This window comes from Chlamydotis macqueenii, chromosome 2 (assembly GCF_036417535.1).
Source record: "Chlamydotis macqueenii isolate bChlMac1 chromosome 2, bChlMac1.mat, whole genome shotgun sequence".
In the NCBI taxonomy this organism is placed as follows: domain Eukaryota; kingdom Metazoa; phylum Chordata; class Aves; order Otidiformes; family Otididae; genus Chlamydotis; species Chlamydotis macqueenii.
The window spans coordinates 135,432,604-135,720,961 of record NC_141557.1 but is presented as its reverse complement, the minus strand read 5'-3'; the positions used below and the strand labels follow the sequence as shown (position 1 = coordinate 135,720,961).

The following is a 288,358-nucleotide window of genomic DNA, read 5'->3' as shown; positions in this document are numbered from 1 at the left end:
CCTTCTAATGAGAAAACTGAACATACATTCACTGATTGTGCAACAAGTAAGCTACTAGATGATGTGATGTGAAACCTAGAGATAAAGAAAAAGTGGTTAGAGTTCACCTCACTTCATTTTGAAAGGTGAGCAGTTTTAAGATTTCATCATCTAACCCATTTGGGGCATTTGCTTTAGGATTAGATTAATTGCTTCAACTCAGCCAAACGTTCCACTCTTTACACTCTTACTATAAAAGTAGCCTGGAGGGACTAGGCCACGTGCAGATGTGAGCAGTAAACATTTAACATTAAGTACAATAAATTAGTCCAAATATGAAATATGAATATAATGGAAAACCTATAAGTAAAAAAGGGGACATACATTCAGTAGATCTTGACTTATGTTTATTATAAGTTAATATAGCAGAGAAGAACACAGAAAAGTCCATGTTGGGAAAATAAAACAGGATAAAGCTCTACAGGATAAGACAACTGTATGACATGTCTCATGGAAATATTATGCTATTTCATCAGTCTTAGAAATCTCATCCCAAGAAAATTATTTCAGTACTCTGATTTTAAGTTAATGAAATAAGATTAGATTTTATAGTTAGACAACAGAATTTGTATAACAGGGTACTCTGAAAGTCTAACTTTTTGTATCATGAGTATTAAGAGCAGAAGAGTCATAACAGAAAAAAAGTGAAAAGAGCAGTGCGCTGAAAGATAAGTTTATAAATGTTAAACATTTTAAAAAGCAGGAAAAACTATCAAGTAACGAAAAGCTCAAACCATAACACAGCCTTATGCTGTCATTTAAATATGGAACTAAGCTGAAAATACATATTTCAAGCCAAAATTTTCAATCTGGATGCTTTACATATTGAAAATTATGATTTCAAACTCATATTTGGAGAATCAAATAAAAATAAATGCCTCAAAATTATGCAAGTGAGATATGAATATTGTGGACTATGTTTTTCATTTCTCAAGAAGCTTCTTAGTACTGAATATGCGTTACATACTATTAATGGACTACAAGCACAAAAATAAAATTACAAAGCAGATCTTTGCTCTCTTCAACCTCCAAAGATGCCATATAAAGCTTATCAGCCGCTTTGACTTACACTAATTTCAACTGAATGTAGATATGAGAACTGTGACACTCTCTCTTTTCTTCCTTCACTAAAAAAACATACATAGTCATAGTGGAGATTTTGTCTTAAAATTATTAGTCACTCAGTTATAACTGCAGTTCTACCAAAGCCAAGCGAATACTAAACAAAACAAAAAAAAAACCAAACTCGGAAGAGCAAGCTTAGACTCTAGAAATATAGTTAGAATTATAGTTAGAATAACATCAAACTTTTAGAATATGAAATTCACAATTTGAAATTAAGTAATTCCATTTACTCAAAACTGAAGAAGAAATACCATGGACAAAAGTAAAGTGGAGAATTGGTAGTAAAATAATAGAGCTATAGAGAAAAACTGAGGTTTATAATCCAACATTGGGATTTTAAAACAGAAAAAAGTAAACTGGAAAGATTCTATTGTGGAGGTTACAAGAATAGATACAGTTTTAGAAAAATGACCTCTAAGGAAGTTGAAGGACTTTGTTTAGTCTAGAAAAGAGAAGACTGAGGAAGGAAGGACGTGGATAACAATCTTCTGATAACTAAGTGGCTGTCATTAAGAGAAGGACAATCAATTGTTTCCAAGTGTCTGGAAGTAGAATGAAAACGAACCAGCACAATTTGTAGAAAAAAAGTATTTATTTTAGATAGCATGGACATTTTTTCCCTCCCTACCAATAGGTATTCCAGAGGCACTGTGAAATCTCTTTTAAGGTTTTTATGAAAAGGTTATACACACTGTGGTATGATCTAAGTATAATCTAATCCTAATCTAATCCTGCCATCCACAATGAACTACATGACCTCTTAAGGTCTTTCCCTGGCTTACTTTTCTATCATTCTTTAATAGTCTAACACAGAAAACAAACAGAATCTACATGCTCATCCTCCCTTTTCAAGTGCTTAGGGACAAGAATAGATAAGTACCACAACAACCAACCATTGATTTTGTTTATGAGTAACAACATCGAATTACCTGCTAATGGTGAATACACTGTCCATGGGAACTACCAGCAGGTCTCAGTGTCTCATTTGTCAGTCAAAGGAAGACAGACATGGGATTTAAGACATGTATAGTAGGCCTTCTGTCTCTTTCCTATGCTAAAATTAATTTCTTCCAGTCTGTAAAATGATACTTTCTTATCCAGAAAGCATACTAAAAACAAACAAAGAAAACCCAACAAAAAAAAAAGCAAATAAAAACTAGAAAAATTAACATTAAATAAATAACTATTTGCTGAAAGTAACTTTTATGCTTATAATCTTCCCAGAAGTTTTTACTGGGAAGTGATTAGCACACAATTCCCGAGAATTTCATAATGGTTATGCTTTTGCAATAAATTATTTTGAGAGTGACTGTAAATACGCAACAAAGCATATTGACTCCTTGTGGTTTAAATTTTTTGTGCAGTAATTACTTTGATTGAGTTTAAGAATAGAGCTAGCTAGCTTGGAGCAGAAAGCCAAACAACTAAAGAATAAAATTAAACAGATTTGCTTTGATTTTTTTGGGGAGTATCAGACATCAAGTAACACTAACAAAACATGTGCGCTAATTAAGATAGTAGCTAAGTATTCCAACTCACTGTGTGATTAAAATTGCTTGTTATTGATGACTGTAACAAATGATGGTTAAAATGTTAATGTGATTCTTGAACTAAAATTTGACTAACAAAATTTACTTTTTGATTGAGATATTTGCATAAATAGTTACAGGAGTTTTTAATGAAAGAATTTGTGAATGTATCAAAGTGAAATACAATATTGTGACATATGATAATCAATTACAACATTCCCTTAAATGAAATAAATTAACATAAAACTGTTCAGTTGATTTTAGTCACAAAATTACTATTATCAGCTTATTTTAAAATGCATATAGAATTACAGAATTATAGAATAGTTTGGGTTGGAAGGGACCTTTAAAGGTTATTTAGTCCAACCTCCTTGCAAGAAGCAGGGACATCTTCAACAAGATCAGGTTGCTCAGAGCCCCATCCAACCTGGTCTTGAATGTTTCCAGGGATGGGAAATCCACCACCTTTCTGGCCAACCTGTTCCAGTGTTCTACCACCCTCACTGTGATTTTCACATCATGGTTTTCAAAAGTCTGCTTTAGTGCAGACTTCTTAATGAAGAATTAACGCTTCTTTTTCTGCATCATGAAATTGCTTTTTAATTGAAGTAGAACTAGAGAAGTGAGGAAAGCAACTCTATACACCTAAATAACTGTGTTGTTAAAAACCAAGGACTAACTATGTCACCTGAGTAATAAGAATATATTCTCCACAGACTAAAGAAGACTAAAATAGTTTCTTTGCAGATAGTGAAATTTTAAATTCTGAAGCACACTGAAAGACGATACTCATATCAGTACAAAAAAAAAATAAAGACAGTAAAATTCTTCTTTCAACTTCATAGGAGTTGCAGGAGATTAAATATCAAATGAAATGCATTTAGGAAGGTTTCCAACACATATCTGAGAAACAAATCTAGTGCACATTGCTTAGACATGCTTTTAAAATAAAGGCCACCATGTCCCCAATACACATACTCAAATCTAACATCTCACTAAACAGGGGGAAAACAGCGCACACACAGACAACAAAAAAAAATCTCAAGTAAATAAGGAGTGTAATTCAATAACACTTGTTTTGGGGTTTTTTTGTAGGCTGGGAATTTCCTATAGAAGTCATTGCTGTAATAAAAATATAGGGAGCAAAGATTGAAGTAAATCTCTGCCATACAGAGGCCACTCATTTAATAAAGGTCATGATGACTGAAAATGTTATACTGTATTAGATAGAGGAAAAAAAAAAAAAAGAAAAAAATTGAAAATTAAAGAAACCGGAAAATGGATTCACACACAGGAAGAATTACTATACTTGATGGAGCTGAACTTGAGGTGTGTTGCTTCTGCTTCCTGCCACTCAGCTGCAGGATAAAAGTGATCAGCAGGAGCTCGTGCTTGAATGGACTGTGCACTGGGGACCGTTTTTCTCCCATCACAACAGTTCCTAAAAAGCATCAGGCTTCGTTCTTTATTGAGAATTTTTGATGTAGTTGTTAAGATGATGTTAGGCAATTTTCCTTCAACTTCAGGTCTTTTTCTCAGAGAATCACATGCCTACAGCTACTTCTGTCACTCCTGGTTGCAAGCAGGACTGGAGGGCTAAGCAGGTGGTGCTAGCTGAATAAAAGCACAATCAAAAAGTGAGAACAGGGGAGCACCTGCCATGCATCCAACTGGTTTATTATCCACTACAGAAATAGAAACCAAAACATCTAGAGCTTTTCCTTTTTTTTACAGAATGCTTTTTCTTTTTTTTTTTTTTGTAAGTCTTCTCTAAAAAATTGCGAAGTGTTTGTATTGTATTCATATATCAAGTTTCCTACCTCTATGATCACTTTTGTGGCTTTGTCTAGGTACTCTGTAACCAGTCTCCTTTTCCTCAATCACAGCACTCAGAAATGAAGCCAGTATCTCAGCTCTGAAGAGTCACTTCACTTACAAGCCATTTTCCTTCTTACGCTCTCTGTTCTCCGGGATCATTCAAAATCACAAGATTGCTGACTCTTGTTCACTTTGTAGTCCTCCTTGAGGACTTTTGCCGCTTCCTGAGAAGTTGTTAGTCATACCTGTCTCATTCTATAATTCCACAGTAGTTTTAGAAGAGCAATCGTTTGTGTCATCTCCCAGTCAAGCAATTAGATACCAGATAAAATACCTATAGGCCAGAAGATGACACTGCAATGGTTACAGATATAAATTTAACCCCAGAGATCTGGACATTCTAGCCACAACTTATCAGGCAGACATATACTGCAGTTTTATATGTGGTAGGAGAGTGACAGAAGGAACATGTGGAAATTATAGATGTCTAAAATGGTAGGATAAGCTTCTAGAGCGTGACAGGTATTTCATGGGTAAAAAAAACAACAATAAAAAAAAGAGCTTTGCGTGTAATTAATGAGTCAACTAAAGAGGAAAGGAGCACTATTTATACTTGTCTCTTGTTTCCTCGGAGGGAGAAAACCAGCAAAGTGTTGCAAATTGATTCATCTGTGTCTTTTACTGCTATTGACACTGCAAACCAGGAGTCATACAAACTGACTCAAAGAACAGAGCAAAAGTTTCTGAGAATCATGAATCCTCAAACCTCTTTTAAGCTAGCTTTTATTTTCAAACAAGAATTCTGAAACAAAAACTATCCACTCAAACTTTTACCAGCTTCAGCTAGCTAGAAAATGAAAGGACACAGCTTCCCTTCACTTGACCTTCGCAGATCCCCTGACCTTTGATGTCTCATTTATTGCTCGTTTATAGGAGGCAGGAAGCCTTCTATCTGGCTTCCTGCAGGATATACCTCTATTATGATTCTTGAGCGACTAGACTGGAAGTTTTATGGGGCCCCAGGGACTACAAAAGACTCACTGGGTTGTGCACACATACTTGCAGGCCCAGAGTTCTGCAGAAAAAAAAAAAAACATTTAGGAACGTTGGCTTTGGAATCAGCCTCCATGGGTTGCTAGAATTAACCTATGCTGATTGTCAACAATCAAAACAAGAAAAAAACCCCACACAAATACTTCATCCTAGACTTTTGAAAACACAGAGAAGAAAAAGCAGTGCCTGAAATGATTGCAAATACTTTAAAAATTAAAAGAGATAAAGAAACCAGTCGACATTGGTGGGGTGAAAATAGATGAACTATTGAGAAACATTTTATTTAAAAAAAAATAAAAAGACTACTTTCTGGAGTTTTCTTAGGGTTGTTTTTTCGCTGAACAACAAAACCACATGAGGCAAGGGGCATGTAATCACTAAGCAGAGACAGTTTAGGCACAACAGTGCCATCATATGTCCAAAGTTCATGCATTTCAAAATATTAGTTGAGAATCAAAGACAGAGAGTAACAGATAATAAAATAAAGTGCTGGTTTTTAAGCAGATAAACAGTGTAGCATAAAGAGCTTTCATGCAATTAGATGTTGCATGTTTGATGATGGAAACAGTTCTGAGTCAGTAATAAAAAACCATTGCTATTTAGTTCAAATAGGTAATAAGAGACTCAAAGTTGGAGTTCTGTGTGCATAGAAACCTGATGAGCACAGTCACTGGAGAGAAATCTGCTACATAAGCAGCCTAGAAATAACAGAAACCAACTGAACAACAAACAACCCCTCCACGCATATATTGTATCCTCATATTTGCAAGCGTTCTCTCAAAGCTATTATTAAGGCTGAGAAATTTGGTAAGTTCTCTGCTTCCTAAAATTCCCGAAGTCAACTACCCCACGTTGGGTTCTGTTGTTGCATTTCCTTAAAAGAATGACTTATAGTCAAGTCTGTGGCCACTGAAGTGAAGCATCCTCAGTGCCATTGAGGCTTCTCAATTCTAACAACTCTGAAAAAACTTCACAGCAATCTCACATCTGTTAAGGAAATGAGGATTCTCCTTAAATGAGTTTGAGAAGATTTCATATGTTCTTTGCTAACATGACATCATTTATAGAGCAGTGTTGTTAATGAAAACCTGTAACTAGAACAGTAATGAAGTAACCCAAAAATTGAAAGACCAAATGAATAATCAAACCTGCAGTCAGCCCTTAAGCTTTTATTCAATTGGTTTTAGATTGTCTCTGGCATTTTCAACTAAAGATTTGCTCTACTATTTTTATAATGATAATATTTGCTGTTTCATAAAAGCTGCCAGGGGAAACTGAAGATTTTCACAGTAGGATATTGGGTAGCTGGAATTTCTGGCACCTGCAAAAAGAAGGAAAGCAGCTTGCAACTGAAAGATAAGCATGCTGGTTGGACTCTTCTGCTCAAACATGTGGAACAGAAACTGTAAGCAAAGCTGACATTTTTCTTGCCATTATGAAGTTTTGGAACAACAGCACAATACAGAAATGGACACCACTCACACACTTACTGTTTCAGGGGTTTTTTTTTGCAAATTCAATGTCATTACTACTCTAGTAACAGTGGTTCATATTTTCATTTTCTCTGCTTCATATTTTCAACGGAGTACTTGTAATTCAAAATGATTATTCTTGAGCAGTCTGTCTGTAACAGAGGCATGTAAAACAAAGGCATTCCATTGCACATCCTACGGAATACCTAAAGCTTTAGATTTGTTACAAGCCTAACGTATCCAGACCCAAAGTCAGTTATATACTTAGATCTGAATGTTTCACTTCAGTTCCCTATACTAAGTGATGTTTAAATTGAAGGTGAAAAACAAGCAACTGTAAAAAAATACACTGTGATATAAGGAATGTCAAGTTGCAAAGTGACATAGATTTCCCCAGAACTCAGATGAAAACAGAATGGAAACTCATTCACAAAAAAAAGACAGAAAAATTCATATTGCATTCCACAGAGTATATAGACAAGATCCAGAATATTTCTAGTAATGTGTTATAAATTTTACTTTTAATCCTTACAACATTTTTTTTTCTTATCAACTATGAATCCAGGAGACAATAGTACAGGACTGTTAAGATAAAAGGGTAAGTCTTCAGCTTGACTTTAGTTCCATTCAATTAGATGGACTTACTTTGACTTACATTAGATAAAAAAGTAACAAACAGCATACCTCATTTGTGTATAAATTCTGATAATGAATAAATTTAACAACTACTGCATGCAATTTGCTCAGCTGATAATAAATTATGAGAAAGTCCAACAACAGATTTTATACATGTTTCACTAGCATGACATTATTTATAGACCAGTGTTGTTAATAAAAACTTGTAAGTAGTACAGTAATGAAGTAACTTGAAAATTGAAAGACCAATATTAACCTTCAAAAGAAAGTGATATAAAGCATAGGTCAGTGTAAATTTTCTAAATTGAAAATATCATCCAAGAGTCAGTTGCTACTCTCATTTGTCCCACTGCAGATATGGAATATTCCACTAATTATTTACCTAACCAATTAAATTAAAAAAAAATCAAATAGGAATAGTTATTACAATGGAATGATGGACTGCAAAATTTCAGTATTATGAGGGGAAGAATACCTCAAATTGTTAAACTCCATAAGCGTGTTTCTTCCTCCTCACCACAAACTTAACCATCTCAGTTGCACAAGGCTACTCTAGTAAAGAAAGCCTGAATTACATTAAAAGGACAGATATATAAGTCAATATATTGCTATCATATTTTCATTCAATTTTCTGTTTAAATCTGTTTTTAGGACCAGTCTGTATGGCAACAATTTAACAGGCAAGCTCATCCATCATCTTGAAGCTGCAGCTCCAGTCACATTACTCATAATGACAGTATCAAGCCTCTAATATAATTTCAAACAGTGGGATTAGGTAGATTTACATGATTCATGGTTGTTAATATTTGTTATTCTTACGAATGTAAAATACAAGCTTTTACTTAAGCTAATAGAAAACAGTTTTAAGAATTAAGGGTTCACGGCAAACTTAACTTGTGTTATAAGAAAAGAACTTTAAATAAGAAATATCCAATTAATAGGGGCCAGAAGCAGACTTTGCATGAAAGAGATCTAAGCAGTCCAAGTAGATTACAAAAGTAGACAGATGAGTACCTTTCATCTCCTTTCAGAAATTAGCATGTCATAGTCACTCATGTCATATTTGTTAGGAAGTCTGATTTGGGTAAGGAACAGCTTTTTAAAATTCTACAGCATGTAAGCTGTGATCTGCAAGTTCTATATCAAAAAAGGGGAGAGGGGGTGTGAGGGGGAGGGCAGCTATTTACAGAACTTTTTTCTCAGAAAATCCAAATGCCTTCATCTTTGTCCTAGTTACCCTTCAGTTCTTTTGGTGCCAGCACATGCTCATCAGAACTCCATCAACCAATGTTCTGGATCCTCATCTATATACTACAAATCTTTGTGTGTTCAGTTTAGATTTAGCTCTATTTCGATAGAAGAAAGGCACAGGAAGATGTTCCCCTTTCAAACATTTCTATTTTTCACTCTGCTTTTGGTTTTGTGCATTAAGGTTTTACGCACTTTTCCTGAAGACATAAATGAAAGCCTTATACATGTAAATGCACCCTCAGTTTTGTAAGATTTTTCACAGTGATGGTGTCAGATAACTGGAGTTTGATCTAAAGACTTTGCTGATATGGAAAGGTTTTGCTAATACACAGCTGGGAACAACTGACTACTGCCTGGGGTGTGGGAATGGCTGCAATTTTTGGATGGTGCTCTTCAGAACAACTCTGTACTGAACAGTCTGGTGTCTCAAGCTATTAAACTTATCCAGAATAACAATTAAAAAATGTGTAAAATCTTCTTTTTCTCTGCTCATAAACATGCTATGCTACCTCCTTCCATTTTTCAGTTTTGGTAGGGGTTTTTTGTTTGTTTTTGTTTTGTGCTTTTTTGGCATTTCAGAAAAAAAAAATAGCAAAGTTTTCCAACATTTAAATAAAATAGATGCTAATGACTCAGGAACTATATAAACAGATTCACAGGTGTAAAAGCTTGGAAATGTAATCTAATGGGCAGAAAAATTTTGGTCAAAAATCAAAATTACATCCATTTCAGGAAAAAAAGAAATTAAAAAAGAAATGGGAGGAAAAATAATATACCAGAGTTGATCTACTGAAGAGTCATTCTCTATGTTGGGAGGTATGAGACAGGATTTTTACAGGGAGTGAAGAACCTTACAGTGGCCTGTAAAAGGGTTTAGAGAAAAAATATCGTAGAGTAACTCTGAGTAAGATAGAAGAATGGAGGGGATGGTAGCCACTGGAAAGATTTTCATGATTCTATTACTTCGTTTTCCTTACATTATTTGGAAGTTTATTGAATTTACTAGGCCACTAGCAAGTTTAAAGATTGCATTGTTTTTTTTTTTCTAGCCACGTTAAAGACTCCAGTATTAAAAAAAACTTTCACTTCAGCATCACCAACAGTGGTAACTATTATAAATTCCTAATAACATTATTTATGTTTAACCATAAGCAAACATTTAATCTTAGAATCAAAGGTTAAAGAGCCCACTTGGTAATTTTTTATCACAATTGGAAAGGTGAATTTAGCAGAATAAATTATTGAAAGAACATTTTCATAAGATGATCCAGAAAATGTTTTGAAATAGGCAATCTTCCAAAAGACTTCAGAAAAATTAATTCTCTTATGCATTCTGCAAAAGTCTGTACCTATTTCCTAAATGAATGTTGTTAAAAGAGAATGTTAAGAAAAATAACATTATTTAGTTGAGCTGTGGAGATAAAGTAAATGAGACTCATAATAGTTATCACGTAACACTGATAAACTGATCCCATTTTAAAACAGAAATAGGGTTTTATCTTTGTCTGACACACATGACCTTACAGTAATCTGGAATACATTCATTCTGATATCAGCATAATATTTATTCAGAAAAAGATTTTTAAAAACATTACTGCTTATGGAGTTTAACATTTAATGAGATAGAATTTGTTAGACAGAAAGACATTAGACATAAAAAAAAACTATGACAATTTTTTCTTAGCAAACTCTTACATATACATAGTTTTAATAACTATAAAAATATCCTAGAATTAGCAGGATATCAACTCAAGACTTACTTTTTACTTTACATTACATAGCCACAACTGATATATCAAAAAGAAACACTTGGTTACAGACTAAGAGTCTGATCCTGACTGCACAAGTGTGCTCTGATTTGGAGACAGGCTTTAAGGGAAGCAAAAATAATCTCAAGATTTGTATTACACTAGGTGAGGAAATACCTTTTCATAGCAGCAACAAAATGGTCATATTAGCTATGAAAAACAGGATGACCTCAACATCTGGAGAACTGGGTTAATAGGAACCTCATGAAGTTCAACAAGGAGAAGTCCAAAGTCCTGTTCCTGGGGAAAAACAACCTCATCCACCACGATATGTTGAGGGTCATCCATCTGGAAAGCAGCTGGACAGAAAAGGAGCTGGGGATCCTGGTGGACACCAAGTTGAACATGAGCCAACAATGTGCCCTTGAGGCAAAGAAGATGAGTGATGTCCTGGGCTATATTACACAAAGTGTAGGCAGCAGGTGGAGAGTGGTGAACCTGCCCCTCTGCTCATCACTGGTGAGGCCAGACCTGGAGTTCTGGGTCCAGTTCTGTGCTCCTCACTATGAGAGAGACATGGACATATTGGATAGAGTTCAATAAAGGGCCACAAAGACAATTAGGTCACTGGAGCATATCACATACAAGAAAGGCTGAAGAAGATGAGACTGTTTTGCCTGGAGAGGAGAAGGTTCTGGGCAGATCTCATCAATGTGTAGAAATATCTGAAAGGAGGGCGTACACAAGATGGAGCTATACTCTTTTCAGTGGTACTTTCAGTCATTCTGGGAATTTTAAAAGTTTGTTCTTACAATTTAAAAAAAAACAAAAAACAAAAAAAAACCCAAAAAACTGAAAGAAAGGAATTATTTCTGTTGTTATGGAAGTGCCCAAGAGATAATATTTAAAAGTTACTTTTTTTTTCTTTTCAGAAAATAATGAAGAATATGCTTGAATATTCTGTAATATAATCCTCTAGTAGTATTAGCTAATTTACAAAGAGATCTAGCCTCTGTTTTTGTTTTGAGGTCATCTCAAAGTTCGGGATTTTTTTGAGGCTTTTATATGGTCCTAATTATCTGTTGTGTAATTAATAGATCTGCAGCTGAGGAACTTGCAACTATGGAAAGAAAGAGCCTTTTCAGAGAGATAAAGGAAAAGTTTTTTGACAGTGTGTTTTCACTGAAATTTTTACTTGGGAGGTCAGAAACCAAGACAGTCTAGAAGTGTGGGAGTTCAGAAAAGTCTTAATGTAGGGGACATCCACAAACATAAAAACAATTATCTGTTTCAAGGGGATTGGTTTTTGGAAGAGAGAATGGTTTTTTGTAATTCCCTTTCTACTAGCTCCACTGAAGCAATTTTTAAAAGCTGCACGTAGATTAATTTACCGAAGGAATCTAACAGAAAAAAGGATAAATATCACTGCAAAGTAATACTGTAAGATCAAAGAAAAAAGTACACCGGGTTAAATCCTGAAGTTATTATTCATCTTTCTGTTCAGGGGAGTAAAAAAACCCCACATATATTCAGTAGAATTTGCAGATGAGGAAATTTTTTAAAAAATAATAAGTGCAATTTTCTGAAAACATTATTGTCTCAAGCTATCTACTTGATTCTTCTGAAAGGAAGGATTTCCAGAAACACTTAGCAGAATTTCACTTTGCTTCAGCTGAAATTAGTAAAGGAGCAGAGGCAGGTCAACAATGAACAACTGTGAAAAACTCCTTACCATTAATTTCAATAGATCTATTCACATGCTAGAGTTGTGAATGTGATACCAAAGCTGTCTAAGCATAGGTCCAAGAGCCCGCAGTAAAATTAGTATGCGATTCATTTTTATAACTAGAACAGCACCAAAAAGACACGGGAAATTTTTCACCTTCTGAAAATCTGTGTGTTTCAGACTATAATAGAAGAGAACAAAACACAAAGACTAGAGTTCTCAGTGAGACAATTGTATGAACTTGTAAGATTGATCAACATAATTCATTCTTAGTTACATATTATACTGATTGTGAATCAATTCATCAAATCATGGAACAAAGTTTTTGTTTTGGTATTTTAAACATTGCACATCCAAAACCTATTTTCACCACTCCATGAAGAGAAACCTGAGGCAAGATCACTTGGGAAAGAAACTAGGAGAGAAGTTTCCCAGCTACATTCCCACAAATCCCTACACAAACATTTCTTCATGGAACAAGGAAGAAACAGAGTGGAGACCAAGCTGCTTTTCTACAGTGACATGTCTGTGCCTTATGAATTACTCAAAGAGTGGTATAGAGTATTGAAGAAAAAACTGAATTTTGCTGAAAAAAATATGGAGCTTCAGAAGTCCCAAATTTGGGATTTTATTTAGGTAACAGTTTCAGTGGAGGGAGAAAATTAAATACAGATATAATATTTTTGCCATCAAAATGTTTTGAGTGACTGCAAATTTCAAATAAAAACATTTTCTTGCATATTTTGCTTCAAAGTTACGTTTTTGTTTAAAATACAAAAGAAATTTAAAATAAAGGTTAAAATATGATCTCATAACCACAAAACATGTCCACATATGTCAAGGAAGCATTTCAAGCACCATTTTTTAAATCCTACTTTTAATTTTTTCTCTATTTCTCGCTCAAAAAAAAAACCCAACAAAACAAACAAACAAACAAAACCCCAAACTATCTAATCCCAGGTCTGAAACAATTGCACAGGTCTATGAGTCAGTGTGCAGCTGCACCAGTGCGGGATATGTCAAGGTACATGTGCTGGGAAAAACTGATCCATGTCAGGGTCCCCTCGCATCATTAAAACAGCCTTGTATTGGAGTTGCAGACATAAACGGAATTTTCTTAAATAGTGAGCTCTTTCCTACCCCTAATTTGCCTTTGAACCTGAATCCAGTCTGCAATGCCAGCTCAGCCTTCAAACTGCAAGATGCGTATGGTCCATCCTCACCGAACTCTGTTGCATATTTCTCCCTTCTGTAGAAACAGGACAGGAAAACCTCAAGATAAGCATTAAGAGAGAAAAGGAAAGGCAATAGAATACATCAGCCCACAGACAGCAAAACAGTAATCTGCTGGCTAAGGGGAAGCCTCCTTCAGTCCTCCGGAACTGTTAGCAGCATCCACCAGCCACAGTTACAAATGCCATCAAAAGCACCACAGTATCATCCTCCTTGGCCACCAAGAAGTTCTGAACCAGAACTTGAGTCATCCTTCTTGCCATAGCCACCAGGCCCAGAATCTGAACTCCTGACTCTTGATACTCCTGGGACTCATTCTTTGGAGGCTTTTCCTTGAAAAAAGCCTTCTATCATCATGTTACAGAAAGATAATGACCTTCAGATCCATCATCCTTATACAAAAACTCTTTAATTGGTACAAGTAAAGGGGATTTTTTTTCTTCCTATTTTCTCTCAGAGGGTCTGAAACTTTCTGGCAGATTGAAAAGGCAAGAGAATTTACAACTGCATGGTATGCTGAAAGCTCAAATTGAGTATTTTCACAGCCGATTTATGAGTTCATCTCCCTTCCAAAATGAGTTACACAGATTTACCCATAAATAATTCAAACAATTAAGAAAAACAAAGCTTCCTTTTTGTAATAGACAGATAGCTTTTCACAGCTGCAATTATAGAATCATTCTTTTGATTTTCTTCTTTACCAGGAAACCCGTTTCTGTTTTCTATCTCTGGCTGCATAAAGAAATCATACCAAGAAAAAAAATTATTTCTTCCACTGATGTAGATTCTGATAACTGAATTCTTCCCGTGTGTTAGACTTGGAAATAGCAGAGGGATGATTAACATTGTTCCAGCTTTATTATCACCCATTAGCAAGACAGGGCGAAAATTCTAAGTGTCTATAAGAGAGAAACACCAAAAGGGAAAGAGCTAGCCAAGTCTTTCTTTCTCTCCGCAATGGAACTACTAATGTCATATGGCTGTTTGTGCTTTGGACCTCAGGGAAGCACCAGATTAGTGGTTTTCTTGCTTGCATCAACCCACAGTAGATACATTTAAGGGTGAGATTCACTATCTGCCTGAACAGGTCTAAAGTCAGGACTATAACAACTGGAGTTTCTTCCGTTTCTGTTCTGTCTTCTGTTTCTTCTGCTTCCGTTGTTATTCACCTAATAAAGCAATAAGGTGATTTTGAGAAATCACATGGTCAAAACCCAGTAATTTTTAAAATTGATTTAGTTTTGACTACATTACTTCTCTGAACGTGGTTGTCATCATCACATTGCAAGAATACCGGCCCAGGTGTAAAGGAGGGAACTGGAAGATGCAGCTTGAGTGCAGAAGATATGTTTTAGATTATATTAAAATGCCTTAGAGCTACACTCTAAATCCAGAGCTTTGCAAACACTTTCAGCAAGTACCCCTGTTGTGAAAAGCAGTATCAATTTAGTCCTGGACACTAAACCTTGCTCTGAACTATCCATTTCCTTATGGCAATATATGAGTTTGCATCACTATTTGGTAAACTTGTACTAGTACTACCACAGGTCAGTTCTTCAGCTCTGTGTCACCGCCACACAAATACGCTGACAGGAGGGAAGGGAAGGGAAGTGGGCTGGAGAGTGAGATTGCTTCTTCCAGAGCATGACGGCATGTTTGGACAAACCATGAGCTGTCACTGACTGGGGTGGTCTCTTCCCTAGTCTCAGCTGCTGTTTCACTCCCTTGCATCAGACGTAACTAATCCACAGCTGCAGGATGAGTCACTTCAGCAACCCAAACTAATGGAAAACTAATTCTTGTTTGTTTTGGGTTTATTCTTTCAGTGGCAGGTTAGATTTCTGTCATTAGATCTGACTCAAGGGAAGGACTGGACACCTACAGCCAAAGGCTGGAGTGGAAGAAGGGAAGGAGTTTCTTTTAACACAGCTCACATTTACACCACATTAGGGATAATATAGTATCTGATACTAAGAGGCAGAAATTGTCTGTTGACTACTCCATACCATTGACTTCAGTGGATTTCACGCTCACTGAACTTAATGGCAGTTTGCTACTGAACTTGTATAAATATGAAATTCTGGTCATATTGAACACTGACATAATCTCCAAGAATTTTCATTTTCTCTTCTTTAGAACCTAACAGTCTGGTTACATCAAGGATTTACATTAGAGACATCTCAGCAGCAGGTCTGGTTTAAATCATTATCACCTCTCACCCACTGTCAGCTGTTTGTTTACACACTTCTCTGCTGCCAGTTACATTGACACGACTGTTAACCCTTCCCTAAGCCAGATCTGAGAAATGATCTAGCTTAAGGAAAATAAAAACTGTTTAAAACAAACAAAAAAAAAAACCCCAAATAAATACTTGTTGCTTTCTATACCGATCATTTCACATACTCATTTGAATAAGCAATGCAAGATGTAGTTATGTCAGCAGAAGTGTGGTGACAGAAACCTCCAGCAGAGTTACAGCAGTGGTAGGAGGAAGCAGGCAAAGGGCAGCTTTGACCCCATTTGCTTTTAATTCCAACAGAGTCATTAATGTGTCCTAAATGTAACTTGTATTACCAAAGCTGTGCAAACAAAAAAGGCCATTTTAAATATTTCTAAAATGAATGAGAGGTTGTACCACTTCTTTTTTAGTGAAAAAGTTAGGAAGTTCAACTTCTGAGGTTAAACAACCCTACATGCTTGAACCCACCAGACTCTGACAGCAATGTTGAAGCTACAACAAAGCAAACACCACTGCTTCTCTTGTAGCTCACTCTTCTCATCACCTGCTGAGTCAAATCTACAAGTATTAAATCAGTCAACATTATAAATTACCTGTTCCATTCACAATGCACACACAGTCACTAACACACCTGTTAAAGCCTACTGCCATATTGTTGCTGCTAACTGGGTTAGGAACACAGGTTCTCAGCTAAGTCCCCTCTACAGCCCTTGCAAAGGCCATCGCAAGACTGGTCAAAGCTAATCGATACATGAATAGATAGACAATAGTTGATAAATTAACTTCTACAAGTGTGTTTGCAGTGTTCATGAATCGGAAATCAATCAATTGATCCATGCTTGAGTAAGTGTATTTTGAGCTTTACAGACCACAGGCCTTCAAAGAGAAAGATCATAAGACGTGATGACCTGAGGATAAAGTCTTTGAAGCAGAGCAGGAGCAAGACAGAAGAAGAAGTTGTGCCGAGGATGTGTGTTCTGTGGACGTTAAGACTGATGAGCTGTAAGAACTCAAACGGCCAGGTGGAAAGTTCTGTGAATGTTTAAACCTTAGGTAATCATGTAGAAATAGTATACAAGAAGATCATGTATGTAGCAGATTTTGTAACTCGCTGCGGTGGTGGCCCAATTCTGAGCTGTTGTTATTAAAGAGCATACCTAGCGTTAGCCTGCGTGTGAAATTTCCTTTTACACACCTTTCCCCCCTATTCCCACCTCCTCACAAAAGCACATTTGCACACAGCTCAGTACAGACACAGACTGGCAAACAAAAGTGGTAGCAGCACTGTGACATTTCTGGAGGATAGATTAATTAAAACATCTTGAAATTAAACAGTACAACACGGCTAGGAACATGAAAACAAGAAGAATTTGGCTATTTAAAGCAAAAATATTTTGAAAGAAATAATAGCTACTTAAAGTGACAGAATTGTTAGTTAAATCAGCTACATGGCTCATACTGTATATACTGCAGTAGGATAGTAGATGCCTTATGTTTGCACAGCCTAGAAAAAAATTGGGTCAACTGCAATTGGGAAAGTAAATAGACGAATAAAAGAACAGACTCACTCTAAGTTTCCAGTACAAGAACAATATACTCAAGGTACTTAACTTAATTTGGGTCAGTAGAATTACTGTTACAAGAAATAGATGATGCACTAGCAGTAATGATTAATGGATCAGTTCCTCAGCACAGAGAAATACAATAATGGTAATTCTTAAAAAAAAAAAAAAAAAAAACAAAACACGGTCCTAAACTTACCATTTCTCTAGTAACATAAGGGTATTTTCTGAAAGTAGTAATCACTTAGGATAATAAAAAAAAAGTACTTGCAGTGCAATTCAAGTATCACATTTTCCTTCATTTAATTTTTTTTTAAATACAGTGACAGAAAGAATGTAGGTACTTTATTGATAGGTGCAAACCCAAGATTTCTCTTTCTAAAGAATTTGCAGCCTAAAGACAGAACAGGAGCAAGAGGAAGAACTGTCAAAAAGGAAAGCGTTGTGGGTCACTGAAGATTACAGTTCGTATTCCACATTTTACATTTTTATTTTTCTTTCATTTGTCATTTCACCTTAAATTCATGTAAAAATCTTTTTCTCCCTTCAGTATCAATGGCAAAAGTTAATTGGGATCATAACAATTACAGTTTCTGGAGTATTCTTATTAAGATGTCCACATGGCCCTTTTCTTAAGAGATTCAAATTCAGTTTTTTAACACCTCTGATATTAAAGTAAGTACCTATATCATATTTTTCATCTACTAACTGACCATATAGTTTTGGTGACCTAAAACATTAGAGACAGTTTCATAAGCATATATCTCATGCACCTAAAATCCAGCTGCACACACTCGAAGCCACTGAAGGTCCTCTGTAACTATTAAAATTTTATAAGCAATTGTAATAATATAAAAAAAATGAAAACATCATTAGTGAAAGCAAGAGCTGTATATCTAAAAAGGAATGCCTTCATTTTTGCAATAATTCTATTTTCTTTAACTAGCAATTTGAAATACAAGCAAAAATTGTCTCATCAGTGGCAACAGCAGTGGAACAAGACCATCCAACTTTTTCCTAAAGCTACTTTCACTTTTTTTATATTCCAGAAGCAGCTTACAGGCAGGCTTTGTCCCTTACAATGCCAACAGGCGCATGTATGGGCTTAAAAATTATGTTGAACAATTTGAATTTAAAGTGTTAATAACGTTTTTACTAGCTAAGTTGCATAGGCAAATTAAATCAACTACCTTATAAAAAGGTTTTTATTAGTGATTCTTATTCAGAGGTTGCCTCATTAGTATTCTCCTTGGATCACTGGAACAAAACGATACATCTGTTTTAGTTTTTATACGACTACAATGATTTTCATTGTTTGTTTTTTTTTTTTTTCCTATTGCCACTGTGTGGTAAAAGAACAGATTTGGCTTTAAGCTGTATTTGGATCATATGGCTTACTTTACGGTGGACCTCGCAGATCCTTGGCTATTCAGGGCTCCATCAGCTCTAATTTCAAGATATTCCTTCAGGCATTCTACATAAAAGACACCAATCATTTCCACTACCAGAACAGCCCACCACTCAGGCAGCTTGAAAACAGTTCTTGGTGGAGAACAATATATCCATTTTATACATTTTTAGGCACCAAAATATTTCTTCGGTGAAGTGTGTACTTAGCTCACTTTTGGTAACTTTTTTTTTTCCTTCTTCTATGTGCTCTTTAGAGATGTGTCTTGGAGAGCTTTTAAAAAACTGTAGTCACATTTTGTGTGCTGGGGAGAAACTAACACAGCTTCTTAAATAAACTTTGTGCTCACAATTCAGGTGAGTGTCACGGCCTAAGGATTCACTAAAGCAAAACCAGCTAGTAAAAGTGACCAGTTCTGAATGTTCTTAAGATTCATGATGGCATGGGCTTATTGGACTCTGTGAACCTTGTGACATATGCACTACAGATAACACTAACCGTAAAATCCGGATTTGAATCTAAGTTTCCCTAACACTTCTAGCCATGTGGATACACACTTCTAATTTAGCCTATTACAGGAAGCAGAGAAAAGTTGTAAGTTTGCACAGTAAACGCCAACTTTCATTAATCTTCAGATTTAGACTCTACTCACTGAGGTACAAGGGTCTGATTCTACACCACCCTAGATACTATGCTGAACAAACCTAGTGTAATATGTCCCCAAGGCAACATATTGCATCCAGTTTGCACCGTGTAATTGATGGTAGAAGCCTCTAGGAGAAAAAGAGCCAACTTTGGCACCCACCCACGTACATTTACATAAACTGACTTTGAATTAAGTCCTTTCTTTATGGCAGCCCATAATGTGTGCATGCTCTTAGAAGCTATGCTAAGGTTCATGGAGGACAGGGAGGTGATTTGAGACACTTCAGCTGGACTGTCAGCCATGTCACCTTCTTAGAGGAATACCCCTTAATTCCTTTGAGGTATTTCACTGATGCTTCCCTGTTGGCTTCTATCACCCGTAAGACTTCAAATGTACTGCAGTGTACCCAGCACATCTCAGAGCAACAGGCTGACAGCCCTTGCTAGCACCCCTCCCTCTAACATTGGCATGTCACGCCATAACATGTAATGGGCAAGCCTGATATTATCCCCCTCTCACTTTAAGCCTAGTTTAAAGCTCAGCCAATGAGCCCCACTAGCTCATGAGCAAAGGCTCCCTTCCCCCTTTGAGAAAGGTGAATCCCATCTGACACCAGCAAGTCTAGTGCCATGTAGGCCATCCCATTATTGAAAAACCCAAAATTGTGGTGGTGACACCAGGCCTTCTGCTTCTTCCAATGTCACTTCCCACAACTGGAAAGAGAGATGAAAAAATTATCTGTACTGCAGATTCACTTACTAACAGTCCAAAGGCCCTGAAGTCTCTCTGGATCATGTTGCACTTCATCACCACCCACATGGAAGAGGAGTAATGCATAATAGTCTGAGGGCTATAACAGGCTAGAAAGTTTCCTAGCGATGTCCTTAACCTGAGGCCCAGGGAGACAGCAGACCTCCCTGAGAGGAGGGTCTGTACAGCCTTTTGTTCCCCTCAGAAGGGAGCTGCCTACAACCATAATCCATCTTGTCTTGCTTGTGGAGGTGATCATGATACAGGGAGAAGGCTTTTCTGACCCTGGCAACACCTCTGGTGTAAATGGACCATCATCCATATCATTCATTGACTGGCCTTCCACATCCAGAGCCTCATACCTGTTGTTCAGAGCCACCTGGGAAGGTGAAGTGGGCAAGGAGAGGGTTTGCCTGCCACCGTGAGTGTGGACGTGCCTCCACTCATTCCTTTTGTTTAAGCTACTGCCTTCAGCCTGGGGACAGGAGGTTACAGAATCCTCGATTACTTTTTTTCTGGTGGCTGTTCCTGTTTCTGTCTCAGGGAGGGCAGAGCATGGTTCCACCAGTCTACCTTTTTCTTAGAACTCTGAAGAGAATGATACACAGGCGTGCTGTACTGGTTTTGTGTGGGATAGTTAGTTTTCTTCATAGTAGCTAGTATAGGACTACGTTTCAGGTTTGCAACAAAAACGATGTTGATAAGAGACCGGTAATTTAGTTATTGCTGAGCAGTGCTTGTGCAACGTCAAAACCTTTTTGGCTTCTCACACCATCCCATCAGCAAGCAGGTTGAGGGTGCACAAGAAGCTGGGAGGGGACTCAGCCGGGACAGCCAATCCCAGCTGACCAAAGGGATATCTCACACCATATGACATCATGCTCAGTAATCAAAAGCTACAAGGAAGAAGGAAGGGGGAGGGATGTTTGGAATTACAGTGTTTGTCTTCCCAAGTAAAAGCTACATGTGATGTAGCCCTGTTTTCCTAGAAATGGTTAAACACCTGCCTGCCAATAGGAAGTAGTGAATGAATTCCTTATTTTGCTTTGCTTGTGCGCACAGCTTTTACTTTACCTATTAAACTGTCCTTTTCTCAACCTACGAGTTTTCACACTTTCACCCTTCTAATTCACACCCCCATGCTCCTGTGGGGGTGTGAGCAAGCAGCTGGGTGAGGTTTGACTCCCTACTGGGGTTATCCCACAACAAGTGCATTTTCTGTTGTGAATTTGATTATTTTCAAGTATCATCAGCAAATTTTACTATTCTCCTGCATATGAAATATGTAATTCCTAAATGTTTGCCTTTTATTTAAAACAACCTTTCACTTCCTTGAAAGTAAAGCATTATCTTACGAGCTAATAAAACACCATCATTTATTGTTTTACAGTATTAACAATATGTGCTTCATTAAATCTTAATTTAAAAAAGAAGGAAATTAAAACCATGGTTTTTTTCAATTGCCCATAGGAAACAGCAAATTAGAGCAACAGACAGAATGAAGTTGTTAAAAAATATAGACTCCTGATTAAATTTAAAAAATGAAAAGAAAATAATCTAAAATTATCAAATAGAAGTTTACAGACAAGCTCCTTTCTGTAATAGTTTAGAATAGATAAAAAATCTTAAAGTTCTGCCTCTCAGAATGCCAAACAAGCAAGACCCTACAACCCCAAAGTGCTGGATTCTCACTCAAACCTTGAAGTGAATATGTGGCAAGTTTATCTGTTGTTCTCCTCTTACCATTTCCTACAGGCTGCCTAACACAGTATCCCATTCTAAAGCAGATTTAAGATTTCTCTTTGGTCAATTCAGCCTCCATGGATTTTGTTAAGATTTCATTCCTTTCTGCTTTTTTTCTACTGGCTTGGTGTAACTGTCACTTCTGCATCCTATGTTAACCTGAAGATGAATATAAAAAGAGCCACTGACTAGCCAGAAGTAAAGAAGTATAATTAAGTATTTATATATTCAGCCTGGCTTTTCTATTGTTCCTCCTCTCCCTTGTTTTTATTTCGTCCTTGACCATTACCTTGCTTGTAGGTTTTAAAGATGACAGACAAAACTAACTCCTCCCTTAAGGACAGGTAGTCTGTTTTCTCTCACTTGGGAAATAAATCTGCTCCCACAATATTTATCTCCTATATTACTGCTCTTCATCTTCTTTAAAAGAGAAAAAAGAAAATTAATTAAGCCCAGTGGTGCCAAGACAATTTGTGTTTCACTTGATATAGATACACCAGAGGAAGCTTTTTGCACATACATGAAAAATGAAATAACTACAGAGGGAAAAAAGATTGCAGCAGGCTGAACAGAAGTTACAGAAGCCCCAAGAAGAGGCATGCCTATTTTTAAGCTATCTGTTAAATTAGATCCTGCACAAAGTCATTAATGATATAGAAATTATCATCTATTGACACCGTAACCATGTCAGAATATAATTTAGCCTTCAATATAGTCTCCTCATCAGACATTTGGAATTCTTAATAAGAAAATATCTGCCAACAGTACTGATATAAATATAGTGGTATAGCTTCCATGTCAACATTTACTTTGGTTGTACAGTACCCTATTCTTTCTTAGCCCTTAATTTTGAAATTCCTCCTAAATTACTAAGTAATAAGAAAATACTGTTTAAAGTATAGCAGAAAACAGTGTTCTTAGGTTTATAATTATCTGTCCATGACACTTGGAGCAAACTGCTGGGAGAAGAAAGGAGGTTCAGTATGCCCTTGTATGCTCAGGAGTCACCAACACAGTGCTTTGACAGACACAATAACCATATCCTGAGGAATGTTGCATGGCTACTAGAAGATGGAAAAAAAAAAACAGAGCAGAAAGAATAACAAGGAGGGAGACGGAGAATCAGCAGTAAACATCTATACGGTAACCATACTTGCCATTCACAAAATAAACACATAAAACAAACTGCCTGGCAATGATCTTACTTCTGTATTGCAACAGTTTCATGTCCTTTTCACTAGAAACTTAAATATTTTATATGTGAAAGATAAGAAAGGTGGGAGAGTGGGTAAACAGGGAAAAGTCAGTGAATGCAAGTGTCAGCTTTTGGAAGCCGTCACTAATACACAAACAAAAAAAAAAAGCTGCTAGCAGCAGTGAGAGTCTGAGTGTCATAAATGTTTGTTTCTCACTCTTGTGAAGGACTCTTTCTGTGAAATTTAATTACACAATTAAAGTCATAAGTGATTTCTGCATATGTAAAATCCACAATCTGCTGAGTCGAGCAGTTCTGGTTTTTAGCTTTATACTCTATAAAATTCTGGCCTAGAAATTGTCTCAAGCTAAGCCAAATGGACTACTTATATTTAACTGGGGCCCATAATGGGCAGTAAATAAAGAGCCTCCTTTACATATACCACAGCACAAATCATGTGTACTGGGAAATATGAGCACTCCCTGATGCACTTCCGTATCACTGTGGAAACAGGGAGCGAATGTATTAGGTTTGCACAACATCACATTAACACCTCTGCTAAGACAAGATCACTTGGGAGAAGAGCAAGCTGTGACACTTGTGCGTGAGATGAGGATAGTTCTCCAAATGATGTCAGAAAGAATAAGCCTTTAATTTATGGGCCTCTATTTAACTGTATGTCCTTCCGGTACCAGGAGTTTTCCTCCATGATTGCAGCAAGTGTGACACTGTGTACTTGCAGAATAGAGCAGTATCAATATCAGTAGAGATTTGCAATTCAGTTATAGATCTAAAGATTTTGCTGCGTATCATGTAATGTCATCATAGCTTATCCACAAGTACAAGCGTCAGCTACACCTAAATAAAAAAAAAAACCAACAAAGTAATGACAAGGATCACAGTAGGAAAATTGCACTTCTGTCCAAATCCACTGAAACCAACCCAAAATAACCATCCAGTCTTCCACTCTGTAGTAACCATTATTTTTAAACAAATCTCAAGACAAAGCTTCTACCAGCACAGACTTTATACTATGGAAAGCATACATTTTTCTGAAAGTTTAACTTAACTTTCCAATGTTTGGGAAGCACCATTATAGACAAGGAGATCTTTTGACTGCCTTAATTTAATTTTAACTAAAGAGTTAGCTGTTTAGGTTCTCATTTAAAGGAAGAAATTTCTACAACTCTGCACAGACTCACACACTGCCAAACCACGATTTTCCAGCTAACAGTGAAAACTTTAATGCAAGTTTTAAAATCAAAGCAAAAACCTTTAGCTGAATAAAACTTAATTTTGCTGAAGTATCTCTCAACTAGTGCCCATAAGTTACAGTGATGAATATTAACCAGCTGTTAGTGTCCTGCTCTAGGGAATGCTACTTTCTAAAGATACACTGCTCTTGAGATTGTTTTACGGGTACCTTTGACACTGCTTTATGGGTAAATGGGTCAAAAGTTTCAAAAACTGCCAAAAAACAAAAGAAGCAACTTAAGAAAAAGTCACAAGGCCAGTTTCCAAAATCCATTCATTCTGGGCTTTCAGATTCGCTATGTGCTTAATTCTTAGCAAATTCTGGTGGTTTGAACTTAATTGCCATGTCCCTTGGGGGGGAATTTTATTTTTTTAAATGCAGAGGTGGGAAAAACTCAATAACCAAGCTCTTTTTTTTTTTCACTGAAAGATTGTTTAAACTTTTTCTGTGTAATGTGGAAGCTCTTCTTCAGCCTTTGCAAAGTACATGACAGGTTGTCTCCATTCTTACCTCCATGTCCAATAAGCTACTCTCCCTTCCCCAGTCTGAGAAATTCTATTAAAGTGTTGTCTTTATGCTGGCTTTATTCTCTGGAATGTAAAAATTTGAATTCAGTTTGATTAAGTGGGCTGTGATTTTTATGTTTGAGCATTTTCTTTAGGATCGTTTATATTCCTCAGAGAAAATTAGAAGAAAAAGAAACCATTGACTACTTTTTCCCCACCTTTAACTAACAGGATTGTTCAACAAGCAATAAACAAGTCATTATTATGTATGTACATCTTTGGTCCTGTTCTGGTTTTGTTAGTGAGGGGGGGGCCTAAGGTGGTAGCTTCTGTAGGAAACTGCTAGAAGTCGCTCCACTTTCTTTAGTGGACTCGGCCGGGCCTAGGGCAGACCCACTGCTGGCCAAGGCCGAGCTAATTAGTAGCGGAATGTCCCGTGATAACGCCTCTGCAATAATGTATTTAAGAAGGGGAAAACAGAAAAAAAAAGAGAAGGAGAGGAGAAGATGTGAAGCAGCTGAGCGGGAGGCAGAGAGGGGGAGGCGCGAGCCTTGTGGGCCTTGCAGGCCTCACCCTCTGGCCTCCCGCCAGGCAGCCGACTGGGCCCAACTCGGCCCGGCCTGGCTGCAAGAAGTGGAGAGGAGATGAGAAGTGAATAAGATGTAAAAAGGATCCTGAGAGGTGCCTGCCAACCTGTTGTGAGGAACAGCTGCAGAGGCCAAGGTCAGTTCAGAAGGAGGGGGAGGAGTAACAAGGCTCCTTGCCAAGATTCCCCTGCAGCCCATGGTGAAGACCATGGTGGAGCAGCTTGTTCCCCTGAAGCCCATGGAGGTTCACAGAGGGGCAAAGATCCACCTGCAGCCCGTGGAGGACCCCACACCGGAGCAGGTGGAGGCCTGAAGGAGGCTGTAGCCCATGGAGGGCCCACTGGGGCAGCTGTTCTGGAGGGACTGCACCCCGTGGAAAAGATGACCCACGCTGGAGCAGTTCCACGAAGGACTGCAGCCCGTGGGAGGGACCCCACGCTGGAGCAGAGGAGGAATGTGAGGAGTTCTTCCCACGACGATGACACAGCAGCGTAAAACAACGCGTGATGAACTCACCACGACCCCCATTCCCTTTTTCCCTCCCTGTGCAGCTCGGGAGGGGAAGGTAGTAGAGATAATGTTAAGCCCGGGAAGAGGGAGGGGTGGGGGGAGGTTATCTTGTTCCCTGTCTCATTCTCCTGCTAGTTCTAGAAATAAATGAATAGTTTTCCCCGAGCCGAGTCTGTTTTGCCCGTAACGGTAACTTTAAGGATTTCTCCCTGTCCTTATCTCAAACCTTGAACCGTTTTTCTTATATCATCTCTCCTTATTCTCTCAGAGGGTGGGAGGAGTGAGAGAGAGACTGCATAGTCTGGTCCCGATTGGGGCTGAACCGATACCCTGTACCTAATATATGTGTATAAACTTAATAGCTTATTCATCTTTAATTCAATTGTAAGCTAAACTACACAGGATATACAATGATGACTTAATGTGTCATTCAGAATACATTGCAAAATATTTTCGGTGCATCAGCAAGAATGAAAGCTTCTGCTTCAAAATACATCTATATATATTTCTTCTGTCTGCATCTTGGACAAAATCATCACTGCTGATCTATATTTTCTCTTGTAAGAAAACAAGTAACAGTCTCTTGAGCGCTGTAATTCATTGAATGGCTTCCTGAAAGAAAAGAGATTTACTGTCTACGACTGCTACAAAGTCTTGTCACTGTAAGCATTAGAATAGTTGTGTTTTAAATAATAAATTTCCATAAAGGAATTCACTCTGTCCTATAGCCATCTCCCTCCAAGACATTTTTGTCAGTTCAAGGATATCAACCTGGGTGACTACTGCTAAATATATAATACATCCTGATTGCTCTTCAGGTTTAAAAATTGGAAACAGTTATGCCACTGTGTTCTCTGTATCCGCTAGTAGATTTTAGCACATTAAAATTGCAAAAGTAACAGCAGATTTAGAAATTTTACTTGCAGGAGGCAGAACATGCAAGTTTGAAGCAAATTCTCTGCACTTACATTCTACTTTAGAGTCCTTGTAGTGCAATGGTTGGCTCCACACAATTGTGAAAAACTTCCAGAAAAATCATAGTGGTAAGCTTAGGTTTTACTAGTTTAAGCTACAAGACGTGAGCTTGACTGGGACCTCAGATACAACATATAAATGAAGATGTTCATAGAATCGTAGAATCATAGAATGGCTTGGGTTAGAAGGACCTTTCAAGGTCATCTAGTCCAACCCCACTGCAAGGACCAGGGACATCTCCAACTAGATCAGGTTGCTCAGAGCACCAACCACCCCAGCCTTGAATGTTTCCAAGAATGGGGCATCTACCACCTCTCTGGGCAACCTGTTCCAGTGCCTCATCACCCTCATTGTATTTTTTTTTTCCTTATATCAAGTCTGAATCTACTTCCCTCTATTTTGAAACCATTACCCCCATCCTATCACAACCCGCCCTACTGAAGAGTTTCTCCTGGTGCCCTTTAGGTACCAGAAGACCACTATAAGGTCTCCCATGAGCTTTCTCTTCTCCAGGCTGAACAACCCCAACTCTCTCAGCCTGTCCTCATAGGAGAGGTGCTCTAGCCCTCTGATCATGCTTGTGGCCCTCCTCTGGACCTGCTCCAACTGGTCCTTCTTATGTTAAGGGCTCCAGAGCTGGATGCAGTACTCCTGATGGGTGTCACAAGAGTGAAATAGAGGGGCAGAATCACCTCCCTTGACCTGGTGCCACGTTTCTCTTGATGCAGCCCGGGATGTTGTTGGCTTTCTGGGCTGCAAGTGTACATTACCAGGTCATGTTAAACTTCTCATCCACCAGCATTCCCAAGTCTTTCTCCTCTGGGCTGATCTCAACCTATTCTCCACTCAGCCTGTATTTGTGCCCCAACTCATGTGCAGGACCTTGCACTTGGCCTTGTTGAAATTCATGAGGTTCTCACAGGCCCACCTCTCAACTCTGTCAAGGTCCCTCTGGATGGCATCCCTTCCCTCCAGAGTATCGGCTGCACCAGACACCTTGCTGTCGTCGGTGAACTTGCTGAGGGTGCACTCTATCCCACTGTCCCTATTGCCCACAAAGATGTTAAGCAGGACCGGTTGCAATACGAAACCCTAAGGAATACCACCCATTACAGATCTCCACTTGGACATCAAGCTGTTGACAGTAATTCTTTGAGTGCAGCCATCCAGCCAATTCTTTATCCACCAAGTGGTCCGTCTGTCAAATCCACATCTCTCCAGTTTAGAGTCAAGGATTCTTCTCTTCTACTTTTGGACTACTTAAATATCCTCAGATGCACACTTTTGTGATAGAACTTAAAGATACCCTGATGTAACGGGGAATATTATTGAAGGTGGCAGAACTCTAAAAGACCTGGGCAAAGATTAATCTTCACACTTTTTTTTTTTTTTTTTAAAGTGAGAGTCAGCCAAAATTACCACAGGCCTAATGCCCGCTCCTCAACATTCAAAGATTCTTTCTTGCTTCAGACAGGAGAGTAAGCCATTGAGTCATTCCCCCAGGACACATTGCTGGTTGTGTCTTCCACTTAGTGGAAGTTGCAATAATTGAAAGTTCCAGTTCTATCTTCATTACATGCTTCAGTGCTATTTAAGAAGCCCCAGGCTAACAAAGCTTTTGCTACAACCAAAGACACATGGTTTGTGAGAGAACCTGTATCACTCAACTCAAAGAAACAAGGCTAATTATTGTTAATAGAGAGAACACTAAGAGTTCAGGAAAATGTGTTGTACAGTCCAGTGTGCGCTCCACCCTGCAAACATGGAGAGCCATAAGAAGTTAGCAGTGAAGCCATAGCTCCGTACCGAATGGTGCCTACCGCCAGCCCATTCCCTACCCTACAGGCAAATGGCTGGAGTCCCCCTTCCAAGTCTTCATTCAGTAGACTCAAAAAACACTTATCAACTGTGCTGATGTTGCACCATCAGTGAGACACCAAAGACATTAATCTAGGATTTGCTAGAAAGGCCAGATAAAAGGAGGGGATGAGGGAGAGAAAACTCACAAGCATGAGAACAACTCTCAAGACTTGGACTCCCATTACTGGCTCAAGGTCTTCTGAACAGAAGTGAGTTAAAAAGAACTTCATTTTTCTCTGGCCAAAAGTTTAAAATGCTGTGAAACAGAAGCTCCAATGAGACACGATCAAGAGTACTTAATCCCAAAATAGAATATAAACTACAAAATGGGAGACAGATAGAAAAAATATTTCAGATCTCCCTCTTCCCAGATGGATGCCATAACCACAAGAATGCTGCATAGAAGAGATGACATCCTCTTTTCTCATCTTTGGTAGTCTCTTGAATGAAAGGATTGATGAATGTGTGTTTAAGACAAGTCTTAAGATTCACAACCCCGAAGCCTTTCTTGGAATTAGATGTCTAAATACCTGCTACAACAAAAGCCTCCTAACTCTTAAGAAGTGTAAAATGATAGCACTTTCATCTCTTCAGGACTTCTGGTGAGCTATTTGCTTGACATATTAAGAGTGGCTTTTCATTCTAACATTTAATTTGGGTTTCTGAATTCCTGCTGGCAGTATTTCCTGGCTCCATCTAAGCACCCTGGTGCTTTTTTTGTTCCCTTTCCTCAGGGTGCTGTAGCCTGTTACAACATCCCCTACCAGGTTAGCTGGGTGATCTAGTTGACTAGTTTTCCATTAATCTCGTCCTGTCCTGTAACAGAGTTTTTCTCAACATGAGAGCCAAACCAGAGCTCTAACAAGGCTGTTGCAGTGAACTAACTGCATTACGTATGAAAAAACACCCATATCATATAAGCCACAGACATTTAAACTGTCGTGCTTTCTTCCTATCTCTCTAACCTTTTGAGATGCTTTTTGGTATATTTAGAGTGCAACTTTCAGAAAATGCTTCTCTTAGGATTCCAGGCTTGAGCTGCATCAGTGCAAGCCAATAGCTCTCTCTTGTATCATCCAATGATTTATTAAGTGAGATACTGTATTGGTCGCCCCTTTATTGCAGTGATTCTACATCCTGAACACATACACATTTTAGGAATCAAAGTCAGAATAGATTAGTACTTTCATAAGGTGTTCATATGATCAGATAGGAGTCTTAAAGAGGGAGGAAATGTTTGGGGCGGGAAATCTACTAGAAGACGTGCTTCCATAAAACAAAGAGAACGGCCCAAAATAAGCAGTAGTAAATTATCCTAAGCTGGGTGGAGCTTGCACATAATTAAGATCTTGCATTCTAACTTCAGCAGTCCCAGAAGAAAACAATTGCAGATCGCCTCAAAGCCTGAATTCTGTAGCAGGAAAATCTAAATATGCAACGCTCTAGACTGCTTTGTTCAGTGCTGTTGCTGCAGGGCTCTTGTCTATAATCTAGTAATTACAATATTTGCCTAGTGCTATGAACAATTCCCTATATAGCACTCTGCAGCTAAGCCTGATGCAAACAAGCTCAAGTCACTAGGCCAAATTTTGTCTTCAGATACACATGCAATAATCCCACAGATACCCATAAAATAAATTCTTTCCAAAGGTAATAAGGAGAGCTGTTTCCACAAGTTTGGATCCCAGTCCCTGTCAGCATTAACAAGCATAAGGTAGAGACAGAAAAAAAAGAAGCCATACTACTAACCCTCTATTTAAAAATAATAAAACAAAAAAAAAGGAGAAGGCTAATACAGTGAGGGGGATAATTACATTACTTAGTTCAAATCTTTTAACACAGTTTTTACACATCTAGAAGTTTTCTAAGAGAATCGCATGTAAAAGCAAGATTTGTAGCTCTCCTTGGAAGGCAGTGAGTCTTTAAATCAATGAATAATTTGATTAATGGCCTGAAAAAGTAGAGGTTTTCTTTTTTTTCCACCTAAGCTGTAGCCATATAATACTGATAGCCTTCATTTCACTTCTGTTTTATAGAGCATTGCTTATGGGAGAGAACATGAGAGGATGTAAATTACTAAAAAAATGCAAGGAGAGGTTGCAGTAATCCATCATTATTTCAAGCTACCAAAAGCAAATACTTCTACTAAACGTTTTGGTTTTTTATTTTTTTAAATTCAGAATTAACTTTTAAGACAGAATAATCAGCACCTGTGGACACGGATTCACTAAAGCACCTTTTTATACAGCAGTCTTAGGAGTAATTCAAATACAAAATTCAAAGGAATTCACATGATGTTATATCCCATATTTCCTAAACAAAAGCAAAAATTGCCATTTCTAAAGATATCTTACAGAAGGTAATTAGATATTTATCTGTGTTTTAGTTACTCAAAAACATACTTTCTTTTCCAGTCGCAATTACTAAAAATATTTATTAATAAATAAGAAATAATTTTAAATGGTTAATGAATAGTTTCAGAATTCACAAGAGGTAAATTTGTATATTAAGCGCTAAGCATACCACATTCCTGAGGCATCTTGACTTCACTGGTATTTTAATACAAATTCAAAAATCTCTCCTAGTCCTTAAGCACAAGATCTTGGACTGTAAGTCATCCCTAGAGCATTGTATGTCGAAAAGTGTAGGAAGTCTGTTCTTTTCCAATAACATTAATGGATTTCATGTATTCCTGGAAGATCATTAGTTTCAGGAGTATTCTGTTTAAAACAATTATAATCATCATTAGGATTAGCAAATATACAGTACCAGACTCACTACAGAATTTCACAAATAAGACTTTCTCCAAGTATCCATATTCTTTTTTTCTGCATATGAATAATACTAGCAGTCTCACTTTTATGGCTTGGTTAAAAAAAAAATAATAATCAAAATGTTCTTGTTTGAAAAATCTGACTTTAATCTAAAGGAAAAATATTAATCATTCTTGAATATAAGCCACAAAAAGCAGTGTACTGCGTAAGAGAGAAGAAAAAAAAATCAAACCGAATCTATAAGCTATTGTCTCTTAGTAGACCACATGCAAATGAATGCTCATCAAGGACATTCGTTTCAGTAAGCTATAGATTTTGGCAGTAAAAAGCATTCACTCTGCATACAACCACAGTAGCCAAAACAAGATACAGCTGTACTTCAAGCAGCTACTGGCACTCTCAAGACTAAACACAGCCGAGTCTAATCGTTAATCTAACACTGTTAAGTCCACTGCTGAACCATGTTCGTAAGTGACAGATCTACATGTCTTTTAAATACCTCCAGGGATGGTGACTCCACCACTTGCCTGTTCCAGTGGTTGATAACCCTTTCAGTGAAGAAATTTTTCCTAATATCCAATCCAAATCACCCCTGGCACAACTTGAGGTCCTTTCCTTTTGTCCTATCACTTGTTACTTAGGAAAAAAGATCGAGACTCATCTCACTACAGCCTCCTTTTGGATAGATGTAGAGAGTGGTAATGTCTCCCCTAAGCCTCCTTTTCTCCAGGCTAAACAATCCCAGTTCCCTCAGATGCTTCTCATAAGACTAGTTCTCTAGACCCTTCAAGCGGCTTTGTTGGTGCTTTTTGGATACACTCTAGCACCTCAATGTCTTTCTTCTAGTGAGGGGCTCAAAACTGAACACAGTATTCAAGGTGCGGCCTCACCAGTGCGGAGCTCAGGGGGACAATCACTTCCCTGGTCCTGCTGGCCACACTGTTTCTGATGTATACCAGGGTGCCATTGGCCTTCTTGGCCACCTGAACACACTGCTGGCTCATACTCAGCTAGCTTTCAACCAACATCCTCAGGTCCTTTTCCACCAGGCAGTTTTCCAGCCGCTATTCCGCAAGCCTGTAGCATTGCATGGGGTTGTTTTGACCCATGTGCAGGACCCGGCACTTAGCCTTGTTAAAACTCATACAGTTGGCCTTGGCTTATGCATCCAGCCTGTCCAGATCCCTCTGTAGATCTTCCTACCTTCACGCAGATCAACATGCCCACCCAGCTTGGTGCTGTCTACAAACTTACTGAGGGTGTCCTCAATCTCCTCATCCAGATCATTGATAAAGATATTAAATAGAACTGGCCCCAATACTGAGACTTTGGGAACACCACGTACGACCAGCTGACAACTGGATTTAACTGCATTGACCATAACTCTTTGGGCCTGGCCAGCCAGCCAGTTTTTAACCCAGCAAAGAGTATGTCCGTCAAAGCCGTGAGCAGCCAGTTTCTCCAGGAGAATACTGTGGGAAATGGTGTCAAAGGCTTTCCTAAAGTCCAGGTAAACAACATCCACAGCCTTTCCCTCATCCACTAAGAGGGTCACCTTTAGAAGGAGAAGGGTCGTAGAAGGAGATCAAGTTAGTGAAGCAGGACTTGCCTTTCATAAACCCATGCTGACTGAGCCTGATCACCTGATTATGCTTTACATACCACGTAATGGCACTCAAGATTATCTTCTCTATAACCTTTCTTGGCACTGAGGTCACAATGACAGCCCGGTAGGTCCCCAGATCCTCCTTCTGGCTCCTTTTGTAGATGAGTGTTGCATTTGCTAACCTCCAGTCAACTGAAATCTCCCCGGTTAGCCAGGACTGCTCATAAATTATGGAAAGTGGCTTAGTAAGCACTTCTGCCAGCTCTCTCAGTACCCTTGGGTGGATCCCATCCAGCTCCATAGATCTGTGTGTGTCTAAGTGGTGTAGCAGGTCCCTAACAATTTCCCCTTGTATTACAGGGGCTTCATTCTGTTCCCCACCCCTGTCTTCCAGCTCAGGGGAATGGGTATCTGGAAAACAACTGGTCTTACTGTAAAAGACTGAGGCAAAGAAGGCATTAAGTACCTCAGCCGTTTCCTCATCTTTCATCATGATATTTCCCCCAACATCCAATAAAGGAAGGAGATTCTCCTTAGGCCTCCTTTTGTTGCTGATGTATTTATAGAAACACTTTATATTGTCTCTTACGGCACTAGACAGATTAAGTTCTAGTTGGGCTTTGGTCCTTCTCATTTTTTCCCTGCATAAGCTTATGATATCTTAACTTTTTCCTCCTCAGTTACAGCCAAAGCTCTCTATTCAGCCAGGCTAGTCTTTGTCCCCACCAGCTTGTCTTTCAGCACATGGGGAGAGCCTGCTCCTCTGCTTTTAAGATTTCCTTCCTGAAAAACATTCAGTCTTTCTGGACCTCTTTGCCCTTGATGATTGCCTCCCAATGAACTCTGTCAACCAGGCCCCTCCTGTCTGCCTTCTGGAGGTCTAATACAGGAGTTCTGCTAACCTCGCTCCTTACTTCTCTGAGAATTGAAAAATCTGTCATTTCATTATAACTGTGCTCAAGATGGCCTCCAACCATCACATCACCCAGAAGTCCTTCTCTGCTGGCAAACAGGCCCATCAGGGTGCCTTCACTAGTTGGCTTACTCACCAACCATGTCAGGAAAACTTTGCTGCTGCACACAACTCTTACTTTACTGCCTATCTTGACCCATGAGTTTTTTCATCTTATTTTCTCCCCCTGTCCCACTGAGGATGAGGAGTGACAGACCAGCTTCATGGGCACCTGACAACCAGTCAAGGTTCACCCACCACAGAGAGTAACTGTGATCTCATCAAACAGGCTTATAGTCAAGAGCTTACAACGTAGGTGCAGAGTAAGATGTAATTATACTGACATACATGTGCACTTATACGTACTTTCTCATCAGTGTACTTTCTATACAGCTCATATTTCCACAAACAGAATGCAATAAATAAAAAAGTCACACTTTTAATCTTTCCCCTCCAACACACAAACTCAGATTCATGCTGAGAAGTGGATATGTAGAACTAAATTTTTTTTAAATGTTGGAAAAATGAACTTCTCAGCACTGAACAGATGTTTCTGCTCATGCAGAAAATGAATTTACCACTAGCTACTAATCTTTGTCTCCTCCAGCTGCTCCATTGTGCGCAGTGGTAAAGCTTGACCTGATAATATCTTATGCCCTTCTTCCTTAATCTCTCTCAAGAACAGCAAGAAAAGAAACTTCATTCCACTTAAAAAAAAAAATAAAATAAAAAATATTTTTATTGCCTTTTGAGATGTGCTTCAGGAATTCTTGGCAATACACTCTTTTCCTGGTAGAACAGTTTAGGATAAAGTTCAATAAACTTTTAATGAGATCCTTGCAGGAACTGTTTTTTCAAAAAGACACCACAATGGAAATATAAAATGTGTATCACAGAAAGGAGCTAAAATACAATGTAACTAAAAAGGTCGTTTGGTTTCTACAGAGAAACTAGAACTGCTATCTAAAGAGTAGAGTTCTCATAATGATTTCAAATAGTTGACTAAAGTCTTTCAAAAACAGCCTTAACAGGGCACTGAAGAACTCAAGATTAGCAGTATTCATCTCTCATTCATGTAGCTACATAAAAGTACTGGTCTTGTTTGTGAGCGTCTATAAACCACGCAAAAATTCCTGTCTCCAGCTAGACTACATACGTACAGAAGATTGTCAGGTGTTAGCAGTGCAATTCTACTGCTGTGGTGTACAGTTATGGCAGGTGAGTAATGGAAATGACCTTAAGAAAGTATTAAAAAAAAATTAAAACACAGTGATGGGTGTTACAAGGGAATTACTATACAGTAGGTCAAATCCAAAAAAGGAAGGGAAGGTTCTGCTAAATTAGTTGATTGTGAAATAAATTCTTGAGTTTCCCAAAAACTTGTTCAATTTTTCTTCATTTAACCAGGCAGCCTAATGAAAGATACTATGATATTGCTTCTACCATGTTTCACAGATATCTCCTTTGTAATTCTCTCTCAGAAGAGATATTACTTTATTATAAACAGACAAGCAAACCCTCTCTTTACATTATTAACATACTAAGTAAATATAATCAACCACACACAATAAATAAAAGTTACGCTCATAATAAAAAGTAAAATAAACGAGTAAATAACAATCTCTGTCAAAGTCAATGAAGACTTACCTATTAGCTTTTAAGAGAAGAAAATACCTCAGATCCATCTGGCATAGTTATAAATATGTGCAAGTTAGAACATTTATTTTTCTTTCTAAGATCATCCTTCAAATTTATTAGACATAGAAATAGTCATCTAAAGCACAATTTTTTTTTGTTGAAAGAGTCAAGGGAAATGAAAAATTTGTATCTTCCATGTCATTAAAAAAAAGGGGGAAAAAAAGTAGTTTTGATATGCTTTTAACCAATTTAAAAAACATCTCAATATACTCATAGCTGAATTATTTCAACTGGGTGCTATCTTGAAGAAACTTTTACTGGGATTATCCAGAAAAACACTCCAGAGATGACCCAAGTGAAAAAGCTATTGTCATCAATAAATTATTCAGACACAGTTTAAAATTTATACTGTTTCCAAAGTATTTACATTTGGATACATGTGTTACATTTACTCAGTTTGCAATTGATGAGGAGAGCCATGTGTATCTGTACTGTTCCTCACTGCCGAGTGACCGCCTCCCTTTTCACTTTGTAAGGGGACAATGCTGCCAGTCAGAGTAGTTGCACACGTTCATGTGTCAATTCAGTCCTCAATGCAGTTACATTGGTAGAAATACACAAGGAAACAGCCTTAAGGTTTCAGGCACAGATGTGGATTTTAGTTTTCTTTGTTCTACAAATATTTGAAGTTGAAAACCACATTGTGTGATAAACTTTTCATCATAAATGCAAAAACAAATTATATTTTTCTTCTCTTCTGAGTACACTTATAAAGAAAATTTAAAATTCTGTAGTCAAGGCTGTTGTGATAGGACAATGGGTAATGGTTTTAAACTAAAAGAGGGTAGATTTAGATTAGATATAAAGGAGAAATTTCTTACACTGAGGGTGGTGGAACACTCAAACAGGTTGCCCAGAAAGGTGGTAGATGCCCCATCCCTGGAAATATTCAAGTTTGTTTGTTTGTTTAAGAAAAAACACAACTCACACTAATATTAAAAGAGAAAGAAAACTGCTGAGGAGACATGTTTGTTGTGTATCTATTTCTGGTTTCTTTTACCTCTTTCCTCCCAACTCATTAAATGAAAGACCATGAGCTTGCTCTAAGTGAAGTGAAGTGTTTGGAGAGCAGTTGGCATGTCTTTAAATATGGTATAGGTGGTGGATTTTTTTACTTGCTCAGATGAACCAAAAAAAGTATTTAGAATTCCAAAAGTTTTTGCAAGCATAAGACTAAATTGCAAAATTGCTTTCATGCTGTCTTTTGTGTCACATGCCCGGTGGTAACTGGAACCTTAGGTCCACTAGGCAGACTACAATTTATCTCTTCTAAAATTAAAAACAATTAACAGCAACTCATTTGTAACATTGTCATGTTACAAATTTTCTGACAATATCGTTCTTATAATTTTTTTTGTATGGAGATCTGTCATGTGGGACTTCACAGGAAAAAAAAAAAAATCAAACAGGAATGCCACTTCAGCAAAGAGTATATTTGCTTTTCTGCTGGAGGACATACTTATATTATATATTGTAGTTGTGTACAAACATTTCAAACACTGGTGAGCCCACTTTCTAGCAAAGCCATCTTTCCCCATTTCCAGACTTTTGTTTCCCAGATGGTTTGATGCCAGGATCAATCTGTGACATTATGGCAAAAATAGTAATTCCCAAGTACTATATCGTCAGCGTGAGAGTTCAGGGTAAACTCTACACTAGCTGGTAGCAATAATAGCTGAAGCATGACCCATAGAAGAGGTATGTACATCGTGCTGGAGCTGTGACACATGGTTGAGTTTCCTTGGAGTCTGATATAACTGATAATGTACGGAAAAGATCAATATTTTTCTGGATACCTGAAAAAAAGAAACCATCAAGGCCAAAGAAATACAAAGGTAGAAAAGGAGAAGGTAGGACCAAATACTGTAAAAGAAGTAATAGGAGCATAGCCCTAAAAAGCAGCTGAGCAAGTGCTTTAGGGTTAAGCAGTGGTGAGGGAAGTTGGGACCACCTCTTCAACCATTTCATGCTCAGGGACAGACGAGAAGCCATAGAGAAGAGACTCTTCCACTGTTTAAGTCAACAAACACGAAAGTCCATGTGAATGCAAATGTAGCCAAGGGATATACTTCCCTAGGCTAAAATTAGTCATTAAATATCTTCATGCTAATAATTTCTCTCACTAGTGCAAACACCCTAGAAGCTTTAAAACTTACAAAAAAAAAAAAACTTAATAGGAACAGCAAATGAGTTGAAACCTCTGATGTATGTGCTTCTTAACATCATACTCTTCCTTTATCCTTTTCTAAAAATGAGGATAAAGAAGTCTTGAGACTTCGGAACAATAAAGAAGTGCATGAGGCTTTCTTTTGTTTGTTTCAATACTCAGAAGATGAAACCTATTTAAAGTGAATCCTTGAAGAAATGTATTGCATTATATAAGCCATTCTTCCAAGCAAACTACTCAGACTTTCTCCTTTATTAAGGATTCTAACAAATGGTCAGCTGTAGGATTGATACTAGCAATCACCTTAGCCTGAGTATGCCTGTGCATTAACAACTGTTCTAACGGGTTTTTGATCTACTTACACATAGGAAAATTCTCTAAACTATGATAATAAAAATTAGTCTCATTTACAAAGAAGTTCCGGAGTGTGAATAAGATGAATGCACATGTTTAGCTAATTCCCTTGCTGCTGCTGTTTTAATCTGTATTTTGCTACTCAGCAGAGTTTGGGAAGAACAGCATTTAATTCCTGAAACTCAGAAACTGACAATCCCTATTTGGCTTCCTGAAGGAAAAAAGTACTGTCAGAGCACAAACGAGTGAGCTTCCCTTATGGAAGAAAGACATTACATTAGTTCTACTGAATATTATGCATTTAAATTTATCTTAAAAATATATATGCCTGCAATCCTACTTGCTCATTCTTACGCATATACACACAAAATATTCACAGAATCATAGAATGATTTTGCTACAAAGGGACCTTTAAAGATCATCTAATCAGTCACAGCAGCATGCAGTTCACTTCATTTTTTTTTCAAAATGCCTAATATGTCTTAAATTTTATTTTTCAGAAAATAAAAAAAAATATTTTATTTAATTTATTTTGATGGCTGCATATCTACAGAAAAAAAAAAGTTATTTGCTCGAGATTTATCTTGTACAAAAATCAGAGAAGGAACTCATTGCACATGCAAACAAGTGAGCTTTAGCATAATAAATGAAATCACTGCATTAATTAAGTAAGTACTGTGTCTGAGATTCTGTATGCTCAGAAATGTTGACAGCCTAAGACTTACGTTTTCTTTCTAAGACAGACTTCTCTGTACTTGTGTTATTCAGGGGATCGTATCACATTAAAACATTTCATACAAAACACATCTGTACCAATGCAGAACTTAACATACATGATGTCTTAACACTATTAATGCAGCTAGCTATATTTTTGTCAAATGCTGGCTTTATTAGTAGTAGAGATTCATCATGAGAATTTTTCATTTTTTTCCATATGTTACTGTCAAGTAATCAAATTTGTAAAAATACTTCTTGGAGTGACTACCCCCTGCCTTGCATACTCTGCTTTTAAATGGTTGCCATTTGCATCAGCGTCAAGCCTACTTGCAATGTCGGAAGAGATTATCTTCTAAACAGCACTGAAGGCTTTTAGTAGTATTTGAAAAGTGGAGAAATATATTTCCAAGCTATAGTACACATCAGTTTTGCAAAACTGTCCTAATGCTGCAGTGTTTCTCAGTATGAGTTGCAATACTCCCAGTCCAAAGAAAGAAAACAGTGCTGAACATAAGCAGGGAGCAAATTACAGGAGATATATTTTCCCCATAGACTTCTCAGGCCAAAACCATACTTCAAGAGCCTTCATAACTACTTTCTGCCTTCAGTGTTACTCTAACAAATATACTGGCATCAGCTTACAGTACCTGTTCTGGAGCCCACTAGTGTTACACAATTCATCCAAGTGATCATAATTTACCTTTTAGGAAGTACTTTTCTTGTCCAAAAGAATAAGTAAGAAAATACAAATCACATTCCCAGAAAAACTGAAAGCTCTCAAAAATATTCAGAAAGGAGTAATATTACTTTTGGACAGGGTTTTAAATGTCAGTCACAATCAAATTAATGACAATGATACCTGGGGAAAAATAAAGGCCAAGTCTGAATGGCCAGGAATAGCTTGACAGAGAACCATAAGTCTAACACATATCCCACTGTAATTGCCTCTTAGGTTTTATCGCCCAGGCTTTTCTGGTCATAGAATCATAGAATGGTTAGGGTTGGAAGGGACCTTCAAAGGTCATCTAGTCCAACACCCTGCAAGGAGCAGGGACATCTCCAACTAGATCAGGTTGCTCAGAGCCTCATCCAGCCTGGCCTTGAATGTTTCCAGGGATGGGGCTTCCACCACCTCTCTGGGCAACCCGTGCCAGTGTTCTACAACTCACATTGTAAAACATTTTTTCCTAATATCCAATCTAAATCTACCTCCCTCTATTTTAAAACCATTACCCCTTGTTCTATCACAACAGGCCCTTACTGAACAGCCTCTCCCCATCTTTCTTGTAGGCCCCCTGGAGGTACTGGAAGACCGCTATAAGGTCTCCCCGGAGCCTCCTTTTCTGCAGGCTGAACAGCCCCAACTCTCTCAGCCTGTCCTCATAGGAAAGGTGCTCCAGCCCTCTGATCATCTTTGTGGCCCTCCTCTGGACCTTCTCCTTCTTGTGTTGGGGGCTCCAGAACTGGACACAGTACTCCAGGTGGGGTCTCACCAGGGCAGAGTAGAGGGGGAGAATCACCTGCCTTGACCTGCTGGCCACACTCCTCTTGATGCAGCCCAGGACACGGTTGGCCTTCTGGGCTGCAAGGGCACATTGCCGGCTCATGTTGAGCTTCTCATCCACCAGCACTCCCAAGTCACTCTCCTCAGGGCTGCTCTCGATCCATTCTCCGCCCAGCCTGTATTTGTGCCTGGGATTGCCGTGACCCAGGTGCAGGACCTTGCACTTGGCCTGGTTGAACTTCATGAGGCTGGCACGGGCCCACCTCTCCAGCCTGTCAAGGTCCCTCTGGATGGCATCCCTCCCCTCCAGCGTGTCGACGGCACCACACAACTTGGTGTCGTTGGCGAACTTGCTGGGTGTGCACTCTATCCCACTGTCCGTGTTGCCGACAAAGATGTTGAACAGGGCCAGGCTCAACACGGACCCCTGAGGGACGCTACTTGTGACCGGTCTCCACATGAACATCGAACTGTTGACCACCACTCTCTCAGTGCGGCCACCCAGCCAACTCCTTACCCACCGAGTGATCCATTCATCAAACCCATGTCTCTCTAGCTTAGAGAGAAGGATGCCGTGCGGGACAGTGTCAAAAGCTTTGCACAAGTCCAGGTAGATGATGTCAGTTGCTTGTCTCTTGTCCACCGATGCTGTCACCCCATCATAGAAGGCCACCAAATTGGTCAGGCACGATCTGCCCTTGGTGAAGCCATGTTGGCCGTCACCACCCACGTCCTTGCTCTCCATGGGCCTTAGCATGGTTTCCAGGAGAATCTGCTCCATGACCTTGCCAGGCACAGAGGTGAGGCTGACCGGCCTGTAGTTGCCCGGGTCCTCCTTGTTCTCCTTTTTAAAAATGGGGGTTATGTTCCCTCTCTTCCAGTCATCGGGGACCTCACCAGGCCGCCACGACTTCTCAAATACAATGGCCAGTGGCTTGGCAACTTCATCTGCCAGTTCCCTCAGGATCTGTGGATGGATCTCATCAGGTCCCATGGACTTGTGCACCTTCAAGTTCCTCAGATGATCCCGAACCTGCTCTTCCAGTACAGTGGGTGGTTCTTCATCCTCTCAGTCACTGCTTGTGCTTTTCACAGCTTGGGTGGTGAGACAAGAGCCCTTATCGGTGAAGACTGAGGCAAAAAAGTCATTGAGTACCTTGTCTACGTCCTGGGTAAACAGGACACCAGTTTCCTTCCAGACGGGGCCTACATTCTCCTTGGACTTTCTTTTGTCCCCTACATACCTACAGAAGCTTTTCTTGTTTTTTTTTATATCCCTGGCCAGATTCAATTCTGTCAGGGCTTTAGCCTTCCTCGCCCGATCCCTGGCCACTCGCACAGCCTCTTTGTAAGTCCTCCCAGGCTACATGAATGTTTCAAGTATAAACGGTTGTGCATATCTTTTTCAGAAAAACAAGCATTTCTCTTACAAGAAGAAATAGAACCAGAACTTAAACTTTATTTGTCTAACATGTAAAATGGATTGAACTAATGAGGTAAAAGAGAAGTGAGTTAATACATTAATGTTTTTTCCATCAAAAGAAAACCAAGAAGAAATCCAAGTCCTCAGTATAGCTTTAACATTTAGAAGTCTTTTATAATTGCATAGAATCTTTTTCACAGGACTTTTTTCAGGGTCAGTAACACAGGATATTATAAAACTGCAAGATCTACACATGTGAAGATATTAATATATGTAAATATGTAACTAAGGATGCAAAGAATATGGTGAAGCTAGATGGGTAAGCAAATGTTGCCTAATGTAACTCTTTATAAGACCAGTTTTATTTATTTACAGTTTTGCTAAACAAATCAGGCTAAAGTCTTCTACACTATCTAGAATCTCAGATCTCAGACTGAAATAAGATTGCTTCTAATAATGTCTAGATCAAAATAAGCCAGAAAGGAGTTCACTGACTCATAGTATCACACTTGCTTTCATTGGCTTTCCAATGGTTTAGCCAGACTCATAGTTAAACCATCTAGTTTTATTCCTTCTGCAGTCTTTGGTTTCCAAAGAGAATGTTCTGAAATAAAACTGTTTTTACTAACTTGTTAAAGTGCAGCTTGAGATTCAAATATTAGTTAGTTAACTTCTCCTGCAGGAAGAAAAATATTAACTTGCAACTCATAAATAGGAATCCTAGATATTACCATTTTCTCTACCAAAACAAACAACCAACAACAATCATTCTTATTTGCCCCAGGTTGAAACTTACTGAAATCCAAAGAGTAGGGATACAATGAATTTCAAAAAGCCTTACAGTTTTATTATGGAGCCAGGAAGCCAAAAAAAAAAAAAAAAAGCAGCTCCTGGACAGGACCAGGGACATATAAATTTAAACAGGAATTTATGCTACAGATACAAAAGATCTTTTTTTTCTGGGTATGATTGTAGTGCATGCCTGCAAAAGAAACAGGACAACAACTAGAAGCTGAGAGAGAAGACACCAAAGCAGCACAGGGTACGACCACCTTCTTCCCAATGCATTGACGCAAACAAGCAAGGAAGAGGCACAACGCTTTTGGTTAAGTGTTGCCTTAGATAACCTTGGGGATAAGTGATAAAGACATTCTCTCTTTTTCTACCCCACTGACATTCAAGAGAGCCTTACTTCACATGTGAAACTTGAAACCACCTTTACTTTTCACCCCTCACAAATCTATAAGGAACAGAATCCCATCCTGCCACCTCTCCCAAGAAACTTGTGTTATTTTCACTCCAAACGAAACAGCAGTAGAACACATTTTTTTCTCACTACCAGATCAATTTGTAAAGCTCGTAATGTACCTGCTCTGCCACACTGTATCTAGCACATGCGAGTTACATCACAAAAGATTCAAAAGAGAAAACATAAGTCCTTTCCTAATAGCAGATTATATCGAACACTCAGCCTCTACTGTATACATCAACATGAGTTGCTTTAACATTATCACTACAATCTTTTTTATCTCACCTCTCCAATATAGGCTTTTCCTGTCCTTTTTATTTCTTCCAGCTAGCAAGCCAGAATCACGCTTGTACAATGCAAACAGGTGCTTTAAGTTAATGTTAAAATTGACTCATTAACCTCTTCTTTCCCTGATACTGTTTAGTTTTTTTTCACCTCATCTCACAAAACAATTTATCAATGTGTCAGAAATCAAGAATCCAAAACTTATTATATCACACTTAATTTTTTATTAACTTTAGACATCTTCAGAGCTACCTGTAAACTTGTACTATTTGAAACCCTAAAGCTTACACAGATAAAGAAAATTAAGAAAAAAAATAAAGAGAGAGAGAGTTTATTTCTATGGGACTTGAACAGGCTATATACAAATTTGAAGAACAACCCATACAATTCTCACCTTAAAATAATTGTACAAACATAATCCACTACCCTAACTGGTCTGGGAAAAGGCTGCTCTCAGTCCCTATGAAACGTTCTCCTGGTCGCATGTTATAATCAGCTACAGCTATGGTGGTACTCTTAGTTGAAAGCACTGAAAGCTATCATCATTCTTTTTCTTATGTCAGGAATATTTGGCATTTGGCTCCTGATTTCCTAGTGTGAAAATCCCAATTTTTAGAAATTTTTTTTTTCAGTACATGGAACAAGATTGTCAGTAAGTGAAAAATTTTCCACAGGAACACAAGTGGATTAAGAAACTGATAGCAAAATTAGTCCAAACAAGTTCTCTACAATTAAGCAAATATCCTAGAATCTGTGGTGAGGGTAAATGTCCAGTCCTGAAATGGCACATGCAAGGTATGTCTTGGTTTGATGGCTTTGCCTACCTGATTTCCCTGTGATTAGTACGCAGCAGACTAGGTTAGGGCCATACAGTCACAACATGCTAATCTTGGCAGAGAAACAGATCAAAAATTTCCCATCTTTCTTGATCTAATCCCCATTTCTGCCCATATGTTTCTGTCTGTGCCTTGTATTCAGAAGGTTATCTTTTAGTTTAGATCAGTCTAGTCATTCAGTTTTTACTGAAGATTTTCAAAAATTACCAGCACAGCCAAGGAGAATGTGAAATCTGGCAGAGAGATGAGAACAAGCACTAGAAGAAGCCACTTCATAAACTACCTTTGCTGCTAAATCCAGCAAATCCTGAAGTACAGCCCAAGTGAAATCCACAAGAGAAGCAACACAGTAGATAGGCAGACCTACTCCAGGTCATCAATCAGCTGTATTCATTTTTCTGTGGGTAAAATATATCACATGCGGTTGCAAAAATTAAGCAAGTACAACATTCTGGCATCCCCGCAGCTGAGTGAACAGAGCAGGAACATTATAGCTTTCATTTATTTACGGTAGAAAGCTTTTCAAGACTAGCCAAAATAGTAAATACAGGCAAAAAAAAAAAAAAAAAAAAAAGATCCTAGTACAACTGAGGCCAAAATCCAGCTTCTACATACCACAGCAGGAGCACCAGAGGTATTTAAATCTTTTGCAATTTAGAAGAGATTGTTGTTCTTCAGAGCCTGATCTCATAAAGCTCTTCCCTTCCTACCATTAGAACAGATTTTCATGGACTGCTGATCCCAAAATATGTAAGCTTACAGCAAAAGGTTTTAAGAAAAAAAAACAGCTGTTATTTTCTAAGCCCAAAAAGAATTGTTCGGGCTCTTTCCAACCAGTGCTGCTCACAGAGAACGGTACAGATCCTGCTGGGATATTCTCAATTCCAAAATTATAAAGTGAAAAAGCTAATATCCCCAAACTACTATCACTTTTTATTTCATATTTTTAGCTAATGAAAATTTTGCCTCGATACACAGTAAATCTTAATGGGAAGATAGAGCCGTCTACAAATTAATCAGCAATGACAGATGCCACAATCTAATTATAGCATCAAAATGTGCAAAGAACTATAATGAAAACTGATTACTATCCACATAATTTCTACAATTTTAATTATAATAAATACTTTAAATGACTGATTACACAAGTATGTCACATTTGCCTACTCCATTCCTCATTATAAAAATCCTACAGCAATACAGTTGCTATGCTGTATATTTTTGTTCCATTGGTTTACTTATTCCATATAAACTATTTTAAATTGCTTTTTCTGAATCAGAAAATTTAATTTACATGTTACTTCTGTATGAAGATGCTTAAAGAAGTAACCTAAAAATCTCTTCAGTATTTAAGCTGCAAATAATACAGAAAAAGAAACATGTCAATCTTACCCCTTTGAAGATAAAAACAATGGACAAACAACCAAAGACAAACACCCTGCACAAACTTCTCTCTTTTCAGAAGCCTAAGAAAACCTAATAAGCCCTAATATATGTCCAGAAAGTCACCATTGAAGGGCTGATTTCAGGCTATGTGACAGAAAATAGAGGGAACATCAGAACTCAGGATGTCTTCAGAGAAAGTGGTAAGTCATCTGAGTAAGCAGTGCCTCCTTCAGCTAAAATATTTAAAGATGATGATAGATGACTGGAGTGGGGCTGTAGAGGTCCGAAGAGCTCAGAAAAGAGAAAGATGCATACAGAACAGAAGGAAAGTTTCCTCCTCAAAAAATATTATTATGGATTCCCCTGTGAAAGTTGAGGTGGAAGAACCATACTTGCCTGGGCCTTGGAGATCCTTTTTGAGTTCAAAGCTCCCATTAACACCCTAAAGTAGGGCACTCAAGCAAACAAACCAATTTTTGGTGAAGAGAGTAATATACAAAAACTTTCTTGTGCATTTTAGGGACCGGGTATGCGAAGTCCTAAGAGTTAGAGGTTTATGGTAATCATGGAGAAAATGGCTAGATAGAACCTCAAAAAGGCACTGCGTCCTTCATTGGATATCAAATCAGTTTCAACAATACTAAATCCAAATATCAGCAGTACTCCTAATATACAAAGTCAATGCACAGTGCATGAGAGCAATACATAGGTGAGCACGCGTAAACACACACACAGAGCTAATTTTTATCAAATGGGAACACCTCCCCTGCATGCTCTTGGACAGGTGGTGTAGGAATAACAATTTCCTTCTGCATCCCTCCTCTAAGTGCTGCTGCACCCTAGCTCTGCACATGCATACCCTCACATGCAAGGAATTTGTGTGCACATGCTTAATTCAAGTCTATACAAAAATGGCAGTATAGTGGTGTTGCCTCTAACTTTCAGAGGTTGGCCCATAAAGCTTTATCACTAGATAAAATATTTACTTTACCAAAATAGGCTTTGCACATGGATGAACGTGTGTCTCCTTTTAAAGAAACACTGCATATCTATCAGTGTCCATCACTTTGTAAAAGTCCATTCAAATTGGCCTATATTCTGAATATACTGACACCTATTCTGCACTCTGGTACTGAAAGACAAAAGTGTGTTCTGATGAGACTGGGAAAAGGCTCGGGAGAGATGCAAAATATTTAAAGAAAAAGTTTTTAAAACATAAAAGTCTAAACTGGGCCAGATGCTTAACTGCTTTGAGTGTCCCTGGGCATACAGCTTGTGCCTAATGAAGCAGTATCAGTATAGCCTTTGGATGTACGCAACACATTCAGTCGTCCCTGATTCATGACTGAAAATAATTGGGCCACACTGAAGGATATTGGATGAGTGCCAGAGATATGTGTCATTCAAGGTATAAATGTCATAATTATTTCAACTAGGAGAAGAAATGCCCAAAAGAAAACCCTTGTAAAGGCTGGCAACATAAATTGTATTCTCATTTTGAAGACAAATGCACTTAAAAATAAAACTGTTTATTTGCTTCTCAGAATGGCAGACCTTGTTTTTCCTCTGTAATTTACTGTCATTCAGTACTTAATTCATTTAAATTCTGGTAAATTAGTTTTATTTTCTAATCTTTCTTAACAAGTTGATGTGACAGATGGAAAACTATCAGTACGAGAGCTCATATTCTTCACTGTTCAGGGAATTTCATGGGGTTTCCAAACAAAAATTGATGGAATAATTGTCCTGCTTGTACAAAATGATGTTTGACCCAGAAAGGAGCGCTAGCCTTTTTGACAGTATTAAAAAAAAAAAATGCTGTAGGGTAAAATCTCAGCTCTTCCATTGCTGTTGAACTGGATGCAAGTTTTGTCACTAGACACACGGAAGACTTAACTTGATTATTTCAAAGTGCCATGATGCTTGAGCTTGTAAGAACAAAATCTGCTTCTTCAATATTCTTCTCTGCAGCCAGGGTAACCTTGCCTGCTGCTGAGTCTTAAGGACAGCAAGGAGCTTACTACAGCCTTGAAACAAGCAGGTGCAACAGGTTAGCTGAAGCACTAGTGGTTGATTATTTTAGATTAAAATCTAACTATTTTTCACAGTTCACATATCATCCTCCCAGTCAGTGACATCCCTGTGCAAGCATTGTGCTTCACCATAGTGCATGGAAGGAGGATGAGAGACAATGGGCATAAATTGAACCAAGGAAATTCAGACTGGAGATAAGGAGGATCTTTTTCCCCATGACACCACTTTGAATAGGAGGCTGGATAGGCTAAAGAATTCCCAAGGCCCCTTCCAACCTAAATCATCATCCTGCATATGCAGAAGGAATAGGAATATGGTTATTACTAGGGGTGGCCTTGTGCATTTGAATGAGTCAATGAAGTTGCTGCTACTCCATCTGAAACCAGAGCGACTACATCCTATTTTGATACAGTTTCTGATAAAATCTGACTTTGTAGCACATGTGGGTTTTTTAAAGCTTTATATAAAACATTAGTCTTTATGGAAAGAAACACTCATCTTACAGTGCTGTGGTTTAAATAACATAAACATAACAAGTAAAACATACGTACCACTTGTACAAACTTGAATTGCACATTCATTTACTATTTCTTCAATCATCATAAAAGTCTCTCAGATTATTTGAAGAAACGAGAAATCAGGGGAATCTGGCCTTGATATATCCTTGGTTTCAAATGAAACAAATAAATAAGAGACAAGAGTCATTTTAGGTACTATATATTGTTTGAGTCTTAAACCAAGACATCTTTAAAGCGGGTTTTTTTTAGTTGGTTTGATTTGTTTTTTTTTTTTCCTAATATAGAAGATCCTCTCTCTCTCTCTCTCTCTTCCCCACTTGTGTTTTAATGATCTGAACAAATATTGAGGAAAACTGTTCATGGAGAACCTATCAATGTGCCACAAAAGCATAATGAATTCAGAAGAGGCAAAAGATAACTATTTCCTTGGTCCCTTGATTATAAAAAACCATGCTGTTACTTGCAACATAAACAGGAATGTGATTTTAAAGTTGACAAATCACCTAAATTGTTTAATAGCATCCTAGTTATTTTTCAAGCACTCTAAAGAATTTTATAAGAGATAAATTATTTTCTCAAAAGGAACTACTGAATCAGATGCCTAGAAGTATTTCTTTTGGCACAAGTGTGTACCTTCAATCCTCTGTAACATCTAGACCTCCATTTGGCTAGGATACTAAATCCCCACTTCCAGCACTTAGATTTTTAGCTTGTGTTAGAAAAGCATCAATCTGTTTGTTCATGCTACAGCCCTCAGTGCTGGCCTGAGGCGTAAGAAGCCATAGTGTCAGTGTTGGGGCAAGAGCCCTTTATCTCACACGTGCTGCTTAATATGACAGCAGTGGATGGGCAGTGAGGACTTCCAACAGGTAGAAGATCCAGGCCCTGATCACAGGCTGAGATATCAGAACACACAGTATTGCAGAAACCATGTAGCACAGAGCACAATTAGAGCTTAGGGGAAGTGGAGGGCAAGGAGGGGTGGTGAAACATAACTGCATTTGGAAATCCTGGGTTTCATACAGTAAATCTCTTTTGACATTTCTTTTCTTAGCCTAGAGGACACTAACTGTTTTGTTACATAGTGGGACACTTCCAAAGAATAACCTGTGCTCAGGGCATTCTTCAGTTAAGGACATATATCTGTGGAAATATCATGAACCGAAGTTGGCCTTCAAATTGGGTCTGCTACATATATATCGAATTTTAGCATCCCCCTGTGTCCTGATGGCACTCTCCTAAATTGCTGGAACTGAACCATAGATAGTGTTGTCATAAGGGTCTAAGGTAGGCTAAAACACTTCTCCAAATAAGAAAGTCAAAAGACTCAAAATAAAGATATGAGAGACAAAGAGGAACAGTAGTACTAGGACAAATGAATTTTAAAAGGATCCTTTGTTGAAAAAAAACCTGACATTTTGCCATTATATGAGATTTAAAATCTTCACCTGATGAAGAGTTCATGAGTAAACCATTCCCTGTCTAAATGTTCAAAAGGATCAAAGACCTCTTTGTGTTTTGCTTCATGCTCCTGGAATTTGTTTCAGATTTTAGCAATGTCTGTATAGTACTGAAAAAGGACGATCGTTGTCAACAGAAATTAAGTCGCTGATTTTTTTATTTCAATTCCATACTAGTGATCAAAACACTTCTATTCTTGACAGAGATTCCTCAAGACATAAAACTGAAGCACTTATACATTCCAGCTCCAGCAGAAGAAGACAATCAAAGCGAAGGCCAAGCACTCAGTAGAGTACCCTGAGGAAAGAGATGATGGAGAGCACACGCTTCCAATTACAAATGCAGAAACAAGTAAATAAAATCCCAGAAGTTTCATTAACTGATGTTATTCTAAAGCATTTTCTTTTGACAGATTGAACATCTCACAGTTACAAACTGGTAGCTAATGAGAATCAGTGTCTTGACATGTAGTTTCTGCCTTAGTACTACAATAGGCAGGGCCCCATGAGGTTCCCCCTAAAACTACAGGACTGGAGGGTGGGGGATTGTTATTCAGAGCAACCTATTCCCAGTTTCACCATCTGCTGTGTCATGTTTAATATTTACATAAAGCTTACAGACAAAAATAATAATTATGCATCCAGTAAGAAAACTGTGCATAAATACTTCTCATAACAATATTTTACCAGTTTCTTCTCAGAAGCCAGTAACAGAAGAAAGAAGCCTGAAGCCAGGAATGTGCTAATTAAGGTGCACAGATATTAGTCAAGAGACTTAAGAAGAAGACAGAAAGAAAAGGACTTAGTTCCCTGCATTGGGAGATGATATCCTGGTGCTAATTCACAGGAAATGACAACCAGGCAAAAAAAAAAAAAAACAAAACCAAAACCAAAAACAAACAAACAAAAAAACAAACAAAAAAAACAGGAAAGAGAAATGCAGATAATTTAATCTGAGACTGAAGAATAAAAGTCTTGCCCCAAACCCTAACCTGAATGACTTCAGTAAACACCTTCCAAAACACAAGCAGAACTGCAGCTTCAAGAGCTCCCAAAGATGCACCAATCCCTAAATTACTTTTTTGGCCAGTTAGCCAGGTTTGAAGGCTAGCTTAGATGCTGAAACTGCTAGGGAGAATCTTCATTGTTAAATATATTTTCATAATTTATTTTCTGATTTTTTTTAATAAATTTGATCCATTTTTCTAAACCTATGGTCCTAAATCTATTTCATTTTAAATCCACTTACATGTAACACAACTTAATAAACAAGGATTCCTCCATATAGACTTGCAATTTTGTCAAATATCCTGCATCATCTCCTTCTGTTTCCCCGGGTACCAAGTTTCCTGTCTCTGAGTGCACAGCCAGGCTCTGTACAGATGCAACCATCCCCAGGGATGAAGGACCAGTAAGGAAAGCTACTGCTTGTAACACGGCATGGTGGGGGAGATGCAGATTTCCTAAATCTCAGTGTACAACAATTCAATGTAAAAAGTGGTATCTCAGGGAAAAACTGAAGGGGAAAAGTGGCTCTTCACAACCCCGTAAAAGCACCTAACACATAACTACTCAAAAAATAAGACAAAAGTTAATAAATAAAATACTGTAGAGATGATGGCCTTTGCTACAGACAGCTGTGGGAGCAGGGCAGGAACCACAGCGCACACGACCTGGGGAGCACTGACGTCCTCCAGTTTAAACAGCAAAAATTCCTAAACTTCCTAATCTTTCAGGTACTACTCAGCTAATAAAACGTTTGTCTGTTCTTGTAATCTTTACACGTCACTAATCCCTACTCACTCAAGAGTCTTAGCTCTGATGTCTCTTGTCTCTGAACAAAGAGTAGTTCTGTCAAAGTAAACAATTACAGCAGAGAAGCTGAGATCATAATTGGGCCAATTAATGTGAAGTTCCCATAACTTCCATCAAAGTCCCAATCATGCGTTGCTAATGACTAGAGCCTCATTCTCCCATTTGTATCTTTTTCTCCCTTTTTTCACCCTTTAGTCTTTGTTATATACAATCCACTAAACGTCATCCAAAATTCTTAATCATAACACAACTCTTAATTAGACTTCTTCCTAAAAAATTATATTCTTCTGTGACAGTCCTGAACACACCACTAAAATGTTTCTAATGAAGTCAAATGCTTTGCTCATATCACTGCAGAGTCAATACAAGCTCTGTCTTCTCCCTGTTATGTTTCATTTCAAAGAACTTAGTTTCTCAGTGTTACCATGGAGCATCTCCTCACAATCTACACCCCAGCATCCTTCACTGGGCATCTTCTAGGATGTCAGAAGCAGAAAACGCTTTTATTTTAATACCTAAAGGAAATGGTTCTCCTTTTTGGACACAAACTTAATGATAACATACTTACACATACACTTAGAGCTGTTGGGTTTTTTTTTTTTCATAGTATTTACCAAATAACTGGTGTAAATGGCTAAAGGAATTTTGAAGAATGGACTTTGTGTTTACACAAAAAAGAAAAAAAAATTCATTTCTCCGTAGGAGGATGGCACTTTTGTTAAGTTTTTTCATTTTAACAGTCTTTTATTTTCTTTATTTTATTATGGAATAGAAAACTCATATTCCTCATCCCATAACCAAATGGATACGGTAAACTCACAGGAGACTTTAGTTTGAATCTTCTGACCCAGAGGAACTGAAGTTCAATCTTCTTTGTCCTGAATGTGTGCTCTATACTCTGATCTCCTGTATATAAGGAGTGCTATCCCTAGTGACATACCTCAAAAGAAAGCAGCTGCCATATTTAAATACTGTCCAAATTGATGCGTTTGGCACACACTGATAACACTTACTAGATCGCTGTCAGGGGAGACAGATAGAGACATACCTAAGCTCTGGACCTTAATCAGACATGAAACCAAACTGGGGTGTTTAGTTTTATTAAAAATAAAGTATTTCTGTGCATTTCCAGACAATACTTCATCAAAAAATGGTGCACCTAGGAAGCATAAGTATCACAATCCAAATAAAAATCAGTGAGAAATTTTCAGTCTCAACAGTTTGAACTGAGATTCAAGCTACAGGAAGGCTGGGATGTCGGTTGAGGAATGGCATGGTTAAAATCTAATGTATTATTTCACAAAGGAGGCTGCTACGAATGAACAAGAAAGAATCCTTGATGTCAGAGACAATAAAATACAGATTATTTTAGAAAATTTAAGGGGTTTCTTTAGCTATTTTGAATTATAAAATATCCTATACACAAAAGATAACCATTAATTTGTAGAAAATAGTTTTGGTGGAGGGTGAAGAAACACAATGCAATTATAGAGCTGAAGAGATTTAATTTCTCTTTAACCATTGCTCTAGAATGTATGCATTATAGAATTGTGTGAATTGTTTTTTAATAGAAGCCCAAAGCTATTACTATCAGAGGGGAACTTAGTCTTTTCCAAAGCAGCTTATTATAAGTGAAATTAGAAGAGTAGAAGAACCCTGATAACTTTTCTCTGGGAGGGGCAGGAATTTTTTGTAGCTTTGGAGGAGAACGTCGTATGAAATTTAGGATAGTTAAATTGATCTAGCAAAAGGTGAAGTTTGCTGGACAGACTGGTTCATTAGGAGTGTTTCCTCTAGATATTTTCATTCCATGTTTGTTCATAAGTCTGACGTGTGCAGACATTATAATAGCCTCAAATCAGAAATGGTCCTTTTTTATTTTCTGTAGGATCTCATGGCCAGGAAGATAGAGCTCCTGCAGGGGTCCACCTTTGTAACTTTGGATTAATCAAGCAAATGCAAGTGCAACCACAAATCCAAATCCTTTATGGCTTAAAGATTGTTCCACAGAGTTATACTGAGAAGTTTCATCATTTAAAAAAAAATCAATTAAGCAAACAAAGATTAAGGAATCTTTTGAGAATACAAAATCCGAAACACAGCTAGGATATATTCCTGGAAAACACACATAACCTTCTAGCTGACTTTAGTGATCCACAGTCAGTAGTAGTAGTTTGTCTTTAAAATATACTTACATGAATGCATTTTTTTTTGCAAGTTTTGAACATACGTGTTAATGTTAGTGTTTTCAGCATTTCCTAACATAACCCAGATTTCTGACTGATGAAGAATTAAGGGAAATAACATCAACAAATTCATGACTTCTCAGGATGGCATCTGTCCTGAAAATACAAGCTGTGTTTTATATTTTGTCAAAGAAGTCTAAACAATGGAGTAAACAATTAAAGTTTTCACAGGTTTAAATCATATTGGCCTCAAATCTCACAAGGCTATACATCAGTATTAGAGTGGCATATAGAATACTATCAGCACCTGGAAATTTTCACACAGAAAAAAAAAATAGTCGAAAAGTATCCTTTGTATAATATAAAGATGTCCCAATCTTTTACAGTAAGACCAGTTGTTCTCTTATATCCACTGTCAAAATTAGTGTGTTTATCTTGTATTGTCCATATCCAAATAAATAAATTTAGGGAAGTAGCAAAAACTAAGTAATATCATCAACTTTCCAATTAGCAGATAGTTCTGAGGTTACTCTTCTGGTCAATTAATTGTTGTGTTAATTAAACTGCTGATAGAGTTCAGAGAGCCAGAGACTACACAGCCTGAAAAGTCCTAGGAGGAACATGTGAACCAAGGAGAACAGTGAAATTTTTTTTTTAACCAATCTGCCTTAATGAACAGAAGCATATTAATTTTCCATATCTTTACCAAATGGCAAGCTGCCACTTTTTTTCCCCACTGACCTTTTTACACATACTCTACCAAATTCAACAGAACCCAACAGTTGCCTAGAAGAGTCTGAAAGTCCAAGCAGCATGGCTGAAGTCCTAGATTCTGATCTGGGCATGACAGACAACATAAGTGTCATCAGGTCTGTAAGCAGAATTAAACTTAAACAAAGAGCGACACCAGCAAGGTAGTGATCGCCAAGGTCAATCTTTTGCATACTGGCTTCTTGTTAATACGCTTGCTCAATGTCTTAAAATTCAAAGCTACTTCTTATCTGTATCTTTCATGACACAAAAAAAAAATACCTTAGAGGCAATATTGGGATAGAAGTCATTTTATACCTCCTTGCTGAAGCTGGATGACTATCCTACAAGAGATTTACATAGTCAGATACAATTAGTAAGAGGTTGCTAGACTCTACATCTCTAGAAAGCTATTTTAGACTCTTGTTCATATTTGCATTTTGCTCTTTAACAGAAAAAAATATAAAAATCATCACATAATGTCTTGTAACACATTTATCTCAATCAGACACTTCAAAGTATAACCTTGGTTCTTTACGGGAACAAAATATATTGTGAAACCACAAATTTGTATGTAACAGTTTCAGAGTAATGGCAGGAACTGACAGAGGAAGTTCACTGCAAGAGATAAATATACACATTTTGGACATCCTGATGATATAAAATTCTCAAACCTCTATGCAGTTATGAAAAAACAGATTAATTATTTATCCTCTCTCCTGGCTATACACACTGAAATTTCTTAATTAAAAACAAACAAACACAATTAATATATACCAATCTTCACTTTAATTGACTGTGGACATAAAATTATTACGAGGAAAATAAATTGCAATTTCGCTTGTATAGATATTTTTTAAATATTTAATTCCTTAGTATTTCTAGCTCCAGGTTTTTATTGGGCTAATTAGATCCAGTTTGACAGAGCTCCTTTCTTGTCATGATACTCTGAGCCAGCAATTAAAGAAAACAGCAGAATTTGTTCATGACAAGATAAAAAAGTCAACAAACACTTTTTGCTACAAAAAAAAAATTGGAATCCACCTTTTCAAATTTGTTGCCACTGTGCTGTGTATGGCAGTAGAGATCAAGAAGGCACTTACAAATGATAGAGAACCGAATGCCAGTAGGCACTGAATTTTTACAGATGTGCTTGACTAGAAAGAAAGCTGGCTCTATAACTAAGGATTCTTTTCCTGGGTTTGCTCAGCAAAGACAGGTGCCAGATATAATACACAGGAATAGTTGTCAGTAGAGAGGGGAAGCTGTCTAAGTGTTATTTTAAGAACAAAATCAAAGTGTTTAATGGTAAAAGACTTAACATATTTTATGTTCACTTAGAAGCTTTTCCAAAATTTTAACAACAATGCATAAAGGAAATTTTTCTATCAGAAAAAGTATTGAGGCATAAAATCTCACTCATGAGACTTCTGAAGATGCTTCATTTTAAGTCTGATTGTTTAGCCTAAATAATAGAGAAGCTATTTAAAAAAAAAAAAAAAAAAAAAACCTGAAAAAAAATTGAAGAGGTACATTCCAATCTTAACACAATGTGACAGAGTGAACTAACTTTCAAAAATCCTCACATAGATAAGGATATGTTGAAAGACAAATTCCTTCTTGGAAAAGTTCTCTAATGTAATGAATATTGAGTTGTTATGTATATGGTAATCTTGTAGTTTAAACATAATGAAAAACCCCTGGGACACAACATTTTATGAGACCAATAAAGTCTCATTTTACATCTTAAAATTTTAGTTATTTTAATTTATAAATTATTCATTGTGTCTACTTTACAACTTTGTTAAGCTGTTGGAATTCGGGAAGAGGATTTTTTTATTTATGAAACTTCTTATGACAAGCAAATACTGAACGCTACCTTAAATAAATACATGGTATAATCTATTATTTGTCATGGTATCGCCAGACCTTGCCTAAGTATCTCCACACTTATAACGAAACTATTCTTCCTTGCCACAACGCTATAGTAGTTTTTTTAAAATCAGACTACAGAGAAATAATGTGGAAGAAATAATAGAAACATGAGGGGAAATAAAAGGTAGAAAAATTACATTCTCTAGCAGATGTAGTGAATGGCCATAAGAAATTATACATATAATTCATTGCACTGCATGTCTATGAAATGTTGTTAACCAATCGTGGGACTCTTACAGACAGTCTTAGAAACTTACATGAGAGCTGAGCCTGTATAAGTTAGACTTACATAAACCAGGGTCAGATAGCAATTAAGGGGTGATGTTATTCCATACTACTAACCTGATGAACAACTCTGGCAGTGGCACTTTCATGTATGCATACATACATACATACCTACACACATACACACCCCCCTCCTTGCTTTTCTCAGCTTTATAATATCTCCTTTATGGACTGCAGTGGGTCTTGATGATAAAAATATCTGTGTAAGAGGCTTGCACTGAGCAGGGAAGCATTTGTTTTGAAATGCAAAGAAACAGATCTTTGTTAGATTCTCTGCACTCAGATCATAGATCCAATGGGCAGTTCATTCCGGTATTTCCAAGATGGAATTTGAAAGCTAGTTCTGAAGCAGATGTAATTTCCTCCAGGAGCATAACAAAATTAAAACAGGAGAAAATTCCTGGGTACCAAAGATCACTGGCTTTGGCTACTCCTAACCTCACACATAGACAAATTTCCTTGAAAATCTGGGATGCACAAAGAGTATTCAAAGTCCCAACAAAAAGCACAAGGAATAGATTGTCTGCTCTTACTGGCTAATGTTCTCCACTGCCTTCTATTAGGTCCCTGCTATGTAAAACTCAGTCTGTGTCGTCAGCAGACAAAAAAACAAATATAATGTAGGGCCTGTGCCATTGCCTTGATTCAACGTGTTTGTATGCTTAGAAGTTTTTATGTTCTCAGAGAATTCCTGTTCACCTATTAGTTTTCATCAGGAAGAATGAAATAACAATGAGGATGTTAGGTTTTTTCTTTTGTGTAGAAATGCAACAAATACATTTCCATAAATAAATAGTTCAAAAGCGCCATTCACAATTGGCTTTCAGCATGAAATAGCAGAACACACAAAACATTTTGGAACATTAGTCTTGTTTCACACAGTGCTTTTCTAATGCTGTGATAAGAGGTCTTTTCAAAATGGAAGACTGTATGATGAAAGTGTATTGACTGAAGGCAAGGTCTGCCTTTTTTGTTATTCCATATGTTGTTACAAGCTTTTGACATTAGAACAAGTTTTATATAATGATGTACTCTGCAAGAACTACCCTTATGCTAAGAAAAATATCAGAAGCCAGTCAAGATAGACTGCAAAAAGCCGTCTAATTTAAAATCTGTCAGAAATACAGAGCCCTCCTGGTGAGAGTCTCTATAACAAAGTCTTAGACATGAGATCACATCCAAAGCCCAAGTTCTATATAGAAGTTACAGCTTCAACTCAATTGCTTTTACAGCCCCTCACTTATGCCAGGATTGAATTATATCTACTACAGAGCAAACTTTATTTCTGTCTGTGGCTGAAGAAGCAAGTGCTGCTGAGTCGTACAGAGACTTAACCAAGACAGTAACGAGGGCAGTTCACTTACAAAGCTTTCACCTGTCAAAACCAGCAGAATACTGTAATCAAATTAAATAGGATTACACCAGCAATTAGGCCAAGAGGTTTAGATTCTCTGCTGTGCAATACTCTGTAGATTTGTAAATCTACAAAATACCTACATGGGAGATTTTAAACAAGATCAGAATGGTAGCATTTGGTAGCAATGGTAGCATTGTGGTATAATGGCATAAAAACCACATTACTGCAGAGACTGTACTCCCTTTTGTATAGCCATTCTGGATTTTAAATCTAGGTCTCTGATTGAACCTCTTGCATCACGGAGTCCAGTCCCCTGTCGACACAGCCACCTATCACTCCATCATTAGTGTATTTACTATCATCTGCAAAGCAGCTCACCTCTTTGCCCCAGTGCTGTGACCAGAGGCAATTCCAGACCCTGCCTGTCATTGCAAACCCAAGTTTGTTTGTGGCCAGTCTACACCTAACATCAGGTAAGGTAACACAAACACACAGATACCTTAAAGATCTGTCTTATATTTCATGGATATTTATTATACATAAAATGCTTTCTTAAAATTAATACATAGAAATCCAGCATGTTGTGGTTTGGTGGCAGGGGGGGTTACAGGAGTGGCTTCTGCGAGAAGCTGCTAGAAGTTTCCGCTTTGTCCAGTGGAGCCAGTGCTGGCTGGCTCCAGGGTGGATCCACCACTAGACGGCGCCGAGCTCTTCACTGATGGTGGTAGCACCTCTGGGATAACATATTTAAGAAAGGGAAAACAAAGCATCAGTGAGTGGAGAGAGAGGGGAAGCTCAGGCATCACCCCACGTCTTCCACCAGGTGGCTGTCTGCATTGGGCCTGACCCGGCCTGCTGGTGGGGAGAGAGGAGTGAGAATATGTGAGAGGAACAGCTCTGCAGGCACAAAGGTCAGTGAAGAAGGAGGGGGAGGAGGTGCTCCAGGCACCAGAGTAGAAATTCCCCTGCAGCCCATGGTGCAGGCAGTGGTGAGGCCAGCTTTCCCCCTGCAGCCCACGGAGGAGTCCTGTGGAGGACCCCATGCTGGGACAGGCACCTGCCCTAAGGAGGTTGTGGCCGGTGGAAAGAGAAAACCATGCTGGAGCAGGCTCTTGGCAGGATCTGTAGCCCTGTACAGAGAGGAGCCCATGCTGTAGCAGGTTTGCTGGCAGGACCTGTGGGCCCATGAAGGACTCATGTTGGAGCAGTCTCTTCCTGAAGGACTGCACCCTGTGAGAAGGACACACACTGAAGCAGATTGTGAAGAACTCTAGCCCGTGTTCATGGAGGACTGTCTCCCATGGGAGGGAACCCATGCTGGAGCAGGGGAAGGGTGTGAGGAGTCCTCTCCTGGAGGAGGAAGGAGCAACAGAGACAAGGTGTGATGAACTGCAACTCCCATTCCTCATCCACCTGTGCCACTGAGGGGGAGGAGGTAGAGAAATCAGGAGTAAAGTTGAGCTCAGGAAGAGGGGAGGGGTAGGGGGAAGGTATTTTTTGAGATTTGATTTTGTTTCTCATTATCCTACTCTCGTTTTATTGTTAATAAACTAAGTTGATTTTCCCCAAGTCAAGTCTGTTTTGCCTGTGAAGGTCATGGCTGAATGGTCTCTCCCTATCCTTATCTCAACTCACAAGCTTTTCGTTATATTTTCCCTCCCCCAACACCTGAGAGAGGGAACAAGCAGTTGGGTGGTATTTAGTTTCTGGCTAGGGCTAAACCACGACATGCATCTCCAGTGCATTTGAGGTTCATTAATAGCTATTATGAGCCCTGCTACACTTTCCCATTGGAAAGGATACCAACAGGTATCTTATCACGTGGGTACCAGAGCCCAGAAGCTTCTTCTTCTGTTCTGTGGTACAGCACAAGTATTTTTCCTTTATAATGGAGAAAGGTAATAGTTTCATTGATACACTAGACACCACATGCTGAATCAGCAGCAGAGAAAATACGAGCTTTCCAGCATTCACAGCTACTCCTGTTTGGCCAAAAGCTCTGGAGAGCCCCACCACAGTGTAAGTCCCTCATAAACACTAACTTCATTGTACCATCTCCCATGAGGATTACTAGGATGCTGGAGAAGGACACCTTGTTCTTTCAAGATCCTCAGAAGTATGTTGAAAAGTGAAAGGGTACCTTTAATCATAAGAACTGCCCTTCCTCAGATTTCTCATGCATCTTCAGATTTTTCATCTCATTTCCCTCTGAACTCAGAGGTGGCATGCAAAGCATTTGTGTAGGTGGCCAGTTAAGAATCGTTGCCTGAGACCTTAGAACTATCCTTAGACAAAGAACAATCCCTCAAAGTATAACTTCCTGTCCTTTAAAACAGAACAAGGTTTCAAAGTACAGGACAATCAACAGTTTTCAACTTGTGAAGAAATTATGGGTACAAAAGAAAAGGCTTAATGTCTTTCCATGATGATTTACTTTTGAGGGAGATAAAGGTTCGCATATTAAATGAAACTGAGGATGAGATTCACATCAGCTAACTTTATACACTTAGACTGGTACACATTTAAAGTAAGTTATCTGATCTGTTTCAGGAGATGAACTGGCCTGTAAAGACCCTTGTTTCTTTATTTCTATTTCCAACCAAAGGAGTATGATACAGTAATCTAAGATTTAGATGCCTAGGCTTTCATTTTCTAAGCTGTAAGAGATGACTCTCACAGGCAAAGTACTGTCACTCAGAAGTGCCTCCAATCGTAGAATCCAGCATATCCAATTTTGCCTTCTCCCCAGTACCACTTAAGGCTATCAGTAACATTGCCTCAAATGCCGCATATTTGAAGATGGACTGTCAAAAGATCTGTCTTTTCTATCATGAATCTGCCCTTAAACTGGATAGCACAGGTACTGTCAGTCACTAATTTTAAAACACAAAATAAACCATAAACCAGGATCCTGGCACTGATAAGAGAAGTGAAAAGCAATCTCAAATGTGAACTAAGATCTCCCTCTTTCTTGTTCTGTATTTTCCCTACAATAATCATTGATTTTTCCAGTAGAGCAAAAGAAAACAAGAAGGAGAATTGAGAACAAGTCTAACCCGACTGTACTCAGACAACACTTTTTTACTTTATTTTTAGGTCAATCCAGATCCCAGCATTAAAGAAATTACATAGATGTCGAGAAGATCAAGCGATCTGCATAGCCATGTAATATTCACACTTTGAATTAATTATAAACCCAGCAGGAATTCATAAGGCATTTCACAGTACAGCAGTAATAATTATTTTTACCTGTAGGCCCAGCTGGCTCCCAGTCTTAAACCAGCAAGAGTTTTGTTAATAAACATAGCAATAGCAGAAAAAGAAATACCTTTATTCAACATAGTTATTATTTACTTGCATCCACCCCACTGATGTAATTTGACTTGGACTCTATTCTGCCTGCTCTCCGCACGTCTCCCAACCAGAGTATCCAGGACACATGACACTAAAGGATATTTTGAATAACTGCACTGTTCCCACACTGCAGAAGATCCACAGAGTGGAGCTGGGAGCAGTGAATTAAGAAGAGACTCATGAAAATCTATTCAGGTCTCTCCTATTTAATTTAACTCATACATTGAATATAAACTTGAGTGTCAAAATAAGGAATATAACCAGCAATGATAGCACTGAGGACTATGATTTGTGTCAGGAAGGAAGACCTCAGAGTAGGTATCTAGAATTTAATTTTTTATAAAATGAACAAAAAAAAATACAGTTTGCCAGTCACAACAGGAAAGTTTTCAAGGAAGGGGGAAAAAAAAAAAAGACTGAAATCTGAGTGCAATTGAGTCTGAATGTGAAATTTGAATATCTCCAGGCTGTTAATTCAGGAGAGGGTGTAGATGGCAATTGCTAGAAATTAAATGGAAAGTAAGTTGTGACATTCTGTCAAACTTCACCTGCAAGTGCAGAATATTTATAAAAACAAACTGAGCTCAACCCTTCTGTTTCCACAAAGCATGAAAAATAGAAGAGTGAGGTTATTTTCTCAGTGTAATAAAAATGCTTTTTTTTTTTTTAATAGATCCAAACTGAAAAACATGTTTTGCAATTCTAACTAGTGTATCTAGTACACTTACTGTATTCAGGAACATAGAGTAACATTTTCAAAAGTGTCCAAGATTTTTCACTGGCCAGACTTCGAGTTCTCTTTAAAAGTTTGGTTTTAGTTTAAATGAAGTATATAGAACAGCAGTTCCTAGCCATCACTGGTCCTTGAGTAACAATTCTGTGAAATCAGTGTTTTGAAAGCAGCCCTGTATTGTGTCCCTCCCACTGTGCTCATTTTAACCTTTCAGTTCCCTCTGACCACAAGCAACATCACAGGATTGTACACAGCATTCCCCACAAGGCATGAACCTTCAGCTGCTCTGAAAGAGCTTCCAGAGAAATATTAGAAATCTTAGTTTTACTAAAGATATCTTAGACTATTAAAGCTTTATTCTTCTCTATGTATACTAATTGTTCAAAACTCAGTCTTCCAAACTGATACATGCATAGAGATTCTAGTTCTTCTATGAAACTCCACTGATTTCTGTGAAGCTTTTTTCAAGCATTTAGTCATATGGCTAACACAGATTTACAGTTCTTTGCACCTCATTCTTTCCAAAGCAAAAACAGATAGGCGAGTACCATTTGTCTTTTATTGGCTGTCATGTAGCAACATTACTGTCCAGATTCATTGTACTATCTTATGTTTGTTTACATGCAAAAAATATATGTACTACTACAATGGACTTCCTGAAGATAATCATCAACATGCATGCTTCTCTTCATATAACACTTCTTAAACTCACTCTTGATCCTCCTTTGTGCTTTTTTCTTTAAAGTTTTGCAACAACACATTTTAACTTCTTGGGTATAATTGTTTGGCAGAATACCATCCCAGTGACTTCTGCAATCTGTGCAAGATCTTTGCAAAGTATTATTAGTTTTGGAAAACAGAACTTTTTGTGACCTAGAGGAGTGAAGATCTCTTGTTTGTTTAAAAGTAAAACATTTTTGTGGAAAAAAAAATATTGCACTCTGTTTCCCACTCAGACCAGGGGGAAGGGTGCATGCAGAAAGGATGTTTCAGAAGTTTCCCTCAGACGGTATGCACTTTGCAGCCATTTCTGGTGAGATGTCAGTACACAAATCAATTCTTCTCAGACAAGCTTTGAATGCCCCCCGCCTTAGGATTTTACAGATACAGTCTGTCAGTTACAAGTATAATGCTTTACTGAACAGAATATGTCATTCCATATATTCTACATACAATTATATCCCTATAATAGGGGAAGAGGAATTGAGATGAGAGAGTGGATTGGTTTACTTACTGCACCAGTCTTAAATCAGTATAAATTTCCAGTGTAGGCAACAGCTCACCCAGCTTCAGCAATCATACTGTAGTGTGTAGGAACTTCTCACACTGTGGTAGGAGCCAGACTGCTCTCAACTCTTGCAAGCTCTGAGAAGGCTTTGAAAAAACTGTGAGTGAGACTGAGAAAGCACAGCAATGAGCAACACCTGAACTTTATGAGCAACCAGCAAAACCCTTATTGTAAAAGACCAGTCAATGGGAGTACACTACACAGATAAAATGCCTAGAAGGAATTTGGTTTTGTGTGTAAGAAGAGTATAACCTACTTTCATACTCTGAAAAAAAAAAACAAAAAACAAACCAAAAAAAAAAAGCACTAAAGAGGCTTGTATCCAAAAATAAAGACTTGCTTTTCATTTACAACACAAGATCAATGCTGCAACTTATCTATATTCCTAAAGGATGATTAGATCAAATGCCAAGATCAAGTAATCTAAATCTTTGTGGATGATGCAGAAAGCCAGAATTGCACTACTGAACAGGGAACATATCCTGATCATGCTAAATTCTCCCGAAGTTAGGCAGGCAAACAGCCGCTGCTATTCCATTTCTTGCAAATAGTCTATTGAACTCTTTGTACATAGCACCCCACCTCCCTTCAGAACAAAAATTAAGAATAAAAAGTGTATTAAAATACTTTAAAATAAGAAATTCATAGACTTAAGATTGCCCATAGATCTTGATAGGCTTCTCTGTGTATGGTGGTAAGATCCCTCGGTCCTTGGGACATCCATTTCATTCATTCCAAAAAGGACAGTATTAATTAAATGAGAATATATACCATGTCTTGTTTTGCCATAGCTGTAAATTTTTTCTAGTAATTTTTAATTCACTAACCTTAAGAGTCTGCTCTGAAGGGGATGATTAAATTCTTCTAGCAGTCCCATGATGCTCTTCCTAACAGGTGTTTGACGAGTGATATGTCTTTTTCTTAAACTGTCCCTGACTGAAGACAAATTAGGATAACCCCAACTTTACAAATAGAGAAGGCAATGAGATATCCCAGACAAATCTACCCAAATCTGCATGCCTGGTTTGAGGTACTATATACTTCACTCACTTCTTAGCAACTTCATTGGGCACCTGTCCACTCAGTCTGCAGCCATCAGAGGGTTACAGACTCCTGCAAACCAGAACCCAAGGCCTTCAGTCAGGTCCTGACAAGTCAAAGCACAAGACATTTGGGGATCAAAATGATAAGACTGGTTTTAGGGGCTTTCCTACTACCCAAAGGAATTATGTGGACAAGGCAAAATCAGCAGTCACTTCTCCAGGGTGGAATTCATATCATCTGGAAGGAGCATCTGCTTGCAATACCATCTGATTCAATACTTTCTTTATAATTGAAGTAGGAAAGGCAGAGACTATAGTCTCCTTCACAGATGTTATAAACCTGAATCATGCCAAAATTAGGCACACCCCTATGCTACACACTGAATTATTAAAAAGCAGTCTTAATCCTGCCATATTCTGATTTACAACTGTGTAGCATTATAGTCTCCAAATGTAAGCATTCAAGCATGAATGCCTAGGTTAAAGACAAAAAAAAAAAAGATCTCCAGACAAATCTCACTGTGTGCCACCACACACAGCCTTTTGGCAGTATTTTGGAGAAACATTAGAGACATTGTCTCTTTCCAACCAGCCTAATATATCAATCTGTATCCCTCAATGTATAGCAATAGCTTTTCTAAAAGACGTGTAGAAATGCTGTATATAGTTTTTTATTTGATATAGGATTGCACAGTTGAGGAAATGTGAGTATCATTAGCTGCTCCAAGCAGGTCTGGATTTAAGACTTTAAGGATAAAGTCCAAAGAAACATGTCTCCCAAACTTTTCTGGTCATTGTTTAGATCTAATTTGAGTTAAATCACAGAGAGAATCACTTGAAATGGTCTCACCACAGCCTCAAGTTACTCTCCTGAAACATGCCTGAAGCATTTTCTCCAAGGCTCGCTTCTAACCGTTTGACCACAAAAATCCCCTTGAAACTCCATAGCAGGAACTTTGGAGTCTCTTGCTTGTGTTACTCAGAACTCCAGTAATTAGAAGAGCAGAACTTGAAAGCATCTCTGTAAAGTTTCCGACAGCTGCTTCATTTTCTCCCAATGCAGCTTTATTACGCTTGTTTGTTGCTCATAGATTCTATATGTTCTATTCTGATTTTAGGACTAGATTAAGGATTTCTTGGGACCACTAGTTATTTCAGATAGTCCACAGAGATGCAGGCATACTTTCTTTCAAGTGGTATAGCAGATGCCATCATAAACATGTTTCCCAGATACCCTGCACAATACTGAACAACAGCTAAGTTGCACCCACACAGTCCTCTGGCTAAAGATGCTAACACAGTAGAGATGGCTAAATTTCTTTCTAGGGTGCTTTCCATCAACCTATTGAAGTGGGTGACAAGATCTCCTACAGGCAGTGGTAAAAGGCTATATAGACATGTAAAAGTGCAGATATCATGCCCAGGAGTCAAATTAATCTATTACACTGACTCAAAAGTAACTTATTTTTCACTACTCTGTACTAACAATTGAAATTTAATTTCTTTATGTCTTGGCACACAGTGTTGGTGTGGTGCCATCCAGCATCCTGTATATCATATTGTTTACAGATTACCAGAGCAAAACAGTATTTCTGTTCTTTTCATGATAGTATCCATTGGTAAAAAACATGTCCTACTCTAGACTAACAATTATTTTAAGAAGTGACAAAGCAAAGTGAATTGATAAAACACTATTTCTAATTCTTTTTGAGGAATCAAATCTGTCTCAAATCATGCTAATGTAAATTACTGTGGCAAATGCATCTCTTCTGAGAGTATGTTAATGTAATTTACTGTAGTGAATATCACATCTCCATCTGCTAAAGCAATCTGTTAAAATTCACTAAGATTATTATCTTCAAGAAGCAGAGGTTTTTAATCTTTCAGGTTGTTGTTTTTTAAGTTCCTTCTGATGGAAATAGTATCCAACATGTGATGCTAACTGATAACATTTGATTAAATTAAAAATGGAGTATGTAAATTCCTAGCTTTTACCAGCTCACTGTAAAATAGCAGCTGGTAGGAAAGTAAGGCCAGAAATTCAGTAGCTCAAAACATTCAGTTTCAGCCAGGATTTCATCATGAGTGGCAGACAGAAATATGATAAATTTTATATTTATCTAAATTACATCAGCTTTTAACAAGTCTTTGCTTACTATTAGAGATCAAAAAAAAAAAACCTGCTCCAAAGTAAATTATGCTACCTTAAGAAGCTATGTAAAAGTAAAAAAGTCAGTGAAAGAACGCAATGGTTACAACTCTTTCATTATTGTGGTTGTGCAGTATATAAAACAGTAGGATACATCCTGTAAGAACTACCTCTTTGGAAACCAGGAAAAAAAAAGCTGAAATATGTCATATCACATATCTTTCCTAAGAGCTACCCAGTCTGTACTCATAATTCTTAATCTACAATAATACGGAAAGATGGATATTTTTACTATTGTCGTAGTGCTTACAATGGTGGAAGCAACCACTGGGTGGCTAGAGACATATCCTGTAGCCACCACCGCCCCCCCTCCACCCCCTCAAATAAAACCAGAACAACTATTAATTGAAAAAGTTCCAAAGCCTAATCTAGGGAGGATGTGTCTTGTAACCACACAAAACATTACAAGACTCTATTTCACAAAAGTCTAAAATGGCTCCAAAAAGGGATTGCATACACATGATCATATAAATTGTTGAAATTTGTGTTGAAAACAAATTTAAGATTTTTTCACTTTAGCAGCTAATAGGTATGATGATCTCAAATAGAAAAATATCCATTAATTTGTATTAGAGTAGCACATTTAGAAGAAAAATAGATAGGGTTCAATAGCACTTCAATAGCTTTTATTAAAGTCCATTGCACTGATCAGAACAGCCAAATGTCCCCCTCTCAGACACTTTTGTACTGTTTGGATGGATTTGGCCAGACTGGCTAGGGAGCACAGAGACTTGAAGGCTGAAGTCAGAGACCACAGAGCTTTGGAGTTGTGGGGATGGGGAATAAAAATACTATTACTAGGACGAGTAGGGAACAAAACTGAGGTACTTCCTTTCTGGATGGAAAGGTTGCTCAATTTCTCAATTTCCCTTTTCTGCAGAAGGTGGCTTCCTTCCTGGAAGGAAGAAGAACTTCACAAAGTAAGCTTTCAAAGTGAGACATCCAAAACACATATATTCCTTGTTCCAGCCTCACTCTCTAACTGTATCTGGCTGCTGGGCTGCCTCTTCACTTGGGGTATTGACACCTGCTGGCCAGTATAAAAATAGCAAACTGTTTTTTCTCGGGAACACGGTCCCCGTGCTGGATGCATATGGTTTCATATTCTTTCTCTGCCATATGGTAGAAACTTTCTGATTCAAACTAGTTGCAAGTAAAAATCATAATTTTAAAACTATTACATCTTTTAAAAATATCTGGTTTGGAATCTGTTGTACTCCTAATACCAAGACACCCTGAACAATGGAAGTGTTACCAAGTCTTTCCAAATACTCCAGTATGCTAAAGACAACAAATGTGTTCCTTGTTTTCTAATTTTCATGGGTTTCAATAAAACCAAAGAACTTTATACTCCAGATTTTACTTGAAAATAATTTGAAATGAAAGAGACAAAAAAGGGTCCATATATTGAATCTGTATATTTCTTCTTTTCTTATGTATATGGAAATCTTTAGCTCAATCTCTTCAATTGTTTGTTATGTGTTTAGATGTAGAATCTAAACGAAGGACATAGAATCTAAATGAAGGACAGCATCTTGGCAGTGCTAGGTTAATGGTTGGACTTGATGATCTTAAATGTCTTTTCCAACCTAAGCGATTTGATGATTCTACAATTCTCTTAAACATTTACACAAGTTAAATATTTTCAGTGGAAGACTGGACAGATTCATGAAAGAAAAACCACTGAGGGTCAGCAATTGCACAGGAATGACATTTGGCTTGATCTAAAAAAGTCTGGAGTCTTGAGAGATCATCAGGGGAAATGCAGTATACTTGTTACTTCTGCTTTCACTCTTTATACAACTTTTCCTAGGCATCCCCTTTTGATTATTCTCAATGACAGGATATTGGGTTAAACTGCCTTCTGGTATGGTCCCATATGAAGATTATTAAATACTGGAAAATGTCTATTAATTAATACATGCTAGCACAGATAAATGCTATGACCAGTGTCCTACTCCTTACAAGTTGGGGATTAGGGACATTTGTATTCCTTTATGATCCCACTGAAGTCTCACAAGAATTTTCTACTTAACTCTACATGAAATAATATCTCAGTAAGTGTTTCCCCTAATTATAAAAAGAAAGCTTTACATTAGATATTCCACTATTAGTACTCACTCACTTATATTTTACAGACTGTATGTTCAATATTCAAAACAGTAAGGCAAACACATTAAGAGTGTAAATTCAGTTCTCATCCTTAGTGTACATAAAATCCCTGTACAAATTCATTCACTGAAGAAATTGAAGAGTAAAATGGTTTTAATTAACTACAGAATAATCCTTGTAACATTGGCACTGACTTCATGACCTCCACCATTTTTCTTCAATATTTCTGAATGTTCCTGCGTAAACAAACCCTAAGAAGGGTTAACTTTCTTTCTCTTGATCTTTATTTTGGATAAACTGTTGTATTTAGAGAGTATAAAAATTAATTAGCTATACCAATGAGGAGGACTGGAATCTGATTGTCATCATATTTTCACTGCAGGCAAGATGGAATCACTCATTTTCACCATTTCAGCTCCCTTCATCTCATCTAAAGAGTCTGAGATACTGTAAACTGAAATGGCATGACGCATGATTGAAGGGACATTGCTATGCAGTACATTTTTAATGCCAGCTATTTTACATTTCAATTTATACAAAATCTTCTCCACCTTCTCTAGCATTAGTAGACATTTCCTACTTTATCTCATGAGAAGAAAGAGGAGGAATTACAGTCATTGCTAGACAATGAAAGGTAGGTATTGAAACATTAATCAGAACGAGAGAAAAGAGGGGAGGGAAGGAAAAGAAATCTTTCTAATCTTCATAAGTGATAGTAAAACATTTAAATAAGCAAATAATGTAAATCTGCACTGTGAACAAATAGAAGTGTCATGTTTCTCATTGTGCAAAACTTATAGTCTAAGAGAGGACAAGATTAAAAAAATCAATAATATGTATGGGATATTAATGAGATGAGGGGAAAAAAAATGCTAAGAAGGAATAGTGGTCAAGAGTGGGTGAGCTGACAGTCAGCAACCTGAACAATGAAAAACACTGTGTTTTGACAGAATTTTTTAGACAGAAGAAACATCCTTTCAACACTCCACAGGGACTGAATAAGTTTCCTCATAATCACTGGGAAGATCTACCCAGAAATTAACTGATTCTTTGTAATATCTCCTCATGTGAAGGAAGCACTGATTAGTAGCTTAGCAAAAATACAAACAAACATTAAAAAAAAAGGGGTGGTTGACTTTGTAAAATAAGTGCAAATCCAGAATACTGCATGTGAAAAAAATTACTGCAAACTGCTGTGCCTGGAAATATAGGTTGTAACTTAAATGAATCACTTTGTTGCTCATTATGTTCTTCTCCCTTGTCTTACTTTACTTTGCAATTCTTTTACTTACATGGTCAGAGTATAACACTGTTTCACCCACATAGCTGGTGCCAGTTTCCAGGTGTTGTGATTTTGGGGGGGGGGGGCGGGGGGGCTAAGGTGGTAGCTTTTGTAGGAAACTGCTAGAAGTTGCTCCCCTTTGTTCAGTGGACTTGGCCGGGCCTAGGGCAGACCTGCTGCTGGCCGATTGGTAGCAGAATGTTCCATGATAACGCCTCTGTGATAACGTATTTAAGAAGGGGAAAACAGAAAAAAAAAAAAGGAAAGAAGAGAAGATGTGAAGAAGCTGAGTGGGGGCAGAGGCACAGAGGGGGAGGTGCAGGCCTCATGGGCCTTGCAGGCCTCACCCTCTGGCCTCTCGCCAGGCGGCCAACTGGGCCTGATTCGGGCCAGCCCGGCTGCAAGAAGTGGAGAGGAGATGAGATGGATGATGTGAAGAGATTCTGAGAGGCATCTGCCAGCCTGTTGTGAAGAACTTTTCTTGTGAGAGGAACAGCTGCAGACACCAAGGTCACTGAAGAAGGAGGGGGAGGAGTAATGCGGCTCCTGCCCAAGATTCCCCTGACAACCATGGTGGAGCAGGTTGTCCCCCTGCAGCCCATGAAGGTCCACGGAGGAGCAGAGATCCACCTGCAGCGCGTGAAGGACCCCACACTGGGGGAGGTGGATGCCTGAAGGCGGCTGTGGCCCGTAGAGGGCCCACTGAGGGAGCTGTTCTGGAGGGACTGCACCCCGTGGAAGAGATGTCCCACGCCGGAGCAGTTTCAGGAAGGACTGTGGCGTATGGGTGGGACCCCACAACAGAGCAGAGGAGGAATGTGAGGAGTTCTTCCCCTGACCATGAAGCAGCGGCGTAAAACAATGCATGATGAACTGACTGCAACCCCCATTCCCTCTTCCCCTCTGTGCTGCTCGGGGCGGGGGGAGGGGCGTGGGGCGGGAAGGTAGTAGAGATAATGTTAAGCTTGGGAAGAGGGAGGGGTGGGGGGAGGTTATCTTGTTCTCTGTCTCATTATCCTCCTGTTTTTAGTAATAAATGAATAATTTTCCTCAGGTCGAGGCTGTTTTGCCTGTAACGGTAACTTTAAGGATTTCTCCCTGTCCTTATCTCAAACCTCGAGCCTTTTTTCTTATATCATCTCCCCCTATTCTCTCAGAGGGTGGGGGGAGCGGGAGAGAGAGAGACTGCATAGTCTGGTCCTGACCAGGGCGGAACTACAACACCAGGTCTTGTTGAAACCAACCAGAATTATCAGAATGGAGGTAAGAGAAAGTGAATGCAACATCACGACATCTGGGGAGTTAGCTTAATTTCCAGTCTGGTTTTAGAAACTCTCTGAACCAGCAAATGCTCTTGGTTATCTTTCCCTGCTTCTTAGCTCTACCATTCTCACATTAAGAGGGGAGGAATGGCATTTGGTTTTGTGTAATAGCTGGAATGGGCCCAGAAAACATTTAAATATTCTTTCTTTAAAATGGAAGAGTTTGGGGAGCACTGCTGGTTTGCTAATGTTTCTGTCAATCCTTGTTACTCCTACTGAGACAAAGGAACAAGGAGTGAGAAGACACGAATTTAATGCACTTCTCTAAACCAGTGCTGACATACCACCTGAAAACTGGTAGCATTCCACCTCGGTTTCCAGCATTTATTTCCACAATACTCTTTCAGAATAGGATAATAGTATTCCTCACATTATTCTTCACATTCCCCGGGATGAAAGCAAGCACCTACATTTTTTGTAAACTGAAAAAAAAAAAAAAAAAGTATTAAAAATTGGGTGAAAATTAGCTGGTGTGGAAGCATATATGTGAGAAATACAAACTACTAACATCATACCTTGAGAAGCATCTGCATATCTTAAGTTTTGATAATGCTTATGGTCAGAACTCTTGATCAGAACTGTTGGTTTCCTGTCTGTGCTGACAACTGTGTCCCCTGTTTCACATGCAGGCCTGTTTGGGCTTCACAAGCTGCGTAGAAATGCTAAGAACACACACTAGCGCAGAAGTTCATATAAAGCATAGCGGTTTGAGCTGTTCCCATTAAACACGTGGCTTGAAGAGAAAGGAGTACTGCCAGCCTTATACTCTAGCCCAGAACTTTCCTCTAGGGAGCAGGACATCTGGGCTTTCCAGATATTAAAGAGAAATGAAGTTCATATTTTCCATAAGAGTATCCTAACCAACAGACAAGTAATGCTAGGGCACTCCTCCAAAAAAAAAGAAGAACATGGTTACCAAACTCTGTTCTCATGAGTATATGGGGCCTTTATTCAGTAACTGCTTGATTTGAAATGCATAAAATGCCCTTAGGAGCAAGGACTGGGGACTGGCACCAGCCCTTTCCCCACTATGTACCCAAACATTAATGCAAAGGCATGCTCCCTTATGCTTGTCATCTTTTACCGTCCCTTGAATCTTGTATTCCCAACTGCATAATGGTTCAGACTTAGCAAAAAGAGTGAAAAACACCACCACTGCCCTCTACCCTCTCTGTGCTGATGCTCTCCTGTAACACAGATGTGTCTAGAACACACACAACCTAGGAGTGTATAGACCTTGAACTGCCTGCTTTGTTTGGTAACCATGAATCTGTTACACGTCCTGAATATTATCATATGGTTTGCATTAAAGGAGATAGGGATGATCCAGCCAGTCCTGCACAAATGTACATCCTCAGTACCTGAACTCAGGTGAGGCAGAATTTCAGCAAGCTCCTACTGCATGGCACAATCTGTTGGCCTGTTTAGGCACCTGGCTCTTGACACATGCTTGTGAATCTCAGGTTAGGTCCAGACTTAACTCAGTTGAGATTTTCACTGTTGGATCCAGCCTCCAAGCTGAGGTTTTGCAGATATGTGCATCATGGTACTTAAGTTTCCTTTTGTTTCTAGAACTTCGGAAAGATTTACCAACATCTACTTAGCTGTATCATCAAGCTGATTTAAAAATCAGAGATACTAATTTTAGCTGCTTGATCCCACAATAAGTTCTGAATTATCCTTCTGTTTCAGTAGTTCAGGATTTTAAAACTTGATTTTAATTACTCTTAGATTATAACTTTCATATCTTCTCTAACATTAACAATTTAAGAGACATGAGACTGCCAGAGGGGAGAGAAGAAACGAATAGATTTACAAATGCAGTAATAGCCAATTTATGAAACAAGAAGCATCCTTTGTTTAATTTGTATTCTGTATTTGATTACATACCTCTCTGCATCCACGTTCTGCTTTTTACCTTTCTGGATTTCCAGGAGAAATTTGTTTATATGCACATTGACTTTTTGCAAACAACACAGGGAGAAAGAGGAAAATATTTAATCAGTTTAATATTAATTTCAATCACAGCTAAGGTTTCATACAGCACACAAAATGTATATTAAAATGAAGGTTGCGAGTCTACATTGATGATGTGTAATACAATAGCTATCTATAAGCTTCATTTATACAATGTGGTCCTATAAGCACTAAATCTCTTTTCTCTGATAAAGAATACCACTTGAATGAAACAGGACCTTTTCATATTAATTTGGAGCTCTTGCTTTCTGAAGCACCTTACATGTGGTCAGGGAGAGGAGAGGAAAGTGAAGACAGAGGAAGCTGAAGTTTATCCCTGAAGTTTCCATAGGTTGAGACAGCTAAGTTGTCTTTCAAAACAGTATGAAGAGATGCCTGATGGCCTGCACCATGTGGGTCTTGGCTTTGGGAGAGTCATAGGAGGCAAAGGTCAGGATTCACAGCAGGGCTTCATTTACCTCTAGCTATAAGCCACTGAAATATTGCACAGAATCTGTATATGGAGATTTATGTTAATATTCTGTATTACCAGGAAGTTTCACTTAGAGTGGAACATTAACTTTTTCATTTTCTGACATCACACAAAACTCTACACTTCTGATTATGGCATTTTAGTGGTTGTGAACTAAGGTTAAATTAAGTGGTTTAACCACTACATGCGATCTTCCTCTGCAAATGAAGGAGTAGGGCAGAATTACGACTATGTGAGTGTCTTGTATTTCCAAACTCTTACGCAGCTGTATCTAAATTCGTTCTTCTCTTTGAATTCCCTGGATAAATAACATTTGGCTTCCTAGCAACCTCGTTTGTCCTAGGTCATTCAGACACATTATTACAGCTCAATTCTAAAACTGTTTGGTTTGAAATTGTAAAAAAATAGCTGTGCTGCAGATGAACAGTTTCTTTTGCTGTGCAACTCTTGCACTAAGCAGCAGAAACAAGCTGGAAAAGATGCTTTGAGTACCATACTCTGTTTTTTTTTCTCCTGCCCCTTACAAACAGTGAATGGATGTTGCAGGTATAAACCAGAAAAACCAAAACCATCCCTTGCACTTTACATATAACAGAAACTTAAGGAGGGATACAGAGACGTCACACTGAAGTGAGTCCAGCAGAGGTCACCCAAATGGACAGTAAGTTCAAGCTCATGGCACGCAGAGTGAAATTGAGAGCCAGATTTGTTCGGTTTTCAGGAGAAGGGTAATGATGACCTAGCCAGAAATGCTGCCTAATGAGGCAGGGAGATGATGGATTCAGAATGTTCTTGGTGGTGTACAGCAATAGGATGATGAGTGATAGATGCAGATATTAGGAAAAAAAAAGATGACAGTGAAGGTGATCAGCCACAGGAACAGCTTACCCATCTAAGTAATTTTCATCCTCAAAGGTATTCAAAACTTGACTGGACAAGGTCCTGAGCAAATGCCCTAAGCCATCCCTGATTTGAGCAGGAGTTGGATGAGATGACCTCAACAAGTTCCTTCATTTTTCTGCAGTGCCAGACTTTGTACATGCTACTGTTGCTGAAGCAGCTGTGTTTCGACTACACAGATGTGCTGAGGGTGCCTGCTATACAGAGCAGGTCCCAGACTCACATTAGTAAAATCAAGTTTGGGTTCTGCAAGTGATTTAGGCCCTAGGCTTCAGTTACAGCTACTTGCATTTATTCATCTGTGCAAGTTTATGAGTTCTGATCCCCTAAAGAAATGATTGAAGTTGCTTCCTAAGAGTTCTGCTTTATTTAAAGAATATAGAAGAGTAAAGTAACACAAATTCAGGTGACTTGAAACTACCATTAATCTATCCCCACAATGAAATATTTTGTTTCATCTCAAAAACTAGTTTAATAGCTTTGCTTTTCCATATTACATTTGCGTTCATCTCTGTACTTATTTTTTTCCCATGTTTTTTTCTCTGACACTTCAAAGAAGAATAATAGAGCATGCAGTATAAATAAGACTAAATTTTTCTTGGGTACCTACTCTTCATTTAAAAAAAAAAAAAAACAAGCACAGAATTTTATCGTTTTGGTGGCTGCAACCCCAAATGATCTCTTAAAGCTGCTCCAAGAAATAGCCAGACACAGGAGTCTGTGTACCTCTAAGTCTGGATTTATGACATTTGATATTGCAATTCTTGGATTATTTGTTGCCATTGTTTTATGCAAATATGCCTCAAACCTTAATCAGAGTTTGCATTAACTTTTTCAAGCCACACAGCCCTTAGGATCTCAATTTTTTACGTAACGTCTTTGCATCTTTTTGAAGGGTCTTCCCTTCACTAAGCTATACAAAAGAACAGATGATAAATTAGACTGTATTGACACAAAAATATCTTAAATTTCTCCCTGTAAATGCACACAAGACAGAGGAGAAAAACAAAAACATGTGCATGACCTGCACAGAAGCATTCCCTGGGCGTGGGGCTTGGTCATCAGAAACAGTATCAGTTTAGAGAGAGTAAGTTGTTGTTCCAGCACCTACAAGTCACAGGACGTATCACCAGTTACTTCAGGCAGAGAAAAATGTGGCGTAGCTACACTGATGGTATTGCACTCCCTTTTAAGGAACATCTCATTGATTGCAAATCGTTGGGTTTCCATAGATTTCTAAAGTAGTGTGTACATTGTGGTCCCCAAGTTTCATATTCATCCCTCTCCAGGGTACACTGCCACTCTGAAAGAAAGAAAACCTGCTTTCTCTTTGGTTTTCAGTGTAAAAGATGAACACATTACATCTGTTAGAATTTATACAATCAGATCAGGCAATATTTCCTGCATGCATTTGGACAGTGTAATTCAAAGTTGGCTTTGTTTAAGCCCAGTACAATTTCTTATCTGAAAATGTTAGTAAATAAGGTGTTTCTGCATGTTCAATGTGTTATTTACATCAGTTAATGACATTTTTAAGTGGCAGCTAATTTGTTTCTGGTTTGTTAAAGAATTTTTAATTTCAATTTTGCAGTTTCAATTTTCCCTACACTTTAAGAATATCTGTGTACACATTTTCTCACTACAGCTAAACATCATAATTTCTGGGAAATTGTATGCAAACATCACAGGTGTAACTGTGGGTATGGTTCTGACTAAGCAACTAACATGCTACTGCCAAGGACAACGATGTAGTGGAAGCCAGATGAGATGTAGCTTTGCAACACCAGGTGGACCAGCATGCCGTATGGATGCACATCCAGAGGCACATTTGAGGTAGAAGTTTCTAGCTATTTATGTGTCTATCCTCCCCACAGTCCAATTTCCTCTGCTGAAAATTCAAAATCTGCTGAATTTTATTGCTTCTGGTAACATCCAGTCTACTTCCTCCACAGATATTTTGAGTATTTCTACATTGCACAGGTCCTCAACATACTGGTGTGTCTGCAGCTGGACCACATGCCACTGGGGTAGGAACTAGCACCATACAGTTTTAAGGATGAAAGTTTTATTAGTTTCTACTTGCCCAAGTCTATTCTTGCACTGAGTGGAGCTGAGGTAGAAAAGAGAACCTGGGCCAAATTGTAATGACATCAAATACTACTCTAGAGACAACTGATTTTTTAATCGTGACAAATTGGAAATATACAGATCTTTTTCATATGAGGAAGAAGAACAATTACACTACTCACACAGTGCAAGGAAAATTGAGAAATACATCTGAAACCCTTGATGCTAAGGTACATTATTTAACTGCAAGGCTACAGCTTTTCCCACATTAAAAAAATGGTAATGACTATTTCAAACACAGAGTTACTGGAGAGACCAAGGGGAAGCCGTCTCCAATCTGAGTAGGACTAAATTTTCCCTGATCTTACATTCTCTTTTTTCACTAAGATGAGTGAGGAACTTGTATACCTATCTGGCAGCCTTTGGATCTCCGTATGTAGAGCTGCAGATCTCGCTTTTAAGTGTTTTGAACACTAGAAACTCAAACTGCTAATAATTGCCTTAGGTAAGTATAATTTTCAGAATGTGACCAATGTATTTTTTTCTATTGACTGTACTCTCTGAAGTAAAGTGCAGTGAGAGGGATATCCTGCAGAGACTAAAGTAAGTATATGTACTTCCCATGGGTAAAACTGCCATTGTCTTTTCTGTATTGCCACTAACTGGCTTGATTACCCTCACAACAGAGCCAATTTTACACTGGAGCAATTCCATCATCTTCAAAGAAGGTTGCCTTCATTTAAGTTTAATCTGAGGAGGAGTATCAGACTCCAAACATGTATGGGATGATTTTCTTTTAATCCACAGAAAACAGTAAGAAACTTAAAGTAGGTTAGTTTGAGTCTTAAGCTATTTGATTTTATCTCTTTTAAAAGAACAAAAAAAAAAATTAGCGCTTGTTCTGGTTTTGTTTAGTGAGGGGGGGGGCTAAGGTGGTAGCTTCTGTAGGAAGCTGCTAGAAGTTACTGCCCTTTGTTCAGTGGACTCGGCCAGGCCTAGGGTGGACCTGCTGCTGGCCAAGGCCGAGGCAATTGGTAGCAGAATGTCCCATGATAACGCCTCTGCAATAACGTATTTAAGAAGGGGAAAACAGGAAAAAAAAAAAAGAGAAGAGAAGATGTGAAGACGCTGAGCAGGGACAGAGAGGGGAGGCACCAGCCTTGTGGGCCTTGCAGGCCTCACCCTCTGGGCTCCCACCAGGCAGCCGACTGGGCCCAACTTGGCGCGGCCTGGCTGCAAGAAGTGGAGAGGAGATGAGAAGTGAATGAGATGTAAAAAGGATCCTGAGAGGCAACTGCCAGCCTGTTGTGAGGAATGGCTGCAGACGCCAAGGTCAGTGAAGAAGGAGAGGGAGGAGTAATGTGGCTCCTGGCCAAGATTCTCCTGCAGCCTGTGGTGATGACCATGGTGGAGCAAGTTGTCCCCCTGCAGCCCATGGAGGTCCACGGAGGGGCAGAGATCCACCTGCAGCCCGTGGAGGACCCCATGCCAGAGCAGGTGGAGGCCTGAAGGAGGCTGTGGCCCATGGAGGGCCCGCTGGGGCAGCTGTTCTGGAGGGACTGCACCCCGTGGAAGAGATGACCCACACCGGAGCAGTTTCACGAAGGACTGTGGCCCATGGGGGGGACCCAACAATGGAGCAGAGGAGGAATGCAAGGAGTTCTTCCCCCAACGATGACACAGCGGCGTAAAACAACGTGTGATGAACTGACCGTGACCCCATTCCCTCTTTCCCCCTGTGCCGCTCGGGAGGGGAAGGTAGTAGAGATAACGTTAAGCTCAGGAAGAGGGAGGGGTGGGGGGAGGTTATTTAGTTCCCTTTCTCATTCTCCTGCTAGTTTTAGAAATAAATGAATAGTTTTCCCCAAGTCAAGTCTGTTTTGCCCGTAACGGTAACTTTAAGGAGTTTCTCCCCATCCTTATCTCAAATCTTGAGCTGTTTTTCCTTATATCATCTCCCCCTATTCTCTCGGAGGGTGGGGGGAGCAGGAGAGAGACTGTGTAGTCTGGTCCCGACCGGGCCTGAAGTACAACAGCACTGCAGAAGCAGTCAAGAGATTTACCTGTACTAATCATTTAATCTATGTAGACTATTTTGTATGCCCTTTGCACTAATGTTACTGATTTATTCCGGTTTCATGCTTTTTAACTCTACTTCAAAGGAAAAAAAATTAGCACTCAACAAAATTTGTATTTTTCAGGTTGGAGGTTTCAAACACATAACATTTTTGAATACTCAGTAGGAAGTCTCCAGGGCTATAGTAGGTATTACAGTAGTTTATCAAGGCAGAACTGCAAAACAACTAGAGAGGACTATTCAAAATAAATTAAACCGAAACTTGAACTGTAGTATCAGGATGTACCTTATATTAGAAACTTATTAGACTTCTAGGGAATTTTTGACTCTTTTCAAAATGTTGATGTGATTTTGTAACTGAAAACAGTATAATTTTGTAGTTTGAAGACACAGCACTTGCTCCAAAGGCCAAATCATTACAAAAAGACAGTAGGCAAAAAAATATTTCTAAATAGATTATAGAATCATAGAATGGTTTGGATTGGAAGGGACCTTAAAGATTGTCTAATTCCAACCCCCTCACCATGGGCAGGGACACTTTCCACCAAAACAGGTTACTCAAAGCCCCATCCAGCCTGGCCTTGAACGCTTCCAAGAATAGGGCATCCACAGCTTCTCTGGCTGGTCCGGTGCGTCCACCCTCACAGTAAAGAATTTCTTCCTTATGTCTAATCTAAATCTATCCTCTTCCAGTTTAAAGCCATTACCCCTTGTCCTGTCACTACATGGCCCTGTCAAAAGTCCCTCTCCAGCTTTCTTGTAGTCCCCTTTTAGGTACTGGAAGGCTGCTATAAGGAGGTCTCCCTGGAGCCTTTTCTTCCCCAGGCTGAACAGTCCCAACTCTCTCAGCCTGTCCTCATAGGAGAGGTGTTCCAGCCCTCTGATCATCTTTGTGACCCTCCTCTGGACTCTCTCCAACAGGTCGATGTCCTTCTTAAGTTGGGGGCTCCAGAGCTGGACACAGTACTCCAGGTGAGGTCTTATGAGAGTGGAGTAGAGAGGGAGAATCGCCTCTCTCAATCTGTAGGCCACGCTTCTTTTTATGCAGCCCAGGATACTGCTGGCTTTCTGAGCTGCAAGTGCACATTGCTGGCTCATGTTGAGCTTCAATCAACACCCCGAAGTCCTTCTCCTCGGGGCTGCTCTCAATCCATTCTCCTCCCAGTTTGTGTTTGTGCTTGGGATTGCCCCGACTCATGTGCAGGACCTTGCACTTGGCCTGGTTGACAAATTTCATGAGGTTCACCCAGGCCCACTTCTCCCAGCTGTCAAGGTCCCTCCAGATGGCATCCCTTCCCTCCTGCGTGTCAACCACACCACACTACACAGCTTGGTGTCATCGGCAAGCTTGCTGAGGGTCCACTCAATCCCACTGTCCATGTCACTGACAAAGATGTTAAACAACACCAGTCCCAATATAGACCCTGAGGAACACCACTCATCACTCGTCTCCACTTGGACATCAACATGTTGACCACAGCTCTGAGTGTGATCAGACAATTCTTTATCCTGCACATGGTCCAGCAATCAAATCTATCTCTCTCCAGTTTAGAGACAAGGATGTTGTGCAAGACAGTGTCAAATTCTTTGCACAAGTCCAGGTAGATTACATCGGTTGACCATCCTTTATCCATCAAAGCTGTAACCCAGTTATAGAAGGCCACCAAATTTGTCAGGCACAATTTGCCCTTACGAAAGCCATGTTTGCTGTCACCAGTCACCTCCTTATTTGCCATGTGCCTTGGTATAGTTTCCAGAAGGATCTGCTCCATGATCTTGCCAGGCACAGAGGTGAGACTGACTGGCCTATACTTCCCAGGGTCTTTCTTTTTTCCTTTTTTAAAAATAGGGGGTTTGTTTCCCTTTTTTCCAGTCAGCGGGAACTTCATTGGCCTACCAAGACTTTTCAAATACGGTAGATAGTGGCTTGACAACTTCCTCTGCCAGTTCCCTTAGGACCTGCGGATGCTTCTCATCAGGTCCCATGGGGGGCTGGACTAGATGACCTTTGAAGGTCCCTTCCAACTGTAACCATTCTATGATTCTATGACTTGTGCACCTTCAGGTTCCTTACATGATCTTGAACCTGCTCTTCTCCTACAGTGGGCAGTTCTTCATTCTCTCAGTCCCTGCCTTTACGTTCTACAACTTGGGCAGTGTGGCTAGAGGACTTGTCAGTGAAGACTGAGGCAAAAAGAGTCATTGAGTACCTCAGCCTTCTCCATGTCCTGGGTAACCAGGTCTCCTCTTTCCTTCCATAGAGGGCCCACATTTTCCCTAGTCTTCCTTTTATCTCTGATGTACCTATAGAAGTTGTTCTTGTTGCCCTTGATGGCCTTGGCCAGATTTAATACTGTCAGGGCTTTGGCTTTCCTAACTTGATCCCTGGCTGCTTGAACTATTTCTCTGTATTACTCCCAGTCTACCTGTCCTTGCTTCCAGCCTCTGTAGACTTCCTCTTTGTGCTTGAGTTTGTCCAGAAGCTCCTTGATCATCCATGAAGGCCTCCTGATGTTTTTGCCTGACTTCCTCTTTGTTGAGATACATTGCTCCTGAACTTGGAGGAGGTGATCCTTGAATATTAACCAGCTTTCTTGGGCTCTGCTTCCCTCCAGGACTTCATCTTTTATAGATATATTCCTACATTTAATTGTTTTCCTTAAAATAAAAAAAATGTGGCCATCAGTTGCCTTCCAAGTTATTTCCTAAGCAGAAATAGCAAAACTCGGTGATCACTGATTGTGTGTCCCACAGTACCTCTCCCAAGGGCAGCATATTATATTTCCCTTTCCTCCTTGAGATCCCAGACTTGTCCTTCATCCTGCCCCGTCACTTTGACTAAGCACAAGCAACCATGCAGTTGGTTGATTCAGAGCTATGAACAGACTGATAAGTATTCATAGACTTACTGACTGGCTGATTTCTCTTTGATCAGCTCACGGCTAACACCAACCTGCAGTATCAGCAGTAAAACAAATTTAGATCTCTATCTAATTTTGTGAGAATTTTATACCTTTAAGTTTTTCTCAGATTTGACTAAACTGGACATAAAAAAATTATTGGGGTAAACTAAAGACGGATAACATGACTGTATAAGCCTGATTTTATCAAAAAATCACGCTGAAAGCATTAACACTTTGCTGTTGCAAGTGACGCTGTTCTGTTACACTTTGAGTCACTTTTGTTTTGAGTAGCTTAAAGAATTGCAAAAGCATAGAAATCCTGAAGAAGTATATCCTGTAAATCCCAACAAAAGATCGTTTATCCTCCCTTGGAAGTACTTTCATCTTCTGGTTCTGTGAAAACTTTGCATTCTGTTCTAAAAGCCTAATACAACGCTCTGTGTAACTTTGGCCTTAAATTAAAGCAGAACAATGAAAATTCTATGTTTACAGTATTATTTACTCAACCTGATAATGCTTAGGGATTTACTGTAAATGTGAATGCTGCAGAACTCTGCAAGAAGCTTTTACCAATTCACTAATTTACTGTGTTTGGATATATCCTGAAAGGTAGAGATACTCTTTTTTTTTTTTTTCCCCCTCAGACTTGGACTCTTTTATGCTGACATTGGCAAACAGAAAAGCATTTATAAGCAGAATAAAGAACAACTTTCCAAGAAATTATCGAGGCTCACAGATGAAAGGGCTAGAGCAGTTACCTGTAAAGGATTACAGGTAGGACTGTTATTACTTAATTTCACAGTGAGTGATGCCTTTAAAAAAAAAAATATTATTGTTCAGCATTAGAAAATAGAAGAGTACACATGAAGGATTTTTAAACCTGTGGAGAAAGGAGTGCTGAAGAACAGCTACCCTTATATGAAGTAATACCCACCTTGTCCACGAATATGTGTCATGGTCAATTGCACACATTTCCCACAGGAACTGCTACCATCACTCTCTTAATCAATTCAGTTCTATGATTGAGGGTACTTTTCTTAAAATTTTGTAACATAGCTCCAGGAGATTAGCCCAGTTGAAAAAATACTGAATTATTGCTGACATAGACTCTTTGTCATCCAGTTCTGATACTTATATTAAGTAGTTTAACTGTATTATGACAGTTTTAAATATATTTTTTTATTGTGACATAAAATCCTGCTTTTAGAAAAATGTGAAAAATCTTCATCTGCCTTACCAGTACCTGAGTGGTTAAGATGAAAGAGGTGTGCGTGGGTGTAAAGATTCAAGTTTCTGCATAACATAGTTTGGAGTTGCCCCCAAATCTCACTGACAGAAAAATGAGACAAGTGATTGTCCATAGAATGATTCTGCTCTCAACTATCTGTCTTCCTTGTGTAGCTCTTACTAATTTTATACAGATTATAAATCAAGATACAAATTTAATCCACATAACCACAAGCAACCTTTAAAATTTAAAAAAAAAGTAAAAATTTGTCCCTCTTCTGCTCTTTTCTGGATTAAAAAATTCTTCCCTCACCTAAGGAGTGTTTCCTGTCAGATTCTGTAAGTGCTTTTCCAGGAAAAGTTCAGGTTTTTTGAAGCAACAGGTTCTGATGGAAAAAAAAAAAAAAAAAAGCCTTTCCACTGGAAAATTCTCCACTAGCTCTAATTCAATTCCCTTCCTTAAGGTCATAAAGAGAATTATAATATTCATTCCTGCTATGCTTTCACCATAACTTCAAACTGGACATGCTGCTGTTCTGGAAGGATTATCCTGGGTCCCTTCAATTGCTGCCCCAGAGGTATTTTGCCCATCTAAAAGCCAGTTAAAGCTGAAGTTTTAATACTCTCCCTGTGTTAAAATGCCTGCTCTTGAAGCTGATGTGAGCAGCAGTCGCAGAAACGTGGCAGAAGTTGTAAAGCACTCACAAACCTCAGATGTGCTGTGTGTCCTTCAGCGCCATATCCTGCCACACAACCCGTTTATGACCGCGCAGAACTGCACAGGACCTCAGAGTAACTGGCCCACTCTCTCCCCAGCCCTGAGAACGCAGAGCTGTAGCAATGGGGCTGATGAGACAAGGCACAGCCTGTTGCCGGTCTGTCCCTAGCTGTGGTGCCTCTTCCATCTAACACAGCCATCCCATGGATTTGGGGGAAGTCACAGCAGTGAAGGATTCCCATGCAACTCCTACTTGCAAGGTAGTTTTTCTTAGCGCAGAAGCTGCTGCAAGGCAAGACACTGAAAAGACAAATTTATTTTCTTCAGAGGCTGCTTTTCCTCGTACACTGCTTCATTACAGCTTAATTCTGACTTTGTGTCGTTACAAGCTCTTACAGGTTTGTGCTGCCCATATACACTAGGAAGTCTACATGCCCCGAGAGGTAAGCTACAGACAGAAAACTGCTAAGCTTTGTCTCTCCGAATCTGTGGCATAGCTATAAGAGGGAGTTCTACAAGAAACTTGTTCCAAATTAATAATTTTTCATTTTTTCCCATGCAAAAAAAAATGTCTGATGTGAAACTGAACAGAGACATATCACCATCCAAGTCCAATCAAAAAGATAAGAAATGCAGCATGCAATCAGCAGCATTTTATCACTTTGTATCGCTGGGAGATGTAAACCACTGCAAATACAGTACTCAATATGTATGGTAAATGTAATACAACATCATGTAAAAGCTTATTTATGTGACAGTGGCCTTAATAAATAAAATGGACTTGACAAGGACAGACTTAATGATGTGGTATGCTCATTTGAACTCCTATTCTGTCTCAGGACAGTGGGCAAGAATTCATCCATTCTTAAATGCATGGTTCTAGTAAGAACTCCCATTAACCTCTTGTGAACCTCTTATAAACTGAGGAGCATTGAAAATGTTCTAAAGCAGTAAATGGTGAAAATATGAAATAAATGTTGCAGAAACACAACTGGGATTTATTCTTTGAAATCTTTCACCTTGCACTGATTTGAAGAAAAGGACTTTCTTTCCTTCATAGTAGGTATAATTTGAGTGATTGATTGCTTGGTTGAAAATTGAATTTGGTATTTTTGAAATATGCTTTGTTTAAGAACCCAATATATTTGCGCCTCCTTTTGTTTGTGGCTCAGTAACTGCTCTAGTAGGATTTTTTTCCCTCTGCTTATTGTCGTTTTCTCTAGAAAACTATGTATCTTGTTCAATGACTTTATTCTCAAAATCTCTTTTAAGTAATTTGAAACTTTTTATTTCGAATAAACAAACCTATATGAAGAAATCCTATTAAAATTCTTATCCCAAGAGACTGCAAGACTTATGTTGCTATCCAAACACAAATTCTCACCACAGACTCAGACAGTCCATGATTCACAAATCCTGTGGGATTATTACAAAGTATTAAAAACGTACACACACAAGCATAATTTTCATCAGTAAAAACAGTGTCAGAGGAAGCTACCAAGAACAGAGATCACTCTATACAAGGACGCAACTCCAAAGTTTATGCTTTCATATAACGAAGCAGAATCCATAGAGAAATAAAGCAGTGTTTTATTTCCTTAATTTGTTTTTATTCCCAGGAAGACACTTACTGAACAATCAAACAAACCCCAAAACAGTGTGAGAAACCACTCACTATGGCTCTAAATCACAACCGAAATGGAAGGACAGTCTGTAAACTTTAGACTTATTCCAGTATTAAGGTGCCTCTATAAGCAGGTGTTAAGGTGGAGTTTATTCCCCTTTTTCTCACCAGTAGAGTTTGGGACATCTGAATTCATCATGCCTGTGACATCAATTCACATTTACCTGTTTGTCCTAATGTGCTACCATGTATAATCATCATGTGCTCTATAGAAAATTCTCCCTTCTCAATATGCAAATATCTCAATATTTTTACCTTCAACATTCTGTGAAAATTGCTCTTTCATCTTGGATTTTTCCCACTAAACATCCAAATAGCCTCTTGGCTCTTCCAGTCTTAGTTTCGTTTTCAATATCTTATTTAATTGCCACTTCTGTTCCCCTTTTAATCATTCACGCCATGTTCAGCCCATGCATGCAGCACAACCTGTTCTCTTCAACTGAGTCTCTGTTAAAATCTCAATTAAGTCTCAGTTAAAACTGAGAATACTTCATTAATTTTTCCACATATGCACATATTTCTTAAATTTATGAAAATATCCTGCCTTCTTTGTGCCTATCTTTTATACCATTAACTCTTATTAGCAGAGGCTGTTTAATTTGTCTGTTCAGAGTTGTGGAGTGAATTTCTGAAGTTGTATAAATATTTGTACCTCCTGCAAAAGCATAACATCCTTTATATATGTCGGATCATAAACAAAATTCTGTATTTTAGCATCACATGGCTTTCATGTGTTTTTCAGTTACATATATGTATTTGGCACATTAGTGTTAGGAAATACAGGTTTGTTAACAGATATGGTCCTTTTTGAATCGCCAGACAAATCTTTTCCCAGATGAGAGTAGAGGAAAAACAACAAAAAATCTCAAAGCCACCACCCCTCCGTATTATTTTGGAATTACCTTTGCAAAGGGTAAGCAAACAAAATATTGAACAGTACCCATGGTCTTCACCTATATAGAAAGGAAAAGATGGTGCAGGAGAACTCTAAACTACAAATTATGCCAAGAGCAGGACTTGGTGACTCAGTCCAGAACATAGAAAAGCTGTGCATCTTCTGAGATGGGAAGGAAATGTAGAAGGATGCTCTCATCCCTGGGTACTACTGCAGTATCATGCCTTCTGTGCTATGACTTATTATAGAGTTAACATGCACCACTGAACAAAATTTGCCCATCTGTCAGAGAAGAGCTCTTGATATTTACATTCTTGTGGCTTCGCTACAAGAACTCTAAGAGAGCACATCAAGTAACTTCATCTACAGGCACTCATCTGAATAGTCCAACTCAAGAACTTAATTGTTCTGATTCCTTTCATAATGTTGTGATAACAAAGGCACAAATGACCCTAATGTCTCAACCTTGTCATCGAGGACTTCCAGGTGGACTATGGACTTGATCTGGCCTAAAAGTTAGGTTCACAACTTGACATGAGTTGCTGTGAGCAGCCTGCCTGAGATGCAGTTGTTTTTTTTTTCCCAGGAAGAGAACAGAACTGTTATGAACAAGGCCGACTCTGGCCTAACAACAAAATATACAACATCCTTGAAACGGTGGGCAGAGTGACGCAGAGGTGCCATGGCTCATCCCTGTTGTCAAAACTGGCAGATAACTGTGCAGCTGCTATCGAGGAGGATGAATCACAACTGCTGTCTCAAAAACAACGGTGAGAAAGTGCCCTTTAATGGAAATTTATATAAAAAAACCCACACTTCTATTCTAAGGGCCGAGAACAGGCGAAGATCCCCGAAGTAAGGAGGAGCAAGGTTTGCTACTTGGCATAAAAGGTTGACCCCTAACGAGACTCCCAAAGAGCTCTCCCCACCAAGGATCAACATCGATCGTGAGGACTGGAGGGACACTGCCTGGATCTGGGACCATAGGGACGCCTTGGACCCGCGGTGGTAGCTATTATTCTTTTTTTTTCCTATCTTTACTTTTGCTTTTCCCTCCCTTTGACCTATCGCATGCTGCTTTACGGGCAAAATAATAAAGTTTGTGCTGTTTGATTGAAACCAACCCCTTTGGCGTGTTCACCGTAATTTTGCACTTCGAGATCGCACTAAAAGAACCATCACAAGTCCCGAATGGGCCGTGCCATACTGCTTAAGACATAGCAGAGAAATTAGAATAAATATGTGAAAAGATGGACATGTACTCAGATACTGTCATAATAGGGTCTCGAAAATGCTGAGGAGAAACAAACACAGGGATAAAAATAAGCATAAGTTTATGGAGAATGCTGTAAAAACCTTTCCCTTGCAATATATTTTCATTATATGAAATAATAGAAAGTTTTGCCTTCTCTTCCTTTAGCTTCATAACTAAAAGAAAAAAAAAAAAAGACAAAAACCTCTGTATACCAGTGGTTCTTTCTTTGTAAGGGAACATCTGTTAAAGGCATTGTGATTTTCTACTGAGAAAACTAGCACGTAGAAAAAAATGGAGTAGGAGGATTTACAAAGAAAATATATACATACATATAGACTTCTTATATGACTTAAGAACTCTTGTTCCTAGGCTGTTTCCATTCTATGACAGCAGGCTTTAACTACCATTCAAAACTTACTTCTCATTATGCGCTGTCCACAGACAAACAATGTATGTAGTACAACAGAGAAGAATAAAATATCTAAAAATGCAAAAAATTATATTAACATGGAGACCTGAAGGATAATATCTCCTCTTAAAGAAAATGTAGCAGTCAAAAAAGCGTGATTTGAATTCTTGAAGCCTGCGTTTCAAAAATAAATATATCTCAAGGCAAAAACATGTCCCTAGGATACTTCTGTCACTGTATACTTGCAAAACAATGTCCTTATTTAAAGATATTTTTTTTTCTGGCTACCAAAACAGGTTGGAAGAAACTTTGTTGGGCTCCAGAGGTCAAATAAACCATATCAAGTCACAGATTTTAAACACAGTGCTTATTGTCAAAGGAATCCTTTTCTAAATTGTCATTTTCAAATTCATTGGACAAGTGTGTGACAAAGAATAAATCAACATAAAAAGGAGAGCAAATAACATACACAGCAGGATTAAGAAGCAATTAATACAACACAAAGAGCTGGCAAGAAAGTGACTAATGATTTGGAGCCTGCTATTTATCAAAGTCTAAAGCATAGTAGGTGGCTGAGGTTATTGTATTTTTCTATCAGTGACATCTGGTTTCTTGGCAGATTCTATAGGCGGTAAGCACCTCAAAGCCATTTTTAGCTTTGCATGTGGTTAGGCTACTGAATCCAATGGGAATGCATAAACTGTGTAGCTCATCCAATAGGACATATTTATCTCATGTTATTTTGCTATAGAGCAGGACAGCAAAATCTGCTTGCTCCTACCCAAAAAATAAATACGAAGAAACGTTTATATTTAAATGTTTGTGTATACTGTATGAACTCCTTATTTCATTTAGAAATAGCAAGATATAATTTTCAGTCTATATTAAAAGAAACTGTAAAGATATTACATTATCTTACCACACAGGCTGCTCCTCCTGTGAGTCCACAATCATAGCCTGCACACTTAGAAAATATTTGTTACTGGTTTTACCTCTTTTCGTCCTTCAAAACCAATACAGCTGACAGTGTATGAAAAAGATTACACTTTTGTCCAGCTGACAGTGGTGCAATTATCTGACAATTTCTCCATCACTTGTGCCTGAGGGCAGCACTAAAGAAGGAGTAGTGCTAAAAGCAGAGCTTGGTTATTGTGAGAAATGGCAGGACAAATCAGTAATTTAACTACAGGCTATGCACGTTTTCAGAACAACCTTGGGATGGCAAAGTGGTAGCCAAAAGTTTGACTAATGTCTGAGATGAAGTGTGGTTAATTTCCAGAAGACTGTAATACATATCTGCCTGCTGTAATAGGGAAGCAAGACTTGATGACAAGAGGCTCCTTTTCGTACAATGTTATCTACTAGAATAAATTAATACGTGAACAGTTTTAAGTACTATCCAGCAGGAGAGTAGAGACTGCAGCAAGAGGCTCTAAATCCATAGTATTTTGTTGTAAATTCACCAGACCTGTTCCCTAAGCATTCAGGATTACATTCACAAAAGGGATTTATGTGTGCCTTAAATTGCAGTAGTCATTTAGTATTTATTGACTTTATAGGAAAGTAAGCAATGAAACGTCTTTTTAGATCTAGCACTTAGCTCTTACCAAAGAGTAGAGTACTTTTAATTTACTGGTATGAAAAGGACGGATGAAGCTACAAAACCCAATCTTTTATTTGGGCTTTAGAATTACCTTCAAAATTGCTCAATGTGTGTACTGGTAAATAGCAGGACTTTTTAACTCATGAGCCCCCCAACATAAGAAGGAAGTGGACCTGCTGGAGCGAGTATAGAGGAGGGCCACAAAAATAATCAGAGGGCTGGAGCACCTGTCCTATCAGGACAGGCTGAGAGAGCTGGGGCTGTTCAGCCTGGAGAAGAGAAGGCTCCGAGGAGATCTTATTGCGGCCTTTCAGTACTTAAAGGGGGCTTATAAGAAAGATGGGGCAAACTTTTTTTAGCAGAGTTTGTAGTGACAGGACAAGGGGTAATGGTTTTAAACTAAAGGAGTGTAGACTTAGATTAGACATAAGGAAAAAAATATTTACCATGAGGATTGTGAAACTCTGGAACAGATTGCCTGGAGAGGTGGTAGATGTCCCATCCCTGGAGGCATTCAAGGTCAGGCTGGAGGGGGTTCTGAGCAACCTGATCTAGTTGAAGATGTCCCTGCTCTGGGTTGGACCAGATGACCTTTAAAGGTCCCTTCCAACTCAAGCCATTCTATGATTCTATGGGTCTATGGTAAATTACAGTCAGGAAGCAGATGAAGGAGACCTGCTATAACACATAGCATGATTTTAAGCATGACACAGCACTGGATCACTGACTGAAAAGCAAAAGAAGTCTAGTGGTCTCACAACAAAGTGATATAGGATCTCAGGATTCTCTGATGCTGGCATGGCAGAAATCAAGATAAGCACCTAAGAGATAATATAATGTTTAGTGATTGTGAAGGAGCTGAAGAGGGAAATCAGAAGGTTTAATAGACATTTTGCTAAATGGGAAGGAGGAAGAAAGGAATTTTGGATGATTATACAAGTAAAAATTAATAACTATATTACTGACAACAAGATTCATGGATTTTCTTAGTTGACATTAGGATTGGGGGTGAAAATGGGGGAAAGTTCTGCTAAGCTATGGAAGGAACATTTTTCTCATGATACACAGGGGCTGAGGATGCAAAAAATCAGAGTAACTGGAGGTATGAGTAGGTGCCATCCTCCATACTCAGACACATGCACATAGAAGGAAGCAGAAGAATGGTGTTATCCAGAAGCTCACAGTGTTTTGCTTCTAGCCCACCTCCATCAGTCAGATGCCCTTAAAAACAGAGGGTCTTTGCTAAAGAACAAACAGTCATGTATGAATAAATGGGAAAGTTGTAATTAAGAACTTTTCCAGGATTTCATCTGAAGAAAAACTAACTACTGGTCTACTGCTTTATAACTCTGGAAAAACTATAATTTTAAAGAAAGACGTAAATCTCTTGCTTTCCCTGATAAAATTTACTGCTCTTCATAAACTGCTTAATCATGAACTTACTAGTGTTTTAGATTAATGGCTGGGGAGAGAAAAAAAAAAAAGTCATATTTTATCTGAATACGAAATGGCAGTTTTGTAGCAGTGAGAGCCGTAACCAAGCTAACTCTATAACAGAAGGGAAATGGATTCTTTCCAGCTTTTACAGAACTGATTGAGCTTTTAAACAGTAAATAAATCTCTTTTCCTGCACTGCTAAAACTTTCATTGTTCCAAGAACAAGCTTAAACCTGAAATGATACCAAATACATTAGTAAAGTCGAATACAGAAGGGGGGAAAAGCACCCTATTTTAACCACTCTCTTAAATTCTTCAGGTGTTCTGTGAGGTTTTTTTCTTCCTTAAATAGAAGTAGACTTCCAGCACTAGTGACCTGAAAAAGCAAACATTCAGCTTACCACCAAACATAGTATATCACATTTGGAATCTTTTTGTCTAGGTTTTTCTCCAGCACACAGTACTTCAGAGTCTAAGAACATTCAAGTATAACTCCTAATACTTAAGACAAAATATTCCAAAGACTTATGGACATGGTGAGCTTTAAGCAGAGAAATAATTCCATCAAATTATTATTTCCCCTCACATCTTCAGAGAAGGAACTTTGTTTTTTTTAAATTTACCATATGCACATATCTCAGCAGACCCAGAATCGAAGAGCGTGATAGCTGATGGCAAGTAGAAGAATCACTAGTGTAAGTAACTGTCTCACATAGCTGTTGTATGTACAGAAGAATCACTCCAGAGTTATGCGGGGACAGGGTACAGACTGGTATTTCAAATGGCTGTAAACTAATTTCAGTACTTTGAGTCAGAGAAGGTTAAGTTACCCTTCTCCTTAAGTTATGTGACAGCTGTGTAGAGGTTACCTTAAAAGTAAAGAAAGATGCTGTTGTGGAGAGGTTGGAATATTGAAGTTAAAGAGGCAATCAACTAAAAGGAAAGGAAATCAGTTAAGTTTTAAAATATTTTTGTAGGAATTTCCTAGCCGCACGGTAGAAGAGTCAGAATTAGAAGAATTATTTTTAATTAGGAGAACATGTGCTAATAGCAATCTAGCAATTTCAGATTTGCAGATGGAAAAATAGCTGTTTGTTCACATCACCCTGAAAAATCTAAGTAAAAAAAGAAAATGAATTATTCACAGCATTACTTGAACATAAATAAAGCCCTTCTTGTAATGATAAAGTGAAAATAGTAGGTCATCCAAATCAATATAGGACTTTCTGGCCATGAAACAGTCTCACTGTTTAGTAGGAGTGACTCTTAATGGTGAAATACTAGCCCCTACGGCTTCTCTTAGAGCTGGTCACATGTTACCAGAAGTATAATCAATGTTATTTTTGGAAATAAAATGTCCAGGAGAAGCAAGAAGTGGAGCCTGACTTGCTCATAGAGTCATTAGTCTTCTACCTTTTGTTACTGAATCAAATGAGTGCCTAAATCAAATCCAATCATTAACACCAGACCCTTGTGAAGTGGAGGCCAAACAGGTCATGAGTACCATACAGGCCAGGCCTATTCAAAGTATTTTCCTTTTGATTTTCACTCCTACAAGTTTCACATATTTTATCCAGTAAGTTGAAATGAAATTGTTTGTATAAAATTCCCTGTCTTTACGGTAGAAGCTATCATCCTGTTCTGCCCTTCCTAAATGATAGAAGTGCAGGGCTAACACTTGCTCTCTCCCTCTTTTTTTGTGTGTGTTTTGTTTAATCTTTGAGCTATAATTGATACAGCTATACTGATTCAACAGGAGATGTTGAGAATAGTTCCTTCATCTTAATGAAAGGTAAACCTAGTACTGCAGAAGAGTGAGAGCTGTGAATATGAATCCTTTTTCATCAGAGGTCAGAAACAAAGCTAGGTCCTGTATTTGACCTTAGGATGCAACCCACTAGGTAGTTATATCAAAATATTCTCACTGCTGTCTTTTAAAAGATGAGAAAAGAAAGCAGAAGCCAATACTCTGAAGAAGTTATTCATGTTAGGCACTACTTTTTTTGAACCAAGCTACTTGCACAAAAAGTGAATATTTGCTTAACATCTGGTTTTTGTAACACGCTATCTCATCAGAGTGAACTGGGCTGTTAATTTACCTTAGAAGTACCATTAGAAATGGATTTAAAATAACTAGAATTCCTATCCCTTCCAGCAGAGGTTTCCCCAGTCAAACAATCAATTTGGCATTCATCACTACTGCAAAAGCACAAAAAAAATGCTAGAACCAAAAACAAATAGAATGGTTTCAACTCATGTGTGGCAGAGAAAGACTCCTCAGACAGTAATTACACCTCTACCTTTAAGCAGAGATAAATGCGCAAAGCAAAACTGTAAAAGTCTGATGGACTGGTTGAAACTGGGACAACTCCCAATTCAGTACTTTATCAAATATGTTAAATTAACTCCATATTTAAAAAGGTTTTCTCAAGAGGTTTGTTTTTTTTTTTTTTCTCTACTAAGCCACTGTTTGTGCAATGCTCAGTTCTCAGTTTGTTGCTCTGTTGTTGACTAGATTAGATAGCTTGTGTTGGTGGCATGCTTTAAATATTTATGTTAGCAAAAACATAAGGCTTAGCATCACCACAGTGGGAAGAGGCTGCTGTAAGGGTATGGAGAAAATATGATGGGTTTAGAGGAATACATTACACACTTCTGAGAGCTTTCACTCTTTTGATAACACAGTGAATTTTAGCTTTCCAGAAGAGATGCAATTTACAACCAAATCCTTATATCCATTTCCCTCAGGTCGAAGTGTTAACATCATATAAGTGTTAATATTACTGGCATGAAACACCCTAAATGCATCACCCTCTCTTCCTTCCCTCCCTACAATGATCATTTGCTTACAAGAGAGTATAGGAAAGCTGTGGCCACAGATGTTTGTTCACTACAAATACAGGTTCCAGCCCAGGAGTCAGCCATTTAGGTAAGAAAGGTTGTCTGCCCTCTCTATCTTCTTCCTGAGGTTTCCTACTGAGGACATTCAGCAGGGGAGCCCTTTCCAACTTCCCTAGTGTAAACAGTTGCCGTAGGTATTCATAAAAAGTGTAACAGTAGAGAACAATGTTTGTGCTCATCTCACATATTTTGAGAAACTCTAGCACTTGAATTTCATATTTTGAACAACTGCAGTCTCCCTAGAAGTGGCTCACACACAGAGGAAATATCTAGCAGCCCCTGGGAAATATCCAGCAGACCACATACAATCAATTTCCCATCTAAAAGGTGTGGCAGAGAATCTATTCCCTTCTGTTCGTCTCCGTGAAGCCACATGAAAAATGGGAAGAAAAAGGGGACTGTGACCTCAGTAGTATAATATGACTAAATGACTACATGTGGCCTGAGAGCACTGTTTTGTAGGTTGTTTGCTTCTGACACAAGAATGATATCTTACACATTTCAAATTGGTACTGCTTACAAACTAAGGTAGTGAAGAGACCCCAATTATGAGGTGTTCCAGGAGGCCTAATTCTTCCAGTGACATAGCCCATTGCTGAAACTCCTCCAGGTAGGTCTCATGACCACCTTTCTGGAGGGGCTGTTCCTTTTTCCCCTAGGTCCAGAGATTCACTTTGGATTTAATTTAAGTGAGAGACTTTTGAGCACTACCCTAGTTGATAAAGCTTTCTCATGGGATGAGTCACATTTTAGGCAGTAAAGACACTGTTACTAAAGAAATTCTGCCCATAAGGACACATAAGAAATACAGGCATAAAGATGGAGTGGTGGTGCTTTTTTTTTGTTCTGAGGGGAAAAAAAGAAGCAAAAAGACAGGGAGGAAAAAAAAAGATGCCAGACATGCTAAAGGAAGTGTAGTTTGGACTAGAAGACAAGAACCTTTCCTTACCTTTTATTAGGCCTGCAGACAAATGGGATAATTAAACATAAGCGGGCTTACATTTTTCTTCTGTCTTTTGTATGCCCCATTCCTTAGATTGATGTTACTTTCATCAAAAGAGGTCACTAGCAAGAGGTGGCATCAGCTTTCATAATTTTGGCAGGCTGACAGTGAGTTTTGTCACCCCCTCCAACCCACCCATCACATTATGGCATGATGATAGTATCACACTCAGAGCTAGACAGGATCTGGTGAAGGCTCCAGAAAATGAGTCTTTAGGATCTGACTCCTACCTTAACTAAGTAATTTTATATAGAGGAATGTGAAGAGGAATGGGAAATATCAGCACCTTGTCTTTTCCAGCCTATTGCCACAGAAGTGTTCCCATCTGTTTTTTTGTGTAATCTGAACAAATCCTGTTAATTGGATTTGACATATAAAACTGAATTTGAAAGGAAAAAAAACAGAGTCTGCATTCCCTGAAGGCCAAAACAATCAAGATTATTGTGCATTTCCAGATTCCTCCAGACCATAAGACTTGTTACCACCTCAAACTTAGGATGCAGAGGATGATTCTGGTAAATTTGTACCAGTGTATAAACTGCGACATAAGAAAAGCCCTATGAATCTGTGCAAAATTAGTTCTATTGAAACAGTGAATAATCTTCTTTTAAGAAACCTTCACTATTTCTAAAGATACCTCACTGAATGGTAGAGTTATAATGTATACATCTGGCCATAACTGTGATAATGAGCTTAAGGAGACATATTTCCATTTAAAGCATTGTTAGTTAGATGATAGTATCATGAGTTTAAAAAAAAGAAAACAGTACATATGAGCTCCAGAACCGTTGTTTTCTGAGGAGAGAAAAAAAAAAGAAGACTTTTAACAAAGTCCTCAAAATTAAGGAAGACAGATAAATCAGTGCTATGATTTTTGTTAATCAATAAGAACAGGCAAAACTGTCAAATCTTAGACTGTGCAGAGGAAAAAATATGATAAATGCTAGATTCGGCTTGTGTCTGACTACTATTATGGAGCTCTAAAGAAAAATATACTACTTTTAGCTGTCAAGATCCTTGAATCACAGAGAGAAACCTAAGAAATATACCTATGAAAAACACTTGCACTTTACATTTTGCATTATATGAAGATCTGAACAGAAGTGAAACTCAAGCTTTGATCTTGTTAACATGCTGCATCTGATTGAATATAAAAATTAAAACTTCAGCTTGTATCTATTGATCTGTACATTCCAACAAATGGAGCAATTGACACTGCCTGTTGAGGAATGCAAAGCAGTCATTGGAATTCACTCAATGTCTATTAAATGCACTCATAGTGAAACCTAGGCAAAAAAAAAAAAAGAAAAAAAGAAAAAAAAAACCACCCCAAACCAAACACCTCCAAAACACCAAGAATAGTCCTGAAGAAAGGAATCTTTTCCCATTAGCAAGCTGTCCTAATTATTTAGAAAAAGAAATCTTCCTTCATTTTGTATATTCTTATGACTTAAGAAGTACTGTACTCTTTACTACAGCTTGAAATGGGGTGGTGGAAAAGAGTCCTGTCAATTGTTTTAGCAGTGAGTACCTCAGTTTCAAGTAGAATATTCTCCTGCACAAGTTTAGAATATAAGATCCAGTCTGTGAGTGCCTTGTTTCAAATTTACTTTTGAATTTTTAAAAAAAATCCCTCAAAGAAAAATGTTATCAAAAGTTTAGGAAGCCAATGCATATGCCAATTTTTTAAATGGAGGAGAAACATTTCCTTGAAGGAAAAAAATGTGACAGGAGTACATCATTAATAAATACAGGATATACTCCACCTGTATCTATAGAATGTATGAGACAGGCTTGAAATCTCCATACCATGTAGGGTTTACCATAAATACAATACATAGTAAGTACTGGTCAAAGCCAACGTGGCTAAGAGGCTAACTGGATACAGGCTATCTGCTTTGCTGCTGCACTCTTAATCTTCTTACTTAACGGTGCATTATGATATTCAATTAACTGAAGTGCTTTTAGCATGTTCAGAGCCTGACAAAAATAACTAAATAACCATAGTACATAGAAGAGAAATTAAATATTGAAGCAGATTAATCATCTTACTAGGGTCAGGGAGTGAACTTGAACCTCCATTGGTATCAAAATGTTAGGTTTGTTGTGGTCTGCTTAATATTAACAAGATCACATCATATGAAGGGGTTTCAAACTTTATTTAATTAGTCACAGATTAAAGCAATATAACATTTATTAACTGCACATGCCAATAGTTATTAACAGGTTCTCAAAGGCATTTTCCTTTTAATGTCTGCTACATTCCTTTTGCATATCTTTCAATTATAAATTAAAAACAGCACAAACACTGTAATAAAAAAAAAGAATTAAAATATATTGTTGCTTGGCATTTTTTAAAAGATGACTGTGCATAACTGCAGAAATTCTTAAGAGATACATATATTTTCCTTAAATAGATGCTATATATTTTCATTGTATTGTGCTTTATACACAACTTTACCATTTTTAATAAACAAGGAACAAAATTACCTATTCTAAAAATTTTAATAATGAAGAATTTTTTTTTTTTGTAATGAGAAAACCAGTTGTTCTCCAAAAGGCCCAGTCTGCAGGTAGAGTTTGCATGTGTCAATTTATTAAAGTTTCCTGCATTAGCCAATTTAATCCACTAAATTTCCATATAGTAAAAGAAAAACAACTTGTTTTATAGGACTTCTGAGATTCTTCTGTAATGAGCCCGTTTAGAAAGAGTATGGAGGTAGAATTTCACATTCAAAAGAAAAGAAGCTACCTATTGTCTAGACATGCATAAATAAGTGAAAATACTTCAGATATTAATTCATAATTTAGTTATTCAAACAGTAAGCTTAAGTACAGACTGAAGCATTTGCAAGAACTGTATTGCTTTTAAAGTAAACCAGAACATAGGCCTTCTTAAAAAGGAAGGTTCCAAACTCTTGCTGCATCTAACAACTGTGTAATCATGCATGTGGGGGTGTTCCCAGTTACAGGACTGAAGTTCAACCAGCCATTACAAAGTCCATCTCATAAGTGTCAACATAGGAAAAAGGCTTGCAAACTAACTGGTGAAAATTGTTGTTTCATTCTTACAGTTACTACTATCGTAGGATGAGGGTTAGAAACCATTTTTTTGCCAGACAGTAGAAGTCCTGAAGAGGCAGCCATTGGGACATATTCAATACTTCAATATAATTGCTAACTATGTAATTCTGGAAATAACTCAAAGGACTAGGTTTCTGCATTTCTTGATGCCTTGATGACCAGCATAAGTCGATTACAAGCTGTTAGCTCAGATTCAGAGCTTAAATTGAAGGCATAAACTTGTAATAAAGAAACTGGAATTAAGGACAATAAGAAACATTTCGGTTGAAAAGATCCTTGTTAACATAGATTAAATCAATGTGGCACTAGAGGTATTTGAAATTCGGTTTTACCTATAAAATAAACCACACTTGATTTTATAGAGGTCTATATAGGATGACCCAAAGCCTATAGAATCTCAAAATTATGTCCTCATTATAAGCTCTATAAAACTTTATATTTTACTAATTTGTAGGACATTCACCTAATACTTAATCTCGTCAAAATCGTAGCTAAGACTCTGCATAAAATAGTATTGTTTGTAAATACACTGGAAAATGAAACATTAAATTATTTCCATGGTTTAAAATAAGAAGAGTGGAATAAAACCAGCTACAAACTTGCTAAAACAAACCTCAACAGCAGACCTTTTAGTGTCATTAACTCAAAAATTAAAAAAAAAAAACCAAAAAACAAACCACACTTAAAAGTTCAGGACTGCAAAGAAATTAAACCTCTTGAGATTTCATGTGATCTACTGGGTGGCTGGTGATTATAGGTCAGTTAATTTTTTTTAATTTCCTGGTTAAACCACAGGCACCTTTAAGACTTAAAAATTCATTTCTAAATACAACCCAAATGCTTAATATCCATTACATAAAAGATCAGACACTGACTTACTCTAATTAGAAAGTATTAACTCTCCTCTGAATTTGTGCAGAAAAGTTTAGTTTGGATCCAGTATAATTGTCAAGATAGAAATATCTTAGTCTACAACATAAAACGAAAGTACTAATGGTGAGAAAAAATCATCACTGAAACAGACTGTGCAAGGAATTTCTTTAAGGCATTAATCACACCTAAACCTGATTAAGTGTCTAATTGGCTTGATTACTGATGGCAAGAAAACATGTGCTATATGTGTTCATGGTAAAAGAGTTACAGTGGCTTCAGGAGAGTTGAATAGGCAAGATGTTTAAAAAACTAAAAGCAGTATTTTCTAGAGCAAAATTAGCACCTGAGGAAGCAGATTGCAAGAATGAAGGTGTCCCTCTACCACCCAAGGCATCTACAGACCAGGTACAATTTTTATTGTTTAGTATATACTTAATAATCACCACCTTTTGTTTAGAAAGTATTTATGTAAGTAAATGTCAAATGTTAGATTTTCAAACATACTTATTGAGCACAGTATCAATCTTTATTTAGCAAAATCAAATAACTACCTTTCTTCCCATACTGCCTTTTTTAAATGAAAATAAAATAGATTTCCTCCTTTTGCAAGTTGTTTTCCAAATAGGACTAACCTGAAACAGTACAAGCTTTTGAGAGGTCTTGATCAACATTGCAAATTGAGAATTAGAAATACTGATACGGCTGCTTTTGATGTGCTGATGTATTCCTTTTCATCTTGTTCCCTGTTGGCAGAAAATATCAGTATATCCTTTCTGAATATTTGAATGGCATAGAGGTAGATATCAGCCTGCTTCCCAACAAATGTTGGAAAGGCAGAGTAATTTAGTAGCTTTTTAAAGTGTTTTATTTGACTTGGTTTTACTAGTATAACTCCTATTTGAAAAATACAGTAAGCCATATAGGTCCACAGTCTATATTTTTTATTTAGTAGCTCTTTACTGTAGATGCCCCATCCCTGGAAACACTCAAGGCCAGGCTGGATGGGGCTCTGAGCAACCTGAGCTAGTTGAACAATATCCCTGGTTGGACTCGATAACCTTTGAAGGTCCCTTCCAACCCTAACTATTCTATGATGCTATGATTCTTATCATTTTAATTAATAGAATATTATAAAATGGGGCAGAAAGATAGATACTCCTTCACTTGTTACCTTTGAATTTTTATCTTTACCCAATTAAGTCCTAGCGAGTCTTTTGGTTTTTTCAGCTTGACATAAGCAAAATTTCAGAAGGCAAAACTTTACCAAAAAATATAGGGTTTCACCAAATAGTTAGGAAAGTGAAACAAGTTCTTTAGTATAAGCCTGAGCTATTAATCTGAATTCATGCTTAATGAAGCAATTGAAACTCCACCATTACAAAGTTAATTTTAACTAAGCAGTGTCTTTTAACATGTTCACAACAGTCAAGCGTATACTATAAAGACTCTGACTTAACTTCTGGGAGCCTTGATTTACATGAACAAGAGTTCCATAAAATTTACAATTTTAAGTAAAACTGATAGAAACATATGTTTGTAAGACTGAATCATTTCCTACAACTGATGTTTTCTGGAGCTCGTATGTTTGTACAACCTCAAGAAGAGGTGCAGTTTAATCCAGCCCAACTATAACTCAAATTTGACTTGTCATTATTATAAATGTGTGAAACAAAATTGTTTAATGATCAGGCATATCCATATTGCCATGCACACAAAATAGCAAAAATGTCTATGTTCAACAAACTTCATATACTGTAGATCTGCAGGCAAAGTATTTGTTCACGCTTCTCTTAAAGTTCTGCACATCAGTTTTCTTGGGTCAATAAAACATTGTCTTGAAAGAAGAAAAATCCTGAATCTCAACAACTGACTTCTGTGCAACCTCACCGTTCTAAATATAAATATATATATAGATATATATCTAATATTTAGATTTCCCTAGAGACATGGATTACTCTTTTCATCAGAATTCCATACATCAGTGCAACACTCAAATCACATCACCATCAGCCTCCACTATTATAGATTTTGTTAAGATGGAGGCACATGAATGGGTCAAGGATTAAGACATTTTCTGCCTGCTTCTAAAAAGCAAAGAAGAAACGTACATAGCATCTGGTAACTGTAGAGTACTATTCTCACAATAATGTTCTTACGCTATTAGGAGAAAGCCTGAAACAAAGAAAACAACCTTCACAACAAAGCATTATGCAAGTGCCTCTAGTATGCACAGAGGTTGATTGAGTCTTTAATTTTCATTTATATATATGTATATATATTACCTAATTTAATTATTTTTATATATGTATATTCAAACTTTAGTGAGAGATTCTCTGAATAAAAATAGACATTAAAAAAAACACTTTCTCATAGTAAAATACAAACCCCAAATTAATCTCAGAAACTCAAACAAAGAGAAGGTCATTGAGTTTAGACAGGGAGAGGGGAAAAAAGCACATGAAGACCTGAAATATCCTAAAGTCAAATAATTTTTCAAATGCTTATATTATCTAATATCTTTATTAATTAGCATGATAAACACCAGGCAAATTCATTCTATCTAGGATAACAAATGTTCATGGGCTTAATTAGCACTATGCTATTACACAGTACTGTGAACACAACTCCCCCATGCACTTCTCACTCCGTCCTCCAAGGGCTGCTCTCTCAAAGCCAAGGTACAGGTGCATGAGGACTTGATTCATAGATCTAAGCCAGGAAGTGTGAGAGGAAGTTATTTTCCCTTTTTTTTTTTTTTCAGTGAAATTTAAAGTCTTTGTATTTTGTAAAGATTGAGATCTGTTGTTGTGGTAAAGTAGCTCAAAACATACCAGGTCTGTTAGCCCAGCAGAAGGTTTAGGCAGAGAATGACTAATTCAGAGATGCAGACCGGCTTGTGAGCGGCAGCACTGAACAAGTCAGCCTTGACAACATGAAGGAAGCGCTGGGAAAATGCAGTAGCAGAACTCCAGGTTAAGTAACTTGGGTTGCGCAGCACATGTGAAGATACCAGCTTTTTATTTCAGCATCCAAGTCCATTTGTGAACCTATCTGGAAAGTCTTGTCCAAGAACACACAGAGAACACTCAGGAACAAAGATCAGTGTGTGTCAACTCAGTTAATCAAATTCCTAGGAGAATTTTACAGACACCAAACCATCCTTGTCATTCTCAACAACAAGCATCTACAGTTTCTAATACTGTTTCTTTTTTTAAGGGTCAACATAAAGAAACAGATGAATCACAGAAAGCAGAGGCCAATAAGAAAGCAGAACCCATTCCAAATCAACAAGGTCAGTAATAAGGTATTTATGAGTATTCAAAGATTATGTGGAGAAAATATCTGTACACTATATAGGGCTGTAAATAAAATTGTTTTCTTCCAAATGCTCTGTCAGGTGCTGATCTTGGGTTTTATTTGTGGAAGAAATTAAGAACTCTGAATTCCCATTGACCCCAAATCAATGATTTGTTACAGAAATACGAGCAGTATCCAACAAGAATAAAAAGCAAAAAGCTTTCAAGAACACAATCCCTTCATGAGTTGGTCCACTTTAATCAGCTAGTCTAATAAAATCTATTTCCTCTTACTGTAAGTTGACTTCTTAGAAAACTTACTTTAAAATAAAGGTTTGTCGTAGTTCAGCCTCAGTTGGGACGAGACTATGCAGTCTTTCTCACTCCCCCCAACCTCCGAGAGAATAGGGGGAGATAATATAAGAAAAAAGGCTTGAGGTTTGAGATAAGGACAGGGAGAAATCCTTAAAGTTACCGTTACAGGCAAAATAGACTCAACTTGGGGAAAACTATTCAGTTATTTTCTAAAATCAAAGCAGGAGAATGAGACAGGGAACAAGATAACCTTCCCCCACCCCTCCCTCTTCCTGGGCTTAACATTATCTCTACTACCTTCCCCCGCCCCAAGCGGCACAGGGTGGGAAAGGGAGTGGGGGTCACGGTCAGTTCGTCACGTGTTGTTTTATGCTGCTGCTTCATCGTCGTGGGAAGAACTCCTCACATTCCTCCTCTGCTCCAGCGTGGGGTCACTCCCATGGGCTGCAGTCCTTCAAGAAACTGCTCTGGCGTGGGTCATCTCTTCCACGGGGTGCAGTGCCTCCAGAACAGCTGCCCCAGTGGGCCCTCCATGGGCCACAGCCTCCTTCAGGCCTCCACCTGCCCTGGCGTGTGGTCCTCCACGGGCTGCAGGTGGATCTCTGCTCCTCCATGGACCTCCATGGGCTGCAAGGGGACAACCTGCTCCACCATGGTTATCATCACGGGCTGCAGGGGAATCTTGGCCAGGAGCTGCATTACTCCTTCTTCTCCTTCTTCACTGACCTTGGCATCTGCAGACATTCCTCTCACAATAAATTCTTCACAACAGGCTGGCAGTTGCCTCTCAGGATCTCTTCACATCTCATCTCCTCTCCACTTCTTGCAGCCAGGCCGGGCCGAGTTGGGCCCAGTCGGCTGCTAGGAGGGAGGCCAGAGGGTGAGGCCTGCAAGGCCCACAAGGCTCGTGCCTCCCTTCCCTGCCCCCAGTCAGTGTCTTCACATCTTCTCCTCTCGTTTCTTTTTTTTTTTTTTTCTGTTTTCCCCTTCTTAAATACGTTATCGCAGAGGCGTTAACATGGAACATTCTGCTACCAATTGTCTTGGCCCTGTCCAGCAATGGGTGCATCCTAGGCCCGGCTGGGTCCACTGAACAAAGGGGAGCAACTTCTAGCAGCTTCTTACAGAAGCTACCACCTTAGGCCCCCCCTCACTAAACAAAACCAGAACAAGGTTTTTAGTAGCTTAAGAAAGAAAACTGCGTATTTTATTATATCTTTTGAATACGCTTCTCATACATATTAAAAAACTACAAAGACGAGACAGACTTTAAACTATCTGATATTCAAATATTTTGTGGAACAGCCATTTAAAACTTTTTCAAAAAAGCAAACAAATAGTTAAAAAAAAAAAGCAATACCATTAAAAATTATTTGCCGTCACCATTCAGAAGACAACCAGGACTAGAACATAGGAACACAGAGCCCAGGGCAGTAATACAAGGTAATTATTTGCCTAAGCAGCTGGTTGCTGAAGACAACGGCAGCTGGCCATGGCTGTTCTGCCCCACACTTCGCAATAGCCAAACATATCTTGCTTACACCAGTGCCAGAATGATTGCTGCAGCAGCTACCAAAATAAGAGCTCAGGATGTGTGAAGCAACAACTGTTGCTGGGCCATGTCACCTCTTCCGTCACAGCATCAGTGGTGCAGCCCTTTCCTTTTCCATCCTCCGGTACTGGAGAAAAAGAACAAGTCCAGTTTTCCTATCACCTCATACTTTTCCTTTGGAAGAACATTTCAGGTTCATTTCACTGGAGCAGCAAAGAAAAAGCTGAGGAGCCTCCAGCTTTCTGTGATAAAGACAATTTAAGGAGAGGGGATCAACTGGAAAAAGATTACAGGGAAACTTGCATAATCCTTATTTGTGCTTTGTGTAATTGTATCAAGTATCACAATTCCTTTCCTCTTATAATGAAACTTTAAACAAAGTCAATTTAATGCAATTGTGTTGCTAAATAATGGCTGTAGCACTAAATGAAGGGAAAACAAAATCTGACATGAATTAGCTTGAGCAATAAGCCAACAAAAAAAAATCTGATGTTTCATGGCCTTTTAGCAACATTAAATCACAGCTGCTATCTCATGACAGAATGAGGTGTCATTATAGATTTGTTTGTTTGTTTGTTTCCATCTAAAATACGGTCTAGTTTTACAGATTAATCATAGAATCATAAAACAGTTTGGGTTGGAAGGGACCTTTAAAGGTCATCCAGTCCAAGCGCCCTACAAGAAGCAGGGACATCTCCAACTAGATCAGGCTGCTTGGAGCCCTATAAAATAATACATTAATTTATTAAATAACATAATTCATAAATCTATATTTTGAGATACTAAATTACTTCTTTTTTCTCCCCTTCTGAAATATGAAATCAAATAAGTGGTGGCATAGAAGCAACTACCTTATCAATTACTTTAGCTAAATACAATAACATAGTTAGGCTCCATGGTTTTTTGAGTTTTTTTAAATCCATAGTTTCCTGGAAGGTGCTTCAAGTCTCATTTTCAAACAGCCACAGGACAATTTCTCCTTTTGCATGTAAGTATTAATGAGTTAGATAGACAACAGCTATACAAGTCAGAGAACTTACACAGGTACCACACCTCAGGAGAAGCTTATGAATTCCAGCAACCTGTACATAAATTCTCACTCTCTGACCTGAATAAGGAACTCCATTATCTGTAGGCAGAAAAGTGAGACTGATCTCAAATAGCTCATAGGATGGTCTAGGTAAAGACTCCTGCAAAATTTAGAAAGAAAATTATAATATCTGTGGGTAAATGAAAGGCAAGAAACCAGAGAAAGTATTTTTTTAGTGTATGTACAAATTTGGAGAGAATTATTAAAAGTACAGCTAGGGCTCAACCAACACTACTTAAGGGACATCAGTTCAATTGCAAAGTTAAAACCAGTTAGAGAAAAACCTTTCCATGATCTCTTATTAGTTTCTCTATTAGTTTCTTCTATAACCATATAGACCAGTAAAGCCTATAATCATAGTCTATTTTTAAAGCTCCATAGTCCTGAAACACAAACCAACAAACTCGCTAGAGCTTATTTTCACTCCCTTCTTCTCACATGGCCAAAGCCAGCCATCACCTTCTCTCTTTCTCCTAGCACTTCACAAAGCATCATGATGTTCCCAGCACAGATGAGAACTCAGCAGGAGGCACAATTGGAGCCCATTTGGTTAAAACTTGGCCACTTATAGCACTCAGCAACACCTGGTACTTTTGGCTTCTTTTTTGGCTACTCGTTGCCTCATCTCCACCTCCTCAGTTGCCCTCTCACTCACCAGCTTGCTTTATGATTAATTCTCTGCATAATTACTTCACTCTCTAATGAATTCTCTGTGTTTAGTCAGTTTGTCCAGAATTGATTCATTTTTTAATTTATTCCCTGGATTTCTTTATATACTTAACAAAGTGTGATTCACCTGATTACAGGCTCTTTGCAATATTGAATCCAATTGCTATAATTTCTTTGCATATTTATCACCTCCCATAACTGACTGGCTATACAAATGCTTCACTTGGTTTACACAGTGTTGTTCAATAGCTCAATTTCTTTCATCCTCCTAGAAGATTCTTCCAGCTCATCCCTTTTCTTCCCCTTTCTCTAAACACTCTCAGTGCTACATTTAAGTACTGCTCTTCAAGTCCTGTCCTCATCTCCTGCTTACTTTTCCCTCACTAGAAAGTGGCCTGTTCCCATAATTCTGGTTTTTGGTCTACTAAATTCTACTAAAATCAACAAGTGTCTCATACATTTTTTCCAGAATCACAGATGTATTTATGCAGCTTTTACTAAAGTCCATATTGACATCACTTTATTCTTGGTAGTGAGTGAGAAAGCTAAACTAAAACTATCACAAGTATTTCTGTACATTCTGTACATTCATTGCACCTCTGGATCATAAAGTAGACAGAATCTCCATGGGAGATTACCATATTAACCTTCAGTGATATTTAGTATCTTCAGAGCCTAGATACTTTGGAATGTACCCAGATGATATATGAAAGGTTATACACCTGCCCACAAATTAAATGCAAGTGCCATTCTATAGTGCAGGAGACTTTGGCAGTTTAGACTGAGTCAGAAAATCTATATCCTAAGTGTGAAGCTCAGACAAAGTAAAAAAAAAAAAAAAAAGGCAAAAAAAAAAAACCCACAAAAAAAACCCCTAAGAATTTTAATCAGCATCCCTGAACATGTAGCACCTCAAAGGAAGGGCTGCTCAAAAGGAACTTCAGTCCACTCCAGACTCTCTCCCAGTGAGTACACTTCTGTTTAGGTACTCGAGAAACATTCACTTTTCCATTAAATGTTTGACTGAAAAAGGAAAAGCAACAGAAGATGCTGAAAGCTGCCACGTTTCATATATTAGCCTAGCTGTTTTAATTCCACTTTTTCATAATATGGGAGTCAAATCCATATCTCTTGGATTCCAGTAGGGTTCCCTAACTACCCACATAAAGTCTAGACCAGAGAGATGTGGGAGGAAATTCTGTGGCCTTTCTAATTGCTGGGCCATCAGGCAGAAAAGAATGCAAAATCCTGTGAGTTCTGAGAAGACAGAGTACAACATGGAGCCTAGAAGTTAATTGAGAAACTAACCTTGTAGGAGGAATGAAGAAACTAGGCTTGTTTTCAGTATGTATTTACATTAAAACATTGTTTTTCATTGTTGAAAAAAAGGACAAAAATATTTCTCACATCAAGTATTTGACCCCATTGCAAATAAACAAGGCCCACAGTCAAGATTTCCTTTCTCAGAGGAAAGCTTTGATCACTAGCTGCTATATAAAAGATGGTCACTCCCTCCTACTGTAGAGAGAAATATTTACCGAGGGTACCAAAATCCTGTTGCTGCGAAATCCTGGCTGATTTCTACTAATTAGGCACCAACAAACTCTACGTGGACTACAACTGAGTTCTAAGCCCCTGAGAAGGAAGATTTGAATTAAATGTGAAATTTCACAGCTAAAATCTGTCTTTGGCCTGTTATGAATCTGACACATAAGCTGCTTTACAAAACCTGCCCCCTAGCATCTCAAAATTCAGTGGTTTAAATAAGTGGTTTGTATTTAAAAAATACAAATCAAGTACAGCATTTTAATATAAGATGTTGCAGCTCAATGAACCAAACCTTTCAATGCAAAGAGATTTAAAATAATAATCTTATTCCTTGTCTTGTTATCCTTTATACTCTTCACTGACACTCAGTTAATAGGCAGATATTATTCCTATAAAATATATTTTTTAAAGATTACCAATAACTTGAATATGTTTGATCAGCTTGCTTACACTCCTACTGATGTGAAATCTGTTAATTCCTTTCAGATCTTCATTTTTCACATGAGCGACAGACAGGGCTAAATGCTAGGAAAACAAGCCCAGCTTCTTCATACAATCTTTCTTTCTTTACATACAAAATAAACTTTTATAATACTTTTGTTAGCCACTGAAGTTGAGGGTTGAGTTAAGATGGAGCTACTTACTGATGGTTTTACTTCAGCCTCACCAAATTCTGAACTACTTTCCCCTGCACAGGGCATTTGTTAAAAAGATTTTGCTTTGAAAGTCAGAAAGATGTGTATTTCATAATGTCAGAGCTGAAGACTCCTCTCTCCTTCATCCGTATGTTTCCTGGGTGTTTATTTTTCTTGACATCTTCATGACCCTATAGCCATCAAAGTTTTGCAAATGGTCCTGTAAAACAATATATTGAGGATTCAAAATGAAGTGAGACTATGTCAGATAATTATCAAATTGTGCTAAAATGTGTTTTTGCAGAGCCAAAAGAAGCAGCTCACAGAACACTTTACTTTTTATATGAGGACCATAAGTAACTGCTGGTCATTAAAAGTTCTACCTCCACATATGCCAAACCAGTCCAGAAAGGGAGGACAAGCATAGATAAGATATTGGGCAGACTTGTTAGTATAAGGCAATGGAGCCGACTGGGAATTCATGGGAAGAAAGTTTTCCTTTTTGAAGTACGACTAAGCAAAATCACTTCTTCTGTTCTGTACTCAGGAATACATCTACCTACTAGTATCTAGCTGCTGATATTTTTTTCATATCTTTATCTTTAAAAACTAATATTTTATTTGACATTTTACTTCTTATCATTTTTTGCGATAATGATGATACATTCATGATGCTAAAGGCCAGTTATTATGGCTATGCAACATGTGCCTGGACAGAACTGGCCCAAGAAATAGAACTTCTAAAGCCAGCCAGACCAGGAGTTTTATATTTTATTACTTTCTGGAAGAATTTCCCTGCAGATTGGCTGACTGGTCCAGAGGCACAGCTCCTGTTGCCGAATAATCAATAAGGCTGGTGGTCTCCACAGCCCGAAGTGCTTTCTTTCTTGTCCCTAAGCCTCCTGCTGCCGTTTGCATGGAGAGAAGCAAGGATCAGATAGCAGAAAAGGGCCTGCTTGCTCAGGGAATCTTTTCCCTTGCTCTGAACATGAGGCTGGCAGCTCAGCACTTCTATCTCCACGTTTTCCTCTGGAGGGAATAAGAGTAAGGAGCTGTTCTAGGCAGGCTGAAGAGGTGGAAATCACCTTTTGCAAATCTAGGGCTTTTTAAGAACACCAGTAACAGCAGGAGTAGGACTGGGAAGTAGAATAAATTATGAATTAGTGTAAAATGACTGACTTAATGTGCCCTTCTGTTTCCTGAGTACTAGCTATGTTAGGAACCAGCGTTCTGCACTCTGCTGGAGGAAGGATCATGATAACATTCATGACCACAAGATAACACTGTTCTCAATGGATTCATCAGGTTTTAGAATCTTTGCTGACATTGCCTAATGCCAGAAGAGAAGTCAGCAATGCCTCCGTGGGGCTAAGCCTATGACAAATTTTTGAATCCACCAATACTTATGTATGCTTAGGACTAAAAGCTTTAGAAGAATCAAAATTATCATGGCAAGAATGATGACTCTGCAGTGATGTGCCCTGGTATTGACAAATGTGCCTATAACAACAGCTTCTTGAAAAAAGAGCCCTGGGTCCTAAAGAATAATGCCTACAGTTTTAGGACAGTACGTACAATGCTAAATTTTAGAAACATATCAATGGAGTTGGTCTTGCAAGAGCAAGTTTAAACTAAAACGAACTTTACCAACTCTTCCAATGTTATACTTAGCCTCGCAATATGCTGCTTTTTGTGAAGCCTGAACTCCTGGTTTCATGTGATTATTATACAGTTTTAATAAAACCCCCAACATTCAGCCTTTTGAGTTGCAGAGGAAAAAAAAAAACCTAAACTGTCAATTAAAAAGGCTTAAAACCACAAGTAAGTACCAAGTATTCTCTTTTTTGCTCTACTGCAAAAATGGGAAATACTCTGCTACAGGCTACTCTGCAAGTGTGTGTGTGTGTCAGTAGGAAATCAGATTAATTTGGAAAGATTGTCAATGATCTCTGTCCAAAATTGTGAAGTGAAAATTGAAGATAAAAACTGCTTTATGAAACATGAACAAGGGATCTGAGCAGCCTCAGAATAAGTTGGATACACTCCTCCGACATGCAGAGATCTTCTGCCTACTCTAGCCTAACCCTGTAATACTCTTCCATTGTTGTGGTATTGGCAGTATGAAAATAGGGAACAAGAATAAAAAATGAAGGTTTAATAATACCAACTAACTTTCAGCTGGGAGCATCATCAACCTAAGATGACACAGGTAAAAGACTGATATCCCAACAATAGCTTTTTTTGATTACCATTTTGACTAGCCTAAGTCTCTCCTGGAAAAACAAAGACCTGTGGAAAATGAGGAAAATTCTGAAAGACTAAGAGAAGGAAACAAATTGATATTATAACCTGCATCTTGTTCCTTGATCCTTGCTATCCTAGGTAGAACATTGGTATGATGAAAGGTGGGCCTCTCAATTTAACCAGTTACCTTTTCGAGGGGTTTCATTAAGCAGTGTTTTGTGCACAAAGTTATATTTCCACAGCTGGCACTTTTCCCTTCCATCTTAAAACAGAACCAGCTACACTTATCCCAACTAAATCTTAAATTATATTATTCTTATGGGGAGGCCAAATGATCTAGAATGCATAGATACCAGTGGGCTGTATTCCTCAACTCCCACTACTGAGACATTGGTGTTTTTACCTACCTGTATTCCAATGTAATGGGAGTAGAAATCATTTAGAAAAACTCAGATCTCTTATTTTGTCAAGTAAGGGTGGGTCTACCTGTTGTGAAAATTGCTTTAGATGTTGGTGCCTTGGCATAATTCTGCCTTCTTTCTCTCACTCAGTATTTCCTTACCATGACCAAAGTTATGTGAAGCCATTAGAAGATTTCTTTATTGTCCTGTAAGCTTTGCCATCTACCTGATGGATCATTATTTATTCTAGAAACCAATTGTTGTACTCTAAGTGTTCCCTAAAATGACTACCACATTGTTCTTAAAGGCATTCCTTTGGGGCTGGTCTCATAAATCAGAGGGGTATGCGCCAAATTTAAGCAGTGAAGAGCAGCTAGGGGTTTTTTTTAACATGACTACACAGACAGCTGTTACAATTTCACACAGAAAGAAAAGACTAAAGCTTCACACACAGCTGGTGGTGGTGCTAGGCCGTGATGTCCTAATCCTAATACAAATAAGCTCTCTGCTGGTCCTGGAGATTTATGAACTCTAAAAACTTTTGGGAGTTTGGCATATTCATGTGATTACAGTGTTTTCCATCAGTCTGAGTCCAGTCAGCATTTAATGGTTGGTGTGGGTTCAGACCTCAAACTGAATACCTTGAGAGTATCTAGCAGGCTGAGAAGCTATTATTGTTCTGCAATGGGATGCTTATGTGCAAGCACCATATTTTTTTACTTTGTGGTCTTCCCTTCCCACACACATGTTGTCATTCCAGAGATGGATTGTCTTATTCAGGAGCCTGTTACTCTAAATAGTGCATCTACACAGGCGTTCTATTTCAAATTAAGAATGTCCTTCTGAAACAAATCTTCTGATTGTTCCCCACTGTGCTCTGTTTTTTCACACAAAAAAAAAAAAAAAAAACAAACCTCTAGGAATTCCTGATTGGATTCCTTTAGAATAAAACTAAACCAGAAGAAGCACTTCATGAGTCAACCTACTTTACTCGAGCTGCTGAGGGTCATTTATTTCAGAGGCTCACAGTAGACCTGGTTTGAAATACAGCTGCCTCAAACAGATACAGCTTGGATGCCAGGTCTTCAGCACCATTTCACTGTTCTGATTGCTCCTATCAGATTGTGTTCTCTGCTAGTGTAGATGTAACTAAGGGCAATTACTATAACAAAGAAAATTCCCAAAGTGACATAATTACAAAAATGTTGAGATTAACCTTGCTGTTACTCTTGAGTACATGGCTTTTTGCCTTGGGCAGGAAGAACTGGGAAACTACAAACCATGAATTTAGAAGGGAGCAGAAACCACAGCAACTGCTGAAATTTTTTTACTTTTGCATCTTCTTTTCTACATCATGTCATGTTGAGCACAAAAACACAAGAGGATTGTGTGCCAAGGAAAGCTCAGAGTCAGTAGCATCATTTGTAGAGATCCCCTGGGGAAAGGGTTAAATAGATTTTTAACAAGTTAAGGTTCAATAACAAGACTCACAAATTAGTCAGTTATAAATAGGTCCAAAACTCTGTGACTGCAACTCATCTGTGATTTTCTTACATAAGAAATGCCTATGAAATTCCTAGGAGAAATAAATTTTCCTTCACTATGAGAATGTATTCACTGTACTAGAAGCCTGAACACATTTTAAAATTCCTCATTCCCGAAAAACCCAATCTTTTTTACTGGAACTCCCAGAAAACCATTTTGAACCCCTGTAATCAAATGGTAAGAAACTCTTTCATCCTTTTTGAACCTTCCTGGGAACAGGAAGAGTCCTCTTTGGAGTCTTCACTTCCCTGAATATATACTGTTCTTTACCTTGAAAATTCCCTGGCAGATCCTTCAGGTAAGACAAAACATTCCCTAGTGTTATATTTTCAACAGACTTTTCCTCAAGATAGTACTGCAGTACTAACTGCTGCAGAAAGGAAACAATAATCTGCATTTCCGTTAAGTGGGCAAAATACTGTTATCAATTTAAGCCATAAATCAAATCAAATGTCAGAGTTCTGAAATTAATTCCTCACAAAAATCTTCCCAGCTTACAGGTGATTAGTAATATCAATCTTGCAGACTGTCTCTTGATACTCAATAGTGCTATATTTCTTCAAAGGACTATTTGAAAATTAACCCATAAACTTGTTAAGTCAAAACACAGTTGATCAGCACATTGAGGAACATGGATTTCTTTGCCTTCTCTTTGGTTCCTTGTCTGACTCTGGCTTGATTATTTCTGGCATCCACAGGTACCTCTGTCTAGGTCTTTTCTTTGATCATGTTTAAGAAATGAATTCCTGTAGGAGAAGCAGGGCTTACACAGGGCATATTCACTTCTTAACTTAAATACTAAGAAAAAAATGCTAGAAATTCACCAGTGGAGCTGTAATCAATTGTCCATCTGGTAAAAGTCTGAAACTCAGCTCAAAAGACTTTGTATCTGTTCTTAATAGATGCCTGGAAGAAAATATTAGCCCAAATCTGAATGAATGGTGGTAAAAGGGTAGTTTGGTTTACCAGGTGCTGTAACAAACTGACCCACTGTCCTCCACTAAGTTTTGTTTCAATGTCATTTCAAGCAACCACATTCCAGATGAGCAGCTTAAACAGTTTACTGTTGTAACTGCTTTTACCCCTCTGAAATGAATAACAACCCTCTAAATATGGAGATTAACTATCAGAAAACTAATCATAGACGATCTATCCAAAATACTCAGGGTCTGATTTTCTTTGAGCTGTCTTCAATTTAAAATACAGCATACACAACAGGCTCCTAATTTATTTGTTATGATGTTTTACTGCCAAGATTTTTCCTCTATAATTATATTACTTAAAGTATTTATGAATGTTGACTTTGTTCTTCCTTTATGCAAAGTGTCAGACTGATGAGAGCTTCCAAATTATTTTTCAGTATGAAAATTTAAAATAAAGATGTAGGACTAATGGTAAAAATTAATCACCTAATGCCACATAAATGGCAAGAAAATATACTATTTCCATGGATTTGAAACAAACTCCACAAACTCCCCACTTAAACTCCTTCAAAAAAGTTCCTTGTAAAAAAATTTAAGAAGTAGACTAGCCAAAGTTCTACATACTCACATACTTAATGATGTATTTCAATCATATTTTACTCAGTAACAGATAGGACTGTCAGGGCAGCTGAAGCAACAAGAGGTTTAATTCAAACTCCAGAGGCAATTCAAACACCGGAGTATAAATAAAGTCATTAGTATTTGCTATGCATAAGCAAATAAGCTATTCTTCATTTTTCTTCCTATATTTCACAAGGCATTTCTGGACAGATCTATCTATCTGTCCTCTACGTTGTTTTTTTTTTTTTTTAAATAAGCACAGACAAAAATTCTAGCATACTCCATGAGCTCTTCTTGCTTACAAATCTAGAAGAGCTCTTTATTGACCGTTGTTGAGCTGGCTACAGATGCAGCTGGTTTAAAAACCACAAATAAGTTACATATTCTAAAAGACACACCATCACAAACATATTCTGTACAGCTGGCACTGAAATAGATTTAAGCAGGAAATCATTCATAGATCAGGTCTCAGAATCAATGTTTTGTAGTCCTTGTTCACTTTAGAAATAATGGCAGCCAAGATTTTATTCCTCTAAAAGTGTTACCATAATTATTTTTAAAATGGTATTAAAAAATTAAAACTTTTTTTTCTAGATACAGTACCAGCAAAAGCACCTGAGCCTTCAAAAACTGAAAAATCAGCTGAACCAGCTCAGACAATTCAACAGCAAGAGCATCAGCAAAGTGATGGGAAAGAAGATGCTAGGTGAGTAAATTCAATTTTAAAATTGAGGCTTCTTTCCTGACATCTTGACTTAACTTTTCTGTGTGGCATATTTCAGTTCTTTAAAAGTCTCTTCTGTCCTGTAAGGATCTGAAGAGCTTTATTTCAATTCTAAGGAAATTATACATATGAGGTACTCATTTAGTATGTGCTTTTGATAATTTGTTATGTCATAAATTGCAGGAATGAGGAAAAGTGTTTGCTCAACTACAATTATATATTTATTCTAACAATGCTGCTGCTCAGTTTTTATTATTCTGTCTTAGGAAAGGAGTAAGTCCCAAGATGCTGCCATGAATAGCTGGAATGTTTGTCACATCATTCTGACTTAAAAGCTTTTTACCTGCACATATTTTTTGCTGAGTTACACCATTAAATCAGCATTCGGCTCCGCTACCAGAAGATTAGGACTGTCTCTTCCTGAGAAGAGGCAAATAAATTAAACAGTATTGTTCCTTCAGGGGAAAATCTAGGGTCATTCAACCTTTGGAAAAAGCTTAGGTGACTGTTTGTTTTGCTAAAATATAAATAAATATGATGTCTAGAAAAAAAAATAATCTCAGAATAATCTACATTCATTACAGAAGCCTAGCTTCATAGAATCATAGAACCATAAAATTGTTTGGGTGGAAGGGACCTTCAAAGGCCATCTAGTCCAATCCCCCTCACCACCCCCCTGCAAGGAGCAGGGACATCTCCAACCGGATCAGGTTGCTCAGAGCCTCATCCAACCTGACCTTGAATGTTTCCAGAGATGAGGCAACCTATTCCAGTGTTTCATCACCCTTATCATAAAAAAAAAAAATTCTTCCTTATATCTAGTGTAAATCTACCCTCCTTTAGCTTAAAATCATTACCCCTTGTCTTATCACAACAGACCTTTCTAAAAAGTTTGTCCCTATCTTTCTTATAAGCCCCTTTTGAGTATGGAAAGGCCACAATAAGGACTCCCTAGAGCCTTCTTTTCTACTGGCTGAACAATTCTCTCAGCCTTTCCTCATAGGAAAGGTGTTCCATCTCTCTGATCATTTTTGTAGCCCTCCTCTGGATCTGCTGTAAACGGTCCATATCTTTCCTGTACTGAGAACTTCCAGAGCTGGACGCAGTACTCCAGGTGGGGTCTCACAGGAGCAGAGTAGAGAGGCAGAACCACCTCCCTTGACCTGCTGGCCACACTTATTTTGATGCAGCCCAGGACGTTGTTGGTCTTCTGGGCTGTGAGTGCACATTGCCAACTCATGTCCTGCTTTTCATCCACCAGCACTCCCAAGTCAGACGGACTGAGTACACCCTCAGCAAGTTTGCTGATGACACTAAGCTCTTGTGGTGTGGTCAATAAGCTGGAGGGAAGGGATGCCATCCAGAGGGACCTTGACAGGCTGGAGAGGTGAGCCAATGCAAACCTCATGAAGTTCAACAAGGCCAAGTACAAGGTCCTGCACTTGAGTCCAGGGAACCCCCAGTATCAATATATGCTAGGGGATGAAAGGATTGAGAGCAGCCCTGCAGAGAAGGACTTAGAATCATAGAATGGTTTGGGTTGGAAGGGACCTTAAAGATCATCTAGTTCCAACCCCCTCACCATGGTCAGGGACACCTTCCACTAGAACAGGTTGCTCAAAGGCTTATCCAACCTGACCTTGAACACTTCCAAGGATAGGGCATCCACAGCTTCTCTGGGCAACCTGTTCCAGTGTTTCACCACCCTCAGTGCTGAGGGTGCACTCGACTTCAATGTCTACATCGTTGATGAAGATGTTAAACAGATTTGTAGAACAGCTCAAGTTGGAAGGCTACTCCATAAGGAATGAAGTCCAAACTCCTGCTAAGAGCAGGACAAATTTAGAGGTTAGACTCAACTTCCAAGTTAGATCAGGTTGCCTAGAACTTTGTTCAGTATAATTATGAAAGTGAAGAGAATTTCCACAGTTTTTCTGGGCAATCTGGTCTACTGTTTGACCATCCTTATCATGAAAATTATTAACTTACATATACTTAAATTTTCCTTTTCTCTAACTTGCTTCTGTTTCCTCTTATTCTTTTGCTGTGCACCTCCAAGAACAGTCTGGACCCATGTTCTCTGTGACTACTCATTGGGTAGCCACTACCATTTTCTCAACATTTCATCTCCAGTCTGAACAAACACAAATTTCTTAGCATCTCCTCATATATCCTGTGCTCTAGTCCCCAGTCGTCTTATTAGCCCTCTGCTAGTATGGTCAGTGCCTTTCATGAACAGAGGGAACTACGACTGGATACAGATGCAACCTCATGAATGTCACACAGAAGGAAATAACCATTCCCCTCAATCAACTGGCTATGTTTTTTCTAAAGCATAGCATGTAGTTAGCCTTCATTTCTGCAAGAACACATTGTGGTTTCATATTCAATTTGTCACCCACCAAGAAGCCCAGATCATTTTATACAAAGCTGTTTTCTAGTCAGTCAGCTCCAAGCCTTTATTCTTGCATGGAGTTATTCCATTCCAGGTATGAAAACTTGCATTGCCTTTGCTAAGCTCCATGAAGTTCCTGACAGTTTATCTTCCCAGCTTGTTGAGATACCTTTGAGTGGAAAATAATGGATACACTCAGTCCAGAACAGAGTAGAAACTCATTCTGCTTGCTTTTGCCTTCTATTATTTTGATTATTCTGATGACACAAAGCAAAAGTATTCCCCTGACACAGAGTTATTTATTTTATAGAGAAGATTATCTATTTCCTCTCCTTCATCAAGACAGACTTTGTACTGCAGTCACAAGGAATAATCAAGCAAAATACTAATGCATACACCTTTGTAAAATAATACATGCAACTCAAAATAAGTCTGATAAGAATGACTGGGAATGTTATAAATAACTTAGCAATTTGAATATGAGTCAATACGTCAACAAGGAAAACCTAGAAAAATTATTGTCTTTTTTTTTGTCATAGTAGGATATGTTATTAGATGCTTACAGTTCCACTGGTATTTCCTGTAACCATGGCTAACATAATTACAATATGCCTATGAAACAAGGGGGTATGTTGCTTATTAGTAGAAGACAAAATCTGTCTGTTAAAAATAAATTTAAAATATTTATGTTAAACCTTCTCTTCTCAGAGCTGTTGTGACTCACTGTCATGTGTGTATCCAGATATATCTAGTCAGTCTAATTTGAGCAAAAGCTTCTAAAAAGACAGTGTATCTTTGGAAAATTCTACTGTCAAAACAGTTACTTGCTAAATTCTGCAGTAAAGCTTGGAAAGCATAGTGCTGGTGCCATTGCAGTGGTATGAAACTAAACTAAACCGTTCTATTATATGACCTTCAGAGCTGGAGGGAGAATTATTTTCAAACTGTGCATTTGAGAGAATTTAATTCATTGCCCCTGAAGATTCATGGGAGTCTATTCAGACACCATTCTTGATCAAGGTCACTACCTTACTGAGTCTAGGTGTTCAAACTTACTCAGTAGAATATTTTTAAGGAAATCAACTGCCTTTATCCCTTGAGAAATCTATGTAAATGTGCATGCATATGGAGAATTTAAGTCAAATAGATATATGCAGTCTACAGAAATAGCAGTAAATGAAACATGCTCAAATCACTCTTTAGCACTGAGGACAACTAGAACACTGCAGAATACCTCCTGAAAAAGTGTCAGCTGTGAATTATCTGTACTCAATGCTAGTTTCTGGGTATTGCCACACCTGGGAATTATTCAGAAAAGTTTGACTAGTTTGACTAGTCAAAACCATATCAAGGACTGTTCCTACAACTCAACAGGATAATCAGCTGAGAGTCCCATTGTGCAAGAGTTTTCCCTGTCACTGTTTAATCTATATTTGGATAATGTCCAAATGGAGATTAGTATCAACTGATGTCCCTCAGGGGTCTGTAATGGGAGCAATACTATTTAACATCTTTAATAATGGCATAGACAGTAGGATTGAGTGAACCCTCAGCAAGTTTGCAAGTGACACCAAGCTGAGTGGTGCAGTTGATTCTCTGGAGGGAAGAGATGCCATCCAGAGACACCTTGATAGGCTTGAGGAGTTGGTCCACATGAACCTCATGAAGTTCAACATAGCCAAGTGCGAGGTCCTGCACATGGATCAGGACAATCACCAGTAACAGTACAGGCTGGGTGATGTATGGATTGGGAACAGCCCCATGGAGAAGGACTTGGAGATATTGGTGGATGAAAAATTTGCTATGAGCTGATAATGTGCTCTTGCAGCCTAGAAAGCCCATTGTACCCTAGGGTGCACAAAAAGTACGGCCAACAGGTCAAGGGAGGTGATTCTCCCATTCTGCTCTGCTCTCATGAGTCTCCACCTGGTATACTGCCTCCAGCTCTGGAGTTCCCAGTACAATAAAGGCATGGACATGTTAGAGCAAGTCCAGAGGAGGGCCACAAAAATGGTCTGAGGGCTGGAGTACTTCTCCTATGGAGAAAGGCTGAGAGTTGGGATTATTCAGACTGGAGAAAAGAAGGCCCTGGGATGATTTTATTGTGGCTTTTCAATATGCCTGTGGCAACAGGGCAAGGAGTAATAGTTTGAAACTAAAAGCGGGTAGATTAATGGGTAGATTTAGATTAGATCATAGAATCATAGAATAGATTGAGTTGGAAAGGACCTTTAAAGATCTAGTCCAACTCCCCTGCAATGACTTCAACTAGACCAGGTTGCTCAGAGCCCCGTCCAACCCGGCCTTGAATCTTTCCAGGGATGGGGCATCTATCACCTCTCTGGGCAACCTGTTCCAGTGTTCCACCACTCACATTGTAAAAATTTTTTTCATTATGTCCAGTCTGAATCTACCTCCCTGCTAAAGAGTTTCTCTCCTTCTTTCCTATAAACCCCCTTTAGGAATTGGAAGGTCGCTACAAGGTTCTCCAGGCTGAACAGTCTCAACTTTCTCAGCCTGTCCTCATAGGAGGGGTGCTCCAACCCTTTTATCATCTTCATGGCCCTCCTCTGGACCCTCTCCAACTGGTCCATGTCCTTTTTATGGTGGGGGCTTCAGAGCTGAACACAATACTCCAGCTGGAGTCTCACGAGAGCAGAGTAGATGGACAGAATCACCTCACTCGACCTGCTGGCCACGCTTCTTTTTAGATGTAAGGAACATATTCTTTTATGATGACAGTAGTGAGACACTGGTTGCCCAGAGAAACTGTGGATGCCCCATCATTGGAAGTGTTCATGGCTGGGTTAAATGGGGCTTTGAGCAACCTAACTAGTGGAAGTGGTTAGGTTCCATGGCAGAGGGGTTGGATGGGATCTTTAAAAGTCCCTTCCAAATAAAATCATTCTATGTTTCCATTATACTGTTACAGAAACAACTATAATTTACTTGTCTGAATGAAATCAAGGTTGGTAAAATGGTTGGTAGAATTTTCTCAACTGGAGTTTCAGATTTTGTACAACTGTATTTCAGGGAGCAGCAAGGGCCAGCTGCTTTCTGAGCTAAGAGGAGATGGAAGTCAAGGGTAACCGCAGCGCAAGCAGTGTTCTTTGTCGGTGACATGGACAGTGGGATAGAGTGCACCCTCAGCAAGTTCGCCGATTACACCAAGCTGTGTGGTGCCGTTGACACACTGGAAGGGAGGGATGCCATCCAGAGGGACCTTGACAGGCTGGAGAGGTGGGCCCGTGCCAACCTCATGAAGTTCAACCAGGCCAAGTGCAAGGTCCTGCACCTGGGTCGTGGCAATCCCAGGCACAAATACAAGCTGAGCAGGGAATGGATTGAGAGCAGCCCTGAGGAGAAGGACTTGGGAGTGCTGGTGGACGAGAAGCTCAACATGAGCAGGCAATGTGCCCTTGCGGCCCAGAAGGCCAAGCGCATCCTGGTGTGCATCAAGAGGAGTGTGGCCAGCAGGTCAAGGCAGGTGATTCTCCCCCTCTACTCTGCCCTGGTGAGACCCCACCTGGAGTACTGTGTCCAGTTCTGGAGCCCCCAGCACAAGAAGGACATGGACCAGTTGGAGAAGGTCCAGAGGAGGGCCACGAAGATGATAAAAGGGCTGAAGCACTTTTCCTATGAGGACAGGCTGAGAGAGTTGGGGCTGTTCAGCCTGGAGAAGAGGAGGCTCCAGGGAGACCTTATAGTGGTCTTCCAGTACCTCCAGGGGGCCTACAAGAAAGATGGGGAGAGGCTGTTCAGTAGGCCTGTTGTGATAGGACGAGGGGTAATGGTTTTAATACAGAGGGAGGTAGATTTAGATTGGATATTAGGAAAAAATTTTTTACACAGAGGGTTGTAGAACACTGTAACAGGTTGCCCAGAGAGGTGGTGGAAGCCCCATCCCTGGAAACGGTCAAGGCCAGGCTGGATGAGGCTCTGAACAACCTGATCTTGTTGGAGATGTCCCTGCTCCTTGCAGGGGGTTTGGACTAGATGACCTTTGAAGGTCCCTTCCAATTCTAACCATTCTATGATTCTATGATTCTTACAAACAAGGTGCAGTCCCACAGAGTCTGAACATAGTAAGCAGAGCAGGATCTAGTAACAGGGTCCATCCATGAGGCAAAGTGATGAAAGAGGTTTAGGGTCCATCCAGGGAGTCCAGTCAAGAGCAAAAAAGAAAGAGTCAGCAACAGGACTGGAGTCAAGGCTACAATATGGCTCCAAAGTTCATCCAGGAGACAGGACCAGAAACAGAACTGGAGGTAGGCACACCCAGGTGTAGCTCAGGCAGTGACTGACGCCGGAGCTTAAGTGGACAGCCCAGGCCCATGCATAGACGGTGTAGGTGGAGGTCCCACTGGAGACTGCTCAGGGCCATTAAGGCCTCTTTGTGTACTCAGGGTCCTGGTATTATGTTTTGACTTGGACTATTTTCCTATACTAATCATCCTCCAAGAGTCAAAGTTCAACAAAAAGCCACTTGATCTGCACAGTGAGAAATCATCAGTATGCCCATGGACTGTGAGTAAGATACATAATAAGGTAAGTTTTGTGGATATGTATCTTTTGACAACCCATATACATCCAGAGCACCTCAACTTTCATGGAAATTATGTTAATAGAAAAGCTTCAACATTATCTTCTGTTACTGTGACTTTTAATTTTTTAAAATGCCTCTGTACAGACTCAGATCCATAGAGTAAGGAAGAGGGAAGAATGCAGCTGTTCTGCTTGAAACAGCACACTTTTAATTTAGATCAGACCTGTGCCTCTCCATGTAGAATTTCAGGGGAAGGTAATGAGCTTCCACATAAGGACTTTAAATTTTAAAATACTTGGTAATATTGCTTTATGAACAACTATACTAATGTACTTAACTTATCTGAAATTATTAAGACTACTTATATATACGACAGTTTGCAAGATTTTGCAGCAGCTATCTCCTTCCTCCAGTTCAGCTGCATTAGAATAGTTTTTTCATAGAATCATAGAATGCTTTGGTTTGGAAGAGACCTTAAAGACCACCTAGTTCCATCCCTCCTGCCATGGGCAGGGATACCTTCCACTAGACTAGGTCGTTCAAAGTCCCATTCAACCTGGCCTTGAACACTTCCAAGGACGGGGCATCTACAGCTTCTCTGGGCAACCTGTTCCAGTGTTCCACCACCGTCACTGTAAAAAATTTCTTCCTTATGTCTAATCTAAATCTATCCTCTTCCAGTTTAAAGCCATTACCCCTTGTCCTGTCACTACATGCCCTTGTCAAAAGTCCCACCTCAGTTTTCTTGTAGGCCTCATGGTGCAACACAATCTGTATTATCTATTAATAGGAAAACAGGTTTTTGAACTTCCTCTGAAACAGCAAATCATTTTATTATCTTGCTAAGTGAACAACAGCTTTGACAAGACTAAACTTCTCCTGAAAATTCTCATAGAAACTGTTTGTCCACAAGAAAAAAAAAAGGTTTCTGGCTTTCTTTCTCAACACTTCCTCAGTTTTAGAACACAGCAATACCTGGTGATGGACATTAATAAAAAATAGAGAGACACAGCACTGGTTTCAGCCACCTGAACACTACATCTGAAAGAGGAGACACAAGAACGGCTGATGTGCCAAGGCACTGTATTACAGCCGACTGACTGAAACTTTTAATGTCTGTTTCCTAATGGTTTAGACAGGGTTGCGCACAAGTCATTCCTATCTGCCAATATATTGTTTCTCCCCTCCATCTTTAATGATAATGTAACAGAATGACAGGTAATTTTCATGAATAGCTATTTGCTGAGCAGTAATAATCTCTGGGAGGGAAGGGTAAGACTATGCTATCTCTTCACAGCAAGAAATGAGGGAACAGAACAACACTCAGGACCTAATTTGCACTCTAACAGAAGACATTGGAGTCTTATTAACAAGAAACTAGCACAAAACATCATTGCAGCCTTTATAATATATCAAGATTGCTTTCTGTTGGGGAGGTTTCATAAAAACATGTATGTGCATACACAATCCTGCACTTTTTTGAAAGGCAATGCAAGCATTTCACATGAGATACTGCACAGCACTTAAGCAAATATGGCACATCACCAGGGAGCCACAAGGACCAGCCCCTGCCTCAGGGACGGGGTGCTGGCAACATGGTGGACAGAGCAGGAGCCTCCCCAGCCAGGGCGCAGGCCCAGCACCGAGAAAGGCGAGCAGGGCAGGCCCAGGGGTAGCAACCAAGGCTAGCCCAGGGCCCAGATCACCAGGCAAGTCCATGGTGACAAGGCAGGTCTGGGACCAAGCCAGGAAGGCAGGCAGTCAGTGCCTGGTATGGGGGTCAGGCACAACCCCGGGATGGCCCAGCAGGGCCGGGCTGAGGCCAGGCAGGACATCAGTCTGCAGGCGTGGGTCAGAATCAGTGAGGCCCATGGCCAAGCCCAGGCACAGTCGCGTCTGCGCTCACCGAGAACTGTAGCTGTCAGCCAAGCCTTACAGCCACCACTGACAGAAAAGGTCTCCAGATCACCTTGCTCTGCAAACAGAGGAATACAGTCATTCATACACAAGAGAAAATGGCAACATGCTTTGTGACATTACTGTTTGGAACCCAAAATCTAATAAAATAATTTAAAAAAATATATATGATTTAGATGACCACAAAGGTGACATAGGGGAGGCAAATGTGAGAGCTTTGTACGACCCTACACTGAGGGCTGGGAGCTAACACAGAGCTTGTGGCATGTGGTAGCAGATAAAGAGGAGGATTGTATAAAGTTTTTTTGGCATGTAAGAATAGAGGGGAAACCGATGCCTAAGGAACAAGTAGCAGTGGACGTCTAGCATCAGGGGATGAGACAAAGAAGTTGCAGGAAGTTTCTACGAACTTCTAGAAACTTCTAGGAAGTATAACATGGAAGAATGATAAACAAAGCATCTGAAAGGATAGATTAGAGAAAATGGAGGGATACAAAGAGCTTCCCTAACGTCTTCTCTCCTCTGTGTCTTTTAAAAGCCTCTAAGCCTGGCTAAAGTTCTAAGAGTGTTTGATCTTTCCAGATTACCAAGGTGATTACAATGTACTATTTATACTAAGACGGTACTCTGAAACCCCAGTCAAGGATCATGAACCCTACTCTGCAAAATGCTGTGTAAAATGACAATCCATATTCGCAGGCCTCATATCCAAGAGTACATAAAGAAAAATACACAGTGGGTAATGGGGACTTCAGATGCTTTTAGATTTCATCTCAAGGTCTTACACATTCTGGGTTATATTTAGAGAGGAACAAAAAATTATATTTGATACATCGCCTTCAGAATCTAGATATTATGAACCAAACATGTTCATATAAAATAAATAGATTTTAACAAAATATAAAAATTATACAAAATATATTTAACATTCACACCTGGTAAACATACTCTTCTGATTCTGCTTGTGCAAGTGCAGGAACCCAGCTCTCAACATTTTCCAAAAAAAAAGAGCTCCAGTGTTGTAAACTGCCATATGAATGCAGGTGGTTCAGAAAGACTGAGTTTTGTGCTAGTAGTTTGCCCTTTTCATAGCCACATCCTATTACCTAGTAGGCTATACCGCTCCTTCTCAGGCCCATAAAGGAGATTTTTTTTCCTCTATAATTTGGCTAATAGCAAAAAAAAACCAAAACAAACCCACCAAAGATTAAGAGGCAATTTGCTATATGGTGCATAGCCAGGTTAATAAAGAGAACTCCTGCTGGTGGCATGTTCCTAGTGAGTAATGCACTTAATTTAGCTCAATTACCTTGACCAAGAAAATTACTGTGCTTATTAGTGCTTGCCATCCACTAGTTGCTACACATCAATTCACCAAGCAGACGCATCTTAGAGAAACTATGTCCTATTAGAAGACCAAAATCTCAGCAACCCGATGAAACATATCCAGTGTCAACCCACTGCAAAGTTTCCAGAAATCCTTGGTTTCTGTAACAGTTTCCAGAAATCCTTGACTTCCGGAACAGTTTCCAGAAATCCTTTATTTCCTTGAACACCATGGACCCAAAAAGATGGCACGAAACTCCAATCAACCTGAGATAAAGTAAAACAAGGCTAATGCTGGGCACTTCTGAAAATTCCCAGTTTAAACTTAGTTACAAGCATATTTTATGAAGAGTCTAATACCTTTCCTTAGTTGTTTCCAGCTAATCACTGCAGTACTTGAAATTGTAAACAGATGGATCACAACCATTTTGTAAGCCTGACTGAAAAGACATTAGAATATTAAAAAATCAAAATAGTCTTCTTAGCACTTTTATATTCCTTCTGCTAAGGTTTTTCACTCAGACCTTGTCACTTTCAGTGCTTGGATTTGAATTTGTGCAATGGCTAAATTGAGAACCTGCAAATTAAATAGAAAAGTGATGCTGTGCTGCCTGTACTGAAATGGATTACACTTGCTGTAATCATTGCTGAGATGTATTTTCCTACAGCCTTTAAATTCTATCTGTTCTGCAGGATGCAGTTACCCATGCTATTTAATGCTGTTCACTCTGCACGACAATCAAGTAGGTAGCCTGAAGTTAAAAAGATAGAGGATTCAGAAGTTTTTCCTTGAAGACTAAATGAAGCAAGTAAAGGGACAGAAATGTCATTATACAGATTGAAATGCTGCTTTTTTTTTCTTTCCTTGCATTATTTTACATATGTTCATAACATTCATATATATTTATTTCTGACAGTATGAATTAGAGAAATTTTTTTTTAGAATATGTAAGAAAGCAAGGGTATAGTTTATCATATTTTGCCAGGGATATATTTCTTTAATTAAAAACATTTTGTGTAAATCTTTCATTGACTTAACTTTTTTAAAAGTAAAAAGACCCTTTTTTGTGAAGGAATAAATAATAATTTATTAAAAATACTATCTCTGCTATTATCTCTTGAGTCAATTGTGGGGAAAAAAAGCAAAGCAATGAGCTTTGTGACAGGTACACTAGTGTGTGTAATATAATTGCACCAAACAATTGGAAATATGTCACTGTCTTCATAAATCTAAGAGATGAATACATTTAAGATATAATACTTATTGTCATTTAGCAACGGAAAGCTGATTATTACTTCACGATTAATGCAAGTATTCATGCCTATAATTAATCTTTATCCAGTCATTTTATTAAAAATTCCTGATAAGAGTCAGATGCCCCAGATAGATTTAATCATTTACAGATAAGAAAGCCCCAATGACACAACAGCACCAGATAAGGAAATAAGTGAGGCAAGACTGCCTCACTTATCATATGGTTCTTTTGTTCTAAAGTGATTAGTGTCAGAAATGATGCTGCCCTTATCTTTTACATCACAGTAAAAATCCAGTGCCATTAAACAACTTTATATCACCAATGACATTAAAGAAAGGTGATTTTTCAAAGTTAATTGATCCTTTCAACGTTCTTCCTACTTTCTTTTGCATAGTTCATACTGCAAAATTGCTGATTAAAATATTCACATTTTAATCTAGTACTTCAGTGAGAGTTCCATGTGTTCAGCATTGAGACAGACTTCTCCTTGGAGAGTACTGTAAAGAAGATAAGAGGATTCACAGCCTGTTGTGACTAAATAACTAGGAAGATTGTCAAAGAAGTTGCTGTGACAAACCTTTGAACTAAACAGTAGTCTCATGCAGCCTAGATGATTAGATTTCAGTCTGCACTGCATCAAGAAGTTGGTTCTGAGTCCAGAGCCAGTAGTTAATGCTGAAAGACAGTGGCTTCCCTGAATATTGTTGCTTCTATATCTGTTTTGCTGCATGAATAAAACATGAGATTGGGGAAATGGATGATCTCTGCATTTTATTTCAGGAACACTTGCTTAGGGCCAAAATGAGCATAATTTCTGTACAAAGAGTCTGAACTAAAGGAAAGTCACAAATTCCAATTTAAAGTTTTATTTACATGGTGTACACATGAAGCTTATTAATGCTTATGGCCTATTCTTGCTTCTATATAAAACCAAAACCAACCCAAATATTGTTATATCACTATGTTTAAATTAATAAAATATGCAAGAAAATAGATAGTAGGACAAAGGTAACATCAGTTTGAATTCAAATTGCATTATTAAGAATAAATCAATCCTAAAATAGAATGAAAATAAATATGTATTTTATTCTTTTTTATTGCAAAAAGAAGTTAATGTACTGCCAGTATCTCAAAATATGTAGCAAATAGAGAAAGAGATAAACTTCTGGCTCACTAAAGATGGGTCTCTGTCAAACTCTTTCCCTCTTAAAAGAGGAGATGATGAGGCAGAGGAAGATACTTGTTTCAAGTCTGCTAATGAAAATTAAAATTTAATTAAGAGCTTTTTGAAATTCCATGAGATCTAACATGTCAACATTTTCTTTAAGACTGTAAGATAATATATTTATCTTACAAACTCACTTTCTTGTCATTGAGCTGTTGAGATTTTTGGTAGTAGCTGACCTGGTGGTACCTATACTAGTAAAGTCATGAATTCACTTTCCAAACTTTTATATATTTCAAGTTTGTTTGCTGAAAAGGATTTCCTGTCATGCTGCATCCATTCTCTTACATTCTCAGGAATCACTGCCTACAATAGTTTTCATGATGTTAGCTAATATAATCTTGAAGTCTGTCACGCTTTTCTCAACTGCTACTCACTCATATTAGAAGGCTGTCTAGAAACTCAGTGTTTAAAGGCTTAGAAACTTTCTTCAGACCTTTAACCCATACTAGCTCATGGTGTTTCTATTCACATTTATTCTTATTGAAATACTGTTCCTCAGCTCAAATATCTCTTTTCCCTACATGGTTCTCCACCAAAACTTGAATTTATAAACAGCGATCCTATTGCCTCTCAATCTGTTTTGCTGTGTTTTTTAAAGCCAGGTTTCCAGTAACCTTGATCATGCTCAGAGGTTTTATACAGTTTCCTACCTGAATTCACCTTTTGAGTATAGCTGGTCAGAATAACTCTCACCATTGACTTATATACCAATATTATTGCTTCTTTCACTAGCAATACGTCAGGTGCATTCTAGGGTTATATTTACACCAGTGTTTTCATAGCCAGATTACAGTATGGCTCATAGGCACCCCGTTGTTGACTAAAACACTTGGATATTTATCCTTTGGTTATCTGTAATTGATGATCCCACCATTTGCAAAATAAATTCTTACAATTTGTTTCTAAATACACGTCTGCATTATGTAGCATTAGATTTGTTCTCATTTCTATTAGTCATATAAATAATTCAATTTTTCCTGTATAGGAATAAGTCCTACTTTTTAATCCTCCAAATCCAATGTCCTATCAAATGTCATTAGCACACTAATACATTTTGTACCAATATAATTAAAGAAAATATGAAAGCTCACTCCTAAAAATCCATAAGCTTCCTGTGCAGGTAAAGGAGAAGGATAGGCTCCTTTCTCAGGCAATTCAGAGCAAAAACTTGTCTTAGTAATTCTGAACCTCTCCTCAGAAAAGCTTCTATTGACCATAAAGGAAGAATAATCAGAATAGCTAAAATTAGCTTTTTGGAATACCCCTGTCCTGTACCAAGCAGATGACTAACATATTCTTCCTGTTACAGAGAAACATTAGGTTTCCTGGTCATTTACAATGTGTGAGCTTAGACTTGGAACAGAGGACAGAGAGAGGGTTCTTGTTTCTATAATGTTATCTACACTGGGATTGTGAGCACAACTTGAGGATGTGTTTTTGAATAAATACCTTTCATGATGCCTAGAACTACATTTTTCTGTCTCACTGAAACCTTTCTCAGCTATACCACCATGTTTTGTGGACATTTGTATAGCTATGCATTGTCATATCCTTCTGAAAATGGGTTATTTGAATTAGACATTCTCCATAATCTGTTTAAGAGAAACTATTTTTTTGAGGACATAGATTGTAAATATGATCATAAATCATACTGTCAGTGCTCAATAGTTGCATTTAAAGTTCTATTGCAAGATCAAGAATTTTATTTCCAGGTAGACAGATAAAGTTTCTTAACTGCTGCAAAAAGAAAGGTTATAACTGAAATCAGCAAAAAGTGGTATGGATTTTTTTCAGGCAGCAGCGTGCATTTATGAAATACATTTTCTCAGGGGTCACCTGGTAGATAAAAGATGGAGTTGAACTCAGGTATTTGGTGTTCATAGCCAAAAGGCAAGAAATAATTAAACTCTAGATTGCAACTTAGAAAGGGGTAAACATGATATATTCTGAAATAACGTATTTCATTTCTTGATTCCTGTTTTGTTTGAACTCTTAACACAGAAAACTTCAAAGCCACAGTACTTAACAGATATTACATACATCAGCACACTCAACACCGATTTCCACAGCCTGTTCTTTCAAGGCCACTTTCTTCCACTGTGCTATAGGTGTCTAAACCTTTTCTCTTTGCATGGGGAAAATAAAGGCACTGCAATTTTATTCACTAAACAAACAAGTTAAAACCTACAAGTTAAAAAGATAAAACCTACAAATTTATAAGAAAATCACCTTCTTATTATATGTCTATTGTTACATATGTTGCTATTGTTAAACAAAATATATTTGAGGTAATAACAAAACTGTATGCATAGTACATGAGTTCTGGTCCTGACTTTTTAATTTCCTAGGCCATGTGAAATTACTACTTCTGCAGGGAGTAAACATTTCTGCTCTGTTAAGGTCTTTATGATGTAGTAACTAATATAGACCTAGGCCTATTGTAACATATGACACAAAGATAAATTTCCTTAAAGAACAACAAACCAGCTTAGAGACAAATCCTAGCACTCGGCTCAGCTCAGCACAGGAAACCAAAGGCAAAGTATCTTTCTGCCAGGCTAAGCAGTGTGTTAGCAAGGGAGCGGATTTTCCTCCAACTGTGCAGATCTGCCCTTGTACGGCACAGACTATTCAGCTATATTTCACAGACAGAAATGAACCAGAAACTGATCAATACCCACAAGCTTGATCACCCCCTGAGATCTTTCATACAGAGAATAAAACTGAAAAGAGCCCAGTATGAAATCAATACAGTCTGTAATTACAACTGTGAGGTGCATGCAGGTGCATATAACTGTGAGGAACATAATTATGGTTTCAAAATCACCAAACAAAAAAAAAAAAGAGGAGAAAAAGAGGAAAGTGCCTGAACTCTACCCATGAAATGATCTCAGGCCAGTTAGGAGGTGCTGCACCAGATCCTAATTTCCATCAAGAGCACTGCATGCAGTGAAGGGCAGCTGCACAGCACTGGTGTCACACATTCAGGGCAAAGCACCACCTAACGTGAGAGATGGAATCAAGTTTATTAAAAGTGATTTAGTCAAGTTGCAATGGGCTTCATTAGCCAAGACAATCTAAAGTGCACCTCCTCATGAAGCAGAGGTACAATACATATCTTCAAATTAACAGTGTTCAACATGAAGCCTCTTCCACCTGTATTAAACTGAGAAAATTTAAAGTAAGCATTTAGTTACTAGGAAATAACAGAGGAGGAGATAATGCAACCAAATAAGAAGTAGGGCAAGGAAAATCAATTTCTCATCAACAAGAAGAAAATCCCATGCATGTTATAGCTTATCCCTTATAGAAGGGGCCTTTGGCACAACACTTGTGATAAGTATATTTTACTATAAGATGACCAATGCCCTCAGCAAATACAGCAAGAGTAAAAAGTAAGAATTATTCGAAATTCTTTGCATAGAAGCTGAAAAACTAATTGTGACATGTTAGCTCAAAACAAGAAAGGATTTCATTACACTGCAGATGGCCTGAGCAAAGGGAATATGTGACACAAAAGGAACTGTGATGAGATTACAAAGTATATCAGAGCTGTTTGATTAATCTTCTGTCTGGGGAGTTTTAAGAAATAGACACTACAGAGGACTTAAATTAGAGGAATGATAAGCACATGCTTCCAGACTTCTGCTTCTTCTGCTTTTAACAACTTATCTCCATTTTATCCAAGGATTTTACTGCTGAAGGATTTTCACATCCTTAAATTATACTATCTTGGACACCATGATATGTGTTGTGTCTCCAGAAAACTGTGCTTCTAAAAAGCTACAGGCATCCCACTCTGACACTCTCCTTTTTTAGTTACAGCTCCTTCTGTCAGGAACTTCAGAGTAGGCTTAAGTCTTCAGAACACATGGTGTTTATTCAAAGATCACTTTACAGTGTTTTTCAGTTCTTTCCTATCCAAGATAGTCATACCACTTTCCCTCTACTCATCTTTGGGAAGGTCTTCTCAAGAATTTTGAAATTTCAGGTATGCTTCACACTTGATCTGCCTCTTCTCTTGCTGTAACATCCGCATCCACATGGTATTTGGGACAGAGATGAGAATCTTTAAAACAAAAGAACCATTATCTCCTGTACACTCTGCATTGGGCATAGCTGGCAGAGTTTCAGTACAAGGGTGGCAGCTGTGACCTGTGTGGGAAGAGGTCTCAAGCTGCCCTGCAGCAGTCATGGCCATTTCCAGCCAGCTCTGGCACCAGTGTGTGACACCAGCTGAAAAACATTGAATCTAGGATACAGAAGAAATCACATATCCTGGTCTCCACATAGAGGAATTCCAAATACCTGCCCCAGCTGCCAACTGACTGGCACTCCAAAACAGCCCCAGTTTGCATAATCAGAAGCTAGCAAGTAATTGAGGATAAAATTTCAAAAGAGTTGATCAAGAAACACCTTCAGCTAGGTTTTCTGATTGACTGCACAGTATGCATAGATTCTATTAAAAGCATTAGTTTCAGTCCAGAATGTGAAAGTGTGTTTGAAAATGAATGATCCTGAGGTTTGAAGAAATGCTGTGAGTGACAGAATATCAGCTTAGTGTTACTATGACCCTGAGTAAACATGCAGTGGGGAACTTCTTAGTGGAAACAGAAGAAGCTCCAACAGGAACACCATTCTTTTGCTTCCACTTGGTAAAACATGCATATATTTTTTACCTCATATTAGCTGATATCCATTACAAAAATGAGATTAGATCAGTTTTCCCAAGATTAGGAAGCATAGTCTCTCCTCTCCTACCTGCACATCACAGTCTTTAGTTCAGTTATGTCCTGTCATCATTAGGAAATTACCATATAATAATGAGGACATTTTCATGCACAGATAGGAAGAGCGTGCCTTGTATCTCAGCAAATACACAGGAAAAGCTTTAGGTCTTACATAGTCACAGCAGAACTTGGTGAAGAGCAGCAGTGGGAAGTCATTAGTGTAGTGGGCTATAGAGAGAACAGGGTATAGGACCTCCTTTGCCTGAAATATCATGTAGGCTGTTGCATGTAGCCAGCAATATCAGTTAACATAAGAAGGAAGCAAGAATTGTTAACTTAGGTGTCCACTGACTGTAAATTAAGTGATGTGAATAAGCCCTGTGACTAATAAAGATCCAGTCTTAACATCTGACTTCGGCTCAGAAGTAGAATCAGCAATGTTTCCTTCCAGTACTTTACAGCACATTGTTTTTCCTTTTGTTTACTTAGCACACAGAATCCAGCATCTTCAGATTTCCAAACAAATGAGTATGCTGATGCTCAGCTTCAAGAGATTGTCAGAAAAATGCGGGAAAGGGCAACAGTCTATAAGGAAAAGCTGAAAGACCCAGTGCTGTCCTCCCCTGAAGGCAGTCCTACATCTTGTAAGTGGTTCTAGAAATAGCTGTGCATTTGTTGCATTTAAAGATGAAAATTATTTTGTGGAAATAGAAAAAACTGTCATAAAATTTTCAAGTAAGTATAGTGTGTTTACCCACTGAAATGGATTGATTTGTGCCCGCTGAAGTCAATTTATCTGTATTAGTATACAGTAAGCCAGGTCCTTAGGTACAAGCTTCCTTTGAACCCCATCACTGAAGAATTTGGGGAAAAAACCTTGGGCAATGTCTAGAATCATCCCTGTCAAGTAGTTTTATATATTTTAAAAGAGTTCCCAGCTATGTTTATTCATGGGGATGAATCTGAAACATAAGAAGAAACATACGTATCTTATGAGTAGGTATTAGTCACTCTGATATTAGATCTGCTGTGTAAAAGTAAATAAAGTTTTAGCCATGGCAGCAGTCTTCCAGACACACTGAGGACTCTAAGTACATGCTTCAAATAGAACAAACTCATCAGAAATTAATTAAACATTGACTTTTGACAAAATATGAAACAAAATGAATATGATATTTTCAAAAAGAATTGAGTGTAGTGCTTTTATATCCTGACATTTTTAGAAGCTCTTTATTGCTTACCTATTTTTAATAAGCTGTAAAAATATTGCCTGAAGTACTATAAACTGTACCAGCTGATAAAGGAATTCCTTTTTTTTTCCTAAAAGTTGTTTATTTGCTCATTTACCTCTTTTGTTCTCTTTGTAGAACTTAAAATAATTTAATTCCTAAGCCATTATAGATCCAGTTTGCCAGTTTACTGCTAAGACTGTGTATCCTACTCAGAGGTAAAGCCACCAGAATTAATGGGACAAATGTGTGGACAAAATTATTCTGCCCAAAGATGGAAGAACTGGGCTCAAAGGAGTGCCACAAGACTTTTGTAAGCCTAGACACATACAAAACTATGGGCTTCCTGTTAGTTTCACCTGCTGCATCTTGCATATCAGGTCTCAAGAGAGGGGAGAGATCAGTCCATGCCATAGATATCTTCTCTTATCTCCTCCCTAACTGCATACATTATTTGCAACAGTCATGTAAAGAGAAATGCCCAGTGGCATTAATGAATGCTGAATTATGAATTACAGTATTTCTTGTCAGTCTTTTATGGAGTTAGTTGTGGGCACTGTCCAAGGAATTACAGTAATCTATATATTGCACTCTGTAATATGGAGTGCCCTGTTCTTGATATCAGATGTACCTGATTGTATCAGTGGTGATTTTATTCTCCACTCTGTTTCTAATACATTCAGTATTATAAGGAATTGTAGTTTCACTCGCTGTCAAGTGTTCCTAGAAGAGTTTTTAACATAATGAGGCTCTTGTTGAAACAGGGTGCAGTAATTGAGCCATTTTAAAAATGTCACCTTTTGTGGCCTTTTATGTGGCTAGCACCATCAAAGAAGAAGCCTCCACCACCACCAAAAGAAGAAAAAAAAGAAGAAAAGAAAGAGGATGCAGAAGCAAAGCCAGAGGAGGGTCATTACTGTGATATGCTGTGCTGTAAATTCAAAAAACCTCCACTGAAAAAATACATGGAATATCTGCGGCTACCAGAGAGCATAGACTCATACACAGGTAAACTACAAGCTATGTAATAGAATGGGGTAAAGGCAGATTGTAGTGACCAAGTACTGCATAGTACCTGTGAGCCACCATAAGATCGACATTCCAGTCTGCAACTCAGGAGGACACACAGATCCTACTCTAAAGAACATTCAGTCCAAACAGGGAAAAGACATGAAAAGTGGTAACAGTTGTAAAGATGGTATGCACAAAGGTGGTATGCAAACCAACAACAATTAAAATCCAATTCTTCTGATTCTTGATGTAGAATTTTTCCCATTCATTAAGGTCAAATTATTATTTTGTCAGTTATAACATACACCAGCAGCATGCAAAATGTATTGAGTTTCTTCAGATGTATTAAATTCTATATGCTCTCATAAACTCATTTTTTCCCTTTTGCAAATTATTTGTGTGACTTCTACTTTCAACCTATGTCATTTTAGTAGCTTGTGCCATTGAAAAAAGGAGAACGGTAGGTTGCTCCTGGCAGAAACATTCCCAGAGACTGTAGTAGAATAAATATGTCTAAAAGAATGAGGAAAGATTTTAAGTTCATGCCTATGAATTCAATGTCTTTTCTTTCAGATCGCCGTTACGTAGCATGGCTCATGCTTGTGACAGTCGCCTATAATTGGAATTGCTGGTTTATTCCCCTTCGCTTTGTCTTTCCATACCAAACCCCAAGTAATACAATATATTGGTTTACCATAGACATCATCTGTGATATCTGCTACCTCTGTGACTTACTGATTTTCCAGCCCCGAGTGCAATTTTTAAAAGGTGGAGATATAATAGTAAGTATTGGAAGTGGGATTTCCACAGGTAGTAGTTGTGTTTTAAAGTACGTTATAGAAATTCCCTCTAATCTGACATATTTTCTCTAGCTATGTCAAATTTATGCAACTTCTTTGTTTATCAGTGGATACATATGTTCTTCTTCACTGACCTTCCATTATCCTGTCTGGAAGAAGGAAACAAATCCAGTGTCTACATTCTTATAAAAAGAAAAAAACAGATTTGAAAGTAACAGATAAGAGCAGTCAGAACAGGCATAAAGCTCTCTTTCACCAGGAGTAAATTGGTGCAGCTTCACTGGAATGAGTGATTATGACTATGTACTCATACATGTATGCATGTTTTTCTGTGTGTGAAACTTTCAGCTTTCTATTCACCTTGTGCAGCAATTGTAGTTGAAGACAGTGCGTATTCTGCTAGGGCTGGATAGGATATGCATGTTTTGTTACAAATTGTGAGACTGTGGGGGTATTTGCCAAAATCAGAGCAAATCCTTGTAATTTCAGGATGCTTTGAAAATAATTTACTTGAGATATTTTATTTTCAGAAAATATGTACCTCCAGTTTTGCTTTTTTTGCTACTATTTTTGTGTAAAATTAAATGTAAAATTAAAACTCTAAGCGAGTATCTGAAAAAAAGGTAAAAGCTTGCCCTTAAGATATCAAAAGGGCATCTAGAACATTAACATTTCTTTAAAATCTTTCCTGTTTTTGTTTCTTTAACTTCTTATAGAAGAAAACCTGATGCAGGAAAAAAAAATGAGTTTAGATAACTTCAGTGTGACACTACTGTGCCTAACAGACAGAAAATTCAAAATTATATATCCTCAAATGTAATTTAGAACCAGCTTTATATCCGTGCTTTTACATAAAGTTTTACACATTGTGCATACAAGACATTACTGATACCTTTACAGAGGAATCTGAGATAAACCTGTGCAAATATAGTTTGGATAGACATTAAATGCAGTGCAGTGTAATGTATTTTTCCATGCCAAGACATTCAGCAACTGGCAATCTTGCCTAAATCCTACAAAACTCAAGTTTTATGAACAAGGTTAAAACTATAATGTAGGAAGCTTAGCTTTTATTTCCCTTAAAGTTGTTTGTACAATTCATAGATTTTAGTGTGTGAAGAGATCATCTGCTGCCTGACCTCCTGCATTAAACTGATAATAGTGAAAAGTTGACAGGGAAAATTCCTTAGGATTTTAAAGCTATTTTTAAAGTGTCCCTGATATAAATACAGAAAGTATAATAATAGATACATTTCTTTATCTACTTGTGATTACCCTTTCTTATTAAGGTATTAGCATCAGTTCCCATGGAGAGCAATTTAAAAATAAATAGATAATCATTACTAATGAATGCAATGTTGATTATTATAATGCTAATACGCTAGCATATTAATGTAAGCTTTCAAAGAGCTAATTTTGAACAGGACCATCAGAAAAGTTATTTGCATTTTTCTTACAACCACTGAAGTCAAATGGAGTTTTTGGCCCTGAAATTGAAGAGGTTTGGGTCAAGGACCAATGAGTACAGATGTCTTGAGAGGGAATATTTGCGGGAAAAATGTAACATATTTTGCCAGACCAACAGACAGACTGTGCAGACAAACCCCAAATCTTATTTTTTCAAATAGGTCTAATAAAATCTGGTTTAATGTCAATTAATCTAATAAATGTACTACTTCTTCCTACAGATATTTCTCCATTCATATTTTTAGACCATCATTAATATTGTCTGTCATCATCCCTATTATCAGAATATAATTTTTATTATTGTTGAGTAGCAAAGCCTCATTCTTGTCATTCTATTCTTGACTATGCCTTTTTCTCCTTTTGTTAATACTGTAGTCAGACAGGGTGGAAATGAAGAAATTCTACCACAGCTCTGTGAAATTTCGGGTAAGAGAACTCTGTATTACTGATGTCAATATGTAAATTCTGGCTGCAGGATTTCACAGAATTTTTTAATTCACTGAAGATCACTATTGGTTTAAGAACATCATCAGAAAGCATTGGCTTGATGGCGTGTCAGCCCTCACCAGCTGAAGACTGCCATCTTCATGAACAGTGTTTAATTGTAAACCAGAATAATTATCAATGCAATTATAAATACTAATTCTGAATAATATTAAATTAATGAAATAGAATTAATAAAATTCTCTGGTTTAATTAATGTGTGTGAGGTCATCCCCATATACACTGAAAGAAAATAGCAGTTTGCCAGAAGTCTAAAAAGACCTTAACTTAGGTGATAACTCTATTCAGTGAACTCTTATGAAGTACCTTGTTATACTGAATAGGTCATCAGTCACACAACTAAACAAAAATTCAAACTAAGATTTTTGATGCTCATTGCACTTTGTAAAAACAAAGATGCATTTGGTTTGGGAAATTGTTCATTTTGTTCATAAATATTGGTTTTGCCAACAGAGGATAAGTAGTCTATTGACTTCCTGATACACATACAGCTCTGTGACACTGAGCCCGTATCTCTGAAATCTGTTATTGCTTCCCCTCTTCCGTAAATACTTTCGCATCTGCGTTGTTTCAGAGTTAAATTTGTCTCAGTGATCGTGGCATCACTACTTAAATACTTGAAGTTAAGCTGTCTGAAAGTGCAGGATATCCCCTACACAGGCAAGTGAGTAGAACAGTCAAACTTACAGCAGGAGAACTAAGTGGATATGTATGGTTTTATTTTAAACTCACACTTGCACTGTGTTTAGTGCTCTTGATTTCTGCAGAAACTAATGAGAGTTGAGTGTTCCCAGATATAATCTGGGAATTTGTCATATGATTAAGTACTAATTAAGAGTTACTGATATTAAAGCAGAAAAAGTCAGAAACTAAATTTTGCCTCCTCTTAAGCATGTATCTGAGGGAGGGAGAGAGGCCATAAAAGGCTGTTTGTCCTCAATCAATTCTTTTGTTTGATTTGCTTTTTTTCACACAGTTCAGGTATTAATTGCATCTTACTTGCATGGAATAAAAGGTCAGTGCTGCAGGCTAGTTGCTGCCAACCCAAATTGTGGCAATTTCTCAGGGCAAAGGCATTCACAATTACAGTGAGAGGAAGCCTACAGTTCCACATTCTTCTTTTGTTCCCAAATGACATCAGCAACAGAGGAAGAGATCATAGCATCTTTTAAAAGGCAAAAAACAAGTTTGCCACAGCTTTCCTTCTCTCCATAGAATTCTTGGAAAGAAAAAAGTAGGCAGATAAGAAGAGTAATCACACAGTTGATATACTGCAGGGAGATGTGGAAAATCTTAGTGATGTGGGAAGGAGAAGCATCCAAATATAACAAAAGATAATATCTATTAAAAAAAAAATAAACCATCCAGGTGTATCATCCTGTGATGAATCTGTTGTTTGGAACACATGCCTTCTGCAGATTACAAGCAAGGAGTGTAATTCATCTTGTTCCCCAAGATTGCTTTAGGCAGCCTGGTTTTAAAAGCCATTGGGCTACTAAGAAGTGCTTGTAGAGTGCTCTCCCCACCTCCCATCACCAGCCACCTGCCTACCATTTTAGTCCTGTCAGAACTATAATTGAAATAATAGAAAGTATTAGTAATCAAATATCTGAGATGCTGTTAATAATCCCCATGAAACAGATGAAAATCTCTCACAGGGGACTTAAAAGCAGGGCAGAGCAAAGCTGTTGGTGTTTTCAAAGAGATAATCTTGCCTGACAGGACTTTGGAAGTTACGGGCTTAGCATGCTGTCTGTTCAAATATTATACTCAATCAAGATTCAATCTAAGTAGTTTTTTGACAGCAAGTAAATGCATTATGATTCTTGTGAAGTTTAAATTCACCTCTCTGCTCTTCAACAGCTTGATGTGATATCCGTATTGCCGTTTGAAGTTTTATACATCTTCTTTGGATTTAACCCAGCATTTAGGGCAAATAGGATGCTAAAGGTAAGATCTGTGTTAGTGATGGATGGCTAACCACACAGAAGTGTTTTTACAACCCAATAGAAAGTTGTTTATAATATTTAGGAACATGAAATGTAGAAGTTGGAAAATATCTTCAGGATAAGCTACAACACCAGTAAACAAATCAACAAAACATAAAAGACAATCTAGCAAAATGAAGCCCTTATTGTCTTATTTTTCTTCTGACTTTATTATTTCCTTCTTTCAAAAGGTGTTTTAGGATTAAGGCTTGTTTGTTTCCATTATTTAAATTAGATTAATCTTAAATTACTTGTTTAGTTTTCAAAGATTAAAAAAAAATAAGATTTCTAATTATTGCCAATGTATATTCCCCTTTTATTGCTAATGTCAGGGGCTTACAAGCAAGGGAGGGAATTTTAAGGGCAACATAAACTATACACAACCTATTTAACAAACTTTTGTTATCAAGTCCAAAGACATCTGGAGTTGTGCAATGAAGGGGCTGAGAAGTGATTAGACAAGAGCCCTCTCCCTGCATTTATGGTACCTAGCAGGCCGCTCTGTGGCTAACTACATTCCCCTTCATATAAGTAATATCTTGACCAATAATTGGCTTTCATTTAAAGTTGGAGGGGTAACAAGAACTCTGAGAATAAAATGAGGGTGCTCTTCACTTCAGTTTTCAACAAAACTTCAAAATTACATAAATCAGAACAAGAACAACATGAAAGAATGAAGTTAAACAGTACCTCATATTAGGCAAACAGATGTGTACTGAGCAAAAACAAAGAAAAAAGCCACATGAGAATATTAAGGGCTATCATTAAAGGCATACTACAAATACTTATGAGGAGGAATTCAATACAGTAGCAAGTGTTTCTACATGGTATCATCTAGAATGTGGTTGTTGATACATATGACAACTTCCTGAGAATTACTGGAATTTCAGAAAGAGTAAAAAGAGATTTTTATGTGTGTTATTCTCTCTGATAAAGTTGCCCAAGCAATTATGTATGTTTGAGAAAGTAGAAGTAATTAATCTGCAGCAGTCTGACCTCAACATCAAGGTTATTTCTATAATCAAATTAATGGGACACTCAAAACACCCGAAACAATGTTTAACTCAATTTTCATCTTTGCTTTGCAGTTCACCTTTTAGTTAAATGTTTAAAGAAAGTCAGACTACTGAAAAATCCATTATTTTCAAAATGTGTATGTGAAATAATGTCTGCAGTATTAGAAAAAGAATTGTAGTGAAGCATAGTGATTATATTACTTTCATTTGTTTTCCATTCAGCATAACACATTCTTTGAGTTTAACGATCGTTTGGAAGCTATCCTGGACAAAGCATATATCTACAGGTATGTGCTTATTATACTCTCGCAGCGTGCAAATCTTGGCACAGAATGCATTTCATTTGATTTCATGACTTGTTAGTGAAGCACTGGATGAAATATGATACATCTTTAACTGTTCAATTTAAGATTTTTTAAAATGTCTGTCTTTATTGCAATCATTAAAATAATAAATGTAAAGGTTCACTCACATGTGAAATCTAGCTCAGTTCAGCTGGCCTAGTTCAGGCAAAATGTTTACCAAACTGAGGCTCCTGTCAAAATTTAACTGATCAGAAGTTTCTTTAGTGAAAGATCTAAAGAATGGTTTCTTTAAGTTGCTAATAGCAGTGCCAAATGCTGGGTAGCTGTTTATTTGTACTTAATAAGAGTCATGAGCTTGAGCCTGTGTCAACATTTTTCTTCAAATATGCCCTCACCATGAACCTGGCATATATAGAAACTTGATCCTCCACTGCATTGACCAAACTTGGAATGAGAATCAGTTCAGCACAGATCTCAAATAGTGGTTGTAACTGTTGTCCACTGCACTGTGTTCTCACCTTCTGCATTGACTAGAATTATATTGGAACCAACTCAAACAGTCCATGGACATGGGTATGGCAAGTTCCATAGGCCCCTCAGCAGTCAGTGATGCTGCTAAGACTCAGTGAACCCATCTACTGTGTCACCATTATTGTCATCTACTGACACAGTCATCATCCTTAGTTTAGCCTGTGCAATTCCTACACCAATGGACCTTTTTTTTTCCTGACCCAGTTTTGGGGCATGTATTGTTCCTGCATGCTGCTGGAGCAGAAATAAGAACTTGTTGTCTACCATCTTATTCTATTTCAGAGATTATTACACTTAAACAGTAGACTTGGTATTCATACATTGTAAATGAGATATTTTATGAGATTTAGAAACTATTTAATTTGAAAAGGAGCTTGAAACATCATCTGTTTCATATTTTCATGTACCTGCAAAATAAAACAAAACTTAAAAGTTTGAAAGTTCTGCTAAAGTATTTTTGAGATGCTTGTGCACAAGACCCAGCATGGTCAATATTGCAATATTACTAGAGCACATCTGCTATCTGCTGTTTGCAATAGCTTGCAAGCTTAAACAGAGCTGTCCTGGAAGCACACCAACATTTAAACAAAGAAGTGACATTCATTTATCAACATCCTAAAGAAGAAGAGCACACAGAGGTAGATTGCTCAATGGCATGGAAAGGCAAAAGAGGACATGCAATGGCACATGAAGAACCAGCAAAGGAATGGATAATACAGAAGCAACCACAGAGATATCTCCCTTTAACTTAGTTTATAGATCTAATTTAGTTAGAACTTAGTAAGTTTTCATAAAACCATGCACTTACTTACTATGCACTGCAAACTGCATTGAATTCTAGCTATAGCGTATAAACTCATTATGTAGCAGCCTCCCTGTGTCCTGTGTCCTGTAAGTCCTGTGTTTTTTCTTGCTTATTTATTCCTTTCTTTTGGTCCCCAGGCACTAAACAGAGGATATACAATGAGATCATTATTGTATTAAACAGAAAGCTGCTTGGTGCCTAAGTAGTTCATCATTGGTGTTCTTCAAAGAACTGACCATAAGCATAAGAACTGGGATTAGGATTGATATCTCCTGCTGTAGCCACTAAATCATACTATTTAGCAGATCTACTGCAGGCTTGCTAGCACAGCTTTTGTAAAGCAGTCCGTTTCTGACGTCAGACATTTCTTGGCTTTGGTTCACAATTTTAGATCCTATCTTGAACAGAGTTTGGCAAACAAATTAATTTGTACCCTCTAGCCTCATTAATACAGCTTCAAATTTCTGTAAATATTCATAGCCAGTTAAAGAAGTGGATTATAAAGTCCTTAGGGAACCATAATTTTAAAATTACCCTGTGCCAAATATTTTAGGAAAGATATTTATTTGACCTTGGACAAACGTGAGAGACAGGTAGCTGCCAGTTGGTTTTTTTAGAGTTGACTACAGGTGGGGAAGTACTTAGTGGATGCTTAATACAAACATTATTGATCCAAAGAAGCAATGACTTCCATATTAGATTGAAGGAAAAATTTAAGATGTTTTACAGGAATCTGTTGACTTTTGTAGGGTCATTCGAACAACTGGATACTTGCTGTTTATCTTGCACATTAATGCATGCCTGTATTATTGGGCTTCAGACTATGAAGGACTCGGCAGCACTAGATGGGTGTACGACGGCAAAGGAAATATGTAAGTCCTCTTCTCATGCAAGAGATTTTTGTTGATTTTGCTCCTTCCTGCATCCCCCTCCTTTTCCTTTGCTTGTAGGGTATGCCCTTACTTTACAAGTGCTTGGATAGCAAACTTTTAGCACCATGACTGCTGATTAGCAGCTGTCATTACTAACACATATTTGGAGGGCAGGTGCAGTGAATTATCAGTTTACCGCTTTCAGCTTTAATAGGTTTATGAGTCAGTGCTAAGCACTAACTTAATTAAACATTTAGAAAGCAACAAGGGTCATAAATTAAACTTACTGATTGCATATGCACATGGGAACTGATAGACGGGTTGCAGAGCAATCTCTCAAAGGAATCAGAGGCACAGATTTTTATTTTTTTTTTTCCTGACACATAGCACCCTGTCATTAAAATGCAATAATTTTGTTCCTCTAAATACCATGGTGATTGGTCTGAAAAAATTCCACCCTTTTTCTCTGATCTTTTGAGAAGGTCCTGCTTAAATATGTGGCAGCATTTCCAGTAGGAAGGAGTGGATGGTAATACACTTTTCCACAAACTCCTTGTTATGGCAATAGGCTGAGTGCCAAGCAAGGGACGTTCATTACGATGATGGAGAGGAAGCAAAAGAAAATAGTAAAGTCATAATATATAAAAACACATGTAGTAGGTTCAGATGTATGAACATTCATTTCTTTTAAAGACCATAATACAGTTAAAGCCACAGAAACTCAATTTGTTCATTAACAACATTATTTGCAAAACCACACATAATGTATTACTGCTGTCATAAATCACACTGTAAACTTTTCATGTTTCTTTTAGAGACATGCTCTTGTTGCTTGCAGTTTTCTCAGACATCATTAGTTTGGTGTGAAGTCACTCTCTTGAAGGGTAACAAAAAAGCCTTTGAGAGTAAAACACACTTAGTGTAAAGTAGCTTTTTAAAAAAAAATTAGCCTTCTCTCTCAAAAAAAATACCGACAAATTTCCACACACCACTAAAATACACAGCTTGAGTACCGCCATCAGACACGTGCAAGCAGACTCATGGAGCTCAGTGGGACCACTTATGTAAGTGAAGTTATAGGCAAGTATTTATTTGCAGGATCAAGGCTTCCAGAAATCTGACAAGAAAAATGCAGAATGAATTTCCATTATAGATATATTTTATAATGTCATTCTTGGGAATACTTGCCTCATAATTAAAAAATAAGGTAAGTGAGTAACCAGAAAGCTCTGAAAGTAGAGTGCTTACTCAGTTTTCAAGATTTTATTGTTTCTTCAGAACAGGCAAGAAAGTGTTCCTGTTTTTCATGGATGAGAATATTTTACTCAAGGAAACAATTGGTAGACATTATTTGCTAGCTTGATCACAGACAATGCAGTTGTGCCTAGAGGCAACAGTCAGTATTTTTAGTATTTTGTGATACCTTTTCCACAAGGAGTCAAAAACACTTTTCAAATGTCATCACACTGAAATCACCTGGGATTTAGGGCAGATTTTTTAATAAGCAATAATAATAACTTGATAATTCAAGGTCTGCATTACACTAAGTTATTGAAATAAAACACATACTATAATATATCCATGTAAATCTCACTAAACCATTAATCTACCTCATCCTGACATTAGTTGGTGAATGCATGACACCATTCTTCTCCCTGTATCTAACTCATACTGTATTACATGGTCCCACGTACACGGAACCCCAAGTTGAGCTGCATTTCATGAAGTATAGCTTGGTATCTCACTAACAGCAAATGCCTTCTGTATAGGATAGCTATTGCCTTAGATTAATCAAACATGACACATTATCTGGTTGTCAAATATTTGGGGAATTTTGGACATTGTGAACATTAGTTATTATTGGAGATGCAATGCGAATTTAAACGTATCAGACAAGATACTTCTAGGTATATTGATTTATTTGGAAAGTAGGAATCAACAACAATCCAGGAAAAATCTGTCAGAAAAGTGACCAGAACTGCAGTATATGTTATAGCACAGCAATGCAGATGTAATTTCCTTTCACATAGCAGTCAGAGCTGCCAATATTTGAAGCATAATATGCCATTGGTCCTACGTACAATGGGAACACATTCAGAAAGAAGATAAGGCAAACATAGCTTCTTAGCTAATTAAAAAAAAAAAATTACACTAAGCAGTTTGACAAATAAATCAAAATTCTAGTGGTCTCAGATTGCACTGACCCAAAGCAAGGGATCTGGCACTAATTTAGTAGCATGAATGTTTTATGTAGAATTCCTGCTGTGTCCATATAATATTGCTAGTTATAGCCAAAACCAGTTCTTGAAAATGTCAGCACTTCTAGAATATTTTTTTCCCCTTTCCAGGCTAAAGAAGTGCTGTACACAGCACTCAAACCACAAGCAAAATTATCAAAAAGTAGCTCTTTTTGCAAATTTCTGCAAGCTGTATTATTTTCCAGCTCATGTCCAGGTTCTAAAGTGCTAGTGCCAGTGCAAGAAGATTTGAGGTCTTGTATGGCAGCCTTCAATCAAAGTTGAGGTGCAAAAGACAATCAAATTTACCCTCCCTGCAATGCACCCAAATTAGCCACACAAGATTTTCCCAGCATTGAAACTGCACTCGCAAGCTTGGTATAATTAGGCAGAAGGACCTCAGTCTCCGAACGCAGAAGGATGGCACCACAGACATAATGCCATAGTATAGAACCTATGTAACCACAGCAGCAGGATATTGAACAGGTCTCTTAATTACAGATAAGTGAGCAATTTGAACTATATATGGTTATTTTCTGTCTAATTTAGCTACCTAAGTAAGAGATCAGTCTCCCTAGTTCCCCAGGAAAACATACATATCCTCTAGAAAGTGATTCAAGGCAGGAACACCATGTCATCGTTCTGAATTGTCTCAACACTGCCTATAAGGGAAACTAAAACTAGGGAGCTGACATTCTCCTGCAAACCCCCCAGTTCAGCGTTACAGTTAGGCAAAACAACTCATTCCACTTTGCTCATGATATATTTCTTCTGCTGTTTGCAAGTCACCCTGAGGCAGACTGCAAAATTTTCTGGCATATTTATTAATCAAAACATCTTTTTGCATCCTGGTGATGTTTCACTATAGCTTGCTGCCTTCCTGCTCTGGGCACAGATTTAGTGGATATCTGGAAGTCCCAGAAAATGGTTACTTCATGTGCCTAGAGCAACTCTACTTCTTTGGAATGCATTGCCCAACACACAGTAAGACTGGCACCCATCCTGGTTGTAATCTGAAAGGAGTCAAACGTGGTAGCCCTGAAATAATGCTTCCCCAGGCTGAAATGAATGTGTGAATACCACCTTAAAATCTGATAGCCACATGCACAAACATCTGATTTACCTGCATTAACCAAAACCATGTAAGTAGTTCAGTGTATTCTGAAATTGACTTTCATGAAAAAGATTTCTATTGGCATAATATTACAAGGTATCTCATGTGCAGTGTTTCTCAACGTTTTCATATCTAATACTTTAGGGAAAAAATCCAGTAGTTTGATTACCTGAAGGATAAGCATACTCTCTATGTTGTGCAGAGGGAAAATCCCTTTCTTGTCTTCTCGTGTTTGCTTCAACAGTAGTTTTATAGCAGGCTAGTAAGCTGCGTGGTGAGCAATGATGGTTTCCAGACACTAGCTAGTAGGAAGCAGAGCTGTTAATACTATTGAAATAGGAGTCTGTTTTTTCTGGCTTTCCTTAAAATAAATTTACAATCTTATTTCTCCCCTTCTTAGGGAAAAAAAAGCTGCTTTGTATTTCAGCTGTGTAACTTTCATTTCAGATTAAAATAAGAACAATAAAATGCGTAAATGGAGAAAATATAAATCCTGTGCGTAAGAGATAGTGGATATTATGTGACTTTGCCAGTAGTTTCTTTTGAAATAAAATTACAGAAGAATATACTGTATTAGCTACATCTTCAGAAAGGGGCAGGCAGATCTGAATAAATCTCCCACATTATGGATATACAACACTGCAAAGAAGAAGGTGACCCCTTAATTCCTTTAAGGAGCTGCTTTCATTTCTTGTAGACATGTCCCAGAAGGAAGATTATTATTGTCTGTCATGGTGGACTTAGCAAGCTTGGCATCCAAGGCCGGTGAGGGTGAGGGAGTTGGTTAATTACTTTTGTTTCTTATAGTAACTAGCACAGAAGTAATGTTAATTTCTTTATTTTTATATTCATAAATGATACATGTTTCAAGCACTACAGCATTCTCAGTTATGGCAAATGAATAAGATATTAATGTGCTTTATATTACAATTCCCCTCACACCAGCTAGAGACATCATTTTACGCTTAAATTTGCAATTCTTCCAAAACAGATCTGAGGCTTTTTTAAACAATTTATTTATGCTACAGAAGACTAAGAGAAAGCTGCCACTTAAGCATACTTTGCTGGAAGCATGCATAGGTGATGATTTTTTTTTTTTTTTAACTCAGTGAACATATTATAGGGGTGTAATCCAGCTATTCATTTTGCACCTCTAACAAGGAAAAGTTATATGATGGGAGAGATGCAATGAATTTTTTAAATAAAGGACTCTGAATGAAAACAGCCAGTTCTGGCTGTTAAAATCTAAAGCTAGAAAACTATAGTGAAAATTATCATTGTTAACTGCATTTCATTAATCTGCAATGAAGATAAAAGCGAGTTTGTAATGAAAAGCAAAAATAGATTGCTTGGTAAAGCTTGACATTTCAGGTGAAAGACTTGGAAACACTTTTGAGTGATTTAAATAAAGCCCTTATTGGAATTGGTTGTTATTCTGAGCTTATTTTCTCATATTTGCACAAAAATTACCCTCCAACTGTATTGTTACATGCACCATGTACAAATAGAAGTGGAGTTCATATCTTATTGAGAAAGACGTTTAGAAGTGGAAGCCACCAAATTAAAATGTACACCTGAAGCCTGCAAGCAGATCAGGTAGCATCAGATGCAGAATAGGCATGCATGCAAGACTGTCTATTTCAAAACAAACATCTCCAAAAGTATTTCTTCTCTGTTGTTTTTTTTTTATTATTTCAAACTCAACAATATTTAACAAATAGAAGGAATCTTTATTGCTTCAAAAGCAGTAGTCATAGATGAAATAATAGAAAATCTCATTGCATAATTAAGGAAAACAAACTTCCACTCCTAATCATTAGTGAAGCTGAAGTCTGATTGTACAGAGATTTAGGAAGTCAAATTGTAATTAATAGGAGACTTTAAAAAACATTCCTAAACCTAAATTCCTGAGCTCCTAAATTACTCAGAAAAGAAAGAAGGGAAATTAGCTCAGAAAAGAAGGAAGGGAAATCACAGCACATTCACAGCAATGATTTGAACTAATTAATCCCCAATGCACAGTATGGGGGATGCTGCATTATTAGTGGTGCCGTGCTCTAGAATCAATTTTAAAATAGATTCTTAGAGATTCCAAGGTACTTTATGTGTGTGTGTATATCTATATATATATAGATATACAGACATGTAATTTGGGGTTTTTTTTAGAGAGTTAGTATGACTATCCTCACAAAATGTAAAAAAAAAAAAATTCTGCCCAGGTCCTTTGTTGTTTTCATACACTTGTGTTATCACACTAACAGCACTTGAATGCAACAGGCTTTGTTATGCACAAGGCTGTACAAAGAGGGCTGTAGAAGCAGAACCAAAAAGTCTTTGAGCAAAGAGCCCACACTTCAGATCCGAGAAGTGACAGACAGCAGACAAATACTGTGAAGGAGTCAGCATAAGCTGTATGTTGAGGCAGAGTCTTTGTGACTGACCATTGCTCACCTCTATATTTGGTTTCTAGATCAAGAGAGCTCTGAGAAAAGTCTTGAAGGGCATTAAGAAGGTGATTTTATAGCCATTGATGGACAGCTTTTCCCAGGCATGAGGGGAAAGTAGTGAAGAAGGCAAGAAAGTGTTTGTTAAGGTGACAGAAGAAATAGTGGAGGCCAGAAACTAGGAGAAGTTAATACAGGAGTCAACCTTTCAGTGCTGAATAAGTGAAGTGGTTTGGAGAAGCTGGATAAACATGCAGCTTGTGGAAACATGTAACTTCTGTTTGACATAATCCAGGAGGCAGAGCCAATGAAGGGTGCTCAGAAGCAGAGTGGGAGGAAGACTAATGTGGTTAAAGGGGCAGGAAAATGAATGGACACAGGAAGAACACTGCATTTGTCATGCCCACCATAAGGCTTCACATTGGTGTCACCAAGTGAGCCCATGGAAAAGACCTTCATATATGTGTGCATCTAGAACGCTACAGATGATAAACTCTGGGAAGTCTCTAACCCTTTTACTCTGCCTTTAACATTGTAGCATCTTTCTGTTAGCATTCTAACACTGTGGTGTCCACCTCAGCAATTTGTTACAGAAGTCTTCTGTAATGCTGCATAGAGTTACTGGAGAACAGTAAGTAACCACTGCATTTCCCATATATTGTTATTTTGCCGTCAGTGAGAACATTCAGCTCAATATGATCTACATAACTGTATCATTTGTAAAATAATAACCCTTTACAAAAAAGTGCTGAAGGTCTTTTGGACTAAAAAGCACCACTGAACAGCCCAACTCAGGCAGGTATATGCTTAACTTCAACCACATAAGTACCTACAGGTAATAACAAAAATGCTATCTGTATCCACAGGTATCTGAGGTGTTACTACTGGGCGGTTCGTACTCTAATCACCATCGGTGGCCTTCCAGAACCACACACTCTCTTTGAGATAGTTTTTCAACTGCTGAATTTTTTCTTGGGTGTCTTTGTCTTCTCCAGCTTAATTGGTCAGGTACAGAAAAAAAAAATCAATAACTAGATATGTTCAAATTACTGTAATGTAGCGATAATATATTCAATTTAATGGAGTTTAGTTCTGGGAAAAAGTTTCACTTCCATCTGAATGTCCCTCTATTTAACTGTCACCTGCATTTATTGTTCTGGCAAATGCATGTGTTTAATCTGTTCCTTGTTTTGGAGCCATTTTGCACACAACCTGATTTAAAGCCAAGACTGCAGGACACAGATGATTCTTGAAACAAAGTATAATTCCTTTTTTCTTCCTCACAGCCAAGGAGACAGTTCCTTAACATTCACATTGTAGTGTTAAACCTGACATAAAAATTACAAGTGTAGGTATGATATCAATGTGTAGAAATTACTGAATAAGTCACACTTGATACCACTGACAATAGAATACAGTTAAAGGAAATCTCATTATTTTTGTCAAACTAGAATTCTGCCCTCCTCCATAAATTACAACATATTTGTTAACCTCAGAATTAACTTTTTTTCTATTTCTCTCGGTTCTCATTTGGCTGGAGGAAAAAAAAAAAAAGAAAAGCCCACAGCACAGCAAATCAGTTATATTTCCAAATGAATGTAACTGAAATATGTCTGGCTTGTAACTATTAAACTTGGCCTTTAGATCCATAGGTTTTAAAATACCTTGCCTACAGAAAAACAAATGTCATGGTTCCTACGTGAGACTATCTTATTGGATTCCTGTAGAAATAATTCCAGACCTTTTATTTGTACATGCTTGTTATTGGAAGAATTATTATGAAAAAAACAAAGATGACAACTGAAATTTAATTTTTATTTTGAATACAGAATTTGAAAAGTTCAATCAAACAGTGAAAAAGTGCAGATGTCTTTTGGTGTTTAGAAGTGCAAGAAGTGTAACTGTAGTGAAACAGACTCTTGCCTATAGGATGTAAAATTCATCCATAAACAAGAATTACCAAAAATAAAACAAAGTAGTTAATATAAAATATTCATTCTGGAAAACTATTCACTTCAAGTATATTGGATTAAGCTTCAGAGTTTGCATATTCATTACTTTTTTTCTTAGTTTGATATAACTGTAAATGAAAGCACCATTTCCCGAAAGATTCTGCAGATTAGTAACCAGACTCAAACCTTAAACTTCAACACACAAACAGCTTCACTGCAGTTTGTCTTAATTCCTGTTTACAAAGAGCTCTTAAAATTACTGAGTTATTCCTGGTTTAGCATACTTGCCTAAAAGCTGTTATTCCTCCTGCAATCAGTTGCATCTCTGTAATAAAAAGCAGAATTCAGCCCACTGGCACGCTAGTCCTTGGCTATTGCAATATGAAGGTATTCTACTAAAAAAAAAATGTCCATATAGTTATGCTTTTGAGGAAGGAATATCTATGAACATTGACTTATCAATTTTCTAAAAACTAAATTACATTTGTGTTGGAACATTAAATGACGTTTCTGCACTAAAATCTTCAAGGTCACCTTTCAGCTCCAAGTGCATTTTTAGGACTGATCTAGATTCTCTTAACTATTTAAACAGTGGCAGGATCTTAGTTCTCGTGGTGCCAGCTGAGTTATTAGAGAAAGTTAGCTTACTTTGCTTCACTTCTGACTTGCATTGCACACCACATGCAGAGTAGCTTTATTATGGATTTTAAGAAAAGCATTATCTATGTTTTTCATCCATATGCAGAAATATGAGACAGAAGAATAAGCTAAACCCCACAAGTGATCCTTTAAAATCATAAATATAGACTTTCCAACACAATTAGATTAAATCTGTAATGCTTCTGAAAAAGCAGATGAAGCACCTATTCAAAACATGCAGCTGAATGTATAATTAATCAGTGATTCTGCAAACAAGTGTTTTATTCTTTTTATATGTTGTTGACAAGATATTCAAATCAAGACTATTTTTGCTGAAATGTGTAGTAACAAAAACCGATGTTTGCAGATGAGAGATGTAATTGGAGCAGCCACAGCAGGACAGAACTACTACCGTTCCTGCATGGACAACACTGTCTCCTATATGAACACTTACTCTATTCCAAAAGTGGTCCAAAATCGTGTTCGAACCTGGTATGAATACACATGGGACTCTCAGGGAATGTTGGGTAAGGCTTTCCAATTTCAGTTACGTAGGAAATCCAAGTAACAGTAGTTGTATACAGATACAGGGTGAAATTCACGTTTCTCCTTTTCTGAATTGCATGCAAGCCGTGAGAGGAGGGTATTCAATTTACTTTAGAAAAGAAAAAACTCCAAAGCAATAGGACACTTACCATTTCACAAATTCTAGTAATGTAAATAATATTCTGGTTATAACTTTAGACAAAATATGTAACTTAAATGACAATAACTTAGTAAAAGCATATTAGCAGCTTTCTCATTTGAACTCATAAATGCTAGAATAGCTCCAGTAAGGTATTTTTCTGTACCAATTTCATTTTATGGACATTCTTTCATTCTTCCTTTACATTTTCTAACTAACAGAGTTTGCTTTTTTTTTTTTTTTTTTTCTTTTACAGATGAATCAGAATTACTGGAGCAGATGCCAACCAAAATGCAACTAGCCATTGCAATTGATGTGAACTTTGCCATTGTCAATAAAGTTGACTTATTCAAAGCAAGTAGTTTTACAGGAGAATGTAGAAATATGTGGTATTCATGAGACAGGAACCTTGTATCGTGCATCTTGAAACACTTTAGAATATGTTTGTTAATATGCAAAGTAGGTCTAAGAAATATTTCTGTCAATGGAGACATGTCAGGACAAAGCCAAGTGCCTGCCTTTGAATTTTTTGTGGCAAAGCAGAAATTTAATAAAAAGCAAATGAGATTAAGACACAGTCCTGTTATATCAACATATTAAAGCTGATGTTATGGTCAGACTGGAAGTGCTTTCAGAGTATAACTAATCTCAGGAGTCAGACATAGAAGAATGTAATTTTTAATACAGTCCACCTTGCTGTATACTGCCTAGCACTGAGTGAGAGATCACTAAAGCTATATGTTCTGGCAACATAATTTTGATGTAGTGAATGCTACTTTTTAGTAACTTTTTGTGCAAAGGAGCTTTCTCTTTGTTATCATGATAGCTTTCCAGAGATATAATTTAGATGTGCTACTTGAGATTGTATTTCTGACAACAAAACCAAGGAGATATTGCATTTTTAGAAGTACTCTCGACACACAGTAACTTTAACATTAATTTGTTCGTTCAGATAATTGCAAAAAAAAAATCACGATATTATATATGTGCACGGTTTCTGCCACATTTGCTGAAAATGTGGAATTCATTGATTCATATCAATATTTGACACAATCTGGGTTTCTTTCCCCTGGATCGGTGAAAAAAAAAAATCACATAAAAAACCCATAAATACAGCACTAACTGAGCTTTCTCAGTAAATTTAGATGTATAGAAGCTTACTTTGTAAAAAATGAAAATATTTTCATGCCAAAGGGAACTTTTTAAGTATCTGAAATGACAATTCTTTCAGTCTTTTCTGTGATCTAAAAGCTGATCTTTATGATGTTTTGAGTTTGCTTTCTACTTATGAACCTCTGCATCATCCATGTGTGGTTGGGTTTTGCTGCCCAGTGTAAACACTAATAATCACTTGTGTTACTGAATTAATAGAGCAATCAATTCTAACAATTTTAACAGGGGTGCGATACCCAGATGATATACGACATGCTGCTAAGGTTGAAATCCATTGTGTATTTACCTGGTGACTTTGTCTGCAAAAAGGTGAGCATTGTTGTCTCTTTCAAATAATAATTATAGTATGTATTTTAGAAAAGAGTTCAGGTAACGGTCAACAGTGTCCTTTAAATAAAATTAATCCTGAATGAATTAGATAGCATAAAAGTAATTAAGGTATTCTGTGTCATAATAACAAAGGTGCTTTCAAGTTTCAACCTGGAACAAGGCAATATGAATTTTATTACTTACACTATCAAACACAAAATTATAGTAATATGGGAAAGTACTTAATGTAAATATGGCTTATCTAATGATGCATCATGAAGTTTTAATATTTAAAATGGAGCAAGCTTAATTTTTTTATACACATATACAAACAAACCTAGCCTACAGTCTCAATCTATGATGCTTTGCATGTGCTTCACTTGTGTATTGAGAAACTCAAGTGGAATTATCCAAGAATGTAGAAAATACACTGCATCCCACACTGCACCTTACAGCAGGATCTAATCTTGCTCTAACTTCACTCACAGCTTTGAGCCATCTCCAGACTTCCAACAGAATGCTGTCACACTGTCCCTTAGCAAAGAAGCCTATCTTCTCCTAGCATTTTGGTTCAAACATGGCCTTATAGTAACACAGGTAGACAGCTCAGCTTCTGGCAAAGTGAGCCCAAGTCTCTTTCCAGAAGGCATGTAAACATACTCATAGGCAGTGTTGGATGTAATTAAAGCATTCAGAGGGAGAACAATTCACGGGCAGTTCATAACACACCCAGAAGTGACCATCAGAACCCCTCAAATTGTCTTTAGCTGTTCTGGTCTAGCATGTTCACTAAGGTCCTGCTCCCTCCAGGAGTTAAGCACATGATCCTCTTCCCGAATGCTGAGTTACTCCCACTGACTCCACAGTGTAGGAAGTTAAACATTTGTGAATGCATTGATCAGGTGTGTCCCTTCAAAGACCAATCTGAGAATTACTGTTGGCTAGGAAGAGTGGAAGAATAGTTTGGTGTGTTTACTTGTACAATGCATAGCATGAAAGGATCTTGGACTATGGCTGGGACTCCACCACAACAGAGATAATAAATGACAGTAACAGATTCAAGGTCCTGATATTCCAGTCAGATGCAAAGAGTTTTCAATAATGACAGATTATGAGAACTGGAAGGATCAATTTACTCCAGCTTGATTCAGAGCTAAAAGGCATCTCACTTGTATAGATCTACTACATGGCCAACAACCACAGTAATCCCATTAATGCTGTAACATGCAGTAGGGCATAAAACCCTGTTGGAACTACCTCCTCCTTGGATGTATGTTGGTATGTTGGCCTCGTATTTTACCAAGGAGCCTCCAACACGCAGGGTTGGAGGCGCAAGTGAAGGGATAGGAAGTGTAAGCCGTGTGTTTTCAGTCCTGGCTTTGGTGCTGTTGCTTTTTCAGTTTTAAAATGAAATTGCTGCTTTGCCTCAATTACTCTAGCTGCATGAGCGAAAAAATATTTATTTGCCTGTGTTACTGAGATGTTGTGAAGACTGTTATGGTCACGCTTGTCAAATCCATCATATTACTCCAGCTTGCCTGCTTTTTATTGTATATACTGATATCATGCTTTGAATCCTAGTAGATTATATGGAGGATAATAATAAACTAATAATCTCTCAAACCATGCAGTGATTTACATTAAAGTAGACAACTTTTTGAAAGATTGTTCATTCTTATTTTCCTTTTAAATTAGGTAAGTGATGATTAGAAATACTAGTGTAAAAATTGAAGCTTTTTAGACATGAAGTGTAGCCTTTTTGCATTTCTTTGTTATTAAATGTGTTGCTGAAGTACTTTAATTTCCACCAGAAGAGTTGATGGAAATTACTGCTACAATCCTGATTATTATCTAGTCTTCTTTTTCCAAGCTGGCCTAGGTAGTCTTACTGCTGTTCAGATATTGTGCCACATCACAATTATTACCTGCCAGAGTCAGTCCTTGCGCTTGTGCTCAGTACTAGGAAAAGTAGCGCAAATATTTATTTCTCCATAATACTGATAAACTTTTGTATAAGAAATGGGAAAGACACTTAAAGAGGAGTTTGTCAGATTATTCAAACAGAAAAAAATACCATGCCTTGCTAAAACATAAGATCTTCGTGTGTTTGTGTTGCCAGGGAGAGATTGGCAGAGAGATGTACATCATCAAACAGGGTGAAGTTCAAGTCCTTGGAGGCCCTGATGGTACGAAAGTTCTGGTTACACTCAGAGCAGGAGCTGTATTTGGAGAGATCAGGTAGGTCCATCACTGTTTTTAACGCTTTCTTTAGAACTGATTAAATAATCAATGGTTGTTTAACTTCTCTGTGGTAAGCATGACAGCTACCATGGGAGGCTAGAAAGCAGGTAGGATCAACCAAGAGGACACTGAGCAAGGAGACGCAGGTCAGTGAATGAAATTCTAAGTAAGTGAAGCATCAGAGACTAATCTGGCAAGATTTGAGACCAGTGGTTTGGGCAATGTACACAGAGATATAGAAATGGATTTCTCCTTTAGCATTTAGAAGATTCAACACATCTTCTTGTTCTGCGGTCTGCAATACAGCAGGAGTAAATGCATTTTATTGCCTTAATACTGAGACTAGGTGCCCTTAGACAGCAGATGGTAAAAACAATAATTAATTTCCAACAAAGGAGATAAAGAAATCTAAATTAGCAAATAAGTGGTTCATTTAGGAGCGGAAGTAGGGATTAAGTTGCCAAAAATCAGGCATCCACATTTGAAAACGTATTTGGTTAAGAGCATACAAAAGAAGAAAAAAGCTGAAAGACCAGATTTTTGAGTGTAAGTTTATCTGGATAAGAAAATTTTTCTCAGGTGGTTAGAAATGTTTTTTATATTCTCCATGTGGTTGCTATGCAAAATCCATTAACTCTTACGTGCCATGTTCCCCAATTAGCCAACCAAGTGCTAGATTTTAGGCACTGCATCCCCTGCTGAGGTTGGCCTGAGGAAAAGTAATAAAATACATGCACTGCTGCATGTGATAAACGGGATTCTTGATTTCTTCCAGCTGCTTTCCTGTTATTGTTAATCCTCTTGCTGGTAGCTTTAATCTGCCTTTTGAAAAGCGTAATCAGCTCTGTGCTGGGTTTACATTTATCTTCTACTTGTGTTTGCCTTTGTGGTAGGGGAAACTGTCCCATTTATCCAGTGACATGCATACAGAACTTGCTCAGACCTCAAGTGGAAAACATCTGATATATCCCATAGATATGGCCCTTTTTCATTGAGTGGGAAAGGGAAATTTTATCAGCTCTTTGAGAGAAGGTTATTTGAAAGGTATTTATCTGTGTGACAATATAATACCTGAGCAAAGCCTCAAAACAACATGCTGTATTGTAAGTTATGTGAAAAGGTTGAGAATGCACTGGTTTTCAGTAAGGGCTGGATATTGAAAAGATAAAATAAAAAGCTGCAGCAGCCCAGATATGCAGCATGCACGTAGTTTTAAATTATTTATTAGGCTCACACTTGGAGAGAGGACTTTATTTTTTAAACTGAGAAATGATAATGATTGGTTTTAAAATAAGGAAAGATTTTCAAACTTTTGATCTAATACAGGTGAGCACTTGTTTCCACATTAGAACTACACAACAGCCTTTAAATATTCACTTTGCAATACGTGTTACTCTTCACATAATTGCCAATATGGCCAGTAAAACTCTCAGCAGTGCTATAACGCTACGCTTCCAGTCCTGTTTTATTCATCATTGACCTCCTGCAGCATCATACCATTTCAGACACATGTAATTTGCATATAAATGACAGGCAGTGGATAAACTCAAGGAGAAAACAGCTGGCAGACATCTCCAAAATCAAAGAAAAGCAGAGAAATTAAGCACTAAGTATATTGGTAGAGATTTATTTTCTTGCTTGTGGAGAAGTCTTAGAATATAATGAGTTTGTTTAGGACCTCTCTTTATAAGTTTTGTCAAGGTCTTCTGAATACCATCTAGCAGAAGAAAATGAAAAAGATATTTAAATGGATGAAATATTGCTTCATTTAGCACATCCAAGTTTTCCCCTCAGTATTCATAGCGTGGTTATCACCTGATATCAGACTAATTTCCTTCTGATTTCTGATTCAAGATTTGTTTAGAGAAATATGTCAGCTTCATTCCAAGCAGTATAACTGCATGATTTATAAGGCATTTGCTATTTAATCTCACTCTGTCCAAAATGCATGTAAATGATGCTTAAAAACTCTCTGAGGGCAAAGGAGTTGAAGAAAACAAAAAATGTTTATTTCAAAAAATTTCCCCGAATTATACGAGACAGCCAATGCAAGACTAATGTTCAAACAAATCCTTTGCCAATTTCATCCTTGAAAATTAATATAGAAACAGATTAAGTAATAGGAGTTGCCTTCCAGTTAACATCGTACCCTCATTACTAATTTCCTGTATAGATAATATCAGTTTGGGAAAGCAAAATAATCTCAGAATCAGAGGCAAACAGATTGCTGTCTTAACGAGAGCCTGTCTGCACAGACAATTGAGAAAGAGAGAAATTCAGCTATAACACAACACTTCATTAGCCCACAGAAACTGACATGTTGAGCCAGATGTCCTCATTCACCCATTTACTGATATTTCACTAGAGCCATTTCCTATCAGAAAATGGTAATTCTGGAAAAATTAAAGCATTTCTCCATTATATGTAAATTTTCAACAGGAAGATCTCTAAATGTTTGGTCTCAGCTTTAGCCTTTCAGTAGTTTTGTAACTTTAACTTTTATTAAAAAAAAAAAAAAATCAAAAGGAGTATGTAGCTTTGTGAAAGATTACAGTTTCCACTTTGGCCCAGGATTTCCCACGAAGTGGCAGCTGTTGCTTTCAATGAGCTCTGCCCTTGGGTGTTTGACATCCTGCTCAGAAGCAAGATCCAGATCTATTTCTCTTTCCTGACTTACTAGTTCTCTCCGTACGCATATAGAAGCCAGGCTGAGCCACCACAACCCTGCACGTTCAGCTGATAGGCACATCATTCCTGGATCAATTCGCTAATTTCAATGAACAGCAGCTTCCTAGAGAGATCAGCCATTAAAAAAAAAAAAGACAAGCTGAGTCATCACTTTGACAACTTTATACCTCTAAATTAAATTTGCTGGCATAAGAATTCAACAGCTATCATCTCATACTAATATTATAGCATTTCAGGCTAAAAAGTGGAGAAAAAAAATGTAAGGCAAAAAAAAAAGCAAATGTCACTATTAATATAAATATTACAGTGTCTAGAACCATTGAAGGCAAATGTAGTCATTTTTTTAAATTTGCAAGGATTTTTTTAAATTCAGCAAGGACTGCCTCACTTGTAAAATTCACCTCACATTATCACCATAATGAAGAAGCAGATCTCTTCAGTCCTCATCTGCCTCAATAAAATAAGCTTCCTCTTACCAAGCCTGAAAAAGATTCTTCAATGACTTGTTGAGAAGCGATTCATCAGAACTCAAAAGCTGTTTGCAGTTTTCTTTAGCTGCTTTTCTTATTGTGCAAACAGCTTTATTCCACCTGAGGAATTGTACAGAAATGCTTAAAAAGAAGACTATAAACTGCATTTTCAGCTTGAGTTCATCTATTGATTGCTATCTTCGGTTGCAGAAAAACACTCTCTGTGTGTGTAAAAATAGCCTTGCACACACAGTTGCAGAGGTCTCATACTATCCTTTATAAATCAAATACAATATATTATCTTTATGGTCTAATATTTATAAGTATGTTCTATAAATATATTTAATATTAAAACCAATATTTATATATCCTTGATTAATATTTTGGATAAGTATTAATACATGTTTTATGGGGTCCAGACTATCCTTTATCAATATTTTTTAAATTTAGAGATTACTAAATATTCTCTAATAATATTAACTCACTGGGAAACATTTAAGGGACAAATTTTTAGGGTGTATCTCCTTGAATACACTGATAAAGCAATTTTAGTACTAAGAGCAAAATGCAACTTCTCTGGCTTATCACCATGGCTGAGAAGTGAAGTCTCTTCATTTCATCTGCTTAATGAAGAATGAACAATTTTATATTTATTTGTATATCATCTAATTTTTATGTGGATATCATTCCTATGGCCAACTGCTGCTTGCTAAAACTGGTCTAATGCCTTACTTTCAAAACAAAATAGCCTTCTTTTTCAGGCAGACACATTTGTAATTGTCAGCTTGAAAGACCTTCCTAATCCATACCGTTCAACTCGCCAACATTCAAACATGAGATGTGGTATGGGAGAAAACTGAAAACAGAGTTCCACAGAAGTTATTCACTCAGAAAAATTAAAATTCTTGGAGAATCATTCTTTCATTGTAAATAACTCTTTCAATAATAATGGAGTTGTGCTGCTCTACTTCTGATGTAAGTAATTTTCAACTATAAAACTGAGGAAATTACAAGTTCACATGAGGATTAAAACAAACACAGTCCTTGCAGGGAGCGTCTCTTGGGAGAAATGTCTCTATCTAGCAAGACCTTTCACAGTCCTTAGCATCTACATACCTCTGCCCAGTAGTGACAATTTGCTTTCCTGAGGCAAGAAGGTATTTCTAATCCCAACTGCAAAGGGGCTTTCCAGAACATCAGATAGAACAGTTGGGTATGTAAGCAAGCTTTATGATGACTTTAATGGAAAACCATCAGCAAAGAGACTCCTCACTAGGACAAGTAACAATGTGACTGATGATGCTTATTTTCATTCCAGCCTATTAGCCGCAGGTGGAGGAAATCGAAGAACTGCCAACGTGGTGGCTCATGGTTTTGCCAACCTTTTCATTCTGGACAAGAAAACACTCAATGAAATCTTGGTGCACTATCCTGACTCAGAAAAACTTCTCATGAAGAAAGCAAAGTACGCCCTAGTAACAGTTTTTAAATCACATTATTTAACTGCAGAATGGACAGATGTGGCTTTTAGACAGATTTGTGTTCCTTTATTGGAAGAGTAACAGAAGTAAACCCGTTTGTATTTAAGGGTCAGATTTGCCTGGTAGTATTTAGTGGAAGCTATGATCTTGACAGGGATTCAAAGGCTTGTGGCAATGTGGTAAGTGAATTAACTCCTGAATGTTATTGCCTTCTCCATTGTATTTATGGTAACAAAACAAATAGGAGACAGAGATGCATATCAGGACTCCTTACATAGCCAAGAAAGAAACTGCAGGAGAGACATCAGTTAAGGAGTAGGTTTTCAAAGATGCAGCCAAACACCTGCAATTAATTCTGCAAAGATATACTTCAACGCACCCACAGACAGGTATGCACTTCCAAAATCTTACACAGTACTTAGGAATGGATTTAAAGCAAAGCCTGACAAGACAGAAGTACACAGATTTGAGAGGTGTGCATTTTGTTCAAAAGGATTCTGAAATTAGATTTCAAACCCAAAGTGCTTTTTGTCTTGCTTTGGCTGTAGCCTGCAGGATCATCATTTCCATAGCTTTGAAAGGGCAAAATATTGACAGATTTTGTCATAAAATTATGACAAAATCAGTACTTTACTACCTTACTAAAGGTCCAAATACATGAAACAGTTTGTCATTATCAGGACACTTCAGCACTCTTACTGTTCTCAGCTGTTGCCTTGCATTGGTATCAAAGGTTGGAAGGTTGATCCCAGACTTGAAATTCCACCAGAGATTAAACATAGCACAGGAGTGACATTTTGTGGAAGTGCTAGCAGATGGTAGCATTCAGCATGTTTCAACAACCCTGGTTGTCAAACAACAGTATCTTGAGAATCATCACGTCCCTGAGAAACAAGGCACTCAGACATAGAATAGGCCAATTGCCCTATTTTCAAAAACAGCATCAACAGGTAGAAAGGTGGAACAAATCCATTGACTGGTGGTTCCCAGCATTTATCCTTCCTGACTTTTCTCCAGCTTCTTTCTGAACAGTTGTATGACCATTACTACTTGTTATGTTTCTGTCTCTCTGTCCCACACTACCTTCTTCTACTTTTTTGCCCACTCGAATCATATCCTGCCAACCCATTAAATTGTGCTTCCTCCATGTAGCCTTGCTCAACTGCAGGAGCTTAATAATAATCCATCCTTCACATCTGCACTCCCATTTGGACTCAAAGCCCTCTCTAAATCTCAGATTAGATACACGATATCCTGTTTAATTTTAAAGATATGCAGTACCTGCCCTGTGCTGGAGGCCATGTATTCTGCTCATCTGTTTAGGCATCCACTAATTCTTCCAAAACTCCCATGTTCTTTGTACTCTAGAAAAACTAAGCACCAAGAGATTTGTGCACTGTTTTGATAAAGATTGCAGTTATGTTCAGTTTTGGAATCAAGTTGTCAGCTGCTCTGCCGTTAGAGTTCTCTGTGGGATTGCACCGGCCATCCCACACCTTTAAAGGGCTCCTTGAAATAAACTCAAAGAAGTTATTCAAGCAAGAAATTTGTTCTACTATCACCTGACTGATAGTCACTGTGTGGTCCTTACATAATAAACCCATGCAAGCTGCTGAAATGTACTTTTAAAATTCATGACAATAAAACATTTAAAAAGTAAAATCTTCACTTCTGAAATTCCCAGAATTACAAAGTACAAGACTCTGGAGAAAATTATAGCATTATGTGATTTACTGTACGTCAGACTGCAAATATAGCCCTTGTTCATAAAAAGCCTTACGTCAGGGCTTTTGCAAGGATAGAAATGTTGCCTTGAAAACTGTACAGTACCCTAATAGAAAGTGAAAGCATGGGAACCCTCTGTTTTTCACTGGTTCTATTTATCTTGGAACTCTCATCTAATCTTTACCCTGCTTGTTCATTCTCACTTCTTGTCCTTATGGTTGCAAATCAGTACAGCTATGGAAGGGTGTGAAAATCTAGTCCGCCACATGATTGGCAGTAATTTTTATATCTCCAGAGTATCACCTTCTCCTGAAGAACACCAAAAAAACGTACCACTCTCTAACCTGACCTATGAGAGACGAGCCATGCTGAGTTAGTTCGGTAAACTATTATTTCCACAGGCATCGGCTGGACTCCAAATTGAGCAGTAAATGCTCTCTGAATTTGCATCTAGGCAGCCAGGTAACAGATTTCCACCTCAGGTATGAAGGATCCATCCCCCTCCACAGTATTTCTCACCTTATAAAACTCTCACCTGCTTTGCAATGCCTTAATTTGAGCTTGCACTTGTTTATTCTACAAGATACAGGTATGCAATTGGCTGCTTATGACTTGGACAGGCATACTCTTCACTGTGTAAAAAATTGCCTGGATGGCTGGGTGCAAAGAGTGGTGGTGAATGGAGTTAAATCCAGTTGGTGGCCGGTCACAAGTTGTGTTCCCAAGGACTCAGTATTGGGGCCAGTTCTGTTTAACATCTTTATCAATTATCTGGATGAGGGGATCGAGTGCACCCTCAGTGAGTTTGCAGATGACACCAAGTTGGGTGGGAGTGCTGATCTGCTTGAAGGTAGAAACTATCTACAGAGGGATCTGGACAGGCTGGATCAATGGGCTGAGGCCAATAGTATGAGATTCAAAAAGGCCAAGTGTCACATCCCCGTGAGGTTGGGTCAGAACAACCTCATGCAATGCTACAGGCTTGGGGAAGAGTGGCTGGAGAGATGCCTAGTGAAAAAGGGCCTGGGAGTGCTGGTTGACAGCCGGCTGAATATGAGCCAGCAGTGTGCCCAGGTGGCCAAGAAGGCAAACAGCATTCTGGCTTGTATCAGAAACAGTGTGGCCAGCAGGCCTAGGGAAGTGATTGTCCCACTGAGCTCCCCACTGGTGAGGCCACACCTTGAACACTGTGTGCAGTTTTGGGCCCCTCACTTCAAGAAAGACATTGAGGTACTGGAGTGTGTCCAGGGAAGGGCAACAAAGCTGTGAAAGGGTCTTGGAGCACAAGTCTTACAAGGAGTGGCTAAGGGAACAGGGATTGTTTAGCCTGGAGAAAAGGAGGCTTGGAGAGACATTACAGCTCCTACAAATACCTGAAAGGAGGTTGTAGCAAGATGGGTGTTTGTCTCTTTTCCCAAGAAACAAGTGATAGGATGAGAGGAAACATCCTTAAGTTGTGCCAGAGGAGGTTTAGACTAGATATTAGGAAAAAAATTATTCACTGAAAGGATTACCAAGCATTGGAACGGGCTGCCCAGGGAAGTGGTTGAGTCACCATCCCAAGACACGTAGACATGGGGCTTAGGGACACACTTCAGTGGTGAATTTGGCAATATTAGCTTTACAGTTAGATTTGATCTTCTTAAAGGTCTTTTCCAACGTAAACAGTTCTACAATTCTGTGATTCTATAATTCTAACTCCAAAATAGAACAGTAGCCTCCAACTTTACCAGAGCCTAAGGAAAAGCCTTATCCTTTCCAGCTTTGCTCTTGCCACTGGACCTGGGATGACAAAAAAAAAAAAAAGTTGGAAAAGTTGCCAGATTTTCATCCATGAATGTGACCATTTCAGCTTCGCAGGGGCTTTGCTTGGTTTCACAGCACTGCTATGTGTTCTCTTTCCTTCCTGTTTCCAGGGTGCTGCTGAAGGAGAAGGGGAAACCTGCTCCCGGACCACCACTGCAACAACCACGGGGCTTGGCCGGTGTGTTTGGGCAGAAAAAGGAAACTCCAAAATTGTTTAAAGCCATGCTTGGAGGTACAGGAAAACAAGGCCTTGCTAGGCTGCTGCAGATGAAAAGAGAACAAGACATTCAGGTAATGCCACAGAAAATAAAGTAGATAATTTCAGGTGCTGAAGAGGGAAACAGCAAAGATACTGCGAGAGCCTGGGCAAACAAAGTAGACGAAAATGTGGCCTTACTGAAAACAGCGGCAAAAACTCCCGGTAGCTGAGAAATAAATACTGTACCTAATCTCTGTAAACACTAATTCTAAAACTTGGCTCAAATCTTCCCAGACCAGGATTCTATGCAGTGCAGAGACAACAGAAGCAAAGATAAAGCAAGGAAAAAAGCAAGCAAACAAAAATCCCAAAGGAAAGTAAGGATAAAACAGACTCTACAAAGACCCTAAGGGCATCTGATCTTCTAATTTTATGTAAACAACAATAAATACAGAAATATCCTAACACAGTAATCTGATCCAGCTGACTCAAGCACACGGTGAACTTCCCAGTTCAAATTCAGATCTCTGGTTGTCACAAATCCTGAAGATAAAATTTAAAGTTCAGCCCACACTGCTAAAATTGATTACATCTGCACTTATGAGGAAACTGTTATTTTAGTTGAGGGAAAAATAATTTCCACGTTATACTCCGTTCTGAGAAATGTTAATGTTAACAAGAATCTGCTCAGTTCTACATATTTACCCAAAGGTGGCATAATTCTTTTCTGTCTTTATAGCTGAACTAGCTGTGTTTGAGTTTTGGGGTTTTAAAGTTAAATAAAGAACTTTGCTTACATAACTGACTACAACACTATGATTGGAACAGAAGCATTGCTCAGTTTAATGTGTATTTGTGAACTCAGTCACAAATAGGCTTGGCCAAGGAACTGAGGCACTAGGCAATATGTCAAGATTTACATAACACTTTTTCTTTCCATACTAGTCTAAGTACACAAGGAAGGCAAGACCTAAGGAAAGGCTGTGTGCCCCAAAACATGCCTTTTTCATCCTGCTGTATTAATAAGAAGCAGATACTATCACTATCCACAAGCCTTTCCTAGGTTTTATTTAGTCAGTCTGATTCCAAAATTGCATGTTTCATTTAGAAACTGGTTTTTGGGCATCTAAATACAAATTTATGTATGTTGCATACCATTAATCAGAGTATCCATGCTGTGCCTTTCCACTGCATATACAGAATAGAACTACTTCCTGAATTTCTTCTGCAGCATTAGAAAATATGTAACTTCTTTTTTCTAGGACACTCAAGCTGAAGCAGAAAATAAGGCTGAACAAGAGAAGAAACCTGTGGAGCCCGTGGCCTCATCTGCCCCTCCTGCACAAAAGGAAGAGCCAAATGCAGGCGCTAAGCCTAAACCACCTGCAGTTATGCACAGAGGAACCAGTAACGAGTCTCTGATCATTACTATGTCTCCATCCCCCAGAGCAGGAGAAGGAGAGATCCTTAAAGTTGAAGCAAAAGAGAAAAAAAAGAAATAGATGGTGCTTTGGCCTGTGGCCCCATCTATTGTCTTGCTGAATTCAGAGGGCTAGCGTGACTTTGCTTTTGGGTACAACAGATTAAAAAGTAGAGACTACTCAAGAGAAAAATCTACCCTAGCTCCTCATGTTCTCTCCCTCCTCTCCTGAGACAACAGCACAAATTACTTATATACTTACCTCTTAACCTTGAGCCTGAAGAGAGAATTTCTGGTATAATAGGAATTAGAGCTCAGACTGTGTTTCAGGAACACTTGTTTCTTGATTGATCCATGCTCTCCCTTATCCCTCATTATGTTCTGTTCCTGCTTCTCCTCTTTCCTCTCCTGTTTATCCTCGCTTTCTTACTGCTATTACTGTTGGTCAGTTTGCTCTTAGTTTTTGTAGGCATTCTTTTCTATTTTATTTTCTGGTTTCCCATACTTACCCTTTTTCTTGTTACTGCCCTACTGTTGGTGAGGTTACTTATGTTTCTCTCGATCCTCCTCTCTCCTCCCCTTCTACTTCTAACCAGTGACCTGTTTTTTTGACCAGGGTGGCTCAGTGCAGAAAGCTGTGATGCTGTGTGTTGGTATGTTTTAGCTTGGGACAGAGGACTAAAAAACAAAACCATCGTCAAAAGATAAAATCACAAAATACATAACGGGGAAGCAAATTGCAGAATTATTGCCAGCCTTTTGAAAGCACGAGCACCTGCTCTTGTTGTCTTTGACTCTGGTGAATAAACATGGCAAAGACTCAGATATTTACCCCCAAAGCCAGAGGTGACCTTAAACTTTGGGCTGCCAATTTACACATTTGGTCTTCTCAAGGCACTGGGCATTAATAATGTTCTTTGAAGAGCAAGCAGTTGGAACTGCCTAACTTTTTGAAGAATCTTGGTATCTAAACTAGCCACTTCAAAAATAAAGGCTATTTTACAAATGCAGGATTTACACTTTCTGGCTCTGTGGTGCAGTTTCAACCAATGCTCTAGTTGTTCACCTCCATTTGACAGTGCAGAGTGAGACCCGTGCCGTACTGGGGCTGAGCTACATCGTACCTGCAAAATAAAGTAAACCCTTCACCAGCACCACAGCCGAGCAGACACAGAGCTCCCACACCGTCAACCTTCTGCATCGACTCATCACGGAAAGGGATGTAGTATTAAACAAAAGGCTAAAGCTTAATTATCAATTACTTTTTTCTCTTCCATGGGTTTGTGTCTCCTCCCTCTCCCTATCCACTTTCAGTCCCCACTGGATGAACAGTTTTGGGAACTAAAACCATTATGCAGAAGCCAAACCAGGAAATTGTAAGGGTAGGCTTCACAGCTCCTCAGCTGACCTCTTTGAGAGAGAGTTGTCAAAATATTACGGAAGGGGGGAAAAGAAACACATAACCCCCCCATATTTTAACATTTTTATATTAATGAGTAAAGATCTCTCTCGCTCCAAAAGATCTGATCCCCTTCTGCTGCCAGGTAATTTCAAACATTTTCAGTGTCAGCATATTTAAATTCATCAATCACACACTGACATATATGACAAAGTACAGGCTGAGACTGCAGCAGCAATCATTACACTGCAGCAACAGAGCACTCCACGAGTAGCTGCTTTGCTACACCTCTTAACAGCTCAGGACTGCAGGAAAGTTTGCCAAGTTGGTCTGCAAAATTACCAAGTTGGTCTGCAAAATTACCAAGTTATGCACAGCTCTCACGTTTCTTAGACCCAAAACGAAAGAGAACGAGTGTCAGTGTTTGCAGAAGATCACGGCCACAGAGAAATAACATTAATTTGTTTTTTTCTGACATCCTACTTTTCTGTTGTTGTAGTAGTTTCCCCTTCCCAGAATTCCTCACAAGAAAGGTGAAGACATAAGATGTATTCAGTCCTCTCAGGGACTAATTCTACCCCATGGATTCTTGACTGGTGGAGAAGTTGAGTGTAATATTCCAGAGGACTTAGAAGATGCAACTTCCAGTATCAAAGCTCACTTGCGTTCTGCATGACACCGCACTTCACCACAACGCTGTGTCTCTAGTATCTCTCAGTTTCCCAATAAAGCATCTCAGGCTTGACTACACTTGAATGTCAAGAAACTGAAGGGTGGAGTAGGACAATGTATTTAAAAACTAAAAATAACCAAATCTTCATGCCTCTCTACTTAAAATGTAGATGCTGTTCTGAAAACAAGTTTTGGAAAACCTGATGATAACTGTATGAAATAGCATGCATGGGAGAACTCTAACAAGCAAAGAGCATGAAACAGTCACTGCTAAATCCACCCAATTTCACAATATCTTCCTGCTAAAAGCCAGTATGAGACACTTTATGAAATACACACTGGACATTCATAACCACTGAGTAAAAAGGCCTTTCTCCTCTCATCTGATAACATCTGTTATAAATCTGAGCTGTTCAGCCTGTGGAATACTCAGAATCAGAACCGTAAAAGCAGCTCTTATCATTACATAGGAAACGCTGAATACAAAAGCACAACGGAAGAACAGTATACTGAAATTATATTTTTAATGCATAGGCATTGTAAATCAGTTAACTTCAGAACTGAAATACATAGGAAAGTAAAAAATTCTGGTTACAGGTTATTTCTCTGCTGTACATATGTATCTATTACGACCGTTAAATGGCAAAAAGCATCTGATTATGAAGGCTGCTATACATAATTTTTATCACAAGGTGGTGCAAGTGACCTACAAGCACATTTGCTTTACAAAACTCTGTCAATATTTTGCTTTGTCACCTTCAAGCTAGTAAGGCATTTTTTCACATGTAAAAATAAACAAACAAAAAAAAGGCAAAACAACAAAATAACTCCCCTCTTCCCCTTGGCTCACAATCTGCTGCATTCCTTGACTCTCAACATTGCTTCAGCCTAACTTGGAAGTTTCCAAATTTTCCAACAGGCTGTTAGCTGTACAACCTGAGAGAAGTTATACAGGGAAAATGGTTCTTGCTGCTGTCAGGTCTGAAACATTTTTATTTTACATAGAATAGGGCACACTGAGAAGTAGATAACCTATATAATACCCTAAGCGCAAGGAACATTGGGGGCACTTTTCCAACAAGAGATAATGAATTCTCTACTGTAGAAACTCAGAATTTATATACAGAATACAGTAAAAATAAAAGAGTTTATGTATTTTATATGCAGCAGATATTTAATATAATAATACGTATTAACATACTTAAATGCATTCAAATGCACTTCCATGGCAACTTAAGACAGAATTGATAACAGAACTCAGTGCAGCATTACATTTTTGGCAGACAGCTCAGAGGAACTTCAGTAGTATCCTGTACTCCTGTCAGTAGCACTCATCCACATCAGTGAATCTAGACAAAGGATTACCTCTGTACATGGAGCATGTAGCTGTAAAACAGTTTACTGTTCCAAAAAACATACAATACCAACCTGCAGCAGTATGATTTAGGTTTATTATAACTACTTCCTTGATCTTAGTATTGTGCATTGCACGTCTGGCATGACACTTCATTGTAATTTATATATAATGTAGTAACATATTTGCACTACACTGATAAAAAGATGACCACAGATTTTTACATAAACAAACACATGAATTAGATTTCAAAAAATAAAAAGCTTGGCTTAATATGAAACAAAATCTTTTCCTTAGTATTCCACTGCTGAAAACATTTAGGACCCTCTTCCACCAAGGAAAATAGAGCGGACAACATCGTACTTGTTCATGATTGATAACCAGTCAACTGACTAGAAAACATTTGGTATGTTTTACACAATGTGTGAGACAATCTCAATACATATATCTTTCATCCATCGATGCTAATGTGAATTCCAATTTCTAACAGGATTATACATGTATGGAAAAAAAAATTAAAAAAACCCAACCAAACAAACAATGAAAAAAAAACCCCCAAAACAACAGAGCAGCTCCAAAAACTAAAAAGTCACATACACTATGACCTGGTGCAATCTCGTAAGCTAAAGTTAGCATTAGTCCAGTCTGTTCTAACACGTTACTTCTAGACCTTCCAAAATCAGATCAGTCTGATGTCTAGCGTTAAATCACTTCAAATGTGAAACTGCAAAATTAATGTTTCGGATAGGCATTTTGGAAGTGATAAATGAGTCCTTCACATCGACTTACATTACACACACTGACAGGATCAGAACAGATCCTCAGAAAGCAGTACGCAACTGGGAGACAAGAAAACTTAATCTGTCCACTAAGCAAATACAACAATGATTTATGCTTGGTGTAAATAGTGAAGAGAAAGCTCAAGCCAAGAAAAAACAGAAATTGTTTGCCCTAGAGAAATGTAATATGATCATAGGATTAGAGCTTAGAGACTCTTATGTCTTTCTACTGGGAAGGAAGAGGCAAAATTGGTTTTTTTGCAGGCACTTTTCATTAGTGAGCTCATGAAAAAGAAGCATGATTCAAAATATGACAAAACCAATATAAATTAGGTAGCGTTTTCAAGAACAGTCTTTGCTTGAAAATATGTAGTTATAAATCAGATAAAACTTTTTAACTGAAAAGTGAATTCTCACTTCACAAAAGAACCCTTTAAAAATGAATAGTCATGACTGTTTTATGGGGGAAAAACAAACCAAAACAAAACCTAACCCCAATAAAAATAAAATCTGGAGTTCCCTTTTTCCAGCACAGTACACACTGAAACACACCTTACAACCTTTACAGTAGTAGGCTCAAAGGTCAATGGTGGTATTCTGAGATGTTAGAGGTTTACCTTGATTCACCCTAGTTATTCCAGTACTACCTTAAGAGACTGCAAACTACAAAAGAGTATACGCTTTAATGACTTGTTTGGCTCATATTTGCAAAGCCCTGCCTCGCAGGCACTGGCCAAAGGCACTGAAGTGGCAAATGTGCAATAGACATGCAAGAAGGGCCTTTATGCTCTGTTCTGGCACTCCCCTAATTATGAAACTCCTGTGACAAAGTTGTGTTATTGCGGCTTAAGACACAGAAGCCTGAAGTATTCCAGATTCGTTAAACCACATGCAAATTTTTATCCGCTTGGTGGGGATATACCCTCTTTTTAATTTCAGACTGGTTTTACGATCATTGAGAAACTGCACTCCTCCGTGTTGATCCCCACAAAGTAACTGACCACTCCCACTGGCCGTACTTATCAAACAGGCAGGAAGGTTCCACCTTCCACCTGTTCTCCCCTTCTTTTTGCATATTCAACCTCTTTTCTTCCACTCTTACTTTTCAAAATAAAATGCACCCACATAGGCCCTATCGCTCAAATCAACACCAAATATTAACACAATTACAATTTTGGCCCTTAAAGGCACACTTGGCAAAGTGATTCGCAGGCGAAAGCTAACAGCCGTTACCATACAGAGGTGTGGGTATACATGTATACAGAAGTATCTCGAGAACCAAAGTCTGTAGATACAGCAAGTAAAGCAAGCACAAAGTCTCAGCTCCCTTGCTCAGCCCATTCATTTTGCAGCAGGATTCTTGGGAGGTTGCAGTTTGTAGGTGCTGAAGTAGTTCACTACTTGCTGAGGAACTTCTGCCAAGACACACTGCGCCAGAGCTTCTTTTGGAGACTTATAAAAAAAGAACACCAAGTTTCAGTTTCCACCAACTGTTAACGGAGATCCTAAGACAAGCAATAAGCACCTCCTCTACAGGCTGATTTAAAGACTGACATTCTACAGAGGACTTTATATAGGGCTTTTGTGGGAGAGATGGAAGCTTCCCTGACACCTTTACCTTCTCACTGTCATCATCAGGAACCAGCTGGCTGTCTTGTTCCACTGAAGTAGTAGGAGCTGGGTGTGCAAAGGGCTACCAAGTCTGAAGATATCTTTTCTCATGTAAAATAAACAGTGGCCTTGAACTTCAGCCATGTAAACACACTTCCACTATCTGCTTAAATGACCCTTCAGGGGCCTGTCTAATTATCTGCAACCTTTTGCACCAAATCTCATCCACAATAACTGTATTGCTACAGAGCAGCTCTTCTAAAGATACTGTTTTTACTGTAAGACTAAGTAACGAGAGGGAAAAAAAAAAAAGGCATCCCTTTTTCTAGAAACTGAAAACATTTGAATACTTGATTTTTTGACCCAAGTCCATTATTCAGCAAGCATATCCCATATTGATTTTACTCTTTCTCCTTTCAGCTTGCCTGAGTTGCTCTGAGATTAAACAAATAATTTGTATCAAAAGTAAAAATAAAAATACAAAGACAAAATAAGAAGGTATAAGGAATATTACTGATAGGGTTAATATTTAGAAACAAAAAATTATAACATATTAGGATGGAAATAAAAATATTGATCTTATCCTCCTCATCTCAAGGAAATTTTTTTGGGTTGTTGGTTTGCTTGTTGTTTGTTTGGTTTTTTTTAAACTAACTTTTTCCAACATTTAAAAGTTAGACTATATTAGCCTGTGTGTATCTTATTGGGTTCTACAGCAAAAAAAAAAAAAAGGATTCTGTTCTTTCACCACCTATTTTTTTGTATATTTGCTTTAACGAAAATGAAAACTATCACCCCTGTTGTGCCTACACACAATTTCTACTGTTTATGACCTCCCTGACTTAGTCTTGAATTTTAACACTGCACTAAAACATAAGAATAATCCACATTTACAAATGGGCATCCACAATAAAAACCACTTCTCCATAAGAACAAAACGACAGTAAGTTCTTCTTCCCAAATGAAAATCACATCCATTTGTTTAAGCAAATCCAAGGAAGATTTACAAAGGCCACTCCCCTGCAGCAATTTATTAGACATGTAGTGCTCAAATGAAAAACAGAGTTTTTTAAAATATTAATCAGTTCACCTAATTGAAATTCTACAGATGCTGAAGTCTTCTGGACTTTTTTTTTTTTTATGCATTTGGTAAAGACTTATCTCAGACTTCAGAGTTCATTTCATTTCAGAGTCACCGCAAAAGCTTAAGACTATATAAAGCACATCCTAGTAAACCTAGCATACCTCCACAATATTTATTAAGCATATCATTAAGATTACTTACATTTTGGAACTTCCTGAATGGCACAAACTGGACAATGTCTCTGACAGCTGGTTCTCCTGATGAGGACCTAAGAACTCCATTGTCACCATCAAGAAACTCCATAGCATCAAAGTCTGCTCCTCCAACACCAACAATTATAATGGACATGGGCAACTTTGATGCATTAACTATTGCAGTTCGAGTTTGATCAAGGTCTGTTATCACACCATCCGTTATGATCAGAAGTATAAAGTATTGCTGTCAAATCAATAAACAGTGTGTTATGACAAAGAAAGAGAAAACGTAGGCATGTACACTTAGAAAAATGCACTTACAGACTACATACTGTTGTCACTTCGAGTATGTTCAATGCACTCACTGAATTTTACAATCAAAAATTCAAGTTGTGGTCAGGCTTCATCCGTACAGTCTGAAGAAATTTATAAGGACTACATAATCAATCATTTAAAACAAGTCATCTTTAAACAGCCACCTCCAAAAACCAAATGGTATCACCCTTCTCCTCTCCAAAATACCCAGACAAACCAACAGTTAACCTATCTTCCAAGTATTTGTCTTGGGACAGAAAGCAGTTTATTGAGGTTTTGGACAGATTACACCTGTGAAACTTGTATTTGTTTCCTTTCTCCAGTCTATCAATATCTTTACGAAATGCTACCCTTTGCTTCCTTCAGCGAAGTACAGATGAATGAAAGAGTGCTACCAAGGGTAAAAGAATAGGCCTTCATTTTCTGAGCGAATCCCTAAGAATTTAAATATAGATTAAAACACATTTTTCATACTGAAAAACCAGCATATTCATTTTAAAATCCCTTTTTTCTAGCTGCTTTATGAAGTTAATTACCAAGGCATCTGAGACCACCTTGCAGTACTTTGGTAATTTATTCAAGTACCAGTTGAGGTGCCAGGGCTTCTAGAAGTTGGCATCTTAGCCTCTGCTCTGGATTCAAGAATCAAGAATAAGCTAGAAGTACAAAGTTCAGAAACTATCAAACACTGTGGGGTCCTCCATGGTCTGGAGGTGGATCCCTGCTCCTCTGTGGATCTCCATGGGCTTCAGGGGCACAGCCTGCCTCACCACGGTCTTCACCATGGGCTGCAGGGGAATCTCAGCCAGGAGCAATATTACTCCTCCCCCTCCTTCTTCACTGACCTTGGCGTCTACAGCTGTTCCTCTCACAAGAAATTCTTCACAATAGGCTCAGGCAGATGCCTCTCAGGTTCTCTTCACATCTCATCTCCTTTCTTCACTTTCTTGCAGCCAGTCAGGCTGACAGTTGCCCAGCAGGAGGCCAGAGGGTGACAGCTGCAAGGCCCCACAAGGCTCGCGCCTCCCCGTCTCTGCCCCCATTTCTGTTTCTTCACTCTTTCTTTTTATTTTCCCCTTCTTAAATACATTATCACAGAGGCACTACCACTGTCATCAACAAGCCTGGCCCTAGCCAGTGGCAGGTCCACCGGAAAAAAGGGGAAACTTCTAGCAGCTTCTCACAGAAACTGCCACTGTAGGCCCCTCCTACTCAACTACACAAAACCAGCACAAGATCTAGTTGATTATTCTTAGCTGAGGTTAAATCACTCTCCTATATGCAAGGGCTTAATTTAGACTTTAACATCTGTATAGCACTGCAAAAGCTTTGAAGAGAAGACACTATCAAGGTGCCATGTATTTTTAAGTTGATATTTCAGCTCTGAAGAGATTTTAGTTAACTTAGGAAAGAATTGTTGAGTACAATCTGCAAAGATTAGTTAGCTTTTATCTTGTTTTAAGGGTATCAAACACCAATTCGCAAGGTAAATGTCCAGCTGTCAAAACAAGTACACTTACAAGCTTAAAAGAAAAATAGTAGTTATAGACTAGAAGGGAAATTTAAAAAGTAAGAAAAATACACACACTACCATAAAGAACTTACAGATGCTGTTTGCTGTTGTGTAGCTGCAGCAGCAAATCTTGCCACATGATTTATAATTGGAGAAAAATTTGTTGGCCCATACAACTTCACTTGAGGAAGACAAGCCCGATATGCATCAACAATGCCTTGGATTCCTAGAGAACAGAAACAGATCATATTAATCTTTTAATATTAGAATTAGGATGTTTTGAGGCACTCTGTCTTCCTAAAACACTACATATAATCAGTTATCTAAAGTGGTGATGCAAAGATTTTAAACTAACCATGGGGAAAAAATAAGTGATTCATAAGCAACGGAGGCCTTCAGCTTGACCAATGCTTAACGCACATGTTTAACGTGCTTGGCTTTATGTCAACTGAAAAGCTAAACACTGCACACTCAAGTATGTGTAACTGAATTACAACAAGTTTTTTTGCCTGGCAGTGGTAGTTACTAGTGTGATCAGAGAGGCCATGTTGAACATGCACTGGCAGCATCAAACTCAAATCAGACAACTCCATACCAGCAGTGAAGTAGAATGAAGTGGCTTGACAAGATGAGAGAACCATTCCCAGCTTATCTGTACTGTACCCTAGCTGTTTAAAACACTTCTTTCCCAAATCATTACAAAGGAGAGATCAAATGTTATTTCTAATAACTAGGAAAATTGTTATAAAATTGTTTCCTGCTGCGCAACTAAATTCATTATTTTATTACAACAACATGGCTCACAGTTCACCTTTCAAGTGTTTTTATCCCCTCACTTCAGACATTTTATTCTCTAGTTCTGATGTTGCTTTCTCAGGCTTACCATTACAGAATGGGTTTGATGGGTTAAAATTTAACGGGAACTCATGTGACACCTGTCAGTACACAAAAGACATAGTCAGGACTGTACATACAATCTCCTCCTGAAGTAAGTGCTTTTATTTGTCTTATATAGTGTATTTACATATTCCATTACCTGAAAGGAAGGAGGAATTTGGGCACCAAATCCAAAGGCTGGAAACATTTTATCTCTAATAAAGTAATTTTAAAGAAAATTAATTGAGTGTCTTCCTTTAACAGCTGTTTTAATTCAGTAACTAGCTAATCAGTGCTGCTTTTGATCATAAAAAATGCTGTTTATTAAGCATTAAAGAGGGAAAATAAAATGGAAGTTCCCCCCTGTAATTTCTTCTAGGACTAAAACCAATCTTTAACACCAAATTGGCAAGAATGCAAGCATTTATTTAAATTAATGCTGCTCTTTACATCACTGATGAAAAGCCTTGCTGTAAATACAAATGTCTGCTTATGATTATGTGATTGTGCAGTGATTATGAAGTAATCTTTAGCTCTACATTTCAGCTCAGAAGTTTCATTCTGATATATCTGCTGGCATCTTCAACACTGGTTTAAGAAACTACCACAAAAATTTATAAATGTCTAAAAAATTATTTAAATAAATATCTAAAACTTACGTATCATAATCCTGAATGACCATTCCTACAGACCAAATGGCTGTTAGGTATTCATTAACTCCATTAGGGCTGAGGTAATGCAGAGAGTCTGGAGAGCGAGGGTCTCCATTGGAGCCTGTAAAATCTATCCCCACCTGTGAAATGCAATATTTATATCAAATTGCTGTTAGATGTAAAAATCAGATTTCTTATCTCTGGCAAAGTCAAAGTGAAAAATCATGAAAGAGTTGTAACCAGGATATCTACAAATCTAACAGGCACAATACTTAGACGCAGGTTTCTTGGAAAATTAGCACTCAAAACAATGCCACTACAAAACCAGCAGAACCTCTGCATCTTTCAGAAAGGCTGAAACTACTTCAACCTGTCAGGTTTTCACTGTGTTTACTTTTAGTTCCCATTCACAGCAGCCCTTCAATAGCTGTTAGATTAATTTCATCCTGTATCTTGCCATACAAATCTTTCCTCTCAGAAGTACAATTAGCCAGACACCACAGAAGCCTACAGATAGTACTTTCTCTAACCTCAACGGGTCTTCTCTGCTTTGGTGATGAGGAATATTACTAGGGCAAAGACATCTCGCTGTTGTTAGTGCTGCATTTCACTCACAAATTACATAACCTAAGGGTCCGAACCCATGTGATGGCTTCTGTATGCTGCTTTCATTAAGCAAAGGGTCTTGAAAACCACCATCAAGGGTAAAAGTGAAATCAGGGGGCGGGGTGGGGAAGAGCCCTTGTGAAAAAGAAATTTGAAGTAAATCTGTACATTTCTCCTTGGTCTCCACCCACACAGCTCAGCTAGTTCCTAACAAAGACAACTACAGGTTCAGAACTCTGTGCCATGAGTAAAGAAAATAATTTTTCCTAAACAGACTAGAGGGACTCTGGCAAAATGGCTTCCCCATCAATGCTACTAAAAAAAAAAAAAAATTATCAGCTGGAGAGCACAGGCTATCAATGGTATACTTAAATTTGTTCCAAAACTCAAAAGCTAATTTATATAAATGATTTAACTTACTGTGAAATTCAGTTGGCACCCACCCATGATGTAATCAAGGAACGTGCATTCTACTATGATCTAAACATAGAAATTAAAGACAAAAAAACTTAATTTCTAAAGAGAAAATCAGTAAGTATTATCGGAGTGACTTTTGAGGTTCTAGATTTGTTATCTTCACCCATCTTTTGGGTGAAGACTACTTTTGCTCTATAGATACCTCACCCATCCACCCACTGCAGTGAGGGTAGTTACAGCGTGTGCCGTCACACACTCAGTGAATCAGAATCATGCCATTTACAAAATTACAGGCAGACAACAAAGCAGGTCCAAAAGCACTATCACTTATAAAACAACATATTATGATAGAGTTAATTTTAATTCACCATAAAACGGTTAGTTGGGAAATCCAGTGGTTCAGGAATGGCCTTACAAAGTGGTAAGCAACCTTTGCCATGTAGATCACGTGTTCAAGAGAAAGTGAGGGGATAGGGGAGGCCAGACACAGGATTCAGCTGTCAATCTGTCTCCTTATACGAATCAGAGCCTTTAAGTATTTACTATCTTGGAAACTTTCTGACATTTTAAAGTTTCTTACAGTTTGAGGGTGAAGGCATTCTAGATGAGAGTTGTTACGCCTGAACACTTAAAAATAAAGAGTCATACCAGAATATACTACTGACCTCACAGTGCTTAATGCTCACAATGCCAGAGTTTTTGTAGCTTTTTTTCTTCTGTCTTTTCTTTTCATTGATGCACTCAAATTCAACCTGCATGAATGCAAACAAAACCAAGAAAAGCACTATAAATGTACTTTAAGCAATAGATTTTAAAATTCTGTATTCTAGGATTCATACTTTGGGCCTGTATTAAAAATGCAGTTTATTTCACTATCAAGCTAAATTTAACCCAGCCTGCCAAAATCAGCAAGAAAAATCCCATTATCAAGACTGAAATCCCCTTTTATCCAAAAGCTTACAGAAATGTTTCTTTAGATAACCGTATTTCAGCGAGACAAAGAATTCTGTATGATTTTCTCTCTGAGGATTCTGCTAACAACTTTCTTTTTGGTAAAGACATGTTGATTCAGGCAAAGCATCGCTATTTCCAGCAGCTGTGTCAGTCATGTACAAAATAAGAAGTGTATGTTCAAGCTTTCCAAAATCAGTTGTTGAGGCTTCATCAACTAAATCAATACCTTAACCGCCAAGTGCAATCAATAGTTAGCCAGGTTAAGTACCTCCTACCATCATATAGTCATGATGACACAATGCAGCATGTCTTCGTGCATAGTCTGAGGAGACACGCCTTCTGGCTGAGGGACAAAAACAGGTTCTGCTGCTTTGGTTTAAGTTAATTAAGTTTTTAAAAATGATCTAACAATTAAACTCAAGTGGAAAAGAATGCACTAAAACAAGGTCAGCACCTGAGAAGTCTACATGCCTCTTCATCTTCTTTTCTTTTTTGCATGTTTCCCCACCAGCATCACTTCTATTTGATGGAAATTTTGTTGGTTTTGTACTATGGCAATTGTAATACTGGACACGGGATACACAGCATGTACAGTCTTTCAACTACATTTTATAACCCGCTAACCAGAGTACAGTAACAGCACACCTCAGGGGAAGATACACCTTAAGGGAAGGGGAGGGGGGAAAATCAGCAATTCTTCAGAGAATGAAAAGCCACCCATTCACTGCAGTCATACAAGATCAGCTTTTTTAGCAACTGAGGATACAGTCACACCCATGCTTGCCTTAAGTAAACTTGAAAGAACTTGTGCCAAATCTCCCACAAGTCCAGCTGATGTCAGAACTGTGGGAATAACTAAAGCTCACACTTGGAATATATAAAGTCAAATTCTAATGTGCACTGGAAATATTTTACAGACATTATGAAATTTATCAGATCATGCAGCATTATAGGTTAGTTCCTTTTAGAAGAAACCGGCAGCATATTATTGGTGTTGTCTCTTCATCTTACTGACACAGCAGTAAGTTACTTAGAACAGGTATAGCCACAGTCCTCGGGAAAACCATTTTCTTAAAGTATTTGCAAAACTAGTATAGGCAGATTATAACGTAAAATACCTTTTCCTTAAATTCAAAAGAGACTGCCCCTATTATGCTACTAGGGGAGCAGTGAAAATATATACTTGTATGCTCAAGGAGCCTTTACATAACACACTTCACACTGCACGGGAACTCACTATGACAGTTCTTACCAAAAAATACGTGCTTCAAAATATGAATGTACAAACGTGCTAGGTTTGTTTAATTTATGATACTACTATGATACTACTCCATAGCTTTTTTTAAAAATTTATTAAGAAAAACATCTTGTTAAAAGATTCATAAAATCTTCATTGAAAAAGCAAGAAAAAATGATTTTATGAAATCCTCCTGCACCCTTGGTTTTGGTGGGGTCTTTTTCACACACTTTAATGACAATAAAAGCACTGAAAGCTAAACTGATACCATCTGGCCCCTGAAAATCTAGGAAAAAAAATGAGAAAAACACTTAAGAGCTGCAACTAGGCAGCATATTAATTATATGCACACGATACAAGTCAAAAATTCCCTACAAACAATATAAAACCTTGAAAGGCATTAAACTGAACTATGGGTAATTCAAAATGAATTCAGAAACAGGTATCTAGAAGAAAAGCATTGCAAGGCACAAAGCAGCAATCAAAAATCCACTACAGCCAAGGCTGATTCTTCACATTCAACAGCTCTGAAGAATTTAGTACATATGCAACACTCAAGATGCTAGAAAAGTACAAGCAGGCACTCAGTATTATTGTTATTATTGCAGGAGTAGTTCTGCACATTTTACAGAAATAAAGAAAAAGATGGTAAAATATTTTGACAACATACATGACCATAAAACAAAGATTTCTATGTTAAGGTTGCTATGCCACTTTTCTTCTTCTAAACGTAAACCTTGTCTATTGAAAGGTTTGCAAATTGTTATAGTTCATAAGAACAGGAAGGGTAATTTAACTTTAAAGAAGAGCCACCTAATGTAACACATTCAATTACATTTTTGCATAAATTCTTTGGCATAAGTGTTGATTTTTCCATATTCACTAAAATAGGCACGATAGTTGGCAAGTGTCATACTTGAAACAAAGGACTGCGTAAAATTTGAAAAATACTACAAGATTTGGCCTTTTAACTGCAGTGACGTTTGTACTGCGTTCTGTCTTTGACACTCTAAATTTTTTTTATTTCTGTATTTTTATGACTAGTGAAACTCATTTGTGCCGACGGTTGGGTATTTAGACGTGGAATATTAAAAACTGCAACCAAGATATTAATCCTAGGAAAGTGGATGCATAATGTAAATGCTGAGTCAGTCGCAACTACAGTAGCATTGTTAAGGTGTAGCCTAACACAACTTTGATACCTGCAAGTCAAGTGACATAAGTTTTGCTCCAAAGTGAGTAAACCAGCTTATCAAAAACACACAGGCAGTTTAGAATATGTAAGACTTACAGGTGAGGACCGAGATGCTTCCTTCAGTTTTGACATCGTAGTTTGAAAACTTCCTATGAGATCATGAGACCCATCACCATCGTAGTCATAGCACTCAACCTAAAACAAAGCATTATCCAGTGTCAGTAACAGAAATGGCCCTACAAAAGCAATAAATGCTGCAATGGCATTACTCACTCAGGCAAACTTGAACATCCGAAACATGCCTAAATCTCTTAAGTCATAGCATTTTTCTCACATTGCAGTTAGAATTGCACAGAATTGCATTCAAAAACTACAGATTAAGATTGGATAGAAGCCCATACACCCAGTTTCAGATCTTCCCCTGAAGCAAAGGAAAGACAAGAATACTAAGCAGTGTCAGGTCCTGCATGAGCAGGTAACATCCATTATACTGAACAGCGTTTTGGAAGTGAGGGAGTGTCAGGAAGAGTAGGAAAACGATCTGCAGGGTTTTTTACTGTCAGTACGGATTAAGAGATTTCGTTTTTCGGAGGTATTAAGGAAATTTAACTATGTCTCAGCATCCAGCTAAAAATTTAGTCAATCAGTTATTCAGTGATCACGAGAGTTTTATTAATAATTTTTTAATCTTTATTAATCTTTGAGATAGCTCAGAATTTATAAGTACATGAAGGCTCAGCCCTAAATCTAGAAACAAGACTTGAATTTTTTAATTTTTTTTTTTTTTAAGATTAGTATGTTTAAATAGTCACTATGATCCACACTTCATGGATCTAAAAATCCCTCTTTTCCTGCATTCGATGTTTAACGCTAAGTTTTACTATACAATCAACTAATCTTTTAAGAGCTCAACCCACCAAAGAAGGCAGAACAAGTGAAAAATACTTTTTTTTTTTCCTGTTTGAGAACCTATCAGTTTGAGTGAGCATAATTTTATCACTGTCACTTTAACCTTATAGTCTACTCAATTTTTACTTTTAAAAGCTCAGCTTGGAAGTGTGTCCCAACTGTCTTTCTAGATAAAAAGCTGGGTATTTATCTATAATAGCACATGCTAATTCCATCCACTTCTGATATTTTATTTCAGTTTAGCAACACAGACATACTAGCTAACTTAAATTAATCAAATCACAGAAAAATAAATTAAAATAAAATAATAATTATATAATTATAAATAGTAACAATAATAAATCAATAGTCAAAGTAGAAACTCCCCATTGCTTGGAATCAAAACAGACTTCAAGAAAAAATTTTCTGAATATATATATGGCTTAAACTGAACAGTTATTTTCACACTCGAGCTTCTGAAAGGAATTAACTTTCTGAAAACAAACAGTAACGTTTAAGTACAAAATACGATGCGTAGACTGCATGTTCTACACCGTGCAGAACATGCTTCTATGTTGGGCTTTGCACTACTCCAACAACATTTTGAATGCACCAATAAATAAATAAATAAAACGCATGCACATGCACTGAACAGCAACTTAAATCTCATACAAGCAGCCACAGTACCAAGAGACTAATGTTCATGGCAGACGCTGTATAAAAATTATTTTGAATGTCATAAATTAAGCCAATCAAATACTCAGCTAAGTGCTCCAGTATCTGAAATTTAAAATTGAAGACATTTTCTGAACCAAAAGTTACACCTGTTCACAATTAGCACAGTTATTTCTTTTTTTGTTTTAACAGGATTAACGTTTGTCTTGCTTAATATATTTGACTCATCTACATCAATTTCCCATACTTACTCTAGGCAAGACAGAAATGTTTCTTTTGTTCTGTGTATGCTCTCCTGGATACACAGTAGCACTAGGGAACCACCTCATAAAATTGCGTGTATATTTTCCCCAGCAGAACTAGGCATGCTTGATCCAGATGAAAGGCTCACATTTTCAACACAGAAAGACTTCACTGACTACAAACACACTCACATGGAATACAGTCAAAAATCCAGAAGATAAAAAATCAACTTGGTTTGTGTATTGCTGGGGATACACAAACTAAGCCATTAAACAGGTGAAAAGCCACTCATTATGGAAATAATAAGTTGGTGGTTTTACTTACTATGACAAATAGCCCATTACGTATGCAACCGTGCGCATATGAAAGTGTTAAAAGTATTGTTTAATCCTTCAGCAACATTATAATACCATTCTGCCTGCATTGTAATGTTTGAAGTGATAGCTCCTGGATTTCTAAGTTAAGACATAATCCTACTGTCTGCAAGTCTGTAACAACTCCAAGTGAAATCTATTTCCCCTGGAAAGAAACCTACACTTATGAGGTAAGATTCCAAAGAACAGACTTTATTGAACTGATTGAGCTGGCAATAACTCCATCTTAATAGATATATTTTAATCAATGGTCTGTACTTTTAATCAATGGTCTGTACTGTTTACTGTAAACGAGAAATATATTTACAGAAAATGTAAGAGCTTTCACAGCTATTTTAGGAAAAAGGGAAGCATAAAAGAATGAGAAGGAAAAAACACTGAAGCAGCAAGGGAAGCAGGTTCTGGGCCTGTGAAGTGGTTCATTAGTCTGCTCTATAAATAAGTATTTAAATCTATACAGGTGCTTGTAACACCCAGATCCCTATGGCTGTTAAGCATTTTCCAGGACTGCCTCAAGTCATATGACTAATACCTGTCACATGCAGGTCATGCTCTCATTTTTCTTTCCCTGAGGAAGAATGGCAAGTATTGCCGTTTGTTTTCTTTAAATTCTAAAATATCAGGTTCCTAACTTGTTCACAATAGCTTATAAATGGCATTGTGATTGGTTGTTTAGCTTCCCTTAAAGGGAATTCCTGAAGAAACATTCAGAAGTTAAACATAATTTATTCAAGTTAAGATTTGAAGATACAAAGAGTTAACAACCAGTCCTGGTAAAACTATCACCTCACAGATTTGACTTTCTGACAAAAGAAAGATACACCTAAATAGAAAAGTTGCTACATCTGGAATCCACAAGATACATCCGGTCCACACCTGTTATCTCAGCTAGTATATTAAGTGTAATTTATTGTATCAGGTAGTATATTAAGAATTTCATCAGTGTTCCCTGTTGCACCAGCAACAAAGTATTACAAGATCCATAATGTAGACCAAAGCATATTCCAGCCTTCACCACGCATCTTTCACTACACGGTATCTTAACACCACCAGTATTGGCTGGTGCAGTACTAAAACCACACGATCTAAACAAGAAACTGAATCGGATATTCCAAAGCTACTTACGTTCAACTGTTTTCCCAGATTTTCAAAGACCAGCTTTTACCAGATAACACATCACAAATGTGAGATTTTTTTTTTCAAGTAAGAATAAGAAACAAAAAGAAGCAATAACTAGAATAACACATCTTCCATTTATTTTATATCCTACTTTTTTTAAAAAAAGTGTTGATTTATACATACATTTCTTATATACTACCTTGATTGACTTATCCATGTCACTGTAACACAGAGAATTGAGAGAGATTTTAAAGGGCCTCCAAACAGGATTCAGGTTGTTTTTAATAACCTGTAAAAAAAAAAGCCAGAACAGAATTGTTCACAAGAGTGGAAAGTAGTCATTGCGATGGGCCATACCTCCATGCCATGATTTCTGTAAGCAAAAACACATGACTAATGCTGCTGTCAATCACTTCCTGCAATACAACTCCTAAAACATAAGACACAAACAAACTAAACACTCCTAACATACAGTACTATTGTCCAAAAGAGATGGTATCTTTCAACTCTGTATTTTTCTAAACTAGACTGTGATCTACTATATAATTCACCTACTACACTGCAAAAAATTAAATTTTTTATCGTTACATAAATATTGATTTTGGTTTTTTTAATAAGCACACATATACATACAGACAAAAAGATACCTAGAAGTGCAATTTACCAAAAAGAATATGGTAATCTGGAGATTACATATATGTAATCTGGAGATTACAATTCACCCCAGTTTATATTTATTCTGAAATGCCACTTAGGGAAATGTTTGCTTAAGAAATTCATGGTATAGTTAAGCAGAAATAGCATATCAGAACAAAAGGCACCCTACTACACACAGTCTCTCAAGCTGAATGCTATATACTAAAAGATCTTCAGAATTTGTCAGCTGGAAAGTATCTGTAACACACACAATACACCTAATAACAATTTTGTAAAGCACAAGAAACTACACACAACAAGCAACACTTAATTAATAATATCTAATAATAGTAATAGCTACTTCCAGCGCTGTAGGACTGTAGAGAAAGAAACCTCTCTTTTGAAAATGAAACCAGTAAATAATAGTTAATAACATAAGAAGGTTTTTAAAATCTGTAACATAAAGAATTTATCCTCCAGAGAGTTCTAGGCCGGAACAGCAAATTCTGGATTCATTACTGAAATTGAAGATGACTGAAATCCTCATGGAAAAAGATATATTTTACACAAAGCCACCTCCTCATAAGTGAAACTATTTTTATAAATCTGACACAAAAAGGATTTATACTTCTTCAACATCCACGCTTCAAAATTAATATGGTCACCATTTCAAATGTGCACAGTAGCTCAGTTGTGAGTAGAGCCTGAGCTTCAACTACAGTGAGATATTTTGAACCTAATCCAACCCTGTCACTTGCTGCCACGGGACATCTGCATCTCCTTCTGGGTGGAAAGCTACTGCTGCTCAAGCACGTTTTCCCTCACTCCGCATTATCCTTGGCTTGCCCTTGCTACGCAAGCATTTGGTATAATTACTTTCATTAGTAAGCGGCACAGCCAGGTGACACCAACTTAAGAGCAGCACAGTCACAGGAATGCCCAAGTTCCACCGTCACAGTAGCACTGAGACAAATGTCCCTGTGTGAGTATGCAGCACCTTTTCAAAGCATTTGTTTTCTTCTAGATTGCAGAAAGTTGTTTTTTTTTTAACAAAAAGTATCTGTTCCTTTAAAATAGGATGGCATAAACCAGAATCAGAGTAAGGTAGACTTCCCGTCCTATCAAAACAAAAATCAGTGGAAGAGCTGAGGTGATTTCTAACTAGTCTGCATGTCAACTACCAGATCATTCTCCTCTTTTTGTAAGGTACCATACTTCTAGTGCTGTGACACATTGGAAATCAAATAAACTTAATCTCTAGGTCATTAACTGAAAATATCCTACCTCTGTTCTGTGAACCATCACCCAGTTTCCATCTCCAGTCTGCTTGTGGAATTCCAGATAAGGATCTGACTTTCCAAAAAAATCCTGTATTTAAAGAACATGTAATTATCCAGAACAGCCTGTGGCATGAATGCCACTAAACACTAGCTAAAATACACTTAGATTAACAAAATGTAAAATAGATATTCAGGGAATAAAAGCTTTAGATGAAGAAACATGAGTCTGATTATATTACCACCTGTGAAAGAGAGGAAGAAAACAGTGCACATCTGTAAAGTTAGGATAAAAGTTCTGCAGTGTCCACGCACAAAGCACCTGACAGTTCAAGCACAAGAATACTTACACTAGTAAGTACTGTGATGGATAGTTAGGAAATTAAGGATTTCATACAGCTCAAAAAAGTATCATTAAATCGACAGGGAAAAATGACAACATTTTTTCCATTATAATTTCTTTTCAATTGTGTTTTTAAAAGTCTTCCTAAATACAGTATTTTTAGCCAGCCCCCAAATAGTTAACAGATTTATACACTCCAAGTACACTCCTGAGAGAGGTAACAGGTAACCAGTTATACAACTATTCAAATCAATGAATATACCAAAACTCCCTTATCTTTATGTTTAAATGCAAAGATTTACATTTAAATGGAAGCATTCTTTTCATGGAATATCCCTGCAATGCACTTGTTTTACTTAGAAATACGTTATAATTCATTTCAAAACAGTCAATGAAGTTACTCTGAAGCAGTATTTCTTCAATTTCTTTTTAGAGTATGAAAAATCTTAACGGATTCAATTATTTCAGCAAAAAATAAGAAAGAACATTTTATTGTTTCCCATTCTGCAAGATTTTTATTTTACTACTTTATAAAAGACACAGCAATTACTTAAATACCTTATTGTCCAGTTTCCTTGCTTCTACTTCCAATACAACCACCCTGTTATCTTTCACTTCTTCCGCTGTAATCTAGATAGGCAAACAAAATAAAATACTTATTTTGTATTCAGGAATATATAGTTTTCTGATATTCACAACACTCCTATGACAGGTCCACTAAAAAAAATCGTTTGCTCACAAATGAAGCATTAAAAAATGGGGAGGGAGAGGGAAGAACAATTTGATTTAACATTGAGATTCACTAGATGGTGACAGTGACAATTAAAGATACTGCCCAAATGGCAGTACATCAGATTCACTGCATCCATCAAGATAATCACGGTGACTTATAGATGTAGAAGGCGGGTTGCTCTCATTTTGGATGACGAAGAATTATTAGCAGAAAAAAAAAAAGCTTTAAGACACTTTTTACAGCACTGTAGATTAGACATACTGTGTTCAAGCCATGAACTAACTAAAAAAGCCCCACAAAAACATTTAAGGATAAACACTGAAGAGATTCACTGTCTTAACTGTCTTACCGTAATGCTTCCTTTTCCAGCAGGTCTGCCATTTTTAAGTACTAATGGTTTTGTTACAGTCCTGCTAGAAACTATCTGCCAAGACAAAATTTGAGTATCAAGCATTATTAGTGCAATTTAATAGATTTTCAAAGGAATGAAATGAGATAGTGAGGTATTTTCATTTTAGGAATTTTCCCTTGATCATGAAGACGACAGCATTACATTTACTTACCATGACCTCCTCTAAATAAGAAGGTAATACTTGATACACTTCAAAATTTTACAATACATATGCAGATGAACACATGCAGAGTTTCAGGTGCAACATGAAATAAAATGTCTCGTAGTAACATAACACTCACACACGAACAAATATCATACCTTAGGTTCCAACCTCAAACTGTTCTGAAGTTTTTCATACATATCATTCAAACACATGCAGGCCATGTTTCATAAAAGGCTTCAGCAAACAGATTTATAAACACAATGTTTGTCATGCAAACGAACATCAGCCTCCCCCTGCAGTGTTTCTAGTTGATTTTGTTTTATCCTTTTCAGTCAATGCTTTCTCAGAAGTGTGTCTACTCATTCTACAGGTTCTTCTTTACTTTAAGAATGAATTATTAATTTTAAATTATTACTGAATTTCATTTCACAATGCCTCTGTCTTCATAATGCACTTAAAATAAAAATACTTTAGACACAGGGGAGCAAAAATCCCAAGAAGACTCTCCTGAGAAGAAGTGCCTTCGAAGGATCTACTAGAAAGAACAAGTTAAAAAAAAGCTACCCTATTGTGACAGCACCAACAGCAGAATTTGATAGGGAAATGGGAGTGAAATCAACAGTAGGCAGCACCAGAATCACTGCTTGCCTTGAGTGGAAAGCAAATTACAAGGTTAACATGACCCTTGTGAATGCTCTTATGTTGCTATACACCAATTCTCTTTTCACGGAGCATAGAACTAAGAATTTGAGCATCAGAGCAAATGAACAGCAATTACTACTTTGTGCTCATGGACAGTTCACTTACTTTCAGACAGCAATCTGGACAGTCACCATTCTAGAGTATATTTCAGGGCATCATCTCCAGACCTTTCGCAAATAAAATGTATGTATACTGAACTGAGGCTTGAAAAAAACAAATTAAGGGAATCTGTTCAACTTAAGAGTACCCCAACTACACAAGAACATAGTGATAAATTTAAGACAGAAGTGGTTAATGATTTGCATTAACTTATATGTTCGTAATTCTAAGGGAAATCATCTGCATACTTACTTGTCCCAGTGTACATTCAAATTCTCCTAAGAAGTCATCATCACTCAGATCAAAGGTTCTGTTATCAATGTCATATATTCCAAATTTAAGTTTCTGAACAAGCTCAAAATAGTAGTCAATTATGAATTTCTTTGCAAACTTTGGGTTCAAGGAATTCTTAACTCTTTCTGTGCGATCAACCTGCAGTTAGAAAGGTATCATATTATCCAGTACTTCACCAACCAAACAGGCACTCAAATCAAATAACATATTATTAAAACTTTTTAAAGTTCTTCTTAGTATAAAGTCATATCTTTCTACAACTCTTTCATCAAATGTAAATAATGACATTACATTACAAAACCCATCGCTCTAAGTCAGAGATATTTGGGGACCTGCTTTTCTTTGCTCCCTGTAAGGAGCCTTCCATGTCTTCCTGCTCAGGGAAGACTAACATAAAAATGGTATATTGTCAAATCCAGGATGATCACTGTATTTATAAAAGCACATTTAAACACTCAGAAGGCTGCTTCTGGTCCACACATGGCTGGAGGTCAGTGCTAAAAATCAGATAGGTGTAAATATTTACTAGAAAACAATTACTAGCGTGCTACCTGTATAACCATTACAGATTACAGGTGTAAATATTTACTAGAAAACAATTATTAGCATGCTACCTGTATAACTATTACAGACATAATCTAATGAAAAGTATTCAGAGGTGTGAAGAGGTAAATAATTAAAATATTTTAATGAAATCATATGTTTTAGTGTTTTAAAAGGTCCAACAAGTTAGACTGTTTTTAGTAGATTCATGAGAAGCATCACACTGTACCTCATACCACTGATGACCACTCGTGTTCTGGAGAAGCACACAAAGCGGGTCTGACTTGGAGCCAACATCTTTATCCAAGAGATTGGTGCAGGCAATAGTCAGCTCCACCTTTGTCACACACTGTGCCGCCATTTGTTAAGCTAGGAAGCAGCAACAGAAATTGTTATTTCTAAAATGGATTGAAAAGCAAACAATGGGATTGTCACAAAGCATTAACTCTCTGACTGATCATTAGAATTGTTAGCCGGTCAGAAGAGAGATTTGAGGTTCCAAATGCAAATTTTAAGATTTATGACATACCAAGGTTACAGTATTACTGTTAACACTCTTGGCTTTGCCACATAGGTATAAAACTTCATTTCAAAATCTGCACATGACTAACAAGATCAGGTTTCTTAGAATGCTTGAGGACTCAAATGGAAAACAAGATACACCACAAAGAAAGCATGGTTTTGAACCACTGACAAAAAGTCTTTGCAAGCTTTAAATTACATCCTGTAAAGCTCATATGAATGTCAATAACTTATAACATAGAAATTAATAATAAATCAACAAGAAAATATACATATATTATATACTCCCCCACTAAACCTTTGAAATAAAATGCTGAAGCCATGAGGATGGCAGAATTGGAAAAGGAGTTTAAGTGAGTAACAGGAATAGGTGATCTTGCTTCAGTAAATCTTAAAAAAACAATTACAGTTTTTAATAATAGGCATAAATAACTTTGAAGTTAAGTAATAATGGAGAATTAGGACAAAGTGTTCTTTCTTTAGATTCATTATATAAAAAAAAGCAAAACAAAACAACAACATTTCTCACATTTCCTCTCATTCTCCACTGGAACCAAAAAGACCAGTAGATATTACAAACCTATAGAACAACTTCATTTATCAGTTATGAATCCCACTCTCAGATAGCATGCATTTGCAAGCCTTATTAGGTCTGAGTAGCAATATTTTCAATATTATAACATCTCTATAATTATACTTTTCAGGAATACAGTCTATTATTTCCAACACCTCTTTGGGACCTGAGTCTCTAAAATACAACTGCCCTTGATACCAAACAGAATAAGGAAGGAAAGGCATTTGCTTCTATCCAGCCAGCTCACTTGTATCATACATGTACAGTGCACTTGAAACGAAACTATACTTAGTCCAACCCATCTCTCCTCCTTTCACTGCATTCATATGACTTTTGGTGAAATGGAACTTTTTTGTTTCAGAAGGAAAAAAGGGAAAGGAAGATGGAAAAGAGGAATGATGAACTGAGAACAAGAGAAAGAAAACACTATGGTCTGAGGGAATTTTCCTGAGGCTTCCTGTATTCCACTAGGGCTGATTTCACACACTGCCTCTCCACCTGTTTTGCTATCTTAGAGATGGACCTTTTGGAGACTGAAGTACATATGAACGATCTGTAAAACAACCACTCAAACATCCATGCTTATACATTATTTTCAAGAAGCATGTCAGATTCATGGAAATACTCCTGCACCTCCCAAACACCTAAACACCATTCCATCTTTGAGCATCTTTTGCTCCCATGACTTTACGAAATTTCAGTCATTGTCCTTGAAGCTCTGAGTTCTAAGTATTTAAATTGTTTTTAAAGCAATGGGTTTCGGGCTTAGAAAGCATACCTTTAAAAAGCAGCCTGCCCCCTTTTCCCTCGTTCTCTTTTTATACCAGTATTTTCCACCGGTATTTTCCAGCTTTCCTGGCTGCCAGACAGAGCTCATTAACAGTCAGTGGCTTTGCCCATAGAATCCAGTGCAGACCAGTGCATGACTTAATGGCTGTTTCCAGGAAAACAACTTTCTGCTGACAAAATGATGCTCTAATACACACTGATGGTGCAACAGCAACTAGAAAGGGTTTTCATGAAACTGAATAGAATTCAAAGTTGAACTGAGACACATTTCTCAAAAGTCAAAGTTTTCTTGCTTCAATTTCCCCAAAACTCATTATTACGAGCCTCTGAAAGGACTTTTAGCCATATTTCTTTTGTTAAAGTAACATTTCTAAAATCACTGGTAAATGGATAGCATCCAGCCAATATAAAAATATGACCAGCTTTTTCTACTTAGTCTCTGTGTGTGTGCATGCACGTCCCACTCATCTTACATCACAAGTACTTTCTCACATGAATATGTCAATTCTGTTACTTCCTCTCCTCCTCCACACATCACTGACTCTCCCACCACGTATCTGATGTGGGAAAAGAGCAGATTTAGCAAAAGAGGTGCTGTGCAAAAAGCATCCTTTAGTATACAGGGACAGGAAGAATAAAAAAGCTGCTTCCTTTCTCTGAAATGAAAGTGCTCTTGTTTGAGACCTAATAATTGCATCCATATTAGATAAAAGACAACTTATAACAAGAACATGCATTTATCCAACTGAAGGATACTCAACTTGAAACCCAGATACAAAAGCAAAACTTCACAAATCCTGAGATGGTTCTTTAATCTTTTCCATGTCCAGTTTTGCAAAATCCAAGATGAAAAAATAATGCAATGGATTTTCCTCAGGGGTTTTGAGAATACTAGAAATTTATATTTTTATAATGGGTTGAAGAGGTCTCTAATATTTCCAATGCTTTTTAAGAAATAATTTTGCTATTTTACTTGAAAAAAAAAGACAACATGATTATCCATAATGCTATAAGACTGAAATATTTTTCAGTAAACAGTAGTATACAACCGGATTTTCATGATAAACATTAAAAGCTGGTAAAATACCTACTAGTGAGAAAAAGTCATAACTCATTAACCCAAAGCTATTTACAGTAATGAAACTCAAACAACAGATACCTCTCTTACAACACTGCAGTAATTACAGAGCTTGCACAGGACACACAAATGCTTCACATGTATAAACTCAGAAGTCTTTTAAACAGCAATAGCTGTTGGAGCTCTACATATGCTGCACAAATCCTCATAATCCCATATTGGATAAAAGGAAGAATGACTACAGCTCCACCCAATCGTCCTCACATCTGAAAGCCTTTTAGCTGAAAACTTCCAAAACAGGCTTGGCAGGTGGGCTGTAGGATTCCTAAAGATGATAAACATCCTCAAGGATCAGAGTCACTGTCAGAGAAGTAAGCATGCTCTTTTTGAGGACTCAAGGGAATACAAAGTCTGCCAAACTGCAGTCTCTTCAGGATGGTGGAAATAAGAAATTACGGCTGCACTAGTGCATTACTTCTTGAAACAGCATTCTACAACACGCTATCCGATCTAGTAGGCAAATCAGATGCAAAATACTATAGACACATCACTTGCATATTTTAGATACTGGAATAACTTTACACGGACAGATGACCTTGTTTGGGCTCTGGTAGGATGAGCTTTGACTGCTGGTAAGTTACATCACATAGCAAGAGACTTCTTGATTCAATTAGTTATTGTTACGAAAGTAGCTATGCTCCCCATTGGCCAAGTATAATTAAAACCTCTGCTTTTCTAAAGCTATCAACTGTTTGTCCTCCATCTAGAGTACACCATAAAGCGAGGCAAAGTACAAAAGAATGGGGACAGATGACAGCTCAACAGTTCTTTTTATTGGAATAGCTTTTATGACCACAGGAGTGCATCAGGCTCTTACAAAACCAGCAATAATTCTGAACAGAAGACGACTGAAAATTACTATACAAACTGTATCGCAGAACTGGTGACATCCAGATTCTGAACTGCAGCAGGGGAGGGAGATATCTGTTCCTGATCCTACATCATGTCTAGGCTGCTCAAGAGTATGATGAGGTCAACTAAGTATACTACAAGTTCTTCTGCTTGAGCTGTAATTACCAAAGTAAAACCGTAAGCCAAGGACTAGTCTTGTCTTGCAGTTTCACCTGTCATAAAGCTCTTTGAATTCCACTAATGATTCTATTAAAGGTAAGTGGTGTCCACCAAATCACCCAGCCAATATCTGCTTTTCAACAGAAACTGCGAACACAGCATTCTACTTGGAAAGGACCAGATTTGTTATCAGAATGATCTTCTAAGAGAGCACTTGGGAACTCTTAGACTGCAGCAATCCTGTCAATGCTGCAGCATTAGAGGAGAGTACAGGCTTGCCCAGATAATCTTCTAGAGTAGTACAAGATGTTCTTAATTATAGGTGCTTCCCAATCTGACAAGCAGAAATACAAAACTACAAAAAGATAAAGAGACTAATGCACTGCTCTAGCTCAGTTTGGCATCACCACCTTTAGTCACAAGTTTCAAATCTGTTCTGATACAAGTTGTTGCTGTCACAGAACATTTCCTAGTTCCTGTGAACTACTAATGACAACAGATAAAAAAAAAAAAAAACTCTCTATTTTGTAGTTATCTCAGGGCCCAGATGGACACAAAAAAAAAGCAGAAGAAACATTTCAAAACTTGCTAATAAAGTCTACCCCTGATCAGCTAATTTTCTAGCTATAATGCTACACTTAAGCATTTAATGTAAACTCTGTGCCAGACTGAAAAAGTCAGTACCATACACAAGTAGTGCTCCAATCCTTCTTGGATTATTAAGTATTTCCCATGAACCTGGGCACACGACAACATGGAAATAAATTAGTTATGCAGGCAGACTATAAAAATTAGTGTCTTGAACCAAGCCTAAATGTGAAATAATGCATGTGAAGCTTTACTGTCCTGAACATTCAATGTACGCAATTGTTCAGTCTCTGCTCTTTCAGACAGGACTCGGATACCGTTTTTCACACACAGAAATTTTTGTAGTAAAGGTCTCTAGGCCTGTATTCCTTAGAACCTCTTTTATTGCATCTCAGCCCAAGCAGTAACAGCACTTCTTGTAACAATCTTTCAGGAGAAGGATTCTAGTGAAGAGCTGGCACAAAGATGGACAAAACAAGATTTAAATGAAAATAACCTGGGAGACAACATCCATCTGAAAATATAACCTGCTCAATCCATCATCTCAGCATAGTCCTCTAGCATCTCTTTATGACAGTTGCACATGCAAAGAGCAGAGACTAACAACATATTTCCAGAAAATACCACATCTGCTGCAAGAAGCTGACAATGAAATTATGACAAATGGATGCTTCTGACGGAGCTAGTAGCAATACAATTTCTAGTGATCTTGGACTACATGTATAGAAATGTATACTTAAAAAAAATCTCAAGGTAACCCTTCAGTTCTCAAGGAAATGGAGCACCTCACAAGAGCGGACATTTCACATAAAGTTACAAAAGCTAAGGTTGTTTCATACCCTAATTTCATCACTGCATTTGAAAATTAGAGGCTTCTCTAAAAATCATATCTCTAAATCTGAATTCCAGCTCCTCTCTTTCTCTTTCTTCATAGGCAACGCAGCTGATAAAATTCTCATGTGGCACTAGCTGATGTGCTCACAAGTTGAATAACAGAATCAGCTCAAAGTAATACATCTCAACTTTAATTGTTCTGTAAGTATTTGAAGAATCACACAAAACCTTTAAGTGTAAGATGCATCTTCTCACATTTACTATTTAGTATGCACAAAGGAATCACATCATTCTTAATTGAATAAGTGAGATTATGCTGATAAAACCCTAATGACCACAGAACTCATTTTACTGGGGATTATGCCAAACAAAAGCAAGAGCTAGTGTTTAAGAAATCTGAAGCATATGAGTGTGTTTTCTCTATGGGAAATGAATCATCTATTTATACAAGCTTCATCATATTCAGGCAGTTCAAATATTTATCTACTGGATTGGTAGCACACTGGAATAACAAGTCAGGCAATTATTTGTAGATAGTTACTGTACATAAAAATCTATCATTAAGGTATATTGCCAAAGAACATATTTAGAATTCTATTTAAAAAAAAAAAAAACAACAACACACTGTACAGACCAGAAACTATTAATTTGACTTCTAGGATGCCTGTTTACAAGATGACTTAGAAAAAGCCATTTCTAAACATCCTTCTGTTGACCTTTTTATTCCTGAATGTGTGTGTTCACCCTTTAAGCATATCTTCAATGCTGAGGGTTCTTCCCAGCATTCTCCTCACGCAAAGGTATTTTAAGAATTTTAGGTGATGTTTGATCCAAGTGAGCTGAACTATAAAAGGCAATATTGTGCCCTGAACAAGAACGTTAAGAAGCACAGATATCCTGAGTTCAAAATTCAGTTGTTTTAGGCAGACAGCATTCAACCAGGGGAAAATGCATTTCCTGCACATACGTTTCATCAAAATATTTTTATGTCAATTACTTGAAGGGAAACAATCAACTACGCAATTTGAAAGTATCTTAAATTTGTGTATTCTTCAGTGGCTCTACACAGAGAATCTGCAATAACTGACTTCACACAATTAACACTATCCAGAAGAAAGAAAAACTTATATCTCACTAAAACTTGCTGTATTTTATTGCAGAAACAAGATGCAAGCGATCACATGTTTTAGACTAATCCTTCTTACAGTCCATTTCAAGTCTGCCATGTTGTGACACTTCACTGTCACAAATACCAGTTCTTAAAAATGAGTTTATGGTAATTTACCTCAGCGGTCTGCCTCTGAGCTTTTTCGTAGAAGGCTAAAGCTTCAATAGCAGCATTAAAATGTGAAATGCAAGGAAATTAAAACCAAGAATTGTTATTCCCATATAACAATCAAAGTAACAGGTTCAAATGCATATACTTTGAGGAACTACAGCTCCTCCTAAAATAAATAACTTGTCCAATAATTTTATGTGTCCATGACAGCAGCACTGTAAAGATTATTTACGGGAAACTCAGAGTCATTGTTAGAGAACAAAGTACAACATAAATTAGATATTTTAGAAGACCAGGAAAAAAAGCTCTTTAACATTTTAAGAACAAAGATCAGATTACTTTTTTGTCCTATTCATTTAATGCTTTTTTCCAACAAGGTGATAATGTTTTAAAGTCAGTAGACCAAAAATCAGTGGCTTGCAAGCTCCCTGTGTGGCTTATACTCTAAGAAACCTATGCTTTCCTATGCTGCCAAAGGTTGCCTAAGAACAATCCATAAAAACACTATCCCACAATAGTCCGGCATATCATTTTGTATCTCAGTATAAACAATAACACTAACTTCAAAATAACAATCACAAAATTACATTTTACTATAGCCTAGAAGTATTTCAAACCCTTCTACAGGCAAACCAAGAGCTTTCCAGTCAGCTGTCCTTCAATTCTGTATCATAGCAGCTACTCACACTCTGCATTCGCTGTGCCTGGCAGGCATTGTACATGCTCTCTCTGAGTACACACAGGCAGTGGCTCTGAACACAGGCACACAGCAATCATGCTGCTTCCTGGAACCATCAGGTTATTGCACGTGTACTAATCACCTACCATGAGGACCTGCTAATAACCCTCCTGGACGTGAGAAGCTCCAGAAGCAAGTTGCCACCACTAGAACTAATTCAGCTGGCTCCTAACTGTGCCTCAGATAAAGCACATGCGCACTCAATACAGATACAGGATGGGAAGGATCTACAGGATACAGTCTTCTTTCAACCATAGAGGAAAGTATGAAGCAAGTGACCCAAATAATTAAGACTATTTCTTAAAAAGAAGCTTGGACCCCACAACCCAGCCCCAAACCCCCTACATTCAGAAATCCTTCAAACGCTTAATAATGCCATTTTTAAATCCCTGAGCAATAGCATCTCATCTAAAGCAGTATTAAAGACAAACCAAATAAAATAAATGTAAAACAGTAAACAGCACCGTAATTCTACTTCCCATCTACTTGTTTCCACAAGCCACAACACAACTTCAAATGTGATGCTAGAAGGGGCCGTTATTAATGTCAGCCTAATTGATCCAAGAACAGAAGTAACTTCATTGGGTTTAACAGGAACTAAAACCTACAAATACTAATTTGATCTTGTATTATTTATATTGGAAGAGCACCCTGACTTTCACTAAAAAATAAACAGAATTAATATGGGAGAAAAATATGTATTTTACTACTTAACTTTATCCCTAAGGTATTGCCTAAAGGAAACCATGCCGATGACAGCATCTGATTCTAAATCAGAATAAGGGGGGGGGGGGGAAATAAACTTCATCACAGGTAATAATATTAACTTATGTGTGGAGCTGAAACTTAGTTTTATTACCCCTAAACAAAGGATCTTTGGTGTCATTTGTACAAAACAGCTACTATGGCTTCCCTCTAGCCTTAAGTTCTAGAGAAACATTAATGCCTTGGGCAAAGCACAAATCTGTAAAACCACTGTGACACAGCACTGCTACCTTGGAATTCTGGCAGATGACATGTAATAATGGCTTAGTTATTCAGCCTACCAGAAACAGACTTTTGCTTTCAACAGCTGAACTAAAATTAGTCTAACAGTCACATATAACCGATTTGTATAGATTAATCCTGAGATATTTAACACAAACACACTTGGAGGAAAAACACTGCATTCTCCTTAACATTGTAACAGAAAAACAAGATGGACCTCTGTCTGGTTCTCCTTGCTCCTTCACACATCTCTCTTGCTTATTTCTTTTTTCTTCTAATGCTTGTTGGTGTTCTGCATGCCCTTTGAAACATCTTACCTCTATGATTATAGATACATAAAGTTAAAATCTAAAATTTCAATTAAAAAAAAAAACACTGGGCTTAAGTTTGACTCTACTTACTTCTATTAAATAAACTTTTCCATGCCAGAAATATCTTTGAAAAGAAATATCTTTAACTTGAACTTTCAGGGGTACAAAACTCCCAAGAAAACAAATGTAAGTTTTGGAGATGAGGATACTTAACGCGCTTTGAAGATCTGAGTACAGAAGGAAAAGTGATGAGCTTTCATATTTTAACTTTTCCCTAGTGGAAGAGCAAGTTATGACAACATGCACGTCAGCTAAGGTTTGTCTTATACATTATCATGCAACTGTAATGAAAACAGAAAAAAACAACTCACTCTAGCACCAGTTCAGAAAGAACAGTGTATATTTTTTTTCAGGAAAAGTGACGACTTCTGACAGTCTTCTTTCTGAATGCTGAGGGCGCTTTTCAGACCAGCATTACACTGTCACAGAAACCAGCAACCAGGAGTTAAATGTTCTGGCGTACAGCTTCCTCCTCACGGAGCTTCGCCACCCGAGGGACGGCGAACCAGGGGACCGGTTCCTCGAGCTCCGCGGAGGTTTGTGCCCAGTTCCCCGCAGAGATCCGCCCGTCCCCGGGAGCAGGAAGCGGGCCAGCCACCTGACCGGGTGTTTCACAAGAGGCAACAGTCAGGACAGCTGCCGCCCGCGGCACCAACTGCAGCCTCCAGCCGCGGGGAGCGGCCGCCCCGGCCCAGCCCAGCCCAACCCAATCTCGCCCAGCCTCCTGCCTGTCTCTGCTGCAGGCGGCGGTAGCCCTTGCCCGCCGGAAGGGTGAGGCGGCTCGGACGGACCGACGCGCGGAAGGCATCAGCTCCACCTCCCCGGGCCGGAGCGGGTGCAAACCCCGTGGCAAACGGGCTGACGCTCAGCCCTGCGCGGCCGGAGGACTCGCCCCCGGGCCACGGGAAGGCGACGGGCCCTTGAGCGCTCTGCCTCCCCCGCGGACAACACCCAGTCCCGCCCCGAGCAGCGGCGCGGAACAGCCGCGATCGCAACCCCGGAGCCCCGAACCCCCGCGGCCGGACCCCTCACCTGCCGGGGCCGGTAACGGCGGCGGGACAGCTGCGGGCCCCTGCAGCCCACGCCCACACCAACCGGGCATGCGCAGAGCTCCCTGCTTCCTCACCCGCCCGTCTGCCCCCTCCCGCCCTAGGCCGGCCAGCCGCCGGGACGAGGGCGTGGCGTGGGCGGCGGGGCTGGGCAATGGCTGGCGCTCAGAGCGGCGGCGGGCTGGGAGGCGGAACGGGCGGCTGTTGCCGTTGTTTCCCGTCTCGCCCGGACAGGGCTGAGGGACGGACCGGTTCACCCGCTGGCGGCGGGGGCGGTGCTGGCGGCCGCGCTCGGTGTCGGCGGCGCTGGCTGCTGTCATGGCGGCGCTGGCGCTGGCGCGGCCCTTCCGCCGCGGCCCCGCCTGCCTGGGGAGGCTGCTCCGGCGGGAGGCGGGAGGCACGGCGTGCGGCCCCTGGGGCCGGGGCGGGCCCGGTGCCCTCCGCGGGAGCGAGGTAGCCGGGCTCTGCGGGGGCGGCGGGCGCGACCGCTTCCAGGGTCTACGCAGGGGCGTGTGGCCGCCGCTGGCCCGCCCGTTCTCCCCGGGGCTTCTCGGCCGACGGGTGGGGGAAGCAGCGGTGGAGACTCCGGCAGCGAGGGGCTGGTCCCAGCAAAAGCTGGGATCCCTGCGCTCGTTTGAAAACCCCAAGTTTGGGGTTTTTTTGCTTCTTGCCTTGGGTTTGCTCCGTGTTTATGGTTTATTTTGTCTAGTGCTCTGTATATATTTTAAAGGGTAATTATGAGCCCCCTGAAAAAGCTTGAAGTCCCCTCTTGATGATGCGGCTTTTTCATATGAAAGTGGTTTTTTTTATTATTATTTTTAAGTCTTCTCTCTGTTCAAAATCTGCAATATAAGTGGTGCTAGAGAGGAGAAAAACTTTTCTAACTCAAAGTGACAATGTTTATTAATATGTATCTTATGATTCTATGCAGGTGCTTAAAAAAAGCCTTCAAAGGGGGTTTGCGCTCTCAGCAGGGTCCTTTTTTGTTTATGAAGCTCACAAGCTGATTTCTGGCTTTGCTGAGGTTCATGCAAGCTTCAAAGGTAGTATTTTCAAATTTTGAAGTATGTAGGTTATTCTAATGCGAAACTTAATTTTTTTTTTATGCCAGAATTACATAGGAATATGGTGCAATGCTTTGGATTTTCTCCATTAAAACTGTATGGAGTGTGTTTCCATGCTAGGATGCTTTTGAATTGGTTCAGAGTAGCCTCGTAGCAGTCTTGTACTTTTGTCACACTGGAAAAGGGGAAGAAAAACCTTGCTTTACCTACCAGAAACAAATAGAACAAGTGATAAAATGTCCTTTGCAAGATCTGAATGAAGATAGTCTCACTGCTGGAAGAAAATAACGTCTTAAAAGGGGATGTTCTTGCAGACTTGGAACTTGTCTATCACATGGTAAATTCAGGGGGTTTGAGAGTAAGCCTAACGGAATGGAGAATGAGCCTAACTGAAATCTGTGCTTACTGTGTAGATTAGATAGCAGTCAGTTCAGATAACCTGTTTGTCTCAAAGAGAAGAACATCTTAGATGTTTATGCTTATAGAAATAAAAATGCAGCAATAGACTTTTGAACGGATAAGGAACTGTCTCATTTGCTGTGACCGAAGGAGGGAGGTTCAGTGAATAGATTTAAAATAGCTACTCAGTACACAAGAAAATTTCCCATGAGGAACATGAATAACACTACTTGGTTGCCTCTGTCCTTTTTAGTGCTCACTTGAATCTGGCATTTACATTGCCAAGAAAAGCAGTGTTAGTGTGCTTTCTATGCAAGACAAGTATTAGATATGGTGAAAATAAGAATAAAAAAGAAGTACTTGAAAAATACTCGTATAGAAGTAAAAGTCTAATAATGTACATAAAACACCCAGTGGGAAATGTGTTCAGAAGTTTGAGTTCTGAGCATGTAGTCATTACCTGTGTTAGTGGTGTGCAAAGAGTCTGAACAAGCAAACTTAACAGTTCACTGAAGACAATAGTGAAGATGTACCGTGAAGCTAATCTTGGACACTAGAATCCAAAGTCCATGTAGACCATTATCTTATCTTATCTTTGACATTGCTGATAGAAGGCATTTAGAGATGGCAAGGTTAAAAATTATCCAGAATGCTCTCCTAATTTTCAGTGATTTATACTCTAGGATCTTTTTAAGCTGAAGAGGCTTTCCTGTTTGGTAGCATTTAATATTTTCTGCTATAAGTAAAACTGTGCTGCTGTGAAACATCACTACCATATTCAGTAGATAACTTGAAAAAAGGAAGCTTATAAACACGATTAATTTTTACAAAGTGGGAGTCGGGGTTAGAGCTTGTGTTTTGACTTAGAAGTTTGATCACGCACCCAGGAGTATACCAAAGAGATTATAAGCGTAGCTGAAAGTTCTGTTAAGAAATTAGATGAGACTTTAAGAGGTAATTTTTTCATGTTTTAATGTTGGCAGAAGAGTAAACTCAGAGTTTATTCTTCTCCTGTACAGTTATATACTTCAGTAGAGTTATCTACCTGCTTCCCTTTGGGGTATTTTTCCTCATAATTCCATCTGTTATCGTGCTAGAATGCTGTATTGTGTGGTGTTTGATACTTCTGTTTCCAGAATGCTGTTTTATGTACTATATGCATGTTATAATTATTTATATATTATTATAATAAGCCAGTTGTGAAAATTGTACACCCCCATTTCTGTTGTGTTTTAGAGCATTCTCTAGAAAAAGAATTGAAGTATCATAAGAACAATGGGTACTTAGTTCATAAATTGATACTCTAGAAAGACAATTCTGATTTCTCAAATTATTTTTGCTTTTAGTATCTTGAACACATAGAAGTTTCAGTAGATTAACTGTATTTTTTGGAGTCTTGTTTGTGAAAATCTTAAGGACTTAAGTCAGAAGACCTTTGAGCAATGTTTAATTTTGGCTTGTTGAGTAAGATAATAGGACCCACTCAATCTGCAGTCATATTCTGGAAAAATTTATGGAACCGTATTTAGAATGAAGAATATTTTAAAATATATATTTTTTAATTTCATTATTAGATTTAAATTCTCTACATATACTAATGAAGGGGTCTTGTTACTCTCAGATCTTTACCGCACTTGCCCTCATATTTTTCATACTTTTTTTTTCTTTTCTGCTATTTTCAGAAAGAAGAAAACAAATTGTTTCTAGTAGTCTGATGAATTGAGAAAGACACTTTTGAATGTTAAATCCATTAAGCATCCAAAGCTCTGTTGCTGAAAGCTGTTTTTGTAGTTCTGTGAGAGGCATATATTTAGCACTGTTTCCTCTTCCTAGTTCATTGTAAATGTAGCTTATCCAATCCTGCTGTGCATATGTTTGGAATTATGGCCTAAAAAGGAACTGCATCATTTGTTCTTTGTGTTTCACCTAGGTTGTCTTGCTCTAAAATATTTTGTTTATGTGATAATGTCCTAATTACTTGTAATTTCTTCTTCTGTTTCCACAATTTTAATTCCTCCTTAAGTGGAAGAAGTTATAGAGCAAGCAGACTACCTGTATGGGAGCGGAGAAACTGAAAAGCTGCATCGGTTGCTGGTTCAGCATAAAAATAGGTACTTGATTGCATTGAGACATTACTGTGACTTCTTTTCTGTGATGTGCTGTATCAGTTTTGCAACTAATGTTCTCATTGTGGTATGCTGGAGAACTTTGCTTTCATCCTCATGTAAGTAGGACAGAAGGACTCTTGATCTTTTTCCTCCTGATAGAAAAATGAACAAAGAAAGGACTGGTAGCTGTAGAAGGTGAGCGTTAACACTCAAGTTTTTCAGTCCTGCAGAGGAGGGGGTTTTGCTTCTTTCTTTTGTTACTCTAAGAATCCATTAAAATGGAATGTAAAAGCTTATAATGTATCTACACGTTACTAAATTATCAAAGTGCATAGAATTCAGCTGTTGAAAATTTCTGAGAGTCAGTGTTTCATTTCTTTTTCATTGCTGACCAATGAAACAGGTTTTTTTTCCTGTTCTCATTTGTCTCATGTTAGGATTTGAGTCTTAACAAAAAAAAGGTCCTTACTCATGTAGTCGTGTCTTAGCTGCAGAAAACGTTATTGATAAGTGAACTGGGACAAGCTGTTTAAGGGAAAAGCACAGCTGTTTCAGTTCCTTTTTTTTTTGGGGGGGGGGGGGGGGTTGGCAGGGGAGTGTTGGTTTTTATCCTCATTCTTGCCAAGGGAGAGAACTTAAATGAAAGTTCTAGCCTGTAAGGGACACCATGCCGTAAGCAAGATGTAAGCTTGCTGCTAGGTGTATAATAATACTAATTCTTCTGTGAGGAGTAATGATTCCAGTAGCAGTACTGAACATTTTTGTGACTTGGCTGAAAAATGAATCTGCTGGTTCTGTGTTACTGTGTTAATTAAGCAGAACTGCTGTGCTGTGAGCAGTGACTCAGTTTTACTCCAGATAAGAAAACTGACTTTTATTGATATTGTGAGTTGAGCAATAACTTGTGTTATTTTAGTATTTTTAGTTTCTGGTAGTTTTAACTTCAATATTCTTGTTGGGGCAGCGGGTGGGGACAGGAGGGGTAATTTTATACCTAGATAGCCAAAACCTCTGAGAGACTTTCTAAACTTAAATTAAGTATTGAAGTCACTTAAAATAGTAAGCCAAAATAAAACGGTAGTTAGGTAAAAGTATAGTAAAGTGCAAGCCGTGTTTCAAAACAGTATGTTAACAAAATAATAAAACTTTAAATCCCTTATCTTTGGCTATAACACACCCCATTTGATATAGTGATATAAATAAATACATAAATGTACAGCTTTATGTCATTGTGGTCTGGCTAATCTATGTTTTTTCACTGTTGTCCTAGGAAGAATTTCATTATTTAGGTACAATTATAGGGAAAAAGATGCATAATATTCTAAACATTCCTAGTAAACAATATCATATCAGTGGAATGCTGAAAAAAAAAAACGTCTAGCTAAGAACAAAGTAGTCCTTGTTCTCCTTCTGGTGTGGTACTGTTGGGTTTTTTAAGTCTGCATCTTTTCTGAGAAAACAAAGTCCTTTGCTACAGATATGTTTGCTTCACAGACCAGAATGGCAGAATGAAGGTATCCTCAGACAGTCTATAATGGAGGGCTTTCATTTGTTGTTTGTTACCTTGGGATTGTATCGAATGACATGGTATGCTGTTGGCTTATTGCCCACTTGAGATAAATATTGAAAGACTGGTTTAAGACCTTTGCTTGCTTTGTTTCCATTATTACTTTAAAACGTTAGTGTTTCTGTTCATAACTAGTGATGATGCAGAGTTGTTGTGGCGGCTGGCGCGGGCATCACGAGATCTAGCTCAGCTTAGTAGTACATCTGCAGAGGAGAAAAGACAACTGGCATATGAAGCCCTTGAGTATGCAAAAAAGGCACTTGAAAAAAATGAATCAAATTTTGCAGCGCACAAGGTGAGCCAAGCAAAATAACTGAAATCTTGTTCTTTGATTTCTGCCAGTAGAAACTGGAACAAATGTCATTGTGCCATTTCAGCAGACTTCAGTATAATTTAACTTTTCAGTTGAGAATGAGCAAGTCTTCTAATTCTCCCTAACTAGATCAGAGTTCAGACACTTGCAGCTAAATTTCCTATATACAGGAAACTGGAATTGATTAAATGTGTGCAGGATCATGGAAAGAGGTGACTGATCAGGTTGATTACAGCTGATGTAATCAGCTCATCCTTCTCTGATGTAGCCTTAAAAATGCTGTACACACCCCACAACCAGCGTGCTGCTTCTGTGCAGAATAGTAGCTCTATAGAGTTTAACTGGAAATACTTCAGGCTCTGGCTTTGCTCTGTTTGGTTTTTTTTATGCTGCTTCTCTCACAGACAGACAGGTAACAAAGTACAGTTCGTTGTGTCAGCAGCTTGGGTAAGAGGACCCTGATTCACTTACACATGCAGACCAGCAGTTGCTCTGATGCTGCCTGAGCTGTTCATAATAAATACTTCTTGGGTGTTGTCATTAATGGTGGCAGTAGTTCTGTTTTTCAGGGTTTTTAAAATTTATTACTAATAGCTATAGTCCTTTATTAAATGTTTATTTTTGTTCTTTGCATTACAGTGGTATGGTATTTGCCTCAGTGATGTTGGAGATTTTGAAGGAATCAAGACTAAAATTGGAAATGCCGTTGTTATCAAAGAGCACTTCCAGGTAATGTAAACTTTTTTTTTTTTTTTGCGTATGACAGCATTTACGCATCCATTATGTAGATTGTGTGAGAGTTGTGAACTATTTTTTGGCAAAAATTTGCAAGCATACTTCTGTTGAAATCTCCTAGTGACACTTTGTTTTTTGGTAATTGTGACAGTCCTGAATGCTCCCACTACAAGGAGTACACATTATCTCCTGCAGTAAAGTAAGTCCCTATAGAACAGAGTCTTGAAATAGCTAAGTGCTTTTGACATCTCATGGAACTAGATAAAATGTAACTATGCTATTGAGAACTGAATGTATGGCCGTCCTTCTAGCTCTGGATTTTATAGCAGTGAAGGACAAATACTGGAGAAGATAAAGACTACTAATTTTATATCACGAGAAATTACATCAAAATCTGAACATGCCTAGTCTCATGTGAAACCCGTAATGACCTAGTAAAAGAAGTGCTTAAAAATCTGCCAGTGTCTTTAGTTTTTTTGGAGGTAAGCCAACTCAGTTGTGCACTGAGTAAATACTCCTTGAAATTCTGCACAGTTAATCTGGTTTAATTAACAGTAGGATAACAAGTCCACTCTTTTAAATGTATTTTAATCCAAATGTAGCAGACCAGCTTTTTACATCTTGTGGTTTTTTTCCCCCTCACTAGAGAGCCATTGAACTGAATCCAAAAGATGCTACAACAATTCACCTTATAGGCATTTGGTAAGTCGTATTTTCAAACAAAAGTTAGCGTGTATATAAAATGTCTTACATGAATTGCAAAAATGCTTGGAATAATTCAGTGGCTTGTGATTAGTTGATGCAAACATGAAAACCTATTGAATGGTTATAGGACATCATGCCTTGAAGAAGTCTGTCTGGTAATTCTTAGACAGTTTAAAAAGATGAAAAATAATTGTTAATTCAATTTATTTGTTTTACTGTATGGAACTGCTAAAAAGTCATTTTGCAGATGTAAGTATGTTTCCATAGCAGACATCAAAGATTGTGAATACTACTCATTTTGTTCTACTAGTGTGAGTGGAGACAAAACTCAAGGCTGAATTTACACTGAATTTCAGAAATGGCTGCAACTCAATACAGTCTGTGTATAGTGAAAAGCTATTAAAAGTTATATGTGTTCCTAAAATACTTGCACTATTGTCTGTCATTATACTGTATTTTAAAAGTTACATTTAAGTAAAGGCAGCTTATAAATGTGTATGTCTAGAAAAATCTCTGAAATTGAATTTACTGCTCAGTAAAATTGGTACTAAGAATTACTGTTACATAGCAGGCAAATGGACTGGAAATACAACTTCCCATACTAACCAGGGCATTCTGTGGAAGTGGTGTAGTTGAAAGGACTATCTTTTATGTGTGAGAGACTCCAGACAGCATTTCTGTTTGGTTGTCTGAAAGACACCAAAGCTACTACATTGTTTTACAGGAAGTTTCTACTGTAAGATTGGGAGATTGAAAATAAATAAAGCCAATGTATTTGTAGCTTAAGAAAAATAATAAAAGCCACAGGCATCGGGACTCTTGAGTATCAAAGTAAACTGCAATGTACTGCTCCAGACTTTCATTAGCTTACAAACTTACTTCAGATCTTCAGCATCCACCGGTCATCCCATTGCAATAGTCCAGATTTTTAAACAGAATTGTATGCTACCAACTAAATGAGCCTGAAGGTCAGTTTTGAGATAGGAAACCTATACTGGAAAGTACTTAAGACATTGTTCATAAGGAAAATTAGAAAATACCAGAAATATGAGATTATTATTGCTTTTGGGATATAATATCCCCATATTGTCTGTTTAAATATAGTCACTATTGAATCCCAGAGTGTCTTCATCTGAAACTGGGATTTGGTATCAGCCAGTTCTTGAGTATTCTTGTCTCCTTCTAGTCTATCCTGGGTTGAACTTCTTTTATTGGCATTTCTGATAAGGCACATCTGATGGCAAAATTTCAACGCTGATTCCATGCCTTGCCCTCCTCTCCTCTGAAAACTTCCATGTTTGCACTTATTAATTTTTCGCCTCTTCCTGAGTGCTCTATTTTGCACAGTGAGGAATACTTTTATACTTCTTGTGGGAGGGTAATGAAGTGAATAGCGTCATTTAACATTTATTCCTGGTATGTTCTATGTATTTGAAATACTTAACAAATGTTTAATCCTCTCAGCATCTCTAAGATAAGTGACAGATTACCTTTGTTATTTAGTAGACAGGGAAACAGTGTAGAATGGCTTAGCCTAGAACATGGTAGTTTGATTTTTGTGTTTATTTTCATCCTCATAGATAAAGAGTCTTTCAGTAACATACTGCAGATCTGCTTTGTATTAATAAATAAGAAAAACAAGGTAATATTGAGGCAAGACAATGACATTACTCAATTGTGCCCTGTTTTTGCAAATATATTAGAACAATATCAAATACACATCTTTAAAATAATTCCAGTTCAAAAGCTGTCTCATGGTTAGACTGTCTCTGGTTTTGTCTAAGGTAATAGCAGTTCTCAGTAAAAGACACACCAAAACTTCTTTAGCAGAGCTATGCAGCAGCTTCAGTCACCTTGCTATTTTGTTGTACAGTTATAAGAATTTGCTTGTAGAACTTGCAGTGTGGCTGGAGTTGTGACTCGTGGAAACAATAATTGAGGTCCAAGATCTGAGAATGTTACTCCAAAACAAGAGAAAAATATGAAGGGTATATACAAATGTTTCCTTTTGCTCCAGGTGTTACTCCTTTGCTGAAATGCCATGGTACCAAAGAAAAATAGCTGCAGCGCTATTTGCCACACCACCAACCTCCACATTTCAAGAGGTACAATATGAAAACATTTCACAGGTTATTATTCCCCTCACAAAGCTGCTGATCTGCTTTTACTAGTTCTCCTGACAAGGCTGACCTCTGCTAATGGGATAAGCATGGACTTTTGAGTTTACAATTGTCATTAATCAAATGAGAATATAACAGGAGAGTGCGGGTTATGTAAAACATAAAAATCTTTAATTTCTTCACAGAATAGTGACATTATTATTTCATGTAGTTTGTGCAGCAGAAAACAGCAAGCTGTATGTAACTTAGTTTGTATTTACTATTGCGATCTATTGCAGATAACTGTCTGTACTAATTCTAGTGCTGATGATTTATATGGTGGTGTTATACCATGTACTTATTTGATAGGACTATTAGAACTTTTCCCTTTATATTAAATGTAAAAAGTAACAGCTTGTTTTGTTACTCACTACTAACAACTGTCTTTTTCATCCCCTGGCTACATATGGTGTGTTTTTTTCAGTTGTTCCTCTTTGCCATAAAAATTCCTGCTGTCAGATACCCTATAACATACTGTCAAGGTGTGTATCTGCTAAGATATCTAACACAGTATGCATCTTATTTAAACACTTGAACATATATAGGAATTTGAAAATTAAATTAGTAATAGGAAAGTTTGCCACAGCTATTATAATCTTTGATGTTTAGACCAACCAATAACTGGCCCACTATGTTTTGTTCTTTTAAGGTGGAGCGGGCAGGAGTCACTAGAAAGTAATTCTGTTACACAGAAAGCAATTTAAGCTCTGATTGAAAAAGAAAGAAAACTTTTTAGTGGAATATCAAGCTTGTAAGTTTTGCTGAAAATCACTCTTGAAAGAATAGAAAGCCAGGATTTTGAATACTGCAGAATCATGCTAGTCCCAGGACTGAGTTCTGTAGCACCTAAAGTGGCTGAAGAAGAAAACTTGTCCCAAAACCTGTAGTTGAGCCATACTGGTAAGACTTGTGCAGTTTCAGTACAAAATCAGTTTTGTAGATACATCCACACTTTAAGTTCTCTGACAGTATTTTCCCTCCAGCTAGTAACATTAGGAAGCGGTAAGAACAGATTGAAATTTCCAATGTGCAGGATGGGAAACTAGTTGAAAAACGTGTGCAGATTCCATAAAGATTTATTCTCAAGTAAGAGGATACTAACTGGTGCTATGTAGGAATCAATTCTCCCTGAAGCACTTGTCAACATTAATGACCTGAATAATGAGATTTGTTTCACCTATTAAATTTATACATGAGAACTGGCCAGGGGAAACTCTAGATGTGCTGGAAGGTATAAATAAATTTCAAAATGATCTTGACAAGTTGATGACTGGAAAAACATGATCCAATTTGCTGGGGACAAATATGAGGTACTGTACTTATGGAGGAAGTGGCAGGGGAATAGTTGGATTAGTATCAGTTCTGTTGAGAAGATGTCAAATCTGATTGTACGTGGAATGAGAGCCATCAGTAGCATGCTGAATTAATAAAAATAAGATCAGGGACAGGAAGTCCTTCAGCTATGTTTAGCATGCACAAAAGGCTTTACTTTGACTACTGTGTTCAGTTTATTCTCCATTTTAAAGAAGACAACCTTATGTTTTGCAGGCTCTTCGTTATTTCCACATGGCAGAGGAAGGTAATACTTCTCGCTGTTTTGGACAGAATAGTATCTTTTATGAATAATGACTTGCAATAAACGTCTAGCTTTTGGTGTTATCTTAATACCAAAAGATAAGGACCTGCTGATAAACATACCAGCCTGTTGTGCTAGTTAACACATTTGACTGTTACATTGGAGTGTTTCATCAGAGATAAAATATGTTACACACTTACTCTTATCACTTAGAGCGTATTCTGAGTCTTTTTCTGGAATAAGTATTAAAGTGAAATTTGTACCTTCATTAGTAACAAAGTACTCTTCCCCAAGGCATTCAGCTGGAATGCAGGGGGAAGGAAGCAAAAAAGGGAATTTTATGTCACTTTCTAAATTTTCTTAAAGTTCAAAAGTCCTCTGTATTCTAAATAGAACAACAGAGAAAGCACACTTTTTTTTATTACTTTCAGAAGCTATTTGAATCAGAGTGCCAATTGAACTGAGAGTAAAACTGTCCACATTTAAAAGAAAATACGGACCTATTACCTCTCCAAGAGGGAAGCCAGAAGCAAAACTGACTAGCTGAAACATAAAGGCAGACAAGGGAAGACAGTGTTCTATGAAGGATGTGTATATAGTTTTATCAGTGACATTTAAAGGAAAAGTTCATTGTGTATCTTCCCCTGGGTGTGAAGTAATGCAGCTGTGAACTGAAACAGTGTACTTAATCTCAAAATTTGCTTCCCAAACACTTCCATATAGGGTTTTTTTACTGGTTTTCTTGACTGATGTTAGTGGGCCAAGCTCTGTATCCTTTAGTACAGCTAAGAACTTTGCTTGATGGAATTTGCAGCACCTCAAATACTGTGTTCCATTTTGGGCCCCTCACTACAAGAAAGACACAGAGGTGCTGGAGCATGTCCAAAGAAGGGCAACAAAGCTGGTGAAGGGTCTAGAGCAGAAATCTTGTGAGGAGCGGCTGAGGGAGCTGGGATTGCTTAGTCTGGAGAAGAGGACGCTGAGAGGAGAAGTGGTTGCTTTCACCATCCCTGGTATTTAAAAGACTTGTAGATGTGATGCTTAGGTTTAGTGGTGGGCATAGCAGTGCTAGGTTAATGGTTGGACTTGATGATCGTAAGGGTCTTTTCCAACCTAAGTGATTCTGTGAAATGTAAGGATAGAATAAAAGAGTCAATGACTAAAAAAAAAACTCTGGCAAGTATTGCAGCAGTTTGGAAACTATAATTATAGCTCATGTTTGCATATCCACTTTCTATATACATGTAAAGTCACTCAATTTTTAATAGAGTCATATGCCAACTACAGGCACAGTTGAAGCTTTTTACTGAAGTTATTGTATGTCCTGGACTATTGCAGGTAGTGAGTGGGTCCACCTGCTAAAAGAGGAGACAGGAACAGGCAGTACCGCTGCTGTCAGCCTGTGTCACTGTTACTAAACTACACTCTGTCCTCAACCAAGAATTTACCTGTCTTTGCATATTTTTTTCATTATTGTACAAGAACTACAAAATTGGATTACCAGCATTTTGAATCCTGACCTTAGACACAGCAGCAGAGAAAAAGCTTGTGCTATAAGTAAGAACAGTAGGCAAGACTAGTCTTTAATAAAAGCATGCTTTATAAAAGGAACTTCTCAAATATCTCCTTAAAAGAAGTTAAATGTGGGTACAAACAGATGTAAGTTTTCTTCCTCTGTAGCAAAAGCTAATACCTGTATGTGCATGGTCTAAAGCTAGGAAATGTGCCCTTTATTTCCTTGCCTATACTTGCTAAGGTGGTTACAGTGCCTGCTGTACCTACTAAGTCCAGAAATGCTCAGAATCTGCAAAGCAAAGCTGTTAAGGATTGAGCTCACTACTTTGCTGTTTTTGAGGAATCTCTTTCATTTAGTATATTAACTAACAAGCTGCTAGCTAATGTAACTGTATGTGAGACCAAAATCTAGCAAGTTACAAGTTTTACACTGGCTTCCTTCTGATCCAAAGCCAAAATACTATTAATCTTTTCTGAAATAAGTATTTAAAGGACTGACACTATATCATGACTTTGATAGTATACTACTCATTCTCATTCAGAGCTTTTCTCCTGTCTCTGTACAGCTGACCCAAACTTCTACAGCAAAAATTTGCTCTTTTTGGGGAAGACATACTTGAAGTTAAACAACAAAAAGATGGCTCTTCTGTGGTTAAGCAAAGCAAAGGATTACCCTGCACATACTGAAGAGGATAAACAGGTAGGAAGTTAAGAACTGTGATAGTACAATTATGTACTGTAACCAACACTTGTGACATCATGGCAGTGGAATGTTTTATAAAGTTAACTCCCAGTAAATTGTAGTTCAGCACCTACATTCCAGGATCACATCCAGACACCAAAAAATTCCAGTATGTTGGTAACAGCCTCTGAACACAATGGTTGGAAAAATTCTGTTTATAATAAAGAACTGTTATGCTTTCTTCTTCATTATATTTTTGTAGTGCTAACAACAACCCACCCTTAATTGTGGTGTTGAAGTTAAGGCAGGCACCTGAACTAACCTGTGTCTGTCTATGTGAGCACAGATTCCCTTTTCTTATGCCTAAAACTGGAAAGGTAGAAATCATAGCTTGGAAGAGCTAAAAACCACAGGAAAAGGAGGAAGAATAAGCATGGATGTATCAAAAACTTGCTAGATCCATAAAACTTAATATTGCAGTCTTTTCCAGGCCCCAAGGGAGAGATTCAGACTATCTGAATTAAGACAAATTGAAGTGATGTATCTTTGACAGGGAATCTCCAATGCTAGATGACATGGAGGTACTTTATTACCCTTTTAACTGCTCAGAAGGATCCTGATTTGGAGGGGTAGGCATCTGCTTCCTACCTGAACACATACAGAGTACTTTCAGGAGGGTAAACCACTAGACTTGTTCAGACCTAATATTCCACACAGTATGAACCACAGCAGTTGCAATTATCTTTCATAAGCAAAACTGTTAGCATCAGGACTAACAAAGCCTGATTTCCAACTGATTTTTCTTATGGTTGACTGACCTCTAATTCATTTAGCATTAGGCTGCAGTGTGAAATGCTTTACCTGTTACAGAAAACATCCAAATGTGTTGTGACATTCTGAATGTCCTAATGTAAGAAATATTTTAGTAGGATTTTGCACTTCATACCTCAGAAAAACCACTACTTAGGTTTCCCTCTGCAGATTCTCTAGTAAGGCTCAAATTGTTTCTTCCACAAGTGAGCTACTTCAGTAACATTTTTGAATAGAAATGTGAGTAAGGATTCCGTTCCTCCTCTGGTTTGCAAAATATGTAGGAATTTAATAGCCTAAAGGAGCAGCGGTCTCAACTATTGTATGAAATTAGTCAATGCTTCTGACAGTTACTAGCAGCTGGAGGCACATGTGAAACCAGTGATCACAAAAGCTTGCCTTTCTTTTGAAACCAAGCAAAAGGAGTGAGTAGTGATTTTTGTGCAGTAGCAAAGCTGTTAAACTGCTTGTCTGCTGCAGCAGTGCTTGGGCTGCTGCTACAAACATCTGTTCTGTTATCTTCTAGCAGAGTGCAGAGCCGCTAAACTGAGAGAGCTGCTATTCTCTCCATTCTCTGGAGGAGTCTGTAAAATGCAGAATTCATTGGGAACTAGGCTTGGTAGTCCAGTCAGAAGGAAGCTGGCCTGTGCTAAGAAATTGGAATTCCTGTCTCTGCATTTGGCAGAGGTAGGCATAAGTAGGTTTTCTAAACATTTTTTACCTCTGAATATCTGTAGTATCAGTGCCAGCACTGCTTGCTCTGTCCGGGGCAGAAGTTTGTTGGTTTTTTGTTTGGTTTTTTTTAATATAAACATTAGAGGTCATATTCAAATTTTATTAGATTTTACTCAGAATCTCTAGGCAAAGGGAGTCTCAGAAACGGTCTTCTCGCAGTTCCTTATCCTCTGTCTAGAGTTCTGAGAAGCCTGGGTGGGTTGGTTTTGGTCAGATATAGGACAACTTACTACATGCTACTATTGGACTACAGCAAATTGAGAGCTCATAATCTGTATTCAACTCAAGTCAACTTTCTACACATAGTAAGTGAATTGCACTAAAGGCACTGGCTTACGTGGTTTTATTTACAGTTCAAGCATTGAGCATCTTGAACTACAGGGGAAAAAAAATGACTAATCATGGGAGGGGAGGGTTCAGAATTTACAGACTGTGGTGAAACATCTGGGTGCTTGCATGGTGAGTTCTGCTAGAACAGCCTGTAACTACATGGCACTGTTATGGGTATATTTATTTCTTTCAGGTTCAGAAAGAAGCTTTGGAGTTGCTTAATTCTATATAACAAGGAACAAGATAATGGTAATTCAGTGCCTCAAGTTTGAGCAACATAGGAAAAAGACCCCCAAATACTACTTTGGTTTATTTAAGCTGTTAATAAAAGTATAGCCTAAACTTGCTGTCTCCATCTCATTCAATTTCTGTCAACCAGAAGATCTGTTTCAATATGTGATCCTCTCTCTTGATTTACATGGGAATAAAGGGCTTCATGGACAAGCAGGGTATATACTGGAGGGGAAAGGCTGGGAGTGCAGGTCTTTAATTATGTTTTTTTACATGGTTCAGCTGCAAGTTATATATGAGGAATAATAAGAAATAGGACTAGCATAACTTTAAAGGGAGGTACAGTGCTGTGACATTCCTACAAACCTGCAATTTTTTTCTAGAGCATTCTCCTGTGGGGTTCAACAGCCTTCAAGAGTAATGTACGTTCACATTATTAAATAATCCTACAGATTTATCTTTATGGCTGCACAAGCAATCTCAGTTTCAATACACTTCCATGCTAGTGTTTGACTTTGACTTTGCAAAAAGTGCTGTCGTTTAAAAAAAAAAAAATTGAACTAAGGAACACCTGAAAAAAATCCTTTTATGGTTGATATTAGCATATGCAGGGAGAAGCTTTTTGTGAAATATAAACACTTACTTATTCGCACATTGAGAAGCTGTGAATTCTGAGGATTTAGTGGCTGCACAGTGTTTGCTGGACACACGTACTCTCCCTGGCCTATGATGACAGGAGGAATGCGTACTCCCAGTCCCTTAGAAGGGAACTACAATTTGGAAGCACATAGACTTCTGTTCATAGAGATTAATTAAGACTTTCTTCTTGTTCTCACTACTCTTTTAGCAGGAACTGTCACCAAAAAAAAAATAAATTAACTTAGGTTAGATAACCAGCATAGAAAATATTTACAGATTTTTCTAAACAATATATTCTGATTACCCAACAGAAAGAGGACCAAATAATGAAAAAATGGTAGGTGGTCAGATACGCATGGTTCTGCCAGTAGAAAGTGTGACAATCTAGAAAAAATTAACTATAAATACCTAGTGTTTGCTTTAATAGAAAAGGATATTGCAGTCTACAGAGAGGAAGATGAAGGTGGTCATAAATTGCTTAGACTAACAAACCAAGCCTATGCTAAGTCAGCAGTAAAAAATCCACAGCTGATAGACAAGCTAGAGGCTTTAATTCTATCCTTGGATCACAAAACTAGTTAAAAATATGGGGTTTTTTTCCCACTATGGTGAAGTAATTCTTATTTTTCTATTAATAGAGCATCAAAATAAAGTATTCCATATGTCAGAGGCCCAGGATGGATAACATGTAGTGTTTCTCAGAGAGATTCTTCAAATTTTCTGCATTTCATACGCTACAAAAACATCTGCCATAGACAAAACTGCTTCTAGTAGCCTTGTGGCAGAGGCACCTCACTTCTGTGCCTTTTCTGCTGCAGAAGGAGGAAGGCTATCCAGGTACCAAGTAAAGGTTCTTGAGAGTTTAGAGAAGAGGAGCCGAGTTGCTTGCAGGAAGAAAGGAACAAACAGAACCCATGAACTACACAGTAGCTGCTTCAAGTAGCAGTACTTCACTGGTTCCCTCTGATTTCCAGCCTTTGCTGCTTTCCCTGTCTTTGCTGTTCCTTCCTCCCTCCAAGTACAGCCAAATCCTGAGGAAAATGGGAAAAAAACTACATTGCAGTATTACTGAAATTCCCAGAAAGTCCAAGTTAACTGTACACACGCCCACGGGTAATATAAACTGTTGTGGGGTTTTTTTCCCTTTAAGAGCCTTGCTTTCTCAGTCAGTACTTTGCAACCCATTAAGAAATCACATACGTGCACAGAAAGCCACTGGTTTTGTTTTTTTTTTTCCTTGCTTACTAACCCTCACCCACAGGAAAAATGATTGCAGTTATGAGACAGCTAAAATTATCAGAACAATAAAGCAACTACATTCTTGTGATGTGCTGTCTTTTTTTTATTAGTTTGTTCACTTTTACTCACAGATTCACAAAATTCAGCAGTTGGTAGTGGGTGACCAAGTCATTCATTAGTGCAAATTCATGAAGTTCAACTCTATGACATTTAGCCCTCTTAATTGTCTTTTAGGCAAGCCACACACACTTCTGTTGCCCGGCCTTTGACGTTTGTTTGGTGGTTTGCTTTTTTTTTTTTTTTTAAAGCTTTCTCCATTCTAACTGGCACAAGTAACAATTTAAGTGGATTTGCACTTGAAATTAATTTAATGCTATATTTATGAAAATGGTTTTGCAGAAGACATTTGGTGTATATGAAAAACTTTCAAAGTGGTGGAAATTTTTTACACTCTTACAGAAAGTTAATGTAAGATAGCAGTCTATTGGGCCCGCTGCACTACCAGTGTTACCAAAGCTACGTACAGGTTAACAGCTCCACAGTAAGCTGTGCATATTGAATACAAAGCTTCAAGAGAATTCAATATGTAGAAAAATAAAATTTTGGCAGAATTCAGTTGCTGTATTGAAAAGATACATGAACGGATATAGCTATTTTTTCTGCATATACACTTTTAACAGTGCAGTATGATATGTTACAGAAGTGGTTTTAATCATATTCTAAGAAATCATTTTCATGTGTGTACAAAATTCTGCATAAGTAAAATGTAATGGAATTTACAGTTACTATTTCAAGCATAGTACAAATGGTAATTTTAAACATGTTTTTACTCTATAATAAGGAAGCACGGTTTGCTAAAAGTAGCATTTAATATAATTCACATGAATAAGGTGTTAAATTTTCATCTTTTAAAAAAACACATCTTTGCAGTTCAGCAAATGCCCTCATTGCCAATAAAACTAATCTTAAAATGGCTTTATATTATTGTGCACCTAGGACAAACTTGACCTACATAAAAAAATGACAAGTTTTAGATATACTCACTTAATTCAGGTACATCTGACTTTCTGTAAGAACTTCAGAGGAATGAGATTATTTAATACTTGAGAATATTTTTATCTGTGCAAAGCTTATGTAACTTTCATTTTATTTGGGTTTACTAGATCAAATAACTGCAACTGATCATTAACACAGAAAGCAGCAAAGTTCACATTACCTTTGTATACCCTTATAGCTCAGTTTACATTAATATTACTCCACAAAGTTGTAAACAGGACGTCACAGATTGAAAAAGGAAACAAAAAGCAACAAAAAAGAAACCTGTAAGACACCAGACCAAGGAGAGAATGTGTAATATTTTCTCTTTTATTATTATTTTTTCTTTGAAGATTACCTAACATCCTTGTGGTAATAACCCAAGGTAATATGTAAACAAATTTCAATGCTGCTCAAATGAATTAAAATATTCTGTTCAGCTCCTACAATAAGTCAGAACAGTGGCACCAATTTCTTTCAACATTAAATCACATTCATCTTATTGTACATGACTCTTGTGCAAGTAGTAAAGGCTTTATTAATGACCTTGGCTACATCAGTAGAGAGGGATATATCAGCTATTTTCATATTTTAAAAAATTAAACTGACAGAACAACATATTCTGTCGTCTCGTATACCAGCAGCATCTTTCTACATATTTAGGATACGTTTGGCCTAAGCCTTTAACACCTTTTAGAACAGCCATGCAATACAACAAACTTGGAGATGTTTGTTAAGAGAAAACACAGAGCAGTTTCAACATTTTTCTGAATAATAAAGCCAAGATAAAGCAAATCCAGGCCCTTTTAAATGGCTGCAACTTTTCATACACTTAAAGCTCTATAAAACTAGAGCCTATTAGTATATATATTTATATCTTTTATATATATCTTAAATAAGTCTCTTGTCTGCTTTCAAAATTTATGAGGGGTTTTTCTGGTCTTTTGGAAGGGCAATAAATAAAGTAGAAAAGGCTGAACTGTTTTGCATATCTTTGTGGAAGAACGGAGAACAATTATACTTTTAGAGTTCCAGAAAGGTCACTGTACAGAACAAAAAGCTTATATACAATTAAGTGTGCAATTTTAGTTGGCTGGGCCTTTCATTATGCAAGATCTCCTTTTTGACTAGAAGCCACTTCTACTCTTGACCAAATCCCTCTGTTTCTTCAATGGCAAAGAGCAGCTTCTCTTTTAGTTGTTCATAGCTTTTATATGGTGGCAAATCCAAACGATTAAAACTGAGCAGAAAAAAAAAAAAAAAAAAAGATTTTGTTAAGTTTATCTAAATCCTGTGTAGAACATTACAGAACTTGACTGCTATAGTAGAAGTTAAAATGTTCTGATCTAACAATTAGAAATGAAGAAATAGCAATCGGTGCAATCTCACTGCCTTGACATTTCTGAGCAGTAAAAACAGGCAAAATTTGACGGAATACTTTAAGAAACAAAAGACTGTTATCACATCATATAAAAACCAGAATCTTTGAAGACTAGAGACAGCCCAAGATACAGAGAACTATAATACTCAGAAAAGGAAATGTTCAACATGAAGTTTAATATCATCCCAGTTTAATGCATTTCCAAATTCCAGCAAAAGCATTAAAAAGCTGAATTTTTCTTCTTCCTACCCATGCCTGGATATGGGGGTTGGGGGGTGTGTCCCTCTAAACTTTGCATGATCAATATTATGATCACAATGTTGCCAAAGGAAGATATGTCCATTCTGCACACACTATATATGGGGAAACCGATCTGTCCACCTGTTACCCCAGTTTGGCATGGGAATGCCAAGCCGATAATAGTCTGAAGCCTGTCAGGGAAAAGGATCTGCATTTTGGCTAAGCATCCTTGTTTTGAACATTTCCTGTGATTTCTTTCACACTGTCTCTCATGACAATATGTTTATGATTTATATTGTTACTGTACAGTAAGTGTATCTATTAACTGTATATACCTAATACCAACATAACTTTTGTTCAGTTATTTAATATTCTCTAAAATAAAGAATTAGGGAAACACCTCTCAGTTCTACGCAAGAAGGATGGTATAGTACTTTTGATAGATCTGATACTGACAAAGTGCGTACAGTGCAGTAGCAAAATTTCAGAACAGGGCAACCAGAAGAGTTTTCATTCAATACTGGTGTGTCAGAGCAATCAAAGAAGCTGAAGACAGAGATACAGAACTGATTCAAATTAGATTTCATTTGATTTGGTAAATGCAAGACCAGAAGAGAAAACCACTAAAGGTACAGAAATTTACAAGTAACAACTCACCAAGTGTGACTTCTCGGTAACCAGGTTTCCTTACCAACTTTTTCAATGCAGAATTTCTGAGGACCATTACTTCCTAGAAAAGATTATTTTTTTCAAGTGTAATCTGTTCCTTTTAAGTGGCACATGTGAGATATACATGACATAAGACACCACTCAGATGCAGCAGACATTCTTCTCATAGAAATGAGCTAATTTCCTATCATTTATGAATGTGTTCATGAGATTTCAGATATAAAAAGCCCTTCTAGATCCAGGCTGATGTATATGAAGTTCCTGCAATTTGAACACTTGCAGCATGGTTCATTCACAAATGAAAAAGTTACAGTATAAAAGTTTTGGTCACCTTTTACTTACCCATAAGTTCAGCAAATCCACCCAGTGGTAATCTGCAAGTGCCAGTAACAAACTGGAGAAGTCGCATGCGAACCTCATTGTCAGTTTCTTTTACAAACTAGGCAGAGAAATTCAAATTACTTAATAAAAATCTTTAACATAGCTGAAGAAAAGCAAAAAACCCACAAGATTGTTGAAAAAGTGCAATTCTATTTAAAAAGACACCACCTTGAGAACAGTTCTCCTTTCTTGTTTTCAGTAAAATTGGAGGTGGAGGGAGAAGCCAGTGATTTCAGATTATATGCACTGTAGACCATTACAACGTGAAGGCTAGGAACACCAAAAAAAGAAGAAAAATCTTTATCTTTTTTTATTCTACACTAAAATATAAATCGTGCCAATGCTTTATATGAAGACTATTGCCGTTTTGATTAAACACAGGAATAGCCTAGCCATAGGCTCTGAGTATTTCAAGACAGAAGTACACCCTGCATGTGGCAGTCTCAGTGAGAGAAAACAGCATCCATAATAACGACATCACTTTGTAAGGAAATTCACTGGGAAAGGGAAGAGAAAGAAAAGAGAGGGGAGATGGAGAACATCTCAGTAAGAGAAGAGGCACTGATATGAGTAGAATTTAATTCAGAAAAACTTGGATAACAAATGAACATTTTTGTTCTATAAATGTTGAAACCACATCCAAGTTACTCGAACTTCTGGTTAAGATACTCTCAGTACCAAGCTTCTCAAAAAGAGATCACATAATCAGATCTTACATTATTCTGACAACATAAATAAGCTAGAAAATACTTGATTTGCATAGTTTTCTTACAGTAACTTGTGTCAAAAGCATCTCCAAAAAGGTGATTTATCACAAGACAGGAACTGCCTAGCTGTGACTTCTCTTCCGGGAAATTCATAGAAACTGTGAGCCTGTACAGCATTTTTGGAGGTTTTTTCTGAAAATAATTCTTAGCCACCTTCATTAAAATGCAAGTTATAATCAGTCAGTGTTAGACTGTCACAGTTAATATGACATTAATCATAAATAATATGTGGCATTTCAGACGTACAGGTGTATTACTAAATTTAAAAAGTAGATCACTGCTAACAATACAAAAATTTCTATCATTGTATAATCAGTAAGAAGGAGAAGATATAAAAAAAGTATTCATGACCCAGCCATCCAAATGCAATGCATGTATCTGCCATTTCCCACCCTAAAGAATGCTCCCCAAGAACCAGTAATCCTCCTTTCCTTCTCTGAAAAGAAAAAAGGAAGCAGCAGGCACCTTCATTCAGATGGCAACCCTCCACTCCACATGTCATTTGTGTTGCAAAACAAAACAAAATCTAAAGAAGTTGGAAATCTTACTGATCAACATACCTGCCAGAACCATATGATCTGCTTGCTATTCCTTGTATAATGACGATAAACAGTGTTCCTCTGCCAGTCTGCTAAATCAACTTCTTGCATACCACAGAGCATAACCTAGAAAAGAGAATGATTACTTGACCATATACATATCTACACACAAAAACTAAGAGTTAATTTTTTATCTTGTATGAGACACATTAACAGAAACGAAGGTTCTTGGTCTAAAAAAAAAAAAAAAAAAAAAAAAAAAAAACTGGTAACATTTTCATTTTACTACACAGTTAGATTTTCCTTTATTCTATGTTTACGGAACTCCTCCAAAATTGTTTATGTATTTAAGTGGTCTGAAAGGCTGCATACCAGAAACTTCAGTTTCCTCCAACTAATAATTCAATAGTAAAAGACACTACCTTTTCCAAAAAAAGAATTTTTTTATTAAAGAGGATATTACATTTCCCATTAAAACCTTGCCTCATATTCCAAGATGATAATGATTACGTTGCTGCTACTGCTAGTAAACATAAAACACACTGCAAAGTGTAAGTTTCCAAAGTATTCATTACAAGAGGCAATGAAAGCTGGAAGTCTTGAAGGCAAAGCCTCCTAGAAAAACTGAACACTAAATGAGATCGATCAAAATCCTTGCTCAGGAAAAACTCCCATTTAACTTAAGCTTTCAGAACACTGCTCATTATATACAGGGAACCTTGGCAGGTCTTACAGAAATAAATAAGCCTAGCACTGCAGAGCCTTTTGTCCCTGCTCCAAATCGCAACCTCAACAGTGAACATAGGTCATGCTGATTGTTAAGTAAACATGCTGCATGTAAGCAATTCCTGTTATCAGCCCTTGGGTTACATATTGAGGATCTGCAAAATTCAGTTTCAAACCTTTTTGGTTCCTCCAGCTTTCTGTTCTGAAGTGTAATAACCCTAGAACCTACCCTAGACTATGTATGAGTAACTAAACAATCACTATACACCAGAAACAACTTCTGTGCCATCTGTTACAAGGTAATTTTACCCATCTACCACAGAGGGAGAAGTTTTCTATGATTAACAGATCTATCTGTGATCTTATATTCTGATCCTTTCATAGACACTTGCAAAACACATTTCAGTACTGAGGATGGAACCTAAAATTTCCAACTGCTGAACAAAACACCAATTCAGTATTGATACTGCCTTTTCACCATGATTCACCTAACTGCTCCTATTAAATTCTCCATGTTCCAGAAGCTATCAAATGCAGCATGCTACAGATGAGAGATTCAAGCAGACCTATCTATTTAATCATTCCATATGTATTATCTTTGCAAAAGGTAAAAACGTTGAACAGAAAATCTCACCTCCAGTTCCTTTTCATCAAAATAGTGTAGCCACTGTAGAGGAACAACTTCATTAAAACCATCAAGAAAAGCTTTGGTTTGTTCTCTGACTCCCCGAGAAAATCGCCACTCAGCCATTAGCCTGCGATGGAAAAAAAAACAAACATAAATTAAACATCAATTAGCACTCAACATGAAGAAGTTCAAACATATATAGAATCATAGAATGGTTAGAGTTGGAAGGCACCTTCAAAGGTCATCTAGTCCAACCCCCCTGCAAGGAAGCAGGGACATCCCTGACTAGATCAGGTTGCTCAGAGCCTCATCCAGCCTGGCCTTAAGCGTTTCCAGGGATGGGGCATCCACCACCTCTCTGGGCAACCTGTTCTAGTGCTCTACAACCCTCATGGTAAAAAATGTTTTCCTAATATCCAATCTAAATCTACCCCCTCTATTTTAAAACCATTACCCCTCGTCCTATCGCAACAGGCCCTACTGAATAGCCTCTCCCCATCTTTCTTGTAGGCCCCCTTGAGGTACTGGAAGACTGCTATAAGGTCTCCCTGGAGCGTGTGTGCTCCCATGAGGTAACGCTCCCTCCAATTTTACTTTCTTACCCTGTATGACTCCATAGACTATAAGGTACCTACAATACTAATATTATCACAAATCTCCAAACTCAAAGTAAAAGGAGCAAGATGTACTTAGATTACCATTCAAGTTAAAAAAAAATATATTCGTATTAACCTGTCATTAATCAAACTTCAGACAAAATAATGCTACTTGGGCATTATGATTTTGTTATGGCAAAATCTGCTTGAGCTTAGAAGGTGCATAATCCTAGTGTTTCAATGGTAGAAAATAAAATTTTTCACTAATTTTAAAATATTCTGTTCTTGTGCAAAAAACACCATGTAGGCAGAGAATAACACAAAATACTGTTGCTTATCATACCTACAACTATGGTTGCCCAATACTACCAGCATAAGACCATTTCAAGCTTCAACAAAGAATAGTCAGTTTCTGATTTATGCTAAGATGTGAGGAAGAGGTAATGGTTTTTAACTTTCAACTAAAATGGTCAAGCCACTTCTGAATTAAAAAAAAAAAGACAATAGATTTTATATATACACAATATAGAAACTGTTTCACTGAGAAACTAAAGACTGCTAATAAAATGGAAACTTTATGTACAGCACTGGACATAGACTGTATCACAGAAAAGGATCTGTGTACATCTGCTTTTGAGATCACTCTGAACAGATGGATCAGAAATACATGTTCAGAAAAAGAAAGGCAGTGATCAGATTAGGAGAGAAGCAGGAAAAAGCAGCATACCAGAATAAAGAGAAAAAAAAAACAGTTTTAAGTCACACCATATTATACACCATTTTGAATTTCAGTTTCCATAGTGACAGTAAAGTTCTGAACAATTTAAAATCGTCTGTCAAATATATGTCTTCCCTCCACCTGGACTTGTTACCTGAAGTTACTGAAAACAGGTTTGCTCGTTTTCAGTTTCACCCGTTCTCTCACTGTACATGCAATAAAAAGACAGGTCACCTTCTCTCTATCAGGTTTTCTCTGTTTTGGGGAGACAGGGGGAGAGGGGTGCAGGAGAGGGAAAAGGGGAATAGGAGAGATCAAAAAGTACCACAAGATCATGTGTACCAAGATACCAGAATGTACTGAGATACTACTTCAATAATAGTCCCAAGAATTACATAGTAATAGGGGAAAAAAAAAAAAAAAGCAAAACCCAACAATATACTATGTCAAAAAAGACTAGAACAGAAGAAATATGGAACACTTTTTTCAATATCTACAACTTCCTACCCAATATATTCTTCTTTGTTCTCCTCAGTTACCAAGATATTTGAACCTCCTGATTTCAGTTCATGTGAGGTTACTTTTCCTAAGAGCTCCATATCCACACAAAAGTACATTTCCAAGTTACACTCTTCAATGTTGTTATCCCTGAAGAAAAAAAAAAAAAAAAAAAGCAATTACTTCTATAGAAATAAAAAAAAAAAATCCATAAAACATTGCTCACACACACAAAAAAAAATCTACAAACCTTATCCAAATTAGGGAGTTGTAAAATTCAGTATCAATAGATTCTAGGTCTTTAATAGTGAGTTTCTTGCTGAGCATCCGTTTGTAGAAAGGCAAAGAAAAACCAGTGTCAATAAATTTCCCATGAAACAATGCCTGTTGAACAGAAAAAAAGTCTGTTTAGCTTTTATTGAACTACTGAATTACTGAAGTATTTCTGGACTTTGAATTCTTTTTTCCTTTCTCCTTCAAATAATAAAAAGCACCAAGTAGCAGTAGCAGCTTGGTGTTTATAAAGAACAAAACATTACATTAAATGGGAAGGAAAAAAATGATTAATTGACAAAATTTACCCAACCATACGTTATCACTACAATTTAGAAATTCTTTGAGAAGAAAAACCTTCTCATAAAAGGATGAAGTCTATGAAAAGAGGAAATTAAGTTTCTTTTTCATTATGTGGGTAGGTATCTATGTCAAGGGTTATTTGATCCTACTTGATCATAGTATTTGGTTATGACCATAATATTTGATCCTACTAGACTACTACTGCCATTTTTTACTACATACATACATTCTGCAAAATCATCCTTTGCACAATGCTACTTCAGCTTGTAAAAAGTAGTTTAAAAATGCAGTCCCAGACTGCTTCAGAAAGAGTTTTCGGAATCACTTTTTTTATAGGTAACAGAACTGAGAAATGAGATTGCCCCTTCTACTGCCAAAATGAAACTGAAGAAACAACCAAAACATGGTAACATTTGTCTCACCATGCATGCACAAAGGGTGTAAGCTAATTTCTAGTACTGAAACACAGCATTGCACACACACGCATACAGTGTTAACCTCTATATGACTTAGTGCATCTGAGAGCTAACAAACCACAGCTATAGCTATGAAAACATTTTTTATCCTCATCTTTATCAAGTACACTTTCTTTACTAAAATACCTCTTTTAAAAAAAGTTATCCTAAACAACGGCCATGTATGGCATTCATTGCTTGTCCTTCCTTACAGCTGAAATTCTATAAGCAGAAGAGCCAATGTAATGACCAATTTCTTCTAGAAAAAGGCAAGGCTCCATATTTTTCCCCCACCTTCTAATTCCCCCCACTAAGGCTTATTCTAGCATGCATTTTCTTCTGCTTTAAGAGAGCTTTAAAAAGTTCCCTCAGAGGCCTTTATCTATTTATTTATTTGTGTATTTATTTTTAAACTAGTAGTATACAGTTCTTACGGCAGAGTGAGCTGATAGAAATGGAAAAATTAAATGTCAAGTGCAGCATCCAGCAATACAATTTGCTACTTTTTGCAAAAGTAAGCTCTTAAATCACCTAATTTAATGTCTATGATAATCTTACAGTAAAATATAAAAGTTGCCTCAGCTAACCTCATTTAACAGCTTTTTGTTACAGAGTAAGATGTGTATTCTCTATGTTTAACCCAGTTTCAGTAAAAAATGTCTGTGGTTATTTCCGTACTTAAAACCAGAAGAAGTCTTTATGATTTGAAAATCACAACTATTTTAGAACTGTGAGAAGGACAGAAACTACAACTGCACTTAAAAAGCCTATCCAGACTCCTTAAAATGATTCCCCCCTTACACTACTGCCTGAGCGATTTTAAGCCACTAGATGGTATTTCAGGAAGTACTGCAGGAAATGCGATGCATTATAAACCATTAATATACTCCAACCTTGCAAATGATCACATTAGGCACCATTACACAGGTGTCTCTCTCCTCCACCTTAGAGAATTTAAAATAAAAATACAAAAATACTTCAGGAACGAAAAGTTTGTCTTTTAATTACATTAACTGCTTTAATTAAAGTTCTCTGCTATGATTTGTACTTTTATGAAGTAGTTTTCCTAAAGTTATCATTTTAATTACAGATTTATCTTGTGCGCAAGATCAAAAATCACTGACTAAAATAAACAGAATTTGGCTCTAGCACTTAATTGGCTTTATCTTGTCTTCCTGCTAAACGGTATTATAGGTTGTTCAGGGTTCTAAAGAAAAAAAAAAAAGTTGGCAGCTAGTGAAAGTGTTAACTCAGTGAAATAAATTCTCATGACAGCAGAGAAACAGGGAACTCTGCCATAAACTCCTAGAAATCAGAGATGTTATCATCAAAACTGAACAAATTTGTTTCTCCAGAACCATCTACAAGAAAAGCAAAACCAAGAAAAACCCCAAACCTAACTTGTTTTAAGTCTGAAAATATTGTTCCATTTATGTTACACTTTGCTTATATTTATTCTAATTTCACAAAAAAAAAGCCTCAACAACAGGAGAGGACAACAGTCTCTTCAATCTGAAAATGCACTTTTATCTCCTCTTTTTGCTTTCACTGTTCACCATGTTCAGGGATGTTGCTGAGGGCTACCTGTAGATATCATGATGATTATGTGGAAAGATGACTGTATCACTACATGGAAGGAAAGAAATGTAACAGAGCAGGAGTCCACTACAGAAAATTGACTCAGTGATACCAGAAGAAGAAATGATACAACACGCCTGGTCAGCTTTTAGTTTAACAGAAACCTGATGGCAGAGAATCAGCTCCCTGCCAGCTTCTGCTCTTCTCAGTATCTGATCTTTGTATCCAAGTATATACATTTAAATTAAGGCTCAGTGTACTGTGCAAAACATTTCTAACTAATTTTTTTTTTTTTTTAATACGGTAAGGTATTCAAAGTCTAATCGAGGAGCCTTTTTTGGAAAATACTAGTCACATTTCTCAGAGCATCAGTATTCAGACATTCAATCAAGCAGTCGTTTGCATGAAGTACACACATCCAATTGATAAAAATAAAATATTATATTGAATGTCATATTAACTGTCATCACCATCCCAGGAAACTTGAGTGTGTAAGAGACTTAGCTCTCAGGGAATATTTTGGCTCAATAACCTTACATGCCTTAATCTTAGATTTATAAGAGATTAATATAACCTTTAATAACTGTAAAAACAAATACTGTTCAGGAACAAATGTATAGCTACAGCAAATAATAAAACCTTAAAAATCTAACCTACCATGGCAATAAAGCGCCCAATGAAACAGAAATATGAAAGATGGTCAGGATTGATTGTTGATGCTGGATTTATCTGCAGGCAATAGTTGCTCTTGCCAGCATATTCAAATAGGCAGTACATAGGATTCAGTACTTCATGGGAAAGCAAGAAAAACCATTCTCTAAGGAAAAAAAAACATGTATACACATAAAAACCATCAAATACAGATGTTTATCACCATACCCCTTAGGTAACTAGCAAAATGGTCAAAATATATGCAAACTTAGAAAAATAATATAAACAGTGCTGTATTAGAATCACATAATAATATATGGTATTATATATTTCTTAAATATTAAAAAAATCATTATTAAAAACGATAGTGTTAGAAAGGCATGTTTTCCAAACAAATGATTGTTAAGATTGTTGTCACCTTGAACACACCCTCATAGCATAGGTTTTAGCTGCATATTAGTGACATTTTTGTACAGTCCTTGCCTCAACCAAGTACACAGTATTTATCCTCCTCATGCCTGCTTTACTGCATGCAACTCAAGTCTTTATTAAAAAAAAAATACAGATTATTCCACTCCACTGCTTATGATAAACAACCTAGATAAAACAAAACAAAAAAAAACTCAAACCACAGCACATCTTAATCACTTTCCCAATCTGACAGCAGAATACACACTGAGTTACTGTGGTTTAACAAACTATAATGCATCAGTTAAGCCCACAGGACACAACAATGTGCAAATATATTTTTGCTGAGGTTTAACTAATACAGGTTATTCACCACTTCCATAATTTCCAACTCAGCTTACCTGAAATAATAATAGAATCTAGTATTTCAGTGCTAGCATAGCTGATTTTTAGAATATTTGTTGCTTTATAGTATTTACATATAATTAGAGACCTCAGAAGCAGTCATATATACTCAAGAGCTTTTGTACTAGGCCCTAAATGCTTGGAACTGAACAACCAGGCTTAGGGAAAAGCTGCAAAGAAAAGAAAAAAGCTAAAAGTCTATCCTATAATAACTGCACAGACTGAATTCCATCCTGACTGCCTTTCAGCTGCCACATTTAAGAGGCAACTTTTCTATCCATGTATTTACCCAAGATCAGGGAACAGAAATGAGAGATTTGCTGGCATGTTTCTCCTAACAGTTCTATGACACTCAAGTCATGGATCATTATTCGCTACAATACACTTCCAATCCAAAGGTCAAGTAGAAAGAGTAAATAGGGAAAGGCAGCCAGGATATAGTAACCCTAACGGGGTTCTGTGTATCTTTTAATGAGCATGACAATCTTGTACAGCATTTTATGCAAGTTTTATACTGAGACAATTATATTAGCTCTGCACAGAAACATAAATTTAATCAGGCATTTAAATTAGATCCAAGCAAGATAACAAGGGAGGAATAAAAAAAAAATCAGTCATCAACAAGAAGTTTGGAGAAGGAATGAATTTTTCACGTTAACAGCTAAAACTAGCCACAGGACATAGTGTCGGATTGGTCCTGCTAAACACAAGGTAAAAACCTGGAGGGAAAATGAGTTTAGCCCGCTGAGAGACAGCTAATAAATCAGATGCATCAGCTTTCTATATTTGTATTAATGCAGTATTACATTAGCAAGTCAGTACATGAACATTTACTCAGTGTTACTTAAGAATTCTCAGCTCAAGTTACAATTAGATCCTCGCTACTTCTCAATTTCACATACAAAATCTTGAGCAATGTTTACTCCTGTAACTATGAAATTATACTACTTACATATTTGCTATTTATTTATTCTGCTCCTTTCTGTGACTAACATTCTTCAGATAAATTTTTCTAATACCACTTATTTGGAATACTTCCTTTATCTGGAACAGATTACTTGAACTCTCTTCGTTCCCAACCTACGCGTAGGGCCATCATGACAGAAACATCAACCAAACAAAACCCAGGCAAACCAAAAGTTGGATTCCTCCCTTCAGTCACCCTCCAAAAGCCTATCAGACGTTGTAATTCAGAAGTACAACCATCCACATACCCAAAGAAGCTCCAGGTTCAGAGGCAAGCTTCCTTACTTACAGATACTACACATTTTCACTGAACTTCATGTTAACACAGTAAGCTACATAAAACCAGAACACTTTTACATTAAAAAGAAAAACAACCAAACAAGAAAAATTGTCTCCTGAGACTGCTAACTCCCTGGATCTGCAGTAGTACTGAAATTTTCACCCTAATAGTAATATTTCAGTCAAGTAACTGGCAGCAGTAGTCAGTGGTTGCCTTCTGTACAGTCAGCAGATGAAACACACTTTGTCTATGGTTTTCCTGTTATCAGATTTTCCCTCCAAGTTCCACTTCAGTGTCTACAAAAACTTGTAGTCTAGCTGTTTTGTATTCCCATGCAGCCTACACAATCTGTTCATCTGCTGTGACTTCAGGTCTGCACTACTCTCCTCTCGTTTATGTTCTCTCTGTTAATATCAGCCCCAATCTGGTGTTCACTTGGTTTTTTGCCAAATAAGCAAATCAATTTATTTTTCCACAGTCCTCACTTCATGGAAAGTGGAACTTCCTAACAGGAAGTTTCTGAAATAACTCAGTCTAGAGCAAATAACTGGCATTAAAATATTCCAAATTAAGCACCAATCTTTATGAAAGAACTGAACAACTGAACAGTTTTACTAATGTCAGGTTATAACCCATAACAACAGCCAGTGCAGTCAGTACCACCTCCTTAATATATTAAGGGGAGATGAAAAGGTAACCAAGGTCAGACTGCAAAAGCAAGCAGTTTCTTTGCCAACAGAAAGACATTAGAAATCAAGGCTAGAATGCTATTAAAAAATAAAAACTATTTTAAACAAGTTTTCTTTTACCTTGCCAAGCCACCATAATCCAATCCTTCTTCTCCTCTGAATATAACATATAATCTTCTCCTCAAATCATAGGGTTTTAATGCCATAATCTATCAAAAAACCCAAAAATTGCAGTAAATTATAAATTAGGCACTGTCCATGCAATTGCTCATTCTTATTTAGATTTTATTTAATTGATACAGAAATGTCATGTGTGTCAAATGTTTGCACAGTTTTGTCAAGCAATTAGACCATCTCATGGAACGTGCAATCAACGAACTGCACACAAAAATACCAACTCGGACTTAAAATCCTTGAGCAGCAGGCTGCTAGCAAGTGGGAGAGCATATCTGGAAAGCATCAATATATGATTGCCCTGTTCTTATACTTTTCCTAAGGCATTCATTATAATTAAAAGAAAACAAGGAAAGAGGCATTTCATCTAATATATTACAGATTTTTTAGGCAAATCATGTTTATAAGTCATTTTCTCTAATCCAAAATAAGTGTCATATACTTTCATTAATAATATACTTTTTTCTTATAGAGAATCTCTCCCAAAAGGTTTTGATGTGGTGACAGCAGCAAGAATTTTCATTGTTACAAAGAAGGAAAGAAGATACATTAGCTGCAGACTGTAAGAGTTCAAGAACTGTAAACTTCAATTACACAGATTTAACATTTGAAGGACAAAGCAGGACACCAGTTTTAATTGGAGAAAACAACATTTCGTAATGTATATAACCACACACAAGAATCAGAAAAGCAAATCTCATGTGGTTAAGTTAACGTGGTATGCAATGTGGTTAAGCTATGGAAATCTTTACCACAGGATGCTGTGGATGCAAAAAGTTCACAAGAGGAGCATAGGAAAGTTCACAGAAGAAAAGTCTCCTGAGGATTATTAAAATACCCCAAAACCACATCAAGCTTAAGAAGCATTTCTATTGTAAGCAGTTGGAAACTGTTTTTACATTTGGTAAAAATATTATATACATTACTTTTGTTCTTACAGTCCTCCATAAGAATCCTGCTTTGGCTAATACAAGAGGAAGATTATTGTGCCTGAAGGACCATTAGCCTGAACTGGCCACGGCCATTTTTGTTCTTATGCTTTGTCTTGATAAACAAACACAACAATCTTTGTAGGCTTACTTGCTGGAAGGAATCCTCAAACAAAGTCTGTCTGGATACATTGATTTTCACATGACTTGGCAGCGCATTGGACTGTAATCGTAAGGCAATAACATTAAAAGGCAGCACATATAAATGTAAATTCAAATAGTTTCAAAAAGTAATTACTTAATCAGTACCTGACACAAGTAACGGAAATGAGCAAGTTTCCACCTAAAGCTACGCTCGTAAGCAATCTGTGGCCCTTTATTTCTGTAAGGAAATATAGTTGAGATCTATTAATGATACAGGCATCAAACAGTACTTTCAATACTAAACAGCAGCATGTAGATTTCAAAATACATAAAAATTGTTATCATAAGATATGGTCAGAAACAAAATGCAGTTGATGGTTTGCTCAGTTTTCCTCTCCGCCTCTCCCCTGCCTTTTTTTTTTGTTTGTTTGTTTCAGATGCTAGTCAATTTACCAAATTTGAGAGAAAAGTAGAGATCTACAGGGTATCAAATCCCTATCAATCTTGTAAAAATTACAAGCCAGCTAAATGACAGACATCTAATTTGTTCTCTTCACTGAGAGAAAGACTGCTAAACTAGGCTTCACAAATTCAACTACTTGTGGAACCACGAAGGAATTTCTAGTACAGCATCAGCTCTTTGAATGAAAGGTCATCAACATGTCATCATAAGTAAACACCACCCTACATAAAAGACATTAAGACAGGCACCATAGTTTAGGTCAAAACTTCTGACTAAACTACTTTTTAAAATATTTGCATGTAAAATTTTTGAAAAGTATTTAGAACTACTTTCTTTAGATGTTAATGGTGCTACAAGGGTGTGTAACTATAGGCAATACTCATTACAATTATTTGCTGTTTCTTTAAAAAATAAACTATTAGTTACATTAGTTCAATATTCAAGTTTAACTCACTTCCCTTCTCTATTTATAAACCAATTACTATCTTGGTATTTGAAAAGTGTTTAAAAACTATTGAACCTTAGAGCAGTACAGCGAAGCATGTCATACATAAACTGACAATTAAAGCTTAAAAATAGATTAAATTTAGAGGACAAAAATTTGTTAATAATTTAGTGTTCAATTCCAACTAAAAGTATAGATTGTTTTCTAGTATATGAAGACTTCATTATTAAACTATAACAAGTTAAAATATTAAAAAAATGTATTTAATTTCTCACTTACACAGAAGATTTCCCAGTACGAGGATCATTGAAGGTGGTAGTTCTTGTATTATGATCAACAAAGTATCTGACACCTTCTCTGGTATATCTGATTTCCCAGCCCTCTGGAAGAGGGTCCTCATTTTGTAAACTGCAGAAGAAATTGCAGACAGTACTTTTTCCCCTCATATCATGACATGTAAGAATTAAGCAACATCTTTTTATCTGCATAGCCAATATACACACCTACCCTTGAGTTCGAGGGTCTTCCCACTGCGTTGTCTTTGTGTTATGATTTACAAAGTACACCCTATCATTTGAATCCACTCTCCTTTCTAGGGGAAAAAAAAAGAAAAAAAAAAAAAACACTATACAACAATTGCATTCCAAATTTCTGTAACTGTGACTTCCTGAAATCAGCAGCTAATTAACTTACCCCAGCCTGGCGGTAAAGGCCCAAGTGGATCATTTTCTGCTGACAACATCGAAGCCTATTTAAAAAAAAAGAGGACATTCAGTTAGGCCAAATATTATTCATATGTTTTTTCCACTACTTCTGAAGACTATCCATTCTGAAAAAAACATCATGCCATTTTTAGTCTGCTTTTGTAAGGTAACGTAGATTCTATGATATTAAGATATGATTTGTGCACTTGCATCCACTGTTTCGAACCCAGTGTACCCTCCCCTTTTCCTTCCTACAGCAAACTTGAGAGATAGTCAGTGATCTTAAAGATGTACAGGTCATAGAAGTTTTGCGGAAGCACATAAAGCAGATAAGCACAATGTTCTTGCTTAAGAACACGCTTTACCAGAATAAGCATTTCCAAGCACAGTGATTACTGCCAACATAGGGGTTTTTGCTTCCTCAACACATGATGTCTTCCCTGGATGTTTGGCTATTTTCAGACTTTGTTATTCTTTGCAATTGCAGCTGCATTCATTGAAATACGCAGATGGTTAAAATTACACCAACATACAGTAAGGTTAAAAGTTTAAAAAAAAGTTAAAAAAAAAAAAAACAAATAAAATTCTTATGTAAAACCATGTTAAGCTTATAATATACCATAACCTTGCAGAAGTCCCCCAGTAACTCCCAAGAATACAAAGCATGGGAAAAATAAAACATAAAAGGCAGAAATTCCCCAGACTGTAGGAGCCATGCTCTGATTTATCACAGAATCACAGAATGGTTTGACTTGGAAGAGATCTTAAAGATCATCTAGTTCCAACCCTCCACGTTCCACTAGACCAGGTTGCTCAAAGCCCCATCCAACCTGACCCTGAACACTTCCACGGTTGGGGCATTCACAATTTCTCCAGGCAACCTGGTCCAGTGCCTCATCACACTCAGAGTAAATCATTTCTTCCTTATGTTTAATCTAAATCTATCCTCTTCCAGTTTAAAGCCATTACCCCTTGTCCTGTCACTACATGGTCCTGTCAAAAGTCTCTCTCCAGCTTTCCTGTAGGCCCCCTTGAGGTACTGGAAGGCCACTATAAGAAGGTCTCCCCAGAGCCTTCTCTTCTCCAGGCTGAACAGCCCTAACTCTCTCAGCCTGTCCTCATAAGAGAGGTGCTCCAGCCCTCTGATCATCTTCATGGCCCTCCTCTGGACTCACTCCAACAGGTCCATGTCCTTTTTATGTTGGGGGCTCCAGAGCTGGATGCAGGACTCCAGGTGGTGTCTCACCAGGGCAGAGTAGAGGGGCAGAATCACCTCCCTCGACCTGTTGGCCACGCTTCCTTGTATGCAGCACAGGATGCAGTTGGCTTTCTGGGCTGCAAGCGCACGTTGCCTGCTCATGTTGAGCTTCTCATCAACCAACATCTCCAAGTCCTTCTCCTCAGGGCTGCTGTCAATCCATTCTCCGCCCAGCCTGTACTTGTGCTCAGCATTGCCCCAACCCACAAGCAGGACCTTGTACTTAGAATCATAGAATGGTTAGGCTTGAAAGGGACCTTCAAAGGTCATCTAGTCAAAACACCCTGCAAGGAAGCAGGGACATCCCCAGCTAGATCAGGTTGCTCAGAGCCTCATCCAGCCTGGCCTTGAACGTTTCCAGGGATGGGGCTCCCACCACCTCTCTGGGCAACCTGTTCCAGTGTTCTACAACCCTCATTGTAAAAATTTTTCTCCTAATATCTAATCTAAATCTACCTCCCTCTATTTTAAAACCATTACTCCTTGTCCTATCGCAACAGGCCCTACTAAACAGCCTCTCCCCATCTTTCTTGTAGGCCCCCTTGAGGTACTGGAAGACCTCTATAAGGTCTCCCCGGAGCCTTCTCTTCTCCAGGCTGAACAGCCCCAACTCTCTCAGCCTGTCCTCATAAGAGAGGTGCTCCAGCCCTTTTATCATCTTCGTGGCCCTCCTCTGGACCTTCTCCAACTGGTCCATGTCCTTCTTGTGTTGGGGACTCCAGAACTGGACACAGTACTCCAGGTGGGGTCTCACCAGGGCAGAGTAGAGGGGGAGAATCATCTCCCTCGACCTGCTGGCCACACTCCTCTTGATGCAGCCCAGGATGCGGTTGGCCTTCTGGGCCGCAAGGGCGCATTGCCTGCTCATGTTGAGCTTCTCGTCCACCAGCACTCCCAAGTCCTTCTCCTCAGGGCTGCTCTCAATCCATTCCCCACCCAGCCTGTATTTGTGCCTGGGATTGCCATGACCCAGGTGCAGGACCTTGCACTTGGCCTGGCTGAACTTCATGAGCTTTGCATGAGCCCACCTCTCCAGCCTGTCAAGGTCCCTCTGGATGGCATCCCTTCAGCATGTCAAATGCACCACATAGCTTGGTGTTGTCAGCAAACTCGCTGAGGGTGCACTCAATCCCACCGTCCATGTCACCGATAAAGGTGTTAAACAGTGACAGTCCCAATACTGACCCCTGATGAACGCCACTTGTCACTGGTCTCCTCTTGGACATTGAGCTGCTGACCGCAACTCTGAGTGTGACTATCCAGCCAATTTCTTATTAATCAAGTGGTCCATCCATCAAATCCACGTCTCTCCAGTTTAAAGGCAAGTATATAATTTGGGACAGTGCCAAAAGCTTTGTACAAGTCCACGGAGACTAAATCAGTTGGTCATCCCTTGTCCACCGATGCCGTCACCCCGTCATAGAAGGCCACCAAATTAGTCAGGCATGATGTGCCCTTAGTGAAGCCATGCTGGCTGTCACCAATCACCTCCTTATTTTCCAGGTGCCTTAGCGTGGTTTCCAGCAGGAACTGCTCCATGATCTTGCCAGGCACAGAGGTGAGACTGACTGGCCTGTGGTTCCTTGAGTATTCCTTACTTTCCTTTTTAAAAATAGAGGTTAAGTTTCCCCTCTTCCAGTCAGTGAGAACTTCACCAGACTGCCATGACTTTTCACATGTGATGGATGGCAGCTTAGCAACTTTATTTGTCAGTTCCCTCAAGACCCGCAGATGCATCTCATGAGGTCCCATGGATTTGTGCACCTTCAGGTTCCTTAGATGGTCTTGAACTTAATCTTCTCCTACAGTGGACAGTTCTTCATTCTCTCAGTCCCTGCCTTTTCCTTCTGCAACTTGGGCAACTACCTCCTACAAGTTTTTCAGATATTATTTTTTTTTTTTTTTGGTGCAGAACAGAGGTCTGATATATGGGAACCAATCTACATTTTCCAAAGAATATCTTAAGGATCACCTTGCTATTAATATTGCTTCATATAACATTTGCAATCAAAAAATCTCAAATCCACTTAAGAGTTTACAACAGCAAATTCAGGCAAAAAAGCTACAATACTTTTCCTGTGAAACAGAAACAGAACAAGGATCAGAAGAAAATGCAATAGTTACACTCAAAATCAAGCTGCCTCTTTGTTCTGGCCACCAGCTACTAGATGTGAACAGAGAATTACCATTACCTCAGCAGCAAATGCCGTTAGTATTTTCTGCTTTTGGAAACTATACAGCCACAATGACCCTGTAACCAAAGACTTCTCTGTGGTGAGTCTAAAAAGAATAGCACACAACAGAAAATGCTGTCTGCCAAAAAGGGAATGGTGGCACGATTCAGAGATTTCCGATCTTCTTAATGGGTCCACAGACTTGTGTGTGGCTGTTGCCTAATGTATACTTAATAGAACACACTGAAACACTAGGCAGTGCAGGGGATGAGCCAGATTCAGCATCAAAAGGACTACAATATATGAACCCAGGTAAAAATAAAAGTAGCTAAAATAACTATATCCTATCTATTTTTCTTCCTTCACATAGTTTAGCTTTGACCATTCAAGGTAACTGAAACATTCTCTTACTTATTAAAAGTATTAATTCACTTTTTCCCAAAAAAAATAAACTACAATCTCCCTTATAAACTGCTACATAGGCAAAATCCTGGTATGTCATCAGAGGAAGAAAAGTTATCTGTAGTTTGACCTTAACAACTTCTCATGCTTCTTTCAACATAATTTCAGTTTTTTCCCCCCAATGAAATGTGAGTTCTAGTGACTTCTATACACTACTTAGAAAACAGCACTCTAAAGAGATGCAAACAGTCAAGTTATCTTTTCTCTTCCTTCAAGTATATTCCATTTAATAAACAAATTACAATTTAATGATCCCAAGGTCAGATGGGACATTTTAGGAAATGAGTTTGTGGTTTTCAGTAAGAGTTATCACTAAATGAAGAAAGGAATATAATTTAATTTTTAAAATGTATTGTTCCCTGAGATAATAGATCTAGCTCAAAACAATATAAACCTTAGGATCAGGAAAAGTGAGTGTTTTCTAGGATGTTTAAGCAACTGACCAAAGTAGTATACAACTAAAGAAAGTTGCGCAGTGAGAGTTCTTGGTATGGTATGTTGGTTGATATGTTTCCGCTGTAATTCTTGGACTTCCACTAAAAGTTACTAATGTGTACCAATACCTGAAGGGAGGGTGCAAAAAGGACAGAGCCAGGCTCTTTGCAGTGCTACCAGTGACAGAACCAGAGGTAATGGGCACAAACTGGAACACAAGAGGTTCCCTCTGAACATCAGGAAGCACTTTATCACTGTGAGATTGACTGAGCACTGGCACAGGTTGCCCTGGGAGGCTGTGGAGTCGCCATCCTTGGAGATAATCAAAAGATGTCTGGACACAGTATTGGGCAACCGGCTCTAGGTGGCCCTGCTTGAGCAGGGCGGTCGGACCAGATGACCCCCAGTAGTCCCTTCCAACCTCAACCATTCTTATCCTTCACTAATTGTATAAGATAAATTGACTTTGATGCACAGCTCCAGTGCATCAAAGTACTGATGCATGTTTCTGCTATTACTAGTGATGTGATATAATGTCTAATTAGATAATGAGAGGTTCAGAACTGTTAAATGCAAGAACACCGCAGCATCCTTTACTTCACAGGAGTACTTGAATAACGTCCATCAAATTCAAAGCAAAGTTAGGTCTGCACATGCATAGAGTTCTAGTCCAGTCAGGCTACTTCAGACTTGCACTTCAATGGTTTCTTCTTTAAAACACTCCAGTTTGCTTACCATACCACTTACAAAGTCTCTGGGATTGGATCTTTTTTTTAAGAGACTAAGTACAATTCTTAAAATGGACTAGTTAGAGTAACAGTAACATGTAGGCACCATCATTCTTAACTCTGAAAAAGCAGCTATCCTATTTATCCAGTCACAGACAGAAAAATCTATCTCAAGAAATACTTTATTTGAAGCTATACCTGGTATTTTCTTCATGCAGAAGTAAGTGAGCAACTATCTGAGAGAAATGGAAAACGATGCAGAAAATTCCAGAGCTGAACCAGGTGCATCACTTTCAAAATGAGCTCAAGAAGAACTAACAAGTTGTACTAATGAACGGCTCCTAATCACTAGAGCCGTTGTGAATGCCATTTAACATTCAAAATGCTCATAACTCAGCTTTTACATTTCTTTCAGTTAAGGTATTGTTTTTAGTTTTTTACCTTTTACTACTGTCATTAAAAGTCACTAAGTATCATGCAGTACACAAGGCTCAAGTTAGGAAAGAGACTCAGAAGGTAGTACTTTTTCCCTTTAAGGACATTTTTTTTGTCAACATTTTTAAACAGAAGCAGAATCTGAATTACTGATGCCAAATGTCTCATAATATACATAGTTGAACAACTCTAAAATAATTTTAGAAACAGTTAAAGAACAAAAAGTATACCTATACCTCTCTATTGATTTATAAATTTTATGTAAAAGTTACCGAATAGAGGTATCGTTGGTTAAACTGTTGCATAGCTCCCTGAAGTTGATTCCGTTGAGATTGCCATTGCTCAAAGTTCCTGACTGATTCCATTGTGGGTCGCTGCCAGGTAGTTGTTCTGGTGTTGTGGTCCACATAGTAAACTCTCCCACGATCATCAACTCTTCTTTCCCAGCTTTCAAGAAACACAAATGTTAACAGCTAAATTTTTCAGTAATATTACATAACTACTTTTCTCTTTATGCTAAATTCCTAGACAGTACTTGAATGAAGTATTGGAGGCACAGGCATGATTTTAATTTCTAAAGTACACAGAAGTACTCCCCAACTTTACTGGTAGAAAGACAATCACATTGAGTGAACATATACTTCAAGCAATAGCATGCTCAGCTTTCTGTCATCTCCTTTTCAACTTTGTAAATTCCTGTGTTCGCAGGTTTAACAGAAAACACTTTGGCTAGAAATCTGAGGTTTGGAACCAGTGCACTACATCTAGTGGTGCCACGTAAATAAACATGGTCAAACATGCATTTTTTAATGCTTAAGTTTTAAAGGAAGAAAAAAGTAATTTAGTAGCTTTATTTGAACAAGTGATCAGAATAAGTAACATACACAGTACCAACATTCCTATAGCAATAACTGCAATTAATACAATTCTAAATTAACTGAAAGCTAGAATTTCTTAACATACGATGTATAACACAGTTTTGATGAGCTGCTTATAAAATCTGGTATATTTCCTGCATCAAACAAAAAAATAGTACCTTTCATATTTAAATCAAAAAAGTCTGTATTACCCAGGAGGTAAGGGCTGTGGTCTTTCCCATGTTGTAGTTCGTGTGTTGTGATCAACATAATAGGTTCTACCATGAGGATCCTTTCTTTGCTCCCACCTTCAAGATAAAAAGAATTTCATGTAAGTCAAGGTGAAAATGCTTCCTTAGCACTTATGCCCCACTAAGCCAAAAAAGTACCTCTCCCTCTTTGCGACAGGTGCACGCTGTCTGTCACCAGCAGGCCTGGTGTCACATAGACTGACCCACGATCAAAAAACCCAAAATTCTGCCGGTGACACCACACTCAGAGCCAAGTATTGATCTGGTGGCTCTTCCTGTTTCTTTCCTCATCATTTCCTCCAACTACAAGGACACAGGAGAATACTACTTGTGCTCCTGATGGCTTAAACAGTCGTCCCTTGAAGTCTCTCTTGATTACCCTTGGACTTCCTGTTGCAACTTTTGTTGCAAAGCAAACTTACATTGAAGATTAGGACAGGACTAAACATCATAAACAACTGAAGTTTCATGCTGCTAAGAACTGCCATAATGCAATAAAAGTGTTTATAAATGAGAGAGGAAACTAGGATAAATGCTAGACAAAAAGCTAGAGACCTTGTTTGCACTAGATATATGTTTCTTTTTCTTATATACATCATTAATTAGCTCCTAAAAATGTAGGCAGAACACCTTGTCTGGTTACTCATAAGGTTTGATGTGTGTTTCCTCACTATTACAGAGTATCCTATAAAACTCCTACAAAACATTTTCTGCAGTTCAAGAGGTTAAATTCTGAGAATACAAGAAGGTAAGAGAGAAGCAGCAGCATGTTACAGAGTTACTAGTGCTAAAGATAATGAGATTCAACTACATTGGGGGTGAGGCAGGGACTCACAAAAAAAAAAAAAAAAAAAAAAAAAAAAAAAAAACAAAAAAAAAAAACACAGAACTGTGATCAGGGAGGAATAATGAAGAAATGCATCTGGCCATAGGGTGCAGCATGCCCAGAACTCATGATCTTGTCCTCAATGGGAAAGCATGTAGTTAATTAAAAAAAGAGTATGTGGAGCGGGGATGGCCACAGGAATTCACACCTATGAAGAGCTTTCATTGTCAAAGCATCTGAAAATTAAAAACATTGTAACTCTTCTCCAACAATATATATACACAATACATTGTATATAGATGTTTGTTTTAATGTTTATCCAACTGCAGAAACTCAAGTGAAGTGTCACTAATAACTTACTGAACCGCCTTCAGAGGGACCAGGTACAATATAGGCTCTCTGAAAGATCAGCTACAATGACAAGGTATGTGCACTTCAAGCTCAGAAACAATTTCTGTGTTCAGAAATGCTAAAATAGTTAATATCTAGAATATTATGGAAATGTCAGTATTTCCAACTAGTAACTGAAGACATCTTTTCACCCAAACATGAAAGCATCTATAAAAAAATTTATGATCAACATATATATTCGCACATGTACTGTATTTTCATTTAATGTCCAAGCACATCCTTAATTTTACATTTAAGGTTTAAGACTACAGAAGTATTTTCTCACAGTCTAGTAGAATTAAAAGTTTCTAGCTACTCTGAGTGCATACATACACCTAAAAACTATATTTTTATCTATAACATTATTGATCTCATTGTTATACAGCAAGCACCTGCAAGTACTTCTAAGCTATTTTATTAATTTTAACTTCTCTGTATTTTGGTCCCTACAACATTCTCATAGTTTAAGAACCAAAGCAGTAACAAATTATGACCCAAATAAGTTTGAATATACTAAATAAAAAGTCTTCACGTCCATAATGCCCAAGAGTTTGTCTATTTAGATCACAGTATTGTGTCAGCAAATCAGTTATCAGTTGTTACTTTTTTGGACAAGAGCTACTAGCGAGTTGCACCAGCAGTACAAACCCCATTTTAGACCAAATAATTCCATCTCAGCCAACTGACCTGCATTTGGCAATCCCAGTATAGAATTAAATTTCAGTTTCTTTATATGGACATTCAGACAAACCATACTTATAGCACTAAAATTAAGCCCACATACCCTGGTGGCAAAGGTTCTGTACTGGCACTACCAGGTTGCTGTCTTACAGGTTCGGCAGAAGCACTTGAAGTGGAGGAGGATTCCCTTGGTTTTGCTGCATCTGCTGCTATACTGTTTCTAGCATTAGGTTGAGCACAGTCTGTTGCAGCTGTAGGTTCTAGTCCAGCAGACACAACAGGTAATGCAGAAGTGTGGCTTTCAGAACAACTAGTTGCTTCTGTTGTTGACTGAGGTTCTGCTGTAGTGTTAGTGCAATCTGAAGATGTGGGAGCTTCAACTGAACCTGTCAGAGCCTCAGAGACAGAAGAATTACCAGCTTCTGGTGCAAAGGCAGATGACTCACCATTAACTGAGAAATGAGAAATAAGAACATTTGTGTATCAGCATCTGATGAGGTTCACTTTTCAAATGACCAGCTTTTGGAGTAAACGACACAGAAGCAATACTTTTAAGTCACACCTATATGCCATAAGCAGTATCTTTGTCTAAGATTACAAAAAGTCACAATGCGTCTGCCTCAGTTAAAGCTGTAATTAAAACTAAGAGTCTACAAGTCATTCTCTATACTTCCCTGTTTAGGTAATTTCTTAGTTTCTGCATTATCTTCGTCAACTCAACACTATACCTAGCTCTTCAGACTAGCAAAAGCTACGCATCTGCTTTCCAAAAAACAGTACTGCTTTACTTGCCTTGAAACTTTGAACTTTTATCAACTTCAAGAAAGAATCTTTATTAGTATGATATGAAAGAAAAATATTAAGAAATAAATAACTTTATAAAATTTGGAAAACTAAGAGGCAGTTCTTATAGATTTTTTTTCCTTTCTCAGAGCTGAAGTACAGAATCCTAGGATCATGCAAAAAAACCACCTGTTCGACAGGAAATAAAGCTCCCTTCAAAAGCGTGATTAAAATATAAAAATTTGTATTTGGCCAACATAACTTACGTAGTTCAACAACTGAAGAAAATGGTTTTAGAATCATAAAGTAAATAAATTTCTGTCTTTTAAAGAACAACAGAAACGTCATCCAACTCAAGCAAGCATAATCTCAAAAAAGGTTTAAAGCAGGCATGGATTTAGCAGGAAAAGGGGGCTAAGAAGGCTTTATTACTCCCAAAGCCCACTTGGCCAACAATACATCAACACCAATCATCTGCAGAGCTTAACAGAACAGTATCTCAGCACAACAAGATCTTGCCTTAGACAAACAAAATCAGGTACAGCAGTCAGTAGGACCCCTATTAAAAGTCAAGGCCCTATTAAAAGCAATGCAACATAATTCACAGCTCTTGTTTTCTGCACCACTAATCAACGCCAGACGGTGACAATTCCATTTAAATTCATCAGTTTGTACCTCTTCTAGAGTTGGAGCTATTGTTCTATACGACTAAATATAACATAAAACATAAACTTCAAGTAATATTCTATCCTATCTGCTTACAATTGTTAAGGACTGAGGCCGATACGACTGCTTTATACTCATAACCTTACTGATACAGATTTGTAACATTTAACCCTAGACCCTAATGTCTATAAAATGCTGTTCCATCATTTTAAAGAGTTAATTTACTTTAATTCTGTAACACTTTTAACACTTACAAATAAAATAATATCTAGATTCTACTTATTACTTGTAATATCTATATGTCAGCAATTTCTGGGTTTCCAAGATGGTCAGAAAAGTAGGTCAAAGAATTACAAACAATAAAACTGTCATTAGTAATGTATTTAAATTAGCAAGTCTGTTTGTTTAAGGAATTATCACTAGGCCATAAATATTTTCTTGATATGCATAACAATAAGCATGATTTTACAGGCAGCAGCACATCTGTAAAATCTGTAAAGTCATTGCTTTTTTAATACAACTATTCCAGGGTAATACATCACTACCAGCTCACATAAAACAGGTTAACTACATTAAGACATGTCAAGACTTTGTATTATTTCAAGCAAATGTAAAGCATGACATTAAAAAAAACATAACTACTGATAATCTGATTAAGTTTCTTCAAACTTCTGCCTTAATTAGCAACAATTAAATAGGAAAAAAGCCAACTGAAATTTCATCTTTCATTAAAAAAACCATTCCATTCATCCACTTGAAAGAGTGAATGGGATTACATAACAAAGTTAGAAGCAATATAACTGACAAATCATCAGCTCTTTTAGTAAGCTGATCTCCAAAACAGATCTATAAGACATTACATCAGCCGATTACCTCACCAGTTAGATCTAAGACAGCAATTCTGGCAACATCACATGAAATTACAATCCTGCTAAGCACAATAGTGGAGAAAAAAAGTGTGTCATCAACACAATGCTGGAGATATGCTTTATGCCTTGCCTTAAAAAAGTCTCCACCAACTGGTACAGTAGTTGAAAAGTGTTATATTAGTGTCCCAGTGCAAGCTCAGTGATTATTTAATCAATATTACTATTTGAGTGAATCAATTATTTTTGCAATTACCCTATCCTAATACAGATTTCAAATGGATCTCTCTGCTATTGAAGAAAAAGAGAGCAATGCTTAAATAATACATATGCCCTCTGGCCTTCAACTGAAAAGTTGAAGAAATTCAAGTTCTCCAAATAGATAAAAGCTTCAGAGAAGGCTTAATTTAATTATTAGCTTTTAAAGTTGATAATTGTTTCTTCTATATCTTCACACTAAATCCATATTTCCCACTCTATTACAGAAAGTTTGACAGTCTCTGTTCTGCCGTTTATTAACAGCTTGCCTATTTCTATTTAAGGCTATAGTTTTCCTCTGTTATCACTGTAATCTTTCTCAAACAGTTGAGAAAAGGCAGAAAGTGCTTAGAAAGCACAGTCATTATTAGATGTAAAGTTTTGCCAGAAGAACAAAAATTTAAAAAGACTTTCTCTTCACTTGTTTTACTGTCCTGAATGTTACTTGTAGCCATAATCAAAGTTTCTGTGTTTAACAGGAAAAAGAAATCTAGTATTTGCCAATACCTGTTTTGCAACCTCTTGAAAAAAATGGAAGGCAAGGACAGTCTGCAACACATCTCAACTCCGAGCACAGCAGTTTCCTGACAGCACTAAAAATCAGATTTATTTAACGGCACAAGAAACTTAACTATAGTTAGTCAAATTAATTGTGAAACAAATCTGATTTTTCCTCTAGACAATCCATAATACAGTTTAGTAATCTAGGACAGAGAAATTTAGGTTTTGGATGCTTTACGTATTTCTTCATCAAAGAAGAGAACTAACATGAAAGCATGAAAGTTAGTACATTTAAGCATGGATCTACTCTAGAAAAATTCACAGAAGCGGACACTCAAGATTATAAATCTGAGTCCAGAAACATCCTTTCAGTATTTTTTAAATCTAACCAAAAATGCATAGAAAAAGTGGCTCAACTTCAGATACATTTCAACCAGACAAAAAAAGCCTTATGGAACATGTCATAACTCTCCCATTCTTACCAGTGCTGTTGACAGGCTCAGCTGCAAGTGGTTTTGGTACTGGTGTATTTTTGGGTCTGGCTGCAACATGAGCAGGAGATGGTGTGCTGTCTCCATTGACAGCTTCTATACAGAATGTATTCTGTACTACAGAGTTGGAAGGTACTTGATTGTCTATCCCATTAGAAATGTCACAAGCAGATCTTGGTAGAAATAAAATATCATTTTAAGTTACTATAAACAACATGTTAAACAGTTATCAACTAAACCAAATTCCACTAAATCATCTGAAGAAACAAAGTAATCAAAGTAAATTCACAACAGTTTGTAGCACAATGTTTGCAGCCTAGATAGCAGTTAAGTGCAAGATCAAAACAATTAAGGAACAAAAGGCAAATTCTGGTTTTGAGGATTTTAGATACCTAAAACAGGTTAAGATTTTCCATTTCCACTTCATCTTTTACTTGTAATAACATACTAGAATTGAACTGGGCAGACAGATGCGCCTACTACATCTTCCAAAACTGCCTTAGGGATCCTTCCAAAGCACAGCTATGAGCAGGAAAACTTTTTATGTCATTAAAGTGGAACAATTGGTTTTGTTTGTAGTTTCTCCAAAAGTCATTCTAGTCACAAGAAAGTAAGAAAACTCCTCCTCAGTAAAACAAAAATAAGATGAGCTTCTCTATGCATAGGCAGGATGGGACATTGTAAGGTCAGATACACACAGGCAGCTCTGTGTTTATACGTCTACATGGAAATAAATGTAGTGTAAGGGCTTGTGAATGGAAAGTCTTGTTTAACTACATCGCTTTTACTTAAATCTATCCCAAAATGCTTAAAGCCACCCACCAGAGTCACATATTGTGAAAACCACATTCAATGCCAACTCCTCATCTTCTCAAGGAGTAGAGGCTAAAAATTAAAGAGAAGTTAAACAGATGACAAAAATTGTGAGAATTGTTAGAAGTCCCACTTTGCAGAGTAAGAAAGGAAGAAGCAGCATTTCCATGCTACCTTAACCAACTCTAAAATAGTATAAACAGAAAATTAAAGTATTACCCCTTTTCAACTAGACTACAAACTCGATTTGCTTCCTGAAGACATGCACAGAAGCTACCTTAAAATATTAATCTCTTAATTTTAAAACTGTAAATCACAACTGCTGGATAGTTGTATGGAAACCTGCTGTAATCAAAATATCAACATCAAGAGCAGGATCTCAGTAAAAGCCACACTTCCAGCAACAATAGCTGAATGAAAACAAATGACTATTACTACTGCTTCAAAATAGTATGCAGATGTGTTTTAAATCACTTCTAACAGTCACAAATCTTTCTAACAAAAACTAAGGAGAAGCAACTTTTTATCCTCACTCCTTCATATTGGGCACCCATGGGGGAACAGTGACAAACCTCCACATATTCAAAAAAAGAGTCAAGTCGAGCGTACAAGGACAAATGTGTCCCTGTCACTCAAATACATAGTAGCCATATGTATGTTTGACTCCACCGTGTGGCAAGAACTTAAACAGAAAGGTGTTCACTGCAAGGTAACTGAGCAGGCCAGTAACATTAAATTGATCTGAAGGTTGACCTATTTGACTCACTAGTGGTGAGGGGGCAAACAATCTCCTACTTCTCTCCAGGCAGTCCTTAAGCAGGTATAAAGATAGAGAAGCCAAGAATGAAGCTCTAAATTGATCACAAAGCCTTTTTCTTGCCACTTCAGCTTAAAGCAGACAAACCCTTTGCCTCAGTGTTGTGAATATTGCTTCCTAAACTCAATACAAATCTCTTAAATAAATTCCGCATCACAACCTTAAAAAGGAACTAGGTGAGGGGTGAAGTAATTTAGGCTTTTTATTCTTCTTCCTTATGTTCAGATGGTACACTACAATGAGTTGGTAGACGTGAATGAACTGGTTCTTAAACAGTAGGAGAAAACGAATGGAGTAAGTACACAAAACCACACTAAACCAATGCTCGCCGAATCTTTGCTGCGGCATTTAGTAGACTTCCAATCAGTTGAATTTTTGAGTTCAGAGGGGCTACACGTCCAAGACACAATGATAAAGTAGCGGAGAGCAGACTCCACCAGCACAGGAAGAAAAGAGTTGTAGATTTAATTCTTCTCAAGCTAAATTACGTAATTACCATGCAAGTAATAATGTTTCTAAAACCTGTGATAACATAATTCAGGGCTTGACAGTTAAAATCTATCCCCTCTAAAAATTTTTTTTTTAAAAACCACAAACAATCCAAACATTTCAACTGATAAATTTGCTAATATACTTCATATAGTGTAAAACAAAAATAAATTCCAACCTGGATGTACTTCTTGCTGAAGCATCTCTGCTTTCATGCACAGCGTCACCATTTTGCTGAACTTCTACTGAACAGTAAGAAACAAATTCAACAGAAACATTCTATTATATCTGTTTGAAATCTTAAGCAAAATATTACCATCTGATTTAATTATTTTAACTTACTGCTTGCTGATGCACTGAGATTTGTAAGAGATTCTTGTTCAACAACCAAACCATCTAGCACAACTGTCAGTTCACCTGTTTGCACCATGCCACTCTTGTTTTCCAAAGACAGTTTCAACTGTTCTTTCACCTTTTCCACTAAAAATGGAGTTGGGATAGGCAGGAGAAGAGAAGGAGAGAAGGGATAAAAGAAAGATTAAATTCTGAACAATTATTAAAAAGATTACTCAAATCAACAGAGAAATCACTAAGAAGCTGTGTAAATTTACATCAGCTGTGGATAAAAGTACAGTTTATTGTAAAAATAAACAGGCCATTTACATAGTATATTCTATACATATGCTACAGGATCCTCATGGTTTCAGTACTTTGTTGTTAATTGTTTCCCAGGTTTGCTGTTTCCCCTAAGCCCTTCTAAAATTATGCACTGCTTACGTAACACGAGAAGGCTTAAAGTCAAACAACTTCTGAACTACACATCCAAATATTAAAAGTCACGGGGAACCTCATCCTACAACCAGAGTCTATGTTCGTTTCTCTTATTACCTTCCAAAACTAATTCTAAGAGACCACTGAAAAGAACATCAGTTTGAGGAAAAAGTAAATGAAAAGGCTCCATAGAGTCCTTCCTAATTTTTTTAAATTATTTTTAGTAAATCCTTACTAGCATTTTCATAGATCCTAACTCCAAGGATTAAACAGTAACAGAGAGCATACTTCAAGTAACCAAAAATTAAATCAGAAACTATTTTCACCAAAATAAATTTTTATATAATTGAGATCTACAAAAAAATGTGTACATAGTACAGTAAAATATGACTGATAAGTAATGCACACATTTATAGAGACATATACATAATCCAGACATAAAACATGCTGTGTAATTCTCTCTAAATCAACTATTACTAGTACCATGGTTAAAGCTACATGTCATAAATCCAAACACAGTCAGCTATGATTTCACATTAATCAGGTTAAAATGGTTAAGGCCTTTTAGTATTTGTGGTCTCAGATTAAAAGATTAACTTTTCAAGATACACCACCATACTCCCCTCCATGTGATAGCATTCGAAGCTAAAGTTAAAGCTCACGGTGCACTTCTATGCATTAAACTAGCATTTCCTTTTTTTTTTTCATTCTTAACATATATCATAGATGAACAATAAACATAAAAACAGGAAAGGCTACCATAAGCTATTGCCAAATACCCCCAAGCTGTTGCTTTAAAGAACAGGTTTGACAGTGTAGTTGGGCAGCAGTTACTAACAGACACTCACTGCTATATTGCCATGGATTTCAAAGTACTTTAAATTGCTGCAGCAAGCACAAAGTTCTCAAATCTACAGAATTATTGATTTAGCAATCTGCATTTTGGAAAACTGTACTACTTGAAAGAAGAGAAAGAAGAAACTAGCCTACCACTGAGTTGTTAAATTAACATATTTATAAAGCATTATTTCTGCAAAGGGTGATTTGGTTTAGCTTCTGCTATTTTAACAGGTGATCTCCCCAAACCAGATCAATAGTTGGCTGTAGTCCAGCTGAGCTGGCAAGAAAGCTGGGAGGGGTGTGGGCAGCAATTCAATACTGCTAGTGTTTAGTGGGGGAAAGTAACAGCACTAATTCCAAAGCTTCTGCATTTAGAGGACTTCCCCTTCATATTTTCTTCAGTAAAGAACCTTTCAATTGCTGCATTTTAGATTAGGTATCAATAACTGAACAACAGAAGGATACCAGTCAGAGCATTCTACTGCTGAATTACTGGATAATCTGGTATGTGTCAAACTGCTGACTTGCCCAAATGAGAAACACTGCACATAAATTACTTCTAGTGCAATGCACAGCTAAGTCAGTCAACCACTCACTGAAAGAATTTGCCAAGTTATTGGATCCTACAGCCCCTGGATCTACAGTAATAAAATATTAACTATTTTGCTAGAAATAGTTAAAATATTAACTATTTTTGCTATCATTATTACAACACAGTTTCTTCTGATACTTTTTTTTTTTCATTTAAAAAAGAAGCTATTTTTCTGCTTAACTATGGAATCTTGGGCAGAATCTTTATACTACTGCTGAAGAAACACCACTTGATTTTGAATTCTGTGTCAATTTTCTGTAAGAAGCAGAAAAAAAAAAAGCTTTTTTCAGCTCTCCCTAGCCTCCACTTCCCTAAACAGAGCTCTCAGGTTTGTATATCTAACTTGTGAGAAAGGTTAGAGATTGGTTTAGCTGGAATTCTACTGCCACTCTGGAGTGGAATTTAAAGTGTGGATTCACCATCTTCTTGTACTAATGAAAAAAAAAATTAAAAAGCAAATTAGACAAAGATGATCTGTTTTAATTCTATTAAAGACAATTAAAATCAGAAGTTACCCAGTACGCAAGAATCTCTAATGTACTAAAGGAAGTTCCCAATTGTTTCATCAATCAGTGGTTCCTACTGCTCTCTCAGCAGGTAAATTACGAGAAAAAAAAATATCTAGCCTTTCTATTAGTCATTCCAGAGAAGGAAAACATGAAAAACTACATAGATGGCTTTTGTGAAAGTTTAGACTTTTTTTTTTTAGCAAGTCTAAAACAGATCTTACTAATTTGCCACAAAACATTGTATTTAATCACTTCTGCTTTTACTTAATTTGTAGTAACTCATATTATTATATCCCATTGTTACATTTAAATTGCTCTCAATAGCACAGACATCTCTAGAAGAGACAAGTAAAGACATCAACTGAAAGTCAGTTGTAATTACACGTGCAGTTAGTAGTCGCGTTGCCAGTTTGATATATAGATTAGTAATAATAATTCTACTTTACTCAAAATATTCTTCAGGATAACTTACATTTTCTATTGTGTATTTCCAAAGCTTGTCTCAAGTCTACAGTGGCTCTTCCTAATAAAGCATCTGCTTTTAAAGTGTGATGGCTCCACACTCTAAATTCCAGCGTAGTCTGTGGAGTCACATTCCTGCATATAAAATACATTTTTTTAAAAGATATATATACATATTTTAACATATTCGTTCCTGTTGTTAGGAGTATTTGAACTTAATTTACTTTGTCATATTTATTGTACTTCTTGATACTAATTCACTAAAAGAAGTTTTTGTACTACAGTGGGAAATTTTTAACTAAGAACTACAAACACTATGATATTTACACGCAAGATAAAACTTAAAAGTTCATTACTATGATAGCATAAGGAATTTGAGGAGTATCAGAATAGCCTACACTAAGCTCAAATCTCAGTTATGTAAAATATATCTTACATTAATTATGAAAGACAGTTTCCTTATTCCTCCCTACTACAGAATTATAACTAAAAACTCACATTATTAAATGTGGAGAAAAGGTGGTAAGTATATTTTTCTATCACTACATAGAAAAATACTAAATATTTTTTAAAAAGAAAAAAGCAACCAATCAGCTACTTGCAAGCAGGAAGAACCCATTTAATAGGTGTCAGCTTGCCATGAAGGTATTGATAAAACATTATTTGTGAATCCACAAATATATATAAAACCATAATGCATACTCACAGAAATCAGAGGGTAAAAATCAAATGATGAAGCTAAAGTAAAAACTGCAGGGAAGCAGAAAGGTAAAGGACCCAATTACAGTAATATTATGGTAACCTTTGGCAGTGACCTCTCCCTTGCCCAAGAAGGAAAATGGGAAGCTATGCTAGGTCCTGGAGAGTAAGTTTTGTAGTACAGGGTCTAATACTGCAAAAGCACTCCTGGCTGTGAAAAATGGAGTAGAATCACTCTACTGCAAAAAGTCAAAGGCCACACATCCATAAGTATTGGATATAGAAAGTTATATCAGCATTGATGAAAACAATACTAAAAATAACCCCCACCCTCTCAACAACAGAGCTAGCTTTACAGTCACTTGACCGTGTTGGATAATTTTTACTGAAACTCATGAGTAAATATATTTTTGCATTTCAATAGGCTGTCTTCTAATGGAAGTCTTACTAAAAGACTCAACTCTTACTAAAAGCCTAGCTCAACGAAGAAAAGAAAAAACATAAATCACCTACATACACAAAGAATATATTGCTGGTGCTCACGCAGACCCATAGAAGCGACAGGAATTTGGTAAGCCAGAGAGTTCACTTATCCTCAAATAGACCGGGCAACTTAAGCAACGATACCATTCCAATAGCCAGAGGAAGATGGGGCCGGAACACCTTATATGTATAAGGGCAAGATCCTAAGTAAGTAATACTGATGACAGAATGTGTCTGTTTTGCTGTACTGTGCGTGCCAAATTAGCTCATTTACATCAGCTCACCAAAATGCGCCAAATCAAACCTGCCTCCTCAACAGAAAGTCCGGTCTCTGTGAATACAAACACCCTGTACTTTTGCTAATAATAACTCCTGGAAATCATCATCATGTCCAAGACTATATTATTCTCTTTTGGAATATTGCAAAGGGCTAACAAGCTCTACTAAAACTGAAACATTGAGAAATGTAGGAATAGCCTACTTGCTTCAGCCCAAGTCTGCAGTTAATAAGCAAGTGTTCCCAAGCAAACAGTTCCCCAAAGCTAGGTATGTTGTACTGCTCCCCGCTCTCCAGCACTGTTAGTTATAGAAACCTGGCATAGTTCCTAGTACTAACAAAGCTGGCTATTGCACAGAGGCAGGTCAGATGCTGTAAAGTGTACCGGCCCATCCTCAAAGCCACTTGAGAGTAGCTATGCTGTTTCCAGACCCAAATCTGAAGCAGTACAAACTTGCTTGTATAATAATGCATTTTAGCCAACTGCACAGTGTAGGATTGCCATTTTTTCACAGAGTTATATTCAGGCGTATCTACACCTGTAGCACAGTTAAACCAAATTAAACCACAAGAAGATTAAAATGGTCAAATATAAGGATAAGTTGCAAGGTCACTTTGCAGTAAACTGGTTTTGTGTGTGTATCCCCTCATTAGGAAACTCAAAGGAAAAACCGAGCTTCTTCATAACTACTACTTATCCAGCTGAGATTATTTTCCTTTTAAGATTGAGAATGACATAGTTACAATTAGTAACATCTTCTAGAGAGGAAGCTTAAACTTGAATGGTCCACAGCGCTAACAAATATCAAGAGTATAGCCCATATAGTAACTGTATGCAAGGAACACTCTTTGTACAAAACATTCTCAAAACATTGTAAGAATTGAGAAAAAAAAAAAAAATCATTTGAGATTGATATCATCTTATGTCTGCATTTAGTCATGTAAGCAGCCAAGCTCAGTAAATATTTGCCTGCAATGCCTGCCTAACAAATAGTATTAAAAAACAAAAAAAAAATCTACTCACACTGTCAGCTGCTCATCCCATTTTGGATTTGAAGAACTACTTGATTTTGCTGTTTTCTTAATTTCTCCATCTGCAGTTAATTCTGTGTAGAAAGTTGTTCCAAACCAATTCTTTTTCCGTTTCAGTTTGGCACTAGAAACTAATAAAATACATGGCTTTATCTATAACTGCATACTGTTGCTGGAAAACAGAAAACGTACTGCCTACACAACGTATGAAACAGCATGGTAATGTTATTCCTCATCTTAGCTACTTCAGTTGAACATAAAGAGGTCAATACTAAAACGGCAGCTTTTATTTTCAGAAGCTACTTTGTCAGATAGTTGAAACTAAGTGTGACATATCGTCTTCAGCACATACTGGCAAGATGGGTTGGAGAGAGAGCACAACAATTATTTTAGGGATAAACACTGAAAATCATGTGGGTTATTTTATTTATTTTCGCATTGTTCTTCCTACTCTTCCCTTAACCGAAAAACATCTAGGTATGATACATCTGAGGGATTATCAGGCGGACTTTTTTTTTAAATTATATATAGTTATAAAAGTATATTTATTTCAGGCCTATTTCAAAATGTCCCTGTATAGCAAAGCCTGTATACAGAGCTTAATTTCCTTGCCTGTATTACCTGTGTGGTATCTGTGGTTTAACACATCAGTGTGTTAAAAGTAAGAAATCAACTTTCAGATTGCCCCTATTTAAACAGCTTTGTAGATGAACTTAAAGTTTCAGCTATGTATTAAACAATTACGAAATAGCAAATGACCAAAGAAGCTATTTTTTACCTCCGAATCACTGGTGCAGTCCTTAGTGCTCCTGAACTCAAATCTGTTCTCTCACTTCCTTGCCCAGCTGAGGCTACAAAAACCAACAGCAGTCTAACTGTCAACATTTAAAATTCTATTTCAGGCAGATGTTGTCTTCAGAAGACCACATCAACGGACTCACAGCTGTTACTACCTGCTGGCTATGTCTTCTCTCTCATTCCTCCCATACTTCAACATGATTCTCTTTTCCGTCACTTTCAAACTAAAGCAAAGCTTTTTTCAGCCACTTGTAAATAAGCCTGCTCTGTCACTTTTGTGTGACTGTATGATAGCTGCTAATTCAAAAATAAGTAGTAGTTAACTAAACTGTCTGAAAGGCAGAGACAAAGCAGGTCTGTCATGTATTTCTGGATTATAGTATTCTGAGACATATACATTAGTTACTTAAAAGTTAGTTGGATGCATCTGTCCACGATTCTAAAGGCATTAGCCACAGACTTTTATTTAATTTCCATTAAAAGATGCATGCTTAACTCCCTCACATTTCAAAAGTTCAGTTTAAGTCATGCATTACATGTCATAAAAGGGAACTGCAGCTTGATAATGATGAAAGATTAAATGCAGAAGACGACTAAACATGTAATTCCACACATGGGTCATACTTTTCCATTTGAAATCATGATATATTTTTAAGCTTTAACAACCTCTATTTCTTCTACATTTTTCCCTCCACATTTTGCTTTCTAAAAGCAACTGCAGCATTTGTTAAAATATAGGTATTTAGTAATAATATTCAAGCTTCCTTTCAGTTTCCCCTCTTTTATCTGATATGTTTCAAGTCATTAAGTTTTGAGACCCTAAACATGAAAGGAAGCCATTACCCTTTTTTTGGTTAGGGTTTCTTTTAAAAAAGTTGAAGGTAAATAACAAATACTAGCAAAAGGCTTAAAAAAAAAAAAAAAAACAAAACTAAGACAACAAGATATCTCGCCAAGTACATTTAAAAAAATACTGACAGCAAAACTTGTTGGCAACATGCTGTAACCATCCATACTCAAGCAACTTCATATGAATTTCCCTGTTTACAAAATGAGTATCTATTACTGGCTACATTTATAAAAGTGCTTTTTAAGTACAGTTCTTGAAATATAAGTCTAGATTCTACAGCAGCATAAACTAATCTGAGCATAAACCAGTGTAGGTCAGCAATACTAAAGTCCCACGCTCCTGTCTCCCACTTTGTTCCCTGTACTGCCACCGGTGTTTGGTGTTCCTCTCTGATCTTGCAATAAAGACTGGTTAGAGAACTAAACCTTGAGAAAACTAATATTAAAAATCATACAGATTTCTTCCCACTTTGATCCTTGAATCAGATCTCTTGAAGTCAAGAGAAGCTCCAGTGCCAGAAAAATACAAGACTACTTACACAAGGAGAAGTACAGTACAGGATATCCAAACGATAATTTTTGCATACCCAGATCTGAAGTTACAGGTCATTTGTGTAACTTAGTTTGTTACAGTTATATATATTCAACCTACTGGTGGCTCCATCTATGCTATTAGCTATTGCCAGTTTTGATTATTCATCACGTTATCAAGCTATGTTATCCTTACACAAGGTTAATAATTTTTAAGGTTACTCTCTTATCTAATTTGATAAAATATCAATTTTGGGGACTCTTCAATAACGTATTTTTCCTCAGATAATGTGGCCATCTTTGGACCACCCAGCATGATGTATCTTTCTTGACATGCAGCTTTTTTTAAGTATCTTACTCATGTTTTTTCCCTTTTTTTTTTTTTTTTTTTTCTTTTTCTTCAAAATAGCCTTTATATATTCTTGGTCATGCATTCATTCTTACTTCAGGGTTCCCAGATCTGTCAAGATCCCTGGAAAGTACAAGTTATGTATCAATGGTAAAATAATACTTATATACATCCAAACACACACATACACTTACGTGTGTATACATACATTTATGCACAATATCTACTTTTGTTAACATGTTCACTTTTAAGTACTGTAACACTGCCAAAATTAGCCATCAAACTTGTTTACCTAGATGCATTTTGCTTGTCTTCAGACTACAACAGGTCTTTGTTCTGCTCTGCCATCTCACAGAAAGAGCAGCTAAGACTGACAAATCCCTGACCAGTTCTTATTCACAAGCAGCAAAATACATAACCTACTTGGCCTGTTCAACATCTATTGAAAAAAGTGTCCCCAACACAATCAGAAATTTCCAGAATTGCGTATAGCCCACTGTGTTTCCCTTCCAGCAGATACTGGGATGGCTGAATTCTGCCTCGAACTATGAGAATTAGCACAGCAAGAGGAAAAAAGTAAACAGTCACAAGATGCAACTTGGTAAATTCCAATTGGATAGAAGAAAAAACATTTACACAGTCTTGTGGTTTATCATGAGAACAAGTTGCCCAGGAAAGTTGGTAATCTACGGCCTTTGACATACTAAAAATTCAACTGGACAACACCATGGGCAACCCGATCCAACTTCAAAGGCAGCCCTGCCTTCAGCAGAAGAGAGGACTAGGAAATCCCCAACAGTCCCTTCCAACCTAAATTATTCCATACAGTTGTGTAATCCAACCTGCTACTCTAAGGATAATACAGAATACCAATAATATTCTCAACAGATGTTTACCTGATATGTAATCAAAGACCTTAATCTTCCGAACGGCTAGCAGATTTTGTGATCTCCTCCAATTCTTCTCCAGCTTCACTATAACTTTTTATTCATTTTCAGCTTTGTATCCATTTTCAGTTGTAGTGAGCCATGGGGTTCACTACAACTACCCATCTTTTTTGTAGATTTTCAATAATATGTGTTCCCTCTATAGAATTTGCATCATTAATAATTTGTTTCCAAAATTCCTTACATTTGTCCTTACTGTTGTATTAAATCTCAGTTTTTTCTAATTTGAAAAGATCATTAAACTCTGTAATCCAACTCATTGTGTAACCTCTACCTAGCTTTGTTTCATCTACATATATTATAATCATATTCCTAACTGTAACATTCAAGTTATTAATTAAAATATTAACTATACTGATCAATTTTTTAAACTAATGTCAAAGATCACATTTTTAGAATACATATGTTTTCCTGGTAAAATAACCATGACACAAATCACTACTTGCCTGTTACTTGCATCTGTAATCTTCCATTATGGTTGTTACTTGTATCAGATCTTGGTGAGGCTGTGGCCATGTCAGAAGTTTAGGCTTTAGCCTGAAAAAAAAAAAAAAGCACACAGGTAGCTTATTAAAAAGTACTTCTCTCTGCATGTTAGTTACAACTACTAAATAAAATGCTCAACTAATCAGCAAGTTACCACATGTTACTTAGGTATGGTAGAACACATTATTTCATAACACCAGCTAAAAAAAAAACAATTACTATGGAAATTTATCCCTCACTACCTTTGAGGATGCCAAGACACTTCAGTAATGAATACATTCACATAGTTTAGAACAACTGTATAAGGCAAGAAAAAAAATCCAGTTGTGATGTATCAATATTCCTGTCTCTAGAAGGTATGCTTATGGTCTGATTTCAGATGAGCTAAGCACTAATTTCAAACGAACAAAGCATCTGAAACGTTTACATGCTTGAAAATTAAGCTGCTCTCAGAATGATACACCCAAGCAACAATGCAAGTGATCCAGACAACAAACATTTGAATTCTATCCCTAGATTTGCAGTCAGCATTCTATACCACTGTTGTTTACCCACAAATCACTTCCCTCATCTATTGAGACAGTAAGCACTTTACAAGGACCACCCTGTCTTATCATTCAGCAGCTAAAACAGTGTGGCTCTGATCTTAGCTGGGACATCTCAGCACTTGAAGCACGAGTAGACAACACCACTTTCATCCTCCTGAATTACTACACGTGAAACAAAGCTAGAAGTAAAATACTCTCTATCAGATAACTATTTTTCATGAGAAAAGAATATGTACATTTAAAATACATTTTCCATGACTGGATGAACTTTCATATATTTATTTCTGTGCACATTAATTGGTAGCAATAATAATACAGGAACAGTTGTCACCAAATCTTTTTGATCGTGCACCTCTATCCGCAAAACATTTTACATCATGCATCTCCAATATATGTATATTTATTTGTAAATTATATGTAAGTAGAACTGTACTAATATGTTCTGTAATTATAAAACATATAAAAATAGAAATTAAAAAGGATGAGATAAAAATGAAATAAACTGTATTTTCAAATAATTTATATTATTAATTGTACAGAAAACCCCTTTTTGCTCTTACTAAAAAAATCACTAATTTTTTTTTAGAGAGCCATGTGATTGAATATGCTTCATCATTTTTTGTGATCTGAAGGTCTGGTTCTAAATTCAGTTTATTTCAATACTTGGTTTTAATGGTTGTCATAGCCGGAAAAGACAATTTACAAAGATATCTACATTGAAATGAAAGTGCACTACTGGCTGCGCTTACTAAATCATGATACTCATTCTTCATTTCCATCTACTAATTATACAAAGGTTTTTCTTGAAATTTGTCCAGTGAATTTCCATCTTCCCCAATATCAATCAGTTGTTACTGCAACCTAATGCAAAGTGCTGCATTTTTATATTTTTAACAAATGGGTTCAAAATCCCCCATAACTCTTAATTTAAAAGACTTTCAAATATGAGAAAATTCTGTTTCCAAGTTTAAGTGTTCAGATATGAGAGTTTTTATAGATGACACACATCTCTTCTGCCAACCAAATAACACAATGATGGAAACATTTGCAAATATCCATCTTCAAAGTGCTTTCTCCATAGTGTACGTTTCTTTCAAAAAGCAGTCACCTTCTTGCTCAGTGTTAAAATGTCACCTTCACCTTGAAGGGACACGTTAAGTGTCTTTATTTTCTTTTAAAATATCCATTAGTTAGCATACTGCTGACAGCCACTTGTCACCACAGAATAGGTCAGCAAATTCAAAACAATTCTCTTTTTGCGAAACAAAAACGCGTAATTAATTTCGAAGTTTTACAACTCTTCTAAGCACTTCACCATGATAACTAGCGAACCTCTGCATGGTACAAAAGATATTCCTGGTCAGTCCTCATGCCACTATAAATTATTGTAAAGATTCTACCATTAAAGGTCTTGTTTTCATACAATTAATCACATCCTGCAGCACTTTGTTTTTTCTTTTCTTTCAGATTCCTTGTTGCTTGCTTGTGCATGATGCAGGGAATGAACTCTACATGTAGTGCTCTCCTTGTAACCTTACCCCAGAATACTTTTTACTTCAGTCAAAGTACCCCTCCATCAGTGGTTACATTTGCATAGTTTTTCTTTTTTTAAAAAAATGCTATTAAAAAAGTTATTTACTTTTAAGAATGTATCTTCTCTGGTATGTTTTTCCTTAGTGACTTTGTTCTTTGTGTACTTCATCATCAAAACAGAATCCAGCAACTACTGTAAGCTGAGCCACATTACAAACACCTACACTTTCATCCAAGTGTAGAGCAAGCCTCCCACACTACACAATTTTTTCTAATATTTTTTTTCTTCAAATCTTTGGCAATGTTTTCCAGACATCTTCCAATAGTATCTGCTCACAAAGGAATGCATTTTAGTTTGTCACCATATTGTTTTCCATGTATTATTTCAGACATTTTTACTGCAGCAGAAAGATCGAGTGTCTCCCCACTGGTTTGTGACTTCTATGTCTTTTGCTACTGAGAAACCTCAAAGGAGGCTTCTAAAGATCTGTCATTAACTCCAGTGTAATCTTGTAAACTACTGGACTGAGTATGCATGACTTTAAATATTGCCAAAAAAATTGTAGAGGTTTGTCTTCATGTTCTGGATGCTTAGTTTTTAAATGCCTTGCTGATTGTGATGGCTTCATACTATCATTAGCTGGTATCTAACAGTACAGTACTCTCTTAGGGTGACATTCATCATTAACAATAGCGTATGTACACAAACAGCCTCCTTGATAAACCCAGATTTTTTTTTTGCCAACAGCAAATTTTTTTAAGCCACTTGCCCATTTTGTGATGGTTAGTTTAGTTAAAACTAGATAATACAACCCATAAATCCACCTAACCAGGCACACATAAACTGCATACATTGCAATACACTGAAAATGAACGAACAAGTTAAGGTGCTACTGTGAACCCTTCACAGTGTGGAATAATAACAGGACACCTTGCGAACCATATGTGACACAGGACCATCTGAGATACGGATCAAGTGAGTCCTAATATTGTCTTCCTGCACCTCAACGGATGGTCTTGTGCTTTTGAGGCCACTGATATGGAAGACGTAAAAGGAGCAACACACGCAATCAATTCAGTGGCAAGTAAACTCAAATTCTTCACAAGAAACCAAGACCTGCAATTTAGTTCTACGAATATATTTAAAAATTAGTTTAGATATACTCTTGTAGCTAACACAGGATGATTATTTTTATTGGAGTCTTTTCCTCCTACTGTTCCAATTGCACAGATCTAAAATGCTAGGCCTTTTTTTTTGTTTCTATTTTATTGGGTGGGTGGGCGGGTGGGTTTTGTGGGTTTTTTAAACTCTATTCACAAAGTAAAATAAATACAGAAACAAACTGTACCAAAGTCTTCAGGTAAACAGTTCATTGCCTGATCTCATCAGACTTCAGGTTTCAGGTGCTGATTTCTCTGCAAGGCATACCACCTGCCCTAACTTAATTTTCTGGCTCTGCTTGCAACTAAGCTGCTAACTGCATTTGGCAAACGTGAGTTTGCCAATCTCCTGATAACAGGAAAGTGAGAATTCACTACACTTAGCTATGCATCTTTGCTCTTGAAAGAAAAACTTACCTGATGCCTGGGAGAAATTACAATGCCAGAAAGGTCCTCATAGAGGAAGAATATGAAATAAAGTTCATTCCTGCAATAACTACATGACTGCATCCCACATCAACAGTGCCCCAATGTTCTGTTTCTGTCCCTGTAAAATGCATATCCTTCTATAATAAAAGTCTATCTTATATTCTTGCTAATATGGTACACCTAGTATGCCACACATAACATATAGCTATGTGTAAAGGCAAGGGAACACTATGTCCTATGGGCACTTTTTACTGCTTTCTTGCATCATGCATACTTTTTTTTCCCCTCAGACCTAAATCTCTTTTTCTTATTACTCAAAATAAATGCCCAGTTTGGCTATCAAAATCTTTGAGGTTACCTCTATATAATCTTAAAAAGAGGATTACATACAACAATGTAAGAGTCACTGTCCTCATAGTTACACTCTTCCTGAAAATCAGTGGATTAATTCTAACAGGGCTACAGTCACCACGCATTCCTCAATATGAACTTGCTACATCTCTTTATTCAAGTTCTACGTTAAACTTCATTGATCTAAAGGATGTGAAGCTTTACTTAAAGAATTGTTCCACTGACCCATACAGCCCCCTCTCACTCCCGCTCCAAAATTCCTGAACCTCAAAAATTAATTGAGTCTTGAGAGCCACATAAAGATCATAGTTATTACAAAGCTTCTGTCTAAAACATCCTCATCATACATTACCGTTACACCAACTGGAAGAGTACAATCTATTTACTTAACCCTCATAATAAATATTTTTAAAATTAATATTGCTTCCGTTGTATAAAACCCGAGTAAAACCATGGAATGGCTGACATAGTAGTCTATTAAAAAATTAAATGATCATTTGCTAATTCATGTGAATCAACAATTTCATGGAAAACAGTCTACTTAACAATAACAGAATTCACAAGTTTACACTTCCGTGAAGAATTTTCTGTAAATCTCAAAATGCTATCAAAACATCAGAAATAAGAGACAGCTACACTAGTGGATATTTAAATAATTTATTTTTCAGTGTTTAGTAGATGATTTACTTATTCACAGAATTTAAGCAGATACATTTTAAATTACTACCCATTGGGTAATGAATGCACCTGGTTGAGACTTACTGTTGTGCTACATTGAAACAAATGATGGTATTTCTTGTGAAGCTGAAAGCTAAAAAGTATCACTAGAGCAGCAAACACACATTTATAAATGGAATGATGCTTTGAATCAGTAATTGAGGAGATTTTTCATGAAGAACCAAGAAACTCAGATGTAGAAGAGCAAAACTAATAGAGAAAGTTCTCTCCTTACTCATACAATACCACAGGAGTCAAGCTAGGAGTAAAACAAAAAAAAAAAAATAAAAAAAAATTGTACCAAGTTTAAGATAGTGAGGCCTAATTACCTGTGATACCATTCCACACACATATAGAAAATCCTATCACACGAAACAGTTAAAACACAGGAAGAATGACAAATCCACAGAAACAATAACTTACATAGCATAGTTTTTTGATTTAAGTTTAAATCAGAAGATCTGCAAATCAAATACTCCCCACCGCATCAAGGGAATATTTATCCAAGAAGCACCCACTACCTCCCCACAATTACCTACAGAAGGCCAACCCACTAAAAAAAGAAAATCCAAACAGACAAAAAAAAACTCCAAACTAAACAGAATGACATAGCCAGGAATTCAGAAATCATCCATAAAGCTGTGGTAAAGAATTTCACAGGTCACTGTGTCCCTCAGGTGAAACTGACCACAGTTTCATCTGACAGAAGACAGAACAAGGAACAGAAAATAAATACAATTGTAATTTAAAATTAGTTAAATTCAATCACAATGTATTTGGTCTTACTGATGATGCTTTAATGATCACTGACTTATTCTCTCGCTAATCTGACACTTCTGTTCCAGAGATAATATAGAACATGGTGGGCAAGGGAAGAGGAAAAATAAACACGAACAGATTACACCTTGAATAAATGAGCACTGTTAAATCAAAAGTCTTCCTGAATGTCCAAAACCAGAAGAAAAGATCTAGCTGTATAAATGCACTAAGCAAGGACAAAGTAAGTAGAGGAGTAAAATGCCTAAATATCACTAACTTCCCCACTAGCATGTTTAATTCAATTTACTGTAAGTGTAAAGTAAGAATTGAGTTGGTTATGTAAAATCACTATAATGTCATAAATATTATTTTTCTTATATCAGAGCATATCTTCCAAATAAGGATGCAAATGCAGAAACATCATTTCTCAAGAGATATTTTTTTTTCCCCACAAAGAAGCTCACCTAGTCAAGATTTCTCCCCCCACCACAAGCAAAAAGGTACAAAAGGTTGAGGTAAGAAGGACAGGGTGGCGAAGCAGTAAGTTAACTGAAACTCTAAAACCTATGCCTATTTAACATAATAAATAGTTCTATCGAGAGCCATGAGAAAATAACAATAGTGACATTAGTTACTTTTCCTTGTTACAAAGCGCCAACACAAACACCAGAAAAGCCATGTTACTTTGATTATAGAGACCTACAAGCAAGAAATCCTTAAAATAAGGGGGGAAAAAAAGGAAACCAAAAGTGTTTTAGGTTCATATTAACAATCTATCCAATGAGATGATCGTGCCTTCATTAGTATTATTTAATGCTGGATTACCTGAAGCTGCCACAATACTGTCACAATTCTATTAGATGTAAAACTGAACAACACATGCACTCTCACAGTATTAGGAATATGAAGTTGTGGTCTACACTTCAGACATTCCCTTCCTGTTCTCCTGCCTCCACATATAGACACTTTCGTTTTCAAGATGGGATAACGCTGCTGGCAACAAAACAACCTCCGTGTTCCTTCAGTGGAAAAAGAGGGCCTGGAGGCAGGACTAAAAATGTGGATAATTTCCTGCTCTCCCCAACACAGTGGAACAACCACCTTTTTCCTGAAAGACGTTCACAAACAGTTGCTTTGTCACCGTGTACTGCATGTTCCACCACGGGCAAAGTCTCCCAAAAACATCCCTCCTTCCCACACCTCACACTCCAGAAGACCGGAATAGCTACAGTATGCAGAGATTATGACCCCTAGAGCCTCCTGAAATCACTGGTCACTTGTCCAAAATCTTCAGCAGTGTTGCAATAACTGGGCTTTTTACATTATTGAAAAAGCCAGTACCATAAAAGCACAAGACAAAACCAAAAATGTGTGTTATTAAGTGGTGGCAAAACCAGAAAGAAAAAGTAGGGATAGTATAGTAGCTTTTAGGATAACACAGTTACTAAAACAGTATACTAAAGGAGTTATACAATAGTCCACAACAGAAGAGAGAGCTTTTAAAAGCAATGAAATCGTTGATATACCAAAGAAAATTTAACTTTCCACTTTTCCTCTTCCACCCTCAAAAAGGGTTTACTTATAACAAGGGGCAGGAAGAGGAAGGAGGAGAAGAAAGGGAGAGAGGGGAGTCATGACACTTCTACAACAAAATCAAAAAGTATAAGGTTGGAAGAAAGTTTCTTGACGTGAAAATAAGAACAAAGAACAAAAATAAGATAATTTAAAAGAACTTTTATCTCAGATGCAAGCAAATTTCTTAAGTTTCCCTTCCATTCAGACTTCCAAAATTCTGAATTGTTATTCAATGTAGTTCTGATTTGAAAGTTTATTTCACTATTTATCAACCATAAAAGCTATAAAAATGGCTTCTCAAGAGGACCATTAATTTTTTCTAATTTTGTTAAATTGCATGTATGTCTGATTTTAAAAAAAAAAAATAAAGTTACAGATGTTAACCACATTCCTTACAAAGAGAACTAGTCATTCTACATCATTTAAAAAAAAAAAAAAAAAAAAAAAAAAAAAAAAAGGGTATTTCCCTTTGACATTGGGAAAGTTTAATCTCAGAAACTGGTTACACACAGAGACCAGATCTGTTTCAGATCTGGAGAATAATCTGTAGACACAAAAATATATTGGCTTTTATTAAACTGAGCAGGATAGTAAAGGATCATTCTTGCCTACAGCAACATAAACAAAAAAATTCTAAGACTTGACAGTGCCTAAAGGGATAGCTTTGGTAATCAACAACTAAAACTACAATAATATTTACATCTAGGCAAATAAAGAACTTTGACTTCAAAGTTTTATTTCGCTGAATGCTACAAGTCTGCTTGCTACTTTAAGTAACAGAAAGACTATGCTTATCAGCAACGGGTATCCTCCACAAACACCAACATCTGACGACCACTGAACTTTCTGCTTGATGTCAGTGTTAATGGTACCTTGACATGCTGCAGACAGTTAGAATGTTTCCCTCATGTATGCACTATCTTATACTCACTCTTAAGGAACCAAATGGCTTGAGCATAACTACAAACTTGAAGAAAAAGAAAATATTGTTTAGTCATACTACCGGTTATCTCACGTTACACATCCTTCTAGCTAGCAAGGAGTCTAAAAAGGGTTATACTTAGTTGTAAATTAATATACTGTAACAGTTACACAGCCAGTAAGCCCCCCTCAAAATTACTAAAAGTTGCAAAAATGTTAAGAGATTTTTTCTTTTAATGTCAAACAGAAAGCCTTGATATTTTTAAATTTATTGAAATTAAGTAAAGGAATAGAACATGAACTACAGACTAATAAAGCATCATTAAGCAGCAGGCCTTATTTTGTCTCTCTTCCACATATACTTACAGAAACACAGTCCAGCAGCAAAAAAAAAAAAAAGCAACCAGGGGTCTGATCTGTGACTCCCACCAGATATATGCAAGAAAGCTGAAGTCCAAGTTGCACAAACAGCTCTAATCTTTGTTTTCTAATCTGAATGCTTTACACAGAAGGTCTTAGATTCTTTCAATTTAATTTAATAGATCTCTTTATATGACAGCAAAATGTTATGTTTTTTTTTTCACAGACTAAGTTAAATTCCTTGTCTTTTGGTATTCTGCTTTTGCCCCAACACAAACTGCCAATTCCCAATCACACTTCTTTTTTAAACCCCTTGTTCTTTTATGTTTTCACCTTTACTACCTTTAACTTTCACTCCTATGTATATTTTTGTCTTCACACCTAAATCATTTAGAATTTTTCTGGGAAATATTTTAATTATCCACCACATACGCACACATTAAACTCATATGTTATAAAATTTAAAAAATAATAATATTGTAAACATGCAATATGCATGTTCTCCATCAGTTTTTCTAAGTCTGTCTTAAAATCATGCATCGTTAAGATGAAAGAACCTGTCCTAACTTCTGTGACCGTATGCTCAAGGAAGGAAAGGTTATTAACGTTAAGAAATCCTGTGAAAACAATTTAAGCTACAGTCCTATGCTCAAACTGAAGGCAAAAGATGGCACATTACATATTCAAAACCATAAAACATATAAGAACTTTCATTATTAACTTGGAAATTTGTTAAGATGCAGTCAGTAGTACTGAACGGTGTCCTTACCTATGAAGTATCATTTCTAAAAGTATTATAAATAGTAGTTTAAGTCATTATTAAATAGCTTAGAAAATACTAAAAATTGAAATTAGTTTTTCACTGACCATCTAAAGTAACATTGCTAAGAGCACGGATTTTACTTCTCATCACACAAAAGAGACACATTATTGCAGTACCTTTAGGACAGGATTGTATTAAGATGATCATTTGCTGAGCAACAAATTATCTTCTGTGGCATCTACTGCTGGTTTTAAACTTCAGTCAAACAAATACTGACAGACTGAAATGTAGGTATCTACCTTGAAAAAAACCTCAAAAATTCCAGGGTACTATTTATTAAAATGAAAAACTAGCAGCTTTAACCTACTTAACAGAATATGTAGCTACTTACCAAGATGATAAGGTTTCTGTAGAACCCTTTACTACTACTTAATTCTACTTAATAATAGTTTCTCTTATTCCTTGGATATTGGTGAGTTTTAAAAAATACATACGGAAAAAGAAAAAGAAAACAAGCTTTACAACTAAAGAAGTAACTGTAACACAGCTGTATTCCCTAAAACTTCTATTTCCTATACAAATTGATCTGGAAGACTTGAAAGGACAGTAGTAAGTGCTGTTCAAAACATCTGTAACTGCAGGACACACTCTGTGCTAACAGAATACAACCACTGGAAACTTTTCTGAAGTCAATGAGAGTGCTCTTAGCACCAAACATTCATTCCATAAACCACACATTCACTACATATAAACCCAAATCACAAAATCACAGAATAGTTGAGGTTGGAAGGGACCTCGGGACCTCATCTGGGCCAATCCCCCCTGCTCAAGCAGGGCTACCTAAAGCCAGCTGCCCAGACCCATGTTCAGATGGCTCTTGATTATCTCCAAGGATGGAGACTCCACAACCTCCCTGGGCAACATGTGCCAGTGCTCAGTCACCCTCACAGTAAAAGAAGGGCTTCTTGATGTTCAGAGGGAACCTCTTGCTTTTCAGTTTGTGCCCATTACCTCTGGTTTTGTCACTGAGCACCACTGAAAAGAGACTATCTCTGTTCTTTTTTGGACCTGCCCTTCAGGTATTTATATACATTGATGAGGTCCCCAACAAGTCTTCTCCAGGCTGAACAGTCGCAGCTTTCTCAGTCTTTCCTCAGAGGTGCTCCAGTGCCTTAATCATCTTCAAGGCCCTTCACTGAACTCTCTCCAGTATGTCCATGTCTCACTTGTACTGAGGAGCCCAGCACAGGGCACAGGACTCCAGGTGCCAGGTGTGGCCTCACCAGTGCTGAATAAAGAGAAAAGATCACCTACCTCACTCTGCTAGCAATTTTTTGTCTAATGCAGCCCAGGACTATCTTTGCCCCAAGGGCACATTGCTGGCTCATGTTCAACTTGGTATCCATCAGGACCCCCAGGTCCTTTTCTGCCAGCAGACTGTCTTGCTTCTTCCAGTTAAAACTCAGAAGTACTACCAAAACCATCCTCAACTGACAATATCCTTCACTTCTTTACCTAGGAGTAGCTTACAAGCGTTCTCAAAAAAAAAAAAAAAAAAAAAAAAAAAAAATTACTTGAGGCTGAGAGGACTGAAAAAGGACCCAAAAATGTTAAGTAGTAGAATAAAGGAGAGTAAAGCTATGAGAAAATCCTCATACTTTCTGTTAACATACTTTTTGGACTAAATCTTCAGACCAACCAAACAGTAAAGGACAAAGCAGCATTACATTTCTCTTGTTTTCACCAAGCCCACAGCACATACTGATGTGTGCAGACATACCAGCGTCTTCCTTAGGATCTGCTTTGATATTAGAGGAATTTCAGGTTCAGCAGTCTTCTCCTTAGACTCTATAAGGCCTTGTCAGCAAGGCAAGGCTTTAATTCTTCCTGACAACTAACAGCTTCTCCAGAGATACTTCAACAACAGTGATACATTGCAAATATTGTTACTAAGTTCCAAGTTGCCAACCTTACCGCAGACCTACACAGATCTGAACTACAAAACAAACTATTCTTCTTAAATCACAGAACATCCTGAGATGGAAGGGATCCACAAGGATCATCGAGTCCAACTCCTAACTCCACAAAGGTCAACCTAAAAGTTAAACGATGTACCTAGGAGCACCATCTGAACATTTCTTGAACTGGAAACATTGGTCAGTTCCCAGAGCTATGACATCATTGGTATTAGTGAGACTTGGTGGAATGAGTCCCATGATCGGAGTGCTGGAACGGAGGACTACAGGCTATTCAGGAGGGACAGGCAGGGCAGGCGAGGTGGAGGAGTTACACTGTATGTAAGGGCAGATTTGACTGTACAGCCCTTACAGTTAGTGATGATGTGTTTGAGAGCCTGTGGATGAGGAACAGAGGAAGGGAAAACAAAGAAGGTGTAGTGGGTGTCTACCATCGATCACCTAGCCAGGATGTCAGCAGCGATGAGTTACTCCATAGGTAACTAGGAGAAAACTCTGGATTAGTAGCCCTTGTCCTCACGGGAGGATTCAACTTCCCAGACATCAGCTAGGAATACCATACTGCTGTGATGATCAAGTCTGGGAAATTCTTGAAGTTTGTGGAACTTCTTGTCACAAGTACTCAGTGAGCCAACTAGGAAAGATGCTCTTAGATTTCTTACTTATGAACAGAGAAGTACTCACTGGAGATGTGATGGCAGGTGGCGGTCTTGGCCACAGTGATCATGAAATGAGTTTAAAATTTTCAGTGTAATGAGAAAAAAAGGTCAGCAAAGTTACTAGCTTAGAGTTCAAGAGAGCAAACTTTATGCTATTCAGGGAACTATTTAGGAAAGTACCCTACAAATCTGCTTTTAAGGGCTTAGGAGTCCATGAGCGCTTGTCAGTTTTTAACAATCACCTTTTAAAAGCACACAAGCAGGCAATTCCACTGCGTCGTAAGTCAAGTAAGTGGGGCAGAAGACCAGCTTGGCTGAACAGAGAAGTCCTCATGGAGCTCAACAGGAAAAAGAAATTGTGTGATCTCTGGAAGAGAGGTCAGGCTTCACAGGAAGATAATAGAGCTGTGGTTCATATATGCAGGGAGAAGATACAAAAGGCCAAAGCTCAATTAGCATTGAAATTGGCCAGTGCTGCATCAGATAACTAGCACATTAATACCAAGAGGAGGTCTAAAGCAAACATGGGATCAATACTTGTTAAAGATGGTCACCTGACTCATAGCAATGAAGAAAAAGAGGAGGCAGTCAATGCTTTTTCTGCCTCAGTCTTTAATAATACTAATAGACCTTGGTCTATTGTCCTTGATAAGATCACCCAGGCAGCAGATGTAGTTTACCGCATTTTAGTAAGGCTTTTGATACTGTCTCCACAGTATCCTTCTGGGTGAGTTGCCTAACTGTGGAACATGCAGGTTCACAGCGTGCTTGGTGAAGAACGGGCTGAAGGGCAGAGCTCAAAAGGTTGTTGTGAATGGGGCTAAGTCCAGTCAGCAACCAGTCACCAGTAGTGTTCCTCAGCACTCAATTCTGGGGCCAATTCTGTTCAATATATTTCTCAATGATCCGGATGCTGGAGTTGAATGCACCATTAGCAAGTCTGCTGATGATACCAAACTGGGAGGTGCTGCTTACTCTCTCAAAGGACAAGAGGCCTTGCAGAGGGATCTAGACAGACTGGAGCACTGAGTAATCATTAATGGCATAAAATTTAACAAGTTCAAGTGCCAGATTCTGCACCTGAGACAGAATAATGCTGGGCACAATCATAAATTGGGAGAAAGTGGCTGTGGAGCAGCCCAGGGATCTCGGGGTGCTGGTTGACAGCAGGCTCAATACAAGTCAGTGTGCCCCAGCAGCCAAGAGAGCAAACTGCATCCTGGGGTGCATCAAACATGGTATAACCAGCTGGTAAAAAGAGGTGATTATCCGACTGTATCCAGCGCTGGTGCGACCTCACCTTGAGTATTGTGTGCAGGTCCTTGAATGCATCCAGGAGGGCAATAAAGCTGGTGAAAGGGCTGAAAGGAATGTCCTGTGACAAGCAGCTAAGGACTTTGGGCTTATCTAGTTCAGAGAAAAGGAGGCTGAGGGGCGACCTGTTGCTCTCTACAGCTTCCCGAGGAGGGAAAGTGGAGAGGGAGGTGCCGACCTCTTCTCCCTGGCACCCAGTGACAGGATGCGTGGGAATAGTTCAAAGCTGTGTCCAGGGAGGTTCAGACTTCACATGAGGAAGTATTTCTTTACAGAGAGGATGGTCAAACACTGGAACAGGCTTCCTAGAGAGCTGGTGGATACCCCAAGCCTGTCAGTGTTGCAGAGGTATGTGGACAATGTCCTTAACAATATGCTTTAGCTTTTGGTCATCCCTGAAGTAGTCAGGCAGTTGGACTAGACTATCGTTGTAGGTCCTTTCCAACTGAAATACTCTATTCTATTCTATTCTTGCATGCAGACAGGCTTGGGGCTATGACCACTTCCCTGAGGAGCTTGTTCCAATGCTTGACCAGCCTTTTGGTGAAGAACTTTTTCTTAATATCCAATCCAGACTTCTCCTGACACAGTTTTAAGCCATTCGCTCACATCCTGTCACTGGACACCAGAAGAAGGTCAGCACTTCCTTCTTCACTCCCTGTCATGAGGAAGATGTAGACAGCAACAAGATTATCCCCCAGTCTCCTCTAAACAGAGCAAACCAAATATCCTCAGCTGCTCCTCCTAAGTCATGCCCTCTAAGTCAAACCATATTTGTTGTCCTCCTTTGGACACATTCCAATATTCTTCACACATCAGGTTTGACATGAACATTTATGTATTTATCTTTCTTAAGTCAATCTATATGCAATTCCATCCCTCCACCCCAGAAAAACAATCTTCGTCCACTCATATTGACATTGAGAGCAAACTACATACAAAAATATTTCATTTTCTGTATTTTTTCAAGCACATTCACTGACCATTGGTTCAGATGATGCAATATTGATCCAGGTTTTGACTGATTTAGGGTACACTTTGCTTGTGAATCTTAATCAATGCGATGCTTCTAGGTCCTACCACAATACAAAATAATGAAAAATATCACAATGTCTCCTCTGTGTATTACAGATAGGACCACATGCACAGTGAACAAATGGAGTAAACGATATGCAGGTGGCTTGAACAGAGCAATGGCAGTTAAAGGCTGACACTTCAACATATATGTCAAGAAATTAGGGAAGAGTATTTTCTCATTCATTTCAATATCCAGTTGAATAGCCTTCACATCTCCCAGAATACATTACACACTAGCTACGCTCTAGTCTTTACCTCTCTGGGTTGCCTTCTGCTACGGATAAACCTAACAGTCGGTGTAAATTATTGTTTACCAGACTTGCATCAAAAGCAATGTAAAGTAATATACTAAGATAAACCTCTAAAATATGGGCAGATTTTAGTATACCTGCATTGCAAAAAGAAAACCTTACCATAGTTACATGTAGGCACTTCCATACTAAGTATTATTTCCATATTAACAATACGGAAAATGGAGAACTATGGGCTTCAGAACAGGTAGGCAGCCTGAGCACATACCAAGGGCACAGAGATAGCTTATAAAATCCACTGACAAGAAATCACGCCTGTCGCCACCACTTTATTAGTTACAATAGCCACGACTACTGTAAGCACATTTATACTGCAGTTACAGCAAAATTAACAAACTGACAAATTTGAAAGGAACATAAAACAACATTAAAGACATTAACCAAGAGTGTTGCTGTTTCTGTTATACCCTCCTCCTTGTTTTTGTGGGGATATGAAGAAACCATGATTATGGAATACCAATAATGGGAAATACATTAATACTGCCTCAAAAAATAGTCTCCCCATTGTTCTGACAAGTCAATAGAAAATGACAATTCAAAGAAGAGAAGAAGAGAAACATACCCAGTGCTACAGGCTAAAGTTGCAGAAAGAGTCTTTGCACATTTTTGGCAGTAAGAGGTTTGATGTGATCCACCTCTCCTCAGCAACTCTGTCACAAAAAATAGCTCAAAGAGGTGTAAGTAGAATTCACCACATGTTCTCACTCTTTTTTTCTCTCTGAATATTTGCTTTTTAAAATCTGCTACGCAAGCCTCTTTCCAGCTGTCAATCTCAGCAATGTTAAAACACTAAAACATGTCTGTCCTAATTCCAGCCACAGACTGCACTAATCTTACCTATCACTACCTGAGAGCACCCACCCAAGCATTGTCACTCATTTTTCAAAAAGAGCCCTTCAGTCTCTACAGTGCTAGAGAATTCAAGCTGATCCTTAGCAAGGCTCCCAGGTGATGAATAATTCTCATTTCTTAAAACCAAGAGTTGCCTGCTTCTACTAATTATTTTCCAATACAACTCTAATCTGAATTAACCTGATTCCAGAACTTAACTATACAAAAATGACAAGTCAAGAACATGAAAATGAACAACACAAGTCTCACGAGAAGAGCTCAAAGCTTCACTTCTCAAGGGTCAATACTGGACCACATAAATATATTTCATATTAAGTTTAACTCAATGTTACAAAAGAATCGGTGGGCTATAAGAAAACTATTTAAATTTTGTAGTAAAACAGTGTTTAAAATATTAGTTATATTCATTTTAGGCTAACAGATGAAGTTCATGAGAAATGCAGATACTCTCATAAGGGTCAGGATCATTTCTGGTGAAAAGCTAAAGACTAAACTATATAAACTGAAATTAATAACAGATAACCCTTGAGAACAACACTGCCTTAAAACCAAGTGACACAAAAGGTACACAGAAAAGGTCATCCAATTCCCCACTGAAAGAAGTCAATTTTCAAAATAATTCCCTTATTCATGTTGTTTTTTGAGGAACTTTTGAGGGCAGATATTAGACAGAGGACTAAAAAGAAAGGTATAAGCATATCCAGCATTCTTTATCCACATAACCTCCACTTGCATGAGGTCAACACACAGGTCTTCCAGTCTGAAGAGTATTAAGAATCCTTACTTATTCAGGAAGTCTTCTTCCATATAAATCACTCATCCTTGCTGTCCTTCTTTGTACCTTCTCCAGTTCTACTACATACCTTTTGAGACAGGGTGGAAAGTGGAAAAGGTAAAAAACTGCACAAAGCATCCATTCAAGATAGGAATGCACTGTGGATATAAACAGTGGCATGATTATGTTGTCTGTTTTATTCTTTATTCTATTCCTACATCTTCAACACCAGCCTTTGAAACTAATTAGCTTTTAAGCTGGGTTATGTCACCAAACATCTGGAAAAATGTTCTTACTTCCCCTCTGTTAACAGGGAGGGATTGAAACACAAAATTTTAAAGCATGTAGGAAAATAACCCCAAAATGTATGTCTCTGCTAATACAGATTTATCTAATCTAATTTTAATTTCTTATGGCCTTTCAGGTTTTGAAACTGAAGTAACCACCTTAATAGATTTACTCAAAATAGACAACCAATTCTGAAAACAAGCAGGCCATGGTAGCTAAAAAAAAAAAAAAAAAAAAAACCACCAAAACAAAACCAGAAAGGCTGTAGTGGGTAGCCTAGACTAACTGCATTTTTAGATACTTCCTATAAACAAGTTAGTTTATGCATTGTAGTACAATCTGTATAATCTATTTTTTTTTAATTAGAACTCCTATTACTTAGCAACGAGTTTTCTCCTTGTCTGTATAATAACGTTTCTTATTTTCAATCATACATTAGCCAATCTCAACTGAATCTTTAAGAATTACTTATTGATGGATTACCGTACTCAACTTTTCTAAGTGTGCTCTAATATCTCCTTGTTTAGCTGTATGACAGATGGTTAAAAGTATAGGCTGAAATTTACTCATATTCTATTCAAGGTTCTGCTGGCCTTTGCTGAAGGCCTCCTCTCCCTTCACTTCTTTTTATGCTAAAAATAAACAATACTTTCCATTTGATTTGGACAGGAGCAGTGCTATTCTAATAGTTTTCTCCCAAATCAGTTATCTTTTCCTGATCAAAGACAGAATACAAACAACAAAGAAACACAACAGTCTGTAAAAGAGCTAAAGCTAGGAGGTCTCCACATCGTAGCAGAACCATGTGCCATACAATAGCAACATGTAGAAGTTACGTACTTACGTAATTAACATAAAAACAGTATACAATCAAGTATATGTTATATTCTTAATAATGTTCCAACATTTACTTTTTATTCCATTCCCAATGGGACATTTTCATAAAGCAATTCATAATTATGTTGGAGTCTTATTACCAAATACTTAATTTACACCTCATTTTGTGAATAATTCTAACAACTCCATCAACATGTATTAGGTCTCCTATATGAATACCAAAATGTACCTAGCACCAAATATTAAACTTGCTACTGTTATGTCCCTCTGAAGTCTCCACTTCCATTACTCAGTAAATAATGTCACCACCTACAGATTTTGCCAGTTCATTAGTAGCAGTCTTTTTGACGTTCTGAACTAAGACTCCAACTAGCATTCTTCCTCACAGCTACTCCCCTAACAATGTAATTTACTCACCATCCTATGACAATATAGCTTTGTCAGCAATCTCTCACAAGACATTCAGAGATTTATTTTACTTTATTTTTGAAATGACACACAAGTACCAGTCTTCCACAAGATTTTTCAATACTAATTGAATTTTTCCTGTCCTTGTAACTTGCATCTAAAAGCCAAAATACACTTTTTTTTTTTCTTTTTCTTTTTTTAAGCTCAAAATCTTTCCAGGTACTACAGTAAGACAGTGATATATTTTTTTTTTTTTATTTCTTTTTTTAAGTTAATAGCACAAGGAGGTAGCTGAAAGTGGAAAATAAAAAGTGCCAAGAATGAAGGAATAAAGGGAACTGAAATTTAAGAAAAAGCTTCCACTTCCAATCTGAGAGGAAGAAGAAAGTGAAGTTTGGCAATCCTGTTGTTCTTCATGCTCTTTTTAGCTTTCCTCTTATATTTTATTTTGCTTTTTGACTGTTATGTTTACACAGAGATACTTTAATGTCACTCTATATACTAGAAAATGCAAGAGAGTTAATTCCAGTAAAAACAAGGTCAGCTTTTAAGATAAATATATGTTGATCTGTTCAGCAGTTCTAGTTCATGCTTACAAACAATAACAAGAAAATCTTACTGAATTTCTCAAGAACTAGCAGAGCACTGTGTTTCAAAATTGGACATGTGTTCTTTTTTCAGTTCTGATGCCCAAGCATATTGTGCAATTTCACAGATTATGAATTTTATCTTTCCTGTTTACTTTCCCCTATTCTAAAACTCCTTTGATTTGATTTATACTGAGAAATCACTGGCTATCCTGAAATGCACACACAATCCAAAGTTCTCTCATATTTTTCACTCACCTATATGAGGAACAGATAAAAGGTTTCATTTATTTCTTCTTTACCCTTCTGCTAATCTCCTGCTCCATTTAAATGCTTATAGCAAAAAATCTTGTTTAGAAATCCCAGTAACTAGAAATGTGTGCAGAGTATACTCTATACTTTTATCTGCACTCACAGAACAGACAAGAGCTCTCTTCTGCCCACTTCAGGCTGCAAGGTGAAGATACTTGAATGTGTAAAAAAAAAAAAAAAAATCATTCTGCTGTTTAAAATGTGACATCCTCTTCTCGTTATTTTTAAATTGTTTTCTTCCATCTTCACGATGGTTTTCAGCAAGATAACTCTCAAATCCTAATAGAAAAAAAGTAGATGGAGCAATTCTGTGCTGTTAGAAGTACTTGAGAAGGTCAGTTACAGAAACGTATTTGTATTCTCAATGCCATTTACGATTAAGATAAATCAAGCAAATGTCCTACTGTGTTTTCAGTAACAGATATTTATATTTGAAAGAATTACTCTGAAGTGATTTGAGTCAATGAAAGATTCCTTGCTTTAGACATTAGAGGCTGAAAAAGAAAAGATTATTTGCTGTACGAGTTACACCACTTCAAGTTAATATCCTTAACAGTGAGTATGTTAAGAAGTCTTCAGGTTTTGAGCTGGTAACATTTATGTATGCTCAGACCCTAGTCACTTCAAGTAGAACATAAACACTGCTAACACTCCAGCAATTAGAAAAATGGTGATTAATTAAAAAAAAAAAAGTTTCAAAAGCCCAAGAATGTAATCTGCTTTGTTAAACACAGGTTTCACTCCAATTTTTATTAAATATTTTATTTAAGTGAAAAGCCTTTATTAAGTAAAACAATCAGCTATGTAAACTTCAGTTTATTCTTCAAAGTAAACAGAATTGCTAAGATAAATTCATATTCTCTTTAAATAGGATTCTGAAAGTGCTTTCTTGACAACACTGAATTACCAAACTGTATATTAGATTACAAACTTACACAATCCTCAACATTGACTAAGGGGAGAGAGAATTAAAAAATTGTTTGCCTGCCATATATCTGTTGTTACAGAACCACAGCACTATACAGTCAAGAAAATCTGCAATGATTAATTGGTTCATACTACATACCATATGTGTAGTAGCTACTAAGACCTACATGTAACACAGGTTTCCCTGACATACTTTCCCTGAAATGCTAAGAAATTTAAAAAAGAAAAAAAAATATAAAAGTAAAACACAACACCCACAACCAACCATACTGCTCTCCCAGGTAAATAATTCTGACATACTGTAACTCTGACAGTTGATAGTTTTCCTGGCATCTCTAGTGTTCCTCTGTAAAAGAACATTACACTTGCAAAACAGAGCTAAATGTAAGTAGGCTTCTGATTAAACTACCAAGCTCCCAAACACAGCAAAAAACATACCCCAAGAAGCACAAATTTGAAATTTTCACTTTCAATTAAAAACAAAAAACTCCATCTTAAAAGGTACCGTAGCAAATGTTAGCAAAAACCATGTCATGTCACTGTTCTATAGGGAAAAAAAAAAAAAAGAAGGTGCTTCACTGATAAGACCTGTTCTTTTCTACATGCCTTTGGAATGCCTCTTCTGGACACTCCATCTCCTGTTGACGAGGAAGAGATTGCCCTCTCCAGCCACGTTGGTTTCCTTCAAGAAAACAGAAGCAAGATCTCCAATACTTCCAATGGTCCTTATCTATGATTATTTTACATCATAGCAGAACGTCAGCAGATTATGATAAATCTGAACTAATGCCTACAGAGAAAGAAAGTGGCCTACCGATGCAACACAAAAACTTTTAAAGAAGGACCCGGATGTAACCTACTCCTCTTGTCTGCATTTGTACATATACCAAAGCAATATAGAAGAAAGTCACTAGGCATTGCTTAACGCAGAATTCAAAGGTAGAGTTCAGCAGTTCTGGTTTACAAATTTCACAAATACTGCAAAAAATGACAGGATTTCGGTTAATCTGAGAGTACCACAGAAACTGGGGAACCCTGCCCCTATTTACACACTTTCATACAGGAAGGCACACTGGAGCTGCTTGTCTACTGACTTTGAGTAACATGAAGTTAATGCAGAGCTAGAAAGCCATTTTTTCAGGTGAAAGTTATACTGTGCAGAAGCAGGTAAGAGCATTACTAACCTAACTTAAAAGATATGACATCTTTATCAGTAGTTGCACTCCCTCTCTCCAGTCTTTAAGAGAGTCTTTTTAACCAAGTCAAAAATAACTTCCAAGACTCACTTCAGCACAATGTGCAGGAAGCACTTTTTTTCAGTTTTATCTATCACTCCATCCATTCCTTCCCCAAGCATCATCTGCATTTCACCCAACTAAATTCTAGGATGAACCTGGGGTTTTTGGGAGGATTTGGGCTGTGGCTTTTTTTAAGCTAACAATGAGCGTTTGCTCTCAGTGCATAAGAAGTAGCCATTTCCAATTAATAAACATGGCTTAGGCCATGATTTTTTTTTTATTATGGTACTTTAGTTTTCAAATCTAGTATTTTAATGGCATAGGAATACTGAAGCATGAGGAAAACAAATACAATGTCAACTTCCTGTCACAGATCTTTTTTCCCAATTATTCTTTTAATCCAAAGACCTGGAGAAATCTCTTTCCCCACACACATTCTTTTAAGAGGAAAAAAAAAGCAGGAAAGTGGGTAGAAATTCCAACTTGCCAAAATTTCCAGTTTCATATGGAAAGACAAGAAGGAAAATGAAAAGTAATAGAATTAGAAGACATTCCTCCTTCTTCCAAAGGTTCCACAGACTCAGGAAAAGGGGTTGGCTCTGAACTCTTGTCAGTATCCCCACGATTTAAGAAGCACTTATAGACAGGTGATTATTCAAACTTCACTGCCAACCTTTTAACAAAAACACACAGGCTAACTTAAAATGTTTTGTTCACTGATGTTTAGCAACAAATGTAAATTATTTTTCCAACAAAAAGAATCCATATTCTTTTGGTAACAAGGTGTCCCATGTCGACAAATTAAATCAGTCCTGAGTACATAAAATTGTTTTCATGTTTTCAAGTATAACTATGTATTTAAAGAAATTATTCTACAGTAACATTGAAAAAAAGACTACTGATAGTGGCAAATTACTCATGCTAGAAGCATTTATAGGATCAGATCTTTAAAATACAGCTCAGAACACACACCAAAGAGATGATAAAAGGATTCTAAACCCACAGTTGCACAAGCAACTTCAGCTGAAAGTATTAGTAGACGCATTCAAAAGCATATTTCTCAAGAGTTCAGATAAATTGTGCTTTTACAACTGTAAATTTTTTCCCAAAAGGGTGAAAAATCCATCATAATTTTTTCTATGCAAAATTTCTTTAAGCTTTATTAATATTAAAATCAATGAGAAGTAATAATTCAGTTTATACCTTAACCAACATGGACTCATATGAGGCAGCATACAAAACAAAAACAAACAAAAAAAAAACACCCCAAAACACAAAACCACCAAAAAAACACCACGACACACCACCAAACAAAAAACCATCAGCCCAAGTTAGGGAAGCAGTATTACAGTCCACCAATTGTCAGTTTCTTCCTACATCACAAAGGGATTAAACTAGAATACAAATTTTAAGGGGGGGGACTTTTATTACTGTGAAGGCCATATCATCCTCCACATGTCTGACCATATATAACCCAGCCACCTGCAGTCAGTGACAGGATCACCTAGTAAGTCAGTGTTATTAAACTTGCATAACCTGGAGTTTCTTTAATGCAAAATATCCTGATGATTTTCTACATGACAGGTGCCATGTGAAAATACAACTGAAATACAAAAAGCTCTTTTCACAGTTTCACCCAAACATTGAAGAGCTCCCCTTAAAATTACTACATGGTGTCAAATCCTTTTCTCTCTTTGATGTACAGTTTAAACATTTATAGATCTGGGAGCAGAGCTAGATCAGAATGAGAATTGGTATTGTTCCAAAAATAAGACATCTACAATAAAAACAAGTAAACAAACACTTCTACTGAGTTGTAACATTTTGCCACAACATAAATAAAGATAAATGACATAAATAGGTCTTTTGAGGTCTTGAATTCACACAGTCTACTCAGCAAAACATACAGTAAAAGGAGCCAGGAGACTGGCAGACACGTATAACTTAAGCAATAACCTTAACGACTGCCCACCCTGCTGTGCCCCCTCCTCTTGAGAGGAGACACACTACACATATTATGAGGGGTGACAGCAGCTCACTGTAGAGGGCAAACGGCTCCTCACCTCCTCCCTCCCCAGTTTCACCAAAAGACGGTGAACCGAAACGTAACAGTATCCTTCTCCTCTGCTTTCAACCCGTGAATAACCAAGCAAAGGCCGGCCATGGAATTGCCTCACTGACTCCCAGACACTAATGCCTCTCGCAATCCACTCAGCGTTGACACAGATCAGGACTCAGCCCTCAGTCACCCTCACTCGAAAGGCCGCAGACAGGAATAAACAAGGTTATTCGCCTGACACTGGACACCAGCGACACTCCCCCTCTTCTTCCCCCTCGCCTCATACCCCCACGGTCTCACCAAAGCACCGACCGACCCTCCCTCCCCTTGCCAGGTGTGGGCCAAGAGGCCCTCAGCCCTGCCCAGACATGAGCCGGGGCGGGAGACGGCGGACACAAAACGGGGGCATGGAAAGGGGAGAAGCAACAGCCACCACCCCCGCCTCCCCCCGAGTACGGCCTGGGGGCTGCGACGAGTTAAAGCGCCGGAAAGGAGAGACCGAGACCTCACTACAGCTCCCTTCGCCATTTTAGCCCCCACGCCCATTCCCCCCCTCCCCGCCCCTCAGTGACAGGGTCAGCTCGCACCCGTCCTGAACCCACTCCCCCCCGCCCTCGCCACCCCCGGTTCCCCACGGCCGAACGGCGGCGAAGAAGAGCCAGAAAAACGGCAGCCGTTTGTCTCCTCAGGCCAGTCAGGCTCTGCCGGGCCAGACCGCAAAGCGAAACGGCTGCAGCACAGCCTGTTTTGTTTCCTTACCGTGGCTCTCGCAGCCTCACAGCTGCTGCCGCCTCCTTCTCCTTCCTCCCACCTTTTTCTTCTTCTTCTTCTTTTTCTCCTCCTCCTCGCCGCCGCGGCGGCTCCTCACCCCTCCGCGCCGCGCGCCGCCGCCGCGCAGAATGATGCCATCTCACAGCGGCATCGGCGGCTGCTGCACAACAACCCCCCTCCCGCCGCCGCCGCTGCTGCTGCTGCTGCTGCTGCTGCCGCCGCCGCTCCTCCTGCTGCTTCTGCTTCTGCTGCTGCTGCTGCTGCTGCTGCCGCCGCGCGCCCCCAACGGCCCAGCCAGCCTCGTGCGCGCGCCCGGGGCAGGGGGAGCAGGAACTTGTGGAGGAGCCGCCGCGCGCCCCCAACGGCCGAGCCAGCCTCGTGCGCGCGCCTCGGGCAGAGGGAGCAGGAACTTGTGGAGGAGCCGCCGCCGCCGCTGCCCGGGCGGGAGGGCCCAATCGGAACCGAGTAGCGCGCAGCGGCGGTGGGAGGGAAAAGCACAGCCTGGGCCGAGGCTCTTCAAAGGGGACGGGGCTGATTCCTAGCGCCTGCCCCGGGCTGAACCAACTCGGGCGCTGCGGCGGGGAGAGGAGCCGAGCGGATGGAATCAACCCTTCCGAAGGCAGGGGAAGGAGGGGCCAGGCTGCAGCGCCGGGCTGCTGCCGGCGGGGGAGTGTGCTTGGGCAGGATAAGGGAGGCTTTCGTGAGCCCGTGCCCCCACCCGAAGAAAGCTTCTGTACGGGGGCGGCACCGGGAGCCTGCACACCCCGGTGGTGTGCAAGCGATAAAGGCGGTGGGGGGGGTGTCTTCTCCAGCCGCCTCCCTTCCGGGCTGCGCAGGCGGGGCGGGCGTCTCCGCCACCGTCACAGGCGACCCGTTTCGGAGCTGGGGGAATCCCTGCGGCTGGTCCCCGTCCTCTCCTGTCTGAGCTCTTCTCCCCGTCTGAATAACTTACGCGTTCCCGTGCTGAGGATGGAGGTGGAGGAGAAGCAGTTCCCGCCAGCCCACGAGGGCAGTGGAGCTGACAGGGACGCGCGGGGCCCGCCGTGGCAGCCTGGCCCCCTCGCTGCCTCAGGGCCAGGTGCCTTCGGCCCCAGCCGCACCTTCAGCACCGGCCACGGGCAAGGGGCCGGCTGGCGTTAGGCACCGTTAAAAAAGGGCAAAAGCATGCCCTACGGATTTATGAAACTAAAACTACTTGAGTACACAAACATGAGGCTTAAGTTGTGCCTTATGTTGAAGATTGGTAAATCTTCAGCTTCGTATCGTGCAGCGTAATGCTATGGAAAAAGCTGTAGCCTGGGCTTTTGGCTGTAAACAAGGCCTTTGAGCAGTAGTCTTGGAAAGTCCAGCGCCACTGTTAATTGAAAGTAACAAAAGCTTACAGTATGAGACCCTGAAGCAACTTCCAGCAAAGTCTGGTATTTTGTTGTTTTTAAAAAACACCATGAGGGCCAGCAGTCTGATTTGGGCATGTAAATTCTTCCAGGAAACGAAAGGAAAGCTCTAAAAAGTACTGCTCTCCAACCTGTTGATTCTTCATAGAAAATCCATAGGAAAACCACAAAGTTTGGGAAAAAATAAACATTATGTACAGTTCAACTTTAAAAAGTATTTTAGACTCAGTTTTTCTAAAAGAAAACAATATGAGGTCTTCTCTTAACTGGTAATACTAGCACAAGTGCCTGAAAACTCTGCTAGTTTGAGTATCTGAGTGCAGCAATTAGAACATGCAAAATCTATCGTGGCCAGTAAGACTAGCTGTTTGCAGTTAGCAACCTGAGTAATCCATGTGATTTGCAGAATTCAAGAAATACTGCTTTCTGTACATCAACTAAAGCTTACTTTTAAAGAAAACTATGGTCCTGGTTTTGATCTGAGATTGTTCAAAATCAGGTACTTACTTACTCTAAGGGACAACTTTCACAATCCTTTGGTAGCACTTCCAGAGTCTATAAGCTCCATCTCTTTCCTGCTTTTTGTTTGCTTTTCTGATGTAAAGCAATCTAGTTGAAATATAGGGAAAAAAATGCCTATACCTTTAGGTAGGAACACTTCTTAATGGGGAAAAAAAATTATATTTAGAAACTTTCCACTGGATGCAGCATTATATTCCTAGCAGCAAAGGGTGGGTGAAGGTGTAAATGGTAATATTTCTCTCTCCGTTCTTTGCATAAGCCATTATTTTCTCTACTCATTGGCTTTGCTTGTTAACTGATATCAGTTATCTGATACTGATACTTCATGAAAAGTATGAGCATTACTTCTTAGTAGATTATATATGTAAAATTGCTAAGTGCTTCTACCTTGCCCTATGAAGTGTGACAAGTGTGTAGTGACTTGAAACTATACCCTATACAGAAGTTACGGGCTTCTCTGGCTTGCCTCCTCCCTGTTTCAAAACAAGATTTGTCATACATTTGTCTCACTCTGGGGAACAGTAACATTCCAAGTATTATTCCCTTTTAAAATACATTTGATATGTTTATGAATGCAAAATGTCACAAGTTTGTTAACGTCACAAGTTTGGTTTTAAATGTCTTATAAAACTCAAGATTCTTGCATTTTTCCAGCTGTCCAATTTTAGGACAGTAGGTAATACATAAATATGTAAAACTTGGTAAAAATGTTTAAGTTATATTTTAAAGTTATACTTGTTAAGTATCTGAAAAAGTAGAATCACAGCTTTCTTCGTTTGCAGGGAACCACCTTTATTTTTTCAGTAAAGATGGTCAGTAAAGGTGACAGATTCTATCATACACTGCTGAAGGCTAGGGGGAATTAATGCAGGTTTGTTTGCCTCATTGCTTCAAACCTTTGTTCCCTAGAGGGTTGAAATACACCGTTAACCTCAGGTGAGGTCTCATAAGCTACTAGACTTATCAAAACATAAATTAACCAAAGTTGAAACTTTGGAAAAGAGTCTGCATGAAGACTTATTTGAAATAAATATAGAAGTAGCTTCCATACAATATTCCTGAGATAGTCATTTATGATCCTATTGAAAGTTTTTAACAGTGTCACCTTGGGTGTATTTCTGACAGTTTTTTCCTTTTTTCCTTGCAAAGTAAGGAGAGTTGTAGAGAACTCAGATTCAGAACAGATATCTATAAAATAGACTGCAGAATACACTGGCTTTATCCTTAGATATTAATAGATCTTTTCTGGCATGGTTGAACAATGTACATTTAATAAGCATGGATTTTAGGATGGGCTTTTGCAAAATCTAGGTTATAGAAGACTAGAGCATCCGCTGCATGGAGTTACATCTTTCCTTTTCAGTGCATGTTTTTGCTGCTGTTACTCCACACAGGGGATTGGCAGTGAACATTGCTAGCCTTTAATTGGAAGATCTAGGTGAGTAGCAATACTTTTGCTCAAACTATACTTCTGGAGAACGTTTCTAGAACTTAATAGGAAGTGAACCAGTAAAACTGTAAATTAATGTCTTTAGTAGAACATAAAATTACTATACCATACCATCTATTTGCATTTCCTCTCTTTTTTAATTTAACATCTTATGAAAACCTTGTGTTAAACTATAATCCCCTCATGCTACAGAAAAGTTTTAAAAATTCTGTAAAAAACTAAAAGTGAAGTGTAATGCAATGGTAAAAGATGAGGCTGAAACCAAATCTTTCTGCCTTTAATAGACTCAAATGCAAGCTGATTTCACCAAAGCAAAGGCATGCAGAACTAGTCTATGTGTATGAGGGGTTTCTGTTGTTTGACATGAGAAAAGGTTTATAATACAAGTCTTAAATGCCAGTGATTAGGTTGGTCACTTATGCAGCACTAATCTTCCAACTGTGAAAAATCCAAAAAGCAGTATCTAATGAGAGCAGAGGGAAGATTTCTCTGGTAATTCTTGTTATTTTTTTCATGGAGATCTGTTATTACAAAACTCATACAGAGTAAGAAAACTTTTGGATCCGTTTTTTGGGCCGTATTCAGAAAAGCATTTAGGCACCTGAAATGTGGTTCAAGGGCACAAGCCACAAAACCCTGTAGATGTAGTCACCCACGTCTGCCAGTAGATGTACTTGGTGTCCATAAGCTTGTGCAGTAGGCACCTAATGTCTTCATTACAGCAGAAGAATTGCTGCTTGACTTAATGCCCATTTTGTTTGGGGTCCAGACAGTGGGTAGTATATGATCTGAAATCCATGGAGGGCTGGATCAGAGAGGCATGGTTAAAGGTATGCCAAGTACACAAAAAATCTGAAATTGACACAAAGTTCAGAAGTTGCGTTAAGGACAAAACCGGAGGGAAACGTGGTAGCAGTGATCAACACGCCTGCAGTATCATAATGATTAGAGAACTTGGGACCTAGAAAACCTGTGTTCTGTGCTCTCCTAATCGCAAAGCAATCTCTTCTCTCAAGGCAGACTACGACCAATGAGAGCTGTCTGATTTGGGATCAGGATTATCTCTCCTATGCCAGCTCTTTGCAGCTTCACAAAGGCACACTGAAGTCGTGCGAGAGAGTATTGCTGGACAACTTAGCAATTAGGGTACATAGCTAGAACAGCTGGAAAGTGTTCATTTCTGGTCCTTCTTCCCAACAGCGTTCAGACATTTTAACCAATGGCTTTTCAATGAACAATATCGGCTCCTGTTCCGGGACAATAAACACTCCCTGTAACAACTGAATGTCTGCACTGTTGGCATTCGATCAGAGTCTCCTCATATTTCTTTCTCTGATTCCGTGATTACTATGTTCTGAAAGCAGACTGAGTATAGTTATGTATGTGTTTAATTTATACACATATATATGTTTATGTCTGTAAAACTATATTTTAAATATGTATTGTCATTACAAAATGTCTTATTTATATGGTAAGTAAGGGGCAGAGGTTTGTCCTTAGGGTAGTATAGAGGTTTTTGTCGTTATACTTAAACTAGAATCCTACTTTAGTCATTTTTTTACCTATATATAATTTGAAGTCTCTAGTTTTACAATGGTTAGGGAACTTGGGTGCTGCACCTTGCAATTATTTACTGGCTCATATTTCCTCCCATCTCCCAGAGGTATGCATATATTGCTTCTCCTTTAAAATATGAGATATGGATTCTACTTTTATGTATGTAATATTTGACACAATAAGGTTCTAGTCTGTAATATGAGGGGGATTTTGCATATGTAGCAGTGTAAATAATATGTAACAGTAATCATCTTGTGCATACTCAATTAATCTTGGTGCCACGCAAGAATTTGATGTCTGATTGCATTAAAATGATTGAGTTTTTTAAGCAGCATTGTGGAGAAATTTAAAAATTACAAAATTGCAGAGACTTGACTCCAGTTAGCAGTAATTAATAAAATTACTTCCCTGGTTTTAAACAATATTAGTTTCTTTATCTAGAAATTTGTAATTATAAGGAGAATCTTTTTCCTATGCATTTTTCCTAGATCAAAAAGTCTTAATTCAAGAGTTGTAACTTTAAAGAATGAGTGAATGATTGTGAGGGGTACAAAACCTTGATTTTTATCTACAGTTCCATAAAATGTATTTTCCTGTATTTTCCACATCTTCTGAAATGGCACTGTGTTTTGAGAATCCAATTATTTCAATACCTTGACATTGTCATCTTTTCAGATCGTTCAGCATTCATCATTGAGGTACTGCTGGATCAGCAATGAATTTATTAGTTTTTCATGTAACCCCAGAGGTTTGTGTGCCAAATCCTAAAAATCTATGAGAACAACTTGTCAAAGAGTTGTTTCTGGTGGACTGTCTCTTAGCAGCATGGGATGTAAGAATTACTTTGTGGGGAAAAAAAAAATTTACAAACCTGTAGGTCTCATCTCTTGTTATAATGAACACAAATATTTGCTTTAAATCTGGTATTGAAAGGTCTTCTCTAAACTCAGAAAACTCAGATTTTATGTGAACATATTGGAATGTATTTGAAAGGCAGACAAAGTGTACAGTTACCTTTTTATCAAGTACTGTTTTCACACTGACAATAGCCTGTAATATATTCATGTGAATTCATCTCTGTCTTGAAATTTTTGCAGACAAATGTTGAGCCACTGTTTGAAGTCTCTTGCTTCATAAAGGGTGACTGTTTTGAAGCATACTTGCACTTCTGGCTCAGAAGTGGCGCCGAGATAAGGTGAGGTTGGGAGCAGATAATAAGTAGACTGGGTGTGGCGTAGATGTCTAAGGAGATGGAGCCAGGTAAGGGAGAATGAGGTACTCTGGTCCCAGCGTATGAGAGTATGGGAGCATAGCACCTCAGTTTGGGGCTGGAGGAAGGAAAGAAGGAAGAGAATAGGATTGTCTAGAAGGCATGAGGTATGGAGAGGGCATTTAAGTAAGGGGAGTGGAATAGTTTGTTTGTTCATATTTCAGTAGCAAGATTTTGTATTTTTTTCTTCCCAGTAAAAGGACAATGAGTTTTGGAAAAGAAAACCAGAGTATGGCAAATTATTTTAGCCTCACTTCCTGTGGAAGGAAGATATATGTTTACTGAGTGTGCATTCAGTGAACAGTTGCCCCTACATCTCCATAACTTTTTTTGAGTTCAGTGGCCAACTTCAAGCACATCTTACAAAGACTGATAAATTCTTATAGCCTTTGAGAAAATAGATGGCAGACTATAGTAGAAGGCTTCTGTAAATGTCCCCTGAAGGGCTACAGACCAAGAAAAAGCTGCATCATTAAATTGAGAATGGAGAATGGGGAGCAGGGAGAGAAAGAGTAAACAATAAGGCAGCCAGCCCTCATAAATGCCTGCTGTAAGAGAAGGCTTCAGTTGAAGTTTGCATTCTTAGGCACCAAAGTCAATCAACCATGAAAAACAAATCTTTAAGAGACCAATCTTCGTTAGTTCCAGTACTCACTGAGTGATGTGATTTAATTGCAGCACCACCTAAAGCAATGCTGTACAGCCCATAGTCTGCTGATAATTGATGGTCAATAAAATATCGAGGGAGCTAAAAAACAAGTAAAAAACAAATTCCTGCACAACCATACTCTCCCATACATGCAAGCAAAATGGAAGAGGAGAATTAGGTTAAATTTTTAATCTTTGTTTTTATTTGTCTCTAAAAGAAGATCGTTGTGACTACTTCAGCACAGTAAGCACAGGATGGTCTCTGATTTTCTTTCAGAGGTTAAGTGTTCCTTCAGTTAAAAAGATTGGGAGATGTAGTAGTCTAGAGAAAACAATTAGAGAATCAAGGTTCTGGTTGTTGTAAGAGACCATAGGTGCTTTTAACTTTATTGCCCTGTTTCGGTAGCATAACTGAAAATGGTAAAGTGGACATATTTCCTGTTCATCCTTTATGAGAGCATGGCCTGAGTGAGCCAGCCAGCCATCAGGTTGAGCTGCAAGTTACTCTTGTCTCTTCTTGATCCTTCTCTGAGCATTAATCAGAAAAAACAAAAAAAAAAAACAGTCTTCAGTTTTGTGTTTGCTGAAACTTAACCATCTATTTTTTCTCTTACCATTGCAGTGGTTGTTATAACATTCATGATTAAGAGCTGATAATTCTCTCTTCCTGTAATCCAGAACATGTGCATTTGCATTTCTGTGCAGAACTCTTGCTATGACTTTCTTTTGTTCTAAGGATCTTGAACCTCAGCTTTTTCCTGACCTGCTTGTCTAGCCTTGATTGGATTCTTACCTGCAGGCCTTTTTTCCTCAAGCCTTAGTACTTCTTTTGTCCCTGAAAATCCTCCCTTCCTGAACTGAGATAAGAATTAGACCATGGAGCTGTATGTATATCAGTAAATAAAATAGACTTACAAATCGATGTATGTGTTTTAACAGCTTGTGCAAGTCTCTTTTTTGTAAAGTATTTACAGTGTTGTAGTGGTTTGTTTCTTTATGTGTAATTCCAGTGTTTAATGTAAGTTAAATGGATTTCAGTTTTAAGGCAATACACATCTTTGGCAGAACACAGTAATCTTGGTGAACGGTTCCATCCACGACTATTCAGACTGTTAATAGGAACAGACTAGAGAATATTTAACTTTTCCACTTTTGAATTTCTTATTATTCTTTGGTTTAGTGCAGCTATGAGACATTGTTCCTGAATTGTTATTAAAGTTTCACTAGCAATTTGTGCGTGTTGTATATTTTAAAATGAAATACAAAATTTATACTTATGTATACTTAATTTGCTATTTAAATTTTTTAGGCACAAAAGGGAGTAATAGTACTTTTAAATAGTTATTTTTAAAACTTTTTTCTTTTTACTTATACAGGAGTGTTTTAACCAATTAAATATTAATACAGAACAACATTTGCATGTTCTGTAGAAATCATGCTCTTTAAAAGCATTTAAAAATGCATTGCAGTTTTTCTTCCACATTCTGCACATTCAATTTAACATGTAACATTTTTAGCACGAATCTGATGGAATGACAAAAGACACATTTGAAATAGAGCTACTCTTCCGCTCTCTTTTCCCTACATTCACCTAGATGACATCTGTTGCTTTGGTGGGCCAGTTTGTGACATGGTTTCTAAAATATTGGCAATGTCACAAGTAAGTATTTCCTGCTGTAGTCTCAGCTGTTTGTAGTGTAGTGGAAGGAAGTGAGTTTCTGCCATGAGTGAAAGCCCATGACTTTTAGTTCAGAAGATACAGGTTTTTCCATAGCTCTTTCTCTATCTGATGCAAGACTTTGAAGAAAAAGCTTAGTTCAGAATTTTCAAGTGCATAGATTCCTATATGCCTTTGCATATGGAAGATTTATGTAGGAGATAAGCCCAAACAGATTTGTTTTGTTGTGTTTTTTAAAGGGTGAGTCCTATCTCGCACATCTCTGTGTATGAACTGTAGGCGTCTCCTTTGGCTCTTTACCAAGCACTGAGTGAAGTACAGAATTGACATGAGATACTGTGCACAAAAAGTCTGCTTTATGAATACAGCCTTAGGAATGGTTCCTATTTGCAG

The 288,358-nt window shown here is 37.8% G+C and overlaps 4 protein-coding genes across 6 annotated transcripts; 2 read left to right on the top strand and 2 right to left on the bottom strand.

Moving 5' to 3' along the window:
• The first annotated feature begins 99,282 nt into the window (after positions 1 to 99,282).
• On the top strand, positions 99,283 to 166,798 carry CNGB3 (cyclic nucleotide gated channel subunit beta 3). Its single transcript, XM_086740991.1, has 18 exons — positions 99,283 to 99,390; positions 102,202 to 102,277; positions 114,419 to 114,530; positions 132,436 to 132,590; positions 133,998 to 134,183; positions 134,760 to 134,968; positions 136,829 to 136,879; positions 138,821 to 138,907; positions 140,184 to 140,248; positions 142,352 to 142,474; positions 149,136 to 149,277; positions 151,228 to 151,387; positions 151,802 to 151,899; positions 152,944 to 153,027; positions 155,147 to 155,265; positions 159,745 to 159,891; positions 163,549 to 163,729; positions 164,900 to 166,798. Exons 1-18 carry the CDS (start codon positions 99,283 to 99,285, stop codon positions 165,137 to 165,139), a joined length of 2,343 nt encoding a protein of 780 aa, XP_086597117.1. The 3' UTR covers positions 165,140 to 166,798.
• An 837-nt stretch (positions 166,799 to 167,635) lies between these two features.
• Positions 167,636 to 198,428, bottom strand: CPNE3 (copine 3). Of its 2 annotated transcripts, XM_086740984.1 has the most exons (17): positions 198,264 to 198,390; positions 197,543 to 197,829; positions 188,629 to 188,768; positions 187,815 to 187,994; positions 186,554 to 186,628; positions 186,030 to 186,101; positions 185,136 to 185,219; positions 183,415 to 183,504; positions 180,013 to 180,111; positions 177,196 to 177,282; positions 176,534 to 176,593; positions 175,514 to 175,647; positions 175,015 to 175,069; positions 174,862 to 174,913; positions 174,071 to 174,204; positions 172,158 to 172,394; positions 167,636 to 170,713 (listed from the first exon to the last, which is right to left on the bottom strand). In XM_086740984.1, the coding sequence occupies exons 3-17, from the start codon at positions 188,758 to 188,760 to the stop codon at positions 170,603 to 170,605; spliced, it is 1,602 nt and encodes a 533-aa protein (XP_086597110.1). In that variant the 5' UTR covers positions 188,761 to 188,768; positions 197,543 to 197,829; positions 198,264 to 198,390; the 3' UTR covers positions 167,636 to 170,602. The 2 variants fall into 2 exon arrangements, with proteins under 2 accessions (XP_086597110.1, XP_086597109.1); XM_086740983.1 differs by lacking the exon at positions 197,543 to 197,829 and having other exon boundaries at positions 198,264 to 198,428.
• Positions 198,429 to 198,544: 116 nt separating this feature from the next.
• Positions 198,545 to 213,320, top strand: RMDN1 (regulator of microtubule dynamics 1). The gene is made up of 10 exons (XM_086740986.1): positions 198,545 to 198,733; positions 199,212 to 199,323; positions 201,767 to 201,854; positions 203,554 to 203,713; positions 204,371 to 204,460; positions 205,113 to 205,168; positions 207,189 to 207,276; positions 208,879 to 208,909; positions 210,988 to 211,121; positions 213,172 to 213,320. The coding sequence occupies exons 1-10, from the start codon at positions 198,599 to 198,601 to the stop codon at positions 213,208 to 213,210; spliced, it is 933 nt and encodes a 310-aa protein (XP_086597112.1). The 5' UTR covers positions 198,545 to 198,598; the 3' UTR covers positions 213,211 to 213,320.
• A 2,050-nt stretch (positions 213,321 to 215,370) lies between these two features.
• Positions 215,371 to 279,956, bottom strand: WWP1 (WW domain containing E3 ubiquitin protein ligase 1). Of its 2 annotated transcripts, none has more exons than XM_086740981.1 (24): positions 279,435 to 279,956; positions 255,899 to 255,989; positions 251,971 to 252,109; positions 249,498 to 249,622; positions 246,656 to 246,793; positions 246,492 to 246,558; positions 244,186 to 244,367; positions 240,733 to 241,081; positions 238,694 to 238,789; positions 237,897 to 238,071; positions 232,122 to 232,176; positions 231,936 to 232,020; positions 231,708 to 231,836; positions 230,686 to 230,758; positions 230,528 to 230,599; positions 229,394 to 229,482; positions 226,532 to 226,691; positions 223,516 to 223,649; positions 223,275 to 223,415; positions 221,460 to 221,580; positions 220,121 to 220,225; positions 218,755 to 218,851; positions 218,401 to 218,473; positions 215,371 to 217,362 (listed from the first exon to the last, which is right to left on the bottom strand). In XM_086740981.1, the coding sequence occupies exons 2-24, from the start codon at positions 255,966 to 255,968 to the stop codon at positions 217,263 to 217,265; spliced, it is 2,775 nt and encodes a 924-aa protein (XP_086597107.1). In that variant the 5' UTR covers positions 255,969 to 255,989; positions 279,435 to 279,956; the 3' UTR covers positions 215,371 to 217,262. The 2 variants fall into 2 exon arrangements, with proteins under 2 accessions (XP_086597107.1, XP_086597108.1); XM_086740982.1 differs by having other exon boundaries at positions 246,492 to 246,555.
• Positions 279,957 to 288,358: the final 8,402 nt, after the last annotated feature.

Excerpts from the sequence above, each read along its gene's own strand:
- CNGB3 (XM_086740991.1), top strand. The coding sequence starts at position 99,283 with ATGTTTAAAAAACTAAAAGCAGTATTTTCTAGAGCAAAATTAGCACCT. Across the intron at positions 151,388-151,801 it reads GGACTCTCAGGGAATGTTGG|ATGAATCAGAATTACTGGAG; the intron begins GTAAGGCTTTCC and ends TTTCTTTTACAG. Across the intron at positions 155,266-159,744 it reads GCTGTATTTGGAGAGATCAG|CCTATTAGCCGCAGGTGGAG; the intron begins GTAGGTCCATCA and ends TTTTCATTCCAG.
- CPNE3 (XM_086740983.1), bottom strand. The coding sequence starts at position 188,760 with ATGGCGGCACAGTGTGTGACAAAGGTGGAGCTGACTATTGCCTGCACC. Across the intron at positions 180,112-183,414 it reads ACATGGATAAGTCAATCAAG|GTTGAGTGCTATGACTACGA; the intron begins GTAGTATATAAG and ends GCTTTGTTTTAG. Across the intron at positions 174,205-174,861 it reads ATCAAACCCATTCTGTAATG|GAATCCAAGGCATTGTTGAT; the intron begins GTAAGCCTGAGA and ends TCTGTTCTCTAG.
- RMDN1 (XM_086740986.1), top strand. The coding sequence starts at position 198,599 with ATGGCGGCGCTGGCGCTGGCGCGGCCCTTCCGCCGCGGCCCCGCCTGC. Across the intron at positions 199,324-201,766 it reads GGTTCATGCAAGCTTCAAAG|TGGAAGAAGTTATAGAGCAA; the intron begins GTAGTATTTTCA and ends TTCCTCCTTAAG. Across the intron at positions 203,714-204,370 it reads CAAATTTTGCAGCGCACAAG|TGGTATGGTATTTGCCTCAG; the intron begins GTGAGCCAAGCA and ends TTTGCATTACAG.
- WWP1 (XM_086740981.1), bottom strand. The coding sequence starts at position 255,968 with ATGGCCACAGCCTCACCAAGATCTGATACAAGTAACAACCATAATGGA. Across the intron at positions 218,852-220,120 it reads AGATCATATGGTTCTGGCAG|TTTGTAAAAGAAACTGACAA; the intron begins GTATGTTGATCA and ends TTCTCTGCCTAG. Across the intron at positions 218,474-218,754 it reads TGGATTTGCTGAACTTATGG|GAAGTAATGGTCCTCAGAAA; the intron begins GTAAGTAAAAGG and ends AATCTTTTCTAG.